General features: G+C 37.3%; 1 pseudogene; it reads right to left on the bottom strand.

Annotated features, from left to right (window-relative positions):
• Positions 1-179600: 179600 nt before the first annotated feature.
• LOC100653838 (polyadenylate-binding protein-interacting protein 1-like) lies at positions 179601-193084 on the bottom strand (annotated as a pseudogene).
• Between the last annotated feature and the right edge of the window lie 95274 nt (positions 193085-288358).

Genomic DNA, 288358 nt, shown 5'->3' with positions numbered 1-288358 from the left:
AGGAGCATTCTGGTTGTACTTCGTGCAAGACAGATTTGTTCATTCTTTGGCAGTCCATGGTATATTCAATATTCTTCACCAACACCACAATTCAAAGGCGTCAACTCTTCTTCAGTCTTCCTTATTCATTGTCCAGCTTTCACATGCATATGATGTGATTGAAAATACCATGGCTTGGGTCAGGCGCACCTTAGTCTTCAAGGTGACATCTTTGCTTTTCAAAACTTGAAAGAGGTATTTTACAGCCGATTTGCACAATGCAATGAGTCTTTTGATTTCTTGACTGCTGCTTCCATGGGTGTTGATTGTGGATCCAAGTAAAATGAAATCCTTGACAACTTCAATCTTTTCTCCGTTTATCATGATGTTGCTCATTGGTCCAGTTGTGAGGATTTTTGTTTGCTTTATGTTGAGGTGCAATCCATACCGAAGGCTGTGGTCTTTGATCTTCATTAGTAAGGGCTTCAAGTCTTTTTCACTTTCAGCAAGCAAGGTTGTGTCGCTTGCATAACGCGGGTTGTTAATGAATCTTCCTCTAATCCTGATGCCCTGTTCTTCTTCATGTAGTCCAGCTTCTTGGATTATTTGCTCAGCATAGAGATTGAATAGGTATGGTGAAAGGATACAACCCTTACACATACCTTTCCTGACTTTAAACCACTCAGTATCCCCTTGTTCTGTTCAAAGAACTGCCTCTTGATTTATGTAAAAGTTCCTATGTAAAGGTGAATAGTAGATACTAATTAATTAATTAATTATCCTTTTTTCCTACTTAGTATTGGGTATTAAGACTAATTGTATATACGTAATGTATATATGTATCATTACACCTTATGTAACACTTTCATTCATTCATTGAAAACATTTCAGTGCCTACTCTGTACCAAACACTGTGAAGGTAAAACACTTATTTCACAAACAAACAAACAAACAAACTCAGTTGCCTTTGAGTTCTTTTTGAGTAATGAAGACCTCATGTCTGCAGAGTAGACCTGCTCCATGGAGTTTTCATGGCTGCGACATTTTGGAAGCCCATCTCTATGTTTTTCTCCTGAGGTGCCTCTGGGTATGTTCAAACCACCAACCTTTCGATTATCAGACAAGAACTTAACTGTTTGGATTACCCAGGGCCTGACATGCCCAAAGCTAGTAAATGACTAATAATGAAAACTTCAACCACTTGTTTACTTGCTTTCAACTGTTTTCCTCTCATCTCTATCACAGGGCACCATCACCACGTGGACAACGCATACTGTTCTGGGAGTTTCCTGGTGAGGGTAACGTCCCCAAAGAGCAGCTCCAGATATCTGAGCTTCATCATTCTGGAGTTTAGTTTTGGCACAGAGGGTAAAGTGAGAAAGTGGAGGTCCAAAGTTCCTTCTAGGAACCACCAATATTGACATGTGGCCAGTGAAGTTAGCAGAGCAGGGACACTTACTGGAGGGGTTGTGTGCTGTGTTGTTCCAAGAAGAGAGAAGTATTCATTATTGCCAGTGCTGCAGAGGACAATATTGAGGTGCCTTTATTCTTCTCTTCAACTTGCTGTGTGCTGTCGAGTTGATTTTGACTCCTTGCGACCCTTTAGGACAGTGTAGAGCTGCCCTGTAGGGTTTCCTAAGCTGAAAACTTTATGGGAGCAGGTTGCCAAGTCTTTTCTCCCATGGAGTGACTGATGGGTTTGAACTGTTTACCTTTTGGTTAGCAGCTGAGTGCTTAACCTCTGTGCCACCAGGGCTTCTTTTCTTCAACATACAGGGATGATATAGCTCTGGAAGCTCATCTGTGGCAGAACTAAGGGTCTTATTAACACTGAGCCCCTGCCTTGAGTCTTTATTTCTCCTTCGTGTACCTCACTGATTTGTCTGAGAATAATTTTCTCCTCTACAGAATGCATGTCATTTATTCTCAAAATAAAGCAAACATTTGAACACAATGCTCAGCTACATAGAGGCTTAATTTTCAGGCTTAAGAAAAACAAGATCAAAATTCAAAGTTAATTGGATGTGTTATTCTGAAATACACATCTCAAAAAGAAGAAAGGAGGAAATACTTTGAAATGTATTTAGATACAAAGGTCACCAACGTTCAAAATTTAAAAATAAAACTTATCTTTTATAAATGAGAACTTCTTCACCTACATATCTTAGAAAAGAAAGCAAAAAGCTGAATTATGCTGGCATTTAATTTTCTTCCTTGGAGAAATCTTATTATTTTGAATGCTATATTAATTCCTTCAAGGGTGAAGAAGCAACTCCTCCTACCTCTATCTATCTTTGTCTCTCTCACATACCCTCTTTCTCTTTAACAAACACAGAACACTCAGTCATACACACATACAGAATTCACACAACTCAACCTTCAGTGAATATTTCTTACACATTTAACACTGTGATAAGTATGGAGAACAACCACAGAAATGTAATTATTTACTGATGTCCAGCCATAAATTTGGAGGAGAGAGTGCTCCCTGGTTCATTCATTCAATATGCACTTATTCAGTGCTTATCCTGATTATTGAGTGCTTATTTTGTGCCAACATGATTGGTAAAGTAGAGGGTCAGTGAAAATGAGGGGAAACCCTTAATGAGTTAAATCAACACAACAGCCACAACAATGGAGCCAAACATACCAATGATAATCATGAAGATGGTACAAGACTGGGCAATATATAAGACCACCATAAGCTGACTTGAAGGCAGCTAGCAACAAATGCATGCATCCATTAGTTAGATAGCAGTAAATAAGTAAAGTACTAAAATGTGAGAGCCTGGCTTAAGGGAACTGGGGAAATAGTGAAAAGGGGAAAAGCAAAATGAAATAGTAAGACTGGATTCTAAAAGAATAAGACAAAGCAGAAGGTAGAGTCCAAGTACACAGCAGGAAGACAACAGAAAAAAGCAATCAAGGGTGTCCAATGGAGAGGGTGTAAAGTGACGTGGAAGGCCCAGGATGAGTCTAGGGAAAGGGATATTTTAGCGCCAGACTTGGTGTGGACATGGGGTGTCAGCAAGGGTTGGAGAAGACAGTGACCTTTGAAGCCAGTGCTTAATTGGAAGCATCAGATTTGAATACATTCGGGGGAAGTAGAAGCCAATTTCCTTGGAGAGGCAGGATTTCACTTTGTGCCCAGGCTTGGAATTGAGAATGTGAATTGCAACTAGAGGAGAGAAGGACAACCATGAGGAGAATGGAGTATTTGAAACAGAACCTGAAATTAGTGAATGTGTCAAGACACGTTAATCAGCACTTTAAAAGGAAGGGTTCCAAACTATTATTTCTGGGGCTTGGTTGTTCAACTCTGCTTTCATTACATAAATGTCATATCGTTCAAACAAGCTGTTCAATTAAGCTCGTGTTGGTTACTATTATCTGTACCTAAAGAATCTTAACATTTTATGTTTCCTACAAGCATTACTTATAGATATTTGGTGACTGAAATTTTGAGAGTACTTACTGGGCAGTGGCTCTCAAGACCTGGAGGAAGTAAAAGGGAGAAACTTTTTAAACAGTAGGAACAGAAGTGAAAAATGTCAAAGCTGTTGTTTATTTTCATACTGTTTCTGGATCCATATTTGTTCCATTTATTTATTTATTTTTTAAATCTCTGCACCAAGTTGATCCTGCACTAAATAACATAAATTCTAAAATACAATTAATCCATGAAGTATTTATTTTATATATTTCCTCTTCAGAAATATCTTTGCAATTCTTGAACTTTTCTCTTTCATATCAATTTTATATTCAGAGTTGATTTTCTTAAAAAACACCATTCAGAGATTAATTGAAATTGCATAAAATATATGCAACTTTGCATCCATTCATATTCTTAAGAAAATGAGTTTATTCTCTACAGAGTGTATTTCTCTATTAATTTCATTGTTTTTCAGTGTTTATTAGTAAGCATCTATGCTTTTCACCACAATAATTTAAATGCAGTCTGTCATTTTATATCTTGTTGTCTTAGGCTGGATTCTGTAGAGAAGCAAAACCAGTGGGAGAGAAAAACAAGGGTATAGAGGGAGATTTATATCAAGGAAATGGCTGAAGAGGCCCAAATCCATGGGTCAGACGTCAGGCTGGAGGCTTCTCCTGACTTATGTAGCTGCAGGGGCTGAGGAACCCACGATCGGCAGGTCAGATGGCAGGTTGCTGGCTCAAGTCCCAAGAACCAGAGGTCAGATGGTGATGAGCCAGATCTAGGATCCGGAGTGAGCAAAAGGCAGCAAGCTTTGCAGAAAGTCCATATATCTTGGATGCAGGTCGCACCTCCAAATAAACTTCCTTTCAACTGCTTGGCTGCTCATGGCAGATCTCATCATGGAAGCGATTACATCATTACATAACTGCCAAACTACATTATAACTGCCAAACCACTAAAAATCATGGCCCAGCAAGTTGACAAACTTAACCATCATACTTGTCTAAATGGTATAATTTTTAAATGACATTTTATAATTTTTTTTCTGGTTTAGCAGAATGAAATTGATTTTGTATGAACTGCTCTTTTATTCAATCATCTTGCTAAACTTTCATATAAATTCTAATAATTTTTCTGTAAATTTGTAGAGTTTTCCTTGTGGATTTTCCTGTAGCCAATCATTATCTTCAACTATTTCCACTTTTCAGTTCCATGCAGTTCCATACACTTTTTATTCCTTCTTGTTTATAGAACCGGAGAATCTCCCACTCACTATTGAATAGAAGCAATGACTATTAGCATTCTTATCTTTTTCCTGATCTTAAAAGAAAGACCTGTCACCTTCTATGATTAACTATGATGATTTCCGTAGGATTTTGGTATAATATTTATATTAAATCAAGGAGTTCCCTTCTAATCTGTGTACACATTTTGTGTGATTTCTTTAAATCCATTTTCAATTCAGATTTTTTTTTTCTGTAACTGTGTTTGCTAGTTAGCCCACCCTGTGTCTTTAATTTCAATAACAATATTTTTTATTTCTAAAAGTTCTGTTTTATATTTGTTAATTTGCTTGTTTTAATCTATCTAGCCAATACTGATGCTCCTTGTTACTTGCTCAGTTTTTTATTCCATCTTTTATCCCATGGAATATTTCATACATAATTATTTTATAGTTTATTGCTGTTATCTGTTGCTGTTGTTTCTAATACCTAAATGGGGCTGTAAGTCTGTAGTTTCATTTCTTTTTTTTTTTTTCCTGCTGATTCTCACTCATTGTGTTTTATTTCATTGTTTGGTGATTTTTTGGTATGTATATATATGAAATATATTTATACTTATTTATAAAGTATTTATCTACAAGAATTATAGATATATAAAAATACATGGAGTTCTGGTGGCATAGTGATTAAGAACTCGGCTGCTAACCAAAAGATCAGCAGTTCGAATCCACCAGCTGCTCCTTAGAAACACCAGTGGACTGTTCTATTCTGTCCTGTAGGGTCCCTATGAATTGGAATCAACTCAATGGCAAACAGTTTGGTTTATATATATATATATATATATATATACCATAAACACACACACACATATTTATATTTAATTAAATTTAATTTGGGCTACCTCTGAGGGCCAAAATTGAAGCTGCTTTCTTTTAAGGTGAGTGTGAGTTTGTGCCTGCAGCCTGCTTCCCGCCTGGGATTTGTTAAGCTTCTTTCAGGGCTCTTGGTGGCTCAGGCTTGGTCTCCAAACATTTAATAAACTGTGTTTTGTTCCCTGTCCTACCTGCTCACTTCCCACTTGTTCCTGGTATGCTTCCTTCCTTTCCTCTTCATCTTCCAGTTCTGTTTTTAGGGAGGCAGTTTGTCATTATTTCCCTTAAAGAATTCTGTTACTTTCAGGCAGCCCAGAAATGTGTTAAAAGTTGTATTTGCTATAATTATTCCAAAAGTTTTAAGCTTCATTTAATTGGTACATAAATTGCAAATTAGATCAGTCACATAAATGTTTTATAGAACACTTACACTCATTAATTTTAATCTAATGTATGTACAGTGCATTAACTAGAAAATTCAGTGGCAATTGTTACCTTCCCACTGGTCAAAAATGCAAAATGTAAAATCTCTTTACTAAAAGTAGCACAGTTAATTGTCTTTTCTACATCTTATAATTCATCATATAAGACATTGTTTTTAGAAATAGATATGCCTCGCTATCCTATTGTTCATTATTAATTCCATGTTCATTATTTTTTGCAACAAACTCACCCAGTGAGTTGTCTTTCAAAAATTCCTCATCTATGAACTTTTACTTATTCTGAATTTTATATCACAAGACAAACATTGAAATGGTTCATGGATCAAATAAACCTAATTGATTAAATATTCACTCATATTTATGCATCTGATTAGGCAATGGGCATTCTATGCACAAATCATTTTGTGCTGCTTGTCTTCATTTAAGACATCTCAGTGAGATTCATAAATGAATATTGATATTGCAATACGGTAGCACTTGACTAACACATTGTCTGATAACCAAAGGAAAAAAAAAAAAAAGAAAGAAAAAAACCTAAGCAAAAGAGCATAAGAAGAGAAGGCAATTTAATTTCACAAAGAAAGCATTCCAGTCTCAATACACTGGGTGGACTTCGAAGTGGCTGATCTTTACAAGGAACCCTGGAGGCACAGTGGTCAACAGCTTAGCTGCTAGCAGAATGTTGGCAGTTAGAACACCCCAGCTGCTCCGCGGGAGAAAGATGTGGCAGTCTGCTTCCGTAAAGGTTACAACCTTGAAAATCCTATGGGGCAGTTCTACTCTGTCCTATAGTGTTGCTACATGTCAGAATCGACTCAAGGGGTTTGGTTTTTGGCTGGAATTTTTGGGCAGTGCCTTTTGGTGAGCACTATCCTAACAAAAAAAAAAAAAAAATTTTTTTTTTTTATTAGGAAGCAGAGGGCAAGCAGAGAAATAGTATTGTTGAGAACTGTCTATAGCCAGGTTTTCTAATTCCTCTGAGATTATTTAACCTGAAGAAATCTGGAACCAGATTATATATAATGAAATAATGAAACACAGTGATTTGGAACTAAAGATGTAATCAATGGGCAAAAATGAGATCAGAAAGTATCCAAACAAAATCTCTGCTTTCTTCTCTAAGCATTGTTCTTTATATATAATTTGTAAGCGCTCTATATCCCTGATAGGTTACTGTCTGTCCCTGAACAGGACTCCAAGGCCTCATTCCACAAGGCGGTCGGTTTCACATACAGTTCTGAGTAATCTGCGTGGTGGCTCTCATGTAATGACCCTCTTTCCACTGCTCTCAGCTCTACTTTCCAATCTCTTTACCTTTTAGTTGATGGCGGCCTTTGGCTCTGAGACTATGTCCACTTGACTTGATGCTGCTACCACCAAGACACTGGCTTCAAAACTCCCTTTCATAACCCTGACACTGAATTTTCCAGAATACCCATTAACCCAAGGGTTGTGACTGTGTAGTTAACCTGACTGAGGAGTTAGGAATGACAGAGGAAGTTTCGACATGAGGAAATAAAACTTGAAACTGGACAATAAATGTAATTGTTTTGATAGTCCAAAGAAAAAACACACACACACATGTCTTGCTTGCTTGCTGGCATCAACATCTGTCCTCCCTGGTTCCCTCAACATTCTTCCACCATTCCAAGGCAAATCTTCAAACTTCCTCTGAGAAACCCTATCCATTACCTACAGGAAGTTAATTTCCCTTTTGAGTCATTCCTTCTCCGCCCTGTGGCAATCCAAAAACGAAATGCTCACAAAAGTATCATTTTGGAGAGAGGGACTACTCAATAATAAAACCATGGAGGGCCTCTAGAGCCCATTTAAACTGAAGTCTGGTCAGTTTTGGGCCACTTTGCCAGGAAAGAGATGCCTTCTCTTTCTCCTGGAAATATTCCAGTAATTAAATTTCAAAACATACACACATCTCTTAAGGAATGATAACATTATTACTCATCAGCCTGATTTAATTGCATAAAGGAAGATAATTAGGGTTTTTTTTTTGTGTGTGTGTGCATATGTGAAATATAACTTCAAATTCCCAGATACTCCTAGCATTAAGGTGGTAACATTTTTATCCTTCCTCTTTTTTCAGTGTAAGTTCTAAAGACACTTCAGTCTTTAAAAATTGGTGGCCAGTTACAGTGTTTTACTAACCCAAAGAACACTATTTCATGCCAGTTTTAGAAAGATTTAAGGAGCTCTGGTGGCACAGTGGTTAAGTGCCTGGTTGCTAACGGAAAGGTTGGTGGTTCAAACCCACTTAGCCACTCTGGAAAAGACCTGGCAATCTGCTCCCATGAAAATTACAGCCTAGTAAATAAAAAAAAACAGGTTAAAAAATCTGTCTTGTGTTTCCTTTATACTTCTAGAGACTGGTGAGAAGATTTAAGATAAAACTACAACTAAGTCTGTAAGCTGTTGTTGTGCCATCAAGTCAGTTTCAACTCATACCGACTCCAGCAAAAGCAAATATAGAAAATTTTTTTTTTTTAGGGGGCAGCTCCACTCTGTCACATGGAGTCGGTATGAGTTGAAACTGACTTGATGGCACAACAACAGCTTACAGACTTAGTTGTAGTTTTATCTTAAATCTTCTCACCAGTCTCTAGAAATATAAAGGAAACACAAGACAGATTTTTTAACCTGTTTTTTTTTCCAAAGCAAATCCACTGGGTGGGGAAATTGTGATTCCAGTTACAAGTGGATTGCTGGTAATACTTTCATGTGCCTACAATCTCATGGATTTAAAACAAATAGACGTTCCACTGAAAATACTGCAGAGATGGCAGGATGTGTCAGGAAGAAGTGATGTGTTCTCATTTCTTTACAAGTTTCCAAGTTCGTAGGTTGTTTGGGTGATTAGAACAGAAGGTGTTCAAGGCCAGAAGGCTTTGGGTTTAGTGCTCTATAGCAATTAGCTCATTTCTTCGCTCTGCTTATTATCAGATGGTTCGTTCAAGATGAATACAAATCTGTTAATTCTACAGCAAAAGCAAATATAGAAATACATGTTCAGTTGTTGGGTAGGTGAAGCACATCTTCTTGGGTACAAAGAAGCACACTTTCATATGAAATATGACAACTCTTGTCCAATAAAGAAAATATATTATGGCTTATGCTCTCTAATGTTCATTTCCTTTCCCCTGTGCTCTGCTAATCAAATAATGTCAATCATCCAAAGATGAGTTACACCCATGCAACTATGGCCAATTAACTTTTGACAAGAGTGCCAAATTCATTCAAATGGGAAAGAACAGTCTCTTCAACCAATAGCATTGGGACAACTGGTTCTCCACATGTAAAAGAAAAAAATTGGACCCATATTTCACAAGACATATGAAAATTAACTAAAAAGTGGACCAATGAACTAAATATAAGAACTAAAAACATAAAACTCTGAGAACAAAGGGGTAAAGTGTCAAGATTTTGTCCTTGACAATGGATTCTTAGATTTGGTACCAAAAGCACAGTAACATAAGAAAGAAAATAAACTGTACTTCATAAAAATTAAAAAACTTGTGCATCAGAGTACTTTATCAATACAGTGAAGAGACCATCTACAGAATGGCAAAAAATGTGGTAACCATATATCTGATAAGGATTTAGTATCCAGAATACATAAAGAACTTTTACAACTCAACAACAAAATGACAAACAACCCAGTAAAAATATAGACAAAGGACTTGAATAGATATTTCTTCAAAGAATGGCCAATAAGCACATGAAGATATACTCACTGTCACTAGTCATTAAAAAAAACAAAAACAAATTCATTTCCGTCCGAACCCTATGGTTTCTGACTCATAGCAACCCTCTAGGAGGAGTAGAACTGCTCCATAGGGCTTCGGAGAAGCAGCTGGTGGATTTGAACTGTCGGCTTCTGGTTAGCAGCCTGAGCTCTTAATCAATGTGCTACCAGGGCTCTGTCTTTAGTCATTAGGGAAATGCAAACCATAACCACAATAAGATATTACTTCACACCCATTAAAACAAAGAAACAAGCAAACAAAGAGAAAAACAAGCCCATATCCAGAGTCAGTTCTGACTCATGGTGACCCTATGTATTACAGAGTATAATTGCTCCATGTGTTTTTTTAAGCTGTAATATTTACAGAAGCAGATTGATAGGACTTTCTTCCATGGCATTGCTGGGAGAGTTTGAACTGCCGATCTTAAGTCTAATAGTGGAGTGCAAATGGTTTGAGCCACTCAGAGACTTCTTGATACACATTAGGATGACTGTTATCAGAAAAATAAAAGATAACAAGCATTGTCAAAGATACGGAGAAATTGGAATCCTCATCCATTGCTAGTGGACATGTAAAATGGCACAGTCACTGTGGAAAACAGTTGGAAAGTTCCCCAAAAGGTTAAACACAAAATTACCGTATGACCCAGCAATTTCACTTCTAGGTATGTACCCAAAAGAACTGAAAACCGGGTCTCAAGCAGATACTTATACACCAATGTTTACTAAAGCATTATTCATGATAGCTAAAAAGCTGGAAACAACCCAAGTGCCCATTAATAGATAAATGGATAATCAAAATATGTTATATACATACAATGGAGTATTATTCAATGATAAAGAGAAACAAAGTTCTAATACATGGTACCACATGTACGAAACTTGGAAACATTATGCTGAGTGAAATGTCAGACACAAAAGGACAAATATTATATGATATTGCTTTTATGAAATATTTAGAATAGGCAAATAAATACAGACCAAAGTTTATTAGTGGTTACTAGAGGCTGGAGGACTTTAGAAATGGGGCGTTATTGCTTAAGGGGTGCTGAGCTTCTGTTTGGGGTGATAAAAAACTTTTAAAAATGCATATGGTGGTGGTTGCCCAACATCGCGGAGGTGTTTAATGTCACTGAAGTATACACTTAAAAATGGTTACAATGGCAAAGTTTTCTTATATATGAAAAAGAAATTAAAAAGGTGAGTGTTAACAAAAAGATGAGTTACAAGTTTAGTTTATTCACATAAGGCAGTATGATAAGTGTTTTTGTTTCTCAACAAAGTTGGTCCGACACATTCTGAATTGCATTTGGGGCACTGGTATGGCCATGATCGCTGCTTCTTTATTAAATTTCCCATCAGCTAAACATTAAGCAACTGAAAATAATTTAGCAGTGGTCAATACAAATCAGAGTAGAGTGGGAAGACTGGAAATTATCCAAGTTATTGGAATGAATGTGATAAACTGGAAAACTATCCATTGTTTTATCCACAGGACTAATGAACTTGATGATTCTGTGGAAATAATTGAACTTCCTGGTGCTCAAGAAACAGTAGGCAAACTCTCCAGCTACTCTGATCCAATTAATAAACACTGTAAATTAAAATAAAAATATAAGGACTAACTTAAATTTTTTTATCCTGAGTTTTCTAATTTTGCTGTCCATACGTTCACGTTTTCATGATCTTTGCTGTTTTTCTTAATACTATTCTCCTTATGTAACTACTGCCAAATGAAGCCAGTGAAGATTTCTTGATCAAAGACTAGAAAGTTTCATTTCATTAAGGCTTGAATTCACTGCTAGTTTTCTCTGCCCCTGTGAAACAAATTGACCCAGAGGGCACTTTGAACAAAGCCTGCTCAGCTGCATGTTGAGTTCAGTACATCCGTCACATATTTTTTTTTATGAAAAGAAATCAAATGTATTGCAATTGGTGTACTATTTTCGAAAATATATTTAATCTACATTATGCATGGATTCTCAGGCCAGCAATGGAACTTGAGTTAACAGAACAATTTTATGGTTCATTCTGGTATCGAGTTTATAGCCTTTGTATCTTGTTTTCCAAAATAATAAAAAGTCTGCTTTATATAATCAGCAAAAATAACAAGCATTTCCATGGTTGGGCGAACTGGGAGATGGTTAATTGTAATCTGCTTTACAGTTATAACTGAGAAATTATAAAAGGCTGGTGAAACAGGCTTCTCAAAAGACTGTTTGGATCATGAAATTTGCAAATGTGTATGGTCTTCCTTTGAAAGGTTGGAAATTCATCACCTGATTTGGAGACATAATAGAGTCAAAGCGAATAACTGTAAAAGTAAAAGCTAATAATCAAGTCCAAGTAAACCTTAAAATTTAAATATCAGAGATTAGATTGGATTCTGTTAGGAAGCAGAGCAGATACGTTTGACCGAAATGTACTTGATGCATGAAAACATAAGCGAAACCACACAGGTTAACAAGGAAAGTTTAATTTCTTATAGTGCAAGGAAATTTTGTGTAAGTTTTATGCATCCCTGTTCTGGCCATCATAATGCAGCTATAACCACAATATTTAAAGTTTCTTAATGGCTTATAGGAAAATGTTGAATTATAAAAAGAAAGTTTAAAACATGCCAAGTATCTCACTTTCACCAGTGATTATTTCCTCCCCATCCTCACTCTGTACATTGATACGGTGTCTCCAGATCATGCATTTGGCCTTTCTGGCAGTGTCCCTTGCCCTGTGCTCCCTCCTGGTAAAGAACTAGCTAATGGAGTGTAATGTATACTTGCTTAACAAAAGAAATACGTCTTCATAAGCCCCTGCAGAGGTTGATGCTGATCAGGAAAGGAGACCACCGTTATTCCTTTTAAATTTTAAAGTAGAAATCAATGCAAATGATGGCAGTTAAGCAACGGGTTGTGAGGTGTGATGAATATGAGGGATTTAAGCTAAAGCAACTAGAGCCCTGCACTACATTCTTCTACTTCCCAGCTCACGTATTTGGGGATGAACAGTGGTGTGTGATCAAAACTTTGAAACTATTTTGTTCTCCCCCAAGTCTATATTGCCCAGCTTAAAATCAAGTAATTTTTAACTTTCTTTCGAATGAAGGGTTTAGAAACTTCTTAGAAGCACTTTTCTACCCTTGTTACATAATTTATAACCGAGCTGGTCTTTCTAATGTGTCATCGATTCGTAGAGGAATTGATATTTAATTCTGAGGTGGATAATATAAAACCTGCCAAGAAATCCATCTCTCTCAGAGCTTGATCCTGCTTTCATTCAACAACTAAAATACATTGAAGCAACAGCGTAATTATTTTTACACCATGTTTCCAGCACAAAGAGAGCTACTGAAAGTCATGTCTGTTGTCTTCATTTAGAGATTTCACACTGGGTTACTGGGTATGTTATTTTCCATTCAGTCTATTATAAATGAAAAGGAACTGAGTGAACTATAAAGACAATATCCTATTCAGGCTGGTTGCCCTGTTTCTCAATTATACACGAGAGTCAAACCTTCTCAACTACTTTATAAGCTTTCCTTGTCGGGGAGAACATATTACAGTGTTCACTCTATCGTCATGGGATAAAATTAGGAATGAAAACATCTGATTCCCAAATGGCATCAGTTTCACTTTAAAAGTACGGTATAAACAATGAATAATTACTTTATCTTAGTACAAACAAAAACAAAAAAAGAACAACAACAACAAAAAATACTATCACTGCTTACCTACTTAGTGCCAGGTATTTTATATGGATTATTTCTCCTTTATAAGTGTTGCAAGATTGTATGATTTTATTATTCTCACTCTACAGTTGAGGAAAATGAGTCTGAGATAAATTGAGTAAGCCTTCCCCAGCTTAGGTAGCTGGAAAAATATTTAAACCTTTGTCTATCTTTCTCCAAAGCCCAAACTCTTTTTCTGGCATGGGGTCACCATCAGTGCCAATGAGGATTCCCATTGCAGATCCAACTGTAGAATGTGTGTTAGAGTAGCGCCCCTTCCGCTGATGCCTGGGAGGGGGAACTGGAGGCATTTTGTTGTTTGTGATGTTATAGGGACCGTTAACATTTTTAAATCAATCTCATTTCATGTGTCAGCAGGAAATTAGGAGTTTCAAAAGTTGTAGCCAGCAACTAGTTATAGTTTTCATTTTAGATTGTACAGCATGTGGGTTTAGACCAATGCTGGCTAGTAGACATATAAAGCAAACCACATATGTCATTTTAAGTTTTCTAGTAGTGATATTAAAAAAGTAAAAAGAGATAAAAAACAAAAACAGAAAAACCGTTGCCGTTGAGTCGATTCTGATTGATAGCGAAACCTATAGGACAGAGTAGAACTGCCCCATAGGGCTTCCAAGGAGTGCCTGGTGGTTTCCAACTGCCGACCTTTTGGTTAGCAGCCCTAACTCTTAACCTTAACCACTACCACCACCAGGGTTTCCAAATAGAGACAGATGAAGTTAATTTTAGTTATACATTTTATTTAATCTAACACAATCAAAATGTTATTTCAACATGAAAAAAAAAAATGCCTAAAGAGATATTTTAGATTTTTTTTTTCGTAGTCATTCAAACAGTGTATAAGTTATACTTAACAGAGTGTCTCAGTTGAGATGTTAAATTGTTAAATTTGTATTGGCAGTACTAGATCTTCATTTAGGTTTCATAAAATTTACAATTGAAAAAGTATTCACATACCCAAACTGTTCCAGAAATACTAAAATGTTTGAGTATCAGGTTTTTTTTTTTTTAATGTACTAATACTAATAACATCAATTGCAATATAACTAATGTTCATATCATTCAACGACTAGTTCCCTTCTTTAGAATAATCATCTCAAACATAGCCTGACCATCAGACCCAGTAAGGAGCTTATTAAAAACACAACATCCCAGCAGCCACTCAGAAAGGCTAATCCCTTTCTGTTGTGGGGCCTCACCACTTTACTATTTTTACAATTTTAAATAATTTTATTTTTGAATAGACTTAGATTTACTGAAAAGTTGGGAAAACAGTACAGAGAGTTCCCATCTACACCTCATCCAGTTTCCTCTATTATTAACGTCTTACGTTAGTAAGGAAAATTTGTCACAATTAATGAGCCAATATTGACACATTGTTATTAACTACATACTTTCCATGGTATTTTCAATCACCTCATATGCATGTGAAAGCTGAACAATGAATAAGGAAGACTGAAGAAGAATCAATAACTTTGAATTATGGCGTTGGCAAAGACTATTGAAGTCCAGAAGAATGAACAAACTTGTCTTGGAAGAAGTTACAGCCAGAATGTTCCTTAGAAGCAAAGATGGTGAGACTTTGTCTCACATACTTTGGACATGTTATCAAGAGGGACCAATTTCTGGAGAAGGACATTATGCTTAGTAAAGAAGAGAGTCAGTGAAGAAGAGGAAGATTCTCAATGAGATGGATTGACACAGTGGCTGCAACAATGGGCTCTGGCATAACAAGGATTGTGATGACGGTGCAGGACCGGGAAGTACTTTGTTCTGTTTCATATAGGGTAGCTATGAGTCAGAACAGGCTTGATGGCACCTAACAACAATCACCACAACATACTTTATTTAGATTGTCTTATTTTTTTACGTTTTTCTGTTCCAGGATCACACTTAGGATACCATATAACATGCAGATGTCATGTCCTGTGGGCTTCCTCTTGGCTATGCCAATTTCTCATACTTTCCCTATTTCTGATGACCTTCACAGTTTTGAGAATTACTGGTCAGGTATTTTGTAGAATATCCCTAAATTGAGATATCTCTGATGTTTTTCTCATGATTAAACTGGGGCTATGGTTTTTTTTTTTTTTTTTTTTTTTACGGTGTTTGGAGAGGAAGACCACAGAGTTAAAATGTCATTCTCACCATATCATATCAAGTTTGTATAATATCAACATGACTTATTACTGGTGGTATGAATCTTCATCCCCTGGCTGAAATAGTTTGTCAGGTTTCTCCACTGTAAAGTTACTTTTTCCTTATTTCCATACTGTAGTCTTTGGAAGGAAGTTGCTACGCACAGACTGCCCCGAAGGTGTGAAGAGTTAGGCGTCACCATATTGAGAACGGAGCCCTGGTGGCACAGTGGTTAAGAACTTGGTTGCTAACCAAAAGGTCAGCAGTTCAAATCCATCAAATGCTCCTTGGAAACCCTATGAGGAAGTTCTACTCTGTCCTATAGGGTCACTATGAGTCAGAATCGACTTGATGGCAAAGGGTTTGGCTTTCTTTTCTTTTTTTTTTTTTCATTGAGTACAGAGTATTAAGGTAAATTATGGTAAATTCCTCTGAGTGGGAAATTTGTCTTCACTTTCTCATTTATCTGTTTACCCAGAACCAGGTGCAGTCATTAATTTATATCAGTATGGACTCATGGATATTTGTTTTATGTGTTGAGCTATAGTCCAGTGCTCTGTCTCCCTGTCTCTCTCCTCCTCTTTTATAAAGACACCACCCAGATGGGTTTAGGACCCAACCTCCTCTGGTATGACCTCATGTTAATTTAACTCATCTTCAAAGACCCCATTTCCCAACAAGATCAGGTTATAATTTCAACATAAGTTTTTGATGCGCATAGTTCAATTCAAAGCAGGAAGGCAGGCTCTGTGAAGCTTTTAATCATGCTGAAGTCTTTTTTTTTCCTAATTTTATTTATTTTGTTCTTGTTGAGAATACACACAGCAAAACACACACCTATTCAACAGTTTCTACACATACAGTTTAGTGACATTGATTGCCTTCTTTGAGTTGTGCAACCATTCTCACCCTCCTTTTCTGAGTTGTTCCTCCCTCATTAACATAAACTCACTGCCCCCTAAGGTTCCTATTTAATCTTTCAAGTTGCTGTTGTCAATTTGATCCCATATAGATAGTTCTTAAAAGAGAGTAATGCTCAAGAAAGGCCTTGTTTACTAAAGTATTTTTTGGTATAACTTCAGGGGATATTTTTGGTATAACTTCAGGGGATATTTTTGGTTTAAGGTTTAAAGATTATCTCAGAGCAATAGCTTCAGAGGTTCATCCAGCCTCCATGACTCCAGAAAGTCTAGAGTCTGTGAGAATTTGAAATTCTCTTCTACATTTTCCCCATATTGATCAGAATTCTTCTATGGAATCTTTGATCAAAATGTTTAGCAGTGGTAGCCAGGAACCATCCAGTTCTTCTGGTCTCACGGCAAAGGTGGCAGTTGTTCGTGAAGGTAATTAGCAGTACATTTTGTATCATCCTTCTGACTCTTCTTTCTCTGTTGCTCCAGGTGAATACAGACCAATTGCTGTGCTTTGGATGGCTGCTTGCAGCCTTTTAAGACTCCAGACATGCAAAAATCTAGGAGGTAGAACAGAAACACTAAACACAAGATTAGATCAATTAACTGGGCTATCCCATGAAAACATGATCCTAAAACTTCAAACCAAGAAACCAAATCCCATGAAGTGTTTGGTTGTACATAGCAGTCCCATCAGCTACCCTTTTTTATTTTTTGTCATGTTTGAAAATATGTCATACAACTTTTGTCAATTCAACTTGTCACAGGTGTACACCTTGCTGACAGCAATTACATTAATTGGCTGTGCAACTGCACCTTTTATCAGTGCAATTTTTTCATCATGATTAATTCCCCTTATCCCTGTCCCCCCTGCCCTTGGTAACTACTAATAAACTTTGGTCTCTATACTTTTGCCTTTTCTTCTTATATAAATGAGGTCATACAACATTTGTCCTTTTGTGATTGACTTATTTTACACAGCATAATGTCTTCAAGCTCTATTCATAATGTAGTGTTATCAAGGCTTCATTTCTCCTGCTGGCTGAGTAGTATTCCATTGTATATATATACCACATTTTGTTTATCCATTCATATCTTGATGGGCATTTAGTTTGATCCCACCTTTTGGCTACTGTGAATAGTGCTGCAATGAACATTGATTTGAGTCTGTTTGAGTCACTGCTTTCAAGTCTTTGAGTATATGCCTGGGATTGGAATTGCTGAGTCATTATAGTAGTCCTATTTTTAGTTTTTTGAGGAACTGCCATACGGTTTTCCACAGCAGCTGTATCATTTTGCGTTCTCACTAGCAATGGATAAGCGTTCCAACATGCTGAAGTCTTGATTTGAATAGACTGATAAGCCAGGACTGCAATGGCATTGTTTTCTTTACTTTGTTAGCTGCTGTTCAGAAGCTGGTGCACCACCATGTGATAAATGAATGGAAGGGATCAATGACGAATGATGCACAAATAGTATAAAGCATTGTTTTCTGTGATTTTGAACTTGATATGGATTAAAACTTTTTATTGACCTTTTTTTTTTTTTTGTCTTTCATCAGAGACAAATGGAATATCTTAAAGCCATCAGAAAAGAAATGCATATTACTTCCCCAGCCAAGCATATTACTTAGGAAACTAATTTTAAAGCTGACATCGGGTTTTTTAAAAGTAACAATAGAAGCTGGTGGATTAAAGATTCACGATGCTGGAAAAAAATATCAACATATAATTTTATTTCCAGCTAAACTGTCATTTTTGAGCAAGTGTGAAAGACATTTTCAGAGAAACAAAGACTAAGAATTTGCCACTAAAAGGTCCGGTGAAAGAACGAATAAAGAATACACCTCAGAATGAGAAAATGAAATACGAGAAACAACGATTAGTAAAAAAAAATCAGTAAACATTTGGATAGCTGTAAACAAATGTCTCCTGTTTTACACTTCAAATATGCCAGTTTTCTTTACATATTTTCTTGATCTTTTTGTACTTATATTTACTTCTCCTATATCTTAGATTGGAAACCTTAACGACATAGTGATTAAGAGCTACTGCTGCTAACCAAAAGGTCGGTTGTTCGAATCCACCAGGTGCTCCTTGGAAACTCTATGTGGCAGTTCTACTCTGTCCTATAGGTTCACCATGAGTCGGAATCAAATCGACAGCAACAGGTTTGGTATGTCTTTCATTATTTAAAAAACACCTAATCTTTTTTGAATTGTTCAGTTATCTAAAGCATTTGCTGATTATTTCGTCTATTGCTTTTTTCTTTCTGGTAGAGGAGGCAGGGAGGATGAGAAAGAGCAGCTACAGGTCTAAAAGTAAAACCTGAATCAAGTGCTGCCACTAAAGCTCAAGGAGGAATCCACTTTAAGAAAAAGGCAGTAATTAACAGTGCTGAAGGAGAAGACAGGTAAGGTGAGGGCAGAGTAGTTACGTTAGATTCAGTAACACAGAATTTGTTGATGACCTTAGCAAGTAAAGATTCAGGGGAATAAAAGCATAGAACGGGGGAAGAGTGAATGAGGTCAAACATGGTGTGTTGAGCACATGCATTTTTCTCTGTTTCCTTCTTAGGCCTTATTAAAATGTTGTTATTGTTGTTAGGTGCCCTTGAGTTGGTTCCGATTCATAGCGACTCTATGTATAACAGAACGAAACACTGCCTAGTCCTGCGCCATCCTCATGATTCTTGTTATGCTTGAGCCCATTGTGGCAGCCACTGTGTCAATCCATCTTGTTGAGGGTCTTCCTCTTTTTTGCTGACCCTCTACTTTACCAAGCATGATGTCCTCCAGGGATTCATGCCTCCTGATAAGATGCCCGTATACGTGAGACAAAGTCTTGCCATCCTTGCCTCTAAGGATCATTCTGGCTGTACTTCATCCAAGATAGGTTTTCTTTTTTTGTTGTTGTTCTTTTGGCAGTCCATGGTATATTGAAATGAGAGTAGAGGAAATTCAAAAAAGCATAAACATACAATGACAAAGAGGATGAAAAAGCAGTTAAGAGGTTATAAAATATTTTTGAAGGTGGATATTGGATGAATGAGTGTTTAGTTTGGATTTAGCAGGATGAATTAAATGGAAACCTCAGTGTATTCAGAGGGTATGACAATAAGTGTCATGATTATTCACCTGAAAAAAAACTGGTAAAGCTCAGAAACTGGTTGCACCGTGGACCTCAAAAAGATAAAATGAAAGTTAGGATTAAAACAGGGGAATTAACTGAAAATAAGAGTAATAGGTAGATTCCAACAGCATGACCAGTACCTAAGATTATTGAGGTTTAATGTTTAAAATATTTCACACAGGTTTAGTACTAAATGATTGAAAATGATTTCAGATCTTTTTTTAGATCAGATTCTAGGAATGAGGAGAGCTGGACAGTGTAATACCACCATCTTGCCTGAGTCAAGGCCTCCAAAATGCTAGACATCAACCATTATAGAGCCTTTTGCCATGTTTCTCCAGTAATCTAGGGTTAGAGGGAATGTGTGTGTGTATGTATGTGTTATCTTTCTAGGTAAAAATGATAATATTGTGTTTTTGAAGTTATGGTTACTAGTTTTCCAGGAATATTAAGAGTTATCTGGATCATGAAAGGTTGAGAGAATGCAGAGGTCTGGGTTTAAGCAGTTCTGGGTTCAAGTCTTTTGGTACTAAATCTCCTTTATGGTGAGTTTCTTCATCTGTGAAAAGGGCGTTAAAAACCTGTAACACGTAGAGGTATTGAATATGTGCAGAGGTACAACACTGAAAACACCTGCTACATATTTGGCCCTGAATGAGTAACAACTCCTTTTCTGCTCTCTGATCTTACTGAGCTGCTTAACCACATGTACAGGGAGAATCCTTCCAAGGGGTACTTGGTTACTTATAAATGAAAATCGGGGACAATTATAATTTCTATTTTCAAACTTTTGTACAAGCAATCAATTCAGTTTCATTCTTATAAAATAAGCAACATAATCATAAATAAAACAATAAAACTTTAGAAAGGTTCCTAACAATTTGTTCATGGGTGCAATAAGTTGTGCAAATAATAAGATATCTACTTTCCTTATAAAGAGTTTGAACATTATAAAATACGTATTAAAACTCATGGAAAACAAAACCAGGGTAAAACACTAGAACAACCTCCAAATAGTTTCTAAAATCAATTCCACACATCTTATTTACTCTCTGCTGCCTTTTTTTTTTCAAGAATACTAAATCTCCTCAGAGATGTTAAATGAGCTCATCAACTGCCATGAGAATACTGCTAAATATTTATATTGCCAAGGGCTCTCTTTTAAAAAGCAACCTGTAAGATTTTTGCTGATTTTTATTGCATCTCTCTTTTTTTTTTCCTCAGAAAAAAACACTTTTATTTCTTTCTAGCATTCATAATGACTTAGGCCATGGTGGAAATAGTCTGTCTTGAGTGACGGTGAAAACGAAATTGCACCCATCTGATGACATGATTGTTTTCTAGGGTTAAAGAGTATTTGAACACCTGATGGATTATCTTTCTCTGTAACCAAACGTGTTTCTTAATTCTGAATACAGACCTTAGGCAATTATTAATCTTCAGTAGCACACAATTCCAAGCCCGATCTTTTTATGTTACCTCATTATTCCTGTTCATAAATGAAAATTTAATTTCTGCTACGGTGCTTGGTGCAGTCGACTGTGATATTATTAATTATAGAACTGCTGCTAATGCCTAGGAATGATATTTTAATAAGGTTTAATCTCTTTCCCACATTCCTGTGTCTTTCATAATTAAGTCTCCATTTTTCTTCTTGCTTTTATTTGCAAACAAACCCAGCAGTGCAAGCTGTAATTCCTAGTTGGCTGGTATTTCAGACAGACTTATCATTCATAATCCAGGCTCTGTGAATTTGTCCAGAAAAAAAAAAAAAAGACACGAAAGGCAACTTTATTTCAAATGCCAGCTGCAATCTTGACCTACATCTCAGTCTTGCTTTAAGATATAGTCTCCTCAAAATTGCCGAGGGGACTTTTATGCATTTGGCAATGACTCTTGAGGGTTTTCTGTGAAAATTGCTTTGTTATATCATAAGATGCATACATTCTTCTTTAGAGTTATGCTTTAAGGCAGTAGGGACTTCTTCAGAAAGGAGGCGTATACACCTGTGGTCATGTTTATATGGCATGAAGAGGGTGAAAACGTAGCTATTTCATTTCTGTTCATTTGATAGTCTGTTTCTGTGAAAGAGAGCGTCAATCAGCATTATGAGAGTTGTACTTATTTCCTTGGCTAAACGGAGAGACTGAAGTCTAAGTTGTTTTGATGAGTGTTCCTTCCGTTTTATTATCCAGCATGCATACTACTTAGTTCTCTTATGCTACCCACTCCAGGGTAATGTCTCTCTCTCTCAATCTCTCTCTTTTTTCCTCTTTTGGTTTTAGAACATTTTAACTTCAGTATGATGGATTTGTGTAACTGTTGTATTTATCTGATCAACTGATAAGAAAGGAACTAACACTTAATCTCAGTGTGTTGAGAGGATGAGGTCACTCGGGGTGTTTTTACTTGTCTTAGAGTGTCAGCACCAAGACCTCATGGTATGAAGAGAGGAGTCTAATCAAGAGGGAGATTGCAGGTAGAAACTGAGATCTGCTGTACTTGTTCCACCAATATTTACTGAGCACTCTGTGTGTTCTGGTTGCTGATCAGGTAGTAGGAATATAAACAAATAAGAAAAAGCCACAAATTGAAAACAAAATGAACCATCATTTATTACAGTGCATTATGTTAAGAATTGTGAGAGAAGAAGGGGGCATGTTGACGTATCAGGAACTGCTCTAGTGAAGGGTTGAAGGAGATTAGGTAAGAGAGTCTGTGATTGAAGATAAGGAGACTGAGAGACCAAGCTTTGAGGATTGCCAGAATTTTAGGAATAGAGGGAGAGAATGAAAAGGAACTATTAAGAAAGATAGGAGATACACAGGAGAGAGGAGGAAAGAAAAAGAAAAGGAAGTTACAAGAGGTAGGAAGAGGAAGATAATCTTCAACTAAGTAATCTGCTTCAGAAAAGACAAACTACGTAAGAAATGGGATAGTCCCCATGGATTTGGCAACTTCAAGAGCAGGGCTCAGCAAGCTTTTTCTGTAAAGTACCAGATAATAAATATTTTAGGCCTTGCTGACAATACCGTCTGTGTTACAACTATTTAGCTCTGTCACTGTAGGTTGAAAGCAGCCAGAGAACATATAATGACTGAGTGTGGCTGTGTCCCAATAAAACTTTATTTACAATAACAAGTGGTGGGCTGAATTTGGCTTGTGGGATGTAGTTGCTGACCTCTGTGTGTGAGGGGTGTAAGAAAATGGAGGTTTAGACAACTGAAGTTAGTTGTTTGTAGCTAGGCAGCCGATAACTCTCAGACTCATGATCCTTTCAGTACATCATCTTGCCTCTGAAGTTGTAAGTTGCAAAAGTCATTTAGAGCCAAGCAGAATTGAATTCAATTTTCTCATTGGAAAATATAGCTCACATGCATTCAATCACTTCCGTATAGGATCATTTGCCTTTATGCAAAGCCTCTCTTACATTAGTCTTATGGCTAGTCTTGATGTGGCTGGAAGCAGCAGTTTCTTATAGCTTATTTTGAAGGTCAGCCATTCTCTAAAATATTGTCCCTCAAAAGGTGCCATGATATTTGACAATTTTTCATTAGGAGCTCTTTTTAAATTGTACTTCTGCAAGGCAAAATTCACTGACAAAATAACTAAATTTTAATTAATGTATTGGATAGTTTTCAAAAGATTCTGGGAAATTTAGCTATATGTGGAGTCCAAAAGAAGTAACCACCACCCATCTTTTGGTTTTTTGTACCAGGGTGGCTTACATGTTTCTGTGATGCTGGAAGCTATGCTATGGATTTTTCAAATATACCAGCACAGTTACCATGGTGGACAGTTTTCAGTGGAGCTTTCAGACTAAGATAGACTAGAAAGAAAGGCCTAGAAATCTACTTCTAAAAATTAGCCAATGAAAACTTTGTGAATCACAACAGAACATTGTCCAAAGTGGTTGCTTTATTAGGAGGGATTAATTGCAGGAGGAGGACACTGTGTTTGGTGAAGCAGAGGGTCACTGAGGGTGAGGGAGAGCCTGTGAGATGGGCTGGCACAATAGCTGCAGTGACAGACTCAAACATGCTGGTAACGGTGAGGATGATGCAGGACTGGGCAACATTTTGTACGGCTTTCCATAGGTTACCCTGAGACAGAGTCAACTTAAGGGTATCTATCAACCTACCTATCTATGCATCTGGAAGAATTAGAGCTCAAGCAAAGGAGCAGTAGGAAAAAAAAAAAAAGATGTCTTTCCATAGTATACATGTGATGAATGATTTGAAATGAAAAGTAAATATCTTAGCACCATGTATGTCTCAGTAAATATAATTCTGATATGTAGTTCTTATACTATAGTCTTTTAAATTGTGTTACTATTTGCTGTTACCAATGAAAAGACCCAGAGTGGTCTGCAGGTTACATATTTCTCAGACACAAAAAACATTGAAAATAAGACTTGAAAATTTCAGTTTAATGTGTGAAACCCTGGTGGCACAGTGGTTAAGTGGTATGGCTGCTAACCAAAAGGCCAGCAGTTCGAATCCACCAGGCACTCCTTGGAAACCCCCTGGGGCAGTTCTACTCTGTCCTTTAGATTCACTATGAATCAGAATTGGCTCGACCGCAATGGGTTTTATATGTATGCTATATCCATCTACATTCCAATTTTAGCATAGCTTACTCCAATCATATTAGCTAAAACCATATTTTAAGTACAAAATAGAAGTGACCAATCTTACTAAACATTACAAAAAAAAAAAAAAATTGTCCTGGTAGAGAACCTGTTTGATAAATGTGCTTGTACATGTGTATGGACGTGAGAATGAATGAATGATTGAATTAATGAGTTCCTTAATCATGATTTTCAGAAGCTCTTAGGGTGCTGTCTTATTCTTTTATGAAAATCTCACCCAGAGACAATAACTGTATTTCCTACATGGGGAAAGAAATAGACAAAGCTGCCAGTGAGAAGCGCCATTTTGGCAATGCTGATGAAACATTACGCACCAGCAGGGACCCCCGGGCAGTTCTCACCCCATAGCATCTTCGGGATTGAAAGCAGCAGGAGAATCCTATTTCACATCATTTCCCAAATCATTTCTCTTCTTGAGAGGGATGACTATCAACCAACTGTGAAGAGAAATTGAAGTCACAGTAGACTTTTGAAAAGGGAGGAGATTATGACACAAAAGCTTATGGAAATAAACAGACCAGAGTAATTGGAAAATAAATAATGAAGCATCTTGCAAAGTTTATTAAACCTCCATGCACCTTTTATAGTGGTTCTTGTAATTATTTAGAAATTTAGGTCAATATTTTAGGCTTTAGCTGGGCTATGTTTTTATATATTTTCTAGTACAGAAAATAGTAGTAGTAATTTTAGAAAAAAATAAAGAAAACCTTTTACTGAATTTTAAAAACTACATTTGGTGAGTCATTCCTTATTTTAAGTATAAGAGAAAATATTCTGATGTCTTCGAGGCTCAAACAAATCAAAGCTTTCAGCTTGTCTCTGTATAGCTCTTACTGGAGTTATGAGCAATTATTTGTATAAGGTACACAAACAAATATTTCTTTTGAATGTGCATGGTTTGCTGATGCACTATCTCTTCTTCCTTCTGTTGTGTCCTGCCTGCATAAAAAAATAAAAAATTAAATTGCTTGAGGCATTAACAAAACCTGAACTGCTGGAAGCAAAAGAGATGAGAAAGAGCTTGCTGGGTGAGCAAACCTGCACCATATTGTTCAGAAGAAGCTCCTGCTCCCCGGGCCCAGTTTGAATGTCTATTATTTTCTACTTGAATAACATCCAGAGGAAAAGAAGAAGTCACATTTTGCAGAATCTAATGAAAATCATTGAAGATCCCACAATATTATATTAGAGGTCCAATCTAAACTAACACTGAAACATTCATATGGAAAACAAATTCTTGAAGCTGGAAGGAACAATATGTTGCCCATTCACTTCCAATGAATGTGAGGATTAGTGCCCTAAGTGACTCAATCTTTCTTTGAAATGCTAACAACTTCAAGTATCAAAAATTCCTGCCAGATGATCGATTTTATCCTGTTGTCTTAATGACAGCTTTTAACTAAAAACTAGATTAGATCAATTCTTCTCAAATCTGATGCATTACTAGATAACTGAATGATAATTAATAAATGTACTGTGCTTAGAACAGAGCCTCACTTTTCATATGCACTCAAAAGAGGTACAGAATAAATGCATTTTTATCATTATTATTATTGGATAACTTTTTGGTTGAGTCCTCTGAGGACCCAAGGATAGAATAAGCCATGGGAACCCTGTTTTACCATGCTCATTCATAAAAAACAACAACAAACAGAAACTAGTTGCCTTTGAGCCAGTTCTGACTCATGAGGACCCCCTGTGTTCCAAAGTAGAACTGCACTCCATAGGGTTTTCACGGCTGTGAACTTTCGGAAGCAGATCACCAGGGATTTCTCCTGAGGTGCCTCTGGGTGGGTTCAAACCACGAATCTTTTGATTAGTAAGTAGCCCAGCTCTTAGTCATTTGCACCACCACAGGGTCCCCTGACCCATTCATAAATATAACTAATGTCTCCTAACACAAATAATCTTCACGAAAATCAAAAGTTTTTCCATCCTTTTACTAGAAAAAGGCAAATGGCAATTGGAAGAAAATACAGAAAAGTGACAAGTGAGAAAAGACTCTTTGAAAATTCTTTGTAAGTTAATTAGATACTGAAAAATGCTGTTAAAATGTATTTTGCATGATTTAAGATTAAACCTTTAAAAAGAGGGATAATATCCAATAAATCATCTTATCAACTGGTGTACATAATCCCGTTATTTCAGGCAGAATAATTGCATGGTAAACAAAATCAGCTATGCATTCGATGTAGCTGTTCTAGCTGATTCTTTCTCAGCTGAGCAGATTTAATTTAGTGACAAGAAAAATACTGAAAATCAACTCTGTCACATGACCTAGGTAAATACAAGAATAAACAAGTAGGAAATAAGTCATACACACACGAAGATAGCCTATATTTAAAGAATAAAACTTCTAATAGCTGGTTGTCATGATACTACATTCCAAAACCAAACCAAACACATTGCCGTCAAGTCAATTCCAACACATAGCGATCCTGTAAGACAGAGTGGAACTGCCCCATAGGGTTTTCAAGGAACGGCTGATGGATTCGAACTGCTGGCCTTTTGAGTAGCAGCTCAGCTCTTAACCACTATGCCACCAGGGTCCCCACACTACATTCCACAAAAACCAAACCCGTTGCTGTCAAGTCTATTCTGACTTGACAGGCCTTATGGTATGTGCTGCATATAAAGTATTGATAAAACTCAGCCCCTATACTTAAATTAAAAAACCAAACGAAACCCAGTGCTGTTGACTCGATTCAGACTCATAGCGACACTTAAATAATATACACATTGAATTGATTTTGCTATATGCTCAACTGTCTTTTGAGTGCTATTTCATATCTTTGCTTATAGAAATATGACCATTCAAGGTAGTCAATAAATAAATATCAACTTAACTGAGTTCTATTAGCATAATCATTTTGTAGATTTATTTTTCTTTTCAAGGTTTTACCTGCAAGTCTGCCAGGTACCTGCTATTATAATCTTTAAGTTGACATAATTGTTTATGAATAAGGAGTTAAAACTGCAAAACAAAATGTAGAAAAAGGAGAGGAAGCAGAAAATAAAAGTCTGGACTCAACAATAAATAACTTGGATGAAATGAATTATTTGTGGGAAAGATGTTTTTACATCCCTAAGAAATAAAAGATTATAAACTAGTTTTCCTAATACCTCTATTGACTTTTCCTTGAGAAAAGCACTTGTATGTGACTTTAATATAATTCCCTCTGCATCAAAAGTGCCACAAAATAAAATGATAGAGCTAATTCACGGATTTATTCAGTATTTGACTAAGCTCCTACCATCGCCTTAGAAATAAAAGAATAAGACATTGTTCCAGATATTTAGAATTTACAGTGTAGTGTGTGACACAAACATCTAAACAGATACTGACAATATAATGAGGTAAGTGCAAAGATAGAGATGGGAACATAGTTATGAAGAGCCCAGAGAAGACACTGGAATCAAAGGGGCAGAGGAAAGTCTCTGGGGATAGGAATGGGGAGGTGAGTTAGACAGGACAGCTGGAGGTGGAGAAGAGATGGAGAGAAGGAGGGGACTGCATCTCTCTTCTGTGTATAAGTTCAACATTAAATTGTATCTAGTCAAGGGGTCTCTCTGGCGTCAAAGATACCTTTTTTTAAATTTTATTTTATGAAAAATGGTTAATCAGGTGTGGGATAACTGGGAAACAGTCCTGGTAGCACTTGGGTGGAGGGACCCTGTACCCATGTAACCGTTGTCTCCAGATTTCTGGCCACTTTGGATAACAAAGGAGGGACACTACCAGATAGGTAAAGCCAAGTAGAAATACGTTGGAAGCAAGTTACTCTGCAAACGTCCTGCCTGCTCTCCTTGGAATATATGCAGGCAACGAATTACAATAGACTTTTGGTCTTTGTAAGGATATCTGTAACATTTAAAGACTATCATGCAATATAATTCCCTAGATAATTTCCCGAGTCACTGTGATAATGCCCGTAAAATAGGAATGTATAGAGGTTTCCAGGCCATTCGTGACCTAAGTGACTTTCTTAAACACATAAGACTTGCACATCTGAAACACCACATGAGCCAAACTGAGGTTCCTTGAAAACATGTAGTTGATACTGAGAAAAATATAGCTGAGTTCTGAAGGAGCTATTCCATGTAAGTATGATACGAATGTTAATTCCCTCTATCATTTTAAAACAACAACATATATACAGTTTTTTAGTATGTGCTCTTCCATTTGAGCAAAAACTCAGTAAAATTATTTAAAATTACTATAATTATTGTTCAATTGGCTGTATTCGTTACTGGACCAGTTCCAACAATAGCAAGATAAGTATCTATTTTATTGCTTCTAGTAGTCTTGCATCTACTATAGTAGGTTACACACAGTCTTTGCAATAAAATATTTATTTTATGCAATAAATAAAAAGGAGCTGTGGTGGTACAATGGCTAAGCAATTGGCTGCTAATGGAAAGGTGGGTAGCTTGAATGCTCCAGCGGCTCCAGGAGAAGAGACCTGGTGACCTGCTTCTGTAAAGATTACAGCCAAGAAAACCCTACAGGGCACTTCTACTGTGTCTTATAGTGTCACTGTTGTAAGTCAAAATCGACTCCAAGGCACAGGCTTGACAAATGGATGAAAGCATTGAGAAAAAAAAAAAAAAAAATCAGTGGTGGGAAAGGAGATAAACTCAGTTTATTCATATTAGAAAATGTGCTTTATTAATTTCTATTATTTTCCTAGGACATTTGCTATAAACTTGTATAAATGAAAGCTACCTGATAACGATCATGCTAATGAAAGTAATAATTACGTGATAAAAACAATTATTCTTTTTTTCCTTCACAAGCTATATTTTGTGAAATTGGGGTTTATAATGTCGACTTGAAAAGAGGCTGCTTTGGCATGTGTAAATCATAATCCGGTAAATTGTCTTCGGATGTAAATGGCCTGTGATCTAACTATTTCTCTCACTCATTTATAAGCTAAAAAATTCGAATGAGAATACCATTTTAACAATATTTCTGTAAAAATGAGAAACAATTTAACTCTTGGGGGATTTAAATTCCACACTAGAGCAAATTGCATCGCAATCCTGGCCACAGGGGATGTTAACTTGGACCAAGGTGACTTACTAGAGATGGAGATAAGTGGGTGGATTTGAGTGAATGTTAGTAATAAAATCTGAAGGACATGGACTTGAATGGTGATGGATGGATCCCAAGTTTCTTGCTTACAAATCTAGATAGATGGTGGTGCCAATCCTTGTAATATGAAATAAAGGATGGGAAGATATTGAATTCTGTTTCATTCAAGAATCTAGTCTCTTTAAATTTTCTGAATCATGATAAAAAAAAAAATCAAAGTTCTAATCTGTCAAAAGTCTGGTTAAAAATGATATAAAATTTCTACCCAATGCAATTTTAAATTAAATTTAATTTTGTTGGCAAGAGGCAAGATGCGTGGTTAGGGTGTGTGTGCATTATCCGTTGCTGTTGAGTCGATTCCGACTCATAGCGACCTTCTAGGACAGAGTTGAACTGCCCCATAGAGTTTCCAAGGAGTGGCTGGTGGGTTCCAATTGCTGACTTTTTGGTTAGCAGCCGTAACTCTTAAGCACTGCGCCAGTGTATACGCATATATGTATATAAATAAGGTGATGTCTTAAGTTGGTTTACCCTCCTAGAACTGGCTTAACAGGCATCTGTTGTGCTTTGTTTCAATTTTTATCTCATCATCAATATCCTAGGTTTCTTGTGTTAGGGTAAAAGAGTCTGATGAGTGAACTCCTATTATGCGGGAAATAAAGGACTCTAGTGAAATGGGGGAAAAAATGTTTATAGACCACGAATGGCCTGATTTAGTTTGGAAAATGTACCATATTGCTGGTGTCATGTATGTGCATTCGAGAAATTGATACAGAAGGCTCCTGCTGTAGCTCTGCACGTTGGATTTAGTTTAAGTGCGTAACGCCAGCTGCTACCACTGCTTTTCTTTCCATGAATTGTAATGCCTAGATAGAACATTGGAAACCCTGGTGGTGTGGGGGTTAAGCTCTAGGGCTGCTGACCAAAGGGTCGGCAGTTCAAATCCGCCAGGAGCTCCTTGGAAACTCTGTGGGGCAGTTCTACTCTGTCCTCTAGGGTCGCTGTGAGTCGGAATTGACTTGACGGCACTGGGTTTTGGGTTTAGATAGAACATTTAGCAGAGCTTGATAAATTATAGGGGAAAATCATTGTATTTTTTTCTATTGAAAATATATATATATTTTTACCTTCTAGAGTCATATAGTCAGGAGACTGTACATATATATATTCTGGTTAGAAATGTTGTGTGTGGTTGGGTCAATGCTGACTCATATCCATCATATATAAATATTGTGGCAGAACCTAAGAGATAACATTTTTCTGGTGGGGAAACAGAAACACAAACTTTAATTCTTCCTTATTGCTCCTCTTATCAAGAGTCAAATGGAATAAGAGACTAATTTCTAAAATATTATTTAAGATATTTCAATACCATTGCAAAACTGTTGCTTTTGAAATCCAGTGACAAAATGCATAGACATGATAATTGAATTAAAACAATTAGAAGCAGAACAGTTGGATTTTCATATTTAGGTTGGGTTATGGCATAAGACGTAGGATGTTATAAAATATAAAGGAATCCGAAGGAAACAGGACTGATTAAATAGATTACGTTAGTTGGTTAGTGCACACAAAACGGTGTCTTATGATTTTGTTGTCACTTAGCAATGATATGAAATATTTCTCCATATGTTTTCAAGTGAACAGTGTGATAAGATGACAACTCTAATTAACTTAGGACTTGACTGCATCATCAATCTAACGCTTGCCTTAGCTTCTCCACTAATGTGGTTGCTTACATGCTAATGCTAGTTAACTTGGCATTTCCCAGATATATTGACAGGAGGAAATAAAAGGTGGAATTTCCTAAAGGTTAGTTAATTACAGGTAATAAATTTTGCTATGCAAATGTGGACTCCAAAAAATAATTTTTCAACAGCACATATTGAGGAAGTAAATTAAAGCTTACCTTTTTATTTGCTGTGTGAAATTGCTGATCAAACTGAAGGTTATTAATAAGAAGAAATTTTTTAAGTTTCTAAGTGTTTTTGGTCTTTTTCTTTGGAAGGAATCTAGGGATCTAATTTTGGTCCTTTGAGATACCGTTTAGAGCTTTGAGTCGGTGATACAGTATATTTCTATGCTTAAATCAATTCCTTGATGCTTAAGCTGTAGCTCCTGAGTATTTAGCACTCCATTGATTTTTATTAACTCATTCAGCCCACAAAATTCGTTCTTTTTACTTAACAATATGGTTCAATATGTTTGGTTTTATTTTATATTAAACTATAAATGAATGATACAAGACAAACGCAGCTAATAATATATATCTTGTCCTTATTTGACATGTGTCCTAGGGTCGTTTATATTACTACCTTTCTGCTTCTCCTAACATCAACTAGAATGATGTTAAGTTTAAAGTTTCTCTTTAATTTCTTTCTCCTTCCCTTATCCCCATACCCACCTTCCCTTTCTTTTCTTCCCTACCTACTCCACAACAACAGCTTATTCCAAAGGGGTGTAGACGCGACTTATTATAAACCTTAACAACCTATATGGAGAGATATAGACTAAAATTTTATAAAGATGAAAAGCATAGCAAATGTACCAAAAACCTAGAGTCACATAATTATCGTGGTCAGGTAATACATTTAAATAAGAGCTTCCTGGCTGACTCACACTCACACATACACTCACAGTTAAAAGAAAATATCATGACTTATAGAATTCTCACTGTTTCACTAGCTCCCTTTTAGTTCCCCAATGAGCCCTGTTCCCCTTACCACATCACTTGACACCCCCACCTCGCATGATCTTTGCCTGTCCCTTAATAAAGAAGTTACCATCAAGTCCAACTCGTAGTGACCCTATACAGCAGAGTAGAATTGCTCCATAGGATTTCCAAGGAAGCAGGCTGCCACATTTTTCTCCTGCAGAGTGGCTGGTGGGTTGGCATTGCTGACTTTTCAGTTTGCAGCTGAGCAGGACCTGAAGGCACAAGTAAGTTGCATGAGGAAGTAGCCCAAATGCCCATGCTTCTACTCCTGTCACATTACGTTCCATCTCCCAGTCTGCACCTATGGCCTCATGGGGAGTTCCTCATGATCAATTGACTGAGGAAGAGAAAACTCATGCCTGGTTCACAGATGATTCTGCATAATATGCAGGCACCACTCAAAAGTGGATAGCAACAGCACTGCAGCCCCTTTCTGAGGCCTCCCTGAAGGACAGTGGCGAAGGGAAATCTTTCCGATGGGCAGAACTTCGAGCAGTGCACCTGGTTGTTCACGTTGGTTGGAAGGAGAAATGGCCAGATGTGCAACTGTGTACCCATTCATGGGCTGTGGCCAGTGGTTTGGATGGATGGGCAGGGACTTGGAAGGAACATGATTGGAAAATTAGAGAGAAGTTATGGGAAAGAGGTATGCGGATAGACCTCTGTGAATGGGCCAAAGAAGTGAAGATATTTGCGCCTCATGTGAATGGTAACCAACAGGTGACCTCAGCAGAGGAGGATTTTAACAATCAAGTGGATAGTATGATGCGTTCTGTGTGAAACCAGTCATCCTCTTTCCCCAGCTACTCCCGTCATTGCTCAATGGGCTCAAGAACAAAGTGGCCATGGTGGCAGAGCTGGAGGTTATGCATGGGCCCAGCAACATGAACTTCTACTCACCAAGGCTGTCTTGGCTACAGCCGCTGCTGAGTGCCCAATCTGCCAGCAGCAGGTACTGAGTCCCCGATATAGCACCATCCTTCTAGGTGATCAGCCATCAACCTGGTGGCAAGTTGATTACATCAAACCACTTCCATCTTGGAAAGGGCAGTGTTTTGTCCTTACTGGAATAGACACTTACTATGAATACGGATTTGCCTTCCTTGCACACAATACTTCTGTCAAAACTACCATCCGTGGACTCACAGAATGCCTTATCCACTATCATAGCATCCTACATAGCATTGCCTCAGATCAAGGAACTCCCTTCATAGCAAATGAAGTGTGGCAGTGGGCCCATGCTTACGGAATTCACTGGTCTTACCATGTTCCCCATCATCCTGAAGCAGTTGGCTTGATAGAATGGTGGAATGGCCTCCTGAAGACACAATTATGGCACCAGCTAGGTGGCAATACCTTGCAGAACTGGGGCAATGTTGTCCAGGAGGCTGTGGGTGCTCTAAACCATGTCCAATATATTTGCTGTATTTCCCATAGCCAGGATTCATGGGTCCAGAATCAAGGCGTGAAAATGGGAGTGGCACCACTCTTTATTACCCCTAGTGACCCACTCACAAGATTTTTGCTTCTTGTCCCTGTGACCTTATGGTCGGCTGGTCTAGAGGTCTTAGTTCTCAAGGGAGAAACTTTCCCACCTGGAGACATATCAATGACTTTACTGAACTGGGAGCTAAGAATGCCACCTTGCCACTTTGGGCTTCTTATGCCTCTGGATCAATAGGCAAAGAAGGGAGTTACCATACTGGCTGGTATAATTGATCCTGATTACCAAGAGGAAATCAGATTGATATTACATAATGGAGGTAAAGAAGAATATGTCCGGAATGCAGGAGATCCATTAGTGCACCTCTTAGTACTATCATGCCCTGTGATTAAAGTCAATGGAAAACCAAAGCAACCTAATTGTGACATGACTACTAATGGCTCAGATCCTTCAGGAATGAAGGTTTGGGTTACCCTACCAGGCAAAGAACCACGACCAGCTGAGGTGCTTGCTGAGGGCAAAGGGAATATGGAATGAGTGGTGCAAGAAGGTAGTTCTAAATACCAGTTACGGCCATGTGACCAGTTGCAGAAATGAGGATTGTAATTGTTATGAGTCTTTCTGCTTTGTGTGTGTGTGTGCATCAAATATTTTTGTTTTCTTAACTTATAAATTATAATATGTAAACAGGGCTAGCGCATTTTTGGTTGTACGCATGTTAGTTGTATCATGTGAGGCACAAGTAGACTTTGTAATTGTCTTTCTTCAGAGATTATGTATGGTTTGGGGAGGTATACAGGTGCCAAGTTGACAAGAGGTGGGCTGTGATGGTTAAGATTTTGTGTCAACTTGGCTGGGCCATGATTCTCAGTGCTTTGGCAGTTGTGTAATGTTATCACTTTCCTTTTGAAATTTTATATGTGATCATCCTCATGATGGAATCTGCTGAGTGGTACTGGTAGGTGCAGGGCTTGTGAGAGCTCACTGCTCCCTCAGCCTTCATCTCTCTGCCTTCCTCTGCCTACTTCCTTCCTGCTCGCCTTGCCAGGGCTTTTGCTTGTCCCAGATCTTTCAGCTGGCTCTCGTTCATCTGGCCTCCTGTTCTTCAGACTTGGGTTAGCAGCTTACCAGAGGTCTTCCCTGCCGATCTTGAGATTCATCGATCCTCACAGCCTGCAACAGCACTACTTTCCAGCCTGTTGATCTTGGGTTCACCAGCTCCTGCGGCTATGTGAGTCAGCAGAAGCCTACAACAGCACTCCTCTCCAGCCCGCTGATCTTGGTGCGCCAGCCACTTTGGCTATATGAACCCAGAGAAATATCTTTTCTGCCTCACAGATTTGGGATGTACAGACTCTGAAAACTGTGCGGGCCATTTCCTTGATATAAATCTCTCTCTCTATGCTTTACTGGTTTTGCTTCTCTAGAGAACCCAGCCTAAGACACCACCCAAGTCAGCAACTCCTGTATGTCATCACGTCTTTATGGCTCCCAGAAATGGGGCTTAGTAGGCTTTCTCATTTCTGAGCCTCTTCAGTAGAGGTCCAAAGGATGTGCCATGTGCAGGAAGAAATCAATATAGTTGACTCATTGACCTGAGTACACTACTACCATCTGTCTCTGGATCATTGATGCCTGCAAAAAACTATAATACTACTGAATAAGATATCACAAGCTGAAAACATTGTGACAAATTAAAATCAACATATTTTTTCTTTGCAGTACTTTGGGCTTCATGATATTCTGAAGCTGATACATGACTGTGTATTAAGAACATCATAAGAGGAAGTATTTATCAAAATTCAAGAGATTATATAAGCTGCTCACACATACTAGAGTTGCTCTTTCAAACATTAGGAATTTTCTTAGGGCTTAGAATCTGAGTGTTGTTTCTTTCTCCCATAATATTAATCACAAATTTGTAGATTATAAAAAAAAGAAAACCTCATTAAATTCAGCTACACTTTTTGTTTTAACAGCTGGCTTAATAACTTGATATATTTTTCATGTATCTATGTAATTCACTTTTGTCACCACAAGGCAGATTTAATATTTTTAAAAAGCAAATTACTAGGTAATAAGGCAACAATTTTGACTTCATAATTGATTCTTTCACAAAGCCGGATAGTTCATTGTAAGGATTGCAAGATGAAAAGATTTTGCAATTTTCCTGCTTGCACCTGTTCCTAAGAGGAGATGACTTTATGTCATCCTACCTTTCGGGCTGTGAACAGCCTTTGTATCTCCATGATGCTGTGGTCTCTCTCTTTCATCATGCTTTCTCTACTGGTGTTTATTCTCAGATAAATCTCTCACTCTTCTAATTTTTTTTGATTAGCTTCATATTTTCTTCAGCACACTTAATTTGCATGTTAATAGAATTTTACATGTGTTTTCTTTTGATATATCAGTCATTAACTTATGCATAATTCTGCATCTTTTTTCAGTACTTCTATTATTTTTGCTAAAATAGTCAGATGCTTTCAAAGGAATCCTTATAGGAATTTCTGCTCTTTGTGTTGAAGTCATCCCCCTATTTATTGTCAGAAAGGGAAATTGGAGATGACAATAGTCTATTTATTGAACCACTGGGGGATATATTTGTTGTTATATTTATCTGATCCTATATAGTGCTTTCGATCCCTGGTGGCGCAGTGATTAAGCATCCACTGTTAACCAAAAGGTTGGCAGTTTGAATTCACTGTCCTATAGCATAAGTTTGAGTTGAAATTGGTTTGGGTTTTGGGTTTTATACAGTCCTTTGAACAATTATGACTTTAAAAAAAATTTTTTTTATTGTGCTTCAAGTGCAAGTTTACAAATCAAGTCAGTCTCTCATACAAAAATTTATATACACCTTGCTATATACTCCTAGATGCCCTTCCCCTAATGAGACAGCACTCTCTTTCCCTCCACTCTCTCTTTTCATGTCCATTCAGCCAGCTTCTGACTCCCTCTGTCCTCTCATCTTGCCTCCAGACAGGAGATGCCTGCATAATCTCATGTGTCTACTTGATCCAAGAAGCTCAGTCTTCACCAGTAACATTTTCCATCCCATAGTCCAGTCCAATCCCTGTCTGAAGAGTTGGGTTTGGAAATGGTTCCTGTCTTGGGCTAACAGAAGGTCTGGGGACCATGACCTCCAGGGTCCTTCTAGTCTTAGTCAGACCATTAAGTCTGGTCTTTTTATGAGAATTTGGGCCTACATCCCACTGCTCTCCTGCTCCCTCAGGTGTTCTCTGTTGTGTTCCCTGTCAGGGCAGTCATCAGTTATAGCCAGGCACCATCTAGTTCTTCTGGTCTCAGGCTAATGTAGTCTCTGCTTTATGTGGCCCTTTCTATCTCTTGGGCTCATAATTACCTTGTGTCTTTGTGTTGTTCATTCTCCTTTGCTCCAGGTGGGTTGAGAACAATTGATTCATCTTAGATGGCCACTTGCTAGGGTTTAAGACCCCAGATGCCACTCTCCAAAGTGGGATGCAGAATATTTTGTTAATAGATTTTATTATGCCAATTGACTTAGACGTCCCCTGAAACCATGGTCGTTCCCAAGTCCCCTCCCCACTACGCTGACCTTCGAAACTTTCAGTTTATTCGGGAAACTTCTTTGATTTTGGTTTAGTCCAGTTGTGCTGACTTCTGTACTGTGTATTGTCTTTTCCTTCACCTAAAAGAGTTCTTATCTGCTATCTAATTAGTGAAAACCCCTCTTCCTCCATCCCTCCCTCCCACCTCTCATAACCACAAAAGAATGTTTTCTTCTCAGTTTAAACTATTTCTCAAGTTCTTATAATAGTGGTCTTACACAATATTTGTCCTTTTGCAACTGACTAATTTCACTCAGCATAATGCCTTCCAGATTCCTCCGTGTTATGAAATGTTTTATGGATTCATCATTTCACTGCTTGAATATGCCATAATTTATCAATTCATCCGTTGATGTGTACCTTGGTTGCTCCCATCTTTTTGCTATTGTAAACAGTGCTGTAATGAACATGGGTATGCATATATTGGTTTGTGTAAAGGCTCTTATTTCTCTAGGATATATTCCAAGAAGTGGAATTGCTGTATCATATGGTAGTTCTATTTCTAGTTCTTTTAAGGAAGCACCAAATTGATTTCCAAGGTGGTTATACCATTTGACATTCTCACCAGCAGTGTTCCAATCTCTCCACAACCTCTCCAACATTTATTATTTTGTGTTTTTTGGATTAATGCCAGCCCTGTTGGAGTGAGATGGAATCTCATTGTAGTCTTGATTTGCATTTCTCTAATGGCTAATGATCATGAGCATTTCCTCATGTATCTGTTAGCTACCTGAATGTCTTCTTTAGTGAAGTGTCTGTTCATATCTTTTCCCCATTTTCTAATTGGGTTATTTGTCTTTTTGTAGTTGAGTTTCTGCAGTATCATGTAGATTTTAGAGACCAGATGCTGATCAGAAATGTCATAGCTAAAACTTTTTCCTGATCTGGAGGTAGCCTTTTTACTCTTTTGGTGAAGTCTTTGGATGAGCACAGGTGTTTGATTTTTAGGAGCTCCCAGTTATCTAGTTTCTCTTCTGCATTGTTAGTAATGTTTTGCATACCGTTTATGCCATGTATTAGGGCTCCTAGCATTGTCCCTATTTTTTCTTCCATCATCTTTATCATTTTAGATTTTATATTTAGGCCTTTGACCCATTTTGAGTTCGTTTTTGTTCATGGTGTGAGGTATGGTTCTTGTTTCATTTTTTTTTTTTTTCTCCCGCTGGGTATCCAGTTATGCCAGCCCCATTTGTTAAACAGACCATCTTTTCCCCAGTTTACTGACTATGGGCCTTTGTCAAATATCAGCTGTTCATATGTGGATGGATTTATGTCTGGATTCTCAATTCTGTTCCGTTGGTCTATGTATCTGTTGTTGTACCAGTACTAGGCTGTTTTGACTACTGTGGCAGTATAATAGGTTCTAAAATCAGGCAGAGTTAGGCCTCCGACTTTTCAGTAATGCTTTACTTACCCGGGGCCTCTTTCTCTTCCGTATGAAGCTGGCGATTTGTTTCTCCATCTCACTAAAAAATGTCATTGGAATTTGGATCAGAATTGCATTATATCTATAGATCACTTTTGGTAGAATCCCACTACAATAGGCATTTTAATAATGTTAAGTCTTCCTATCCATGAGCAAGGTATGTTTTTCCACTTACATAGGTCTCTTTTGGTTTCTTGCAGTAGTGTTCTGTGGTTTTCTTTGTATAGGTCTTTTACATCTCTGGTAAGATTTATTCCTAAGTGTTTTATCTTCTTGGAGGCTACTGTAAATGGTATTGACTTGGTGATTTCCTCTTCAATGTTCTTTTTGTTGGTGTAGAGGAATTCAACTGATTTTTTGTATGTTTGTCTTGTATCCTGATACTCTGCTGAACTCTCCTATTAGTTTCAGTAGTTTTCTTGAGGATTCCTTAGGGTTTTCTGTGTATAAGATAATGTCATCTGCAAATAGAGGTACTTTTACTTTTTCCTTGCCAATCTAGATGCCCTTTATGTCTTTATTTAGCCTAATTGCTCAGGCCAGGACCTTCAGCACAATGTTGAATAAGAGTGGTGATAAAGGGAATCCTTTTCTGGTTCCTAATCGCAAGGGGAATGCTTTCAGACACTCTCCATTTAGGATGATATTGGCTGCTGGCTTTGTGTAAATGTTCTTTATTATGTTGAGGAATTTTCCTTCTATTCCTATTTTGCTGAGAGTTTTTATCATGAATGGTATTGGACTTTGTCAAATGCGTTTTCTGTATCAGTTGATAAGATCATGTGGTTCTTTTATTTATACGATGGACTACATTAATTGTTTTTCTAATGTTGAACCATCCCTGCATACCTGGTATGAATCCCACTTGGTCATGGTGAATTATCTTTTGGATATGTTGTTGAATTCTATTGGCTAGAGTTTTGTTACGGATTTTTGCATCTAAGTTCATGAGGGATATAGGTCTATAATTTTATTTTTTTGTGGTGTCTTTACCTGGTTTTGGTATCAGGGATATGCTGGCTTCATAGAATGAGTTTGGGAGTATTTCGTCCTTTTCTATGCTCTGAAATACCTTTAGCGGTAGTGGTGTTACCCTTTCTCTGAAAGTTTGGTAGAACTCTGCAGTGAAGCCCTCCGGGCCAGGGCTTTTTTTGTTGGGAGTGTTTTTGATTACCTTTTCAATCTCTTCTTTCATTATGTCTATTTAGCTGTTCTACCTCTGTTTCTGTTAGTTTTTGTAGGTAGTGTGTTTCTAGGAATTCATCCATTTTTTCTAGGTTTTCAAATTTGTTAGAATACAATTTTTCATAGTAATCTGATATGATTCTTTTAATTTCAGTTGGGTCTGTTGTAATATCACCCATCTCATTTCTTATTTGGGTTATTTGCTTCCTCTCCTGTTTTCCTATTGTCAGTTTAGCTAGTGGTATATCAATTTTGTTAATTTTTTCAGAGAACCAGCTTTTGGTCTTGTTAGCTCTTTCAATTGTTTTTCAGTTATCTATTTCATTTAATTCTGCTCTAATTTTTATTATTTGTTTTCTTCTGGTGCCTGAGGATTTCGTTTGTTGCTCTCTTCCTATTTGTTTAGGTTGTAGAGATAATTCTTTGATTTTGGCCCTTTGTTCTTTTTGTATACGTGCATTTATTGATATAAATTGACCTCTGAGCACTGCTTTCACTGTGTCCAAAACATTGTGATAAGTAGTGTTATTCTCATGGGATTCTATGAATTTCTTTATTCTACCCTTAATGTCTTCTATAATCCAGTTGTTTTTCAGTAGGATATTGTTCAGTTTTCAGACTTCTTTTCCCTGGTTTTTCTGTTATTGCTTTCCACTTTTATGGGCTTAGGGTCAGAGAAGATGCTTTGTAATATTTTGGATTTTTTAAGGCTTGCTTTATGACCTAATATGTGAGTGGTCTATTCTAGAGAATGTTCCATGTGCACTAGAAAAGAAAGTATACTTGGTTGCTGTTGGGTGGAGTGTTCTGTATATATCTATGGGTCAAGTTGGTTGCTTGTGGCATTTAGATCTTCTGTGTCTTTCTTGAGCTTCTTTCTGGATGTCCCATCCTTCACCAAAAGCGGTGTGTTGAAGTCTCCTACTATAATCGTGGAGCTGTCTGTCTCACTTTTCAATGCTGTTAGAGTTTGTTTTATGTATCTTGCAGCCCTATCATTGCGTGCATAAATATTTAATGTGATTATATCCTCCTGGTATATTGTCCCTTTAATCATTATGTAGAGTCCTTCCTTACCCTTACCCTTACCCTTACCCTTACCCTTACCCTTACCCTTACCCTTACCCTTACCCTTACCCTTACCCTTACCCTTACCCGTACCCTTACCCTTACCCGTACCCTTACCCTTACCCTTACCCTTACCCTTACCCTTACCCTTACCCTTACCCTTACCCTTACCCTTACCCTTACCCTTACCCTTACCCTTACCCTTACCCTTATCCTTTGTGGTGGGCTTAACTTTAAAGTCTATTTTGTCAGAAATTAATATTGCCACTCCTGTTCTTCTTTGAGTGTTGTTTGCTTGATATATATTTTTTATCCTTTGAGTTTTAGTTTGTTTTTGTCTCTAAGTCTAAGGTGTGTCTCTTGTAGGCAGCATACACATGGATTGTGTTTTTTTAAAACCATTCTGCCACTCTCTATCTCTTTATTGGTGCATTTAGTCCATTTACGTTCAGCGTGGTTATGGATAGGTATGAGTTTACTGCTGTCATTTTGATGTCTTTTTTTATGTGTTGTTGACTGTTTCTTTTTCCTACTTAATTTTTCGTGCTGAGTAGTTTATCTTTATATATTGTCTTTTCCTCTCATTATTGTTGATTTTGTTTCTGCTGAGTCTCTATTTTTTTCTTGTATTTTATTTTGATCAGTAGGATTGTTAGTCTCCTTTGTGGTTACCTTATTATTTACCCCTATTTTTCTATGTTTCAACCTAACTTTTATTTCTTTATATCGCCTTTTCTTCCTCTCCATATGAACGATCTATGACTACATTTCTTAGTCTCTCTTTATTGTTTTAATGTTTTCTTCTTTTACAATATAATATTGCCGTTTCCCTGTTTTGAGCTTTTTTTTAATCTTGATTTATTTTTGTGATTTCCCGTTCTGGGTTGACATCTGGTTGCTCTGCCCAGTGTTCTAGTCTTGGGTTGATACCTGATATTATTGATTTTCTAACCAAAGAACTCCCTTTGGTATTTGTTGTAGTTTTGGTTTGGTTTCTACGAATTCCCTAAATTTCTGTTTATCTGGAAATGTCCTAATTTCACCTTCATATTTGAGAGACAGTTTTGCTGAATATAATATTCTTGGCTGGCAATTTTTTTTCCTTCAATTTTTTTTCTGTAAATCATCCCATTGCCTTCTTGCCTGCATGGTTTCTGCCAAGTAATCTGAGCTTATTCTTATTGACTCTCCTTTGTAGGTGACTTTTCGTTTATCCCTCACTGCTCTTAAAATTCTTTCTTTATCTTTGGTTTTGGCAAGTATGATTATAATATGTTTGGGTGACTTTGTTTTAACATCTACCTTATGTGGAGTTCGATGAGCATCTTGGATAGCTATCTTCTCATCTTTCATATCAGAGAAGTTTTCTGCCAAAAAAACCTTTAACAATTCTCTCTGTATTTTCTGTTATACCTCCCTGTTCTGGTACTCCAATCACTCATAGGCTATTTGTCTTGATAGAGTCCCACATGATTCTTAAAGTTTCTTTATTTTTTTAAAAATTCTGTTATCTGATTTTTCTTCAAATATATTCGTGCCAAGTGCTTTATCTTCAGTCTTACCAATTCTGCCTTCCACTTGCTCAGTTCTGCTCCTCTGACTTTCTACTGAGTTGTCTAATTCTGTAATTTTATTGTTAATCTTCTGAATTTCTGATTGCTGTCTCTCTATGGATTCTTGCAGCATATTAAATTTTTCAATGTGTTCTTGAATAACATTCTTATTAATCTTTTGTATTCTGTATCTGGTAATTCCTGGAAGGCACCTTCGTCCAGAAGATCCCTTGATTCTTTTTTTTTTTTTGAGAGCTTGTCGAAATGATCATGGTCTGCTTCTTTATGTGATTTGATATTGACTGGTGTCTCTGAGCCATCTATAAGTTATTGTATTAGTTGATTTTGTTTGCTTACTGTATCTTTTTTTTTTTTTTTTTTTTACTGTATCCTAGGTTCTTGCTTTGTTTTATTTTGATATACCCAAATTTGTTGCTTGAGTGAGTTAGCTGGGTAATTTTCACCTTTGAAGATCTGACGCCCTGTCTCCAGATGTCTAGAGCTGTTATCAGGTATATCAGTCTAGGAGTCCATTCACTTTTCTTGTATGGATTCAGCTCAGGTGTCCAGGTAGGTGGTCATCAAGCATGTGGTGCATGCTCTTTCCTACAGTCTTAGAGGGGCAGGGGTGATTGGTGTGGGTATTGGTGTCTGGTTGCAGCAGAGAGTCACACTCTGAACAAGGCAGGGGGCTGACAAGTGTCCTTAGGTTCTGCTGATAGTGCCCTTCTTCTCTGGTTCTGGAGGTGTGAGTAGGCTGTGTAGCTGGCTATTTTTCTTGAGGAAACTGCAGGTGAACGCTACTACCAGCCAACTGGAGTTGCTTCTGGTAACGGTGCCTGAGGAATCCTGGCGATTAAGATCTGGCAACTCCACTCTGCTTCTGAACTCTCTCTTCCTCCCCTGCCATTCAGTCTATTTTCTAACTTTGCCTTTGCTGTTCAGGGCTTCTAGCTTGACATAAGTATAATCATTTCACTTGTTTATTTCAGGTCTTCGTTGTAAGAGGGATTGCTGGAAGCATTTAGCTGTTCTGCCATCTTGGTCCCACCTCTGAGATATTTTTATATTGGACAAAACTTCTCATAGAGGGCATGTTACATGAAAAACATTGGATAATTAGTAAGGAGAAGGGTTAGGAATTTTTAAAGCCAGGTTTACTAGATCTCAGACACTCAACTTTTCTATTAAAAATTAAGCCACATTTATTGTTCATTTTTCTCTGACTTTGTTTAAGAGTTTTTTTTTTTATGTTTAATTTTAAACAGTTTGATTACGAAGTGCACCCATGTGTACTTTCTTTGTATTTATCCAGTTCAGGGGTTTGTTTGTTGGACTTATTAGTTCAGCACTTTTGGGGAATATGTTGCCATTATTTCTTCAAATATTTTTGGTCCTACATTCCCTCTTGCCAACAGTTCTGAACTTCAGCTACACTTATTAGACCATTTGATATTTTTGTATGTTACCAAATTTCTACCTACCTTTTGCAATCCTTTTCTTTCTGTTCTTCGGATTAGGTAATTTCTATATATCTTTACCTGAGGTCACCAATTCTCTATTTTGTCATCTTCCATTTGCTATTAAGCCAAAACAATGAATTAAAAAAAAAGATATATTTCACCTTTTAGTTCTAGAATTTTCATTTAAGCCTGCTGAGCTTTCCTATACATTCACTTATTAATGGCATACTTTCCTTTAAATCCTTGACCATATTTATAATATCCACATGTTCTAAAACAATATCTGGCTCATATCATGATTGTATTCTATTGACTACTTGTTTTCTTAATTATAGGTCACATTTTATTTATTTATTAACAATTTAGTAATTTTTCTTGTTGTATATTAGACACTGGGAATGATATGTTGTAGAGATTCTGCATTCTGTTTTCTTCCACTAAAATGTCTTAATTTCTATCTGAGAACATATTTTGTATAATTTCTATTTTTTTATATTTATTAAGATATTTTTTATGACCCAGAATGTGTTCTTTTTTAGTGAATTCCTGTCAGCCTGAGAAGAATGCGTATTCTGCTGTTGTTTGGAGTATTTTGTTTTATAAATATCAATTAAATAAATTTGATTGATAGTGTTTTTCAGTTCTACTATATCCCTAAGTATCCCTCATTGCTCAGTGGTTAAGCACTTGTCTGCTAACTGAGACGTTGGCAGTTTGAACCTACCAGCAACTCCGTGGGAGAAAGATGCAGCAGTCTGCTTCTGTAAAAAGATTACAGCCTTGGAAACCTTATGGGGCAGTTCTACTCTGTCCTGTAGGGTCACTATGAGTTGGAATCAATTTAGCAGCAATGGGTTTATATATTTACTGATATATTGTCTGCTCAATCTATAAATTAATGAAAAAGAGGTGTGACATTGCAGCTATAATAATGGAATTGTTTCTCTCCCCTTGCATTTGGTATATCTTTTTCCTTTCTTCTATTTTTGTCCCCTCAGAATTTTTACATGTAAAATGAGATTTTGTAGACTACATATACTCGTCTTTTTTTAAAATTCATTTTGACAACCTCTATCTTTTAACTGGTGTATTTAGACACTTCACATTTAACGTTATTGCTTATTTAGTTGGGTTAATATTTACCATGTTTGTTCTCTATTTTTTTTTCCCTTCTTTTTCTGCTTTTTCTGGCTTTAATTGATCCTTTTATATGACCGCATTTTATCTCATCTCTTAACACATCCAATATACTTAAAAATATTATGGTTACACTAGAGATTGTGAAATGCATTTACATTTATATTTATTCTAAGTCTACTTTCAAATGATAGAATATTGTTTTATGTTTATTACAGATACATTGTAACATAATGTTCCTATTTCTTTTCTCTCATCCCTTATAACATTGCTGCCATTCATTTCATTATCCATATCTTATAACTGCCAAATGAGTTGTTAAAATTATTACCTTATACAGTCATTTATTAAATAAGTTAAGAATAAGAAAAAGAAGAGATTTTATTTTACCATAATCTGTTCTTTCTTCAATGGTATTTTTTTTTCTTTATATAGACCCAAATTTCTGACCAATATCATTTTCCTTTCTTACATATATATATATATATATATTTGTATGTATAAGCAAACCAAATCCATTGCCATCGAGTCGATTCTGACTCACAGTGACCCTAACAGACAGGGTAGAACTGCCCTATAGGGTTCCCAAGGAGCCTGGTGGATTTGAACTGCAGACCTTTGGTTAGCAGCCATAGGTCTTAACCACTACACCACCAGGGTTTCTTATATAATTTTCCATTAATCTTTTTTCATATATCTTTCAGTACTAGTATGTTGGTGTTAAGTTCTCTCAGTTTTAGTCTTCAGAGAAAGTTTTAATTTCTTCTTTAATGTCAAAGATTAATTTTCCTGGATATAGCATTCCTTTTTTTTTTTTCACCTTTTAACACTTTAACTAATTCACTCTACCAGTTCTGATTGTATGGTTTCTGACAAGAAGCACATCATAAGTCTGATCCTTATTTTTTCATAGGCAAAATGCTCTTTGCTTGTTTTCTCTCCTCTGGCTTCTTTAAAAATTTTCCCTGTGTCTTTTTTGTTTGTTTATTTTCAGTTTGAATATATGCCCACATATAATTTGGTATTTTTCTTGCTTGGTGTTCTCTGAGATTTCCGGATCTGTGGTTTGATGTCTGTGATTAATTTTGGAAAATTATCAGCCATTATTACTTTAAATATTTCTTTTGCTCCATTCTCTTTCTAGTACTTTATTTAATGATATATCTTTGGATATTTTTCCTTCCAAAACCAAAAAACCCATTGCTGTCAGGTTGATTCTGACTCATAGTGACCCTATGGAACAGAGTAGAACTGGTCTGTAGAGTCTCCAAGGAGCACCTGGTGGATCCGAACTGCCAATCTTTTGGTTAGCAGATGTAGCTCTTAACTACTATGCCATCAGTGTTTCTTATTGTCCCACAGTTCTTCGTTATTCTCCTATAGTCAAGAGCCTTATAACGTATGTTCTGGCAACATATATCCGTGGTTCTTTAAGGCTGTGTTAGAGTTCAGAAATCCCAGTCGGAAAATAAGACATAGCAAATGTAATTATATTATGTATACAGTATTGTGTAGTATTGTATAGTATTAACTTACTTAACCTGTATATTACCTTGCCAGATACATTAGCCAAAATACAGTACTGTATGTGTACAACACCTTGGCTATTTAGTCAACACAGGTGCATTACAGTATCCTGTATAGCTTTGCTAATGAATATAAATGCACTGCAGAAGAGATTGTTGCCATGGGGTCAGGCCAGCTGGAACAGGTCGTGTTAATGAATTGTTGATGACTTTGTCACTCATAAAAACAGAAAAGGATTTCTGTTTCTGATAAGCCCCAGAACCAACAAGCTGCAAGAGTAGGCTCCAGGGTGTTCTTACAAAGTCCAAATCACACAACGTCCTATTTCACAGAACATATCGTGGTTGTTAAGCAGTATACTACTGTATATAATATGTGTATACACATATATAATATATATGTATATATATACACACACACACAAAGATAGAAATATATATATATATTTCATTCTTTTTCCTCTTTGCATTTCAATTTGGGAAGTTTCTATTTACAAATTTTCAATATCACTGATTCTTTTCTCTTCTGTGTCCAGTCTGTTGAGGTCCCCATCAAAGGCATTCTTTACTTCTGTTACAGTGATTAAAAAAAAAAAAAAAATTCTGGTATTTCCTTTGGGTTCTTAGAGTTTCTCTCTGCTTGTATTACTCATTAATTATTTCATAGATGTATGGTTCTTACATTTGTTATGAAGAATAGATTTTGGTACCTGAATTCTTTCTTGAGATGGTTGTGAAATCTATCTTCACAGATAAATCCACCAAAATACAGTTGATGTTTTTCTCAGAAAAGAAAATTAATAATAATAGATACATGCCAAAATCTCCATCTTACCTTTTCAGGAAAAATAAATAGACACAGAATATGAAAACCTTTTAATTTCATTGTCATGATGGTGGCAAAACTTTATACCCAGCCTAAAAAAGTCTTAAGGAAATTAAAAATAATCATCAATTTAACATATAAATATAGATGAAAACTTTTATTTAAAATATTCCCAAATTAAACCCAGATTTTCCTGAAAGAATAATGCACCTCAGCAAGGAGACTTGGTTTCAAAAGTGCATCAATAAAAATAATATAAGAAAACCGATTATCTTAAATAATTATATCAAAAAATGAAAGAAATTGCTTACATTAATATTTGAATAAAATCCATATAAAGTTGAGGATCGGTTTTTCCATTTCTGTAAAAAAGGCTGTTGGAATTTTGATTGAATTTTGTTGAATCTATAAATTGCTTTGGGTAGTATTGACATCTTAACAATATTAAGTCTTCCAATCCATGAACATGGAACATCTTTTCATTTACTTAAGTCTTCTTCAGTCTTTTTCAGCAGTGTTTTATAATTTTCATTGTGTAAGTCTTTACATCCCTGGTTAAATTTATTCCTAGGTATTTTATTCTCTTAGAAGCTATTGTAAATCGAATCATTTTCCCAATTTCACTTTCAGATTTCTCACTGCTGGTGTATAGAAACTGAACTGTGTTTGTTGATCTTGTACTCTGCAACTTTGCTAAATTCCTCTATCAGCTCTAGAAGTTTTCTTGTAGATTTTTGGGGATTTTCTTATGTAGGATCATATCATTCACAAATAGAGATAATTTTACTTCTTTTCCAATCTGGATGACTTTTGTTTCTTTTTTTTTTTTTTTTTTCTTTTTGCCTTATTGTTCTGCCTAGAACTTCTAATAAAATATTGCACTGGTGAGAGTGGTCACCCTCAAATTTATATGGAATGGCAAGTGGTCTTACATAGCTAAAGCGATGTTGAAAAAGAACAAAGTAGTAGGACACTCACAGTCTGATTTTAGAACATACTATACAGCTAAAGTGATCAAAACAGCCTGGTACTGTTATAACAATAGCCACATAGACCAATGGAATAGAATTGAGAGTCCAGAAATAAACCTACACATCTCTGGTCAACTGATTTTTGACAGGGGCTAAGTCCATTCAACCTGGAAAGAGGTATCTCTTCAATAAACGATGTTGGAAAACTGGATTTCCACCTTGAAAAACATGAAACAGTGTCCATGTCTCACACCATACACGAAAACAAATTCAAAATGGATTAAGAACCTAAAGGTGCAAACCAAAACCATAAAATTCTTAGGAAAAGATACAGGGGCTATACCGTCCAGCCTAGCTTTTAACAATGGATTATCTAATATAATAACAAAAGCACAAACAGCAAAAGACAAAATAAATAAATGGGACCTCATAAAAATGAAAAACTTTTGTGCATCAATAGCTTTACCAATAAAGTGAAAAAACAAGATACTGGGATATCTTGGGATATATCCATATATATATTCTGGGATAATATCTTCAGAAACCATATATCTGTTAAAAAGCTAATAACCAAAATATATATAAAGGTTTGACAGCTTAACAACTAAAAGACAAATAACCCAATCATAAAATTAGCAAAGGACTTCAATAGGTATTTTAACAAGTGGACATTCAAATGACCATTAAACACATGAAAAGATCAAAACCACAACAAGACATCATTTCTTTCCTGGTTCTGGTGGCACAGTAGGTAAGAGTTATGGCTGCAAAAAGTTGGCAGTTTGAATCCATCAAGTGCTCTTTGGAAAACCCATGGAGTAGTTCCACTCTGTCCTACAGGGTCACTGTCTCAGTCATCTAGGGCTGCTGTAACAGAAATACCACAAGTAGATGGTTTCAACAAACAAGTTTACTCTCTCACAATCTAGAAGGCTAGAAGTCCAAATTCAGGGTGTCAGCTCCAGGGGAAGGCTTTTTGTCTCTGTTGGCTCTGGAGGAAGGTCCTTGTCATCAATCTTCCCATGGACTAGGAGCTTCTCTGCACAGGAACCCTGAGTCCAAAGGACACATTCTGCTTCTGGCACTGCTTTCTTGATGGGGTGAGGGCCCCCCCATCTCTCGGCTCATTTCTGTCTTTTATATCTCAAAAGAGATTGTCTAAGACATAATTTAATCTTACAGATCTCACTAGCATAACTGCCAATAATCCACCTCATCAACATCATAAGGAAGGATTTACAACACACAGGAAAATCTTATCAGATGACAAAATGGTGGACAATCAACAATACTGGGAATCATGGCCTAGCCAAGTTGACAGTTATTTTGGGGGGACACAATTCAGTCCATGACATTCAACCTTTTGGCTCCCAAAAACTCATATCCTTGCCACATGTAAAACATATTCACCCCATAATATCATAGCAAAAGTCTTAATTAAACTCCAAGTCCAAAATCCAAAAATTTTTCCTCATCTTTGAAATTTAGAATACAAGTTATCTGCTTCCAAAGGACAATGGTGCAACAGCCACAAGGCAGACATTTCCATTACAAACGGGAGGAATGGGAGAGAAAGAAAGAATAACAGGCACCAAGTCAGCAGAACACTTTAGCCCTCAAGGCTTTGCAAATAACCCTCTGTTCTCTGAGACCATTTACACAATGGCCCTGCCCTATAAATGAATCCTGATAAAAAGGAGGGAAAAGACAGAATGGAATTTTTAAATTCTCATGGGCTCCAGAATTCCTGGAGCCGTGAAGGCTGGATGAACCCCTGAAACTATTGCCTTGAGATAATCTTTAAACCTTAAAACAAAAATATTCCCTGAACTGTTCTTAAAACCAAACAATAGTTTAGCTTAACAAGTAAAAATTTCCTGCCTTGAGTGTTATGCTCTTTTAAGATCAAAGTGACATCAACTTGAAAGATTACATAAGAACCTTAGTAATGCAATAAGAAAAAAATTATCACTATAAATAACAAAAAAATTAAAATTACATTTCTTTCAGGTTAATAACATACATATGATGAGAATATATATTTAGAAAAATTTAAAACAGTCTATTATAAACACTAGATTTAGCGTACAAGTAGGTACAGGTGAGTACATATGTGTGGACAGGTAGAAGTGTCTATATATGTACAAGTGCATACAGATATGTATGCACACACATATATATTCATATAGAACACAGACATACTTCTCAGACATAACCAAATACTTTTTGAGAATGGCTTTCTGGGTTCAGAAGCTTAGGTCCTTAGTCTCATGGGACAATTCAGTCAATTGGCACCACGAAGTTCACCTTCTGCATCCTAGTGAGTTGAGCAGAGTCTCGGGTCTTAAAAGCCTGTGAGCAGCCATCTAAGATACAACTATTGGTCTACTCTTTAGGAGTAAAAAAAAAAAAAGAAAGAAAGAAAGAAAATGAAAGAATCAGAGAAGAACCTAGTCTACACATCTAAAAGTCTACAGAGTCACAGCCTCATCTACCCTTAGACCAGAATACCTAGATTGAGGCCGGCTACTACTACCGATTGGTCTGCTCAGGACCACAATAAAACAGCAACCATTGTCATTGAGTCAGTTCTGGGAGAAAAATGTAGAAAAGAAGTCAAATTCTTAAAAAGTCCAGACTTACTTCACCACTTGAGACTGGAGGACTCCCTGAGACTATGGCTCTGAGATACACCTTAAACCTTGAACAAAAACTATCCCCTGAGGTCACCTTTTAGTGAAATGACAGGCACACAAAATAAATGATATTACCCATGAGTAGAGGGCTCCATTAAAAAACCATCCATATAAAACCAAAAGGTCAACAATTACTCTGATGCAAAGATGAGAAGACCAAGAGGCAGGAAAACTAGTGTACTGGAAAGGGAACAACCAGAACACAGACACCTTTGGAAAATGTACCTAGTGTCACTGAACAACTTGTGTGAGAATTGTCAAGTGGAAATCTAATTTGATGTGTAAACTTTTACCTAAAACACAATAAAATATTATTAAAAAACAACAATGACAACACTAGATTTACTAATCAAAATTAGTAAGGTGACAGAATATAAGATAAATTTACCCAGATCAATAGCTGTTTTTCCAAATAGAGTGATTATTTAAAAATAGAATACAAAATACGTCAGTTTCAAAGGCAACAAATATATAAAGTAGTCATGTATAACTTCAGCAAAAATGCACAGAATCTATATAAACTGATAAAATTTTAATGAGTGTTATGGATGTAAATACTTAAAAAATCAATTAAAAATATATACACTAAACTTAGAGCTAGGTTTTACCCAAAATGAGGCTGAGACTGATGCTGGGGAAATCAAACGGATATTTAACTGTAAAATTTCTATGTTTTAAATTCACACTGTATTGCTTATTGAAGGAAGTAAATTCAAGAGATATATGACCGGGTTGGAAGAATTCATATCTTAACACTTTTAATATTTCTAAAACGTCTGTAGAAACTTAGTGCAAAACTAATAAGAATATATTTTTATGACCAAAGAGGATCAGAATAAACTTATTCTCTAAAAATAAACGTCCCTGAATACTGACCAATAGCAAAAACAGTAAAAGAGAAAGAACTGAGTCGTTTGTTTTACTGAATGTTAAAAACTTATCAAAAATTAGTGTGATTAAACCTTTGAGGCACTGGCACAAAAATAAACATCATTGGGACAGAACATAAAGGAAATAATAGTTCTAATTCTTTATGTGAATGTGTACTGTAAGGCCATTTGAGAAAATCGAGTTCCAGGAAAATGTACAATATGATCTTTATTTATTTATTTACTTTTAGAATTTTTGTAATTAAAAAAAATTTTTTTTTAAATCGTTTTTTAGGTGAATGGATTCCTGGTGATGTAGTGGTTAAGAGCCTGGTTGCTAACCAAAATGTTGGCAGTTCAAATCCAAGTTTATGGCACATACTACTTTCTCATTCAAAAATTTATATGCAAATTGTTTGGTAGTATTGGTTGCAATTCCCACATAACGTGTCAGCACTCTCCCTTTTTCCCGTTCCACCTGGGGTTCTCTGTGTCCATCCATCCAGTTTTCCTGTCCCTTCCTACCTTGTCTTTGCTTTTGAGCAGGTGTTGCCCATTTGGTCTTCTATACTTGATTGAACTAAGAAGCACATTCCTCATGTGCATTATTTTTGTTTTATAAGCCTATCCAATCTTTGGTTGAAAGGTGGACTTCTGGAGTGGCTTCAGTTCTGAGTTAGCAGGGTATCCAGGGGCCATAGTCTCTGGGATTCCTCCAGTCTCTGTCTGACCAGCAACTCTGGCCTTTTTTGTGAATTTGAATTTTGTTCTTCCTCTTTCTTGCTGCTCTGTCCCGAACCCTCTGTTGTGATCCCTGTTAGAGTGATTGTTGGTAGTAACCAGGCACCATCTAGTTCTTCTGGGTTCAGGCTGGTGGAGCCTATGTGGCCCATTAGTCCTTTGGACTAATATTTTCCTAATGTCTTTGGTTTTCTTCATACTCCTTTGCTCTGAACATGGTGGGAACAATAGATATACTTTTGATGGCTGCTCACAAGCTTTTAAGGCTCCAGATGCTACTCACCAAAGTAGAATGTAGAACATTTTCTTTATGAACTATGTTATGCCAATTGACCTAGATATTCCCCGAGACCATGGTTCCCAGGCCTCAGCTCCACAAACTCAGTCCCTTAAAGTGCTTGGATGTGTCTAGAAAACTTCTATCACCTTGCCTTGGTCAAGTGGGGCTGACACCCTCTATATTGTGTGTTGTCTTTCCCTTCACCAAAGTTACTCTTGTCTACTACCTAGTTAGTGATTTCTCCTCCCAGATCCTCCCCTCCCTTGTAACCGTCAAGGTTTTTTTTTTTCTCTGTGTAAACCTTCTCTTGGGTTTTTATAATAGTGTTCTCATACAATGTTTGTCCTATGATTGACTTATTTCTTTCAGCACAATGTCCTCCAATCCATCCATAGCATGAGATGTTTTGAGGATTCATCATTGTTCTTTATTTTGCATAGTATTTCCTCGTGTGTATGTAACATAATTTGTTTATCCATTCATCTGTTGATGGGCACCTAAGTTGTTTCCATATTTTTGCTATTGTAAATAATGCTGCAATGAACACAGGTGTGCATATGTCTATTTGTGTGGCAGCTCTTATTTCTCTAGGATATATTCATAGGAGTGGGATTGCTGCATTGTACGTTTTTCTATTTCTACCATTTTAATGAGGCACCGTATTATTTTCCATAGTGATTGTACCATTTTGCATTCCCATCAGCATTACGTAAGAGTTCTAATCTCCCTGCAACCTCTCCAACTTTTGTTATTTTCTGCTTTTTTGATTTGTGCCAGAAATGTTGGGGTGAGATAGTATTTCACTGTAGTTTTGATTTGCATTTCTCTAATGGCTAATGATTGTGAGCATTTCCTCATGTGTCTGTTAGCTGCCTGAATGTCTTCATTGGTGAAGTGTCTGTTCAAATCCCTTGCCCATTTTTTAATTGGATTATTTGTCTTTTTGTTATTGAAGTGTTGAAGTAGTCGATAGATTTTAGAGATTAGACTTTGTCAGATATATTGTAACTCAAAATTTTTTCCCAGTCTGTAGGTTCTCTTTTTACTCTTTTGGTGACATCTTTTGATAAGTAAAAACATTAATTTTTAAGAGCTCCAAGTTATTTAGTTTATCTTCTGGTATTTGTGCATTGTTAGTTACGGTTTGTATTCTCTTTATGACCAGATCTTTATGGTTTTAGATTTTATATTTAGGTCTTTGATCCACTTTGAGTTAGTTTTTGTGTATGATGCAAAGTATGAGTCCTCTATCATTTTTTTTTGAAGATGGACATTCAGTTTTGCCAGCACCATTCATTAAAAAGACTGTCCAGTCCCCATTTAAAGGACTTTGGCCCTTTGTCAAAGGTCAGCTGACCATACATGGATGGATTTATGTCTGGGTTCTCAATTCTGTTCCATTGGTACATGTGTCTGTTGTTCAAGTACTAGGCTGTTTTGGCTGTTGTGGCTCTATAGTAGGTTCTGAGATCAGGTAGTGTGAGGCTTCTTACTTTGTTCTTTTTCTTCAGCATTGCTTTGCCTATCCAGGGCCTCTTTTCTTTCCATAGAAAGTTTGTGATTAGTTTTTTCCAAAAAAAAAAAAAACCTAGCAGCACAGTGTGGGTTGGCAAGTGGGAACAGGGTGGACTTAAGGGTTGGTTGGAAAGGAGAGAGGTGGCATACAGGGATAGAGAAAGAAAAGAATATAGAAAGAAAAAAAAAATGTAACCAGCAGGTGATGGAGTGACCTGGGAGCCAGCGGGAAGGGCAGAGGGGGCATGGCATAGGTGGCTATGTGGGATGTAGAAAGAAAGGAAAGAAAAAGAAAAAAGAATAAAATAAATGGTGGACCTGGTGGCAGGGTGTGGTGGATCCTTAGGAGTGGCAGGCTGGTGTGCCTGTGGCACTTCATCCATGGCAGCATAGTGGGAGCTGGAGGGATGGGGTTAGATGGAGGGATGGGGTTAGATGGGAGAGAGAAAGAAAAGTAAGAGAGGAAAAAAAAGGTGGTGCACCAAGGGCTGGTGAGTGGGGGCAGGGTGTACCCAGGGTCCAGTGGGAAGGGAAAGAATGTGGTTTATGGGGCTAAGTGGTGGGGGAGGGGAAGAAAACAAAGTGTTTAAAGAGAAAAAAAGATGGTGGCATGGCGGGAGCTTATAGATGGGGGTGGGGTGGACCCGGGCAGGGGCAGGCCTGTGGGTCTCTAGCTGTGGTTGCACAACCGGGCCTGGTAGCAGTTGGGAAGATTACATACAGGGCTAGGTGGGAGGGAGAAAGAAAAGGAAGAGAGAGAAAAAAAACCTAACAAAATAATAATAAAATAAATTAAATTAAAAAAGCTGGCAGTGCAGTGTGGGCTGGCGAGTGGGAGCAGGGTGGGCCCTAAGACTGGGGAAAGAAAGGGGAGGTGACTACGGGGCTAGGTAGGAGGGAGAAAGAAAAAGACGGAAAGAAAAAAAAGAAAAAGTTGGTGTGGCAAGAATTGATGGTTGGGAGTCGGGCAGACCAGGGGTGGCAGCGGTAGGCCAGTGGCCCGGTGGTAAAGGGGGGTGGTGGTGTAGGGGGCTAGATGGGAGGGAGAAAGAAAGGGAAGAAAAGGAAAAAAAAAATTAAAAAACAAATAAAAAATGGTGCAGTGGGAGCCGGCAGGTTGGAGCTGAGCAGATCTGGGGCAGTGGTAAGCTGGTTTCTAGCTTAGTTACATGGTGAAGCCCAATGGGAAGGGGTGGAGGTGGAGTGAGAAAGAAAAGGGAGAAAAAAAACCCATTGCCATTGAGTCGAAAAGGAAGAGAGGGAAAAAAAAAAAGTGGCACAGAAGGAGTTGGTGGGTGGGTGCAGGGTGGACCTGGGGTGGCAGTGGGTCAGTGGCTCTCTCTAGCTGAGCGGCATGGCGTGGCCTGCCAGGAAGGAGTGGGGTGGTATATGGGGCACAACGGTGAGGGGTGGGAAACAGTGTTTCTCTGGTTACTGGGCACTCTGTCTCCTGTTGGGAGCTCCTGAAGTTGCATTCCTGTACTCCCTGTCCTGGGTTGTTGCTGGCTGTGCTTCAAGATGGCAACACTGTGCCATGTTAGTTGGCAGGGGATCTCCACTAAGTATCTTTGTTCTGTTTTCCATCAGTTTCTTCTTCCGTTTGGTGTTTGATCTGGTCCTTTATCTCTTCATTTGATGCTTAGGGTTCCAGGATTGACATTAGTATCTGTTTTACTTAGTTTTTTGAGTCTTTGCTGCAGAGTGATGGCATGGTGCATCTGTCTATGGTGCCATGTTGGCTCTGCCCTCAGTAATTTCATTTTTTTAAATTAAGTATAGACAAACAGAAGAGACAGAAAAATCTTTAGCTAGAACATATTAGTATTTGAATTATAGAGCCTCGGCCTTCATATTAATACTAGCAATTAGTATAGACAAACAGAAGAGACAGAAAAATCTTTAGCTAGAACATATTAGTATTTGAATTATAGAGCCTCGGCCTTCATATTAATACTAGCAATGGTAGAAGCACAAATTTCATTTCTCTACATTCTCTATGGCATGACAATAAAAACTGATATTTTATCTTATGTTTTTGGCTCTTTTTCTACATTATTTTGGCCCTTTTTTAGTTAATCCAATATTGAAGTTATGCTTTTTTAAGTCACCCAATTTCTTTTTGACAGAATGGCTGAAAATTCATATTGACTATGTTATTAATGTTTTGTCATACTTTTTAGACAGCATGAATATTATAGGGCTAAACAGTGTAAAAATTTTTAGGTATTAAAATAAGAATAAAAAAGGTTATAAAAAATCTACTATTACAGTAAACATCAAAGTATGACTTTTGGTTACTCTTCCTTTCTTATGACATAGAAGAGATTGAAAAATCTATGTAGCAATTCAGTTTTACCTGTCTACCTCTTACTATAATACATGATTATCGGATAAAGTGCATAATGGAGTAAAATGGCAATTTAACAGTTTTTTATAATGGCAGACAGCTACAGTATATAAAATGAAATGCCTTTTGTAAGACTGCAGAGTATCTTAAATAAATTTATTTGCAAAACTAATAAAATGTTGGCATAGAAAATCTACATGGTAGATTTCTGGTGTTTTGCTTACTTGTCCTGACACATTTGAAATCACTGGGTTTGGGTTTTTGTAAGAGTTAATGCTTTGCTTTATCATCTGAGATATTTAATTTTTTTTGTTTGTTTAAGTAGACTGTCCAATATAAATCTTGGTGGGTATGTTTATAATTTGAAGCAAGAACAACTCTTTGATTCTCAAAATGTCATTCAAAGAGTAAAAGCTCTATAATTTGTATTCCAAACTGGTTGTGTATTCATAAACTGATCAGGTTAAGTATTGGGATAAGGAATTGTTAATTAATCAGAAATCTTTGGGTCACAAAAGGGAGAGGAAATGATTTTTAGTTTTTGTATTTTTATTTTTCAAAAAGGCCAGTGTTTTGGAAAATGTCTCAGCAGATGATAACTTAGGGATTTTCTTAACACTGAACTTGAGAATGGAAATGTCTCTACCTACTTTTTTTTTTTTTTACTATTGCTAGAAAATGTGTAGGGACAATATTACCATTTTCTCTGAATTAAGTCATAAGGAGTGAATCATGCTCTTTAATTATATTATATCCTGAGACAGAAAACTGAAAAATGCTTCATTTTCTCTGCCACACTTTTCAGGAGACTACCAAAGAGGAATTCATATCAGGAACCAGGAAACCTGTAGTTAGTTTGGCTTCTTCGATGGTGAGCTACTGCACTGAGTGTGTTTAGAATAGTCTCCAAAATTCCGGTAGGAATATTGTTCTTTTGTTTCTACCTGTTAAACTTACTCTTTCAAGGTCAACAGAGAAGTATTTGTTTAGCAGAGATGAACAGCTGTTAACTCGTAATTATCCTTAGTTTCAATTTTTATATGATTATATTGGAAAAAAACTAAATTGTTATTATTAACTTGACTCAAAAGTGGTTCAATCTGTGTCTGGCAGGTGGGTATTTCTGACTGCACATAAATTTGTCATGTGTCACGGTCCAACTCCATGACAGCTGGCAACAATGTTGTTAGCTGCTGTCGAGTCACGTAGTAGGTTAAAATACACACACATTTAGTACTACTTTCTTAAAAAAAAAAAGCAAAAAACCACTAAAATGATGAGAAATGAAAAAATATAAACCAGAAAGACAAAGAAGATAGGAGAGAACCAAAGAGAAAGAATATCAACAAATTTTTGGAACATGGAAAATAGATGAAAGACTGATAGAAGGAAAAAGTTAACAGCTAGTCTGATCCTATCTCTTGGTCTCTGGGACACCTGAAGATTTAATGCATAAATTAATCACACAAATTCAAGGACTGTAGAGAAGTATTGGTTTATTTTTTTATAGAAGTATTGGTGGTGCAGTGGTTAAGAGCGCGGCTGCTAACCAGAAGGTGTGAGGTCCGAATCCACCAACCACTCCTTGGAAACCCTATGGAGCAGTCCTACTCTGTGTATAGGGTCTCTATGAGTCAGGATCAACTCAATGGCAATGGGTTTTATAGGAGTACACCAGATCCAAGAAAAATTAGAGTACTCTTGAGGTTGCTGCGTACCGAACCAAGCTCCTGAACCTAGTTGTAGAGATTGTTCTAATTGATGAATCATTGATGAATCATTGAATATTCATTACTGAATATTCATTATTGGATTGACCTGTAACTGATTAATAATAGACAAATAATAATTCATGAATAACTTGTAAATAATGCAGCAGCATCAGAGAAAGTGCTAGAGTCAGGGTAAACAGCAAAAGAGAAAAGCTAAAGGGACCTAGAGCTGAGTGGTCCACATCCAGGTAGCCTCATCTCTGTGACCACACTTGGAAGTCATGGCGCCTTGGGTGTGCCACATTGTGTATGCCGTGATGCCTCTTCTTGCTCCTTTCTTAAAGCTAAGTTAACTTGGTGCTGGGTGAAGCCTACTGTGCCTTGAGAACTTGTATGTCAATCAATACCAAAGACCTCCACTGCTTGTAGAGTGAAGTGAGAACTGCTAACCAAGTGAAACTACAGAAATGGAAACTAACGAGCAATGAGCTCACTTGTCCTGAGGAGTAAGAGACAGATTCAGGATTTGGTACATGGAAATGTCAAAGAAAAATTGCACTGGACAATGTTAAAATGGGTAAGGATGTCTATCCAAAAGAATTATTTTAAGAGAGGGGAAAGGTGGGGCAAAGGAATACAGCAATAGGAAAAGGGATACTATTTCAGAGCTGAGAGAGACCAGGAAAAATCTGGGCTTCGAATCCACTGGGACAAAGGTTGTGGGGGGTTTGACCGCTAGGATGTGCAAGTGATTTACTGAGTTTGCCATTAGGGCCATTTGGCTGGGAATGTTTTCTTATGATAAGGCCACCAGTACACTTGGAGACTTAGAGGGAGGAAGAAGGAGATAAGGGATTCTCTGGTTAGGCACTTGAAGATTGTAAAGACTGAGGGAAAGAGGAAGATATTTAAGCACAGGAAATCATTAAGGCCATCTTGATCAATTCTTTGGAGTAAGCCATTTTTTCCAGAACATGAAAGGGTGAAGGGATTTTTTTTTAAATCACTGTTGCTCTTCAGGATCATAAGATTCAGGTAAAACTTAACTTTGACAAAAAGGAATAGGAAGAATACTCAGTTGTGGGGCTGACAGAAATCTGTGTAGAGAAGAGTAGATCCTGGGCCCTCCTCCAACCCACATGGTCAGGCAATTTCCTCTTCCTTCCTCTACTCACCTCTCCTCCCCAGTCTCCAAATAGAATTTTATCTTCTGAGGATATTGAACCAGTAGCAACAACTCAGGAACACTGGACACAAGGGAAGTGAAATAAGAGTTGTTGGCAGTCAGCTCAGAAACCCTGGTGCCGTAGTGGTTAAGAGCTATGGCTGCTAACCAAAAGGTCAGCAGTTCAAATCCACCAGGTGCTCCTTGGAAACCATATGGGGCAGTTCTGCTCTGTCTTTAGGGTCGCTGTGAGTCAGAATTGACTCAAAGGCAACAGGTTTTTGTTTGGTAGTCAGCTCTATCTCATAGCGACCTTATGTAGAACAGAACATTGCCAGGTCCTGCACCATCCTACAATCTTTAGCATCTCTGAGCCCATTGTGGCAGCCACTACTGTTCCAGCTCATGGTGAGTTTTCCTCATTTTCTCTGACTCTCTACCAAACCTGAAGTCTTTTTCTAATAATTGGTCTTTCCTGATGATGTGTCCAAAGTAAGCAAGGTGAAGCCTTTCCATCCTCCCTTCAAAGGGCCATTCTTGATCTACTTGCTCCAAGACAGATTTGTTCATTCTTCTGGCAGTCCAAAAGATGAGTTAGTTGGCTGAAAGTAAGTGAAATTAGTGAAAATCTGCCCACAGAATGGTAAGAGCTGAGACCTTCATCTCCACTTGATCATAGAATTTATGCAGCCAATATGATTCTCCCTCTGCCCCCAGCTTCGCTTCAGGGCAGAAATTTAGTATATCATTCTGCACAAAAACTGGTTGCATAGAAGATATGCATGTTCCTTGGGGAGGATGTCCTCACTCTATCCATTTGTGATGTAAATAAATCTCTCCAAGGGAAAGTCTCTGTAGTCCCAGTTCCCAGCCAACTCACCTGACTTAAATGTAAACTCATGCCTCTGGGAGATAAATCTCTCTCAAATTTTCTCACTGTACCCTGGTGGCACAGTGGTTAACAGTTCAGCTGCTAACCAAAAGGTCAGCAGTTCAAATCCACCAGCCGCTCCTTGGAAACCCTGTGGGACGGTTTTACTCTGTCCTGTGGGGTCGCTATGAGTTGGAATCGACTGGACAGCAGTGGGTATGGTGTGGGTAAATCAAGTATCAATGACCTCCCAAAATTTGATCTTTCAGCCAGGTCTCAAGTTTCAGTAAAATTTGCTTAAAAATGTATGTAATTGTACAGAAACATAAAAAATGTTTTCTCTATTGGATTTTAGAAGAATTATGAACTATGTAATTGGAATCGACTCAATGGCAATGGGTTTGTTTTTTTTTTTTGGTTTATGGACTATATAGATAAACTATATGCATGTGTGGTTACAGTGAAGCTATTATTAAAGTTTGTGAAGGAATTATTTGCAGCTATTAGTTATAGCTATAGCGAGAGCTGAGCTGCAGTGACAAGAGCCAAACTGATTGCTGTTAAGATTACATAATATTTGCACACAAGAGTGAGAGGTCTTCAGGGTTCACAGATTTTGTTGTGAGGTACCCTTTGTGTGAGAAAATCAAATTATCACAACACCAAAGGCTGTCTATGAATATTAGTCTTAAAAAATACCATTGGCTGTGTAATTTGCTTTAATTTTATTTTTCGTTCCTAGAAGAAAAAATTTTTAAGTGCACTAGTAATATTTTCCTCTAAGACCTGGGATATTACCGCAGTCATTTTATACTGAAGCTGGTAGGCAGATTCTACTTCAGCACCAAGGAAATTAAAAAAAAAAAAACAAACCTGAAGCAGCAGCAGTACCTAATAGGGGAAGACAGGCCCTTAGAATTTGTAAGATTTTTTGTATATGGCTTAAGGACCCTTGGTTGTGTAACACTTAAACACTGCTGCAAACTAAAAGGTTGGCAGTTCGAACCCTTCAGCTGCTCCACAGGAGAAAAGACCTGGCAATCAGCTCCTGTAAAGATTACAGCCTAGGAAACTATGGGGCAGTTCTAAGAGTCGAAATCATCTGGTCAGCACCCAACAGTGACAACAATATGCTGTAATTCTCGGGAATGCATTTGATTTTTTTTTTTGTCTTGTCGGATGGTGGTAAATTTTATTCCAGCTGACAGCAAAAGTAAATGCTTTGAACACTCTAGCAGTAATTGTATGAGAAGTTCACCCTGACTTTATTGTCCGCCTCTGTATCTTCTGCGTTTTGTTTTGCACTAAATGTGAAAAAGCAGATATATGCCTGGCACTTGCAAAATGAGGCTTTGGTAAGGACGGCATGACATGTTCAGCGGGAACATGTGCCTTCTTGATTTCCTATTCTATTCAGTTGGAAGTACTCTGGAGAATGTATTTTATAACTGTCTGATAATTCGTGTCATTTCAGAAAAATGGTCTGGTGTAGCGATAGTTATGTTGAAAATTGCAAATATATAAATTCAGACCTCTTCTGGTTTCCTGCGTCTGCATCCCTGGTTTTCTCACAGCCCTGACGTTTTTGCCTTCCGCTTGTCACTTCATCTACATTCCAGTCCCCAAAATGAGTCCTGTCTAATAACAGAAACTTAATTAGCGGGAATGCAATACTCTGAAGCTTAATAAGGAGCTGATTATATGCCTGCGAGTGGTGTGTTGTTAGGTGCTATTGAGTTGGCTCTGACTCATGGCGACCCACATACAACAGAATGAGACTTGGCCTGATTCTGTGCCATCTTCATGATTTTTAGGGTACTCAGGTCCACTGTCGTGGCCACAGTGTATAGAATTGGAATCGACTAGATGGCAATGGCTTTGGTTTTTTGGTTTTTTAACCGAGGGGGCTCATCTTCTAGCACTAAAACAAACAATGTTCTGTTGTGATCCATAGGGTTTTTATTGGTTAATTTTTGAAAGTAGATTGTCAGGTCTTTCTTCCTAGTTTGTCTTGGTCTGTAAGCTCCACTCATACCTGTCCTCCATGGGTGACCCTGCTGGTATTTGAGATACTGGTGGCATAGCTTACAGCATCACAGCAACAGCCAAGCCACCACAGTGTGACAAACTGACAGACGGTTAGGTGTATAGGGTCTAAAATTAGAGCTCAATGTTATGTTCTGCATGAACATCTGAGAGGTCTGGGGCTCCATTGGCCTAACCGTAGTCCCCCTCCTCGCTCTGCCCACACTGATAAGATCTCCTAGCCAAACGTCTCTCCTTATCAAGGGGACCAGGAACAGTTCCTGTTTATCCCTGAGTAGTGGGTTTCAGTTTCTTGCCAGCCATGCTATTACTCAAACAAGCAGTCATGGATTGAATTAGATCCTTCAAAGATATCTGTCAACTTGGCTGGGCCATGATTCTCGCTACTGTGTGATTGTCCACCATTTTGTCATCTGATTTGATATTCCAATGTGTTGGAAATTCTGTCTTTATGATTTTGATGAGATAGGATTATTGGCAGTTATGTTAATAAAGCAGGACTCAATCTATAAGATTGGGTTGTGTCTTGAGCCAATCTCTTTTGAGATAGAGAGAATTGAGCAGAGAGACACAGGGACCTCATACCACCAAGAAACAAGACCCAGGAGCATAGCACATCCTTTAGACCCGTGGTCCCTGCACTGAGAAGCTCTTTGACCAGGGGAAGGTTGATGACAAGGACCTTCCTCCAGAGCCAATAGACAGAAAGTCTTTCCCTGGAGCTGATGCCCTGAGTTTGGACTTCTAGCCTCCTAATCTGTGAGAGAATAAATTTTTTTTAAAGCCATCTACTTTTGGTAGTTCTATTATAGCAGCACTAGATAACTAAGACACAAGCCAATCACATTCTCCTACAGTAACCAGGGATCACCACTCTTTTGATGCTACAAAGCCTGCCTTGCACAATCCTGTGTTGCTCACTGTGTTCTCAAATGCAACCCCCATGTGACCCTACAAGTGTGCAGTATCCTCCTCGCCTGGCAGTGAGATATGGAACTGATACAGTGCTGTCCATTTATCTGCCCAGTGTTGGGTGTCATGTGTTCAGCCATACCCATAACTCTAAGGCAGGAATCCCTCTCTTACCAAGAGGATGAAGCCAATTAAAATGCTGTATTAATTTACAGATTCCTATTGATAGCAGTTTCTCATGATAGGTCTTATGCTTCACCACTCAGTTAATATCACTTCTTTGAAGAACCATTCCTTCATCTACTCTCAGACTAAGTTAGTTGCCTGTCTATCATCCCCTACACTCTACTTGCCTCTGTTACATGTTGATCACATTATATCACAACTGTTTACACACCTGAAAAGTAGGTTGTAGAGAATTTGGAAGCAAAGAGTGTTGTATCTGTCTCCATATCTTCCTTGAATATCTAAGAAAGTACGAGCACAAGCAAGGACTTAAAGAATGATTGCTAAAAGAATGAAAAATATAACTGATAACATTCCTAGCAGATTCAGAAAAGGAGGGTAGGGGCTGGTGGTTTTGAGTACCCTCTGGACATTGTGAAGTTTAGATGATTTACTCATTTTGGAGCAACATTAGAGTCATGGCAAGGCCTGGGAAAAGCTGATTACAGACCACCTCACTGTGCTGAATCTAATTTAGAGCTCTTTTAGTTAATCAGCATCTTTTGCATATATCCCTACACATTGAATGTCAACACCCAGGTAAGATTTTACTTCACTGCTCTCTTTTTATAGTACGATTCTATACAATTGAGTATTGCATTGGGCAAATCTGTTACAAAATACTTCTTTAAAGTGTGAAAAAAACAAAGATGTCACCTTGAGGACTCAGGTGCACGTGACTCAAGCCATAGTATTTTCAGCTGCCTCATATGCATGTGAAAGCTGGCCAATGAGTAAAGACGAATGAAGAAGTGATGCTTTTGAATTATGGTGTTGGTAAAGAGTATTGAATATATTATGGACTGCAAGAAGAATGAACAAATCTGTCTTAGAAGTACAGCCAGAATGCTCATTAGAATTGAGGGTGGCTAGACTTCGTTTCATAGACTTTGGACATGTTACCAGGAGGGACCAGTCCTTGGAGAAAGTCACCATGCTTGGCAAAGTAGAGGTTCAGCAGAAAAGAGGAAGGCTCTTAACAAGATGATTTGACACAGTGTCTGCAACAATGGGTTTATGCATAACAATGATTTGGGGGATGGTGCAGGACTGGACAGTGTTTTGTTCTGTTGTACACAGGGTCACTATGAGTCGGAATCAACTTGATGGCACCTAACAACATGCCATTGATGCAGCTCTGCTTGAACCAAGGTTAAAAGAAATAGACAAAATAAGACAAACTACCTTATCATAAAATTTGATAAATCAAAAAATCAAGGAAGATAGCCTCTTCTGTTTGGAAACTCAAAACTATTTATCATTAAGAACTGCAATATTTATCCTATTTTGCCATTCTCACTGATGAAATATTGCCTTCTCCTTCAAGTTTCATCTTAGATTCACTTTTTCTGGGAGTCTTTCCGATCACATGTTCTGAGATATGGTTAGGTTGCCCCCATCTATGTGTTCCTGTGGGAACTTACACAATTTCTATTATAGAAGTTTTACACTTTATTATCATTGCTATACACATGTCTATTCACATTAGATTGTAAAAGGCATCAGAAGGTAGACTTCTTATTTTATTCATTAATTGTATCTACAGATCCAATAATTGTGACCTACATATACTCAATAAATATAAAACATCATCCCAGACACACTCACATTACTTTTGGCTGAACAAAGAAATGCTATCTTTTCTTATCCTTCGTGGCTAATGTAGTCTCTGTTAAAAGCTTTAATTCCACAGAGTATCAGGCAAATTTACGATTATTACTTTTTTTTGAAGTTGCTCCTTTTTAATACTTATTTCAAATTCAACTCCTTGTCAGGGCTGGTATAAAAAATTAAAAAAAATTATTTATATAAATGATCAGATTAAAAAAAAAAAATCCTTACCCTTTTTCCTTCACTCCCCAGCCTCTACCTCCTCTTTCAAGATGGTGACTATGTGTGTAAAGGAGTTTACTGAGTCTTAATAGAGTATAGAAGAAGGCATCTTCTGAGCCATGACATGTCCTCTGGATCTCACTGGCTTGATGGAATGGCTTTAACTTCTTGTGCTGGTAAATGCTGATTAATTTTTGTTTTTTTTAAATAATGATCCCAGCCCTTTGTGAACCTACCATCCTTCAGAGAATGGCTGGGACTCCTATTCAGAGTATTCAGGTGATCCTGGGTCCCCTGAAAACTCCAGGGAGCCTAGAGTACCATTTGAGGCTCATACATCTGTGTATATGCCATAGCTTTCTTGTGTACCATTATTCTGTACTTTATTGAAGGTGTCTGCATGCACTAGAGGCTTGTAACTACCTTTTCAACATCCAGAGGGCATTTCATAATGTGCTGCCAAAACCCCTCTCAGGACTAAAAGATTTAGTCCCCCAGCTTCTCAGAACTGCCCTCAGATGACAACCCATGCTCTATCCTGGAGACAGCTGCTATGCCCAAGGTCACACCTCCTCCCCAGAGACCGCCCGTGTCCAGTGATGTTAGATGCAGGAGTATAAAGGACCAACCCTTTCACTTCAACAAAGGTCGTACTGAATGGTCACTATGGATTCAGAGCTCCCGTAGATTTGGCTGAAGCCTTTTTATATCACAGTTCAACTTCTCCTTCCATTCAATCCTACCTCATTTCATTCCTTTCTATAGTTGTTGAGCACTTTATGATAATTTTTTTTTTTTATGTTGGTATTCTCAGGCTCTTCTTTCTGAGAAATTCAACCTGTGACAGTTGGTGCAATGATTGGTCAGAGAAAGAAAAGACTTAGGCAGGATTCAGGAGCTGAATCACCAGCTGACCAGGACCCCAACACAGGAGTTAGATAAGCACAGATACAGCTGCACATAAAAAATAACACTGTTGTTAAAACTTGTACTCAGGGTGAAAAAGATTGGTATGCCAGTGGAAAAGAATGTATAAACAAGAATGTATCAAAATTTTGAGAAATATGGGGTAACTAATAACAGAAATAAAGGGCAGTGAAATCAAATGGATGTTCCTAGGCTAAGAGTGATTAAAACCTATTGTGAAAGTCAAAAGGCTCCTTGGAACCATGTTATTGTTAGTTTCCTTCAAGTCAGCTTTGATTCATGGCAACCTTATGTATAACGGAGCAAACATTCCCCTGTCCTGTGCCATCCTCAGAACTGGTGGTATGTTTGAGCCCATAGTTGCACCCACTGTGTCAATTCATCTCACTGAGGATTTCCTTCATTTTCATTGACCCACTACTATGCCAATCATGAAGTCTTTTTCTAGAAATTCATTTTTCCTGATGACGTGCTCAAAGTAAGCAAGACAGTCCTATCATCCTCACATCTAAGGAGAATTCTGGACATAATTCCTCCAATAATTTATACTTTCTCCCTGCAGTCCACGGTATATTCAATATTCTTCAACATAACAATTCAAATGAGTCAATTCTTCCTCAATTTTCTTTTTTTTCATTGTTCAGCTTTTGCATGCATATGAGATGATTGAAAAGATTGTAACTTCAGTTATCAAAGTGACAACTTTGCTTTTTAGCACTTTGAAGGTGTCTTTTACAGTAGTTTTTTCCCAATGCAATACGTCATTTGATTTCTTGACTACTGCTTCCGTGGACATTGGTTGTTGATCCAAGTAGAATGAAAACATTGAAAACTTCAATTTCATCACGTTGGTATGATATGAAGCCCTACTTGTAGCCAGATAATAGTTCAAGCTGAGGTCAAGACTAAGGACTTAATGATAAGAGTAGCAGACCATCAAAGAAGGTTAAAGACAGAACCAAAGCAATTTTTCTACATAAAGTCAGGGCCCTGATGGAGAAGTAAAATGACTTAGCAATGTGATGGAGCCATCTCGGTTGACACACTAAAAAAAAACACTGAGTTCAAGGATTCCCCTAGACCCTCTGTTCATGCTGAAGTAGTCCAATCCTCCCTATTAAGAGTTAGAATACTCCATTTCTTTAAGGCAATCTAGATGTCTCCCTGTTATAAGAAAACATGTGTTCCCTCCTTAGGGTCTGCCCCTTCCTAGCCACATGGCCCATAATTATGATCAAATCACAATGTAACTTGGTTGGGAAGTGATTGGTCAGATAAGGAAGGAAAATGACTATAACCCAAGAGGCTGGAGAAAGTAGCCTCCCTTTCCATGGGGAGTTTAAAAATAAGCCTCATCCCTTAAAGGAAAACATTTTAAAAGAGAAATATTTATGAGAGAAAATAAAAGTACATGGCACAAAAACATCGTCTATAATAAGTATTTTAACATAAATGAATGAATGAATGAAGGAATGGGTGACTAAGCTCATGTCACCCCCTCTAGGAATGCTCTGTCCTGTTAACGCAGGGAAGTACTTCCTCTTGAGTTTGCCAATAGTCCCTTATTCATATTTCCATTATAGGACTTATTCCATTGCTGGTATTTGTTACAGATCTGTCGCCTCCACTCAACTATGTAACTCTAGAGAATAGTAAGTATGTTTGAGTTATCTTTGACTACATAGAGGAAAACTTGCACAGTGCCTGGCTTTAAAAGAAAATACCAAAAACCTCTGGTCGTTTCCAATTCTAAGGCTAATTTGACCCAGGACATATTGACTCATCTTTCGGGTCTCATCTTATACTCACTTTTTCATAATGTGCTTAATATTTTTCAGATTAATGAGTGAATCAATAAATGGAGAAAGGCAATATATATTTTTTAAAATTTATTTGAGATGACAGAAAGCCTCTCAAGAATACTTTTATATCAAAGATGCAGCAGACATTTGGGCACGTTTGAATCCAGGTGGACTTGCTTTTACTAAAATGATAATGCTAAGCAGATTTTTCTTCTCTAGCTATCAGTCGGAAACTCTGGTGGCATGGTAGTTAAGAGATCCGCTGCTAACCTAAAGGTCGGCAGTTCCAATCCACCAGGCACTCCTTGGAAACCTTATGGGACAGTTCTACTCTGTTCTATAGGGTTGCTATAAGTTGGAATCGACTCGATGGCAACTTTTTTTTTTTTTTTTTGGAAACTCTGGTGGCGTAATGGTTAAGAGCTATGGGTGTGAACCAAAAGTTTGACAGTTTGAATCCCCCAGGTGCTCCTTGGAAACCCTATGGGGCAGTTCTCTCTGTCCTATAGGGTCCCTATGAGTCAGAATCGACTTGACAGCTGTGCATTTGGTTTTTGTTTTTTTTGTTAAACATCAATCAGGTAATATTTTCGGGGGAGAAAACTATCCGGGCCCACAAAAATGCATACAATTTGAGAAAATTGTTAGTTCTAACCAGTCCAATTTTGCCTATACCTTGCCATAATGGAGGAATATTGTTAAAATCCAGCCCTAGAGACCAAGTGTATTACCTCTTTCAAATGCATGCACTCAGCTGCCTATTTGAAGCTACAGGTAGGTTCTTGAAAAATAAAAAACAAAAAACGTGATAGTAGTACCTCTAACGAAGCAGAAGCCAACAAGCTTAAGCCACTTAAAGACAATTTATTGGCACCCAAGTCAGGAAATATAGCAATATAACTAAGTTCCAATTGTCCAAAGTGGTGGTAAACCTTCAAGATGTTCAGCGCCAAGCGACAGATGCAAAATCTTGGAAACTGTGCTAAAAAGGAACTATTCTAAATTGGCTGTGTGATGGAAAGAACACGCAGTCATGTGGCAACAAATCCACGAGAAATATGGATTTAGCTGGTGCTGTTTACAGATCAGAAAAATGTATTTTTGTGCTAAATCCAATCTGTGATCCTCTGACAAGAACATAGCTTATCTCCTGACTCTCAAAAAGAGTGCTATGAAAGAAAGAGGGATTAGAGTCTTCGTTTTATTTTGTTCTTCCCAATGTTATCTTTGGAGGGTTAAGGATGACTGATGCCGATTCGCTGAAATAACCAGTTTAGACCAAGTAATTCTTGAGAGAGCGAAACGACAGATCGACCTGGCTGTACCTGAACACTGAAAATACTGATGAAATTGCACTCCGAGTTTAGAAATGTTCGTTCTGATAGATCTCATATAATATTTGAAGCAGGCACAAAAGAGGAGAGCTATGTGATATCTGTAGTAAGTGGAGCCTTTGGAATGTCAAATTGGCATTTTCATGAGTGTATTGCATATGTGGAAATAAAATGAAAAGAACTGAAAACATACTGACCATGTCCCCTGGAAGGCGTCTACAATTTCTTTTAAGAGAGAAAGACGACCTTGAACATTTCCACTGAGTTAGTGTGCTGCCACAGTGAGTTTTACACTGACACTGCATTGGGCAGAAGACAGATGCCCTGCAGCGAGGGTGTCAACACGCGGGGCAAACCCACGCAAGCTTCATAACTGAGAAAAATGAAGAGTGGACAATCTTTTGTGTCCTCAGACCCGAGCAAAGTACTTGGCACATGTAGGTGTCACTTCATGAATGTTTGTTGAATTGAATTATAGACAAGCGAGAAAAGTCCAGCAGATTACAGATTGCAATTGCCCAGGAAAGGGGGAAAAAAAATCATGAAATGATGAGTGTTGTAAATAATTTTAATAATTTTGATTGAACACTTGAAGAAAGCTACTTATATATTAAATCTTGATATTTATTTCCAGCACTAAATGTATTCGCTTTAATTTCAATACTTGCAAAATGAGTTTCCTAAAACCAAAGGACTGTTCTTTTGCCCTATGATATGTTAAGTGATTAGCAACAAAACCAATTTGATGTGACCTTCATTCCATAGATTAGTTTCCATATCAATAGATTCCCTCAATAAACCATCTTGATATATCTTAATAAATCTATTTAATATTATATTGCCTCTAAATTGATACATTAGCCAGATGATTTAGTACTAGGAAAAAATGCTTTCACTTGAGGAACTGGTATATTGTTTTTTATTAAATCACGAATATTACATAATCTATCATCTTTCCATTTTTATCTTGCCAGGATGCCAAGAAGTAAATCTAATACCCAGACAATGTAACTACTTATGCATATGTTGATATATTTTTCTCATTTTCTTTGACATGCTTTTGTTTTTTCATTCTGTCCTGACATTTGCATAGTAAACCTTACCGAACCAATGATTATATATAGAAAGTGTGTAGGTAGGTAAAAAACCTAAAATACCAGGATTTGTCATTATAAGGATGTCAAATCAAACAGTCTGAAAAAAAATCTTCTGTTGATTAGACAAACAAGGCCTGAGACACTCATACTGAGTGGAATGGAAGGGATGAGCTTCAAACCAGACCAGCCCATTCTGCTTCTCTTAGCAAAACGCAATGTTCTAAAGTACTTATTGAAGTCATCCAGATATTGGTCTTTTTCTCCTCCAGTTTCAAAAGGAAGATTAAATAAAAATTATGTCCCGTTTAAGAAAACTTTATGTCCTAGATATAGTAAGGGAGCTCTGGCGGCACAGTGGTTAAGAGGTCAGACGGTAACCAAAAGGTTGGCAGTTTGAATCCACCAGCTGCTCCTTGGAAACTTTATGGGGCAGTTCTACTCTGTCCTGTAGAGTCCCTATGAGTTGGAATTGACTTGATGGCAACAGACAGATATAGTAAGATTAATTAATATTTGCTTTTTCCCCCTTTTTATCAGAAAGTAAAATTTGAATGCTAGTTTCATTTTTCCTTTAATTAACTTCTATAAATATTCAAATTGATCAGTATGGGTGTGTTATTATAGGGAATATTATACTAAATATTAGATTTATAGTATTTAATACACAGTGTACAATTCTGTATATATAAATATACATATTTACATATTATATTAAATACACATATTTATGTAATATACTAAAAAAGGAAGAATGATGGACTAACACTTTGTTTTTGAAGAATCCATAGAAGATTTAATTTGTTAGTCTAAGAATCTCCAATAATATTGTTCAGATTTCTAATATTGGAACGTTCCTGAGCAGCGTAAGAATCTGCAGTAATAGCTTTTCAGATTTCTAATACTGGCATTTTCAGGACTCTTTCTTAACAGTAAAATCTCACATTACACAAAGAAGTAAGAAACATCTTCAAATAAGAAATTAATGCAAACCACAGTTACTGCTCTGTTCAAAGTATCGAATAAGGAAGTTGAATGTGTGCCATTGTGGAGATTATTCTGTTTATAAAACTGACAAAGCTAGAGGTCTAAACTTAAACCTCTGTAGCAGAAAGCATTTCAGACTGTGTTATTGGCATCTTTGAATAAGACAATGTACTATGGAGTCTTTTGAGCTACCCAAAGCTTACAAAGCAGTTACTCTGAATGTTAGACATATGAGATACATACATAGAGCTAAAGAGGCGAGGAACATTGAGTTACATTTTTGTTGAGTGGGAGGTTTTTTTTGTGTTACTGTATCACCATCAGGAATTCTAGGGAATCCACGCCCCCCAACCAAAAGCAAATCCATTGCTGTCAAGTTAATTCTGACTCATAGCAACCCTAGAGGAATAGAACTGCCCTGCAGAATTTCTAAGGAGCAGCTGGTGAATTTGAACTGCCAGCCTTTGATTAGCAGCTGAGCTCTTAACCACTACACTACCAGGGCTCCAGAGAATCCAAAAGGAGCCCTTTATTGGGATCCTAGGAGGATATGTGGAACAATAAGGACACAACCTGAAAGCTCTTAGATTTGTTGCAGGTAACATTTTACAAGGGATTGCTATTCAAATGCTGGGTTCTGCCTTACTACAAATCAAACAGTGCCCCAGCGCCAATTATCTACGGCAATACAGAGAAAAAGCAGCAGCACAAATGATTAATATTCACACTACTGCTTTGAATTCCACTATATGATAAAGGTAGTTTTGAATTATTCTGTCCCTATGGATATTTTATCACAATATAAATAATATATTATTATTATTATATATAATATTATATATATTATTATGTATTATCACAATATAAATAATAATATATTTTGGAGACCCCAAGAACAGTGATTAAGAGCTTGACTGCTAACCAAAGGTCAGCAGTTAAATCCACAGGCTTCTCCTTGGAAGCCCTGTACGGCAGTTCTATTTTGTCTTATAGGGTCACTATGTGTTGGAATCAACTCAGGGACAATGGGATATACATTTTAAAAATAGAACCATTACTTATTACTAAATACCACTATCTCCTTTATGACTGTAATTCATTCCTGAAAAGTTTGACCCTAAGTGAAAAGATATTAATTGAAAAAAAAAAAAAAAACTTTCATTTTAATGGAAAAAAAAAAAGATACATATCATCCTAACTGTAAGTGCCCAAGCAATTTTCACAGCTGAAAGCATATGTCAAATGAATATTGAAAATGAGTTTCTATAAATTACAAATAATTTAAAACCAAGGAATATATTTTGTACACAAAATGATATATTGTTGTTGTTAGGTGTTGTTGAATTGGTTTCTACTCATAGCGACCCTATGTACAACAGAACAAAAGACTGCCCAATCCTGTGCCATGCTCACAATTGTTGTTATGCTTGAGCCCATTGTTGCAGCCACTGTGTCAATCCATCTTGTTGAGGGTCTTCCTCTTTTTCGCTGACCCTCTACTTTAGCAAGCATTATGTCCTTCTCCGGGGACGGATCCCTCCTTCGCTAAATGATATATAGTGAAGTTTAAGGAATTCATTTCTTTTTCATCTGTGCACATAATGCTTTTCATAATTTTTCAATCTTTTGGGCACTCATGGTTTTTTTGCATCAGATGCATCTTAAAATAAAGTTTTAAGCACAGGAAAACCCCTCTCAGAGAAAATAGAAGCTGAACACTGAACGTGAGAAAATAGTGAAAATACTGCATGCGCACAATAGACCAAAGAGTCCTAGCACACGTTGCCTTTTTATTCCTCCTGCTTTAGGTGAGTACACAAAACATAAAGGTTTTTGGACTCATTCAAAACCAATTCAAATTTGCTTTATAAAATATTCTCTGACTGAAAACCTTTGTGGTGAGTGTGTTTTTTCCTGATATCAAAATGTCACTACCATATTTTATTTCTTCGGTGTGGTTTGGGGTGAAAAACTTCTTAAGCCAATAAAAAGAGGAGACATAATGGAAAAAGTGTTACATTGTTTTTTCCATTGGCTGATATGGCTAAAAGTCTTTGACTGCTACAGATTTATTTCACACAATAACTGCTCAGTCATAAACATTAAATTAAGTCATAAACTTAATTTTATGCCTCTTCTGAGTTTTTGATCGCTCTTAGTGTTGATTTACATCTAATTATCTTGACACTTATTTCTTTGTTTATATTTATTTCTTCCAAAATTAGTTTTTCAAGAGCCTTTTGATGTTCAGGGTGTCTTCAGAGTCCATTAATAATCTTGTAATGCTTTGTTTCCTCTAAAAAAGGTATTTTATGTTAAAATAAAATATACTTAAAATGCACTAGTTAAGGCTTACCTAAAAAGAAAGATGAATCTCCAAGGTTCAGAAGGGTGAATTAGATGAAGGGTGATTGGAGGAAGATTAGTTAAGATATTATTGCAATAATAGCCTAATTGAATACTAAAAAGTCTTATACTAAGTCATGGGAGGAGGAGTGTGTGTCAATTAGTAATTGTCACAAATAATTACAAAATCTCTACGGCATACAAACTATGTTTATTTTATCACTTAGGTGGAAGCTAGGTGCCTCTCCTGCTCTCTTAATCTTGAATGGGATCACATACGTCTTGGGGTCAGCTCACTGATCGTTGATATAAGATGGCTTTTGCATAAATGAATAGGGCAACGTGGCTGAGCTTCACAAATCTTGCATTCTTTAGCAAGCTAGTCTCATCATTTCTCATAGAAATGGCAGAAGGACAAGTGCAAAGTGGAGAAGTCCAAGCACTTTTTACAAGCTTCCATGTCACCACATCTGCTAACCTCATACTGGACAAAGCAAGTCCCATTGCCAAGCTCAGGGCCAGTGAGATAAGCCACATCAAAACTACAAAAGGTGATAGATGATAGATAGATAGATAGATAGATAGATAGATAGATAGATAGATAGATAGATAGATAGATAGACAGATGATAGATAAAGATGATACAGAGAAGGGTAAATTTTTGGTCCACTCTTGTAATATATTTCCCACAGAAAGAAAATGAGAGGATATCTTTAAATGATTTTTCACACACGTGTGTGTGTGTGTGTGTGTGTGTAGCAACTGATTGCTTATGGAGAAAGAGGGAGGGGAAAATTCAAGATAATTAAGGTTTCAATTATTCATCTGTGAAAGAATGAAAATGCCATTCACAGAAACTAAAAGCTACGGGGAGGAGCCACTTTGGCGGAGTCAGGATGAGTTTAGTTTTGGGCTTACTGAAATTGAGGTGGACAAAATATGCAATAGGGAGATGGGAATTCAGGGCAAGAATATAGAGATTAACATACTATTTTTATGGTGATGGTATAGTTTTCAAGGGAGAGTGTGCATAAAAATATAAAATGAAAGAGAGCTTTACATAAATAAGTTTAAAATATGCTTATGATTAGACTGCAACTAAGAAGATGGGTTTGAGTCAATGATGTTGAAGCCTCTAACCCATATCTTATGCAAGTTTTATAAATGAGAGAGTAGAAAAATGAAGTCCAGACAGACAGGATATACTCCTTTAATAGGTTTGAATTGGTGGAAGAAAGGACTTGTTCTCTGGAGATAATCTGAGTTTGTACGCTGTGTGTGTTAGCGATGATATCTGGTCCTCAGTCATCTCATCTGTAAAATGCAGATAATATCTACTTGACAGCTACAATTTTGAGGATTAAAAAAAAAGTATCTGGCATGATGACTGGTGCATAGACAGTGCTCAAAAACATAAGTTTCCTCATCTTTCCGCCCTCATCTTCCAGCTCTCTTAATGCATCCCACTCCCCAGCAGTGAGTGAGTGTGTGTGTGTGTGTGTGTGTGTGTAATGAAATCTTCTAGTTTAGAGAACAGAGACTGAAAGAGTTCACTTTACTTTAATAGTATGTTGTTGTTTTTCGGTACCATCGAGTTGATTCCAACTCATAACGACCCTGTAGGACAGAGTACAACTGCCCCATAGGGTTTCCAAGGAGTGACTGGTGGATTTGAACTACCAACCTTTTGGTTAACTACTACGCCACCAGGGATCCTTAATAGTATAAAAAAAAAAAAAAAAAGGAAGTGACAAATGACATTCCTGCCTTTTTATTCCTTATCTTCAGAAGAAGATCAATGACAAGACATTGAGATTCGTATGGAAACTCTGCAGATACATTTTGAAATGCTATGTAAATGTTAAAATCCCTGTCACGGGTTTTTTCCTTACCTGTTTGCCTATGATGACATCTATGGATTCACTACCCTCTTATATTTGATGATTTGCCATGAATTGTAAGAGCTTGAACAATTTAAGTTTGAAGCAGCCAAGCAGGATGAAGGGAAAGTAAGATTGAGAGATACTTAATCACTTGGGAGTACAAGTGACAGCAAAAGCCATTAACCATCAGCAACTGCTGTCTTGAAATCAACTGATAACATGAGATGAGCACTTTAGTTATCAGGCAATTTCAAATCTACAGATTTATAGACATCCCTAAAAGTGAAAGCACTCCATTTTTTACCAATAGGTGGAAAAAAAAATGTACTTTGGAGTTTTCTTTGGTGTGCTGATTTGTCAATGTGTTTGACATTTTTTGGTATGTTTATGTCCAAAATTTTATGTGCAAAAATATATATCATAATTTGCATAGGGTCTGATGCATACTAAGTAATGGAGAGTCAATGTCCATTATTATTTACAGATATTTAGGAGAATTTACTCTGTTCTAGGATCAATACATCCAAAAATTGGTGAGCATCCTTATCCAATGAGACAGTGGACTAAGTTCTAGTTGGAACAAGATAACATCTATGAAGATTGATTTTGGGGACTTTGAAATCATCTTATTTCTCAGAATGACTTTGTCTCTTCTCTAGAAACTGAAGATGAAAGAACTGAAGAAAAATATTCAAGCCTTAAGGTGCAATTTTGAAGGATTCTATGGGCAAAATGTTGAAAAACTTTGGAAGCATCAAAAGAAGATGGAAGGAATATGCACAGTCACTGTACCAAAAACATATTGGTCAACATTCAACCATTTCAGGAGGTAGCATATGAAAAGTAAACAATGGTATTTGAAGGAAGAAGTCTTTTATTCCCACAACTTTAAATTTAGTCATCACTGCCTGGAAGAATCAAAGTTAATAGAGTTTGGAAAATTATATTTGTCTCTTCAATTTCTGTTAAGTTTCTTAAAGTTTATAACAGCTTAAATCCTAGTTGTTCTTTAAAAAAAAAAAAAAAGACTCTTGCTTTTTTATACCAAATGTACCTAATGAATCTTGAAAATGTTTTTGAGGGAAACTAGATGGCTGGACACAGAGGGATAGAAGGAGAAGGAGAGAGGCAGTGAGAGGAAATTTTTATCCCCAAGGAAGGAGGCAGGTAGATCGAGACACTATTTTTTTTTTTTTTTATAACAATGACTATTTTTAGGGACTCAGAATATTGCTTTGTTGATACACAAATAGGTAATTGGGAAACAGTTTGCTTGCATATAGTTGTGTTCATAATAATCTCAGGAATTATGTAATAGACATTCTAATGCTTCTCATTTGTGTGTGTTCTCCACTTGAAGTTATGGGAAATAAGTAAAAAGATTATAATGTGCAGATAAGAGTGGGAAGTGAGAATCCTGCCAACACCCACTCTTAAGTACCTACCTTCATCGTGCACAGCCCCTGGAGAAATAAGGCGTCATCTTATTAGCTTAAATGCCAACCTTGGACTCTTTCTGCCCTCTCTGCTTCCAGGAAAGAATGATATTAATGCAGTTGCCTAATCTTCCAGGTGCTCAGATGAGTGCTTGCATTCAGTGCCTCAGAGTTTCATGCTGTGCTTTTTCAATTACTCCGAAATCAGCTTCTGGCTCAAGGAACATAAAGTTCCTTTCTTGCAGTATTGCCAGTATTTTTTTTTTTTTTCCTTTCTCTCCACTTGACTATCAAGAAGGCTGTTTGTGTTCACAGACTTAACTCGTTCTTCCTCCTTAGTGAGTGCAGTTCTTAGCTTCACCATGGCTTACGTTCTATAACACATCTTCTAATCTTATACCATTGGGGGAAAAATGCTCTCTGCAGTTAGCCAAATCTTGTGACTACAAATTATAAGCGAAGGTGAAATTGCTTGACTTCCAGTGTTCAGAGGTCAAGCACATATTTATTTTCGAATGAGTAAAAAAATCACAAGTGTAAAGTTAAAACTAAAATAGTTTTGTTTCTTACTCATATCAATTTTTCACCAAAAATTATGTCAGGGTATACATTTGTGAAATAGCGCATAGGTCAGATGAAGCTAGTCTTTTCTGCTCGACACAATGCATCAAAGCTTTGATTTTCTGACCTCTTCCTTACCTTCGGCCTTACCCATTTCGGCATCGTTATTGTTGCTGTCTTTGTCATTAGGCCAAGTTTTATGAAATGCCTATGGAATTGCATGCATAAGTGGACAATAAAATAAAAAAGGTTAATAAACTCCTTTGGAGTCTTTAACAAAGCTAGACAAAGCCAGCCAATGTTTCTATCTTTGTTATTTATATGAATTCCCACAGACTGTCTACTGTTATAGTTTTTCTTTTACATTAATTTTTTTTTTTGAAGAATCCATTTAAATTATTCAATCATAGTAAAGATACTACCAACCCAAACATTTTAGAGATTTATTATGAACATAAAATTAGGAGAAAAAGTAGGCCAAAAGACAGCTAAACGGAGAAATTCAATACCAGATATTCAAGTAAAAAAATACAAAGGAACAAATGTTGGTTGAGAGATTGCAATATGAGGTGTTCATTTATGGAGTGCTTTACTGAATTTGCACCTTCAAATAGACCCACTCTATATTTCTTTATGTTTTAGTGCAATGACTTTTTTGGGTAAAATGCTTCCTTGATCTCTCACCTTTCTACAGATTATTTCTGAGCAAAGATAGTAATAGCCAATGGGCTCGAGGTTGTCTTTTCAAGGATATTCATATAAGCAGATGGCCTTGAGAAGTAGAGAATAGTTGTTGCCAAAGTAAGAGAGCCAAATTACGACCTTGAGTATATCCCACCTGAACTTGGAGGCCATCTCAAGAGTAGATTTGATGCAATGAACACTACTGACTGAAGATCAGACATGTTGTTGAATGACGTCAAGGACATCATACACGAAGAAAGCTAAAGGTCATTAAAAAGCAGAAAAGGAAGAAAAGACAAAAATGGATATCAGAAGAGACTCTGAAACTTGCTTTTCAAACTGGAGTAGCTAAAGCAAATGGAAGAAATGATGAAGTAAAAGAACTGAACAGATGATTTCAAAGAGTGGCTTGAGAAGACAAAGTAAAGTATTATAATGACATGTGCAAAGACCTGGAGTTAGAAAACCAAAAGGGAAGAACATGCTTGGAATTTCTCAAGATAAAAGAATCGAAGAAAAATATTCAAACCTCAAGGTATAATTTTGAAGGATTCTGTGAGCAAAATACTGAAAAACTTTGGAAGCATCAAAAGAAGATGGAAGGAATATGCAGAGTCACCGTACCAAAAAAATATTGGTTGACATTCAACCGTTTCAGGAGATAGCATATGAAAAGTAAGCAATTTTATTTGAAGGAAGAAGTCCAAGCTGCAATGATGGCATTGGCAAAAAACAAGGCTCTAGGAATTGATGGAATACCAATTAGGATATTCCCACAAACAGATGCAACACTGGAAACGTCCACTCATCTACATCAAGAAATTTGGAAGACAGCTACATGGACAGCTGACTGGAATGCATCCATATTTGTGCCCTTTCCAAAGAAAGACGATCCAGGAGAACGTGGAAATTATTGAACAATATCATTAATATCACACACAAGTAAAATTTTGCTGAACGTAATTAAAAAGTTGCTGCAGCTGTACATTGACAGGGAACTGCCAGAAATTCAAACTAGATTCAGAAGAGGGAGCAGAAGGAAGGATTCATTGCTTATGTCAGATGGATCTTGGCTGAAAGTGGAGACTACCGGAAAGATGTTTACCTGTGTTTTGTTAACTATGCAAAAGCATTCAACTGTGTGAATCATAACAAATTATGGATAATATTAGGAAGAATGGGATTTCCAGAACACTTAATAGTGCTCATGAGGAACCTGTACGTAGATGAAGAGGCAGTTGTTCGAACAGAACAAGTGGATACTGCCTGGTTTAAAATTAGGAAATGTGTGCATCAGTGTTGTATTCTTTTACCATTCTTATTCAATCTGTATGCTGAGTAAATAATCTGAGAAGCTGAATTATATGAAGAAGAATGGGGCATCAGGATTGGAGAAAGTCTCATTAACAACCTGTGCTATACAGATGACACAACCTTCCTTGATGAAAGCAAAGAGAACTAGAAGCACTTACAGGATTCAGTATGGATTACACTTCAACATAAAGAAAACAAAAATTCTCACAGTTGGACCAATAAGCAACACCATGATAAATGGAGAAAAGATTGAAGTTGTCAAGGATTTCATTTTACTTGAATCCACGATCAACGCCCATGGAAGCAGCAGTCAAGAAATGAAATGATGTATTGCCTTGGGCAAATCTGCTGCAAAAGACTTCTTTAAAGTGTTGAAAAGCAAAGATGTCACTTTGAGCACTAAAGTGTGCCTGACCCAAGCCATGTTTTTAATCACCTTGTATGCACACGAAAGCTGGAGAATGAATAAGGAAGACAGAAAAAGAATTAATACCTTTGAATTATGGTGTTGGCAAAGAATATTGTGTGAGCTGCAAGAAGAATGAACAAATCTTTCTTGGAAGAAGTACAGCCAGGATCCTCCTTAGAGGGTTTCTTAGTTATTTAGTGCTGCTGTAACAGGGTTACCACAAGTGGATGGCTTTAACCAACAGAAATTTATTCTCTCCTAGTCTAGGGGGCTAGAAGTCCAAATTCAGGGCACTGGGTCCAGAGGAAGGCTTTCTCTCTTTTTTGGCTCTGGGGGAAGGTCCTTGTCATCAATCTTCCAGTGGTCTAGAAGCTTCTCAGCACAGGGACCCTGGGTCCAAAGGATGTGTCCCACTCTTGATGGTATGAGGTCCCTCTCTTCTCTGCTCAATTCTCTCTTTTATATCTCAAAAAATATTGACTCAAGATACAGCCTAATCCTGTAAATTGAATCCTACCCTATTAACGTAACTGTGTCTTATCCTGCCTCGTAAACGTCACAGAGGTTAGAATTTACGACAAATTGGATAATCATGTCAGATCACAAATGGTGAATAGTCACAGAATACTGGCAATCATGCCCTAGTCAAGTTGACACACATTTCTGGGGGACACGATTCAATCCATAACAGAAGGGAGGGTGATGAGACTTTATCTCACATGCTTTGGACATGTTATCAGGAGGGACCAGTTCCTGGAGAAGGACATCATGCTTTCTAAAGTAGAGGGTCAGCAAAAAAGAGGAAGACCCACAACAAGATGGATTGACACAGTGGTTGCAACAATGGTCTCATGCATGACAACAATTGTGAGCATGGCACAGGACTTGGGAGTGTTTCCTTGTGTTGTTCGTAGGGTCACTACGAGTCAGAAATAACTCAATGGCAACTAACGACAACAACAGCATATTATTTTTAACTGGGACAAATAATCAGGACACTTTTTTTTCTTCTCTCTCTTTATAATAGTCTAGCATGGCAGTTCCTCCTGCCAACACAAGCTTGGTGCATATGCCCAATTGAAGCGACAGTTTTCTTAACTCCTCATCCAGCATTTGATCCACTGCCTACCTCCCTAAATTTAGAACAGGATGCTGATTTAGAATTTGGCAAGTATATTGCTGTATTGCCATTATCCTAGATTCACAACTTTTCCCCCTTTATATTTCACAGATCTTTTAATGTTAACTTGTTTATGCATCATTTTCTGAGATAGTTTTGTCTTCACAGCAGTATGTAGTGTGAGGATGAAAGGTTTAGGAAAAAATATTTTTATTTTTCAAGATGTATATATATTTCCATTTATTAGAAATTAAAAAGTCTTATCCCAACTTTAAGAAGCCCTGGTGGTGCAACGGTTTAAGGACTCCGCTGCTAATCAAAAGGTTGGTGAACCACCAGCTGCTCTGTGGGAGGAAGACCTGGCAACCTGCACCTGGAAAGATTACAGCCTAGAAAACCCTATGGGCACTTCTCCTCTGTCACACAGGGTCACTATGAGTCAAAATTAACTTCAGGACACCCAACAACAGCATACGACTTAGGTTATAAACTGTTTTTAATATTTAATTACTAATTTTTCATTCTAATCACTTGAAGAGCTATTTCTATCATTGAAATAATTCCTTCAAATTTCAGATTCTGATGAAGAAGAAAAAAAACAATGTTTTCAAGTACCAGTTCCATATATACTTTTAATTTTTCATAAGCATTCTGCAGAGGGCCACCCTGGTGGCATAGTGGTTAAGTGCTATGGCTGCTAACCAAAAGGTCAGCATTCGAATCCACCAGGTGTTCCTTGGAAACCCCATGGGGTAGTTCTACTCTGTTCTATAGGGTCGCTGTGAGTTGGAATCGACTCGACGGCAACGGGTTTTTTTTTTATTCTGCAGAGGATGACCTGAAATTATTTTTATATAGTCTTATATGAAATGGACCATTGATAAATAATGCATTAGATTTTAGCTAGAATCACTCTATGTTCATTCCCCCGCCCCCCCTCCCCCGCTCTTTAGGATATGTAGGCTGTATGTAAATTAATGTTTAAAATGGTCCTTGAAATAAAATTTCTATAATTTTTTCTGTTGTTGGGCTACCACAAAGGAGGCTTGTTGTAATGGCTTCATTTCTATAGTGTGCCAGGGAATATCATGGGATAATTTTGGACTCTGGTCTGACATTACACAGTCAGTCACATCGCACTTATTTACTTCAATTGTGTTTCTTTGTCCCCACATTTGCACTTCAGGAAGGAGAATTAGTGCTTAAATTATGTGCACATGGCATATGCATCGTATATTACCCACCACTTAGTTCACACTGCCTAGTACTGTCAATACCATTAGACTGGTTTTAGAAATTAAATCAGGAGTAATGCTTCTCCTTAAGTTTGAAGATGAAGTATAGGTATTTTTTTCTTCTTTCTAAATCACGTTCATCTTAAGATCTGAATTATTTATGGTAAAATTGATAGTCTTTTAGTTAAATGTCCTTTTGGTGCTTTTTCCTTTCTTACAAAAAGACGTAATTTTTTTAAATTACTACTTCCAAGGGAATTCAGTTGGAAAATGATATAGATTTTTTCTTGTTCTTTATGAAACAGCTTGGAACATCATATACATTTTTAATATATTCTGCTATTCATACAGTTTCCTTACTGGAAAATAAATATTTCATTATTATCAACAGTTGGTAGGAAGTATAACATCTTGCATTTCTCTTTCTTAAAAGGGTTAATAATAAAAATGATAACTTAGGTGTTGCCAAATTTTATATCCTCACAAGAAGCTTATTGATGTAAATAGGTCTGAGATGATGAGCCATTTTATAGGTGAAGATCCTGGCTCAGAGATGATGAGTGACTATTAAGGCCACACAGTCTTGGTTTGGATCTACCTCTTACGACTCCAAAACCAGTACCTTTTTAAACTAGTGCTCAACTTACATTGAATATAAATTTTTTACAAGCCTTTTATAGATATTGAATACAGGTGTTTTTGTATAATATATTCTCCGATTGGAGAAAAAAAATTATATCTTATTTCACTTAGCTTTTTATATTTTCTTAATGGTTTTTTTTTTTTCCTCCACTTCACTCCTTTGGAGACATTCAGAGACATAGCTACTGAAATTCAGAGAAAATTGGATATGGCTGGAACATAATACAATGATAACTTCTTCAAATTGAAGGTAATAAATAAGTCCCTCAAACTCAATATATCTGAACTAAATAATCCCAGAGCCTTCTCCATTTCAAAGATAATGCCTTGCTTCAACCAGTCACTCAGGTCTAAAAAACTTTGGAGAGGGGAGTGGGTAGTGTTTGACTAGGGGAAAGAGAGGGGCATGTTTAGGGTGCTGGAACTAATCTGTGTGTAACATGGTGGATATATGGCACTACATGTTTGTCAAACTCATAGAACCTTATAGCACAAAGGGTAAAACTCATATATACTATATATATATAAAAAATCAAACAGAAAGTCAGGTATCTTAGGAAGGAATGCAGACTGTGACAAAAAAAAAGTGTCGCCTTACGAATATGTGACCTTAATAATGAATGTCTAACATAACCTCACTGAAGGGAATGGGGAGGTGTCGGCCTAATAAACTTTAGAATATGGAGTTTTAACCAGAAACTGTAAGATTAAAAACAACATAAACTCTACATAAACACTCAACTCTGGTTGGCAAAGTTGTTTCTCACAGAACTGTGGGATAATTCTGGAACCGCTTTTCATGGATTCTGAGAATGAACAAATAAGCAATTGATGGAAGGCAGGTTTCTCACTGTTGGAAATCACAGAAAAACAAAGAGGGAAGGCTAGAATGAACCTAGAACCTAGAATGTGGTGCTGGATGAGAGTCAATGACATTAGTATGAACTCACATTTAGCTTAAGATAGATATAGATAGAAATATGCAGACATAATTACAAAGATGTGGATATACCTGGGTTAGTATAAACACAAGGAGTCTTGGTGGCCGATGGTTAAGCCCTTGACTGTTGACTGAAAAGTTGCTGATTCCAATGCATGGGAGAAAGACCTGGCAATTTGCTTCTATAAAGACTACAGCCTAGAAAACCCCATGGGGCAGTTCTACTTTGTCCCGTGCTATGAGTCAAAAATTAACTTGACAGCAACTAACAACAGTAACATACATATTTTCTAGCTTTGTTGATTAAGATGATATAGATTCAATGCCATTCCTGTAGCAACAAGCACATTCAGTGCCCAGATCTTGGTTTCCGATGACATTCTTCAACAAAATGAACCAAAGCTTTTTGTAGGAACAGCAGATTTAGCGCGGGTTAGGGAATACACAAGATGAACCCAGAACAACTTGTAGTGACAGAAGGCAACGAAATGCTCAAAAAAAACTAAAGAATGTGGGCAGTCAGGGGTACACAGGGCCAAGGCAAAAGAGTTCCCAGTGGTCAAAGCTGGAACAATTTGAGCAACAAAATAAATAATATTGGATTATGCTTCAAATATAAAATACATATTTATGATCCATAATGATATAAATAAATGATAAAATAAATAAAAGAGGAAACAAATATCCTGTACAAAACAATTCCAAGTAATTCACCTACCGTATTTTTGCACAAATAATGCAAACCTTCTAGCTTGTCAACCACAGGTATTTTTGTAAGTGCTGCTATGCAAATTTTTTTTTATATGTTGCTGTTAAAAAAAAAAAAAATTAGCACAGTGTGTTTACACCAGTGGCTGGGGGGAGGACTTTGTTGGCAAACAAACTTTGAAGTTGCTCGCTTTTTGAGTAACAATACTCTAAATACTTCCCTCTCAAGGAGGTGGAGTTTAAACACCCCATATCTTTTGAATGTAGAAGCACTTAGTGACTTGTTCATAATGAACTGAGTACGAATAGGGAAGGCGAGTGATCTTACCGTAGAATACTTGGCTAACACTACCTTGGGCAGGTGGTCAAGGTTAACACGATCTATAATGCCATGTTGATAGTACGTATCCTTGATATATACCATCCTCCGTAAAACCCACGACCCTAGTGTAACCATTAGGAATGAATCAGACAAACCCAAGTTGGGGAACATTCTACAAAATACCTGAAGTGTACTCCTCAAAACTGTCAAAGTCATAAAAACAAGAAAAGTCTAAGAAACGGTTACAGACCCGTGGAGGCTAAAGAGACATGAAGACTAAACATAAGGTGGTATCCTGGATGTGATACTGCAACAGAAAAAGGACATTATGGGGAAAACCTCAAAACTGATGAAATCTTCATAACGCTTGGTGTTTAGTTAATAGTACTGTGCAAATGTTGGTTTCTGAGATGTGTTGAATGTAACTTAGTAACGTTAAGATGTTAACGGTAGGAGAGGCTGGGTGAAGAGTGAACAGAAAATCACTGTACTACCTTTGCAACTTTTCTGTAACTCTAAAACTATTCTTAAAAAAAATGAAAAACAACAAAATACCAAAAAACTTGGCGTCATCCTTTGAATCTCTTATTCTTGCCCTTCACCCAAACAATATATCAGCAAACTCTGTTGGTTTTTGACTCAAAGTGTATTTAAAATGTGTTCACTTCCGTCCCTCTCTCTCACTACCACCCGAGTCAAAGATACTGCCACCTCTTGTCTGGTCTATTCCCATAGCCTCTTAACTGATCTTCTTGCTTTTATTTTTTGACAACCCATTGTCCACATAGCATCCAGAATATTTTTAAAATGTAAATTAAACCACATCACTAACACTATTTACAACCCTTCCATATATCCTTATTGCAGTTAGAATAACATTTAAATGATTTCCTGTATTAGTTTAGGTGACCTTAGCTACTGTAACCTGAACTGACTCACCCATTGCTGTTGTGTGGACTCTGACTCATAGCAACCCTATAAGATAGAGTAGACCCGTCTCATAAAGTTTCCAAGAAGTGGCTGGTGGATTTGAACTGCCGATCTTTTGGTGAGCAGTGGAGCTCTTAACCACTACACCACCACGGCTCCTACTGTAAGCTATAAACCTGAAAACTTCAGTAGCTTAACACAGTAGATATTTATTTTTTGTTCATGTTGTCCAAGACAACTTTCCCAATAAGAGGATGACTCTTCTTCAACTAGTAATCCAGTAACCCAGACTGTTTTCAATTTGTGGCTCTGCCGGCTTTGGTACTTGACTTGTAAACTCAGCTTGGGTAAAGCACATGGAGGATTATGGTATGGGAGGTTTTTATGAGTTAGACCTGAAGTGGCATGAATCTCTTCTATTCATATTTTACTGATTTGACTCAGGAACATAATATAACTAGTCACTAAGGAGTCAGAAGGATGTAATCCAGCAGTAGACCAAAGTAGTACAAAAAACCAAACCAATGGCCTGTTGAGTAGATTCTGACTCATGGCAACCCCATGAGTGTAAGAGTAGGACTGTGTTCCACAGGGTTTTCAATGTCTGATTTTTTGGAAGTAGGTTGCCAGGCCTTTCTTCTGAGGTGTCTCTGGATGGATTTGAATCTTCATCTTTTTGGTTAGTAGGCAAGTGAGTTAACTGTTTGCACCACACTTTCAAAGCAGTGGAGGGACCAGGTAAGGTGGTCAGTCTTAGAGATATCAATTTCACTTCCACTGTCTCACTGGAAACCCATTGTTGTCAAGTCAATTCCAAGTCATGGAGACCCTATAGAACATAGTAGAACTTTTTGGTCCCACAGGAATCGCGCCCTGGGTATCAACTCCTTTACACTCTAACTACACTGGAATGCCTTCTCTTTCTTGAATATTCCAATTTCATTTGTTCCTTAGGCCCTTACATTTGCTGTTTCCTGTATCTAGGACATTTTTATATCTTTTACAAATTTCATGTCTCAGATTAAATGTCATTTTCTCTGGGAGATCTTGTATAACCCTGAAATCAAAATATTTCCCAGTCCTTCTCTATTTTAGTTAAGCATTTTAAACATTTCCAACACTTATCACAATCATCTTTCTGTCATTATTACTTTATTACTCAGTTACTGTTTGCCTCCCTGCCTTGCCTTCTTTACTCACAGTGTGGTTCTTAGTGCCAGAATAAGGCCTGATACTTAATAAAAGTTTGTTGACTGAATGAATAAATGTACATGAAGAATTGGTCTTCATTTTCCTGAAAGGAATAAAAGGGGTAGATCCGATTCTTCTTTGTAGAAGGAACGAAAGAAAGGAAGAACAAGAAATGATGAGAGAACATCTGAAAATTTGCAAAATGATTGAAAGGTGTGCCGGGGACAGGCTGTGGCACTTCAGACTCCTTTTCCAGGTTTCTTTTAAGTTATAAGACTTGTTTTCAGAATTGTGTAGCTGCTCCAGTTAGTATTCAAGAATGTCCATATAGAACATGATATAAATTCTCAAGAAACATATCTATACAGCTTTGTCAAGGATTTAACAATCCTTTCTCATCTACTTCTCTACCCCTTTTATTTTTGCTAAACTGGAGAACTATCCATTTAAATGAAGGAAACAAACTGGTGGTGTAACATGAATCTATTCGTAATATGCAAATTCTATTTTGTCTTTTTCATTTCACCCTCTCTCAACTGACTCCTTAGATGCATTTTAGTCAGTGTCTTAGTTATCTAGTGCTGCTATAACAGAAATACCACAGATTGGCCTTGACAAACAGAAATTTATATTCTCACAGTTTAGGAGGCTAGAAGTCTGAATTCCGGGTGCAAGTTCTAGGGGAGGGCTTTCTTTCTGTTGGCTCTGGAAGAAAGTCCTTGCCTCTTTCAGCTTCTGCTCCTGGGTGATCTTCATGTGGCTTGTCATCTCTCTTCCCCCATCTCTGCTTCTTTTGCTTGTTTGTTTAATTTCTTTTATATCTCAAAAGAGATTGACTCAAAATGCACTCTACACTAATCCGGTCTTATTTACATAACAAGGATAACCCATTCCCAAATGGGATTGTAACTACAGGCACAGAGGTTTGGATTTACAACGCATATTTCTGGGGCACACAATTCAATCCATAACAGTCAGGACACTAATGTATAGAAAAGCTTTGTTAGCTGAAACTTTGGAATAAAGTGTTATAATTTGAATACTTTATTGCTTAGTATTTTATTCACTAAAATATAATTTTGATGTGTTTAAATGTAACCTCTTGAGCTGAAATTTTTGAGAGAATGTTATTTGCTAACAGATCTAAAAATAAAAGCTCATGTAGTCTCTCTGCTCAGCAGAAATACAAAACACTAAGCTCTCCCATTGTTATTTAGCAATGTGGCATTTCTTAAATAATAAAAATAAAATCCCTTATAACAAACTGTGACAGATGAAACTAGCTTCAGGAAATACTTTATAAACAAATCAAAACACATTAGAGCAAAGATCTTTAACTGTCCTTTCAAGGTCTAGCTAAAAACTCCTTTTTTCAATAGAGTAAAATTTTACTGCAATAAAACAATATGGATAGCCCCAATCATTTGCCCAGTCCCTTGGACTTTATGTAATTGGCTTGTAAATCCCCTCTAAGGGGATTTGCCCTTTGCACATCTTGAATCGGCTCCTTTTTGAGCTGGCTTTTCTTTCAGTGCATATATATTAGCAACAGGATTTTGGAGATCTGAAAGATTATGCCACCCCTAGACACTGGGTTTGGTGTAGGGTAAATATAACTCAATTTTATATCTCAAAATCTCAGGCACTATTTCACTTCTCAATCTTTCAGGACATGGGAAGTAGGTGATGAAAATTTGTGTTAGAGAAGGAGAATAACATTTGCATTGTGGCAAGAGCAAAACCAAGCAGAGTTTTGAAACAAGTATGCTTGGCTATGAAAATGTAGAAAAAAATGAAAGCATACGTCCGTCTCTTAACGTCACCAAAATGGCCACAAAGAAGAATTCAGAAGCCATGCTCAACCCAGCCTGAGGAAAAGCTAGATTCTTAGCTTAGACCATAGAGGGGTGATGGTAAGTAATATTCACATTTTGTTGGGAAAAAATGCCAACGAGACCTTTGTGAAGTGCGTGCCTCGGAGAAATTTTGTAGGCCACTGCAGTGGCTTACGGGATGAGGTGTCTTAACAAACAGATCTGTGTGCAATCATGGCTTTCGCCACCTTGTAGCCGTATGTCCTGAGACAAGTTTCTTAACACCTCTGACCTTCAGTTTTATCAGTTGTAAAAATGGGATAATTAAATCCACCCCAAAGACATTTTTTTTTTTTTTAAATTAAATGTGATAGCAAATGCACTGTGTACACACATTGTAACTGTGATGAATGTCATGATTCCTAAGGTCACATGAATGGAACCCTCCCAGGAGATCTATGCATACTGTCAACTTGCCTATTTAGGTTTTTCAATTTGTAGATTATAACAGATATTGAATATCAATACAGCTTCTTTCTGACGTCTGACGTATTTCTAGGGTATTTATTTAATAGAAGATAAATTGGTTTTAATACTGGTTCTATTGATGTAGAAGTCCTTGGGTGGTATAAGGGGTTAAGCCTTCTACTACTAACTGAAAGTTTGGTGGTTTGAATCCGCTCAGAGATACCTTGGAAGAAACGACTGGTAATCTGTTTCCAAAAGGCCACAGCCCTGAAAGTCCTATGAACCACCGTTCTACTCCGCGACACGTGGGGTTGCCATGAGTTAGAATTGACTCAAACAGCAGCTGGTTTGGTTTTTAGTTTTTGTTAACTGTAGAATATTGTAATTGCATAGATAATTGTAACTGTTATCTATTATACCATTTACTTGAAAATTGTTAGCTTTTGCCTTTTATTGATGCAAATTTGGTTATATAACAATGAAAACAACAACAACAACAACAACAAAAAAAAAAAACAAAAAAAACAAAATCCGACTCATAGCAACTCTATAGGAAAGAGTAGAACTGCCCCATAAGGTTTCCAAGGAGAACCTGGTGGATTCAAACTACCCATCTTTTAGTTAACAGCCATAGCTCTTAACCACCAGGGTTTCCATAACAATGATATATACCTTAAATAAAACCTAAAGTATGTTTTGTGGCCATGAAATTGCACCAGAATTGGTCAAAACCATTTGACCTATTAAAATGAAGTCAAAGTAAATCACTCTGTGTGGCCAATTGCCCTAGGAGAATTAAAAAAAAAAAGAAAGAAAGCCATGTATTCTGGAGATGAACCACATTACAAAATAGCTGATGTTTTGGTTTTGTCTACTTTTTTGCAGTATACACAACTTTGCCATACCATTTGCACAGACAATAGCAGGTTGACTGTGCACCTGCCTTGCTAATTTCATCAACCATTACCAAAACTGATTAGCTCGCTCAGGATGACAATTGGCTCAGGGAAATTAAAAGTAAAACCCAGTAGAGCAAGTACTCTTCTTAACCAGATGCTTCTAGGGTCTGAGTGAACGTACTGTCCTTCATCCACAAGAAAGCCTACAGAATCTAGCCTTGATGTCATCTGAGCTGTGTTACAAAAGCAGATGTGCAGAGTTCTGCAAAGAAATATGAGAGTTGGTCGAGAGACAGAGAGAAAAAGGGCCTAAAAGAGGAAGATCAAAATTTCTTGCCACTTGGGAAGGAGAACATGGGTGGTTCCATGGTCAATGCCAATGAATGGACTAACAGAGGAATTCATTTTATTTATTCCTTTATCAGGCCATTTCATCAGTCTATCAATTACTTCGGTTCTGACTCATTGAGACCCTATCAATTACTTCAATGTTATTCTTACTAAAATATGTTTTTTATATTTTTCCTTCTGCTTAGATTTCATTTTGGATTTGATCATCAATATGGGTATTTTCCTTTCATGTTGGGGCTATGTTGTTGTTGTTAGGTGCTGTTGAGTTGGTTCCAACTCAAGGCAACCCTGTGTACAACAGAACAAAACACTGTCTGGTCCTGCACCATCCTCATCCTCACAATCATGGTTGTGCTGGAGGCCATTGTTGCAGCCACTGTGTCAGCTCATCTCATTGAGGGTCTTCCTCATTTTTGCTGACCTTCTACCTTGCCAAGCATGATGTCCTTCTCTAAGGACTGATCCCTCCTCATAACATGTCCAAAGTACATGAGATGAAATCTCGCCATCCTTGCTTAGAAGGAGTATTCTTGCTGTACTTCTTCCAAGACAGGTTGTTCATTCTTTTGGCAGTCCATTGTGTATTCAATATTTTTTGCCAACACCATAATTCAAAGGCATCTCTTCTTCTTCGGCCTTACTTATTCATTGTCCAGCTTTTGCATGCATATGAGGCTACTGAAAACACCATGGCTTGGGTCAGGCTCACCTTAGTCTTCAAGGTGACATATTTGCTTTTTAACACTTTAAAGAGGTCTTTTGCAGCTGATTTGCCCAGTGAAATTTGTCGTTTGATTTCTTGACTACTGCTTCCACAGGTGTTGATTATGGATCCAAGTAAAAGAAAATCCTTGACAACTTCAATCTTTTTTCTGTTTTTCATGATGTTGCTTATTGGTCCAGATGTGAGGATTTTTTATTTTCCTTATGTTGAAGTATAATCCATACTAAAGGCTGTGGTCTTTGATCTTCATCAGTAAGTGCTCCAAGTCTTCTTCACTTTCAGCAAGCAAGGTTGTGTCAGCTGCATAACACAGGTTGTTAATGAGTCTTCCACCAATTCTGATGCCTTGTTCTTTTTCATATAGTCCAGTTTCTTAGATTATTTGCTCAACATACAGATTGAACAAGTATGGTGAAGAGACATAACCCTGACGCAACTTTCCTAATTCTGAACTGCACAGTATTCCCTTGTTCTGTTCTAATGACTGTCTCTTGATCTATGTACAGGTTCCTCATGAGCACAATTAAGTGTTCTGGAGTTCCCATTCTTTGCAATGTTACCCATAATTTATGATCCACACAGTCTAATGCCTTTGCGTAGTCAATAAAACTTTCTGGTATGCCCTGCTTTCAGACAGGATCCACCTAACATCAACAATGACATCCTAGATTCCGCATCCTCTTCTGAATCTGGCTTGAATTTCTGGCAGTTCCCTGTCAACGTACCATTGCAACTGCTTTTGAATGCCCTTCAGCAAAATTTTATTTGCATGTGATATTAATGATACCATTCAATAATTTGTGCATTCTGTTGGATCTCCTTTCTTCAGAATAGACATAAATATGACTCTCTTCCAGTGGGTTAGGCAGGTAGCTATCTTCCAAATTTCTTGGCATAGATAAGTGATCACTTTCAGCACTGCATCTGTTTGTTGAAACATCTCAACTGGTATTCCTTTAGCTCCTGGAGCCTTGTTTTTTACCAATGCCTTCAGTGTAACTTGAATTTTTTCTTTCAATACCATTGGCTCCTGATCATATGCTATCTCTTGAAATGGTTGAACACTGACAAGTTCTTTTTGGTATAGTGAGTCTGTGTATTCCTTCCATCTACCTTTGGTGCTTCCTGTGTTGTTTAATATTTTCCCTGTAGAATCCTTCAACACTGCAACTCGAGGCTTGAATCTTTTCTTCAGTGCTTCCAACTTGAGAAATGCCTAGCATGTTCTTCCTTTTTGATTTTCTATCTCCAGGTCTTTGTACTTATCATTTTAATAACTTCCTTTCCCTTCTCAAGCCTTTTGAAATCTTCTGCTCAGCTCTTTTACTTCATCATTTCTTCTATTTGCTTTAGCTACTCAACTTTCAAGAACAAGTTTCAGAGTCTATTCTGACATCCATTTTGGTCTTTTATTTCTTTCCTGTCTTTTTAATGATTTTTTGCTTTCTTAGTGTATGATGTACTTGGTGTTATTCCACAACTAGTCTGATCTTTGGTCGTAAGTGTTCAAGGCATCAAATCTATTCTTGAGATCTTCTCTAAATTCAAGTGGGATATACTCAAGGTCATACTTTAGTTCTCGTGGGCTTGTTCTAATTTTCTTCAGCTTCGACTTGAACTTGCATATGAGCGATTGATGGTCTATTCCACAGTTGGTCTCTGGCCTTGTTGTGACTGATGATATTGATCTTTTCCATCGTATCTTTCCAAAGGTGTAGTTGATTTGATTCCTGTGTATTCTATCTGATGAGGTCCATGTATTTAGTCACTGTTGATGTTGTTCAAAAAAGGTATTTGCAATAAAGAAATTGTTGGTCTTGCAAAATTCTATCATGTGATCTTTGGCATCATTTCTATCACCAAGACCATATTTTCCACCTACCAATTTGTCTTCTTTATTTCCAACTTTTGCATTCCGATCACCATAATTATCAATGCAGACCTATTGCATGTTTGATCAATTTCAGATTGCAGAAGTTGGTAAAAATCTTCAGTTTCTTCATTTTTGGCTTTAGTGGTTGGTGCATAAATTTGAATAGTAGTTGTATTAACTGGTCTTCCTTGTAGGCATATTGATATTATACTGTCACTAACAGGGTTGTACTTCGAGCAGATATCGAAATATTCTTTTTGATGGTGAATGCAACGCCTTTCCTCTTCAAGTTGTCATTCCTGGCATAGTAAACCATACAATTATCTGATTCAAAATTGCCAATACCAGTCCATTTCAGCTCACTAATGCTTAGGATATTGATGTTTATGTGTTTCATTTCATTTTTGACGATTTTCAATTTTCCTAGATTCATACTTCGTACATTCCACTTTCCAATTATTAATGGATATTTGTAGGGATGTTGGGGCTATAATGTACAGAATACATGAGGCTATTTACTATACACATTAAACACTACCATAAAAACAAACAAAATTGGAATCAATGAAAAATTTAAATTCTAAAGAGTTTTTTATTTTTTTAATTAGCTCGTTTACCTTTGCTTTGTATCCTGATCTTATTCCAAATTCCACTAACTAATCAGCAAATGAACCGGTAGCTTTGTGTACTGTTTTTGTTCTAACTTTTGCTGTAACTTTGTAATTAATTGCATGTAAAATATGTGACTCTAGTCATAGCAGTGTCTACAAAAATTTCAATTCCAGCTAAGTTAATAATACGTGAGGAAGAAAATCGTGTAAAATTATTGTAATTAAGTTGCTTTAGAAAGGCACATTTTGAGAACACAAGGGAACGAGTAGTTAGTTTCCTAAAGAGAAGAGTGAGCATACTGTCATGAGAAAATTGTTTTAAGATTGACTGTAATTCCTTTCTTAGATCACTCCAAGTTCCCTGGCTGGAGTTAAACCCACCATAAGATACGTGATATAGAGATAATTACTAAACCATGTTGGCAAGTTAGGCAAAAGAAATAACTTTTCAAAAGAAAGTTAATTTTACCTTTTACCTGCTTTAGAAAAATCTAGAGTGGTCTGTCATTTTGAAAAAGTTGTGTCACTCATTATTTTGATTATCTTATATTTTCCAAGACAGTGATGCAAAAATTGAGCTTTTCAAAGATCCATTCTGTTTTAAAGATCCCTTCAAAAAGATGTTAAATAGCTAACATTGTAGATGATGCTTGGTAAGGGGCACGGTGAGAGAATGAGATAACCAAAAAAAAAAAAAAAAACCCACTGCCACAGAGTCGATTCCTACTCATAGCGACCCTGTAGGATAGAACTGTCCAGTAGGGTTTCCAAGGAGCGGCTGATGGATTTGAACTGCCGACCTTTTGGTTAGCAGCTGAGCTCTTAACCACTACTCTGCCAGGGCTCCACCAGGGAGACTTATATGTACATATCTTCTCCACTTTCTTCTTTGCTTTCCAATCCTCCCAGCATAGGTTTGGAATTTCTTGAGGAATATGCTAGTTGTGGAGTGATGTGACTATTGGGGTTGGAAATACTAGATTGAAATAGGAAAGGCTGATGTTTACAACCTACTAAGCTAAAACAGATATTTCAGGAAGAATATCAGTATATCGCTCATGGCCAAAATTGGAGGCAACATTTAACATAGGCAGCACTTTCTGTCATCTCGTGCCTTCTGAACTCTTTTTAAATTTCACTCTTCCTTATGCCCTTGGATTCCAGTGCTCCATGTTAACTTCATTATTTATTATTTTTATTTTGTGCAACCATCACTACTATTTACCTCCAAAACTTTTTTATCATCCCAAACAGAAACTCTGTAACTATTAACAATAACTTCCCTTTCTCCCCTTCCATCAGCCCCTCATAATCACTGATCTGCTCTCTGTCTTTATGTATTTTCCTATTCAAGGTATTTCATAAAAGTGAGATCATACAATATTTGTCCCTTGGTATCTGGCTTATTTCAATTAGCATAATGTTTTCAAGGTTCCTCCAGGTAGTAGCCTGCATCAGAACTTCCTTTCTCTTTATGAATGAATCATATTTTATTGTGTGTATACACAACATTTTGTTTATCCATTCATTTGTTGATAGACACGGTAGTTTACACTCTTTGGCTATTGCGAATAATGCTGCATGCAAACATTGGTGTGTAGTATCTTTTTGAGCCCCTTGTCTCAATTCTTTTGGGTGTATAGCTATGAATGGAATTGCTGGGTCAGATGGCAATTCTAAGGAGTCCAATTCTAAGCAACAGGTAAGTGCTTGGCTTACAAAAAAAAAAAAAAAAAAATTTTTTTTTTTTTAGAGAATGTAAATTTCCAATGGAATAGTGAAATTTAGGACTATGAATCATAACTAGTTAACTGAATAATGGTCCCTGTACAGACAATTGCAGATACTTGATTTGTCAATATCCCATGAATGTGAAAAGAGTCTCCAGAGGATATTATTCATGCTAATCCCTTATTCTGTCCACTTGTGGAGGCTATGGCCCTGAGGTAGAAAGGAACTAATGCTTTGATTTGCAAACTTTAACATGCCTCGGGATAGCTAACAGAAGAGCCTGTTGAAAACAGATCACTGGGCCTCACTCCCAGAATTTTTCATTCTGAACATCTGCAGTCTAGAGAATTTGCATTTGTAGCAAGCTCCATATAAAGCTGATATGGACCAAACTCTGAAACAATTTGTCTAAAAATAACTTTTCTTAAGCAGATGTCAGGAGTTAAAATATTACTAGATTCCTGGGGAATATAACTTCTTCTTCTTTCTTCTTAACTGTCCAGAACCCATGACACAAATCATGAAACCTTTCAGCCTGTCTTCCAAGGAAGTGGTAGACATGTTTTTGATATCAACTAATAAGACTTTAGGTACATTTATGCCATGACAAGCAATATGAGGGGAAGTTAAGAGTGTGAGACTTAGAATCAGATTGCCATGAGTTTGAATCCTGATGCCAAGTCTTACAACCTGTGTGATTTTGAGGGAGTTACTCGAATTCTCTCTTATGTTCCATAAAATGGGAGTGATAGTATTATCTACAACACCATGTTGTGGTGAAAATTAGGATAATTAATGTAATATGCCAAACCTTTTATCCATTAATTCCACAGTGGACATATGATAGTCATAATAATGATTTATGTGTAGTGGATTGAATTATGGTCCTCTAACATACTTTTTTTTTTTTTTAACATACATGTTTTTTTTTTTTAACATACATGTCCAAATCCTAACTCCCGGTACCTGTGAACGTGACCTTAAATGGAAATAGGTCTTGGCAGACAAAGTCAAGGATCTCCAGATGAAAACATCGTGGTTTCAGTGCATGTCCTAAATACAATGACTGGATTTCTTACAAGAGAAAGGAGAGGGAGATTTGAGACACAGAGACATAGAGACACAGAGGAGAAGGCAATGGGAAGACAAAGGCAGATATTGAAATAATGTTCTCACCAGCCAAGCAACACTTCCAGCCATAAGAAGCTGGCCAGAGCAGGCAAGTTTTCTCTGTTAGACCTTTCAGAGGGAGTATGGCCCTGCCAGCACCTTGATTTTGAGCTTCTGGCCTCCAGAGCTCTGAGAGAATAGCTTTCTCTTGTTTTAAACCACTAAGTTTGTGATAATTTGTTATAGCAGCCTTAGAAAATTAACACGGTACAATTAAATGACACTAAGGTAAAGTTGAAATATGATTATTGGAAGTATATATTAGTGTATCTAAACTCACTTACAAATAAATTTTGAAGCATGACTTATTCATAATTTGAGGACTGCCTAGGTAATGATCTTCAAGCACTCTAGAGAACAACATACAGTATTTATCTTTTCGGGTGGCCATGAATTGGAATTGACTCGACAACAACAGGTTTGGTTTTGGCTTTAATCACTGACACATAGAGTGGCAGGTGCAAGCATAAAAGGTGGTTCTTTATGCTGCTCCCTGAGTCTTTCTTCATAGGATCAAGACTTGCTGATGGTGCCATACAACTGTGAATGTTAGAGCTAGTCAGAGTCTTGGGTCATTATTACAAATGGGGGATAATGCTCACAAGGCTTGATTGTATTTTTCATATGTTCTCCCATTGGCCCTTTGTGTCTCTATTAACATCTGTCTGAAACACTTTTTCTACCTACCCCCCTTGCATGGCTTATTCATATTTATCCTCTAGAATGTTTGAGTTTCACTCTCAGTATGGTAAGACAATATCTTATATATTTCCTAATAGAACATTTAGTGTAATAAGTTTTAATTCAATATATTATTGTTTATAACCCCCAAAACCAAACTCACCATTGTAGAGTCAATTTCAACTCATTCTGACTCTATAGGACAAAGTAGGACTGCCCCATAGGGTTTCCAAAGCTATAAATCTTGAAAGAAGTAGATTGCTGCATCTTTCTTCAATGGAGCAACTGGTGGGTTTGAACAGCTGACCTTTGGTTAGCTGTCAAATGCTTTAACCAGGGCTCCTTATTATTGTTTACATCCACCCTTAAATTCCAAGTTGCTTGAATTGGGATTCAGGAAAAGTCTCTTTTTCCTGTCATTTAAGGTGATCCTTAAAGATAATAATGTATTAGCCAGGTGAACAACATGGTGAAGAGTATTTCCGACAAAACATAGATTCATGGATAACCTAAGTTGGAAAAAAATACTTGGCAAATCCAAGAAACGGAAATAATCAAGTTCACCTGCACCATGGTAAACAAGGAGAATGCTGAATTCTAGGCAAACCGGGAGATGTGACAAAGGCAAAACCAGGTAAATCCTTATTAAAAAAACCTTTTTATAGGTGATGTTAAAGACTGAATTAAAAAACCAAAAACCCACTGCCATCCTTTCAATCCCGACTCATAACTACCCTATAGGACAAAGTAGAACTGCCTCACAGGGTTTCTGAGGTGTAGCTGGTGGATTCGAACTGATGAACTTTTGGCTGGCAGGTGAACTCTTAAAAGACTAAATGGTAGGAGCAAAATCAGAGGGCATGTTCTTATAGAATGCAAACTAAAAGAAAAACTTTTTGAGGAGGAGCAACTGTGTAAAATGCTACTGAGGATTAAGAAAGATGAAAACTGCAAGGGCCCATTGGAATGACCAGCATGGAAGACATTGGAACTTCATCAAAAGCAATTTTGATGGAGGTGGTAGAAATCAGCTTTCATGGTTTGAGGTGTGAAGAAAAATCAACAACACATGAAAAACTCTGTCAAAAACCCTGACTTCTTAGAGAAATAGGATGACAGATGAGGATCAAGGGTCAAAAAAAAATTTTGTTTAAAAAGTGGGAGGCAGATACCTGGAACACTGTCTAGAATAGATGTCAGCTGGATTTTTTTCCAGTCGAATAACAGAATTTTAGCATGACTTAAAAGGTCAAAATAAAACTTCCTGTCCAATTAAATTGGGATTCTAGAGTCATACATTTATTATAACTCAGATCCATTTATCTTATGATTTTGGTCCTCTAGTCTTAAAGCTTCAACTCTAAGCTAAGAGACACTTTTATGTATGTATTTTATATCTAATACTTAAAGTCTAATCTGCTACTTGTTACTTTTGGAAAGCTAAATACGGGGAGTACATTTTCCTTGTAAGAAAGCTTGAAATATATTTCTTAGGAAACTTTAAGATATGGCAACACTTTCTGTTTGTGCAGAAATTTCTTCTACCCTGATGCCGGTGTTTCAAGGCAGTTTACTTATTAAAGCTCTGCATATTAGGAATTTTAGCAATTTATAGGAATTTTTTTCTAAGTCAAGGGAAAGCAAGAATCTTTAATTTATAAATAATAAGTCATCCTAGTTTACATGTAGTTCACATGATGGAGTATCACTTCATAAAAAAAAATTATTCTTTCGGTAAATTAGTAGCATTTGGACCTAATTTTCAGCTTCATAAGCAAGATCAATCGGAAGAGAAAGATGAGTTTCACAAAGAAGACAAAAGCCTCAAATGTTCTGCTGATTTTCCTTAGAAAATGAGAAAAACACTTCCCTACCCGCCCCCCCCCCACTTTTCTTTCATGAGTTTTCATCATAAGAAAGTCAATTTTCTAAACAAAAATAGTTGTGCATCCCAGTAGGAGGAGCTTAAGGTCAACATGTCACCAAAGCTTGCTGTAATAGCTCGGGGCTTTTTGGTTGATGGTGCAGTGATGGAATGAAATAAAGATGGAAGAAAAACGGCCTTTTTCATACCACTACCAGCAAACGCACCAGTGTTTCTCTTTATCAGAGACAATGCAATCATATCGTCTGGTTTCACACAACTTGTTTATTCCATCTGTCAGTCAATATGTTTTTCCTTTCAGAAGGTGCCAGGTCCTGTCCCTTCTCCCAGTAGAGTTTGACAGCTAGTAAATCAGGCTTAGGGACTGCTGAATAATATCTAATGGGGCTAGATGACTAGTCCTATTTTGTCTTTCTTCTGCTCAAAATACTGTTGCAAATGTAGCTAAGAACCCTGAAGCTTTGCCAAGTCCTACTTCACAAAGCATCAAATGTGTATTTTTGAACATGGTTGACTGCACATAAACAGTGTAAAATCAGCTTCTATAACTCTAAGTAATGTCCGTTCTCTGTGAGTGAGAAAAACATCCCCATGGGAATTAAAAGATGACCCTTCCACCCTAGACCAAGAACTCCCTCAGGAGGGCAAAGCAACCTCCCAAGGAGGCTGCCACGTACAATCAAACACCTTTGCTACTCAAATAGCCCCTTTTAACTCCACTCCAGAGAAACGATACCATGGATACTTGTAGTTAATTAAAACCTATTTGAACGAGATAATTTTCCTCTCCCAAGATTCTGGAAATTTCCTTCACGGAGATATTTGAAATGAGTTAATTGTCTCTTCACTCTCCCTTCTGCACTTGCTTTGCAAGTTTTCTCTGATGGAGGCTTCTTCCTGTCAGTCCCAGGCAAACCCCAGAGTGGCAATGAAGGAGGCTTTTGCCTGAACGGTAAAAGCTCCGTGTTCCCCAAGAACCAGTTTGTTTTTGAACAGTCTCTACAGGGAGACACATTTGCACAAAAAGCATGTTGGGAGTGTGAATAATTTTATGAGGCCTACATAATCAAGTCTCTCTTTTCACAAAACAGTATGTGTACTAATAGTTTAATGAGAAACTAAGTTGCTCTTAAACTTTCACCTAAAGCATAATAAAAATTTTTAAAAAAGGAAAGAAATATGTATTTGTAAAACTGGTAAAAGCACAAAGCTTCAGAGTAAAGTCTAACTGAAAATACATTGTGGACAAATGCTCTTTTGGGCCAATATCACTAAACAGAAGTAAACATTTACTTCAAGGGAATTCCAATCTTTCCAGGCTTAGAAAATTCAGATTAATTTTTTTACACTGAAAGAAATACCAAAGTGAGAAGTTGAATTTTAAAGGCTTATTATTACATTTGAATTGGTCAAAGTACAACTAGAATGCTCCTTAGAAGCAAGGATGGTGAGACTACATCTCACGTACTTTGGACGTGTTATCAGGAGGGATCAGTCCCTGGAGAAGGACATCATGTCTGGTGAAGTAGAGGGTCAGTGAAAAAGAGGAAGACCCTCAATGAGGTAGATTGAAACAGTGGCTGCAACAATGAGCTCAAGCATAGCAACAATGGTGAGGATGGCACAGGACTGGGCAGTGTTTTGTTCTGTTGTACATAGGGTCACTATGAGTTAGAATCGACTCGATAGCACCTAACAACAATAACAACGTTCTTGTGTGACTATCCCAGCCCAAAGCCACTCAGGCCCCTTTTCCTTCTAAAATGACATTAAATAGTGAAGCGACCCAGGCTACAGAGCTGTTCATATACAAACCTTAAGAAAAAAATCTGTTTTTATTTTTAATTCAATAATTTGTACATGTATAATTCAGTGACATTGATTACATTTTTCATGTGGTGTAACCATTATCACTGGCCATTTCCAAACATCCTACCACCACTAACAGAAACGCAATACCCTCCCCCACCCCGCACCCAAACACAAGCTCCCTCCTTTCCCCTGCCTCCCATCCTTGGAAACCACTAATAATCTTTGGTTTCTATATATTTGCTTATTTCATACAAGTAAGATCATACAGTATTTGTCCTTTTGCAACTGACTTATTTTGTTTGGCATAATGTTTTCAAGTTTCATCTGTTGTGGCACGCATCAGAACTTCATTTCTCTCTATTACTGTGTAATATTCTATTGTATGCATGTACCACATTTTGTTTATCCATTCATCTGCTGATGGACACTTCAGTTGTTTCCAACTTTTGGCTATTGCGAATAACACTGCGAATGAACACTGGCGTACAAATTTTTGTTCGTGTTCCTGTTTTCACTTATTCTGGGTATATACCTAGGATTGGGATTGCTATGTTCAACTTTTTTGAGGAACCTCCAAATTATTTTCCACAGAGGCTGTACCATTTTATATTCCTACCAGCAATGGATGAGTGTTCCAGTTCTCCACACGTTTGCCAACACCTGTTGATTTCGGTTTTTTTTTTTGGTCATTGCCATTCCAGTGGTGATGAGGTGATATCTCATTGTGGTTTTGATTAGTATTTCCCTAAAAAAAAAAAAAAAATTTTTTTTTTTTTTTAATGATTAATGATGTTGAGTATCTTTTCATGTACTTTGGGTAGTATTGACATCTTAACTATATTAAATTTTCTAATCCATGAACATGGACTGTCCTTCCATTTATCTAGATTTTCTTTAATTTCTTTTAGAAATGTTTTAATAATTTTTTGTGCACAAGTCTTTTACCTTCTTGGATAAATTTATTTCTATGTACTTTACTATTTTAGATGATATTGCAAATGGTAGTGTTTTCTTAATTTCTTTTTCTGCTTGTTCATTGCTGATGTATAGAAGCCCAACTGATTTTGTGTGTTGACCTTGTACCTTGCTACTTTGGTAAATTTGTTTGTTTGTTCTAATAGCTTCCTCATGGATCTTTTTAGTTTTCTATGTATAGGATCATGTCTTCTGTGAAAAGGAATAGTTTGACTTTCTCTTTCCGGATTTGGACACCTCTCATTATTTTCATTTTTTTTTTCTTTCTAGCCTAATTGTTCTGGATAGGACTTCCAGAACAATGCTGAATAGCTGTGCTGAGATTGGACATCCCCATCTTGTTCCTGATCCTAATGAGAAAGTTCTCAGTCTTTCTGCCTCAAGTATGATGTTAGCTGTGGATTTATCATAAATGCCCTTTATTATATTAAGAAATTTACCTTCTATTCCTATAGTGTTTAGTGTTTTTATAATGAAAGGATATTAAATTTTGCTGAATACATTTTCTACATCGATTGAGATGATCATATGTTTCTTTCCCTTTGTTCTATTAATGTGGTGTATTGCATTGATTGATTTTCTAATGTTGAACCACCTTGGGATAAAACCTACTTGCTCATAGCTTATAATCCTTTTAATATGTTTTGGATTCAGTTTGCTAGTATTTTTTTGAGTATTAATTTTTACTTTTATTTCAATCTGTTTAAAAAAAAAACAACCTGTTGCCATCGAGTCGATTCCCATTCATAGCAACCCTATAGGACAAAGTAGAACTGCCCCATAGAGTTTCCAAGGAGCACCTGGTGGATTCAAACTGCTGACCTTTTGGTTAGCAGCCATAGCTCTTAACCACTATGCCACCAGGGTTTTCTTTATTTCAATAGGACAATATCTAGATGTACAGACAGTACCAGAAATTGACCTCAAGCCAAAGACTGTGTCTGTAATGGGTGAATCTCTGCCTTCTGGAACAGGGAAGGGACAGACCAAGCACTCTGTGCATTAAGAGATCGCCCCAAAAGGCAGAAGAACATCTTACCCAGAGCTGTGGTACACAGGGCAAGAGGGTATGTAACAAGTTTATCTTAGAAGAGAGACTTGGGTCAAGGTGAAGATGTGAAGCTAGAAGCTAGGTGCAGAGATTAGAGGGTTAGCCAACAAGATATGAAAAGAAAATAATGTATAAAAATTGTTGAGTGCAAGCTTATTGTAAGTGTAAAAGAAAATGGCAATCCTAAGTAGGTTCATTTTCTCACTGTCTCTTAGACAATTCTATTTGAGTTTGAGCCAGAACTTCAGATTCACTATGTTCAAATCCTTTCTCATATTACATACTTTTCTCTCTCTTCCTCATTCCTCAACTTCTGCAATCCAGCTTGTCCTCCTATTTTTTAGTTCTGACCCTCCTTTCCTAGATTAATAGCATCATTATCTGCTCCACCATTTCAGTAAGAAATCACAAAAGTTGTCTGTAACTCCTCCTTGTCCCCCTTCCTCAGATTATCATTCATAACCATGATTCCACTCCGTTGGATTAGGTATATCCATTTCTTCCATTCCGTTGGCTCTGTCCAATTTTCAATTTAGATGCTCATAAACTCTTCACTGCTCTGTAATATAGTTTCTGGCTGCCAGCATCCCTTCCATCTGCCACTGCCATAAGGGTTATTTTCTATGGCTGCAGCTAGATATGGTCCTAGAATCAAGCCCCTGGGTTAACAAACTAACCATTCATTGTCTTCCATAGCATAAAACCTTAATATACTTTCTCATCGTGATAAATCATTACTTAAGTCCCCAAGAGGCTGGAGGCTTTTAATTCTCATTTCTACAATTTGAATCTTGAAATTTAGTGCCCGTGTTTATGTATGATTTTTTGTAAATTATTATTAATTTTTTAACTTTTTTTTCTTTTTTACTAATATCAGATAGATCTATGTCTCCCAAATGGTATTTATCCCAGACAAAACTGTAATAAATATGGTTTTCTTTCTCAGTAGAAAACTACTCTTTATTACCATTTCTCTTAAATTTAAATAAAACTCCAAAATGTGACTATATATTGTATGTGTATTTAAACAAACAAACAAACAAACCCATTTGCCATTGAGTCAATTCTGATTCATAGCAACCCTGTAGGTCAGAGTAGAACTGCTCCATGGAGTTTCCAAGGAGAGCCTGATGGATTCAAACTGCCAACCTTTTGGTTAGCAGCTGTAGCTCTTAACCACTATGACAAAAAAAAAAAAAAAATTTTTTTTTTCTTAGTGTACAAACATATATATTCATTAGCATACATACATATATATTCATTAGCATACATACATATATATTCATTAGCATACATACATATATATTCATTAGCATACATACATATATATTCATTAGCATACCCTCACATTTTTCTTTCCTCCAAATAGAAAAAGTATATAAACGCCCTGTTCATAACAGGTCTGCACCATGACACTAAATCTTTTCTAGCAAAATCTTTAATGGTAAACTATCAAATTTTTAAAGATATTACCCCATTTTTCCATCTTTCATTTTTAAAGCAAAAAAAAAGTCCTTCTGATGATTTCATCCTTTAAAGAATTCTTAACCATATTCCACACATAATGGCAGCTCTTTTCAGAAGTCTACTTAAATTTTATACTTACATTGAAATGTAAGTTTCTGTTGAGGCACTGCCATTGTTCTTTCTAGGCTTGTGAAGCTTTCATGAATTTTTGAAAATTGTATTATCTTTAATGTTATGGATAGGATTGTGTCTCCCCCAGATATGTGTTGGAATCCTAACCCCTATACCTGTGGAAGTAATCCTGTTTGGAAATCAGGTTTTCTCTATTATGTTAATCAGATCATTTCTTGGAAGGGTTGTTGTTGTTGTTAGGTGCCATTGAGTTGGTTCTGACTCATAGTGATCCTATGTACAAACAGAAAGAAACACTGCGTGGCCCTGCACCCTGTGCCATGTTCACAATCATTGTTATGCTTGAGTCCATTGTTGCAGCCACTGTGTCAATCCACCTCATTGAGGTCTTCCTCTTTTTCACTGACCCTGTACTTTATCAAGAGTGATGGCTTTCTTCAGGGACTCATCCCTTCTGATAACAAGCATGCTGTCCTTTTCTAGGTACTGATCCCTGCTGATAACATGTCTAAAGTATGTAAGATGCAGCCTTGCCATCTTGCTTCTAAGAAACATTCTGGTTGTACTTCTTACAAGGCACATTTTTTCCTTCTTTTGACAGTCCACGGTATATTCAATATTCTTCGCCAACACCAGAATTCGAAGCATCAATTCTTCAGTCTTCCTTATTCATTGTCCAGCTTTTGAATGCATATGACGTGATTGAAAATACCATGGTTTGGTCAGGAGCACTTTAGTCTTCAAGGTGACATCTTTGCTTTTCAATGCTTAAAAGAGGTGTTTCGCAGCAGATTTGCCCAATGCAATGTGTCTTTTGATTTCTTGACTGCTGCTTCCATAGCTGTTGATTGTGGATCCAAGTAAAATGAAATCCTTGACAACTTCAATCTTTTCTCCATTTATCATAATGTTGCTTATTGGTCCAGTTGTGAGGATTTTTATTTCCTTTATGTTGAGGTATAATTCATACTGAGGGCTGTAGTCTTTGATCTTCATCAGTAAGTACTTCAAGTCCTCTTCACTTTCAGGAAGCAAGGTTGTGTCATCTGCATAACGCAGGTTGTTAATGAGTCTTCCTCCAATCCTGATGCCCTGCTCTTCATACGTCCCAGCTTCTTGCTTCTTGTATTATTTGCTCAGCACATAGATTGAATAAGTATGGTGAAAGGATACAGCCCTGATGCACACCTTTCCTGACTTTAAACCACGCAGCATCCACTTGAACATCTGCCTTTTGATCTATGTAAAGGTTGCTCAATGAGCACAATTAAGTGTTCTGGAATTCCCATTCATCCCAATGTTATCCGTAATTTGTTATGATCTTTTTAGTTTTTTACACAGTCGAATGCCTTTGCATAGTCAATAAAACACAGGTAAGCATCTTTCTGGTATTCTCTGCTTTCAGCCAGGATCTATCTGACATCAGCAATGCCCTGGTCCAAGTTCTCTTCTGAAACTGGCTGGAATTCCTGGCAGGTCCTTGTCGATATACTGCTGCAGCTGCTTTTGAATGATCTTCAGTAAAATTTTACTTGCATGTGATATTAATGATATTGTTTGATAATTTCCACATTCAGTTGGATCACCTTTCTTGGGAATAGGCATAAATACGAACCTCTTACAGTCAGTTGGCCAGGTAGCTCTCTTCCAAATTTCTTGGCATAGTCAAGCGATCTCTTCCAATGCTACATCTGTTTGTTGAAACATTTCAATTGATATTCTGTCAATTCCTTGTTTTTCACCAGTGCCTTCAGTGCAGCTTGAACTTCTTCCTTTAGTACCATTGGTTCCTGTGGAAAATATTAAATGATGCAGGAAGCATCAAAAGAAGGTGAAGGAATACACAGAGTCATTACACCAAAAATAATTGGTCGATGTTCAACCATTTCAAGAGGTGGCATATGACTGGTAGGGAAGTTTCTAAATCTAATTGCTTCTGAGTTATAAAAAGATCAGGATGGATACAGACACACACACACAGGGAGAAGACAAATACCAAGGAATTCCAGCAAATTCCAAAGAATGTCAAGGTTCTCCAGCAGACACCAGAAACTAAGAGAGGGGCTCATAGAAGGAATAGACAAGATAGAGACCCCGATTTGCACTTTTAACCTCTAAAACTGTGAGAAAATAAACGTGTTATTTCAAGCCACCCACTTGTGGTATTATGTTAAAGCAAACAATGACAACAACAACAAAAAACATATCTAGTGCCTTTGAATAGATTCCTACTCATAGCAACCCTATTGAACACAGCAGAACTGCCCCATAGGTTTTCCAAGGAGCAGTCGGTGGATTCAAACTGCTGACCTTTTGGTTAGCAGCTTGAGCTCTTGACCTCTGCTCCACCATTAATAAGACAGACCTGAAAGATGACACATGAGATTTTGGCCTGATGCTGAACTCCTTACTGATCTTTCTGATTCTATCCTTCCTAGCCTCAGAACTTTTTTTTTTTCATTAGTGTAGAAGCAGTGTTTCTCATATTCCATCTTTGTTTCTCATGTACTCAGATTATTCTCTGACATGAGCAAATAAGTCATCTATTTTTCTATTCCAATCTTCACAAACTTTTTAAGGTACAGATCAACTTTTGCCTCTTTTTTAAAATTTTCTTCAAGGCATACAGTGATATCTTCTTTACACAAACTGAAATGTAATATTCGATAAAATAATATTACAAGCATATGGAAACTGTACGGGGCAGTTCTACTCTATCCCATAGGATCGGTATGAGTTGGAATTGACTAGACAACAGTCGGTTTGGTTTTGGTTTTTGGATAGAAAGTGACCATTATGGATTGAATTGTGTTCCCCAAGAAGATATGTTGAAGTTCTAACCCTTGTGCCTGTGAATGTGACCTTATTTGGAAATAGAAATTTTCTTGTATTATGTTAATGAGGCCATTCCAAGCAGGAAGGGTCCAAAACATAACCCTTCCTGAGTGGCCTGTTATAAAAAGGGCAGAACAACTGTGGAGAGACACACACAGGAGCAGAAAAGACAAAAATGACCTTTTAGAACAGACAGAGCATAACCCTGCTGACAGTTTGAATTCAGACTCCTAGCCTTGGTAGTACAAATGGCTAAGTGCTAGACTGATTACCAGAAAGGTCGGTGGTTTGAACCCACTCAGTGGCCCTGTGGGAGAAAGACCTGATGATCTACCGCAAAAGATTGCAGCTTTGAAGACCCTTTGGGACAGCTCTACCCTGTCACATGGGATTGCTAAGAGTTGAAAGCAACTCAGCTGCACCTAACAACAACAATACCAAAAAAATCCATTGCCATGGAGTCAATTTAGACTCATAGTGACCCTACAGGACAGCATAGAACTGCCGCATACGGTTTTCAAAGTATAACCTTTACAGAAGCGGACTGCCATGTCTTTCTCCTGTGGAGTAGTTGTTGGGTTCAAACTGCTATCCCTTTGGTTAGCAGTTCAGCGTTTAACCACTGAGCCGCCAGGGCTCCTTAAAACAGCAACCTTTGAAATTGTAAATTAATAAATCCTTATTCCTTAAAGTCACTCACTCGTGGTGTTTTTGTTAGAGGAATGCTAGGTAACTAAGAAAACGAAATAACTATAAAAATATAGACACATGAAATTGTAATTCAATTTATTTATATAGATGTAAATAATTTAGGATAAATCAGAAAGGAGATAGGGGAACTGTTAAATCTGGCCATTATTTTGTTATCTTTGAGCCACTGGATTTCTACTAGTACTGTTATTGAAACAATGTTTTTCAAATAAATTATGAATTCATTAGTTTTAAAACCCTAGTCAATGAAGGGATTGACGGAAAATATAAACTATTGATTTCTGCAGAAGGATTGCAGTTACATTTAGATTGGTTATGTTTATGAGATCTAAGAGTAGTTTAGAGGAGAAAGTGCATTGAAAAGAAGAATTAATAACTTCTCTGTGAATCAATTTTAATTCACATCAAAGAACATGGAAATTAGGGCTCGTATGCCTGGCCTTAGATCTTAGCTATCTCGCATTCTCATTGCAAGATATTTGGAAAGTTAGCTTGACACCCCTGCCTGGCCTACAGTAAACTGAAGCATCTGTTTCTTCATACATGAAGAAAGCTCCTAATACTTCAGAAGCTGTTGATAGAATTGCATGTACACATTATAATTTAATAGGGTTCCTAGCGTACAGAAGCAATAAGTAAATAGAGTTACCACAACCTTCCTTATAAAGTGATGGAAAGGTGGATTGAGAAAAGTCAATGGTTGCTGCCCTGAGAAAGATTCCATGGCAGCTTAAAGACGGGGATAACTTTGTCCCCACATACATAGTGTGAGTGACTTTACTGAGGGAAAAAGTAAAGATTTATAAGAACAATCTATGCATATTAGAAAAGAAATAACTACTTATCTGTGAGCTTCCTATGCTTATGATTCACCATGTCACTTATCTTTTTTAACATACTTGTCTGTTCAGGTACTTATCATAGGTATTTGTAAGTTATTTTTGTTCTTATATTATTACCTTGAACTTTTATCAAATTCAGTGAGGAAAAATACTTTTCCATTAACCTACAACCAAGATAGTGAATGTTTAAATGGGCTACATGAATCAGATGGTAAGTTTATTTTATATTAAAAGTGAATGTTATCAAGGTTAGTTATCAGAAATGAAATGAGGTAGTTAATTAGTAAATTTGAAAGAAATTATACCATTTACTAATTTAGAAAAGAGAGAGATGAACCAAGAAAGGGAGAGAAGACAGAGAGAGAGAGAGAGAAGGAGGAGGAGGAGGAGGAGAAAGAGAAGAAGGAGGAGATAAGGAGAACAAAATTGTAGAAAGTTTTCATTCTTTTGACCACAAGAGAAAGATGAGTTAAGAACACAGGGGAAGTCAACATAGCAAAGCATAAGGTGTCAGCAAAGACTAAAGCTATGCTAGCATCGCCCTCAGTTTCCTTCGCAGTGGGACCCTGACCTTAAGTTGATTGTGGTAAATGAGAAAAACAAATGAGAATGCAATAGACAATAATTAGATGGGGCCTTTGGAGAAAGTCCTGGGCAAGGGACTCACAGGGGTTTATGTCATGAACAAAAGTGAGTTAATGAGAGGAAAAGCAAACAAACAAACAAAAAAACCCTTATTTAAAAAAAAATTGATATACTTTAGATGAAGGTTTACAGAGCAAGCTAGTTTCTCATTTTACAGTTAGTACACATTTTTTTTTTACACATATTGTTTTATGACACTGGTTAACAACCCCTTCTCAACCTTGGGTTCTCTATTACCAGCTTTCCTGTCCTCTCCTGCCTTCTAGTCCTTGCCCCTGCACTCATGTGCCCCTTTAGTCTTGTTTTGTTTTATGGGCCTGTCTAATCTTTGACTGAAGGATGAACCTCAGGAGTGACTTTACTGAGCTAAAAGGGTGTCCAGGGGCCATGCTTTTGGGGTTTTTCCAGTCTCTCTCAGGACAGTAAATCTGGTCTTTTTAATAAAACAAAATAAAATTTAACTGATATGTAGCAAGGGAGTCTTGTGCTTGAGAAATCTTCTTGCTAATGCTCAAGCCTAATGCATCTCCTCTGACTTGGATTGGAACAGGTGTACTTCATCAACCATATTGTTACATATACATTTGGTCTCTTCTATCCCTCAGCATTGCAACCTGGGAAGAATCTAGGAGTACAAAATGGTGGCGTCTGTGTAAGGAGCTTTGGAGCATTTGCAGCACTACAGCTCTCTGTGGCTTGCCTTGGTCTCCCAGCCTTTACTCTTGCCCAGGAAACTTGTGCTGACCTCCAACCACAAAGAAACAACAATGAGTTAAGATCCCTATAGTAATTGCATTACGTATACTTAGGAAGTGACTTCATTTAAGAGAAAAATAATTATAGAGAGTGTTAAAGTTTAAAAAAAAAAATTTTTTTTTTTTTTACAGTTTTATAAAATACGAAATGAATAAGCACATAGATTTTCAGATAAGTGAAATCACTTCATATGTCAATACATCGTGCTCACGGTATCACACGATGACTGCACTGAAAACCAAAATAATGAAATACTGACACTAGTGAATCTCTAGAAATAGCTATGTCAACCCAGGAAGCCAAGTTTTTTGTGTTGACTGACAAATTAATATGGGATTCTGGCTTTTCCAAAGTGTATTTGATATTATAAAATCAAAGTGTGCTTACAACCTCTAGTTAATATGGAAGAGATTAGTTATAGTCAAGTTGGCTCTGACTTATGGCTATCCCATGTAAAGCAGAACAAGACATTCCCTGGCCCTGTGCCATCTTCACTATCATTGCTTTGTTTGAGTCCATTGCTGTTGCCACGGTGTATTTTGAGTGACTTCCAACCTAGGGGGCTTGCTGTCCAGCGCTATATCGGACAATATTCTGTTGTGAACCATACGGTTTTCATTGGCTAATTTTTGGATCACCAGGCTTTTCTTCCCAGTTTTTCTTAGTCTGGAAGCCCTGTTGAAACCTATTCACCATCGGTGACTCCGCTGGCATTTGAAATACCAGTGGCATAGCTTCCTGCATCATAGCAACACACAAGCCACCACCATATGACAATTGTGGTGGAATGTTGAGTGGACTGGAATATTAGAGAACACTAATAGCAGGCTGAGGGCCCTTCCATGGAGCACTCAGACATGGACGGAAGAGTCTTTTTAAACCTGACACTCAACATTCTTGGAACTATGTTACTCAGTTGTCTGGTTTATTTCACAAAAACTCAGGTCCAACTATCTCTGTCCAGCCCTGCCTTTTCCACATTATCACATGAAATTTAAAATGAAAATGAATTGAAATGTGTTTGGGGATTTGGGGAATCTTTGGAGCACCTCTTTAATAGACTGGGAATTAGCCTGGTATACAGTAAGAGAACTCATTTTACATCACTTTAATAAAAGGTTGAAAAAGCAGACAGGCCCATAAAAAGCAAACAAACAAAAAATTGCCGTCAAGTCGATTCCTACTCATAGTGATCTTATTGGACAGAGGAGAACTGTCCGATAGGGTTTCCAAAGAACAGCTGGTGGATTCAAACTGCCGACCTTTTAGTTAACATCCCAGCTCTTAACCACTGTGCCACCAGGGCTCCAGGCCCATAAAGTAGGTTGTAAATAATTCAGCCAAAAAACAATTTTCCCTCAGTGGTAGGTGGCAAAATCTCTAGTCACACGTTGAATTTCACACACACGTGGTCGCCGTCCCTGCTTGAACTCTGATTATACAAGATAATTACAGAAAGCTGCATCCTCACAAAGCCACACTTTTCAGAAGGTGAATCCAAGCTGTCTTACATTCATCCTCTTGGTTTGCCATTGACTGAAGCTCCCTGACTAAGAGAACTTCAGCTCCGTTAGTTACTTCCTTTGGAAGTTCTTGCAATTTCTTCAAATTCCTTAGAAGAACAATTTCTTTCTAGGCTGTTAAAATTATTAACATCATTAATATCTTTTAAAGTAACTACAGCTCATAAAGCGTAGATACATGAAAGACAAGTATTCAGAGACAGATGTGAAAGTCCTCATGTAGTCTTGGTAAAAAATATTAACTTTTTGAGATATTTTTCTTCATTTTTTCTTTTGCGGAATGGCTGGGAAGTATCGTGGGACTAAAAATGTATTTTCAAAAATAACATAGGTTTAAAAAAAATGTATTTCCTTGGCTGAATGCACAACCCTATAAGATTTTCACATTTATATAAGTTATCACACATGCCTCCATTTTTATGATGATATCTCTCATTTAAAGAGAAAAGTTTTTTTTTTTTTTTTTCTGGTATTGAAACTTAAGGGCTTAATGTTTTATTTTATTTTTATCTTTTCCTCTTTTGACAAAAAAGCAGTCAGTGAATTTGTCAAGATCAGGCATGTAAAGGCGGAAACTGAGGGGGTTGTGTAAACAGATGGCAGAACAAGTCAGAGAACTGCTTATTTTATTCCTCCAGCGACGTTCACCCCAAATCCTTACAGCCACTCGCCACCTGTTTCTGTCTCTGTCACTTATCTCCCTCCTGCATCCTTCCTCTTCCCTCCATTGTTTGAATGGATACTCAAAGGTTTCAGATAATTAATCACACAGAAATCTTTTTAACATGTCTCTGTCCCGAGTGGCCTTTTAAACAAGTAGCCTCTTTGCAAGTGTTCAAAGACTTAGTACTATTTTGCCAAGATTGCAAACTCTTCGGAAGCCTTGTTTCCTGTTGCCCATCTGTGTTAACCCAGCCTTTTAAGGCTTTCTTTCCAACTGTTGATTGGAACGCAGGCAGAAGATGGCACTGTTTGCTCATTATTGAAGAGTCAGCAAGCACACGTTCTGCTTTAAAGGATAAAACAGTGCTACTTTTCTTTTTTTTTTTACCCTGCTAGGAGAACAGGCAGTAGGTATTATTAGAAACTGGAAGGGAGGCTACATATAATAAAGGACAACTTTCGAACATTACAATAAGAAATTTAAAACAAAACATGGTAAATTAAGCAGTGAAAACCAGTCTTAACTGATCCCTGAATTTTCGGGAACCAAAAAGACTTCTAGCTAGATGCAAAAACAAACAAATAAGCCTGTTGCCGTCGAGTCGATTTTTACTCATAGCGACACTGTAAGAATCCAGCGGATTCTGACTCATAGCAACCCTATAGGATAGAGGAGAACTGTCACTTAGGGTTTCTAAGGAGCAGCTGGTGGATTTGAACTGCCAACTTTTTGGTTAGCAGCCAAGCTCTTAATCACTGTGCCACCAGGGCTCAAGTGGAGGGGTAAGTGCACGGATTTGGAGTTTGGACCCATCTCTATTCTTACAACCGTAAGATTTTGAACAAGCTAGTTAATATCCTTCTGAGTCAATGTTCTTAGTGTGAAGTGGGGGTGATAGTACCCACTCTGTAGGGTTGTTCTGTGAATTGAATGAGAATATAGTAAAAGTTCATTAATCATAAACCAAATGATAAGTCTTTGGTTGTCTTTTTAAGAACTCCATCATCACCAAATAGTGCTATGTCTAGCCTGGAGATGTTATGTAGATATTGATTAAACAACTGAAAACGAACAAACAAAAAACAGCAATACAGTACGTAATTGAATTTTGTGTTGGCTGACGAAAGATTTCTACTTAAAAGAGAAGGGCAAGTGTGAACAATAATTAAGTAGTTACCAACTCATTTGAACTTTAGAGAACTTGATTATTCTCATCTTTCCTTTTCCTTAGAAGAAACATCTAACGATTCCACTTAAAATTTTATTATTATAAAGGGAAAATTGTATTCAAGTTTTCAGAAGCACTAAGGGAATAAACAGTTTTATTTATACAGAGAGAAATAAAAAGGAGTCCCTGACTGGTACAACAGTTAAAACTCTTGGCTGCTAACCAAAACGTTGGAGGTTCGAGTCCACCCGGTGGTGCCTTGGAAGAAAGATCCATCTATCTACTTCCAAAAAATCAACCATTGAAAACCCTGTGGAGCACAGTTCTACTCTGATACACATGGGGTCACCATGAGTCAGAATTCACTTGACAGAAAATGGTTTAGAAATACAAGTATTGTTCTTTTGTGTGTGTGTGTGTGTGTGTGTTTGGTAATCGTAGATATTACTTCATAGCTTACCTTTCCTTAAAAAAAAAAAAACCTTAGAGGAATTTAAATAGGAAAATAACACAAGGTAGAAATTTTTGTCTCGTTGTTTTCCTAAAATTTAAAGTGAAGTCACGTTATTTGTGTTCGGTCAACACTAATTAAACCTGAATGTTTAAAATTCACATAGATAGAAATGAAGGACCTACTCTATCTTGCAATATTTAACTTTGCAGCAAAGTTGGAATCGACTTGAAGGCAATGGTTTTGGTTTTTCGAAGCCCGGGTGGCACTACAGCTGCTAATCAAAAGGCTGGCAGTTCGAATCTACCAGCGGCTCCTTGGAAACCCATGGGACAGTTCTACCCTGTTCTATAGGGTCGCTATGAGTCAGAATCAACTTGATGGCAACGGGTTTGTTTTTATTTTTGGTTAACTCTATCTGGTAATATTTAGCTTTGCAGCAACATTAATTTAAACATCAAATTTTTAATGATTGTTTAGAAATTGTTAAGTGCTTAAACATTCATTCTAATAGTCCCTTTGTGATAGAGGTATTTACCAAAAATCCATTTCTTCTTCTTGGTCACACAGCCAGCCTACATACAATTCCTAGTCTCCTTTGAAGTTAGATGTGACCGTATGGCTGAGTTCCAGCCAACGAAATGCATGGGAGCCATGTGTTCCATCTCTTTTCTATGGCTTCTGGGAAGAAGGTATGTCCCCTGACCCAGAAAGTCTATTTTCTCTCTTACTTGGCTAGTTGCAGATGACAGAGAGGCCATAAGGGGTGGCAGAGCCACAAAATGGAAAGAGTCTGGGTCTTTAAATCACCATGTAAAGGAATGTATTGATGGCCCGGGAACTATTAGGTGAACAAGATAGCCTATTTGTTCTTGCAGCTAGCATTGCCCAAACTAAAACTCCCATAAGATATAGTGAGCTAGTAATCATACTGTACCCTATAATTTACTACCATCCTTTAGAACTCGCTAGACTAAAATGGTAGATGTGAAATGTCGAATTTTGATTAACAGCTGAGCTCTTAACTACTGCCACCAGGGCTGCTAGACTAAAATGTTATTGTTATTTGCCGGCAACTCCATGTGTGTAGACTAGAACTGCATTTCACGGGATTTTCAAAGCTGCGAACTTTCAGAAGCAGATCACTGGGTGGGTTCGAACCTCTGAGTTTTTGGTTAGGAGTACAACACTTAACCATTTGTGCCAAGTAGGGACACTAAATAATAAATGATTCTTAGGGAGAGGGCCAAGTGCTTTGCTCATGGAGCTCATCTGTCATTCTACAGAGTTGGTGCGCACTTTTCACTCTTTTTTTTGTTTTCTTAAATTAAAAATATCAAATAATAGCCCGTTAATTACTAAGTTGTGAGTGACTATAGCTGCACAGGTATCTGTGCCTCTCCTCATTATGAATCAGCTCCATTTTCTCCATTAATCAAATGTAATGGAGGAAAAACAATGTATATTTAAACCAAAATTGCTAGCAGCAACTCCTATCTTCGAAGGAGCAGAAGTGGATGCCATGATATTTATTTCCTATTTTACTGTTGGTTCCTTCTCTCCCGGAGTCTAAAGTGCAACGAGAAAGGCAAGTTAGAAATTTCTAAGTCGCAGCTATTGCTTTGGAGTCGAAGAATAGGATCTGGAGAGATGGTCCGTTGTTAGCAGAATAGAATAAATCTTTGAGAGTGCAGAAAGAAATTGAGGCTTAGAGGCAAGCAGGGAGTGGAAAGCTAAATTTCTACAAATAGTAAAGTAAGAAGAGAGACATTAAATGGGTGGTGAGAGAGTCTTTAAAAGGAAAGGGAGGGGCTGGACAAACTTAATACAGCTTGATGCACACCCTTTTGGCGTAGTTTACTGCGAGGGCCACGTGCTGGGTCTTTGTCATTCTCTGCTCCTCTCGTCCTTGCTCCATACCCCAGAAGAGAGATTTAGGTAGATTCTGTTCTGGGTTTCATGGTTTCCACTTGGAGTTGGATAATTTGAAGCAGAAAATTGGACGATGGAAGGAGACAGAGGGCAGGGTATTTCTTCTCTTGCTCCTTTCTCCTTCTGCACAGGATTCTGGAAAGCCTTGACGTCAGTAATAGCACCAGGCTCTGATATCACTACTCCCTTCCCTTGCCTCTTGTTGTTGATGGTCTTGACAATTTCGAGAAGTATTGCTTGAGTATTTTGTAGAATGTCCCTCGGTTGGGATTTGTCTGATGTTCTTCTCATGATCAGACTGGGATTATGGGTTTTTGGGAGGAAGATCCCACAGGTAAAACGTCATTCTTATTACATCATACCAACGATATATACTAGCTACATAATTTATTGGAGCCCTGGTGGCACAGTGGTTAAGCGTTTGCCTGCTAACCAAAAGGTCTGCAGTTCGAATCCACCAGGTGCTTCTTGGAAACCTTGTAGGGCAGTTCTGCTCTGTCCTGTAGGTTTGCTATGAATCAATGCCTTATTTTTCAACGATGTTCTATGTGCACTTGTAGATTGAACACTCTCTGAAAAGAGAGACTATCTTATTCTTCGCTATGTGTGCAAAGTAATACTATCACTACTATCACTACTAGCAAGGATTTAATTTTTATAAGCTTATGAATTTCCCACCATTTTTGGCATTGAGGTAATGATCATACGGAGCCGGAAAGCATTATTTTCCTCCAACATATTGACAGAGTTACCAGAAGCTGACTAAAAAATAGACAATTTTATTTCACAGCTAAAGTGACTGTGTGTTATATGAAACATGTAAAGCATATTTTCAATGATGCCAAATGCCCTTTCATTTTGTTGTTGTTGCTGTATTGTTCTCTGAACTTTTCTCTAATTTTAAATCAAAAGTAAAAAAAAAAAAGTCAGAAGAGCGTGGGACCCCGGATACCTGACGACCTCATTCCTTATCTTCTCTCCTCTCTGTTTGCAGACGCAGTGTCTTTTCTCATCAAGTTCTTAGGGGAGAGTGTACATTGGTCCTCAAAAAGTGGGGTGATGGTACTGGGAGAAACCACTTGTCCCAGTGTTGCTTGCATGCTTGTCAGTGAGAGACAATGCCTTGTCTTTTTAGTGTCATTTGTCTACTTGAGAACCCTGGGGACACAATGGTTAAGAGATCAGCTCCTAACCAAAAGGTTGACAGTTTGAACCCACCAGCTGCTTGTTGGAAACCCTATGGGACTGTTCTATAGGGTCGCTAAGAGTTGGAATTACTCAACAGCAATGAGTTTGAATGGGTTTTGTCTCCCTGAATGGCTGAGAATGTAGAGAAATGTCCTAACTACTATCAACTGTTTTTTGAGTACGCTCTTCAATGCCCAGAAACTTATCAAAGGAACTCCTTGGAGCCACAGCATGACCTTTTGTCTTGGAGGAGCAGACACAATTCTGCTTATTCTGTGTCTTACTTGGGTTTTCTTGCTTTTCCTGAAGCTTGGTTTGTACATGCAGGATATTTCTAGAGTTTGCATAGAGAAAAAGAGGAAGTAGAAGGGGGATGGGGGAAGACATGATTCTTTTCTTGCCATCTTTTTTTGTTTTTGTTTTTCCTTTTGCTCTGGTCCAGACAGCTTCACCTAGTTAATAGCTTGGTGGTGGGCTGAGTCACACTCTTACTTTTTCTGATGACTTTCTCCTCATTCAATCTTCAGAAAATTTCTCCTATTGCCTATCTGCATAGTATAGCCCACTGGTGCCCAGTCAATTTTGACTCATGCCAACCCCATGTGTGTACAGTAGAACTGCACTCCATAGGCCTTTCTGTGCTCCATAGGGCTTTCAATGGCTGATTTTTCAGAACTAGACTGCCAGGCCTTTCTTTCTAGGCACATCTGGATGGGTTTGAACTGCGTAACTGTTTGGGCCACCCAGGGACATTTACATAGTAGACTATTTTTTTTGAAATACACATACATTTTCAAATACACACATAGAGTGAGAATTTTAGGGTTAAAAATGAGACGCATGTCTACAGATTGGGGCAAAGGAGGAACCAATCAGTGAAAACTTCTTTGTGGCTTGCAGACAATCTTCCCAAATTTTATAATCTATTTGAGAATCGGATAAGGGTTGGCAACAAATAAGTAGATTTCCTGTTAAAGGAGATGTATTTATATGGAAATTCTCAAATTGGATGAGATTATCTTTTTTTTTTTCTCCAAATTATTGTAGTATCCAAAAATGAGTGCTCCCCCATCAGGGACAGTAGAAGAAAGTGGAAACCTTTAACACAGAATGAAAGGATAGCAAAGCAAAGCATACTGAGCGACTGTACTACCCTCTGACAGCAGAGGTTTCGTGTTTTACAGGCACTTGGGTTGGTCATGAGTGAAAAGAAACAAGAAAACAAGGATGTGATACAAGGGGCAAGACCAGTGTTCCCATTATCAGTTTTCAGAAGTATATGGCTTAAGTATAAGCAAATCTGCGGCTTTGAGTTTAGCAAGGGAAACAGGTAGTTTATGTAACTCTTAAGATAATACATCCCACAGGTTGAGTTTTAAGAAACAAACACACACATACAAACAACCCTTAGGCTAGGGCAGTGATTCTTCTAGGGTTTCCAAAAAGACCTTAACCTTTATGAGAGACCTGATAATGTTCCAGGTATTTAAGGGCTATTAGGCTTGTGAAAAAGAATTATGCAGTCTTTATTTATATAGCTCTAAAGACTGCGCTCAAGATATTATTGATAGATGAAGACTCAGGTTCAGATTTTTTTTTTTTTAAAGATATATTGTGCTCAAGACATTATTGATAGATGAAGACTCAGGTTCAGATTTTTAGGACACTGAGTGCTCTCCATAGCTGCAATGGGTAGTCCTGTGAGGTGATGAGCCTTTTTGTATTATTTAAGTTTAAGCAGGAATAATATGGCCCGGGAAATTGTGTAAGAAGCTTAGGAGTCATGACTGAACTTGATGTATTGGGCCAGAAGGCTTTAAAATCTTATCTCGCTTTAAGATACTATGATTCTAAAATATATATTTCTATTAGGAAATAGACCTTAAAATAGCCCAGTGTAGCTATCGTTATGAATACCTGAAGGGAGAAACTAACGTACCCTTCAATATTTTTCACTATTTTAAGTATTTAATATCACATTTAAAGTAGTGTCATATTATGTGTGACAAAAACAAGAAAGGAAAAACAAAAATCAAACCCACTGCTGTCAATTCAATCCTGACTCATGGTGCCCTCTTGCGTTACAGAGTAGAACTGAGAGCCATATGGTTTTCTTGGCTCTAATCTTTACAGAAGCAGACTGCCAGGCCTTTCTTTCATGGCAATGCTGGGTGGGTTTGAAATACCAACCTTTCAGTTAAGAGAGAAGCATAAATTGTGCTACTGAGGGACCTTAAAGTGTACACAAATATTGTTTATTTTTGGCTGTTGTGCTCATTTTTATCTTATTCTATGGCACAACTCCTATTTCAAACTCTAGTCACTTAGGACTTTGCAGAAACAGTTAAGCTAGAAATGTTTGAGCCCCCATTCAGTTTCTAGAACACTGTATATAAGCCAGAAAACTAAACTATATGGTAAAATTTTGAAAACTGGAAAAAAAAAAAAGCACATTAGTTTGTAATAGCTGGAATCTTATAAAAGTCAAATAAGAAGTTCCCAGGATTTTGGGCTTTGTGCACCTATAAAATTATTTTTGTGTTTCAGAGAGAGAGGACTGACATGAGGTTGCCGATTTTATTTTTCAACCAAGTCTATATTAAAGAAAAATAAAAAGAAAATAACTGAACTCTAACACTTGCTCTGGTCAATAAAAGGACTTTTAATATACATAAACAGAGTTTATTCTCTGGATTATATTCAAAATATTAAACAACTGCTACAGGGCATTTTTTTTTTTTTTTTACAGGGCATACATTATCTGACCAGACATTAGTCGCTAAGCTAAGCTATACTGGTAAGAGACACATAAGATCAGCCCTTGGCCATAATCTTAGAATAAAGTACCTCCTTTGTTTCATACCTTAATTTCCTGAAAACTTTTTACTCTTTCCTTATTTTTCTCCGTTTGCCAGGCTGTGTGAAAGTTTTGATAGACATCCATATATGTTTCCACAGACCAGAATTCGCAATGCCAATCTAGAATAATTGTTCTCCATCACAAACCCATAGAAGTGTCTTATAACAAGGCTGTGATGGATTTAAAATGTTCTGGAAGAGTATAGAATTCTAATATATAAGCTCACACTCTCAGGTTCTTTAGTGAATGGGTAGGTCCCTTCGAAGTTACTTACAATGATAGGTGTCTAGTATTCAGTGCAAGGAGTCCGGTGGTTAAGCACTCAACTGTGAATCAAAAGATGGGTGGTTCAAACTCACCAACTGCTCCATGGGAGAAAAGACCTGGCAATCTGCTGCTGTACAAATTATAGCCTAGGTAACCCTAAGGGGCATTTTTACTCCATTAGAGCCCTGGTTGCACAGGGGTTAAGAGTTCAGGCTGCTAGCCAAAAGGTAGACAGTTCGAATCCACCAGCTGCTCCTGGGAAACCCGATGGGGCAGTTCTACTCTGTCCTATAGGGTCGCTATGAGTGGAAATCTACTTGACGGCAATGGTGTTGTACTTAGACGTTAGATGCTTAGTTTAATGCCTGAGAACAGGTTAGTAAAGATCGGAAAGCCCACGATGCATCTTAGCTTCATCCTCATAAGATGTCTCAGGCTTCTCAACATAAAACTTAGGGGCCTTCTGACTTGCGGTGCTGTCTCAGCTCTCAAAATATTCTGTGGCACAAAGTCAAGTTGATGCATTCAGTACTCAGTGAAGTCATGATCACAAACTTGCTGGGCACATTAAAGAAATGAAAATGATTTTGCTCGTCTTGGCTTCTGTGCTGATTTTACATTTTAAAAATAGATTTCACTCAGTGCCTTCCCAATCGGTATCTTACATCATGTTCTTCCTTCATCAACTACATTCTGTTTTGGCTCACCTTTTTTTTTTAATGGCAAAGACTCAAAAGCAAAATCACCTGTATTGAAGGTGAAGACATATTACATAGTTAGCATTCTTTCTGAAATAGCATGTCAGAACCCAGAGAAGCGTATATGATTTATCGCACCTTTTTATGGAATCTACAAAGCATATGGGCTTTCCTGTGAGATAGCCAATCTCATCTTTTTTGATGATACAGATTCTTTCAAACAATCAAATATTTACAAAGTGTCATGTTACTAGGTTGTATAGCTATTTTATTTATGTTATTGTGTTACATAATTATGTTATTCTCTACAGGGAATAAATTTGAAAATGCAACATTCCAATGTATATCTATCTGTCTGCCTTTCTATCTAGCTATCTACCAACCTACTATCCACACGCACACACACATACACACACACACACATTCATGAGAGCATATGTGCTAGAAGTTTCTCTATATATGGACTAATATTCTTTGGAGCCTTTTGATAATGAAAATATCTTAAAGAAATGAATTATGAACCATTTTTAAAAATCACAAATTGTTTATAAGAAAGAAAAGTATAGGTCACTTTTCCAGAGCACCAAATTTGTTTTTCTGAGGTGTTTATCAAAAGATGGTATCTAAAGTGCCATGGGATAGCTGACTCAGGAAACTGGAGTTGTCCAGTAACTGGACAAATTGTCTTGAATGAAAAAATAGCCAAGGTTTGTAGAAAAACAGGAAATGAATAGTTTTGGGTTGAGGTGCCTCAAGCATCCAGACTGGATGAGGACTGAGAACTAAGATTACCTGTGTTGAAATAACTTCAATATTTTTTCCAGGAAATTTTTATTTTGGAATATCAGAGCACAAGCCAATAAATACTGCCACTGTTTCAGGGGACCAAGTTACTCAAGCAATTTGCTCATCTGGGAAAAGAGCGTTCCTTATAGGATAGCAGTTTGCTCATCAAAACTCATTCAAGATCCTTAACTCACCATGTTGACCAGTCATGAACTACTATCTTATGAATATTCCCACATCCAACCAAGTCCCTACCTTGAAAAACTTACCTTGTATAGCTCAAAGCCATGTCTCATAATCTTCAAAGTATACGTTCTTAAATTTCCCCCTTTGAAGCACTACTGACTTTATAAAAAAAAAAAATTTTTATTGTGCTTTAAGTGAAAGTTTACAAATCAAGTCAGTCTCTCACACAAAAACTTATATACATCTTTCCACATGCTCCTAATTGCTTTCCCCCTAAGGAGACAGCCCACTCCCTCCTTCTACTCTCTCTTTTCGTGTCCATTTCACCAGCTTCTAACCCCTTCTACACTCTCATCTCCCCTCCAGGGAGGAAATGGCAACATAGTCTCAAGTGTCCACCTGATCCAAGAAGCCCACTCCTCACTAGCATCCCCCGCCAACGCATTATCCAGTCCAATCTGTGTCTGAAGAGTTGGCTTGGGGAATGATTCCGGCCCTGGGCCAACAGAAGGTCTGGGGGCAAAGACCACCGGGGTCCTTCTAGTCTCAGTCAGACCATTAAGTCTGGCCTTTTTACGAGAATTTGGGGTCTGCATCCCACTGCTCTCCTGCTCCCTCAGGGGTTCTCTGTTGTGTTCCCTGTCAGGGCAGTCATCGGTTGTAGCCGGGCACCATCTAGTTCTTCTGGTCTCAAGATGATGTAGTCTCTGGTTCATGTGGCCCTTTCTGCCTCTTGGGCTCATAATTGCCTTGTGTCCTTGGTGTTCTTCATTCTCCTTTAATCCAGGTGGGTTGAGACTCATTGATGCATCTTAGACGGCCGCTTGCTAGCGTTTAAGACCCCAGATGCCACTCTCCAAAATGGGAGGCAGAATGTTTTCTTATTAGATTTTATTATGCCAGTTGATTTAGATGTCACCTGATGCTGTGGTCCCCAAACCCCCACCCCTGCTACGCTGGCCTTTGAAGCACTCAGTTTATTCAGGGAACTTCTTTGTTTTGGTTTAGTCCAGTTGTGCCGACCTCGCTTGTATTGTGTGTTGTCTATCCCATCACCTAAAGCAGTTCTTATCTATTATCTAATTAGTGAGTACCCCTCTCCCACCCTCCCTCCCACCCCCATCTTGTAACCATCGAAGAATATTTTCTCCTCTGTTTAAACTATTTCTTGGGTTCTTATAATAGTGGTTTTATACAATATTTGTACTTTTACAACTGACTAATTTCACTCAGTGTAATGCCTTCCAGGTTCCACCATGTTATGAAATGTTTCAGATTCATCACTGTTCTTTATCGATGCGTAGTATTCTATTGTGTGAATATACCATAATTTATTTATCCATTCATCCATTGACATGCACCTTGATTGCTTCCATCTTTTTGCTGTTGTAAATAGTGCTGCAATGAACATGGGTGTGCATATATGTTTGTGTAAAGGCTCTTATTTCTCTAGGATATGTTCCAAGGAGTGGGATTGCTGGATCGTATGGTAGTTCTATTTCTAGCTTTTTAAGAAAGCGTCAAATCAATTTCCAACGTGGCTGTACCATTTGACATTCCCACCAGCAGTGTATAAGTGTTGCAATCTCTCCACAGCCTCTCCGACATTTGTTATTTTGTGTTTTTTGGATTAATGCCAGCCTTGTTGGAGTTTTTTGTTGGAGTGAGATGAAATCTAATTATAGTTTTGATCTGCATTTCTCTAATGGCTAATGATCGTGAACATTTCCTCATATATCTGTTAGCTACCTGAATGTCTTCTTTAGTGAAGTGTCTATTCATATCTTTTGCCCATTTTTTAATTGGGTTATTTGTCTTTTTGCAGTTGAGTTTTTGCAGTACCATGTAGATTTTAGAGATCAGGCACCAGTTGGAAATGTCATAGCTAAAAACTTTTTCCCAGTCTGTAGGTAGTCTTTTTACTGTTTTGGTGAAGTCTTTGGATGAGCACAGGTGTTTGATTTTTAGAAGCTCCCAGTTATCTAGTTTTTCTTCTGTGTTGGTAGTAATGTTTTGTACACTGTTTATGCCATGTATTATGGCTCCTAACATTGTCCCTATTTTTTCTTCCACGATCTTTATCGTTCTAGATTTTATATTTAGGTCTTTGATCCATTTTGAACTCATTTTTGTGCATGGAGTGAGGTATGGGTCTTGTTTCATTTTTTTTTTTTTTTTTTTTTGCAGATAGATACCCAGTTATGCCAGCACCATTTGTTAAAAAGACTGTCTTCCCCATTTAACTGTTTTGGAGCCTTTGTCAAATATCAACTGCTCATATGTGGATGGATTTATGTCTGGATTCTCAATTCTGTTCCATTGATCTATATATCTGTTATTGTACCAGTACTAGTCTGTTTTGACTACTGTGGTGGTATAATAGGTTCTAAAATCACTACTGACATTTTCACGGTGGAAATATCTCTTGTTCTCATAAGTTTCACACATTCAGTTTTGCCTAATTGTGATATTTTTGCAATGGTCTTTTAAAAGGAGCTTACAGTTGGCTGGAATGAATAGTAATGGAATATTAGAGTAGGTGAATCAAAAGTAAAATAATTTTTCAGATATTGGTGTGATCAAACATCGTTGTAGCCACAAAGTCAAAAAACAATAAAATTATTAGTTTATTTTAAAATAAGTATTTGAAGACTTTTGGTTACATTTTTCCAACTTGAAAAATATTTTGGTTCCAATATGTTTCATATTCCCATGTTAGTTATAGCCTTCTCTGTCAAATGGGCTCAGAACGCTGTAGCTCAAAATTATGGTGTCTGTCTTCCTTCCTTCCTTCCTTCCTTTCTTCCTTCCTTCCTTCCTTCCTTCCTTCCTTCCTTCCTTCCTTCCTTCCTTCCTTCCTTCCTTCCTTCCTTCCTCCCTCCCTCCCTCCCTCCCTCCCTCCCTCCCTCCTTCCTTCCTTCCCTTATTTTCTGATAATGTTTTATTCCTTTTGAGTTCCTGTTATTTTTATTATTTATGGACCTCCCAAGGTAGTCTTTACCCTCGTAAAAGACTGTTTATTCAAGGTCTGCTTGTTCTTGATCTGCTTACGTCTATTGGAAAATACTCCGGGTACTTTCAAATTAAATTGCCTCATTTCTCTTATTGGTGATGGGAAGTCAACATTTATGATAGGCAAATAGGGAAGGCCTATTATGGTTTCCTTTCCCCAACGCTGAGTAAGAAGATTGTATAAGAGTAGTTATACTGTACCTGGAAAATGTGTATTAAGAGCGTTTTTAAAGTTATTACTGGAAGAACAACATGATTACTTGCCACTATTTCTCAAGTGCCATGATAATTGTAAGAAATTCAATGCACTACTGGTTGCTTTTAAGGAAGAAGAAAACAAAACTATATGCAGAGGTTAAGAAACTGCTTCTTTAAAAATAAAATAATTCTTTTTGTTTGTTTGTTACCTTGAGAGTCCATAGTGATTTACAATATACTAGTGCTTTTGTTGCTGATATTAGCAATCCCTGGAGGGTGTAAACAGTTCACACACTTGACTGTTAACCAAAATGTTGGAGGTTCAAATCCGCTCTGTGGTACCTATGAAGAAAGGCCTAGAGATCTACTTCTGAAAAATCAGTCACTGAAAACCCTGTGGAGCACAGTTTTACTCTGACACACATGAGGCCTGCATGAGTCAGATTTACTCTATGGCAACTGGTATAGTTGATATTAGTTTTCTTGTGGCGGAAGTCGCTGCTTCCCAGACTCGGGAAACAAATCTAGGGTCAAGAAAAGGAAAGCACACTATTATTTTGAGGAACAAAAATTATAGAATACAAGAGAGCAGTCGAGGGCAGTTAACAGACTTATTTATGATGCAGATAGAGGATTTTCACTTTATCCCACCCTGTATGTATGATTTCTTCCATTTTCCTGTATATTTGAGCCAAGTGCGATTATGCAAGGCTAGTTAAATTTTCTTCCGTCATTACTGATGCTGATCTAATACTTTCACTTCTGAAATATTTCTGTGAAAAATATTTCCCAGCTTAATTAGCAACTCCACCATTAATTTTTCCCTAGGGTTCCAAAGTTTATGATTCAGGATTATTTTGCATGCCTGCTTTGTTTAAATAGGGTATGGTTTTCTCCAAGTTTGCACAAGAATATCGAGGCAGAAGTTGTAGACTGATTTCCTTAGTTGTACCTCTAGTCAGGAAGCTCTGCAGACCTTCCCTTATGTCTATGCCCAGAATATTCCTCACTTCCTTAGTGAAACTGTGAGTCACGTATCTTTTGACAAGTTTATTTTTAAAGTGACTTTATGCTACTTTGAAACACCACTGTGTAAATGCAAAGTGCAATAGCAGAACAAGGACACCACTCACATATTCTGAAAATTTTGAAATAATTCTTTCTTTTATCCAAAGCTTTCAGCCTTTTAAAGTAAGGCACAGTGCTGAAGTGTTTCTGTTGGTTAAGTGGATGGCAGGTGGGTGAAGAGAAAAAATGTAAAGGAGAAATAAATTTTACGTGAATCTACCTTTTACATGGTTGTAAAAGTTTAAATACTGAAGATTGTGTTAGATTCTCATGAAATAAATAGCTAAAGATAATAGTAGTAGTACTATAGCTGTAGTAGTAGTGGCAGTGGTGGTTCAGTGGTAGAATTCTCTCCTTCCATGTGGAAGACCTGGGTTTGAGCCCTGACCAATGCACCTCAATGCACAGTCACCACCTGTCTGGCATTGGTGACTTGCGTGTTGCTATGATGCTCAACAGATTTTAGCAGAGCTTCCAGTCTAAGACAGGCTAGGAAGAAAGGAGTGGTGATCTACTTCCAAAAGTCAGCCAACGAAAACCCTATGGATCACAACAGTCCAATCCACAATCAATCATGGGGATGGTGTTTTGCTGGGCAGTGTTTTGTTCTGTGGTGCACGGGTTTGCCATGAGTCAGAGACCACCCCTACAAGTAACAACAGCAGCAGCACTAGTAGTACCAGTAGTAACAACAAAAAAGCTTTGGGATGCTTACTATTTGATAGACACTGCTCTAAGTGTCTTATTTCTATTAAATACATCATTTCACAATAATTCATGTGATATGTACTATTCTTGCCCCACTTTATAGGTGAGCAAATTGAAGCACAGAGGTTGCATATCAGAGGCCTAAAGTCAAAGTCCAGAGTTGAGAACATGTGAGAGTTTGATTGAACCAGTAGCTCTCTGCTACTAAGTTCAATGAACTTAATTTGCCTTACCAAGGAAACTACAAGAACTGATAAAAATAATGGAATGATCTTCACATTTTTATGCCACTGCTTTAACTTTTTTCTGTTGTTAAGTTGTGACTACTCTAAGTATATAAACCTAGATTTATCTCTTTCTAGTTTGTGTTTGTCAACATCTATACATGTATATTCATATCATTTGTGTTTTTACTGAAAAATAAAACTCAGCCCTTATAGGTTTTTGTATTATTTTAAGTAGTAAAAGGTATTTAATATGAATTTTAAAGAAATTTCTCAAATTTTTCTCTTGCATTTCACTAATACTACACATTGTACTCATATTTATCTCACATTCAAGAAAGACTTATAGAAGTAGTAATAATAGTAGCAAGTACTTAAATACTGCTGATTAATTATTTACATGTATTACTTTATCTAATCCTGATAATAATCTTATGAGGTGTATACTATTATTAGAACCATTTTACAAATAGTAAACTGAAGCATAATTCTGGAAGATCACATAGTTGGATTTCAGATCTTAGGTGACTTCTTCTGGAATCCATGCTTTTAACTTTTTCATCTTTCTGATTCTCAATATGGAAAAAAAAAAAAGACACAATTAAAAGGTGCATAGACAAGTAGACAGTATAAACATGCATTTTTCTAGCAATTATTGAGAGGGAAATATTGATTATCATATACACATAAGTAATATGTTCAATCCTCACCTATTAAAATTAACTATATGATTTTCAAAACCTAATAGAAAAGGATTATTTACTGACTATGGCAGATTATTGACTATTATTACTGATTATTGAAAATTCAAGAAGTCTGCAAGTTTTTACCACTCATCTGATCAGACATTCTCCAACCCATTGAACCTGATCTGCATCTGTGACTGCTTTCACTAATAGAATATAGCATAAGTGAGATTGTGTCAGTTCCAGATATAAATTTTTAAGAGAACAGGCTACTTCTGATTCTCTCTTTTGGAACCCAGCAGCCATACTATGATGAAGCCCATATACTGAAAGAATTGAGACCCTGGCTAATGGCTCAAGTTGAGCTCTACCCGAGAACTAGCATTATGAGTGCAGTGCCTCTTGCTGTCTGAGGTGGTAAATGGTGGTGACATATAGACTCTGACCGGAAGGTTCCAGGCTGTCCCCACTCCCTAGTATTCTGGATTCAGCTCATCTTCCCAACTGCTGAACCTGCTGATTAACGGTGGCTCCTGGCCTATGCCAGGTGATGGGCTTAAGATTTACAGACTTTATAGTTTTCTACATTACTCCCACTTCATGGCCCCTTTCAGTAACTGGATGTGGTTGTTTTCTCAGATTGACTGAGAGCTAACTCCTCTTATTCCCCATCTCCCCTTCCGGAACTTCATTTCCCGAGCTTGTCCCATGTAGCTCTTCTGCTTCCTTGATTGAATTCCAACTGACATGGGGGTTATAGAATTTGTGGCTTCATGCTAGCCATGCTCAGTATTTTGAAAGATTTATGATTTTAGATTGCATTGCATAGCTTATTGGCAATAGAGAGATAAGTGACAGCAAAGTCATGATAAAATATCCCAGTAGAAACACCAAGAACAAATAGAATGTAAATGAGAATCATGGCAACTAATACTATGTTTACCAAAGTACATATTAGGTCTGACTATGCACCACAGCTGAATTTCTGATGTATGGTACACAAATTAAACATTATCATTTTTGATTCATTCAACAAATGTACACTATGGGCATAGTATATAACTACACTAAATTATGTATCAAGGTGTGATAAAGTAAAACAGGGACAAACGTCAATCCTGGACTCCTAAGCATCAAATGCAACAGGAAACCAGAGAGGTTAATCTATAAATGACAACAACGTCAGAACAATAAAAGAGGGAATAAACCGTATAAGCACAGAACTTTCAAATGGAGATGAAGTCAAGGTGATACCAAGTAATAAAAGACTGGTTTACACTTAGGAAGATAAGGTAAATTTCAAGGGAACCACAAAGAAAGTTAATGAACCTACTCATCAAAATAAAGAAGAAAAACATAAAGTCTCAGTAAACACAAAATGTACAAAAATGAAAGAAATGAAAACAAAAGTCCAAACAAAAGGAATTTAGCACAGGAGAGTAAGAGGAACAAAGAAAATGTCAGCACAACACACACACACACACACACACACACACACAGCACTATAAATGACAGCAATAAACTCACACCTGTCAATAATTAAGCTGAACATAAATGAACTAAATGTACCCATAAAGAGACAGAGAGTGACAGTATGGATTAAAAAAAGAACTTATTGATATGCTGTCTACAAAAGACACACCTTAAAAACAAAGACATTAAAAATCAAAGTTTGGAAAAAGACATATCAAGCAAACAGCTGCCAAAAAAGAGCAGAAATGGCAATACCAATCTCAGATAAAATAGACTTTAAAACAAAATACACAATAAAAGACAAAGAAGGGCATTATATAATGATTAAAGGAACAATCTGTCATGAAGACATAACCGTAATAAATATCTATGTATCCAATGACAGGGTTCCAAAACACATAAAACAAACTCTAACACTCCTGAAAAAAGAAACTGACAGTTCCACAATAATAGTAGGAGATTTCAGCACACAACTCTAGGTAAAGGATAGAACATCTAGAAAGAAACTCAACAAAGATGCAGAAGAGTTAAAGGCCACGATCAGCCAAGTGGACCTCACAGACATATATAGAACACTCCACCCAGCAACTGTAAAGTGTACATTCTTTTCCAACACACATGGACTGTTCTCCAGAGAGACCATATCTTAGGCCACAAAGCAACCCTCAATAAAATCCAAAACACTGAGATAATATAAAGTATCTTCTCTGACCATGGCACCATCAAAGTAGAAATTAACAAGAGGAAGAGCAAAGAAAAAAAAAAAAAATCAAATGCATGGAAACCAAATAACACCGTGCTTAAAAATCACTGGGTAATAGAAGAAATCAAAGACAGAATAAAAAAATTCCTAGAATCAAATGAGAATGAAAACACATCATACCAAAACCTTTGGGCCACAGCGAAGGCAGTCTTCAGAAGTCAATTTACAGCAATGGATGCACACATCAAAAAAGAAGAATGGGATAAAATCAAAACATTAGCTACACAACTTGTTCAAATTGAAAGAGAACATCAAAGGTAGCCCACAGCCGCCAGAAGAAAGGAAATAATAAAGATCAGAACAGAAATAAACGAAATAGAGAATAGAAGAACAATAGAAAGACTCAGCAAAACCAAAAGTTGGTACTTTGACAGAATCAACAAAATTGACAAATCATTGACCAAATTGACAAAAGAAAAACAGGAAAGGACAAAAATAACGCGAAAAAAGAAGTGAAATAGGGGACATTACAACAGATCCAACTGAAATAAAAAGGGTCATAACAGAGTACTATGAACCTATACTTCAACAAATTTGAAAACCTAGCGGAAAGGGACAAATTTCTAGAAACATTCTACCTAACCAAACCAACACAAACTGAAGTTGAAAATCTGAACAGACTCATAACAAAAGAAGAGATTGAAAAGGTAAAACAAAACAAAACAAAACAAAAAAACTACCAACAAAAACAAGTCCTGGCCCAGATGGCTTCACTGGAGAATTCTACTAACCATTCATGGAAGACCTTATACCAGTACTACACAAAGTATTTCAGAATATACAAAAGGAAGGGATACTTCCAAATTCATTCTAAAAAACCAGCATAACCCTGATACCAAAACCAGGCAAAGACACCACAAAAAAAGAAAATTATAGACCAACATCTCTCATGAATATAGATGCAAAAATTCGCAACAAAATTCTAGCCAATAGAATTCAGCATCATATCAAAAAAATAATACAACACGACCAAGTGGGATTCATACCAGGTATGCAAGGATCATTCAATATTCGAAAATCAATCTATTTAATTTACCTTATAAACAAAATAAAAGAATCACACGACCATCTCAATCTATGCAGAAAAGGCATTCAACAAAGTCCAACACCAATTCCTGATAAAAACTCTCAATAAAACAGGTATAGAAGGGAAATTCCTCAACATGATCAAAAGCGTCTATACAAAACCTACGCCAACATCATTCTTAATGGAGAGAGGCTGAAGACACTCCGCTTGAGAACAGGAACAAGACAAGGATGCCCTTTATCACCACTTCTATTTAACATTGTGTTTGAAGTCCTGGCTAGAGCGATAAGGCAAGAAAAAGAAGTAAAGCACATCCAAACTGATAAGAGAGAAGTAAAATTGTCCCTATTTACATACGATATGATACCATACGCAGAAAACCCAAAAGACTCCTTGAGAAAACTACTGGAACTAATAGATTCAGCAGAGTAGCAGGATATATAAGATAAACATACAAAAATCAGTTGAATTCCTATACACCATAAAGAGAATGACAAAAGGGAAATCAGGAAAACAATACCGTTTACAATAGCCCCCCCCAAAATAAAATACTTAGGAGTAAATCTGACAGGAATGTAAAAGATGTATACAAAGAAAACTACAAAACACTACTTCAAGAAACCAAAAGAAATTCACATAAACGGAAAAACATACCATATTTGTGGATAGGTAGATTCAACATTGTGAAAACGTCAATTCTACTCAAAGCAACCGACAAATACAATGAAATCCTGATCCAAATACCAACAACATTCTTTAAAGAGATGGGAAAACTAATCATTAACATTATATGGGAAGGCAAGCGGCCCTGGATAAGTAAAACATTACTGGAGAAGAATGATGTAAGAGGGCTTGCACGACCTGACCTCAGAACCTACTGTATAGCTACGGTACTAGTACAATGACAGATACATTCACCAATGGAACAGAATTGAGAAAACAGATGTAAATCTATCCACCTATGGTCACCTGATCTTTGATAAGGGCATAAAGTCCATTGAATGGTGAAAAGACAGTCTTTTTAACAAATGGTACTGGCAAAAGTGGATGTCCACATGCAAAAAAATGAAACAGGACCCATATTCCATCATACACAAAAACTAATTCAAAATGGATCAAAGGCCTAAATATAAAACCAAAAAGTATAAAGACCACAGAAGAAAAAATAGGATGAACACTCGAGGCCCTAATACATGGCATTAATGGAATATAAATCATGGCTAACAACATGCAAACTCCAGAAAATAAGCTAGATAACTGGTATCTTTTAAAAATTAAACACTTATGCTCATAAAAAGACTTCACCAAAAGAGTGAAAGGAGAACCTACAGACTGGGAAAAAATTTTTGGCTATGACAAATCTGACATGTCTAATCTCTAAAATCTACAGGAAAATCTAACACCTGTACAACAAAAAAGACAAATGATTAAAAAAATGAGCAAAGGGTATGAACAGATACTTCACCAAAGAAGACATTAAAGTGACTAACAGACACATGAGGAAATGCTCATGATCACTAGTCATTAAAGAAATACAAATCAAAAGCACAATGAGGTACCATCTTACCTTGACACTACTGGCATGAATCAAACGAAGTAGAAAATAACGAATGTTGGAGAGACTACAGGGAGATTGGAACTCTTACGCACTGCTGGTGGGAACGGAAAATGGTACAACCATTTTGGAAAATAATATAGCTCTGCCTTAAAAGCTAGAAATAGAACTATTATATGATCCAGCAATCCTACTCTTAGGAATATATCCTAGAGAAATAAAAGCAGTCATATGAATAGACATATGTACACCCATGTTCACTTCAGCATTGTTCACTACAGCAAAAAGATGGAAACAACCTAGATGCCCATCAACAGAGGAACGTATAAACAAACTATGATACATGCACACAATGGAATACTATGCAATGGTAAAGAACAAATACGAATCTGCAAAGCATCTCACAACATGGATGAATCTGGAGGATTATGCTAAGTGAAATAAATCAAAAGGACAAATAGTGTATGAGACCACTTCTATAAAAACTCGTGAAATAAAAATACAAAAAGAAATACCCTTGATGGTCACAAGGGGCGGGGGTGGGAATGGAAAAACACTAAATAGAGAATAGATAAGTGTTAACTTTGATGAAGGGTAAAACAGTACACAATACTGGGGAGGCCAGCACAACTTGTCGAAAGTCAAGGTCATGGAAGCTCTATAGACGCAATCAAACTCCCTGAAGGAGTGAATTACTGGGCTGAGGGCTGTACAGACCATGTCTCAGGAAATATTTAGCTCAATTCACATAACAGTTCATAAAGAAAGTGTTCTACATTCTACTTTGGTGAGTTGCATCTGAGGTCTTAAAAGCTTGTGAGTGGCCACCTAAGATGCTCCATCTGAAGCAAGGGAGAACGAAGAAAACTAAAGACAGAAGGGAAAGATTAGTCTAAAGGACTAATGGGCCACAAATACTACAGCCTCCACCAGACTGAGTCCAATACAACTAGATGGCGCCCAGCTACCACCACTGACTGCTCTGACAGGATCACAATAGAGGGTCCTGGACAGAGGCTGGAGAGAAATGTAGAACAAAAATCTAACGCACAGAAACAAAACAAAACAAAAAGCAGACTTTCTGGTCTGACAGAGACTGGAGAAGCCCCAAGAGTATAGCCCCTGGACATCCTTTTAACCTAATACTGAAGTCTCTCCTGAGGTGCACCCTTCAGCCAAAGATTAGACATGGCTTTAAAACAAAATGTGACTAAATGGGTACACAAGCCCAGGGGCAAGGATGAGAAGGTAGGAAGGAACAGGAAAGCAGGTAATAGGGAACTCAAGGTCAAGAAGGGGAGAGTGTTGACATGTCTTGGGGTTGGCAACCAATGTCGCAAAACAATGTGTGTGCTAATTGTTTAATGAGAAGCTAGTTTGTTCTGTAAACCTTCATCTAAAGTATAATACAAGGTAAAAATTTAAAAAAATGTGTGGATCAAACCCTCACAGAGTTTATAGTATAAAACACATATAACCCAAAAGACATGCAATTAAACAAGTTAGTAAAATAAGCTTTGTAAAAAGGGAAATATAACATTCTCTTAATTTTATGGTATGAGTGCCCAGCCATGTCTCAGGATTCCTGAAGGACCTTCTAAAGGAAGTCAAGATTTAGCTAATGCCTGAAGAATGAGTAGGACTTTCCTAGTTTGTTGTGTGTTGCCTGGGTTCTTAAAAGCTTGCAAGCAACAATCGAGGTACAGCAATTGATCTCAATTCACCTGGAACAACAGACGAAGAAGGAGAGTCAGGAATAGGAGGAGGATGCAGAATGTGTGGCTAATCGCTTCCATGAAAAATTACCTCTTTTGCCATGAGACCAGAAGAGCGGGATGGTGCCTGGCTACCATTACCAAATGCTTTGATAAAAAAAACTCTATAGAAGAATTTCATCAAAAGGCGAGTAATATGGAACAGAATTTCAAATTCTTATGGAATCCTGACTTTCTAGAGCCATCGAGCCTGGGTGAATCCCTGGAACTATTGCCCTGAGATAATCTTTAAACTTTAAACTATAAAATATCCCCTGAAGTCTTCCTTAAACCAAACAATAATTTAGCTTAATTAGTAAAGAATGTCTGTCTTGAGCGTTGTGCTCTACTAAAAATAAACCAAACCCGTTGGCATCAAGTTAATTCAGACTCATAGTGACCCCACAGGACAGAGTAGGATTGCCCCATAGGGTTTCCATGGAGCTGCTGGTGGATTCAAACTGTATAACTTTTTGGTTAGCAGCCAAGCTCTTAATCACTGTACCACCAAGGCTCTACTAAAGAGCTATCTACATGGAATCAAACTGACAACATCAACTGGTAAGGTTAGACAGGAAGCTTAGGGAGCAATGAATTTATGAACAATTGGGAAAAGAAGGATGAGAATGGTTGTACAACTTGAAGAATGTAATCGATGTCACTGAATTGTACATGTAGAAATTGTTGAATTGGTATATGTTCTGCTGTGTACATTTCAACAACAACAAAAACATAATAAATTATTTAAAAAAAAAAAAAAAAGAATAAATAGGAGTTACCCAACAGGGAAAAGGAGAATACCCACCAGGGAAAAATCCAAAGGGAGTGGAAGTGCGTAAAATGGAGAGAACTGGAAGGGGCTCCAGGAGGGCTGAAAAATAAGGCTGGGGAGTCAGGCAAGGCCTAGATTTTAGGGCTCTGAGTCCCGAAAGTGTTCAAAATTTAATCAGTTTGAGCAGGAAGAACCTGGAGAAATTAAATTCAGCTACAAAAGAAGGCAACAAGAAGCTTTTTTTTTTTTTTTAAATGTACGGGGTGGGAATGATGAGAATAATCTGATCAGTGTTGGGAAAACAGTATCAAAACTGAAAACCTGTTATCGTCCAGTTGATCACAACTCACAGGGACCCTATAGGACAGAGTAGAACTGCCTTGTAGGGTTCGGAAGCTAATACCTGAGATAAAAGTACTGAAGCAGATTACGAATATAACAGAATTGAGAGGCTAGAAGCATCAGGAATTGCACAGGGCCAGGATGTGCACAGCAGCCCAGGCAGGACCTGTTTGTGGCTAGCACATGTGTACAAAGGGCAGGGACTCCCCACGGGTTCTGCGCTATCCAGGTAGGCCAGGAGGTCTGGAGCTGGGTGGAGTCCCAGCAGTGTAAGACAGAGAGTGAGAGGAGAAAGTGAGATGTTGGAGTAACCGCCAATGTTCTCACAGGAGACCCACAACCAGTAGTGCAAGTGCTCGCTTCAACAGGGTGAGCAGCACATTGAAGAGTCTTGAAGGTTGCCAACAAGTTGGCTCTGATGCCTGACAAGTCCCTCTGTGTCAGAGTAGAACTTTGCTCCACAGGGTGTTCAATGGCTGATTTTCAGAAGTAGACTGCCAGACCTCTCTTCTGAGGCATCTCTGGGTGGGTTCAAATTGCCAGCCTTTAGATTACCAGCCGAGTATGTTACTCCTTTGCATTAGCACTAAGTCCCTGAATAGCGTTGACTTAAACGTAAAGAGAATTTGACTCCAGATGATTGTAGATAAATTGGGGTTACCAAAATCCACACCAAACCCGTTGCCATCTAGAGGATTCCAACTCATAGTGACCCTATCGGACAGAGTAGACCTTTCCCATAGGGCTTCCAAGGAGTCGCTGGTGGTTTTGGTTAGCAGCTGATCTCTTAACAACTGTGCCACAGGGCTCAAAAATGAATAGTGTAAAAAGGGAGGAATCTCAATATTTTAATAATCTAAGAACACTTTCTAGTTAAAGTAAAGCCTGGTCTCTCTTTAAGTATTTTGTTGTTGTTGTTATTTGTTTTCTAGTCAGTTCCAACTCATGAGGCCCCCATAGGGTTTTCAAGGCTGCGACCTTTCTGACGCAGATTGCCAGGCCTGACTTTCAAGGTGCCTCTGGGTAGATTGGAACTTCCAACCTTTAAGGCTAGTAGTCACGCTCTTAAACATTTGAGCCACCTGGGGACTCCCTTTAAGTACGACACAGGCTTAGAATATGAATGGTTTACCACCCCGTCTTATTTCAAAATTAAATAAATTGAATATATTCCTTATTTCTTGATTTTATTTTGGAATGCACTAGCCATAACTGTTCTTTCACCCTTTCTATTAAAAAATAGTTTATATATATATATATATACATCCATACATGAATATGTATATATACATGCAGTCACAATAAAAAAAAATATTTTAAAACCATATCTGAAGATAGCCTAGCAGAATTCAAATGATAGTAAGTGCTTCTTAGGTTTTTTAGGCTCTTGGAAAAGAGAAATTCTCTTCTCAGTGCCCAGCAAATGGCAAATTTGATTTCTCTCCTCACACATAGCGGAGGGTGAGCGGTGCGAGGAGGAAAGATGAAAGTCACTGTGTTCACACAGGAATAAGTCAGGAAGCAGTTCATGGGCTGATCTTAATGAAAATTTGGAAGAAGTATGCTTTTCTTAGGCTCTACTGGAGGAAAAATATCACCGTGGGGTTTAATGAAATCAGAGGTTAGTAATAGAAGGAGCATCTTGGGAAAATAAAAAAAAACATTTTCTACTTCATAAAATACCTCTTTTCCACTGAAATTACCAGCATATTATAGAGAAAATGGCATTAAAGTTGAGGAAAGCACATAAATAATTTTTTTTTTTAAGCCTCTAAACCAAATTGCTTTTTCTGTTTACCTGCTAAGATCTAAGTTCAGGGATGAGGTCTTTTCCAAGTGATTATAGCACCTGAAATGATCAGACGGATGTTTTCTTCAATGTGCTTTAGATATTCGTCAAGAACTGGAGACAGGGGAGAAAAAAAAAAAGGAGAGCCAGTGGAAATTGAAAGGCTTATTTTTTATCTATAAATTCCTTGAATATTATTCAGATGAAATGGTCATGGTTTTCTGCTTTGTGCCATTTTAGAGTTCATTCTGAAAAATTGTCTGTGTATCTGAAGAGAGAATGTCTGTTTAGATGGCTGCTTCTCCTATCAATAGCTGAGTTCTTTGAAATGTTATAATAATTTTCATTGAATGCTATCTTTCCTATCCCTCCTGGAATCCTATGCGCCTATAACCATAAGTGTGGAACAGTAAACATAATGTTGAAATTTAACATTTAGAAAAGAAAGCATGAGTGAAGAGGTTAAATTTCTTCCACTCTCAAGAAAACAAGCAAAAGCGGTTTGTAAGGCCTGCAAAATCAGATTTTTAGGGATTGGGCAGTGCTTCATTCTGCTGTACATGGGGCTGCTATGAGTCGGAGTGGACTTGAAGACGCCCAACAACAACAACAAAATCAGAGGTGGAATAAAACAAATAAGTCATCTAACCAGTTGCCATCAAGTCGACTCTGACTCGTGGTGACCCCCTACATGTCACAGTAGAGATGTGCTATGTAGGGTTTTCAATGGCTGATTTTTTTCAAGTGGATTGCTAGACCTTTCTTCTGAGGTGCCTCTGGGTGGACTCAAAACTCCAATCTTTCTGTTAGCACCCACGCTTTTAATATTGTTCACAGTGCCCAGATACTCCATAATGCATCTAATTAGTAGAATATATCCTACCTGTCTTATATGCCTTTTTTTTAATGGGTAGAATAAATGAGAGGAAGGAGAGAACCACTGGTAGCAGACTGCTTTGGACCAGACTTGAGTGATATAACATTGTAGTGAAATGTTCTTCAAAGCCATCTTCCCACTGAGGTGAAGAGGGAATTTGGGGCCAAGGCTGTTAACGCATACCCAATTAGGATGGCCCAAATAAACTCTGGCATAATGTTCTGTCTGCTCTTGACTGTGACTGGGGATTAAGAAACAGCCTGAGACCATATGGCTGAAGTGCTTGTCAACAACCAGCGCCCCACGTGTGGGGAGGAAAGATATCTATCAACCTCTAACCACCACCAACATTTACACTAAATCGTATGTCACATGGTGTAAGTGTTGCAGTATTTCAAAAGAGGGGGTATCTACTCTGAATTAGAATTAGCTACCGTGGTGAAAGAAAGCAAAAAAAAAAACAAAAAACTTTCCAAGAAAAAAGACAGACACAAAAGTAAGGAAGGGGAAATGAAAAAAAAGAAAAAAATGTGGCCACCGCACTGATAATTTCCTTCCAGAAGTTTAAGTGAACTAGACAATCAGGCACTGAGGATATAAAGGCTAATTAAACACTCACTTTTTTTCTTTAAGTATTTCCAAATCTATCCAGAGAGAAATTTTATGTGCGTGTGAGCACACACACATGCACATAATAATGATATTGCATGCTTGATAAAGTCTGAACTCAATGAAAGAAACAAAGTAAAACGGGAGGACAGAAGATGGACCAATTGGTGGTGTAGTGGTGAAGTGTTCAGTCGCTAACCAAAAGGTTGGCAGTTCGAATCCACCAGCTGCTCCTTGGAAACCCTATGGGGCAGTTCTGCTCTGTCCTATAGGGTCACTATGAGTTGGAATTGATGCAGTGGCAAAGGGTTCAATGGGGAAAGAGTGGCTGTGGAAGCCTACTTACAAATGCAAATTGCCTGTTAGGTGATATTAAGAAGTGCTAGTCTAAAGTATTAACTTGAGGCATTTAGATAGGGTTACGGTGTGAAAGAGAGACATCGCAAATCCCTGTGGATGGAATTGGGGCCTGGGAAGTGAGCCAGAATCTGGAAATTGTATTGGTTCTTACACATCTCATTTCTGTACAACACAGTGGCTACCCTATTCTCTCCTGCATGTCTGGATATTGTACCTTCTTCACCTTGACTAAGGAGCCCTCGTGGAGCAGTGGATAAGCTCTCTGCTGCTAAGTGGAAGGTCGGTGGTTTGAACCCATCAGCCACTCCATGGGAGAAAGATGTGGTAGTTGGCTTCCATAAAGATTATAGCCTTGGAAATCCTATGGAGCAATCTTACTCTCTCCTGTAGGTTGCTGTGAGTAAAAATAGACTCACAGGCAGTGGGTTTTGTTTGGTTTGTCACCCTGACTGAGATATAACTTGACTTTTTCCTCTTTATCTTTCTAGAAGTGGCTTGAACTTTTAAGGATGCTTTTATAAGGAATCCTTCTCTTATCCTTACCAGAAACATGGAAGTTTTACCAGTCTTAACAATTCTACCCACTTAATTACCTTTATATCTGATATATGTTTCTTTTATTAAGGTATTATCATATATACATGCAGTGTATAAAATATATGTAAAATTTAAAGGTTGATAAGAAAACAATGAACACTGGTGTACCCACAATCCATCTTAAAAAATAAAAATAGAACACATTATCTATCTATCTGTCTATCTAATCGTCTATCATCTATCTATCATCTATCTATCTATCTATCTATCTATCTATCTATCTATCTATCTATCTATCTATCTATCTATCTATCTATCTATCATCTATCTATCTATCATCTATCTATCTATCATCTATGTATCTATCTATCTAATCTATCATCTCTCTATCATCTATCTGTCATCTATCTACAATCTATCTCTATCTATCATCTATCTATCTATTATTATCTGTTTATTATTTTGTCACCTTATTTGATCAAAGTTAGGCTATACCTCTGACTTTGACAAGAACTGCTGGACTTCAGAAATAAAACTCTCAGGTGCTATTATTGTTGGCTTACTTTAATATTTTCATAAGTGCCTGATAGTCAATGGGTTCTTTTTTTTTCCATGCTTGAATTATGCCTTATGCTAAATTATGGCTGGGACTGTGAGATGTACTTTCTTGTCAAGATACTTTTTTTTTTTTTTCCTGGAATAAAAGAAGTATTTTCAATTCTAGATTCTGTTATCACATACCTACAGCTGATATTTAAGTTCCAAATATTTCTTTTCAAAGTGAATACTTTCAGCTAAAAAACAAAAGTTCATCTTTAACAGCACTGTGTTCAGTAGTTCATTGAGGAATCCAAAATCATTTCAATAAAGGCAAGTATAATTCATTCCCATGTATGTTTTGATCCATTCCCTGCCACACTTTGGAGATTGACTCAGGATACAACCCAATCTTGTAGATAGAGTCCTGCTTCATTAAAGTAACTGCTGCTAATCCTACCTCATTAACATCATAGAGGTAGGATTTAAAATATATAGGAAAATCACATCAGATAACAAAATGGTGGACAATCATACAATACTGGGAATCATGACCTAGCCAAGTTGACAGATATTTTGGGGGGACACAGTTCAATCCATGGCAGTCAGCAACTATATACGTGATAAGCAAAGTCATTTCACTAAGCTCATATTCCGAAGCTCTTTGTATGTGAAGGACATTGTGTTATTTCTGCACGAAATGAGAAAAGTACAGACTCTACCTTTTTGAACTTAAAATTTAGGATCATATTGCTACATAGTCAAATTTTTTGTTTGAGAGAAGTTTTGATTATTCCTGTTTCAGAGACGATAGCATCCTATCATCATCAGTTCTTTCCAGGGTTTATTTCTAAGTCATATATCTAAAAGGATGTTCTCAATTCAGTCATCCTGACCCTGAACTTACTAGTTTTCCAGTTATATTGACCTGTGTGGCTGTCACTTTGGTTTCTGGCTTCCTAAACTATGTGAAGAAAATGAAAATTCTCACAACTGGACCCCTAAAAAAAGATCATGATAATTGGTGAAGAAATTGAGGTTGTCAAGAATTTCACTCTTCTTGGATCCATAATCAACACTCCTAGAAGTAGCAGTCGAGAAATCAAATAACGTATTGCACTGGGCAACTCTGCAACAAAAGGTCTCTTTTAAAGTGTTAAAAAGCATAAATGTCACCTTGAGGACTAAGGTGCACCTCCTGACCCAAGCTATAGTATTTTCAATTGCCTCACATGCATGTGAAAGGTGGACAGTGAATAAGGAAGACCAAAGAATAATTGACACCTTTGAATTATGTTGTTAGTGAAGAATACTGAATATGCCATGGACTGCCAGAAGAATGAACAAATCTGTCTTGGAAGAAGTACAGCCAGAATGGTCATTAGAAGCAAGGACGGCAAGACTTTGTCTCACAAACTTTGGATGTGTTATCAGGAGGGATCAGTCCCTGGAGAAGGATATCATGCTTGGTAAAGTAGGGGGTCATTGAAAAAGAGGAAGGCTTTCGATGTGAGGGATTGACAGAGTGGCTGCAACAGTGGTCTCAAATATAACAATGATTGTGAGGATGGCCCAGGACCAGGCAAATTTTGTTCTGTTTTACATAAGTTGGCTATGAGTCAGAGTTAACTCAATTGCATCTAACAATAATACATTATTTAGAAACTTTACTTGCTGGTCCCTGTAATCTATTTCAAGTCTTTGAGCTCTATAGGTGCAAGCATCCTATTTACTGTTCTTAGATTTTTGATCCCAGGACTCTAAAAATTTTTTTCCCCCTTGCTTCTTTTGTGTCCTGAAAACATTCTTAACACTTTATCAAGCCCAAAGCTTTGGTTAAAAACTTTGGTAAACTTGCTTTATCCACCTATTTGTTAAGCTGATAATTTTGTAGTGTATCCCATAGACACCTGAAATCAAAGAGCTGTTGATCTTATTTCTTTTTATCTTTGGTAAAAGAAAATTCTGACAAAATTAAATTTAAATTGAAAGGGTTATTTGGTTTTGAAAAGATTCATGAATCGAGCAGCATGGTCCAGCGAAACTACAAAGTGTTTTTCTAACCAAGACAGGGTGGGAGTTCATACAGAAAACAAAACCAAAAACAAACAAAAAAAACTGTTGCCATCCAGTCCATTCCAACTCATAGCAGCCACCCTGTAGGACAGAGTAGAACTGCCCCATAGGGTTTCCAAGGAGTGGCTAGTGGATTCCAACTGCTGACCTTTTAGTTAGCAGCTGTAGCCCTTAACCACTATACCACCATAGAAAACAAAGGGCAGAGAAAAAGCCCAAAAAACCCCACATTTTTCATCTACTTTGAACATTATTCTTATCATACTATCAGGTCATGTGGAAAACAAGATGTACACGTAAAAACTTAAACTTACCTACCCTAAAATGTCTCAGCTAGCAGGCAGATTAAAATATGTGTGCCAGCAGGAATGTTCGTGTACACCAATGAGGTCAAAGGAGATAAGAATTTCAAATGAGAATCTTGGAGGCAAAACCATCCAGGCTTCCCAGCTCCAGCACGTCTGAAGGATGAAGTACAGATTCGACGCCTTCTTTACTGACTTTTAGTGTCCGTGTTTGCGTTAGTTTTATATTGGTGGCTCTATAGTTTTCACCACATATCTTAAGCTATCCACAGCCTACCTTCAAATGATATTCTGTTACTTCATATATAATGCAAAACCTTGCAGTAGTATACTGCCGTTGTATGTGTTTTGTGCTAGGATTGTCATACATTTTTTTTTCCTCTACTACCCAGAATATTTTATGAAACCAAATGTAGTGTTATTTTGTTTTAAAGAGTCAATTAGTCTTAGTAATTTTTAAAATGAGGAAAATATTTATATTTATCAGCATGTTTATTATTTTTGGTGAACTTCATTCCTTTATGTTTCCATTTGATATAATTGCCTTTCAGTCTTAACAGCTTTAACTTGTGTGTGTGTGTGCGCACGTTATAGATCCGTTCGTGACAAACTATGCCATGCTTATTTTATTTGATATATCTTTGTTTTTGAAAGATATATTTTCTGCATATAGAATTCTAGGATGGTTTTTTCCCCAGAACATTCAATATGTTGTTTCCATTTTTTTTTGTTGTTGTTGTCATTTGCTTAGCCTGCATAACTTCTGAGAAGAAGTCAGGAGATATTCCTTATGATATCCGCCTCTATATATGATCTGGACACTTATTTTGATGGACTTCAATTTTTTTTTTTTCTTAATCAGTAGTTTCTGGCACTTTAATTGATTTACCTTAAAGTGGGTTTCTTTCTTTTTTTATTAATTTTGTTTGAAAATGTTTGGCTACTATTTCTTCAACTATTTTTCTTTCCTCTAAATTTAGTACTGCAACCACACATATGTGAGGTCACTTAATAATTTCTCACAGATTGATGAGGCTTGGTTTCATTTTTTTTTATTTTTCCCTTGCTTCAGCTGGATGTTTTCCATTACCATGCTTCCAAGTCACTTCAAGTTTACTTCAACTGTATCTAATCTGTTGTCAACTATACCCAGTAAAGTTTTCACTTAAGATCTTGTATTTTTTAACACTACCACTTCCATTTGGTTAATTTTTATGGTTTCTGCATCTTTATTTAGATTTCCTAAAAATCCTCACAACTGGACCAATAAGCAACATTATGATTAATGGAGAAAATATTGACATTGCAAAGAATTTCTTTTTACTTGGCTCCACAATCAATGCCCATGGAAGCAGCAGTCAATAAATCAAATGACGGATTGCATTGTGCAAATCTGCTGCAAAAGGCCCCTTTAAAGTGTTAAAAAACAAAGAGGTCACTTTGAGGACTGAGGTGTGCCTGACCCAAGCCATGGTGTTTTCAGTTGCCTCATAGGCATGAAAAAGCTGGGCAATAACAAAGACCGAAGAAGAATTGATGCCTTCGAATTATGGTGTTGGAGTTGAATATAGAATATACCATGGACTTCCAAAAGAAAGAGCAAATCTGTCTTGAAGAAAGTACAGAAAGAATGTTCCTTAGAAGGAAGGATGGTGAGACTTTGTCTCACATACTTTGCACATGTTATGAGAAGTAATCTTTCCTGGAAATGACATCATGCTTGGTAAAGTAGAGCATCAGGAAAAACGAGGAGGACCCTGAATGAGATGAATTGACACAGTAGCTGCAACAATGGGCTGAAACATAGCAATAATTGTGAGGATGATGCAGGACTGGGCAGTGTTTCCTTCTGTTGTACATGGGGTGCCTATGAGTAGGAACTGACTTGATGGCACCTAACGACAACAACGTGGTGCAATGGCTAAGCATTCAGCTACTAACCACAAGGTCAGTGGTTTGAACCACCAGTGGCTCTGTGGGAGAAAAGATCTGGCAATTAGCTCCTATAAAGATTACAGCCTAGGAAACCCTGTAGGGCAGTCCTACTCTGTTCTATAGGAGTGCTATGACTCAGAACCTGCACAATGGCCCCCAACAATATAACATCTACATAACGGCCAGAATGCTGAACGAGGCCTTTCCATTCTATCTGGTTTGTAAACGCATATTTTTCATCCCTTTGTGAGGTGTACAGACAGCTGTTCTTTTCTAAGCTTTTAGACTTTGCCTGTTCTCATGGAGTCTTGCCCTGCGTATTTGCAATTTATAATCAGCCAAAGATAAAGGGAGCTTTAAATAGGTTTCTATACAGTTTTCTAGAGCTCTTTCTCTGTATATCCTCCTCCTTTCTGATATCCTGTCCAACAATTTCAGCCTGTGCTATAGCCCCAAACTCCACTTTGTCTCTACACATCAGCAAGAATTTTGTGCCTCCTCTTTCTGTACCACATCCCCGTACAACGGATCATCAAACAATCGAATTTGTTAATAAGGAAGTGATTTGTGAGCTTGAGAATAATTGCTTTAGTGGAGGTGACAGGATATTTTTATTGCAGGTTGAAGTGTGAAGGAGATGTGGAAGTAACTGTAGTTCTTGAAAATCTCACTGTATGTTTCCATGGTCAGCACCTTGAGCTGTTACACTTTCCCATCATAAGCAGAAAAAAGGATTCACCGATCACAACGTTAGCGCTGATGGCCATGGCAGCAGAAGTAACAATAGGTCAAGACACCATCAACACCTGGTGAAGGCGAAGAAAGCTCTGGAAAGTTATTTTATGTTTCTCTTAATAGTTTGTTGAAGTGGGTACTCATATATTTAGTGCAAGCTTCAGTGAACATTATAACTATTTTTTTCCCTTGAGCTGTGAAAACCTGCCCCCCCCTTTTTTTTAATCTCATATTTTGTGAAAGAGCTAATCTAAAAATTGTTAAAAATTTAGGTAATATAGATTTCTTTAAAACCTAAAGGCATTTTAATACTTTGATGATTTTCATAGCTTAAAATGTGACACAATTATATAGTTGTTATATAAATGAAGAAAGCAGCTCTCTAGCTCCATTTAGGGAAAATGCAAGAAATATGGATAAATTAAAAAAAAATGCCCATTTCCATTGAGTTGATTCTGACTCATAGTGACCCTATGGGGCTAATTTCAGTTATCAATATTATATAGTTATCTGTATATAGTTGCCTGGAAACCCTGGTTGCGTAGTGGTTCAGATCTATGGCTGCAGTTCGAATCCACCATGCGCTCCTTGAAAATTCTATGGGGCAATTCAACTCTGTCCTATAGGGTTGCTATGAGTCGGAATCAACTCTAGGGCAATGGGTTTGGTTTTTTTACATAGTTGTCTAGGGGTCCTTGGGTAGTGCAAATGGTTAAACACTTGACCACTAGCCTTAAAATTTGGAGGTTCCAAGCCACCTAGAGGCACACCGAAAGACAGGCTTGGCAGTCTGCTTCTGAAAGATTACAGCCTGGAAAACTCAATGGAGCAGTTCTACTCTGGACACATGGAATTGCCATGAGTCAAAATCAACTGGACAGCAACTAACAACAACAAAGTAATTGTCTTAGTTTCTTAGTGCTTCTATAACGGAAATACCACAAGCAAACAGCTTTAATGAACGGAAATTTATTTTCTCACAGTTTAGGAGGCTAGACATCTGAATTCAGGGCGCGAGTTCCAGGAGAAAGCTTTTTCTCTCTGTTGCCTTTGGGAGAAGGTCCTGGAGTCTTTTCAGCTTCTTTTCCTTTTCTTTGGCAGTCCCTGCTAGGCATCCATCTTTTTCCATCTGTGCTACCTCGCTTCTGGGCCTAATTGGCTCATGCATTTTATATCTTAAAGGTGATTGGTTCAAGAACCTGTTACACAGATATGGCCTCATTAACATAACAAAGACACCCTATTCCCAAATGGGATTACATTCGCAAATATAGAGGTAAAGATTTACAAACACATTTTTGGGGGACACAATACAATCCATAACAACAGTATAGTGTAGTATAGTATGGATAATATCATATGGTATAAACTATAACAACTCAACACTGGATTATGGCATTCATCTGTCTGTTGTATTATCATTATTATTCAAAAGAAATAAGAGGGAGTAGCTGTAAGACAGTTCATAAACCAAACAATTCCAGCTCCCTGTAATTTTGAAGATCCTCTTCAATATAAATCAAATCTACCATGCAGGTAAAATCAAATTGAGGAAAGAAAATATAACAGACAGTGAGCTTTAGAGGAGAAAAGTACAGTCTGAAGTGGTACTTTATAATGGTGAGAGCTGTAGAGCAAGCAAATAAACCATTTTCTAGTAGTTTTCCTGCTGCTGTGACACACCCCGGGGCGTATCCTTAGGACTCACTGATGCCTTTGGAAATGATTGAGTGGTTTGCACACACCCAGCTCACAGCTTGGCCATCACTTAAATAATACAGTAACGTAGCTTTGTCTTTGCTGCTGCCACTGAATTGGCTTTGATAAAAACTAGTTAATTCTCCACAATCTTAGGTTATTTTATCCTGGTACACTTATCTCTGACCTACTCTGCACAATGGCTGTCTCCTGATTACAGGTCTCAGTCTATGTAGGTGGCTGGCTTTGATTGCATATTAGAAGTTTGTTGATTGTCAGTGTAAGCCACTAAAAAATAGAATGTTGGTGATTCCAGAAAGGGGGTAGGGGTGGGGCAGCAGATTCTATCACTTTCAAACTTTGATTAGAACAAGTCTGATAATTCAAATGTTCTTCTCAGCAGGAAAAATGAATGTATTTCTTGCAGAAAATAAATGCAAAGGAGAAGAAACAAGAAAGGGTAGTAAATCCTTTCCTTTCTTTCTTTATTTCTTAACCCCTTTACCTGGAAGTTTGGAGTTGTTTTTTAAGAGCAGCCAGATGGTTGTTTGCTAGGTCTAGTCCCTTGATTCTATATGTTTTCCTTATACCCTCTGTCATGGATTGAATTGTGTCCCTGAAAAATATGTGTATCAATTTGACTAGGCCATGATCCCCAGTACTGTGTGATTGTCCACCATTTGGTCATCTGATGTGATTTTCGTATGTATTGTAAATCCTATCTTTAAGAATTTAATAAGATGGGTTTAGTGGTAGGTATGTTAATGAGGGAGGATGCTGTCTACAAGATTAGATTATGTTTGAAGCCAATCTCTTTTGAGATATAAAAGAGAGAAGCCAGCAGAGACACATAGGGACCTCATACCAACAAGAAACTAGAGCCAGGAGAATGCCACGACCTTTGGACCTGGGGTCCCTACGCTGAGAAGCTCTTCCACCAGGAGATTGACAAAGACCTTCCCCTAGAGCTGACAGAGAGAAGAAGTCTTCCCCTGGAGCTGACGCCCTAAATTTGGACTAGCTGCACTAGATAACTAACACACTCTCTCTTAGTTCCTTGTTAGATAGGTTGCATTCACAATTTAAACTTTTGTTTTGATGCTCCAACATTCTGAACACAAACTTTTAGGGCTCAATCCATGCAGTAGGCTCTGGCCCTTTGCCCTAGTTTCAGGCCTCCTCTGATACACTGAAATAGACACCATTTGTTCCCACATGAAAATCCCCTTGGAAATGCGTGCTCCTTCCAGGCCCTGTGTTCCCATTTGATAACCTCCTTGGGAACATGCTCCACTTCCCTCTGGGCTTGAGCTTTCAAATCAACCAGCCAAGCCCAGACCAGCACAGCCAACAGTTTAACCCCACCCTGAAACCCCAATAAAGGCAGCTGCCCACAGGACCTTGCTTGTTCTTGCTCTAGCCTTGTGGTTGCCCTGCTTCCGGTTTTGTGACTGTGCGGCCACACGTGGCATGCTGTGTACCTCTCTGGGAACTGTGCATATAATAAACGTTACTTTGACGGTCTCCCATATCCCGCCTGACTTACCAACCCACAAATTAGTTAAAGCAGGAATTCATAAGGAGGAGTCTTTTCTTTGCTACTTTGTTGTGGCAGGTTATAAGAACACAATTCAGTTACCCTGTCCAGCTAATACACGTACGCATTATATAAATTAAGAAAAAAAAAACATTTCAAACTTCAAGGTAAAGGGGGAAAGAAAGAAAGAAAAGGAAGGAAGGAAGGAAGGAAGGAAGGAAGGAAGGAAGGAAGGAAGGAAGGAAGGAAGGAAGGAAGGAAGGAAGGAAGGAAGGAAGGAAGGAAGGAAGGAAGGAAGGAAGGAAGGAAGGAAAAGTCAGTTCTTCATACTCTGTAAGATCTCAGTATAAACAAACACCATAAATTTTTAAACACACTGAAGTTAAAGGAAATATACTGGTATTTTATATGAGTGATTTTCAGAAAATGATCAGAGGATATTTAATTAGTCCAGCAGTCACATATACAAGTCCATTTTTATGAATACTTTTTTTAATGAGAAAATGATGAAATAATGTGTATTTTCAAGAAGAAACGGTGTTGTGATGCTGTGCCTTCAAAATGTTCAATGTCTCAAGTATAGCTCTAACCTCTAATAAATGAACAGTATATTTGAAAGGGAAACCCTGGTGGCGTAGTGGTTAAGTGCTACAGCTGGTAACCAAAGGGTCGGCAGTTCGAATCTGCCAGGTGCTCCTTGGAAACTCTATGGGGCAGTTCTGCTCTGTTGTGTAGGGTTGCTATGAGTTGGAATCCACTCGACAGCACTGAGTTTGGTTTTGGTTTATATTTGAAAGAAAATCTAACGCAGTGGTTATAATAGTCATAGTTAAGTGTGTGTGAGCCGTGGTGGTGGGGAAAAGGGACTGGAGTGCTGGTGGCACAGTGGTTACGATCATGGATGCTAACCAAGAGGTTGGCAGTTTGAATCCACCAGCTGCTCCTTGGAAACCCTGTGGGGCAGTTCTATTCCGTCCTATAGGGTCACTGTGAGTTGGAATTGGCTCGACAGCAACGAGTTAGCCAAGTGGGAACAAGAAGCCCATAAATCTCAGCAGATTGCAATAACAACAGTTTCTTTATCACATTGCGTGAGTGACTGTAGGGTTTTTCTTCTCCATGCGTCTTTTATTATGGGATCCAGCTGAAAGGTCATCCAGTGTCTACAATATGCCATTTTGTGCCATGTGTGGGAACACAGTGTTCGTGGAGTCTTTGCTCAGAACTGGCATATGTCACATCTGCTCATTCCATGGACCAAAACATATCATGTAGCCAAGCCAAAAGTCAACTAACCCTTTCGTTACTACATTTTTTCTCCTTAAATTTTTCTTTCTTTCTTTTTTTTTTGATGGCATATGTTTTCAGTATTGGAATAGATACTTACTAATAGAGTGTGTTTAAATTTTGGGTTGGTACTATGGATTTTGAGAAATTTGATCTGGTAATACAAGCCACTGATGAGGCAAGTGGCACTGCGGTTCTACCGGTCTGTGATATGGCAATATACGAAAGAGAGTTAGATAGATAATTTATTCTGGCACCTTTCCATTAGGTTACATGGGGAAATGTCAGGTTTTCCAAATATGGCACAAAAAAATCAAAACAAACCCATCAGATCTCCCCAACTATCACATAAGAAAGCCATAATTATGCTTGCAAGCCTTATCTCACAGAAATCAAAGAAAAAAAAAGGCAAGAGTTTACAAAACTAACGCATCCACGAAGCATTACATACTAGCATGTTCAACCTACACAACAATGAAGTTCCCTCTCAGGAACCCACCTCCAAGCTAAGTGTATTACAACTGGAATAACACCTTTGAGGTCCAGAGGCAAAAAAATTGGTTGGTATACCATTAACCCACTGGTAATGAAAAGTTTAGGTACGGAATTACACTCATTTCTTAAGTGGCATTGAGTCTCATAGCAGTGGTTGGTGATGGATAGTCTTCTTATGATGTAAATAACCCAGGAAGGATATATTCTGGAGCCAGACTGATTGGGTTGCCATTTAATACTTGTGTGGCCTTTGGTGAGTTCTCTAATCTCATTATGCCTGAGGTTCCTCATTTGTAAAAAGGGAAATAGTAGTATCTATCACCTGCAGTTGAAATGGGGATTAAGATTATTCAAATTTACAAGAAGTTTAGAACAGCACTAGGTTATATTAAACCCAAAACAAGATCCCGATGTTGTCACATTGATTCTGATTCATAGCGACCCTATAGGACAGAGTAGAATTGCCCCATAGGGCTTCCAAGGAGCAGGTGGTAGATTTGAACTGCTAAACTTTTGGTTATCAGCTGTAGCTCTTAATCACTGTGCCACCAGAGCTCCAGAGGATGTAAATGGGTTATATTAGGGACTATTTAAGTGTTAAATGTATCACGTAAATATTGTAAAATTAATTTATTTTATTTTAGAGACATTTTCAAATTGTGCCCTTGGAGATGCTTATCAATTATATTTACTTAGTTGTAAAACACATGATTACTATTTTGACTAGATTTACTTATCTAAGTTCACATGTAAACAAATCTCTAGTGATTATAAAAACTTTAAGTTAATTTTATTTTCCAAGGTGTCATACTTTTACCTTGGTGTTTAAAATAAACTTAACAAAAAGAACCACTGTACAATATGTGATTTTTTTTTTTTGTTTACAACATGGTTTATTGAATTTTTTTTAATTTTTATTGAGCTTCAAGTGAACGTTTACAAATCAAGTCAGTCTGTCACATATAAGTTTATATACACCTTACTCTATACTCCCACTTGCTCTCCCCCTAATGAGTCAGCCCTTCCAGTCTCTCCTTTCGTGACATTTTGCCAGCTTCCAATCCTCTCTACCCTCCCATCCCTCCTCCAGACAGGAGATGCCAACACAGTCTCAAGTGTCCACCTGATACAAATAGCTCACTCTTCATCAGCATCTCTCTCCTACCCATTGTCCAGTCCCTTCCATGTCTGATGAGTTGTCTTTGGGAATGGTTCCTATCCTGGGCCAACAGAAGGTTTGGGGACCATGACCACTGGGATTCCTCTAGTCTCAGTCAGACCATTAAGTATGACCTTTTTGTGCAAATTTGGGGTCTGCATCCCACTGATCTCCTGCTCTCTCAGGGGTTCTCTGTTGTGCTCCCTGTCAGGGCAGTCATCAATTGTGGCCGGGCACCAACTAGTTCTTCTGGTCTCAGGATGATGTAAGTCTCTGGTTCATATGGCCCTTTCTGTCTCTTGGGCTCATAGTTACCGTGTGACCTTGGTGTTCTTCATTCTCCTTTGATCCAGCTGGGTTGAGACCAATTGATGCATCTTAGATGGCCGCTTGTTAGCATTTAAGACCCCAGATGCCACATTTCAAAGTGGGATGCAGAATGTTTTCATAATAGAATTATTTTGCCAATTGACTTAGAAGTCCCCTTAAACCATGGTCCCCAAACCCCCGCCCTTGTTCTGCTGACCTTTGAAGCATTCAGTTTATCCCAGAAACTTCTTTGCTTTTGGTCCAGTCCAGTTGAGCTGACCTTTCCTGTATTGAGTATTGTCCTTCCCTTCACGTAAAGTAGTTCTTATCTGCTAACTAATCAGTAAAAAACCCTCTCCCACCCTCCCTCCCTCCCCACCTCGTAACCACAAAAGTATGTGTTCTTCTCAGTTTATACTATTTCTCAAGATCTTATAATAGTGGTCTTATACAATATTTGTCTTTTTGCCCTTGACTAATTTCACTCAGCATAATGTCTTCCAGGTTCCTCCATGTTATGAAATGTTTCACAGATTCCTCACTGTTCTTTATCGATGCGTAGTATTCCATTGTGTGAATATACCACAATTTATTTAACCATTCATCCGCAGGTGGACACCTTGGTTGCTTCCAGCTTTTTGCTATTGTAAACAGAGCTGCAATAAACATGGGTGTGCATGTATCTGTTCATGTGAAGGCTCTTATTTCTCTAGGGTATATTCCGAGGAGTGGGATTTCTGGGTTGTATGGTAGTTCTATTTCTAACTGTTTAAGATAACGCCAGATAGATTTCCAAAGTGGTTGTAACATTTTACATTCCCACCAGCAGTGTATAAGAGTTCCAATCTCTCCGCAGCCTCTCCAACATTTATTATTTTGTGTTTTTTGGATTAATGCCAGCCTTGTTGGAGTGAGAGGGAATCTCACCGTAGTTTTAATTTACATTTCTCTAATGGCTAATGATACATTTTCTCATGTATCTGTTAGCTGCCTGAATTTCTTCTTTAGTGAAGTGTGTGTTCATATCCTTTGCCCACTTCTTGATTGGGTTGTTTGTCTTTTTGTGGTTGAGTTTTGACAGAATCATGTAGATTTTAGAAATCAGGTGCTGGTCGGAGATGTCATAGCTGAAAATTCTTTCCCAGTCTGTAGGTGGTCTTTTTAAAGTCTTTAGATGAGCATAGGTGTTTGATTTTTAGGAGCTCCCAGTTATCTGGTTTCTCTTCGTCATTTTTGGTAATGTTTTGTATTCTGTTTATGCCTTGTATTAGGGCTCCTAAGGTTGTCCCTATTTTTTCTTCCATGATCTTTATTGTTTTAGTCTTTATGTTTAGGTCTTTGATCCACTTGGAGTTAGTTTTTGTGCATGGTGTGAGGTATGGGTCCTGTTTCATTTTTTTGCAAATGGATATCCAGTTATGCCAGCACCATTTGTTAAAAAGACTATCTTTTCCCCAATTAACTGACACTGGGCCTTTGTCAAATATCAGCTGCTCATATGTGGATGTGCAATATGTGATTTTAAAAAAAAAAAAAAAATCCAGAATAGGTATTTCCATGGAGACAGAAAGCAAATTGGTAGTTACAGGGTCTGGGGAGGTGAGAGTGGGGAATGGTTTCTGAATGAAGGTGTTTTGGAACTAGATCAAGGCTGTGATTGTTACATCATTGTGAATGTACTAAATGCTGCTGAGTTGTACACTTTAAAGTGTTTAATTTTATGTGAATTTATCCCAGAAAAAAAAAGTTAATGTTTTTATATTGGTCTTTTCATTATCTTTTTACTAATTTTAAAGAACTAATTAGAAGCACTGGCATGTCTAGAGAATACAAAGCTTAAATTATACTAAACCAGAAAACCTGTTGCCGTCGAGTTGATTTTGACTCATAGTGACCCTATGAGGACAGAGTAGAATTGCCCCATAGGGTTTCAAAAGAATGGCCGGTGGATTTGAACTGCCAGCCATTTGGTTAACAGCCAAATGCTTTTCCTTGAAAGTCTTAAGCAAGATTTCTTTCTTGGACCTTTTAAATACATAATGTCACCTTTAATTACAGACATTGTTAGGGTTTGGTCAATTTGCTCTGTTGCACTTTTGTTCCTAAGATATTAAAGATTGGTCAGGAACTTAACATGGAATTTATATACTAGGTATTTGAATATGTTTGCTTATAATTTGCCAGATATTTAAACTTTAAAGAGGTTCATATTCACTGTCCTTGCTCAATTATCAAGAAAAGTAGCTGGTCCCTTACTTACCTTCCTTTTACATTTTCTTAACATTTCATCAGACTGTTTATTTCGATGGCTCCTGTATTATCTTCCTTGATTATTGTATTTCTGGAAAACACTGTCTGTAATTTAAATGAGTACTCAGGCCATTGTATGTGTTTTTTTTTTTTTTTTAATTTTTATGACCTCAGTTAAACTTAACTTTCAACTCTATATGCTAATCCTATAGTACAGAGTGGCAGAGAAGCAGATTTTGTAACGATATGCCAAGTGAATGAAAAGCCAACTTATGGTTAAAATTGAGCATCCTATGTAATACACCCAATTGATAACACACACACACACACACACACACACAAACAACAGAACAAAGCTGAGCTCTTTCACAGAGATGTCTAAAGTGCAGTATCATCAGATGCTTGGCTCTCATGCTGGTGACAATATACTAGCGGTCAAACACTTTTCTTCCGAAGTTAATACACTTAACTGATTATATTTAGTAACAAGAATTAACTTAAAATTACTAACACTCTGTAATAGATCCTTAAGCCAGCTTTTTCCCGTATTATGTTGCCATACCAGCCAAAAAATTATCTGTCAACAAAAACTCACAAATTGTCTGTTGAAAGCATCCATTATGTTTATTCTATTGTCCAAACAGCCAAATAGTTGTGGGCTTTATAACGATTACAGAGCACAAAACTGACTTGGTTTAAATGGAGTCCGAAATGAGAGACAGAGTACAATTTTCTCTTCTGGAGATGCTGCTAGGTGTAAAAGATGGTTTAGAAGTGAATTTCCTCTAGTTAAAATATGGTAAAGTACATTAATGCAATCTTTATTTGAAAATTTAGGGCATGATATTAAAAATCCAACTAGTTATTCTGAAAAAAATGTTTGAGCTACTCCATTTTGAACGAGATGGTAACAAAATTCTATCTGGAGAGTATGAAGAACAGGAAAGCCTCTTGGTGTACCTTCTTTATATTTTCACTTAAACTTAAACTTGACTTTAGTGGGTTGCTTAAGATCCTTCCATGGCTTGTCTCCGAGTTGTGATGAAGACCCAGTGCCTTGCCCTGATGCTACAAAGCCTGAGAAGAGTTGCCCCGTCCCTTGTCTCTCCCTCATCTCAGGCCAGCTTCCCCCAGGCTCACTGATTCCACTCACCCTGGCCTTTTCCTTCCCAGGGCAGCCAAGCTTGTCCCCTCTTAGGAGTTTTGCACGTCATAGTTCATTTTCCTTCAAATCATCCTGCAGTTCTGTCCGCAGCTCAAATGTCAGCTCCCTCAAATCATTTTTTAATTCATGTTTCTGCTCAATGTCAGTTCCTAGAAGAAGCCTCCCACATAAACTCAGAGTGAGCCATCCCTCGCCTCCTTTTCTTTGAGGTACGTGTCTTTATTTGGTGTTCTTTGGTTTCTCTCTTTACTATCTATTTTTTCTCTGCCCCCACTATAATGTGAGCTCAATGGGGGCAGGAAATGCCCTGCTTTTTTATTGCTCTGCCCTTGACATGTGAAATGATTAATGGTCATAGTTGGCTACAGGTGGTGGGCAATGAATATTTGTGAAATAACTGGATGCATTGTTTCTGAAGAAACGCTGACTTTCAATGTTGAGAAGGAAACTCTCCATTAGAATAAACATAAGAACAATTTTTATGGAGAGTCAGTGGAGTGATGGAAGACATTTTCTCCCCCCAAATATTTGAAAAATTGTTCAGAGTCAAAAGTGAAAATAGATATAAACTATTTTGAAAACCAAAACCAGTTGCCGTTGAGTGGATTCCAATTCATAGTGACCCTATAGGAGAGGGTGGAACTGCCCCATAAGATTTCCAAGGAGCGGCTGCTGGATTTGAACTGCTAACCTTTTGGTTAGCAGCTGAGATCTTTAACCACTATGCCACCAGGGCCCCCTTTTGAAAACAGTACAGATAAAATTACTATAGAAAATATTTGGGAAAGCTTCTTAGTATTCTTGCACAATAAAGCTAAATAACTTAGATTTTCTAACACGAAGTCATGTATTTTGTTGGCTTCTTCTCTATAAAAGGATGTGAGATGCTGAGGCCGCAGTGTGACAAGATTCAAGTAGAATTTTTTTCATGGAAGACTTCTTAAAGAATATGAGGCTTAAATAGCACTTTGATGGAATGGGGAGAAAAAGGTAGGTTAAAACCAAAACGAACCCATTCCTGTGAGTTGATTCCTACTTATAGTGACCCTATAGGACAGAATAGAATTGCTCCATAGGGTTCCCAAGGAGCGGCTGGTAGATTTGAACTGCTGACCTTTTGGTTAGTAGCTGAGATGTTAACCACTGCTCCACCAGGGCTCCAAAGACAGGTTACAAAGTGGTGAAATACAAATTGTGGATAAACCCAAACCAAAATCCAACCCGCTGCCACAGAGTCAATTCAGACTCATGGCAACCACGTGTGTTACAGAGTGGAACTGTGCTCCATAGGGTTTTCCTGGCTGTAATCTTTTATGAAAACATAAAACAGCCCTACTGGGCATGTTGGAACCGCCCTAACCTTTAGGTTAGTAGCTGAGTGTAAACCATTTGTGCCACTCAGGGAACTACGTTGTAAAGACAGCTTGATAAACAATACAAATTAAAGAAGTCAGGAAAAAACAGAAATTCAGTAGCTGAAACAGTTGGAGAGTCTTGTAGCTCACAGATACCATTTAATTTTCGTTAAATCAACTAAGGAGTTTCAAAATGGGGAGTGGTGATAAGTATGCTTATGATTGTTGTTGTTAGCATCAAGTGGGTTCCTGACTCATGGGGACACCATGAACAACGAGATCTGACTATTGTGATCCACAGGGTTTTCACTGGCTGATTTTCAGCAGTAGATCGCCAGGCATTTCTTCCTAGTTTGCCATAATTGGGAAGCTCCCCTGAAACCTCTTCAGCATCACAGTAACACACAGAATTCCACTTACAGGCTAGTGGAGGCTACGTTTGAGGTTCATTGGCAGGAATCGAACCCAGATCTCCCGCGTGGAAGACGAGAATTCTACCACACAACTACCACTACTTCCCTGATGATTAGAGAGTTTACAATAGAAAAGCAAGGGCCACTGCTTTTGTGATGTATTAAGATTGTGGACTTAGACTGAGGTTGTTATAACTTGAAATATCATTACTAACAGGGGAATGAACCCCGTTTTCTACGGTAAACTTTGGAAACTGGTTTCAGAAGTAATTTTACTAACATTTATAATGTGGGAGAAGATAGACATCATAATTTAGAGCAGGAAATAATGATTTTCTTTATTCATATTTAGTGCGGTAAAATTGAAATCAAGGTAAAGTAGCTCTTTCAGTAAAAAAAAATGTAAGTGAAAAAAATAAAAAATATAGAGCAGAAATGGTTTCCTCATGAAGGCAAGGAAAGAAGCAAGAACAAAATAACCAATGCTCAGCGCTGAGGACAACCACATGCAGAACAAGGTACATGCCTTTAAAGAGAACGTGCTGTCACACATATACAGGAGAGTTAGAAATAGATTGTGTCTCTGTTAAGGTACTTTCAATATTTTCGGGGTGGAGAATTTGGTCAGCTTTACTTGGGAGAAATGATTTTATTCTTCCTTTCCCTTCTGTGCTTTGGGGAATGGACTGGAGAGATGGCAGGTTGCTCCAAGTTCTAGTTGCCTTCAACTGAATTAAGGGACGTTAATATATATTTTTATGAATAAGGTAAGTGATGGTGCATTGTGATTATGATTTTATCACAGAATACACAATTTGGATTCTCCTTTCATTCCTCATCCTTGCCATGGCTGACACCTCTGAAATTTACTCTCATCTGGAGCGTTCTATACTCATGACTGCCCACAGGATGTAGTTTGAGAAATGCTAAGAGAAACTACAGGGGGCATGGGTGGTTCAGTGGTAGAATTCTTACCTTCGCTGGAAGACCCAGGTTCAATTCCTGGCTGACGCACCTCACGCCCAGCCACCTCCCATTTGTCAGTGGAGGCTTGCATGCTGCTATGATGCTGAACAGGCTTCAGTGGAGCTTCCGGACTAAAACTGTCTAGGAAGAAAGGCCTGGATATCAATCTCCTTCCAAAACTCCCCCAAATCTGCTGGTGAACACCCTGTGGATCATGATCCTATCCTTAACCAATCATAGGGATGGTACAGGACTGGGCAACATTTTGTTCTGTTGCGCATGAGGTCTCCATAAGTTGGGGGCAGACTTGATAGCAGCTAGCTAACAAGAGAAACTGCTTCACCTTAGACTCCAAATTCCATGAAGCCATATAGTTTGCCAGCTTCCTCTCTCTAAAGAGCTGTGAGATGCTGAAGTCTTAGTGTGACAAGGATCAAGCAGAATTTTTTCATGGAAGGCTTCCTAGAGAATGTGAGACTTAAACAGCACATTCAGTTGAGCTATTCTCCCGTCAGTGTTTTAAAGTGCAGACACTTTTGTGACAGTTAATCTGTAAAGTAAGTTGACATACAAGAGGAACCCTGGCAGAGAATCCCCCTAAGAAGGATGCCCTGGAGAAGTGGTGTTGAATAGAGGTGAGCAGAAAGAGAAAAAGAAAGGGGGGGGAAAAAAAAAAAAAACTTCAGTTATGTAATAATCTATTCGATTCTTTCTCCAGCCTCTCCTCACCAAATATAAAATAATTGTAATAATATAAGTACGTCTAAAATAAACTTATTCAATATCACCACTATTTTATGTTTTTATCCTCTTGCAGAACCACGTAACACCGACTGTGCCTTTGCAGTACTGCTGACTTGACATACAGCTGTGCAAAAGGGAAGATTTTTACTTTGCTAGAAACTATTTTTTCTCCAGCGTCTCACCATTTTGTATGTTGAAGAGTTTCACACATCTAAACAACCAACTCAGCTCCAGTGAACATAAACACAATCTTCCTCTGGCAGGACTTTGACCTTGCTAACTACACTTTGCACTTCCACGTCCCTCTAGAATCTCCGAGCCCAACTCTCGAATTTCCTCTTCCTATTTTCATCTTTTACCGTGAAAAAATAAGGTGAAAAGCAAAGCTCGAATCCCAAGACACACTGGAAATTTATTCCGTTCTATTTCCCTCTGGCCGTAAGACTTCCCTACTCACTTTCAGAAATAGTTCAGGGAAGCAATCTTTACCCTTTTAGTAGCTTGGGGCGTTTCTAGGTGCAGAAGCTCAAACCTCCCACTAAAGCTCCCTTCTTCAGCCACTTGGGGCTGAAGGATATTGTCATTCCATGCTCTGAGGTCTTCTGGGTTATCTTTCTACATTTCTCCTTGATTTTCTTTTTTCTTAACCACGTACATTTGAACCTATTTTGTGTCCATCACTGGAGCAAAATAAAACATCAGACGTCTCAAAGCTATTTCGTAGCATACAATCTATACATTTCTTGAAAATATTTCTTTCTTTTGCCTACATATCCATGTGATACAGGCAGCCAGAGACCACACATGAATTTTCCTTCATACTTTGCTTAGAAGAAAGAACATTTTTATTATTTATGTAGAAAAATAATGCTGCAAGGGAAGCAGAGTTTTTTTTTTTTTTTTCCTGAATTCAAAGTATTAAGAATCATCAGAAGAGGACATTTTGGTGGAAGGAGTTGTCTAAATAACTCTGGCTGTGAATGTGAGAGTAGGAATGAAAAATACCAGTCTATGTATATGGCATCCTTGAAGACAACACCAGTGTCTAGAACTCCTACACGGATGTCATTCTCTTCGTGCTGTCCTGAATTTCGGGTACTCTCACGTGACAGTGTATGTTCTCTTTTATTTTCTCAAATAGATACGTGGAGAGGTTAACCTGAAGACAAAAGATGAGACTCCAACCCTATCTCCACTTATTTTCTAATCAGCGGATTTGAATATACTTTCCCAAATTCACTTCTTTGCCAGAAAGGAGTTCATCTTATTAATTATTCTTTGATATGGTGGCTCTGTTCTATTCTGTAAATACAGCCTTTCTTTTTAGACGTAGAGGGAGTATGTAAAACGGTTGCTCTCTAAACACAATGTGTTTGGTCGTGAAGGGATAATAGTTAGAAATTTTAAAGTGAATTAATTCCTGCCTTGAGCAAAGCAGTATTTCGGGTCATTATTTTAGCCCTGCGTGTGTGGTTGATTGTACTGCTCTTCTAACAGAGAAAGGATGCTGTTTCCTCCCAACTGTTTTATTGCTTTAATTTTCTCGAACATTGATATCATAAAGTTCAAAATCCCCTCTAACCTTCTCATTGACCTCTCTGAACTATATCGGCGTGAGGCATACTAATTGCTTCAGATATTTCCTTAAAAGAAAACAAAAATCGGAGTTTTTTTTTTTTTTTTTTTCCCGGAAAGTCTTGATTCATCATGTATTTTTTTCTTCTTTTCTTAAAGTGCAATAGTTCTTATCTATCTGCCTGTCTATCTATGTAACTATCTTCTCACTACTTTACATGTGTCTAGTTTCTATGGGGACCCTCTTAATTACAAGAAACTGAATTTTATGTAACATTGAAGTATCCAGAATTTTGTTCTGTAAAATTGTAACTGGCATATAGAGGTCCATATGCAAAATTTATCTTGTTCAGTAAGAAATTAAAAAAAAAAAAAATGACATAACAATGCACCAGGAAAAGGTTATAAAGAAGATACTGGTTTGGAATGAATTTCATATAAGTGCAGACCAGTCAGGAAAAAAAGACATAAACTTTGCCTGTATATAGAGAAACTGAGAAATCCAGAAAGACCATTTTATGGGAGTAAAATGTAAATGATGAAATAATGTATGTGAAAATTCTTACAGATTGAAAGTATTGATTCCTTGTTATATTAAAATCTGAAGTAGGCATTAGTGTATTTCTTAAACACCAAAAAAAAACCTCATTGTTGTCTAGTCAATTCAGACTTATAGCAACCCTACAGGACAGAGTAGAACTGCCCCGTAGTGTTTCCAAGAAGTGGCTGGTAGATTTGAATTGTCAGCTTTCTGGTTAGCAGCCAAGCTCTTAATCGCTGTACCACCAGCCCTCCAATTTCTTTGAAAATGTCTTTCAGCTTTTGAGAGCACTAATCTTTGAGGGTATATTTGAAAAAAAAAAAAAAATTAAGGCTACCACTAATAGCTTACCTACACTAGACTAGACTCAAAACAAACCAAATCCATTGCCGTCAAGTGGATTCTGACTCATAGTGACCCTGTAGGACAGAGTAGAACTGCCCCACAGGGTTTCCAAGGAGTGGCTAGTGGATTCCAACTGCTGACCTTTTGGTTAGCGGCCGTAGCTTAACCACTAACATCACCGGGGTTTCCAGGCTAGACTAGTGTTCTCCAAAGCTGAAAGTCATTTTCAGTTCTTCAAGGTCTGGATTTCTAGAACGAGCGGGAAGCTTTGTTTTGTTTTCAGCTAGACTATAACCTTCTTGCCAGCAACTGACTCAATCTTTTCATTTTAATCATAACGAGTAACTCATTGCCTCAGTGTTTTCCTCCTGCTTCCACTCTTACCCTCCTCCTGGTCTACTATTTACACAACAGCAAAATTACCTTTAAAAATGCAATTTCTATTTTGTCATTCTTCTATTTCAAAAGCTCCCATGGCATTTTACTTCATCGAAAATAACATCAAGATCCCCTACTTTGTCATAGAAATCAGTATTTCCTTCCCAAGCTCACCTCACACCTTTGTATCCAACGCCCCTTCTGCAGCGTTCTAAGCGGTGTTCCTCTCTTCCTTGAATAGTCCACATTTATTGCTGTCCCAAGGCCTTGCCAGCAGTTGCTTTACCACCTGGAACGTTTTTCCCTACAAACAATTTCATAGCCAGTTTTTTCTTGTCACGGGGCTTTGGATCAAATGTCACTTCCTCAAGCAGCCGTACATTTATAAGTGAAGAAGTTGAGTCCGTCTCTATAGTAATCTGATTTACTTTCTTCATGGCATTTGCCACTGTCCAAAACTAGGTGTTTTACTTCTCTACTTGATGAATGACTGTCTCTCCCACTTCCCCCAAAATGTCAACTCTATGAGCAGAGGTGCCTTATCTGTCATTGCTACTTTTTAATATTTTTTTTTCTGTTTTGTTTGATATAAATCTCTAAACAAGAGACCATTTGGTACATCTTAACTGAAGTCACTGCATAGTCAAAATGAAAACTCCATGAAATATCCCATATTTTAAATTTCTTTTTTAATTGGTTGAATGCTATAGATGTCTATGTTAAACTTAATCTTAAACAGGGGAATTGACACACATTTAACTACATGGAAAACTGTGTCACTTCTTTAGATTATATTCTCCAGTGACAAAAATTCATACTTGTGTATTTAAAACCACTATAGGCCTGATTTATATATATATAGGCTTTTTTTTTTTTTTTTTTACTGTACTTTAGATGAAGGTTTACAGAACAGACTGGTTTCTCATTAAACAGTATGCATATTCTTTTACGACATTGGTTAACAACCGCAGGACATGTTGACTCTCCCTTCTCAACCTTGGGTTCCCTATTACCAGCTTTCCTGTCCACTCCTGCCTTCTAGTCCTTGCCCCAGGGCTGGTGTGCCCATTTAGTCTCATTTTGTTTTATGGACTTGTTCAATTTTTGGCTGAAGAGTGAACCTGAGGCGTGACTTCATTACTGAGCTGAAAGTGTGTGTGTGGGGGGGGGGGGGCGGGGAGACATGGATTTTTAAATATTTAATATTAAAACTTGAGCTTCTTGTTGTTAGGTGCCATTGAGTCTGTTTCAACTCATAGCGACCCTACATACAACAGAACAAAACTGTGCTCAGTCCTTCGCCATCCTCACAATCATTGTTATGCTTGAGCATATCATTATAGCTACTGTGTCAATCCATCTTCCTGAGGGTCTTCCTCTTTTTTGCTGACCCTCTACTTTACCAAGCATGATGTCATTTCCAGGGATGATTTGTCCTGATAACACGTCCAAAGTATGCGAGATGAAGTCTCACCATCTTTGCTTCTAAGGAACATTCTGATGTAATTCTTCCAAGACAGACTTGTTCATTCTTCTGGCAGCCAATGGTATATTAAATATTCTTCACCAACACTGTAATTTGAAGCTGTTAATTCTTCTTCAGTCTTCCTTATTCATTGTCCAGGTTTCACATACATATGAGGTTATTGAAAATATCATGGCTTGGGTCAGAAGTACCTTAGTCTTCAAAATGAAATCTGTCTTAGTCATCTAGTGCTGCTATAACAGAAATACCACAAGTAGATGGCTTTAACAAAGGGAAATTTATTTTCTCACGGTCTAGTAGGTTACAAGTCCAAATTCAGGGCATCCGGTCCAGGGGAAGGCTTTGTCTCTCTGTCAGCTCTGGAGGAAGGTCCTTGCCCTCAATCTTTCCATGGTTGAGGATATTTACAGGTGCAGGGAGGCACTCTACTCCTGGTGCTGCTTTCTTGGTGGTAGAAGGTCCCCAACTCTCTGCTTGCTTCCCTTTCCTTGTATCTCTTAAGAGATAAAAGGTGGTGCAGGCCACCCCCCAGGGAAACTCCCTTTACCTTGGATCAGGGAGGTGACCTGAGTAAGGGTGGTGTTACAATCCCACCCTAATGCTCTCAACATAAAATTACAATCATAAAATGGAGGACAACCATACATAGCCTAACCAAGTTAATACACACAGTTTTGGGGGGGACATAATTCAATACATGACAATATCCTTGTTTTTTTTTTTTTTTTTTAACACTTTAAAGAGTTCTTTTGCAGCAAATTTTCCCAACACAATATTTCATTTGATTTCTTGAGTGCTGCTTCTGTGGGTGTTAATTGTGAATCCAACTAAAATGAAATCCTTGACAATTTCAAACTTGTTTTCCCGTTTATCATGATGCTGCTTATAGGTGAAGTTGTGAGGGTTTTTCTTTTCTTTATGTTGAGGTTTAATCCATTCTGAGGGCTGTACTCCTTGATCTTCATCAGTAAGTGCTTCAAGTCCTCTTCACTTTCATCAAACAAGGTTATATCATCTTCATATTGCAGGTTGGTAATGAGCCTGCCTTCCTCCAATCCTGATGCAATGTTCTTCTTCATACAGTCCAGCTTCTAGAATTATTTGCTCAGCATGCAGATTGAATAGGTATGGTGAAGGGATACAACCCTGACACATGTTTTTTCCTGATTTTAGACCAGGAACCTTCCTGTTGTTCTGTTTGAATGACTGTCTCTTGGTCTACGTACAGGTTCCCCATGAGCACAGTGTAGTGTTCTGGAATTCCCATGCTAAGACTTGAACTAGGTTAACAAAGTTCGTTATTTTTTTAACCAAGAAATTACTTCATCAAACAGAACTGTATTCTGTCACGGTAGGACAGTGCTGCTCTGCTTAAAGCAGACCGTTGCACTGGGGGAAGGGGAAGTGGTGGTGACTGGAGTGCACACACAGATCTTGTATTTCCCTTCCACCAGCAGGTACTGGGCATGAGTAGAGAGGTGATCCTCAGGGCCTAGTTTTAAAATAACTGAGCTAAAATTTCTTTATATTTGTGACTTTTTAATACAAAATGCAGGACCCAACTGACATGCCAATTTACTTTTTATTATATAATTTTATTTTGTTGTTGTTGAGGATATACACAGCAAAACATACATGAATTCAACAGTTTCTACGTGTACCATTTAGTGACATCGATTACATTCTTTGAGTTGTGTAACCATTCTGCATTCCTTTTCTGAGTTGTTTCTCCACCGTTAACATAAATTCACTGGTCCCTAAGTTTTCTATCTAATCTTTTGAGTTGATGTTTTCAATTGATTCCATATAGATAGTTCTGAAAAGAGCATAACGCTGAGGGCGGACATTTTTTACTAGTTAAGCTAAACTATGCTTTGGTTTCAAGAAGATTTCAGGAGGTATTTTTGCGTAAGGTTTAAAGATTATCTCACAGCAATAGTTTCAGACACAAGAATTTAAAGATTATCTCATAGCAGTAGTTTCAGACACAAGAATCAGACACTAGATAATGTAATCAAATACAACAAATGCTTGTGCCTTCATTAAGGGTGGATGAGATATAACTAATTTCAGGTTTTTTGTGACATAAAACACTTTTATAAACCTTCAGCGTAAATGGTTACACTGCCTGAAATAAATGACTCTGTTCTTATGTGACATCTAATTTTTTTTTTCTCGTTGGAGGAAAAATGATTTCAGATATATTATACAGTTATTACACTTCTCTTATCTGTTGTGTGTCATACAATGGCTGGACAGTGTAATATTGCTATGTCACTCAAAAGTGCCAAGTGGTCCTTACCACATGTATGTAATTGACCCTGAAGGGCCTCCTTTAGGATTAGATGTGTTCCTATGTTTCCTTTTTTCTTCTCTCTAAAGTCTACTAGCAGTTTATTATCAGAGAGACACATGATTTTATTCTCATATAGTTTTGTCTATATTTATTAAAGAGTTCATATATGAAATGTCTCATAGATATATTGTAGTCTGAAATATATTTGGAAACAGCTGAATTCCTACATCATTTTATATGGAAAAATAGCACTAATTATACATTGGTAATATATAGTATTTAATGATACTTTTTTTTTTTTTTTTAATGATACTTAAACTCTGACCTTAGTTGTAGACTCATTATTTGGGAACTGAAAAGCATTGGAGGGGACATGATTTTTATTTGGTTCAATTTATTTTAAGGTTAAGCTTGCATTTTCAAATACTGGGGCAGTGAGGTAGGAAGTGCTATATGAGATCATAATTAATTATACTTTAATATTCAAATGACATACTGATAGATAAAATGCACATTGAATAAAAAGTATTCAGCTCATAGATGATTCTATTTTCAAAGAAATAAAGCACTTATCGAGGAGATTATGTAAAATCATCTAACTCAGAATTCATATGTACTGGGGAAATTCATTGTCTGACAGGAGAGGAAACACATTGGTTTATATTTCTTCTTTTTGTTCTTCTTCTTTTCTTGAGTTTAAAGGCTAATCATTGCTTTATTAAGAAATATTTATGTATTTAACTGAGATTCAATCTGTTAAAAAATCCTAATTCTTTAATTTTCTATATCTTTCTGTAAAAATTTGTTTTTACTTTTATTTTTAATTGTTCTTGCAAGTTCCTGTCTCTGAATAGAGGTCATCAACTCATCAATTTCCAGAAAAGGAAGAAGCTTATGTGATTATTTGGAATGATCTCCATTGCAGATAAACTCAATTTGGCAGTTGTTGGATATAATAAGACTTCTATCAACAACCATAAGACCAAAACAAAGGATTTTCTATGAAGACTCAGAGACAGCAACTCTTAAAACCTTGTGAGTGGCCATCCAAGACAGAACAATTGGTTTCTATTCTCCTGAACCAGCAGAGGAAGAAGGAGACCCAGCAATCAGACAAGAAACTGTACAGCAGGTCTAATGGCATCAATGAACTGCCTCCTTAACCATGAGATCAGAAGAACTGGATGGTGCCTGGCTGCCATTACAGAGCATTTCAATCAAGGAATCAATAGATGAGTGCTGATCAAAAGGAAAAAAAATATGGAACAGAATTTCAAATTCGTACAGAATTAAGACTTACTGGATCTGTTGAGATTGAAGAAACCCCTAGATCTATGGCTGTGAGAAAATCTTCAAACCGTGAACAGAAATTATCCACTGAAGTCATTTTTAAACTAAACAATTAGCTAAATTACTAAAAAAAAAAAAAAAGCTTGTCATGCACATTGTATTCCTTTATTTTATTTATTTTGTTACTTTTTTTTTTCTTTAGATGAAGATTTATAGAGCAGACAAGTTTCTCATTAAAAAATCAATACACATATTGTTTTGTGACATTGGTTGCCAATGTCACAACATGTCAACACTCTCCCCTTCTTGACCTCGGGTTCTCTATTACCAGCTTTCCTGTTTCCTCTTGCCTTCTTGTCCTTGCCCCTGGACTGGTGTGCCCCTTTAACCTCGTTTTATAGGCCTGTCCAATATTTGGCTGAAGGGTAAACCTCAGAAGTGACTTCATTACTGAGCTGAAAGGGTGTCCAGGAGTCATACTCTCAGGGTTTCTCCAGACTCTGTCAGGCCAGAAAGTTTGAACCTGGTCTCCTTTCATTGGTCATTGGTGAAAAAAAAATCCATTGCCATCGAGTGGATTTATTTATGGGCCTGTCCAATCTTTGGCTGAAGGGTGAACCTCAGAAGTGATTTCATTACTGAGCTATAAGTGTGTCCAGGGGCCATACTCTTGGGGTTTCTCTAGTCTCAGTCAGACCAGTAAGTGTGGTCTTTTTTCGTGAGTTAGAATTTTGTTCCACGTTTTTCTCCAGCTCTGCCCAGAACTCTCTATTGTGAGCATTGCACTCTTTTAAAGAAATATCTATATGAGAAATAATTTTGAACAGTAACCCTTAAGCATAGATGAAAAGTTAGGGAGCAGTGTGTCTAAGCCAAAGGTGGTGGAACAATACGAGTGGAGATAGGGACAAATGTGACAGAACTTGAAGAATGTAACCAATGTTACTGAATTGTATGTGTAGAAACTGATGAAAGAATTTATGTTCTACTGTGTATATTTTCACCAAAATTACAGTAAAAAGACTCAGAGATACCAATAACTACTTGTACCTCAGATATTTTGGAACCATGTATTGTATTCAGAGGGACGTAAAGCATACAGTTGTCCTGGATGCTCGGTTTAAGATAGAGTTTACGAAGATGCTCAGTGTTTATACTGAAACATGAATTCCAAGTGGGTTTTGCAGTCTGCCCTTTGCTTGTGTAGTAGACTTGGATGAGTCCACTTTGTCTGCTCTGTGGAAATTAACTTCCTTTGTCCTTATAGTACATAATAGCTTTATTGGACTCCCTGCTCTGCTCACCTCAGTTTCATTCTATTGTGTGAAAACGCACAGAGGCAAGTCAGGGAAGGAGGAGTGGACTAGGTTTGGAAGCCTTAGGCCAGAGGGCATCTATTTAAGAAAAGGTATATGAAAATATTTTCCTTATCTACTATGTATTTTGTGATGATCACACGAGAACATTGATATGCAAGTGCAATGTAGCTTATAAAGGTCTGGACAAAACTAGTCTTTGTATTTGCATAAGATCATTTTTATTGCAATCTTGTGAGAGGGAGAACCCAAAAAACGTTATCAGAGAAGCGTTGTTTGTTTCCAGTTAGTTGCTTCATTTTCCCTTTATTTCTATGTAATTTAACTCTGTCAAATGGCATTTGTTATGTAAGCCACCCCTAAACTCAGTGCTTAAAACAACAATCATTTATTATTAATGCTCTCTAATTATCATTTTGGGTCTTGGTAGATCTCAGCTGGATTCATATAACAATGAGTGGGGCTGTTGGCTGATTAGCCTGGCCTCATCTGGGACAACTTGGCTCTGTTCATTTGTCTTTCATCCTCTTTCTGTGACCAGCAAGCAAACTGAGCATATCTATCTCCTGGCAACAGACGAAGCACTATAGTGGGCAGACTTTCAAGCGTTTGCTTGTGTACATCTACTAGCATTCCACTGGCCGAAGCAGGTCACATGGACAAGAGTAAGATTGGGAAATTGCACCCCTCAATACTTGTCTTAGTTATCTGATGCTCCTATAACCACAATACCAGTAGTGGATGGCTTTAACAAATAGGAATCTATCTCTCACAGTTTAGGAGGCTAGAAGTTTGAATTCAGGGCATCAGCTCTAGGGGAAGGCTTTCTCTGTCTGTTGGCCCTGGGGGAAGGTCCTTGTCATCAATCTTCCTCTTGCCTAGGAGCTTCTCAGTGCAGGTACCCAGGTCCAAAGAATAGCCTCTGCTCTTGGCAATTCTTTCTTAGTGGTATGAGATCCCTCTCCTCTTTGCTCAATCTGCTTTTTTAGACCTCAAAAGAGATTGATTCAAAATACAACCTAATCCTGTAGATTGAGTCCTGTCTCATTAACATAACTGCCTCTAATCCTGCTTCATTAGCGTCATACAGGTCAGGATTTAGGGCACATAGGATAATCACATGAGATTATTATATGGTGGACAACCACGCAGTACTGGGAATCATGGCCTAGCCAAGTTGACGCACACTTTTGGGGGACACAGTTCAGTCCGTAACACCACTCCATGGAGAACGATGCAATGTACATGGCTAAAGGAATGCATAGAGGAGGGAGTTATGTGTTGGGGTCATTCTAGCAATCTGTTATGGTCACATTTCTAGAACAGTCTGTTCTAAAGTAAGACAGTTTTATGTGTGCTTGTAATCATGTATACTCATAATGTATTCATATGTGCTTAGTACAAAAGCTATTCTTAGATGAACACATTTCTTTTTTTTTCTTAATGATTTATTTTCTTTTTGATGATTTTCTTTATAGGATCAATTCCAAATATTACCTTCTGGCACATAAAACATATTGATAGTTAATACTAAGTAATAACCCATTGCCATCCAGTTGATCCTGACTCATAGCATAAAATCTTATATATATATAGTATATGATTTTTAATGTTTATTTTATTGTTTATAATTATCGTGGATTGAATTGTGTCCACCTAAACTATCTGTCAACTTATCTAGGCCATGATTCCCAGTATTGTGTGATTATCTACCATTTTGTCATCTGATGTGATTTTCCTACATGTTATAAATCCTACCTCTATGGTGTTGATTAGATGGGATTACCAGCAGTTATGTTGATGAGACAAGGCTGAATCTACAAGATTAGATTGTGTTTTAAACCAATCTCTTTTAAGATATAAAAGAGAGAAGCAAGCAGAGAAGCATGGGAAAGTTACACCACCAAGAAAGCAGCAATGGGAGCAGAGGGCATCCCTTGGACCAGGGGTCCCCGCACCTGAGAAGCCCCTAGACCAGGGGAAGATTGATGACAAAGACCTTTCTCCAGAGCTGACAGAGAAACATTCCCCTGGAGCTGGCACCCTGAATTTGGACTTGTAGCCTATTAGACTGTGAGAGAATAAGTTTCTCTTTTTTAAAGCCATCAAATTGTGGTATTTGTTATAGCAGCACTAGATAACTAAGACATTAATGTTTATATTATTTACATGTAATTGTATATATAAAAATATATGTAGTTGTTGTTTGTTGCCCCTGAGTCAATCCCAACTCATGGTGACCCATGTGTGCACAGCAGAACTGTGCTTCACAAGGTTTATAAGATTGTGACCTTTCAGACGCACATTGCCAGCTTGTCTTAGGCACTTCTGAGAGCTATACCTTGGATGGCAAAAAAAGGTTAAATGATTGACTGCTAACAGAAAAGCTGGTGGTTTGAATTCACTCAGGGAAAATGCCTTTGAAGAAACTCTGGTAATCTATTTCAGGAAAAAATCCACCACTGAAAATTCTGTGGAGAGCAGTTCTACTTGACCCACATGGTGTCATCATGAGTCGGAATCAACGCCACAGTAACTGGTAAAATTATATATGGATATATTCCCTTTACAACCTAAACCATGTTTTTACTTACAACATCACATTAACAATTTAGATCAAACATCAATACAGAAAACAATGTAATATAATTAATATCACCTCTGCCTTCTACACAAACATGATAAAAGTCTATTTTCCTGTTTACTATAGTCCTTACCTTTGACAATTGGAAAGAACTTAACCATCCACATGGTTCTTTTTTTTTTTTCTAGCAGATATTTTAGCAGAACAAATTCACTTCATAGTACCCCTTATAAAATGTATTCTGATTTGAACCATATTTATTTTTTTGCTAAATCAGACATATATGAATTCATTAGTGCTCTTAGGCTTTTTCACAATATTACATTTGCTATTATAAAGTTATTAAAGATAATTTGTCTCTTCTACTATTATTGCTTTTCTCTAAATGTGTTCTTGTCAACATATTTTGCATTTATATTCTAATTGACTTTGCAGAAGCCGATATTGTCTGAAAGAGAAGGCTGATAATTACTCTCCAGTGTGCCCTTTGTCATATTTATGCTTAGTTCAGCCTATGAGGAGGGAAAATTGTACTTAGTTTTAGCATGCTCATCATTTTCCTTTGCCTGAGTGTGTGAAGTAGTAATTGTCATAGCTCAAATTCGAGTTCATACATTAAGGTAAGATCATTTAAAGCCAAACTATTTTTGGCCAATTTTTTGTAGAGGGAAGATGCTAACTTAGCCATATAAAAGAAGCTAATAAAATGTAGTTACAAATAACAGAGGTCAACTTTGTTTCTTTGAGAAGCAACAAGGGTCAGGTTTATTTAAGAAAAAAAAAAAAACTATGAACCAGAGTTCACATGATGTCTTAGCCATCTAGCGCTGCTCTAACAGAAGTACCACAAATGGATGGCTTTAACAAAGAGGAATTTATTCTTTCACAGCCTAGTAGATTACAAGTTCAAATTCAGGGTGTTAGCTCCAGGGGAAGGCTTTCTCTCTCTGTCGGCTCTGGAGGAAGGTCCTTGTCATCAATCTTTCCTTGGTCTAGGAGCTTCTCTGTGCAAGAACCTCAAGTTCAAAGGAAGCACTCTTCTCCTGGTGATGCTTTTTTGGTGGTATGAAGTACCCCTCACTCCACTTTCTTCCCTTTCCTTTTATTTCTTCTTTCAAGACAAAAGGTAGTGCAGGCCACACTCCAGGGAAACTCCCTTACATTGGATCGGGGATGTGACCTGAGCAAGGGTGTTAGGTCCCACCCTAATCCTTCTTAGCATAACCTAATTTTGCCTTATTAACCACAGGCAGAGATTTACAACACATAGGAAAATCGTATCAGATGACAAAATGGCGGACAATCATACAATACTGGGACTCACGGCCTAGCCAAATTGATACACATATTTTTTTGGGGACACAACTCAATCTATGACACATGATCTAGCTTTAATACTTACCTGCCCTGTGATCTTGAAGAAGTCACAATATTTTCAGTCTCTGTTTTCTGATTAAAAAAACAAAACAAAACAAAAAACTAGGGTAATAATAATTGATCAACCAAACTTACATATTTTCTTAACATAAGTCAAGTAGAAGTTAAAGTGCTAAAAGATTCTAATGTAATATATTTATAACTTACTACAAATTAATGGAGTCAAAAGCAGGTAGTTATCATTGAAAACAATAGTGACAAGGTAATGTGCTTGTGATTTAAACTGAATTAATAAATACAAAGCCTCTGCTAAGTTTCAGATGTCTGGCTGGTGGAGGATGTCATAGAAAGGCTCACAGGAGCAAAGGCTTGTGTTTCATGGCTGACAATAATGGAGACATACTTGTTAAGGAAACTTATCAAAAATTTGGTTTCTTAGCAAATTGAGTGTCTAAACTGTATTTGTATGTATACTAAGTATTACACATACACGTACATATGCACATTTAGTTATTTTAAAGGACAAAAGTATTTCAGGCTGTGGGAACAGTTGAGAAGCCATATAAAGGTAGATACGAAGAAGGCACACACAGAGAACTTTCCATCCTGAAGGAGAGATTAAAGTTCAGGAGAAAAATGATTTTTAAAAAATGTGGATGAAAACGGCAGTCATTCTAGGACTCTGAACAAGTAATTTTTGTTATGCAAATATTATTTTAAGTAAATTTGTCTGGCAGTAGCTTTGAAAATAGATTGATTGAATGAGGCACAGAATAAAGGATTATCAACAGTAAGCTGAAGCAGAGATAAGGGTGAAAGAATTTACAGGAATGAAGAGGAAAGATGACACATAGATGACTTGGTGACAGAATGGGTTAAAGACCTGAAGGAGAAAGAAGAGTTAAAAACACTTTTTCGTTTTCTACCTTAAGTGTATGGAATACATACATACACACACATATTTAAATTGCTTTGGCACACACACACAAAAAGTTATTTTTTAGTTATCTTTACAACTAGTTGCTGTTGAGTTGATTCCAACTCATGGTGACCCGGTGTGTGTCAGAGTAGAACCCTGCTCCAAAGAATTTTTAATGGCTGATTTTTCGGAAGTAGATTGTTAGATCTTTCTTCAAAGGTTCTTCTGGGTGTCCTCGAACCTCCAACTTTTCAATTCTCAGCCAAGCACTTAACTGTTTGTGCTACCCGGGGACATCAAGTCAACTTTACCGAGGTAAAAATTAATCTTTCTCTGAGGTAGTCAGGGGCTAAAAGTAGAGCAGCATTGCAATGACATCATGCAGTAACTAGGAAATTTGAAAACTGAAAACACATCAGCATTGGAAGAATTTGGGTTAGTAACTATCCCAATAAGATTGTGGAGAAGTACTTTTTGAATTTTTTAGTATAATCAATGCCTGTGAAATCAGTGCCAAACCCAATGAGTAGGAAATTTTCATTCACTTTCTTTTAAGAATAGATTTTACTCTGCTTAATTCTCTAAGATATCACACAAAATCAATTACTTTATATTCATAAAAGGAATTGTGGATGCTGATTTTACCACTTGCTATTATGCATAGGGGTTTTTAATAGACAAGAGGAGAATATTCAAAGAACCTGATCCCAGAATCCTTAAAACAGATGTAAATTAATATAAGACTTAAGGTTGCAAAGGGAATAATCTTTCCAAAATGCTGCCTTCTTTTAAACATTAGTTGAAAATTTTGGCAATAGTACTGTACAAATCCATTCTCAATTATTTGAAAACAACTAAATTCAAGTTTTGAATAATAAACCTCTGACAATTTGACATTTAATTTTATCAGAACACTGTCATAACCAAAATGTTAATGAAACCATATTTTATCAGTCTTCAGTAAAAGGAAAAATGCGTCAATTAGACAAAGGCGCAAATCATGATGATTTTGAAGATGAAAATTTTTTTGCACGTGGTAAACTGTCTGCATATATAAAAAGAGGATTTTTTATTTTCCCTAATGAATTGCTTTTATGTAGATGTTTCCTCAGGGTGCCCTTTCTTTTTGAAATGGAAAATAAGATAGATTATTTAGGAAACTATTAATTTGTATGTGTTACTTTTTTTTGTTTCTTTGTTCATTTCTTCAAAAAGACTTTAAGCCTCCTGAGGGCAGGGATCATGCCTCCTTCTTTTGTATTTCCTACAGCACTGTATTACTTCCCTAGACCAGACCCTCGAGTCAATTCCAATTGCCACCAAGTCAATTCTAACTCACTGTGACCTCGTGTGTTAAAGAGTAGAACTACTCTGAGGGGTTTTCTGAGACTAATCTTTACGAAGCAGTTCCCCGGGCTTTTCTTTCAAGGAGCCACTGAGGGTGTTCAAACCACCATCCTTTAGGTTAGCAGCTGATCTCAGCTGGCATAAGAAATTACCACAAAATGAGTGGTTTGAAACAAGAGAAATTTATTCTGTTAGAGTTCCGGAGGCTAGAAGTTTAAATTCAGGGTGTTGGCAGGGCCATGCTCTCTCTGAAGACTCTGAGGGAAGGTTCTTCCTAGGCTCTTGTGGCAGCCCTTGCTGCTTGTTTGTTATGTTTATTCCAGTTTCTGGCAGCATAACACCAATCACTGCCTCTCTCTTCACATGGTCGTCTTCCCTCTGTTTCTCACCATTTTAAGACCACCATCATAATGGCTTATCTTAACTAATTACATCTGCAATGACCTTATTTCAGTTAAGGTCAAATGCTGATCATGGGCTACATAGAATTTTATTACCTCTTTGCTCTAAGGCCCTTCTCAAATTAATATTGTTCATATCAGAAGTTCTCCAAAGTGCCCACTGTAATTCTAAATTACTCTTGAAGAAATCAAGTTATTTAGAAAAATAATACATGCATTACAGTTACAGTGTGAACAGGTTCTTTGGGGTATACACCCAGCAGTGGAATTGCTGGATCATATAGTAGCTCTATGTGTGATTTTTTGAGAAAATACCAAATTGTTTTCCACAGTGGTTATACCATTTTATAATCCCAGTAGCAATAGATGAGGTTTAGAGGGAGAGGTTTTAACAAAGAGGAGACCACCAAGTGAATTTATGAAATTATATTACTTGCAATCCAGGCAGTAGGGGAAGGATCTGGGTAAATATTTGAGTTAAATATTTGTTGATTGTGAATTGAGTCTTTACTTTTTATTTTGTCTGGTTTTGCTTTGTAGAGCCAAAAGTGACACCTGAAATATATATATGTTTCTCAAGAGGCATGGGGTGAATATAATCACTGGAAGGAAAGTAATATTGGGTAACTAATGAAAAGCCACCACTTGTTTATCAGTTTGTTGTACTGTGGTGGCTTACATGTTGCTATGATGCTGGAAGCTATACCACTCGGATTTCAAATACCAACGTGGTCACCCATGGTGGACAGATTTCAGTGGAACTTCACAACTAAGACAGACTAGGAAGATAGGCCTGGTGATCTACTTCCAAAACTTAGTCAATGGAACCTTACGGATCGGATCACAACACAATGTTGTCAGATATCAGTAGAAGATGAGGCTCCTGGGTTGGAAAGCACTACACAACAGCCACAACAATGAACTCAACCGTCCCAGTGATCATTAAGGTGGTGCAGGAATGGGTAACTTTCATTCCGTTACACATAAGGTCAGCATGAGTGGCTTGAGAATGAAAAGAAAACCTATTCTTAATGGGTAACTGGGAAAAATAAATTAGTAGTAGGAGAAGCAAATTTGATAATTTGATATACTGAGAACATCAGAGTTTTATGTACAGAACTGAAACCAACATAAATTCCTACCTCTATGTGAAAAAAAACAAAACCGTTGGGTTCCTATGTTAAGTGATACTGAGATGAAGCAAACAAAGGCTTAGCTATTTTCTCCTGGAAACAATAACTCCTAGAAGATAAGACTGATCAACGAAATTAATCTAATTATCTATACTAGCAGGTTGCTCAGCAAGGCTCACTCCACCTTGCTGTTGCACTCATCCGAAGTTATTGTTACAAATTCTGCCAATCCCAGGCAGTTTCCTTATTTGAAAGAGCCACCTTAAAAGCTCCCAGTCTAGGCCCTAAGACTCCATATTTACGGTTCCTTAACTTTCACTTTTAAAGACATTATTACATTGGTCTTTATAGTCCGTAGGTGATGCAAAATGTTGCCTTCAACTGTCTAACCTAAAGGTTGCTGGTTCAAACCTACTCAGTGGTACCATGGAAGAAAAGGCCTGGAGATCTGTTTATGTTAAGATTACAGTCAAGAGAACCCTATGGAGCAGTTCTCTTCTGTAACACATGGGGTCTCCATGAGTCATAATCTACTCATGGGTAACTGACAACAACCTCAAGCTAGTGTTATGCCTTACTGCAGTAAGTCTTAAAAATGTAGCTTTGCTTGATCAACATGTTCCTCTGGCCATCTTTTTGGCCTTTTGGGGGCTTTAACATTGACAGCCTTGGAGGTTTTATAATATCCTGTTGTTACCTCCTTACTACCACAGATTGAGATCCTCAGCCCTAAACTGAGTCCTTCCTGAAAGCCTTCCAACTGCTACATGAGGTAAGGCCCCCATTGGGTCTGAGCTCCAATTTTTTTTTCATCAAGTTCTCAATATCCCAACTGTTTATTTTAATTTCTATGCTTGAGGAATTTTTTAAAAAATTGTTTGTTTTATGGCCTGGTTTGAAATGCTTAGCCTTAGAAGAAAAAAAAAAAAAGCTGCCCTTTATTCACAACACTACTGTGCCTTAAAAAAAAAAAAAAATGGGGGAGGGCAGTTCTCCCTATATTCTGTTTTAAGCTTAGAAAAGGAAGTTCTTAGAGAAAAGTTAGACTTGGATGTGATACATATCTTTTAAGGCTGCCACAAAAGCTGATGAATTCAGAAAGCCATGTCAGACAGGCACTAGTTTAGGAAATATTTGCATTGGGTCATCTATCAAAACCTTGTTTAGAATTTGTCACTGCCTTGTTCAAATTTGTGTGTGAGTTTGGTCAAGGGAAAAACCTCTTGACACTTGCTAAACGTCAGAACTATGGATTTGCCAGCTTTTCAATCATGACAGCTAACCATTAGTTTGAGGGCTCAAGGTACAACACACATGTGCACCACAAAAAAAAAAAAAAAAAAAATTGGCTGACCTGTTGCCAGACTTTTGTGGGCTCCTCTCAGTCAAAGTCCATGTCCTTTCTGCACCAGACTTCAGTTTTCTTCATTTGTTCATACTATAACTGTAATTCATGTATTATTTTTCTAAGTAACTTGATTTCTTCGAGAGTAATTTAGAATTACAGTGGGCACTTTGCAGAACTTCTTATATGAACAATATTAATTTGAGAAGGACCTTAGAACAAAACGGGGATAACATTCTATGTAGCTCATGATCAGCCTTTTTTGTTTACTACGAGAGCTTTCAAAGAAATTTAGATTCCAGAATGTTTCTGCAAATGATTTTATAGCCGCCCAAACGAAACCAAACCCATTACCGCTGAGTCGATTCCGACTCATAGCGACTTTATAGGACAGAGTAGAACTGCCCCATAATTTCCAGGGAGCACCTGGAGGCTTTGAACTGCCGACCTCTTGGTTAGCAGCTGTAGCACTTAACCACTACTCCACCAGGGTTTCCATTAGCCAAGTCAAATGAAAAATGTGACATCATAAAGCTATCTTTCTTTTTTTTCCCCTGAACTCTAACTCAAACCTTCCAGACTTTATTCCACTATTTCTTTCCCCTGTGTAATACTTTTTTTAATTTTTTTTTTCAAAGTCTACTCTTAATTCAGACTGGGCAAACAAGCAGGAAAGTAAGAAAGCTAAATATATTAGCAGACACAGATGTACCAAATGTAAAATGGAATTACTAGTAGAACTATTTACATGCATATTTACAAGTGGTCCTTTTTTACATAAGTTTTACTTTAGTTAGCTGGAAACAGATTTTTGACATTAGGTGAAAGTATTACTTAAATAAGGCAGGGGTGGTATCATATTATAGAAAAAAGTATTAGAAAAGTGATCCTCAAGGTGTATCAATTATAAAGCAGATGAAAACTTGAATGACAAAGATCTAGTAAAATCCTCTAGTAAAAAAGTCAGTGTAACTCATGCTAGAAGATAAAAATGAGAAAGCCTTATAAATAAAGCAGAATCACGCTTTAGGTCTTATGGTAATGAAGTTAGTCAGGTGGAAAAAAAAATTAAAGGTGTAAAGGTAACTGAAAGAACAATTCTAGAACAGGAATAAATCGTCAGTGAAGAGTCTTCATTGCTTTGTTGGGAGTTCTCTAAGTCTGTCCTTCTTTGAACGACATTTTGAAAGCCCTTGGTATCAAACAGTATCTGCATATGTGACACTTTAGTGCTAAAGATTTTCATGATTGTGATTCATATTTGAAATTTCATTGAGACACTAAATGTCAAAGAAAAATGAAAGCTGTAATGCTCAAATCTAAAAAAGAATGCTACATTTTTGCAGTCATATGTATTTCCAGGCTAAGACTAGTTCCCAAGAAAAGGAGAATTTAAAGGATAAACTTGTAAACATATAACGAAATATACGTTCAACATTTATTTCAAAAGCAACTTTATTGCAGCCAAAACAGTGGATTTAACTGTACATAATTGTTATATATATAGTTTTTGTTGCTGTTGTTAGGTGCTGTCGAATTGTTCCGACTAATAGTGATCCTATGTACAACAGAACGAAACACTGCCTCATCCTGCGCCATCCTCACAATCACTGTTATGCCTGAACCCATTGTTGCAGCCACTGTGTCAATCCATCTCATTGAGTGTCTTCCTCTTTTTTGCTGACCCTCTACTTTACCAGGCATGATGTCCTCCTTCAGGGATTGATCCCTCCTGATAACATGTCCAAAGTATGTGAGATGGAGTCTCACCATCCTCACTTCCAAGGAGCACTCTGGCTAAATTTCTTCCAACACAGACTTGTTCATTCTTCTGGCAGTTTACGGTATATTCAATATTTTTCGCCAACACCATAATACAAAGACATCAGTTCTTTTTTGGTCTCCTCATTCAGTGTCCAGCTTTTGCATGCATATCAGGTGATTGAAAATATCATGGCTTGGGTAGGTGCAATTTAGTCCTCAAAGTGACTATATATATGGTGGGGCTGTGGTTAAGAACTCCACTGCTAACAAAAAAGGTCAGCAGTTCAAATCCACCAACTGCTCCTTGGAAACCCAGTGGGGCAGTTCTATTCTGTCTTATAGGTTTGCTATGAGTTGGAATCGCCTCGATGGCATAGTTTTTTTCTTTTTTTACATACGTATGTATATATACACATTTTAAGTTACAGGGAATAAAGTTTACTTTGTTAGATAGTGTTAAGCAAAATTAAAGTTGCATACATTAGTAACATAACTCAGCATCCTTCATTTTGGGTGTGAATCATTTTCCTCTCTTCTACTAGATCACATACCTAAACTGCTTCATAAAACTGATATACTGAAATATAGCTTCACTGTTCTTGCTTATGCTATGATTCTAAACAAAACTTTTCATAAGCTTCTTCTATTTCTTGGTCCATCTCATCACCAATATCATCCAAGTATGGATCACCCTCCCCCCCAAAAAACAACTCATAGCCATTAAGTCAATATTGACTAATACAGACCCTATAGGACAGAGTAGAACTACTCCATAGGATTTCCAAGCAGCAGCTGATGGATTTAAACTGCTGACCTTTTTGTTAGCAGCTGGTTCAACCACTGAGCTACCAGAGTTCCTATGGATCACCAGCCTCCAATCAATCTCCTCCACTTTCTACATAATCTGGAAAAAAGTCTTCTCTTTCAAGTAACTCTTGATATCTCTCTTTGTAATTTGGATCAGCAACAGTGAAAAGAGCACCATCAGACGTATAAAATGTTGATTAATTCATGTAACAGTTAGGATCATTTTCAGGTGTTGCTTCTGTATGTGTGGACGTTGCATGGATTCTACGTCAGTTCCTCCACCAGAGTTCTACAAGCTTCCAGAGCATCTGTTTTACATCTCTGTGGCAATTTGCATCTAGGACAATATTTTCAATTCTCTGAATAATTTCTTCCATTCTTTACCCCTCCGGGCATCTTCCAAAACTGACCCTGTCAATTTCACTAATTTTTCTGCACAAATTAACTTGTCATCCACAGGGTTGAAAAAGAGGGCATTCAATAACTCCTGAAGACCGATTTGAAGAATATCTGCTCTTGTGACCTATCCATTTCTTCCCTTGATATCCAGCTTAAGACAAAGTTATCCCAGAAAGAGGACAGATGCATAAAATCGTTTTCCAGTCACTTCATCCCCTTTTGCAGCCTGATCTTTAACTTCATATTCAATCTAACATCTTATGGCTGATTTTAAGCCCTGGTCTCATTCTTACAAAGAATATTTTAAAGACAAAACAAGGAGACAGAAATTCACAGAAAAATTTACAGTAGTTCTTGGACGATGTAGAGCTCCAAAAGCTATATCAATTTGTGCTTAAGGCTGGAGAAACTTCAGGAGCAAACAATTGGAAGAAAAAGGTAATCTGGGAATGCCCTTAGTCTGTGACCAGAGATACAACACCCTCTCCCCTCCCCTTGCATCAAAACCAAGAGAAACTTGGAAAAGCCTTAAATGTTGATTAAGGTATCCTGAAGCCTATTTCCAATGTCTTTAATATGAAAATAGATTCTATTCTAATTTAATCTACTGGCAAAGAAAGAATGAGCCCATTGGAGATTTGAGAAATACTCTTTTTATTATCTTTAGATCAAATGAAGGAATTTTGCAAAACCAATGACTTCTTCTTTGCAAATACCTTCTTTCACCAACATAAATGGCATCTATACACATGGACCTCACCAGATGGAACACAAAGAAATCAAATTGACTACATCTGTGGAAAGAGATGATGGAAAAGCTCAATATCATCAGTCAGAACAAGGCCAGGGGCTGACTGTGGAACAGACCATCAATTGCTCACATGCAAGTTCAAGCTGAAACTGAAGAAAATCAGAGCAAGTCCATGAGAGCCAAAATATGACCTTGAGTATATCCTACCCAAATTTAAAGACCATCTGAAGAATAGATTTGATGCACTGAACACTAGTGACTGAAGACCAGATGAGTTGTGAGATGACATCAAGAACATCATACATGAAGAAAGCAAGAGGTCACTGAAAAGACGGGAAAGAAAGAAAAGACCAAAGTGGATGTCAGAGGAGACTCTGGAACTTGCTCTTGAATGTCGAGCAGTTAAAGCAAAAGGAAGAATTGATGAAGTAAAAGAACTGAACAGAAGAGTTCAAAGGGCCTCTCAAGAAGACGAAGTAAAGTATTACAATGACATGTGCCAAGAGCTGGAGATGGAGAACCAAAAGGGAAGAACATTCCCGGCCTTTCTCAAGCTGAAAGAACTGAAGAAAAAATTCAAGCCTCAAGTTGCAATAGTGCAGGATTCCATGGGGAAAATATTAAAAGACCTAGGAAGCATCAAAAGAAGAGGGAAGGAATACACAGAGTCATTATACCAAAAAGAATTAGTTGATGTTCAACCATTTCAAGAGGTGGCATATGATCAGGAACCGATGGTACTGAAGGAAGAAGTCCAAGCTGCTCTGAAGGCATTGGCAAAAAACAAGGCTCCAGGAATTGATGGAATGTCAATTGAGATGTTTCAACAAACAGATGCAGCGCTGGAGGTCCTCACTCATCTACGCCAAGAAATATGGAAGACAGCTTCCTGGCCAACTGATTGGAAGAGATCCATATTTATGCCTATTCCCAAGAAAGGTGATCCAACCTAATGTGGAAATTATAGAACAGTATCATTAATATCACACCCAAGCAAAGTTTTGCTGAAGATCATTCAAAGATGGCTGCAGCAGTATATTGACAGGGAACTGCCAGAAATTCAGGCCGGTTTCAGAAGAGGACGTGGAACCAGGGACATCATTGCCGATGTCAGATGGATCCTGGCTGAAAGCAGAGAATACCAGAAGGATGTTTACCTGTGTTTTATCGATTATGCAAAGGCATTTGACTGTGTGAATCATAACAAATTATGGATAACATTGTGAAGCATGGGAATTCCAAAACACCTAATTGTTCTCATAGATCAAAAGGCAGTCGTTTGGACAGAACAAGGGGATATTGATTGGTTTAAAGTCAGGAAAGGTGTGTGTCAGGGTGGTTGTATTCTTTCACCATACCTATTCAATCTGTATGCTGAGGAGATAATCCGAGAAGCTGGACTATATGAAGAAGAATGGGGCATCAGGATTGGAGGAAGACTTATTAACAACCTGCATTAAGCAGATGACACAACCTTACTTGATGAAAGTGAAGAGGGCTTGAAGCACTTACTAATGAAGGTCAAAGGCCACAGCCTTCAGTATGGATTGCGCCTCAACATAAAGAAAACAAAAATCCCCACAACTGGACCAATGAGCAACATTATGATAAACGGAGAAAAGATTGAAGTTGTCAAGGATTTCATTTTACTTGGATCCACAATCAACAGCCACGGAAGCAGCAGTCAAGAAATCAAAAGGTGCATTGCATTGGGCAAATCTGCTGCAAAGGACGTCTTCAAAGTGTTGAAGAGCAAAGGTGTCACCCTGAAGACTAAGGTGCGCCTGACCCAAGCCATGGTATTTTCAATACCATCATATGCATGTGAAAGCTGGACAGTGAATAAGGAAAACCGAAGAATTGGCGCTTTTGAATTGTGGTATTGGTGAAGAATATTGAATATACCATGGACTGCCAAAAGAACGAACAAATCTGTCTTAGAAGAAGTACAGCCAGAATGCTCCTTAGAGGCAAGGATGATAAGACTGTGTCTTACATACTTTGGACATGTTGTCAGGAGGGATCAGTCCCTGGAGAAGGACATCATGCTTGGCAGAATAAGTGGTCAGTGGAAAAGAGGAAGACCCTCAATGAAGTGGATTGACACAGTGGCTGCAAAAATGAGCTCAAGCCTAACAATGATTGTGAGGATGGCTCAGAACCAGGCCGTGTTTCGTTCTGTTGTGCATAGGGTTGCTATGAATCAGAACCAACTCTACGGCACCTAACAACAACAACAACAGATAGCATTCAGAAATAGATCCTGAAGTGTAAATGAACCCAGACCTCTTTTTTCTTTTAGTGAGCTCCTGTAAGCCTGGAATAGAGGACATAATAGGTAAGAAATTACTGCAATGAATGAGAAATACTCCATTACCAGACCTCCAACACCTCTGTGGATATGTTGAAAGAGCTTTGGAACAAAAGCATAAAAATCCCTGAATATATTTCACTGGTCTTACAATAAAGCAGTTAGGTGTTTCCATTCCTGTTGGTAAGCCCAGGGTGAAGGAGTTTTTTGATTAAGCAGGGAGAACATTGAAAAAACAATTCCCATACACTAGCTAAGACACTGAAGGGAAGAAACAGAAACAAAAAACAAAAACAAACAAGGTGGATGATCACTGAAGGTGCTCTGGGGGCGGGGGGAACCAAGTAACCAAATTACTACTTTACACTACCTCACAAGGAGGCATTTTATCTAAATATTAAAGAGAAAACTTGAACACGTGATTGATTTGGGTGCCAAAATATCTACCTTACACCTTTTTACAAAACACATTTTTTTTTTCCTAATGAGTCAAAAACCTAATAAGTGGTAGGTATCTCTCATACTTTTTTTATCTCTCATACTCAGATTTTTCCATGTCCCAGCTTATTCATCACTTGCAGACTTTTTATTTGAGAAACGTTTTTCCTTCCTTTGCAACATCACATCTGGTAACTTAAGAGGAAGAGGTATGCTGTGCAGATAGAATTATCAGTAAATGCTCTTGTCCTCTACTCTTGTTTTTTGAAAGATCTAGCAATACCCCTATCCATAATCAGGCCATAGGCATATTTGACGTTGATTTAGCAATATCTGTGTCTCTGAGTTAAACCCTAATTGAAGATCACCACAAAGTGGTGAATTCTTTGTGAGCCCAAATTTCTACTGACATTGGCATAATCATTTGAGTTCATTAAGTTTCAGATTGATGCATCCATGTCTTTGTGAAATCCCCCACAATACTCTCTAAAACTAGAAGCTAAAGGAGTACTAAAACCAGTAGTGGAAAGCCTAGTAGTGTAGCTGTTAGTCATACCTTGCATCTATCCCTGTAATAATGCCATCCTTCCAGTCAAGAAACCTATCTGGGGAAGATATTGATATATTCAACACCTCAGGGACATAATGAGATAATCACCCCACACTTCCATGTAGTCCTGAACACAAATAATATTTCATCCTTTGTGCCACATTAGGGTGTATATAATCTAGCTGTAGATTTGTGTTCTGTCTTCTTTAGTGTTGGTTAGGTAAATGTTTAATACTTTTTTGCCTTTGCCTGGGAACATCAATAATACATCTGGATTACTGAGGCACTCTCCTTCTTTTCACAGTTTCTTATCCAGGGTCTTTATGGCTTTCAGGATCCTTATGCAGATGACCTACTGCTATGTTCAAACCATGAGGCTATCTGTACCCAACGGATTATTTTATGTACTTCGTTGTGAAGCTCAGGAAATCCTGATGGCGTAGTGGTTAAGAGCTATGGATACTAACCAAAAGGTCAGCATTTCAAATCCACGAGGCGCTCCTTGGAAACCCTATGGAGCAGTTCTACTCTGACCTATAGGGTCACTATGAGTTGGAATCAACTCTACAGTAATGTTTATTTTTATTTTTACGAAGTTCAGAGAGGATTTAAAGTTTCCAATGGAAACTTTACATTTTTCAAGATAAAGGGGATTACATAGGACATGACTTAGCCAAAGGAGATGCTCGTCTCACTTCCGACAGATTACAAAGAATTCAAACACTTCTGGTTGCTAAGAGATAATTAAGATTTCTGAATCCCGCTGGCCTCATTAGGGAATGAATTCCCAATTTGTCTGAAATTGCCACACCTATGAGGTACCTGGAGCACTGGTGGTGCAGTGGTTACAAACGAGATGTTAACCAAAAGGTGGGCAGTTTGACTCCATCAGCTGCTCCTTGGAAACCCCATGGGGCAGTTCCACTCTGCCTATAGGGTCACCATGATTTGGAATTGACTCGACAACAATGGTTTGCTTTTGTTTTTTATGAGGTATGTTGGTGGCACAAATGACTTGTGCTTGGCTACTAACCAAAAGGTTAACAGTTCACACCCACTCAGCAATGCTGTGGAAGAAAGGCCTGGAGCTCTACTTCTGAAAGATCACAGCCATGAAAACCATGTGGACAGTTCTATTCTGAAACACACAGGGTCACCGTAAGTCAGAACTGGCTCGATGCCAATGGGTTTTTGGTGCGGACTAATTTCTACCTGATTCCTGCTTTGAAAGACCCATCTTAAAACCATTCAGGCAAGATTATAAAACCCTAAACTTCCCCTTCCCAGATTCCAGCACTTAAGGCATTACTACAGCTCTGTCAAGGTGTGTGTGTGTGTATGTGTGTGTGTGTGTGTGTGTGTGTGTGTGCACGCATGCGCACAGGTTTGTGTGTATTTCTACCTTAGTACAATAAGCCTAAAACACTAAACTTTGCTCGATCATCAGATTTGTCTAGGGACTTTTTGCGCAAAGACGACAGTTGACAATGAAATCAAGTAGATGAACATAGACAAGATATTAACTGTGAAGAGCTTTGAAAGCGGGGAACAAATGAATTATATTGTCATGTTGTAGACTGGTTATTTTTGCCTATTTGTGTGTGCTGTTTTTAGGAAAAATGAAGCAGGAAGCAGAGAAATGTTGCTACAATTGTTCAACGTATAAAACACCGTAAGTGGGGAATAATAAGTGTTTGAGAGAAACGTGAGGCAAAGCATAGACTTCCAGATTGCTGCTGCATTTTCTCCTCATACATTTTCTATTTTTTTTTTTTTAATCTATTACGATAGAAAATATGTAATTTCTTTACTTTGTTTTGGTTATTTCTCTTTTTTCTATTCTGCTCATCAATCAATAGTAAAGTAAGAGAATTTTTAAAATTATTTTTTTTCTTTTTGCCACCATGATGAAGCAACAATTAAATAGGTCTAGATATCTTGTGGAAACCCTGGTGGAATAGTGGTTAAGTGCTACGACTGCTAACCAAAGGGTTGGCAGTTCGAATCCTCCAGGTACTCCTTGGGGACTATATGGGGCAGCTTTACTCTGTCCTATAGGGTCTCTATGAGCCGGAATCGACTCAACAGCACTGGGATGGGTTTAGATATTTTGCAGTGGATTTCTACTAATTTTTATTTTTAATGTTCTGTGACGTGAGGTTATTGTTAAAAATTGTGTCAAGATGAGTCTGCAAAATGCAAATTCTTAGACTTACGGGGCAGGAAGAGACCTAGAAGTCAGTAGCCGCATAGCTGGAATCACCTATTGAAGCTACATTTTTGGATGTTGACCCTACTTTTCTCTCCAGCTTGTTCTGATAACCAATGACAGCTGAACGCCACTGTTATAACCCATGTAGCGTGGAATACATCTTGGGAAACTGAGATTTCCGGAGGTTAATTTTTCATTCAAGGATGTAAAACTAGTAAGTGGTAGATGTGAGAATTTTACCACCAGTTGCCCTCCAGTGCTTTCGGAGTCATTGCAACCCCATCTGCATCAGAGTAGAATTGTGTGCTCCACAGGGTTCTCAACGGCTGGTTTTTTGGAAGTAGATCACCACGCCTTTCTTCTGAGGCATCTCTGGGTGAACTCAAACCTCTAACCTTTTGGTTAACTCATGATTTCTGATGTCAAAGTATGAATCGTGAAAAAATAAATCATAAAAATAAAGCCGATGGTGTACTTCATGCATTGAGACATTGAATATTACTAGTTAAACTTCTAGGTCATGGTAGTGGTGCCTAAGTTAACTTGTTCAGTTCAACATATTCTGATTCCTTTATATCAGGTGTCAGCAAACTACAGCTGGTGAGCCAAATCTAGCATGACACATGTTTTCTCACGGTCTGCAAGCTAAGAATGGCTTTTTCATTTTTAAATGATGAAAAATATTAAAAGAAGATTAATATCTGTCACACATGGAACTTCTATGAACTTCAAATTTCAGTGCCCATACATAAAGAGGCAGGACTCAATCTACAAGATTAGATTCTGTTTTAAGTCAATCTCTTTTGAGATATAAAAGAGAGAAGCAAGCAGAGAGACAGGGGAACCTCATACCATCAAGAAAGTAGTGCCAAGAGCAGTGTGTGTCCTTTAGACCTGGGGTTCCTGCACTGAAAAATACCTAGAGCCCTAGAGCTGGGGAAGATTGATGACAAGGACCTTCCTCCAGAGCTGACAGAGACAGAAAGTCCTCCCCTGGAGCTGGCCCCTGAATTCAGACTCCTAGCCTCCTAGACCATGAAAGAATAAATTTCTGTTCATTAAAGCCATCCACTTGTATTTCTGTTACCGCAGCACTAGATAACTAAGAGAGTCACACTTTTTACAAGTTCTAGATCAGTGTAAATTAGTGGACGTGTGTAATTATGTAGCATAAGGAGAGGTAGGGTTCTTGGCTGTGCTAGTGGGTATTCCTTTAACCCACTCATTATTCTGTTGGACTTTAATTGTGTCCTTGGGTTGATATGTTTAAGATTAATGATGCACTTAGCCTGAATCAAGATTCACAGAGACATGAAGATACAGCAGAGTGTACAAAGCATAATAGCTAAGGGTCTTGCTTTTTTCCTTTGGAGAAATCCTGAGGATTTTACATGTAAGGAATCCAGGCAGTTATAGCAAATCTCCCAGGGGAGGCATAGGTCTGTCATATTCCTGTCATAGAGCTGATAGTACACCTATGCTAGGTTACTTGGAAAAATATGGCAAGCTGATGCCAGTCACTTTGGAGTTCAATAGAGTTGAATTTAATTGAGCAGTGAGTATACATAATATTTTGCATAACTCTCTAGCTGGAAAACAAAAACTTCACACTCTGTGCCTAATGAGATGCTAGTGGCTGTCACAAAGCAGTATGAGTCTGTGTCCTAAAAGCAAGATTTTGTTAGTAATTGATGTAAATCATAGATGGGCTCTCAGGGTGAATGTAGCTACTAAATAATCAAACTTTGCAGTGACTAACATGTCCTGGGGTGGTATGAAAATGTCCACATGGATTATATGGGCAGGGCTCAAGCTGCTACTTATTAGGATTACAGTAAAAAATGGCAATAATAGTAACAACAGTGGAAACAGCAGTTATTATTATTGTTGCCATACATAGAGCCCTTTTTATATGCCTGACACTCCTTAGGTACTTTAGAAAGTTTAAATCGTTTAAATCCTCATGGAGTCCCTGGATGTGGTAAACATTTCATATGTTCTGCTACTAATCGAAAGGTTGGAGGTTCAAGTCCACCCAGAGATCACTTGGAAGAAAACCTGGCGATCTACTTTTGAAAAACCAGTCACTGAAAACTATATGGAGCACAGTTCTATTCTGACACACACGGGGTCACTATGAGCTGGAGTCAACACGATGGCAACTGGTAGTGATAGATAAATCCTTACAGCAACCCTACAAGGTATATACTATTATTACATCCAGTGTGAAGGTGAAGGAAATGAAACACAGAGAGGTTAAGCAACTTGGTGGAGATCACACAGTTAGGAAATAGAATTCACGTTGAACACAGGCAAACTGACTACAGAGTCTTTGCTCTTAACTAGTGACTTTTATTGCTTAATCAAGCTACAGTCTATAAACTAACAGTTGAATGATGTTTATCAAATCTGTTTTAGAAAAATATTAAGTTTCTAATCATATCACACACCCACGTGCCTTCTTCTGTGTGAATCACCACTGGGCTTCTTGATTTTCAGTTTCCCTCCCTGATTTGATATTGCTCGACCTTAAAGCCCAGACTCCATGATTAGGTCTACAATAACCTACTTATTCTTGTCAGCTCTATTTCCTCAAAAGTGGTTCTTTGATTTTTCTTTCTCCTAGACTTCGACTGAAGGATCTAAATGGTTTTCTCTCTCCATAATCATGTGAGTACTGTCAAATTATGACTGCCACCCCCACTGGGGAGTCCTACTGTCCTCTCCCTGTCCTCTACCCCCAATGTTAGAGAGGATTGGGTAGAGTTTTTTCTCATCATTTTAAACATTATGATTTTTGACTACTGCCTGTGGAGAGGCATACCCTATATTTGGGTTTCAAAGTTCTCTCACATTTGGTTATGGATGTTCCCCTTTTCCTCAACATTACATTCCTGAATCCCACTATGTGTTTCAGCCTAACCATGAAAACTACAATTCAAGGACTTCGTTTTTAACACTCTTCTTTACTTTATGGGAGCCCGGGGGTGCACAGTGGTTAAGAGCTTGGCTGCTAACCAGAAGGTCAGCAGCTCAAATCCACCAGCCCCTCCTTGGAAACCCTATGGGGCAGGTCTACTCTGTCCTATAAGGTCACTATGAGTCGGAATCAATTCAACAGCAAATGGGTTTTTTGGAGTATGCAGAGATATTAAGTAGTGATACATGCCACAACATGGAATAACCTTGAAAACTATATGCTGAACAAAATAAGTTGGTCACACAAAGACAGATACTATTTGATCTCACTTACATGAAATAAACCCAGTACAGTGCCGTCGAGTTGATTCCGACTCATGGCGGCCCTATAGACATGAAATAAGAAAATATATAGAAACCAAAGCTTAATAGTGGTGACCAGGAGTTGGAGGGAGGGATAAAGGGAGTTTTTTCCTAAGGGCATTGAGTTTACTTTAATGGTGGTAGAACAGTTACAGAAAAGATAGGGATACAGTTACTCAACGTGAAGAGTGTAATCAATGTCATTGGATTGTGCATATTAAAACTTGAACTGGTGAATATTCTGTTGTGTATGTTTACACCGCATTAAAAAAAAGTCTGCAATTTTTTAAAAAAGGAATTGAATTGGTAAACTATTTCAGTAGATCTCCAATATAAATTTTTATTTGTTTCAAGTTTAGGCATTAAAATTTAATTAGCATCTTCAACTTGGATTCAAAATCAAATATCTTGTTGTGAAACATTTATATCCGTCTATATATACCTGGTTAGGAAACCCTGGTGGCATAGTGGTTAAGAGCTATGGCTGCTAACCAAAAGGTCAGCAGTTTGAATCCACCAGGCGCTCCTTGGAAACCCTATGGGGCTGTTCTACTCTGTCCTACAGGGTCACTGTGAGTCAGATTTAACTCCACGGCAACTGGTTCAGGTTTTTTTTTTTTTTTTTTTAATGTACCTGATTATCATGAAGAGCATTCCTTCTTGAAATCTGTTTTACTTTTATTCAATTTCAACATTATTTACAAATATATTTTCCCCAATTTGTACCAAAAATATTAGTTAAATTTATGCATATATGGTTGCATTTCTTAGAGTCTTCAATGATTTTTTTCTTGAAGTCTCATTATCATCCAAAAGTAGTAATATCAGCAACAACTCATAATGAATTACTATAGCTGTTAAAGTCAACAAGGCTTAGTTTCAAACTCTATTTTTTTAGCTAAGTGGTTTTCAGCAAATAAACCTCTTTGAATTTAAGTTTCCTCATTGATAAGATAAAATTTGATATATACGTATGTGACTTATTTGTGTTAAGAATTATAAACAACGTATACAAAGTCAGTAGCACAATGCCCAGAATGTTGTTTGAAAAACCAAACATACGGTAATAACACACTAAATAAGCCTGTGTAGTGCAAGCAGCTTGCCATCTGCTGCTAACTGGTAGCTCTATGGAGCCCTGGTGGTGCAGTGGTTAAGAGCTATGGCTGCTAACCAAAAAACTGGCAGTTCAAATCCACCAGGCACTCCTTGTAGACCTTCTGGGGCAGCTCTACTCTATCCTATAGGTTCACTATGATTCGGAACTGACTTGATGGCAATAGGTTTTGGTTTTTGCTAATTGAAAGGTTGTCGGTTAGAAGCTACCCAATGACACTGCAGATGAAAGTACTGACAATCTGCTTCTGTAGAGATTATAGCCAAGAAAACCCTATGGATCAGTTGTACTATGTAATACATGGGGTAGCCATGAGTTCGGGCCAACTCCTAGACACATGTGCTGGTTAAGGTTGTGTGTCAACCTGACTGGGTCATGTTTCTCAGTGGTTTGGCAGTTATGATTATTGTTTGGCAGTGTATGATGCTGTGATCACTTCCATGATGAGATTTGATATAATGTGATCACCCCACGATGGGGTCTGCTGTAAGTAGCTGATCAGTTGAAAGGGAGTTTCTTTGGACCTGTGGCCTGCATGGAATATAAGGTTCCTTGTCTTTTGTTCATTCTGGATCCTGCAGCTGACTCCTGTTCGTCTGACCTCTGGTTCTTGGAACTTGAGCTAGCAGCTTACCTGAGGTCTTGCCTGCCGATCTTGGGATTTATCTAACTTGGAAGCCTGTGAGCAAGAGCTCTGCTCTCCAACCTGCCAATCTTGGGTTTGCCAGCCCCTGTAGCTATGTGAATCAGGAGAAGCCTCTATCCCGATCCACTGACTTGGGACATTCGATCCTCTACAATCACATGAGTCATTTCCTTGATATAAATACCTATATATATTTGAACGGGTATATATTTATATGTTTTATTGGTTTTGCTTCTCTAGAGAACCCAGCCTAAGACAGCAGGTAATAACAACTACAATAAGCCACTATTGTATATTAGTATATCATGAAAATATTATCCTTGAAGGATATTAATTGTTAGGATGGGAAAAAGGTTCAAACAAACACATTTAATCTTAAAATTGAATGTGTTTATTTTGATTTTAATACCATGACTTAAGCTCAAACTTCTTTGCTTAATTCAGCATGGTGTAAACAACACTCATTTTATGACCTCAGGGTAATGGTGAACCTTTTATTATTTCCAAAAGGGTTTTTCTTCCCTGAAAATTTGTAGAATATAAAGCCTGCCCCTTTATAATTAGTCAGCAAATGTTTTTCCTTTAGCACCTTTGGAAAACAACAGTAAAAAAAAAAAAAAAAAAAGTAGTATCCACTAAATAGTCAAAAACAGAGCTTAATATGCAAATGTTTTATGGAAAAGACAAATTAATACTTTATTTTCTGAATATTGAAAATGTTAAACATATAACTCACATTTTGTTTTTGTGGGTTTTGAAAGGAGCACCATAGTGCAAAATTTATGCTCACATTGGTAAATCTGCTATGCAAAAATAGACCAGCTAATGATCTGGGAGCTATGTAACATACTGTACCCAAATTGTTCTCTGATATGAGAGGCAGAAAGTCCAGGGATGCATATTTGTCAAATAAATTGGAAGAGCTATTATAGTGACGGGATTTGCCAGAACAGTGCATGCAGGTCTTGGTTGATTCAACTTTCATTGTTGAGCTCAAATTATTGCATTTTCTTGAACTCTTTCATTGTGTTGGTATGATTTTAAATCAATACAAATAACTTAAGATGTTCTAGTGCATTTCAGAGTGCTAAAAAATATAAATAAAAAGGCCTTGTTTTTAGATGTCTGTAATGAGTCGGACCTGACTCGAAAGCAATGGGCTGGGTATTCTATACCGCACCTGTCTTACTGAATAGTGCAGAAAAGACTCATTGGGCTGTTGTTTCTCCTGCATTGTTCTTGGTCCTCCAGAGCCCTGTGCTCCCTTGCCTTCTCCCTTAGTTCAATCTATATCTTTCCAATTGTATAGAAGCAAGTCTTTCTGGTTAGATACAACAACTAAAATAAACTAACAAACTTAAAGATCTGATGGGGATGCATTCTAACATTATAGTTTGTCTGTGCAGTACTCTGAATAAATTTTTTTCCCTTTATTGGATCATTGAGGATTCTCTGTATTAATGGGAACAAAACTCAATGTCTCATCCAAATCTCAGTGTTTCCTTAAAAACCCCTGTATCAGTTTGTCATACAGTTGCTTCAGGGAGGTTATATTCATGGTCTGGGCTTATTTATAAAGAGATCAATTTTGCGTGTTTATAACGAGACCAATTTAGTTTGAATATGTTATGTAGTACAGTTAATCTGCCATTCTCCAATTTATGCCTGTGATTCTGCTCAACCCTCTGGACTAAAGCAAACCAAATTCATCATTCATTATTCATTCATACAACAAATGTTTATGGAGCACTACCAGGTACTGATTTAGGCATTGAGAATTAGTAATGAGCAAAAGAGATTAAATCGTTGGTGTCCTGGGCTTCATATTTTAGTAGATTTGAGATAATACGCAGGAAAACAAGTAAAATATATACTCTATTAGGTGGAAAAAAGCTCTGGAGAAATATAAGCGAGAAGGTACTAGAAAGTGTGTTTGTACATGTGTGTGTGTATGTGTGTTTTTAAGAGTTAATAATTCAGATTGGTGGCCATGGAAGTTCTCACCAGAAAGGTGACTTTGAGTGACCAAGGTAAGGAGTTAGGTGTCATCGAGTCAGTTCCAACTCATAGTGATTCTGTGTACAACAGAACGAAACATTGCTTGGTCCCGTGCCATCCTTACAATCACTGTTATGCTTGACCCCATTCTTGCAACCACTGTGTCAATCCATCTCATCGAGGGTCTTTCTCTTTTTCCTTGACCCTCTTCTTTAGCAAGCATGAGGCCCTTCTTCTGGTACCCCCTGATTACATGTCCAAAGTATATGAGACGAAGTTTTGCTATCTTTGATTCTAAGGAACATTCTGGCTGTACTTCTTTCAAGACAGATTCGCTCATTCTTCTGGCAGTCCATGGCATATTCAATATTCATTGCCAACACCATAATTCAAAGGCATCAATTCTTCTTCAGTCTTTATTCATTATCCAGTTTTTGAATGTGTACGAGGTGACTGAAAACACCATTGCTTGGTGTCTTAGGATGAGTTCTCTAGAGAAGCAAAACCAGTAAACTATATAAATATATATACAGAGATTTATATCAAGGAAACTGCTCACATGATTATAGAGGCTGAAATGTCCCAAGTCTGTGTATTAGGACAGAGCCTTCTTTCAATTCATGGAGCCGCTGGGGCTGGTGAATGGTGAACCCAAGATTGGCAGGTCAGAGAGTGGGCTCCTGCTCTCAGGCTGTGAAGATCCATGAATTCCAAGATCTGCAGATAAGCTCAAGACCCAAGAGTCAGAGGTCAGACAAACAGGAGGCAGTGCAGAATCCAGAGTGAGCAAAAAAGCCGGAATGTCTGCTCGTATTTGGATGCAGGCAATACCCCCAAGGAAACTCCCTTTCAACTGATTGGCTACTTACAACAGATTCAATCATGGGAGTGATCACATATAAACACTGAGAATCATGGCCCAGCCAAGATGACACACAATCTTAACCATCACACTTGGGGAGTCATGTGCATATTTGGAGAAAGATTTCCAGGCTAAAGAAACAGGAAGAAAAAACACACCAGTGTAAGCAATTGTATTTCATCTGCTCCTTGCAGTTCCCTCAAATATTTAATGATCATTTTCCTATCATTCAGTAATTCCTTTTTTTTTTGGAGTTGAAAATCCCCAGTGTCTTCCTTTACATCATATATAAAATAACTCACACATCCCTTAACACAGTGGCCTCTTTCCTGGGAACATTGGGAACATTCCCTGTTTTGTGTTTACTGTCTTCTTTTGCCTTTACATAGGATAATACTAAAGATTCCATTGTACCAGTTCAGGAATGACTGAAATAAATGAATGGATTCATTATATTTCTAGTGCTTTTTGAAGAAGTTTAGTTCTGACACAGTTTAAAACTTCGTTGACTATTCTTTTCTCAGTTACGTTTGTTATAAATTTATAAATTCTATTTATTCTCTCTTGATCTCATTTTTCTCCCTTCCTTCCACTCTCCCATCCCAAAGTGAGCCACTCAATTACGTATTCTGCCTAAATCTTCAGTTATCCTATTTCTATCTCAGCCAAGGCTGAGGAAGCAAGAATATAGCATTGAACATCTGTCAAAAATCACTCTTCATTTAACTTTTGTTCTTTAACATCTATCTCATTGGTACCTAGCAGCAGAACTGGAATTGCTAAGTAACTAATTGGAGCCCTGATGGCACACTGGTTAAGAGCTTGGCTGCTAACCAAAAGGTCAGCAGTAGAGATCCACCAGCTGCTCCTTGGAAACCCTATGGGGCAGTTCTACCCTGTCCTATAGGGTTGCTATGAGTCAGAATCGGTGTGATGGCAATGGGTTGCTATATTTTTTAAAAATCTCTGTTAACTGTCATTATTATGTAATTTTTCTCTAAAATTCAAGGTGATAAAGATCAGTGAAGCATAAGGAAACAGCATTGGAGACTTCACCTCCCTTAACTGTACAAATCTCTCTCCAGGTTTTAGATCATTGCTAAAAATCCCTTCAGGTATTAACACCTGTTATAAATGGGATGAACATATAATTTATCATTTACACTTAGGTTTTTGTGAGTAAACGTGGGCACTATTAAAAATTAAGCCAGGAGAATAGCATTAACCAGGACTATGTAAAGCAAAATGGAATTATGGTTATTCATAAATAATATTTAAAATAGGTAACATTGCATAGTGGCTAACAGATCAGATTCTAAAATGCCAGAGAACTGGGTTTGTATCCCAATGCTTATGAAAGAGCTGTAGGACCTTGGGGGAATTTATCTAACCTCCCTAAACTTCTGTCTCCACATCTGTGCAGTGCAGTGTAACTGTCAGTGTGTTTATATCATAGGTTTGTAATGAGGATTAATTGAGGCCATGTGTACTCAGGCAACATGTGCATGGGAGAGTCAGGACTGAAGCAGGATAGAGGATGTCTGACTCTGTAGTGCCTACCTCTAGACCACTAAACTGCACTAGACAGCTGTCGGGAATGCTATTTGGACATGCTTGGCCAAGTTGAACAAAACTCAGAGGTAAGCTCTAAATGAATCATTGAACTTTCTGAAAAGTACTTATTATGTTTGAGAAATAAGAATAGAATTGGATATACCAGTTTGAAGAAGTATGCTTTCAGGATGACTTTTCCATTTGATCCTATTTTTCCCAAAATTTGCTAGTTAAAAGGGTAAGAGGCAAAACAGAGACCTAAACAGGTTCTTAACTCTAAATCCATTGTTCTTGCACTACTCACACATACACAAGAAATAAATAATACATTTTAGGCCTGAAATACTAATTTAGAAGACTTCGCCGAGGAGGAGATTAGAATTCAATAACTGGTATCCCAGACATGAATGGAATAGTAGATAATAGATAAAGAAACTTTTGAAAGTCTACTTCTCTCCATTGAAAACATTATTATTAATTGCACCAACCCTTGGAAATCCCATTTTTATTCCTCCTCTAAGACTTCACTCTTGCTCTTTCTCTAACGTGGACATCTGTGTCCTTTCCTATACTTCCTCACTATATTGTAAGCTCCATGAGGACAGCCAGGGAGTTCTTTGTTCATAATGCCCAGAACAGGTTGTTGTTGTTCTTAGGTGCTGTTCAGTCAGTTCTAACTCATAGCAACCCAATGCACAACAGAACAAAACATCCTTCTGGTATTCTCTGTTATCGTTAAGCCCATTGTTGGAGCCACTGTGTCAATACACTTGTTGAGGGTCTTCCTCTTTTCTGCTGACCCTGTACTTTATCAAGCATGATGTCCTCCTCCAGGGACTGATCCCACATGACAGCATGTCCAAAGTATGTAAAACGCAGTCTCACCATCCTTGCTTCTAAGGAACATTCTGGTTGTACTTCTTTAAAGACAGATTTGTTCATTCTTTTGGCAGCCCATGGTATATTCAATATTCTTCACCAACACCATAATTCAAAGGCTTCAATTCATCTTCAGTCTTTCTTATTTATTGTCCAGCTTTCACATGCATACGATGCTATTGAAAATACCGTGGCTTGGGTCAGGCGCACCTTAGTCTTCAAGGTGACATCTTTGCTTTTTGACACTTTAAAGAGATCCTTTGCAGCAGATATGCCCAAAGCAATGTGTCTTTTGATTTCTTGACTGCTGCTTCCATGCTGCTGATTGTGGATCCAGGTAAAATGAAATCCTTGACAACTTTAGTCTTTTCTCCATTTATCATGAAGTTGCTTTTTGGTCCAGTTCTGAGGATTTTTGTTTTCTTCATGTTGAGGTGTAATCCATACTGAAGGCTCGGATCTTTGATCTTCATCAGTAAGTGCTTCAAGTCCTCTTCACTTTCAGCAAGCAAGGTTGTGTCATCTGCATAACGCAGGTTGTTAATGAGTCTTCCTCCAATCCTGATGCCCCGTTCTTCTTCATATAGTCCAGCTTCTTGGATTATTCACTCAGCATACAGATTGAATAGGTATGATGAAATGATACAGCCCTGATGCACAACTTTCCTGACTTTAAAGCATTCAGTATCCCCTTGTTCTGTCTGAACAGCTGCTTCTTGATCTGTGTAAATGTTCCTCATGAGCACAATTAAGTGTTCTGGAATTCCCATTCTTTGTAATGTTATCCATAATTTGTTATGATTCACACAGTTGAATGCCTTTGGATAGTCAATAAAACACAGGTAAACATCCTTCTGGTATTCTCTGCTTTCAACCAGGATCCATCTGACATCAGCAAGGATATCCCTGGTTCCACATCCTCTTCTGAAATTGGCCTGAATTTCTGGCAGTTGTTCCCTGTTGATGTACTGCTGCAGCCACTTTTGAATGATCTTCAACAAAATTTTGCTTGCACGTGATATTAATGATATTGTTTGAGAATTTCCATGTTCGGTTGGATTGTCTTTCTTGGGAATAGGCATAAATGTGGATCTCTTCTGGTCAGTTGGCCAGGAAGCTGTCCTCCATATTTCTCGGCATAGAGTGAGTGAGCACTTCCAGTGCTGTATGCATTCGTTGAAACATCTCAATTGATATCCTGTCAATTCCTGGGGCCTTTTTTTTTTTTTTTCGCTAGTGCCTTCAGTTCATCTGAACTTCTTCCTTTGGTACCATCAGTTTCTGATCATATGCTACCTCTTGAAATGGTTCAACGTTGACTAATTATTTTTGGTATAATAACTCTGTGTATTTCTTCCATCTTCTTTTGATACTTCCTTCATCATTTAATATTTTTCCCACAGAATTCTTCACCATTGCAACTCGAGGCTTGAATTTTTTTCTTCAGTTCTTTCAGCTTGAGAAACACCAAGTGTGTTCATCTCTTTTGGTTTTCTATCTCCAGCTCTTTGCACATGTCATTATAATACTTCACATTTTCTTCTCTAGCCTCCCTTTGAAATCTTCTGTTCAGTTCTTTACTTCATCCTTTTTTTTCCTTTTGTTTTTGCTGCTCAACATTTGAGAGCAAGTTTCACAGTCTCCTCTGACATCCATCTTGGTCTTTTCTGTCTTTTCACTGGCCTTTTGGTTTCTTCGTGTATGTTCCTGATGTCATTCTACAACCTGTCTGGTTTTCGGTCATTAGTGTTCAATGCATGAAATCTATTCTTGAGATGGTTTCTAAATTCGGGTGGGATATACTCAAGGTCATATTTTAGTTCTCATGTACTTGTTCTGATTTTCTTCAGTTTCAGCTTGAATTTGCATATGAGCAATTGATAGTCCATTCCACTGTCGGCCCCTGGCCTTGTTCTGACTGTTGATATTGAGATTTTCCATCATCTCTTTCTCTTTATGTGACAGAACAGGTACTGGCACATAATAAGTGCGCTTAATTTATGTTGAATGGGCATGGAAGAACAATCAATTATAAAGGAAAAAAAAAAAGATAAACATTGAGAAAAAAAAGCCTAGGTGCTCATGTTCTGGAAATTCATTATCAGATAAGAGAAAAAGTCCAGAAAATAAAATAAAAATTAATCTTAGAAATAATCAGTGTTATTACTGGGTGTCACAAAATGTTAGGCACTAACTGAAAGGTTGGTGATTTGAATCCATCCAGAGGCTACTTGGAAGACAGGCCTGGCAATATCCTTTGAAAAGATTACAGTCATTGAAAAGCCTATGGAGCACAGTTATACTCTAATACACATGGGATTGCCATGTTGTGGAATCAACTAGATGGCAACTAGTGGTTGGTTGGTGGTATTATAAAAATAGCTAAGAGATAGGTGACTTGTTTCATCAAATTTTAAATTGTATTCTAAGCAAATAATTAAAAAAAATCAGACCTAGACATGTTGGTTGGTTTGTTATTCAGTAATATGTCACAGATGGGAAACAAAATATTGATTGTGGTATTGATTTGGCTGCTTTGATGAAGACTTGATGAACTAACATGTTCATTTCAAATGACCATTGCTAGATGCAATTAAATACTAATGTGCTTGCAGGTGCCCTGATGGCGCAGTGGTTAAGAGCTTGGCTGCTAATTGAAAGATCAGCAGTTAGAAGCCACCAGCCACTCCTTGAAAGAAAGATGTGGCAGTGTGCTTATGCAAAGGTTTACAGACTTGAGCTAACATTGAGAGAACAGAAATGACATAGAACACACATCCGACTCATTAAGTCCACAAAGTCAGCTGACTTTTCCACAATAATTTCCCCCAGTGTTACTCTTTAAAGGGAATTGATAGGGTTGTAATGAGAATAAGTGTTGTTTTCCCTCTCATTCTTTAAGTATCTTACTCAGAAAGTGTATTAGGAAGTAGGCTAGAAATATGCATGCTGTAGCATAGAGTATAGGGTTGCTATGAGTTGGAAATGATGCCACAGCACCTAACAACAACAAGAAGCATCTGTGATATCCAGGTCAATGAGAGTTTCAAAGTGACTATGAACCAAAACAGGGGCCTTGGTGGCACAATAGTTAAGTACATGGCTGCTAAATAAAAGGTCAGCAGTTCAGGCCCACCAGCAGCTCGGTGGAAGAAGGATGTGGCAGTCAGCTTCTGTAAAGATTACAGCCTTGGAGACCCTATGGGGCAGTTCTACTCTGTCCTATAGGGTTGCTATGAATTGGTCCACTGGAGGGCAATGGGTCATGCACCAAAACAAACTGGCAGGAGAACGCAATTCCCACATGGATGTTAATACACAGGTCTTTGGTTCCTATGTTCGTTCACCAGACCTCACAGAATATCTTCCAGGAATTGCATAGATATGAGGAGACAGAGGTGAAAGAATCAAGCGCTCCTAGCCCACAAGGAACCCACAGGCTAATATGATTTAGACAACCAAGCTCATGCTGGCATTGCAGCATTCTGAGGACCACACAACCATCATATAAGAAAATGTGTTGGCAGATTGTGAGGGTAGCTCCTCCCTCCTGAGCTATGCAAAACCATCTTTTCCCAAGAGAAGGTAAGAATGTCTGAGTAACTTGGTAGTTCAGACTCTTCCTCTTTATTGCTCTGTCTCTAAATGCCCTGAGCACCCACTTACATAAATTAGATCACCATCATTGGAAAGCCTAAATTTTAAAGAGATGTGGACAAATTTGGACTCAATAAAAATGTTAAAAGACTTCTAAAATAAAGATACTGCTAAAGAAAAAATAAACAAAAAACAAATGCAATGCTGTATCTGATTCAGAGCAACCCTGTAGGACAGAGTAGAGCTGCTCCATAGGGTTTCCAAGGCCATAACCTTTACAGAGGAAACCCTGGTGGCATAGAGGTTAAGAGCTACAGCTGCTAACCAAAAGGTCGGCAGTTTGAATCCACCAGGTGCTCCTTGGAAATCCTAGGGCAGTTCTACCCTGTCCTGCAGGGTTGCTATAATTCGGAATTGACTAGATAGCAAAGGTTTTTTTTTAATTCGGAATTGACTAGATAGCAAAGGTTTTTTTTTTTTTTTTTTGTAATCTTTACAGAAGCAGACCGCCACATCTTTCTCCCATGGAGAGGCTGGCTGGGTTTGAACTGCCAACCCTTTGATTAGTAGCCCAGCACTAGTGTAACACTAGTTACACTTAGGGTAACACTAGTGTATTAATGTATTTTTAAAAAAATGATTCAAACCATAAAACAAATCTGAGATAAAAAGGAAAAATAATGAATCATTTTTAAAATATCACTAGTGTTACCTTAAAAAACAAAACAAAGTAACACTAGTGATATTTAAGAAAATCATTCATCGTTTTTCCTTTTTATCTCAGATTTGTTTAATGGTTTGAAGAATAAATGACTGTATATTTGAAAACTTGAGCCCAAATGGCTCCTAAGGGACCAGTATGCTGTGATAAAGCAATCCATTCATGGACATCCTGAGGCTGTGTGTGTGGAAAATGCCAATGAGACTCTCAAGTCTGTAAGATGAGTAACAGTCTTTCACAAAGTGTAATTATATGTTTACTGACTGAAATATAAGCTTTCTGAGAGCAAGGGCTGTATCCTTTATTTGCCTATATTTCTGTCTCTGCTACTACAAACTGGCCTATAAAATATACAGCTAGCTGATTGACATTTAGGAGAATTTAATCCAAAATACTAAAAAAACCAAATTATGTTTCCTAAGTGTTAACCCTTTTTTCTAATAAAGAGATATTAAGACCTAAAGGAGAAGAGAGAGAGAGAGGGAGGGGTGGCTACTAAAAAGAAAATGTTAAAAGCCAGCACAACATTGATGAAGGAAAAGTAGTTAAGTAGTCACATGTAACATAGTTCCTAAGTAAGGTATTTCTAGAGAATAATATGAGAATCAAGGGACGAGTACAGGGGCGTGAAAAAAAAAAGTCGCACACATACATAAAAATACACATACATAATAAGATATGATTATAGAACACGGAGATTCCTTGAGTGATGTAAATGGTTAAAGTACTTGCCTGCCAACTGTAAGGATGAAAGTTTGAGTGCACCTAGATGCACCTCAGAAGAAAGGGCTGGTGATTGACCTCTGAAAAATCGGTCATTGAAAATCCTATGGAGCATAGCGCTACTGTGACACACAGAGGTAGCCATAAACTGGAATCGACTCAGCAGAAACTGGTATGTAGGCATGAGTAGAAAACAGATTCCAGAAGTAACTGAAAGACTTTAGCAAAGGTACCTAACATTGTTTCCTAACATCAGTTCATATGATTTTATAAAATATAAACCAGTTGTCTTGCCTACTAACCCAGCTTTCCTGCTACAAACAATATCTAGCAACCAGCACAGTGTTTGATCCACAAGACTAAGTAATAAAGCATTATCTGTATTTGTAAAAATGAAGCAGGGAGTTAACTAAAATATCATGTGAGAAATAGAAATTAAAAAGAATAAGGATTTGTGACAGATTGCACAGATGACAATCTTTCCTTATATCTCCTTGTGACTGTGATTTTGTGGCCTCTTCCAAGAAGATGTGCGGTCAATTTTTCTTGTCTTGATCTGGGTTGAACTTCTGACTGTTATGGACTGTAATATGTGGAAGAAACAATGCTTTGCTAATTTTGTTCCCAGGCTTGAAGAGACTGTACACACTCTGTTCCCTTGGAGCCATGCCGAGCTGCCATGGGCTAGGGGCAGGGTGATGAGTGATGTGACACCCAGTACAGGCAGCTAACCATCTTACAGAGCTGAACCCTCAGAAAAAGAGTCACCTTGTTGACTAGCTGCTGACAGGTATGAGTAAGCATAGCCAACATCAGAAGAACTGTCCAGCCCACATTGCTGATCCCAGCACCTGTGAATTAAATAAGTGACTGTGCTTTTAAACCACTAAGTTATGGGCTGACTTGCTTAGCAGCAAAAGCTAACTGATATGCTAATTGTAAATATATCAGTATTTGTAGACTATAGAGCTACTTCCTTAAAAACATAAAATCTGAGATTCTACTCACCAATTAGAATAAATAAGATAACTTATGAAGTTACTGTATATAAGATCAACATAAAATTTTTATAAAGTAATATTAAGCAAAAAGTGTAACTTAAAAAAATACACTAGCTGCTATAGGAACAAAAATATAAAATAACCTAATATAAATCAGGACCTCTTTAAAGTGTTGAAGAGCAAAGATGTCACCTTGAAGACTAAGGAGCGCCTGACCCAAGCCATGGTATTTTCAATCACATCATATGCATGTGAAAGCTGGACAATGAATAAGGAAGGCTGAAGAAGAGTTGACGCCTTTGGATTGTGGTGTTGGCGAAGGATATTGAATATACCATGGACTGCCAAGAGAACGAACAAATCTGTCTTAGAAGAAGTCCAACCACAATGCTCCTTAGAAGCAAGGATGGTGAGACTGCGTTTTACATACTTTGGACATGTTGTCAGGAGGGATCAGTCCCTGGAGAAGGACATCATGCTTGGCAGAGTATGGGGTCAGCGGAAAAGAGGAAGACCCTCAACGAGGTGGATTGACTCAGGGGCTGCAACAATGAGCTCAAGCCTAACAGTGTGATTGTAAGGATGGCTCAGGACCAGGCAGTGTTTTGTTCTGTTGTGCATAGGGTCACCATGAGTCGGAGCTGACTTGATGACACCTAACAACAACAACAACAATTTAAATCAACCTTTACTTAAAAAAGTTATTCTATGTGCATGGTATTTAGAAAGAATGTTATAATTATGTCAATGATCCTCTAATTAATTTATAATTTTATGTTACCTAATTATAATCCCATCAGGAAATTTTGTGGTACTTGGCAAACTGATCCTAAAATCTATACGGAAGTGCAGAGCCCAAAATACAGGTAGTCACCGACTTGACATATTCGAGTTACAACGAACTACATTTATAACCAACCATTTTTGGGTACACATTACCATTGCTAATATGTACTACATGCTACATTGCCATGTGTAATTTGTTGATGTCAGCATATCCATAAGTTTGTATGTAGCTTTTTTTTTATTTCCAAAGACAAATGAAGATCGGATTTATAAAGATACTGATTATAAAGGGCAATAGTCCAAACCAAAAACCAAACCCATTACTGTCAAGTCAATTACAACTCATAGTGACCTTCTAGGCACAGTAGAACTGCCCCACAGAGTTTCCAAGAGTGGCTGGTGGATTCAAATTGCTGAACTTTTGGTTAGCAGTGTGAGCTCTTAACCACTGTTTGCCTGTAATCAAACAAATTTAAAGAAGTTAAATAAGGTGGAGGGTATTCAGATAGCACAATTCATTTAAAGTCAAGAGAACAGGTGAGTTTTTTTTTTTTTTTTATGTGGTGAGTGCATGTATGTGTATGCATGTTTGCTAGTACACAAATAGATTCAAGAGATAGACTAGACAGTCTAGAAAGAGGCCATCGAATATGTTTGGAACTGTTTTAGTATGTATTTGAAATAACGACAATCACAAATACCAGAGATTTATTATCACTAACAAAGAGTTTTGGGTCCACCTCACAATTGACTCCATGACATCCCAGGGGGTCACATATAGAGTGAAGACAAACAACAGGAAACCTTTTGAAAATCTCACAGTGGGATAACGGGCTTGAACAAGTGTGCATATAAAGCTAATGTAATGATTAGGCAACTGTGCAGATAAAAGGTCTGTGCAATTCACCAAAAAGCAAGATCTTTGAAAGTATGATGGAAATTAGAATCACATTACTCCATTTTCTCCTTGAACCAAGGTGTTATAATCAGTTAAACATAAGACAAAAATATTTGTGCAGCCATATGTAATATCTAGTAGATAGAATTAGACTTTGCTTGTCAGAGTAATCTTATTTCATCATCAAATCAACATAGAAAAAACATTTTGGATACAGTTTTCCATGAACTTCTAAATGTATAGCTATATACAGAAAACACAGCATTAGAAAGAAAACTCTAATGAACCATTGGAACCAAAAAGTTAAGTGGAGAATACTCTTAATCCAATTAAATGAATCACTCTTTTGGATTACAAACTAGATCTTTTTGGAACTGGACCTTAAAACTCCATTGCAAACTCTGTATTAGGTACGAACACCTGGAGAAAGGCATTTAAAAAGAAACTTGACATCATTATAGCAGGATGTATGTGTGCTCTGGAGCTACTGCCAGAAGCGTTTGCAAAGAGCCAAAGCATATAAAAAGAATAGACGCAGCCTTGGCAACATCATACTCAAAGTCAACAGAGATGATGCCAAGTCTGGCAGCAGAGGTGGAAGTTGCAACAATAATTAATTAGGAACATGGCTTTGCAATCCTTCCCAAACCAAGGAGGCTTGAAGGAAAATCACTCTTCCAAATTCTAATTGAAGGAATGTTGTATCTGCCCACCCACTTTATTCACTAGATCGCACACCCATGAGTTTCAAAGCTAGCCTGTAAACAACTCTATTGAGTAGAAATCATTGTCTTCCTCCATGCTGGAAAAATGTACTTATAGAGAGATCTTTCATCAATTATAGCCTTTGTTGATCTGTCATTAAAATCTCAGCTACTAACTAAAAAGTCCACAGTTTGAATCCACCAGGCGCTCCTTGGAAACACTACGGGGCAATTCTACTCTCTCCTATATGGTCACAATGAGTCTGAATCCAATTAAATGAATTGCCTTTTTGAATCTGGAAATCTCTCCTAGCAATAGCTCAAGAGCACGTATGTACCTAAGTCAGAATCGACTCACCCACAATGGGTTTATTTGGTTTGGTGTTCATATGTAGCACTAATGGGCATGAACTTATTAGCCTTAGAAGTATACTGAAATTAGTTCCCCTCCCCCTGCCAGAGGATTTTCAGTCCTTCCATTTTATATGGCTCTTAGTTGTACAACTCATGTTGCAAAAAACTCATTGCCTGTTTAGGATAATGTATAGCTTCTGGTTCATTCTATGTTGGGTCATGCACTATTTCTGGTTAGAATTGCTCAGCATAGTCAATGAATACAGAGTTTTCTGGAATTTTCCTGGCCTCCTTTTTTTGGGCTTATATGCATGATATATTGGGTGGCCCAGGCAGTGATGTCCTCTGAACAGTTTCTGAGGTAACAATAAATAGGTTTTTTCCCACAAGTATTTTTGACACACAACAGTAAGTGAAGAAGGGAGGGTAACAGAGTACATATCCCAGAAAATACAGATTTTAAATGCTACAAGCACATTATATCCACTGTAGACTCCACTGGATGTGACAAAGGTAAGATGGAAGCCTAGAATCTGATGCTGAGACTTCAATTTCAGCACACTTCTCACTAACGATGGTCTGCATAACTTTCTTGTGTCACTTTGATTCTGTTTTTTTAGTTTTTCCATTTAATATGTGAATAAAAGTCAGAACTGGGCTAATAAATAAGGTAAACATATTTATTTATTACATATATAAATAAAAAAGAAAATATATACATATATGTTATTTACAGTTGGAGCCCTGGTGGCACAGTGGTTAAGAGCTCAGCTGCTAACCAAAAGGCTGGCAGTTAGAACCCACCAGCCAGTCCTTGGAAACCCTATGGGGCAGTTCCACTCCATCCTATAGGGTTGATATGAGTTGAATCGACTCAATGACAATGGGCTATTTGTAGTTGGACTTAGTTATTATTTAGTAAGCACATAATTTTTACATCAAACATAAATGATTCAGATAGAGTAATACGAGTAATACGTTGTTCAGTAATAATAGGTAGTATGCCACTTTAAGGACTAAGATGGACCTGACTGAAGCCATGTGTTTTAGTTATCTAGTGCTGCCATAACAGAAATACCACAAGTGGGTGGCTTTAATAAAATTTATTTTCTCACAGTCTAGTTGGTTACAAGTCCAAATTCATGGCGTCAGCTCCAGGGGAAGGGTTTCTCCGTCTGTTGGCTCTGGAAGAAGGTCCTTGTCCTCAATCTTCCCATGGCTGAGGAGTTTCTCAGGCTCAGGGACACTGGGTCCAAAGGACACTCTCTGCTTCTGATGCTGCTTTCTTGGTGGTATGAGGTACCCAACTCTCTGCTAGCTTCCCTTTTCTTTTATCTCTTGGGAGATAAAAGGTGGTGCAGGCCACATCCCAGGGAAATTCCATTTTCGTTGGCTCAGGGAGGTGACCTGGGCCAGGGTGGTGTTATAATTCCACCCTAATCCTTTTAACCACAGGCAAAGATTACGATTTATAACACACAGGAAAATCACAAAATGGAGGACAACCACACATGGCCTAACGAAGCTGATACATTTTTGGGGGGACATAATTCAATCCATGACACCATGGTATTTTCAATTGCATCATATGCATGTGAAAGCTGAACAATGGACAAGGAAGACTGAAGGGTTGATGCCTTTAAATTATGGTATTAGCAAAGAATATTGAATATACCATGGACTGCAAAAGGAATGAACTAACCTGTCTTGAAAGAAGTACAGCCAGAATTCTCCTTGGAAGCAAGGATGGCGAGACTTGTCTCACATACTTTAGGTATGTTATCACGAGGGATCAGTCCCTGGAGAAGGACATCATGCTTGGTCAACTAGAGGGTCAGCGAAAGAAGAAGATTCTCAGTGAGATGGATTGACACAGTGGCTACAACAACGGGCTCAAGCATAACAAGGATTGTGAGAATTGTGCAGGACCAGACAGTGTTTCATTCTGTTGTACACAGGGCTGCTATGAGTCAGAACAAATTCAACGGCACCTAACAACAACAACGACATTCAGCTATATTTCAGTTACAATAAGTGCAAATGAAAATGTCCATGTTTGAACAACCCTGATGCATTTGATTCTGAAATGTACGGTGTGTAAAGACAACATCATAGGTTTATCAGTTAGAGTACTTTGTGCTGTAAGTGATAAAACACCCAACCACTAGGGCATTAATTATCTTCTCAAACAAGAAGTTCAAAGAACAATTGTTTCCAGCGTTGGTTCAAGTATCTTCTAAACTTTCTGTTCTTTAATTCTTCTCCTTTGACACTCTTTATCAGAAAATTTTTCTCTCAGGATGATGAGTTATTTAGATTCTGGTGTCAATGAGGAAAAAAAAAAAAAGGTAGAAAACCTTTGTAAGAAGATTCCAGTCCCTTTTTACCAGGTTCCCTGGAGCCAGATTATGTCACATCCCATGCATTATCTGCATGGGACTGTACATGAACAAATTTTTGGATTTTTTTCTGCTGTAGACTTTGATGGAATCTGTGCTCTAGGAAGAAGTTGGGAGGCAAGTCTGCTAAGCAGGTGGTCAATATTGTCTTCTCCAGTAAGTGATATCAAAAAAAAAAAAAAAAGAGGAAAACGGAACTGGAACAAGTAAATAAACCAAAAGACGAATTGCCGTTGAGTTGATTCCAACTCATATCAACCCCATAGGAGTAGAACTGCCCCATAGGGTTTCTAAGGAACAGCTGTTGGAGTTGAACTGCCAACCTTTTGACTAGCAACTGAGCTCTTAACCACTGTAGAATTCCAATAAAAATTTCAGCAGACACTTTAATGTGTGTAGAATTTCACAAGCTGATTCTAGAATACATATGCGAATACGCATGACTTTCAATAGACAAAGCAATTTTAAAATGAAGAACAAAGCTGGAGGACATATTACCTGATAAAGCTACAGTAACCAAGGAGCATCTTTGGCCATGGGTAATGCAATGACATGTAATGTCTAGGGTACAGGGCATTGCCTTTTAATTCAGAGAAACTTGAACTTTTTAAATTTTATACATTTTGTGTGATTTTGCGTAATACTTTCTCTTAGGCTCAGTTTACCTATCTGTATAATGAAGTAAATATTTCTTATGAGAACATTAAATAAAATAATAGGTGAAAAGCAATGACTATATGTTTCAAATTATTGGTTTTCTTTCAGAATACGAAGTTTATAAGAAAAGGGGGTTAAAATTGTGGTAAATGATTGGAAAGGTGTAATAGGCTAAATAATGCCCCACAAAGATGTATGCTTCCTGATCCCCTAAACCTGTAAATATGTTACTTTACAGGACTAAAGGGTCTTTGTAGATGTGATTAAGTTAAGGAATTTGGGAGGGGGAGATTATTCTTGATTATCCATGTAGTCCAATGTAATCACAATGGTCCTTATAAGGGTGAAGTAGAAGTGTCATATGTAGTCAGGGAAGAAGATGTAAAGACAGAAGTTGTCTTAGGCTGGACTCTCTAGAGGAGCAAAACCAGTAAAGCATATAAGAGATTTATATCAAGGAAACATCCCACGCAATTGTAGAGGCTGGAATGTCCCAAGTCTGTGGATCAGGATAGAGGCTTCTCTTGATTCACTAGCCACAGGGGCTGGCGAACCCAAGATCCGCAGGTCGGAGAGCAGGACTCCTGCTCTCAGACTGTGAAGATCAATGAATCTCAGGGTCTTCAGATAAGCTGGTAGCTCAAGCCCCAAGACCTGGAGGTCAGATGAAGAGGAGGCAGCCGCAGGATCCAGAGTTAGCAAAAAAGCCAGAAGGTCTGTTTGTATTTGAATGCAGGCCACACCTCCAAAGAAAATCCCTTTCCACTGATTGGCTACTCACAACAGATTCAATCATGGCAGTGATCACATATAAACACTGAGACTCATAGCCCAGCCAAGTTGACACACAATCTTAACCATCACAGAAGTAATAAGGAATTATGTGGACCATAATGCTCTGAATTAACAACTATTAAACCTCCATTATTTCAGAGTTCTCACCTACTACTATCATAATCCTTTAAAACCAAAATTTTCTTACAATTCTTAAGAGTAATTTAAAAATACCAACTTATAAAAGTGACATCCCCTTAAAACCTGAATTTTTTTCTCTACATGTCTAGTTTCATGAAATATTTTTCTAATTTGGTAAATATGTTAACGATTAAATATAAAGAAAATACTTCAGTTCAAATCCTCTAATACCAATTTTGAAGGATTCGAACTAAAGTATATTTAGCAAACAGCCACATTGAAAATTCATACATGCTTCAAAAGACAAACACGTAGTAGGTAGATCTAATGGGCAACCTAGGTCCAAGATAGAATTATTCTTGAATTTTTTTTTTCAGCTGAACATACTTAATATTCAACAGGCATTGAACAAATATTTCTGTGCTTCAATTTCTCACTTGTAGAAAAGGAGTACACTACAATGTCCTATCTTCTCTGTAGATTACAAATAAATGGATACTGCATTTGACTGAATGATTTAATAATATTGGTGGGTTTAGCACCAAGATATAACATCTTGGTCTTTTAGCTTGAGGTATTGAAAAATCAGTAAACAAAATTGTGTTCATTTGAGGCTTTTTTTCACACAAGGGAGGAAGATCGCCATGTGACATTAATATGAACATTTATTTGGTCTTTTACTTTCTTACTGGAACTTCTACATGTTGACAATGGTGTGGGAAGTTTGTATTTTTGTGATTAAAAAAAAAAAAAAAACGCACCCTTGCCATCAAGTCCATGGCATTCTGGAGGCTCTTAGTCAAACTAAGCCAAACGTAAATATAGGTTTGTTTTTTCTTCCTGAGTCTACAAAGAAAACAAGTAAGTCTATTTCAACCACCACAAAAGTAAGAGACTTCTGGGTGCCAGCACAGGCTGCCCAGAAACATCTTATGGGGGGAAAAAAAAAAAATCAAAAGCAAGCTACAGAGGGTTCTGCTGCTTCTCAAGGAGCCACAGCCTGTGGTAGCGATGACGCTCGTCACTCTGCCTCTTCCGCCGGCAGCTAGCCTGTCGTATTGAAGAAGGCTACTTATCAAAGTTTACTCTAAATCCAGAAGTCCTGACAGGCTTTAAGACATCAGCGAAGTCTGGCGATTAGAAGGCAGAGATGGGTCCCATTATCCCTGTCGTGCTCTTCTGTTATTTAGTCATTAGCAAATTGATCTTCACTTAATAACAAAGAAAGTCGGTTCTAATGAAAGTGTAATCACTTTAGAGACGATAATATGTGATGGATTGACTTAAAGTTTCCTTGTATTATTGTAAATCATTCATCGATATCTGTGCTAGCAGGGAGGTTATTGAGTTATAGAAATTAATCTTTAAGATACTAAATTAATTTAGCCAACACATGTCACCACAGGCTTTAGTAATAGTATAACAAAACTCACAAAACTAAATAATACGCACTGGTTTCAGAGCAATAGGAGCATACCAGGGGAAATGGGCCAATCTCTCCAGTAGATCTTCAGACAGTTTCCATAGGCCATTATCTTGGTGGGGCAGCAGTGCAGGAGACTTGCTCTTAGATAATGTCCTGGCGGTCTGTAGACAGATCACCTGTTGGAGAGGAAACAGTGGGGGTGCAAATTCTCTGCCATTCCCTTTACATTTATGAATATGAAATGAATGTAAGGAAAACAGTGTTTCAGCATGGTAGCCAAAGTAAAAAAAAAAAAAAAAAAAAACGATAGAGTGAATTATGTTTACTATTTATTTAATAGATCTGAACTTCAAACTTAATGTAGAGTATATATGTAGAATATGCAGAAATATCTATGCTGCTGCTCAAGAACTCATTAATACGCTGTCTTTCAGACCAAGTTCAAAGTCATATTTAAAGCACACACAACAGGAGAGCATTTCCTCACTGTCACTGAGTACACAATACGTATTTTCTCATCTCTAGATTTCCTTGTAGTTCTTTGTGTGGTTTTCTGGTGATGTCCTTTTTGATTTTCATAAGTTTAGCCACTCTTGACAGTTCAGATTAAATCCCAACTCCGTCATGAGGCTTCCGCAATACGTTGTAATGGATATTATACTTCTTCATCATAATGACTATTTAGGACAGGTGTTTTCTGATCCAAACCTTATGACACGTATCTTTCAGCTTTTACTGTCATATTCACTGATATTCTCACATTTTTCTGTAGATGCAAACCTTATTTTTGTTTTGAGATTAATAAATGTTTAAATATTACATCTCTACTATTAATAATTAACAGAGGTAAGAATTCACCATCTTCTTAGTCTGTATTCCTTCTAGTATAATACAAAGCTAGGTATATAATACATCGTTAATAAAGAATTGTTGAATTAAATTGAGCAGGAAAATAAAATACCGCTTTTTATTTGTTTAAACATTTCCACCTAAAGACATTACTTTATAAACTCTTTATCTAGCATAATTTCACTGACCTGAGAGTTTCTAATTTTTTTTTAAGCTTTTTATTGGTGAGGAGGTTCCAATTTTTTTCCCCTCAATTAACACAGACAAAAATTATTAATCTGAGCAGTTACTTCAGTTATAAGACCAATAACTATTATATTGACCAAATATTATTTGTTGAAACTTCTTTTTAATTCCCAAATACTGTGCAATACAGATGGCTCAATATAAGTAGGCTGTTAACAGAGATCATGAAACATAGTCATGGTTATAGTTTCAAAGCCACACAGCTAAAATTTGAATCCAGATAATTCTGAAATGTTTGCCACAAAGTATTTGCTTAAAAAAAAAAAAATCAAACATATTTATCTGTTTCTTAATTTTAAAAATATGTTAATAATATCTTTAACTCTCAGAACTTTCTGAAGTGAATAAAACTATGTTTCATGGCAATATTTAATTAAAAGCCATAGGTTAAAATTTGGCCATATAAAGAGCAATTTGGTAGCATGTAAGTAAGGAAGAATATCTTTGCCCAAAGCATAACACTGATTCTGGGTAACGAAAAACTCTAAAGCTGTTTGCTTCACTGAGTTCCCTCATTACCTGTGCTGTTCCAAGTAAGCACATTTTATTTACATCTCATGTGTAGGAGATTAGACATTTTACTACTGAAAAATGTAAAGATGTGTTTGTAATACATATGTTTGTAACAGGAGCCCTGGTGGCACAGTGGTTAAGAGCTCAGGCTGCTAGCCCAGAGGTCTGTAGTTCGAATTTACCAGCCTCTCCTTGGAAACTGTATGGGGAAGTTCTATCCTTCCTATAGGGCTGCTATGAGTTGGAATGGACTTGACAGAAATGGGCTTTTTTAAATGTTTTTAATGTATATGTTATATATATACGTTTGCTATACACACACACACATACACATATGTACACACACCACACACATATATATCAATATTTGGGTAAGACAGTATATTTTTATTCCTCTAAAATTCAATCTTATTTGTTAAAATATTAATAATTAATGGATGTTTTTCACTAAACAAATTATCTTTTGTATACCATTCATATATATTTTGTTTTAAATGACTTACCTTAAATATTCTTAGAAATTCTGAATATTTTACTTCATATGGTATTAAAGTAATAATATATAGTTAAAATGAAATTGTATAAAAACTGTGTTACAAGATAGAGTCCTCTATTTTACATTAAAAGCTTCAATCTCACGAGTGCCCTATTGCTTGTTAACTTACATTTCTTACATCAGTAACTCACTCAAGAGAGACATTCATTTGGGCTAGAAGCAAATGACAATACAAAAAGAACTTTTAATATTCATTCAGCCACTATATATGCCAAGCACTTTATGTATATTGACGCTAACACTTGCAAAATTTCAATAAGAGAATATCCTTTTTTATAGATAATGAAACTAAGATTCTTTGAGTTTAAAGACACCTTAGCTAATAACAGGCAGTAGAGGACTTGATGTCTTTCTCCCTGCAGCTAACTGCCTCCTTCTGGACATTCCAATCTGTGGTCTTTTTCTCTTTATTTTCTTCCACAGCATTTAGTTTTTACAAATTGAAAACAACTAAAATTAATCTTGTTCTAAAATAAAAGCAAGGATTGTCATTGTATTTTCTCCAACAGAGAAAATAAGAATGAGAGATACTGATAAGATTGATAAAAATAGGGAAAGGAAGGGAAAGGGAAACAATAGGAAAGGAGGGAGAAAAAAAGTTGCGCTAATATGATATGAACAGTGTGAATAATTTTAATGGAGTGTTTGGGGGAAAACATGCTGCCTTTGGTAAATGATCTTTCAAAGCAAACCTCTGTTATCTTCAAATAGAACATTTACATTTATTTCAGCGTAAGTGGTACACATAAAAAAAAAAAAAAATGACATAACATACCTGACACTTAATGTGGTATCTGTTTCATTAAGAAAGTTTTATTTTCATAGGGAGGATAACTTTGCAGATAAAAATTGTTTTAAAATAAAAATGTTGTTTTGATCAAAGATTCTATAGAAGGATCCTAATCAAAAGGGAGGAAATGCAGAAGAGAATTTCAAATTCTCATGGAATCCAGATTTTCTGGAGCCATTGGGGCTAGATGAACCCTGAGACTATTGCTCTGATCATCTTTAAAACTTAAACCACAAATAACCCCTGAGGTCTTCTTAACACTGAAGTATATTAGTTTAGCTTAATTAGTAAAGAATGCCTGCCTTGCGTTTTGTGCTCTTTTAAGATCTATCTAAATGGGATGAAATGGACAACAGCAACTCAAAAGATTAGATAGCAAACATAGGGAACAATGAGTTTATGTTAATAGGGGAGGAACAACTCAGAAAAAGAGGGTGAGAATGGTTGTACAACTCAAAGAACGTAAACAAGGTAACAGAATTGTAAATGTAGAAATCGTTGAATTGGTGTATGTTCTGTTGTGTATATTCTTAACGATGACAACAAAATAATGTAAATTACAAAACAATGAAAATGTGTATATATTTTATATCACTATAAATATAAATATAAAATATAGGATGTAATTTAAGGAGAGAAGCAATGTATTAAGTAAAAGGCCTAATGTGCCAATTAAATTTCAAGAACTAATATGATTCTGTTCTCTGTTATGGAGAAAACAGACTCATTATTTTTCTCAATCATTGCAATAATTATACTATTTTACAGATTAAAATGTATGGAACAGACAAGTTTTATGATTTCACTTAATTTACACTGACATTAAATTAATATCTACTGGGAACACTATATACTTTTAAATATCAGCAATCATTTTGTTCTCCATTTTTCACAGTTCACCTCTTAATTTATTCAATTGTGCAGTAATTCTTATATCAGAAACAAATGTGTCCATTGTGTCACAGTTTACAATCTTTATACTAAAAACAAGGAAATAATATGTCCAGCTGTCATCTTTTTAAAAGCAAAACTCTGTGTTGTCAAATAAATTTGCTTAACCTTTTGTAGACATGACAAGGGTGACAAGAATCTCTTGAATGTTAACCATATTCAATATACTGCATTGAGTATTATTGATTTGTGTATTCATTTAATATTTATTGATTTGTCAAATATTAAGTATCTCTTATATCGAAGTGCAATTCTAGGACTTTTGTATAAAAAATAAATAAAAAATAAAATAAAAGTAAAAAATGTGGCATTAGTCCTTATGTAACTCACAGTGTAATCATGAAAAAATACATTAATAAAATAATCATGTATGGAAATTTAAAATTGAATCCAAGAGGCAGTATATAAAAAAACAAATATGGTGCTGTGAGAATAATTGTAGGGTAAAGGGCCTAATTTTATCATATGTAAGGTAGCCTTTGTCCTTGACTCCAGAAAAAAAAAAAAAAAAATTGAAGTAAATGCGGTATCTTGGTCTGGGACTTGTAGGCCACACCTGAGAATTTGTGCTGGTGAATGGGGGCTGGCCAGATCAGAAGAGACTCACCTCAGAGGCTGTTATTGACCAGCCTCAGGATGCATGATTTAGCCTGTCCTGCAGGACTGGCAAACAAATGCTTTGAACACTGAGGCTTGGAGAGCTTCCTGATTGATAAGAACATCTGCTCTGGGGCAGTGGGAGAGGGGGTGACGCATGGAAGATTTGTTTTGGGAACCCTGCCAGTCTTCTATGAGTCGAAATCGACTTGAAGCAATGGGGCATGGGCCCAGTCTTCACTCTATAAGTCTCTTCATTTTTTTTTTTTTATAATAGTTTTTATGGAGCTTTAAGTGAATGTTTACAAATCACGTCATTCTGTTACACATAAGCTTATATACACCTTATTCCTTACTCTCACTTACTCTCCCCCTAATGAGTCAGCCCTTCCAGTCTCTCCTTTCATGACAATTTTGCCAGTTTCTAACCCTCTCTACCCTTCCATCTCCCCTCCAAACAGGAGATGCTAACACAGTCTCAAGTGTCCACCTGATACAAGTAGCTCACTCTTCATCAGCATCTCTCTCCAACCCATTGTCCAGTCCCTTCCGTGTCTGATGAGTTGTCTTCGGGAATGGTTCCTGTCCTGGGGCAACAGAAGGTTTGGGGACCATGACCGCCGGGATTCCTCTAGTCTCAGTCAGGCCATTAAGTCTGGTCTTTTTATGAGAATTTGGGGTCTGCATCCCAGTGATCTCCTGCTCCCTCAGGGGTTCTCTGTTGTGCTCCCTGACAGGGCAGTCATCGGTTGTGGCCGGGCACCATCTAGTTCTTCTGGTCTCAGGATGATGTAAGTCTCTGGTTCATGTGGCCCTTTCTGTCTCTTGGGCTCATAGTTATCGTGTGACCTTGGTATTCTTCATTCTCCTTTGATGCAGCCGCTTGTTAGCATTTAGGACCCCAGACACCACATTTCAAAGTGGGATGCAGAATGTTTTCATAATAGAATTATTTTGCCACTTGACTTAGAAGTCCCCTTAAGCCATAGTCCCCAAACCCCTGCCCTTGCTCTGCTGACCTTCGAAGCATTCAGTTTATCCCAGAAACTTCTTTGCTTTTTGTCCAGCCCAGTTGAGCTGACCTTCCGTGTATTAAGTATTGTCCTTTTCTTCACCTAAAGTAGTTCTTATCTACTAACTAATCAGTAAATAACCCTCTCCCACCCTCTCTCCCTCCCCCCTCGTAACCACAAAAGTATGTGTTCTTCTCAGTTTATACTATTTCTCAAGATCTTATAATAGTGGTCTTATACAATATTTGTCCTTTTGCCTCTGACTCATTTCGCTCAGCATAATGCCTTCCAGGTTCCTCCATGTCATGAAATGTTTCACCGATTCGTCACTGTTCTTTATGGATGCATAGTATTCCATTGTGTGAATATACCACAATTTATTTAACCATTCATCCGTTGATGGACACCTTGGTTGCTTCCAGCTTTTTGCTATTGTAAACAGAGCTGCAATAAACATGGGTGTGCATATATCTGTTCATGTGAAGGCTCTTATTTCTCTAGGGTATATTCCGAGGAGTGGGATTTCTGGGTTGTATGGTAGTTCTATTTCTAACTGTTTAAGAAAACACCAGATAGATTTCCAAAGTGGTTGTACCATTTTACATTCCCACCAGCAGTGGATAACAGTTCCAATCTCTCCGCAGCCTCGCCAACATTTATTCTTTTGTGTTTTTTGGATTAATGTCAGCCTTGTTGGAGTGAGATGGAATCTCATTGTAGTTTTAATTTGCATTTCTCTAATGGCTAATGATCGAGAGCATTTTCTCATGTATCTGTAAGCTGCCTGAATATCTTCTTTAGTGAAGTGCGTGTTCATACCCTTGCCCACTTCTTGATTGGGTTGTTTGTCTTTTTGTGGTTGAGTTTTAACAGAATCATATAGATTTTAGAGATCAGGCGCTGGTCGGAGATGTCCTTTTTAGTTTCTTGTAGTAGTACGTTGTAGTTTTCTTTATATAGGTCTTTTACATCTTTGGTAAGATTTATTCCTAAGTATTTTATCTTCTTGGGGGCTACTGTGAATGGTATTGATTTGGTTATTTCCTCTTCGATGTTCTTTTTGTTGATGTAGAGGAATGCAAGTGATTTTTGTATGTTTATCTTATAACCTGAGACTCTGCCAAACTCTTCTATTAGTTTCAGTAGTTTTCTGGAGGATCCCTTAGGGTTTTCTGTGTATAAGATCATGTCATCTGCAAATAGAGATAATTTTACTTCCTCCTTGCCAATCCGGATGCCCTTTATTTCTTTGTCTAGCCTAATTGCTCTGCCTAGGACCTCTAGCACAATGTTGAATAAGAGAAGTGATAAAGGGCATCCTTGTCTGGTTCCCGTTCTCAAGGGAAATGCTTTCAGGTTCTCTCCATTTAGAGTGATGTTGGCTGTTGGCTTTGTATAGATGCCCTTTATTATGTTGAGGAATTTTCCTTCAATTCCTATTTTGCTGAGAGTTTTTTTCATAAATGGGTGTTGGACTTTGTCAAATGCCTTTTCTGCATCAGTTGATAAGATCATATGGTTTTTGTCTTTTGTTTTATTTATATGGTGGATTGCATTAATCGTTTTTCTAATATTAAACCAGTCTTGCATACCTGGTATAAATCCCACTTGGTCGTGGTGGATTATTTTTTTATATGTTGTTGAATTCTATTGGCTAGAATTTTGTTGAGGATTTTTGCATCTATATTCATGAGGGATATAGGTCTGTAATTTTCTTTTTTTGTGATGTCTTTACCAGGTTTTGGTGTCAGGGTTATGGTGGCTTCATAGAATGAGTTAGGCAGTATTCCGTCATTTTCTATGCTTTGAAATACCTTTAGTAGTAGTGGTGTTAACTCTTCTCTGAAAGTTTGGTGGAACTCTGCAGTGAAGCCGTCTGGGCCAGGGCTTTTTACTGTTGGGAGTTTTTCGATTACCGTTTCCATCTCTTTTTTTGTTATGGGTCTATTTAGTTGTTCTACTTCTGATTGTGTTAGTTTAGGTAGGTAGTGTTTTTCCAGGAATTCATCCATTTCTTCTAGGTTTGCAAATTTGTTAGAGTACAGTTTTTCATAATAATCTGATATGATTCTTTCAATTTCAGTTGGGTCTGTTGTGATATGGCCCATCTCATTTCTTATTCGGGTTATTTGTTTCCTGTATTTCTTTAGTCAGTCTGGCCAATGGTTTATCAATTTTGTTAATTTTTTCAAAGAACCCACTTTTGGCTTTGTTAATTCTTTCAATTGTTTTTCTGTTCTCTAATTCATTTAGTTCAGCTCTAATTTTTATTATTTGTTTTCTTCTGGTGCCTGGTGGATTCTTTTGTTGCTCACTTTCTATTTGTTCAAGTTGTAGGGACAGTTCTCTGATTTTGGCTTTCTTCTTTTTGTATGGGTGCAATTTACTGATATAAATTGGCCTCTGAGCACTGCTTTTGCTTTGTCCCAGAGGTTTTGATAGGAAGTATTTTCATTCTCATTGGATTCTCTGAATTTCTTTATTCCCTCCTTAATGTCTTCTATAACCCAGTCTTTTTTGAGCAGGGTATTGTTCAGTTTCCAAGTATTGGATTTCTTTTCCCTAATTTTTCTGTTATTGATTTCCACTTTTATGGCCTTGTGGTCTGAGAAGATGCTTTGTAATATTTCAATGTTTTGAATTCTGCAAAGGTTTGTTTTATGACCTAATATGTGGTCTATTCTAGAGAATGTTCCATGTGCGCTAGAAGAAAAGTATACTTTGCAGCAGTTGGGTGGAGAGTTCTGTATAAGTCAATGAGGTCAAGTTGGGTGATTGTACTAATTAGGTCTTCTGTGTCTCTATGGAGCTTCTTACTGGATGTCCTGTCCTTCTCCGAAAGTGGTGTGTTTAAGTCTCCTACTATAATTGTGGAGGTGTCTATCTCACTTTTCAATTCTGTTAAAATTTTTTTATGTATCTTGCAGCCTTGTCATTGGGTGCATAAATATTTAATATGGTTATATCTTCCTGGTCAATTGTCCCTTTTATCATTATGTAGTGTCCTTCTTTATCCTTTGTGGTGGATTTAGCTTTAAATCCTGTTTTGTCAGAGATTTATATTGCTACTCCTGCTCTTTTTTGTTTATTGTTTGCTTGATATATTTTTTCCATCCTTTGAGTTTTAGTTTGTGTCTCTAAGTCTAAGGTGTGTCTCTTGTAGGCAGCATATAGACGGATCGTGTTTCTTTATCCAGTCTGAGACTCTCTGTCTCTTTATTGGTGCTTTTAGTCCATTTACATTCAGCGTGATTATAGATAAGTATGTGTTTAGTGCTGTCATTTTGATGCCTTTTTATGTGTGTTGTTGACAATTTCATTTTTCCATTTACTTTTTTGTGCTGAGACTTTTTCTTTGTAAATTGTGTGTTCCTCATTTTCATAGTATTTGACTTTACGTTTGCTGAGTCGTTATGTTTTTCTTGGTTTTATTTTGAGTTATGGAGTTGTTATATGTCTTTGTGGTTACCTTCATATTTACCTTTATTTTTCTAAGTAAAAACCTAACTTGTATTGTTCTATATCGCCTTGTATCCCTCTCCATATGGCAGTTCTGTGCCACCTGTATTTAGTCCCTCTTTTTGATTATTGTGATCTTTTACATATTGACTTCAATGACTCCCTGTTTTGAGTGTCTTTTTTTTTTTTAATTAATCTTAATTTGTTTTTGTGATTTCCCTATTTGAGTTGATATCAGGATGCTCTGTTCTGTGACCTTGTGTTGTGCTGGTATCTGATATTATTGGTTTTCTGACCAAACAATTTCCTTTAGTATTTCTTGTAGCTTTGGTTTGGTTTTTGCAAATTCTCTAAGCTTGTGTTTATCTGTAAACATCTTAATTTCGCCTTCATATTTCAGGGATAGTTTTGCTGGATATATGATCCTTGGCTGGCAGTTTTTCTCCTTCAGTGTTCTGTATATGTCGTCCCATTCCCTTCTTGCCTGCATGGTTTCTGCTGAGTAGTCTGAACTTATTCTTATTGATTCTCCACTGTAGGAGACCTTTCTTTTATCCCTGGCTGCTTTTAAAATTTTCTCTTTATCTTTGGTTTTGGCAAGTTTGGTGATAATATGTCTTGGTGTTTTTCTTTTTGGATCAATCTTAAATGGGGTTCGATGAGCATCTTGGATAGATATCCTTTCGTCTTTCATGATGTCAGGGAAGTTTTCTGCCAACAGACCTTCAACTATTCTCTCTGTATTTTCTGTCATCCTTCCCTGTTCTGGGACTCCAATCACACGTAAGTTATTCTTCTTGATAGAGTCCCACATGATTCTTAGGGTTTCTTCATTTTTTTAAATTCTTTTATCTGATTTTTTTTCACCTATGTTGTTGTTAACTCCCTGGTCCTCCAGATTTCCCAGCCTGCATTCTAATTGCTCGAGTCTGCTCCTCTGACTTCCTATTGCGTTGTCTAATTCTGTAATTTTATTGTTAATCTTTTGGATTTCTGAATGCTGTCTCTCTATGGATTCTTGCAACTTATTAATTTTTCCACTATGTTCTCGAATAATCTTTTTGAGTTCTTCAACTGTTTTATCAGTGTGTTCCTTGGCTTTTTCTGTAGATTGCCTTATTTCATTTCTGAGGTCATCCCTGATGTCTTGAAACATTCTGTAAATTAGTTTTTTATATTCTCTATCTAGCAATTCCAGGATTGTATCTTCATTTGGGAAAGATTTTGATTCTTTAGTTTGGGGAGTTGTAGAAGCTGTCATGGTCTGCTTCTTTATGTGGTTTGATATCGACTGCTCTCTCTGAGCCATCTCTAAGATATTGTAGTGATTTATTCTAGATTTGCACACTGAGTCTTATCTTGTTTTGTTTTCTTTCAATATATGTGGATGGGCTACTAGATTGAGCTGTCTTGATTGTTGTAGCCCTTGACTCACTTATGTCCTATTACTAGCTGGTTTGGGCTCTTACCAGATATATAAGCCTAAGAGTCCATTCACTATTCTTGAGTAGAATCTGGTTTTGGGTCCACCTAGTTTTTTTTTTTTTTTTTTTAGAGAAGTGGTGGTGATAGTTGTGTGTACCAGGCCTTAGGCCCCCAATGCAAGTACCTCTACATATTGGTAGGTGTCACCCTCCTTAGACCCCTAAGGCAGGAGGCTAGGTGGTCTGGGGGAGCTTTAGCCCTCAGTTCCTTGTTGTGGGTCAATGAGGGCTCTGTTGAAGACGCAAAGATATCAGACCTGGGAAACTTGTCTTTCCAGTAAATCCGCTAAAACAATTGCAGTCAGATCCCTATCAGAATTGCCTTTGCCTTATAATAGCCACCTTGTTCCCTGTAGGGATGAAAGCCCGAGACTGTGGATCACATATGCTTGACTGGAGCTGGTTCTGTGTTTTTAGTTCAATCAGGGAAGGATTTTTGATCCCTGGGTTTTTTGGGGTTGCTTCTCTCAGGCCAGAAGAGTGGGTTAGGAAAAGACCGAAAAGAAAAAAAGAAAAACCGTGGAGCAGCTCTCCCTCTGGCTCAGGAAATTCCAATGTTAATGAAGCCGCCTGGGAAGGGGAGGGGAGGGTTCAGATAAACAGGAGAGAGTAGCACCCCAGAGTATAGACAAAGTTACTTTTCTTGGTTGGGATGACTTTTATCTGAGATTACCGAGGGGCACGTCGTGGACTGTGTGCGCTGGCTGGGTAGAGATTGCCCCTGAGGGTCAGGCCCACATCCCGTGCTTGCGCTGTCTCAGAAGCTGTGGTCAGTTCCTCTGCTCCCAGTCCAAAGCCTGGCGCCAAGGTTCCTCGGCTGGGACGCTGCACTCCCAGCTCCAAAAACAGTCACTGCCTCCCGATGACTTCTCCTCCTGCCAGCCGCGTTGTCGCACCACCCGTGCTGACCGGCTGTGACCCCCCAGGTCAGTTCAGGGGGCTGGGGCTGTGCCCTGTGTTTACACCGTCACAGGATGCCATGCTCAGCTCTCCTGTGCCCAGTCCAAAGCCCGGCGCCAAGGTTCCCCAGCTGGGACGCTGCACTCCTGGCTCCAAAACCAGTCGCTGCCTCCCGGTGACTTCTCCTCCTGTCAGCCCCGTGGCCACGCCCCCCACGCTGACTGGCTGGGCCCCCTCCCAAGGTCAGTTCAGGGGTTAGTTAGGGCTGCACCCTGTTTTTGCGCCATCTCAGGGTGCTGTGTTCAGCTCCCCTGAACCCAGTCCAAAGCCCAGTGCCAAGGTTTCCTGACTGGGATGCTGGCTCCAGGCTCAGAAAACAGTCTCTGCTTCCCCTTGGTTGTTCGTTCTCAGTCTCTGTCACTCAGATCAACTCTTTAGATCTGTGTTTGATGGTCAGGGTTTGTAGATTGTCATGTATGTGATCGATTCACTAGTTTTTCTGAGTCTTTGTTGCAAGAGGGATCCGAGGTAGCGTCTACCTAGTCAGCCATCTTGGCCCTGCCTCCAGTCTCTTCATTTTTATCATTTTGGCTATAATAAGTCTGCAGTCATGAGTATGGTATATTTTTCATGAATTTTATGAGTTGTTTCACAGGGGCAGTGGGTCAGAAAGTAACGATGTAATGTGGACTACTAAACTGGTGGCTAGCTTTCTGAAGGAGCAGTGGAAAATCAGCCCCAGCTTGGTGGCCAGTAGTTCAGAAAGTTTGGGTGTCATGTGGACTCCCCAAACTGGCAGCTGGTATCTCCCTATTTTGCAGTATCCTTATAACTTCTGAGTTTTGACCTAGCTCCAGGTAGCTAGGATCAGAGAGAAAGTGTTTTGGGGGCAGCCGGCAATGAGGGTGGAGAAGAAGTGGGTGCTCGAGGCTGGGTCAGTCTCTACATTTGGGGGATTGGATTCATGCTGGTCTTTACTATGCAGGAATTAATAGGGAAATTGACATCATTGGAAATTTTGGGAAGGATTTTCTTCAGAAGTGTAGGCACTAATAGGCTAAGGTGACAGGGTAGTGTGTATAAGTGGTTATTGAAAGCACAACATGATTAAGATCAACTAATGAACAAGACAGAGGAAGAGAGAGGGCAAGGAAGAGCTAGAGGGAGGTAGGGAGGAAGAGAGAGTTGTAAAACTATAATTTTAACAATTAGTTAAAAGTAAAATGTCACAAAAGGAACTGAGGTGGAGTGATCAGAGTAGGTAGAATTCTAGGAGAGAGCTTTCCTGAAGTAAGAGAGAAAATTTCTAGAAGGAGACTATTAAGAACAGTGCTGAATTCTTCTGAGAGGTCAAGTCACATAAAGACAAATATTTTCTCATCCTTTTAGTAACAAAGAAGTTTAGCAAGATCTTGGTAGAACGATGCAGACAAGTACCAGCCTGGAATATTTAGTTACTGGAGAAGACAGCTCTTCTGAGAGGGTGGAGGTAAAGGTGGAGAGAAAGATGGATTTCACTGGCATTTGGATGTAAAACTGACCAAATTTTATGATGGAGTGTATTTGGAAGGAAAAGAAGACAGAGTGAATCATGACTCCTAAATTTCTGACTTTTTGGTGATGATATTCACTAAGGCAGAAAATACTGGAAAAGGACCAGGACTTTTTTTGTTTGTTTGTTTAATTATTCTTGCTTGTTTGTTGCTTATTTGTTTCTAGTGGTATAGAATTTATAAAATCATTAATTTTAGTTTGGACATGTTGAGAAGGCCTGAAAAATCTGTGGATATGCTGTTCTGAAGCTCAGAAAAGTTGATAGACAAGAGGACTGTGGGCAGATGAAAGGTAGCACGGTACGAAAATTGCATTTTAAGGCAATGGGAAGGACTCACTTAGGGAGAAGAGGCCATTGATGGCTAAGAAGACAGGACTGGATGAGAGCCAAGTCACAGGTGGAGGGCTGGCTTTAGGTAAGGGCAGGAATGGGCTTTCTATTTATTGGTATAGGAGGAAAGGAGGAGAGAAGAGATCCTGGAATAAGTAGATTGATGTGAGTCAGAATTGACCGGACTGCAAGTAACAACAACAGTAGCAGGAAAATGAGGGAATTTCCTTCTGCTGTCTTCTATTATCTCTGAAGTACAATGTGTGTTTATCTGCTGAATGTGGTCAAGTGTGTGGTGGAGAGTATGAAGAGTAGCAGATAAATAAAATGTATTGTACTTTAGCTATAAGAGTATTTCTTTTAAGGGATATTAGAAACAATTTCGTTTAAGGAATACTAGAGCAAATCTGTTGCAGAAGACCTATTCAAAGTATTAAAAAACAAAGATGTCACCTTGAGGACTAAGGTGTGCCTGACCCAAGCCATGGTATTTTCATTCTCCTCAATGCATGTGAAAGCTGGACAGTGAATAAAAAAAAAAAAAAAAAAAAACCCGTGGCAGTCAAGTTGACTATGACTCATAGAGACCCTATAGGACAGAGTAGAACCAGCCCATAGAGTTTCCAAGGAGCACCTGGTAGATTCAAACCACTGACCTTTTGGTTAGCAGCTATAGTTCTTAACCACTATGCAACCAGGGTTTCTGGACAGTGAATAAGGGAGACCAAAAAGAATTGATGCCTTGAATTACGATGTTGGAGAAGAATGTTGAATATACCATGGACTGCCAGAAGAATGAATAAGACTGTCTTTGAAGATGTACAATCAGAGTGCTCCTTAGAAGCGAGGATGGCGACTTCATCTCAGGTACTTTAGACATATTATCAGGAAAGATTGGTCCCTGGAGAAGGACATCATGCTTGGTAAAGCAGAGGGTCAGTGGAGAAGGGGAAGACCCCAAAGAGATGTACTGACACGGTGGCTATAACAATGGGCTCAAATATAACAATGATTGTGAGGATGGCGCAGCTCTGTTGTACACAGGGTTTCTATGAGCTGGAGCCAACTAGATGGCACCAACCAAGAAAAGAGACAGTTATTAAGCAGAAAGAAAAAAATGTGAAAATTCAAAGAAGAGGTGAATTCAGAGTTTGTGTTTGGCAAGTGAAATCATTAGGAAGCTTGGTGAAGCTTTTTTCTATGGATATAACTAATGGCAATTCATCGAATTTTGATTTTTCAGAAAAAAAGTTGAAAAATGTATTATACTGAATGAAAGAATGTTTACAGTAGTAAGGTAACTTTACTTTCCTCTGTTTTGGGTTCCTTCATCAACAACTAAATAACAATAACCAATATTTGAAAATGTAAAGCATTTGTCTTAAAAAAAAAAATTGTCTTAGAAAACTGAAAATAATGAAAGTGCTTATCAAAATTTCTTCCTCCAAACTAAATGTTTTATTTTGTTTGTAATTAATTCAGTTTTGTCTCACATGTTATACATTATAATGAAATAGGAATAGGAAAAAAAATCCATTTTATTCTAGAGCATATTTGAAAAATTAGACTAAAAGACAAAACAAATTTTATTCGACTGTATGGTATACTGAGTTTCCTTCTTGTTTCTCTTCTATATTTTTGAGTTTTCAGGTTAGAAAATAAATTATTTACATTAAATAACTTGAAATTGTCTCCACAGTTGTTAAGGTATATGTGTTGAATTTAAACTATCTCAAAGTTATTAAAATTAATTTTTAACAAAATATACTAATTATAAGGATAATTCTAAATATTTAAAAGTATTATTACAAGGGAGTCTACTCCTAGCCAAGACGGAGGAACAGGGACTTGATTTACACTACTGAAGGATACAACCAAAATCTGGACAAAATACATGAAACAACAATTTTTTAGGTATTGAACAGATGACAACAAAGGCCAGTGAGCCCTGAGATATGGGGAATAGATGAAGTGAACTGGAGGCTTTTCCCAGCTTATGGCTTTGAGAGAGTTCTCAGGCTGCAGTGCAGGAAGGGGGAACCCATATTGAGAAGACTGAGTTGAGAGTCAGAGGAGATTAAGATAGTTAGAATTTACAGCATGGTTATTGGCGAGGACAAAACTACACAGAGAGAAACTGCAAAGACCTTCAAAGAGTTCTCCTCATGTATTTGGCTGAGTATAAGGAAACAGCCCAAATCTGAGAAAAAAACATCTGAAAGGATTAGAAGAAAGAGGGCCAGGAATAATGGTGTTCCCACCAAGCTGCATGGAGAACTTTATGATTCATGAGGCATTGATCAGCGTTCACAGAAGAGTCTTGGAGAATAATTAGCACTAAACTGAGGACCACTTCAGTCATGCCTAAAATTACTCAAAGCAACAGCCAAAGGAATCAACAAATTTTCCTGATGCTCGCTGCATTCCAAAAAAAAAAAAAAAAACACTAAAAAATATTTATAGGGATGTAAAAATATCCAGTACCCAGCTAAAATTAACAATATGTAGAATCCAATCAAAAATAACCAGCTATGCAAAGAAGCAGGGAAATATGACCAATAAAGAGAAAACAAGTTTATAATCAAAACCAATCATATCTAACAGAGACATTAGAATTAGCAGATGGAGATATTAAAAAAATAATTATTATATTCTATATGTTCAAAAACTTGAGACATGCTTTTGTTGTTAGGTGCTGTCGAGTTGATTTTCACTCATAGTGACCCCTATAGGACAGAGTAGAATTGTCCCATAGGGTTTCCTAGGACGAAATCTTCCCAGGAGCAGATCACCAGTTCTTTTCTCTCACAGGGCTCCTGGTGATTTCAAAGGGCAAACCTTTCGGTTAGCAGCTGAATGCTTAACCACTGCACCACCAGCGCTCAGAAGACGTAAAAAAATTATCCAAATCATTTACTGTTTTATATCAAACACCTGAAGATCTTGGAAGTCATTACTCCTGTATTACAACAAGAAAAAAGCTGAACAAACTGAAAATCAAACAAACTTGGACCCCTCTGTGGGTACAAACTATCACCTATAAAGTCTCAGAGCCAATACACGTTTACCCGGTACAGAAATGGCTGAACCACAGACTGGGAGGAATACTTAAATGGCTAATTGTAACAAATTGCTGGAGGCTGAGTGTGAACTGGGGTGAGAGTGATCTAACTGGTGTTTATAGAGCACTCTAGCCAACCATATACACGTTCTTCTCAAGATCATATGGGACAGTCACCTAGATATACCACATACCGGGCCATAAAACACCCCTTAACAAATATGTCATAATAGAATTCATGCCAAGTATGTTCTCAGATCATAATGAAAATAAACTAAAAATTAATAACAGAAAGATAGCTGGAAAAATCTCAAAATAACTTGAAGATTAAATAATACACTTCTAAATAACATATGGGTCAAACAAACAGTCTCAAGAAAAGTTAAAAATATTTTGAATTAAGTGAAAATTAAGGTACAACTTAAAATTTTGTGTGATGGAGCAAAACTATTTCTTACAGAGGATTTTAGAGCATTAAATATATATATATTAGCAAAGAAACACGTAAAATCAATAATTTAAACTTTCATCTTATGTAACTACAGAAAGAAGGGCAAATTAAGTCAAAAGCACCAGGAAGAAAAAAAAAAAAAAAAAAAACTAGGGCAGAAACCAATAAATTTTAAAAACAGGAATACAATGGACAAAAATCAATGAAACCAAAAGCAGGCACTTTGAAAAGAAAAATTAATTAGATAAACCTTTAGCCAGCCTAACCCTGAACAGTAAAAGGAAAATAAAAGAATACTGTTAGGAACTCCATATGCACAAATGTGTTAACCTAGATTAAACAGACAAATTACTTGAAAGATACAAACCAATAATACTTAAATACGGAGAATTAATTATCTAATTAGGCATATATCTACTACAGAATTTGAATCAGTAATTGATAAACTTTCAAAAAAATAAACAGCAGTCCTGGTGGTTTCGCTGGTGAATTCTACCAAATATTTTAAAAACAAAGGATGTCAATTCTTCACAACTTCTTTCAGAAAATAGAAGCACAAGAATGTTTCATAACAAATTCTATGAAACTAGCATTACCCTGATGGCAAAACCAGTTAAGGACATTACGAGAAAAGAGAACTAGAGACCAATGTCTCTCATGAACCTATGTGCAAAAATTCTAAAAAAAAATTAGCAAATCAAATCCAAAATATCTACTCTTTCTGCTCCTTTTCAATATCATCCTGGAATTCCTAACTAAAGCAATCAAAGAACAAAAGAAAATACAAGGTATATAGACTGGGAAGAAAGAAAACTGGAGATGACATGATTATCGTTGATGAAAATTCCAAGGAATCTATCAAAAGCAAAACAAAAAACTCCAGGAATTAATAAGCAACTATAGCCAGGTTGTGGGATGTTGGTGGTGTTAAGTGCTGTTGAGTTGATTTCGACTCATGGTGACCCCATGTGACAGAGTAGAACTGCCCCATAGGGTTTCCTAGGCTGTAACTCTGGTGGTATAGTGGTTAAGTGCTATAGCTGCTAACCAAGAGGTCGGGAGTTCAAATCTGCCAGGTGCTCCTTGGAAACTCTATGGAGCAGTTCTATTCCATCCTGTAGGGTAGCTATGAGTTGGAATCGGCTTGAAGGCAGTGGGTTTGGTTTTTGGTTTTTGGAATCTTTAAGGAAGCAGATCACCAGATCTTTCCTCCTGCAGAGCTGCTGGGTAGGTTCAAACCATCAATCTTTGGGCTAGCAGCCTTAGCAGCCGAGTGCTTAGATACTATGGCACATAATAACAATACAATCATGGCGTAAAGCTACAAAATTGTGTGACTAAATTGTTGGACACCAGAGTGACCAATATTGCCTGTTCTCAGCCGATTAGATATTGTGCAAAGGCAGAAACCCACACTCCATGTTTCTACTTGAGGTTTATTTCTGTTTTGTTTTTTGTAAATAGCAAATTTGTGTTGATATTTTCTCCAGTGCCCTCTAAAGATTTGGAATATACTTTATGATTTGCTTCATTATTAAATTTAGTCAGAATATTCAGACACTGTCAAAGGATATTAACTTTTGTTGTAATATTTTACTAGGACCCAGTACCCTCATAACATTTTTTTGTTTTATTTTTGCAAAAAAACTTTCTCATGATCTTAATTCATAACCATTCTTGATTCTGAATTTACTGAAAAGGCTCACAATTCTATTAATTTCATAATAAATTACATTTCCCATATCTAGTATCATTGTCACTGTGTGCTCTCAAGTCAATTACCACTCACAGTGACACTATAAGATAGTAGAACTTCCCCATAGGATTTCCTACACTTTTAATCTTTATAGGAGCAAATCACTAGGTCTTTTCTTCTAGGCAGTGACTGGTGAGTTCAAGCTGCAGATGTTTAGTTTAGTAACCAAGTGCTTAACCATTAAACCATTAAGCCAGCAGGGCTTCTTAGGAGATTAATTAAAAACAGAAACCCAAAATCAAACCCAGTGCTGTGGAATCGATTCTGAGTCATTGCGACCCTATAGGACTGAGTAGAACTGCTCCGTAGGGTTTCCAAGGAGAGGCTGGTGGATTTGAACTTCTGACCTTTTGGTTACCAGCCAAGTGCTTAACCACTGTGCTACTAGAACTCTTTAAAGAGTAGTAAAAAAACCAAAAACCCGTTGTCAAGTCAATTCTGACTCATAGCCACCCTATAGGACAGAGTAGAACTGCCCCATCGGGTTTTCAGGGAGTGCCTGGTGGATTCCAACTGCGGACTTTTTGGTTAGCAGCTGTAGCTCTTAACCACTACTCCACCAGAGTTTCTTTAGAGAGTAATAGTTGGTATTAAATTGGTAGTTTTTCTAAAGTGAGAGTCCTAGGGTGGTATAACTGGTTAAGCGCCTGGTCTAGTAGCTGAAAGGCTGACGGTGAGAACTCACCTAGAAGCAACTCTGAAGACAGGCCTATTGATCTGCTTCTGAAAGATTGCAGCCTTGAAAACTCTAAGGAGCAGTTCTTCTCTGCACACGTAAGGTCCCCATAAGTCAGGATCAATTCGATGGCAACTAACAGCATTTCTAAATTGAATTAACTCTCTCAGATCCTTGCTGTGCACGTTGTTGTGTGCCATCGAGCTGATTCTGACTCTTAGCGACCCAATAGGACGGAGTAGAACTGCCTCATAGGGTTTCCAAGGAGCAGCTGGTGGATTTGAACTGCGAACCTTTGGGTTAGCAGTTCAGCTCTTAATCACTTCACCACCAGTGCTCTGCTCTGCATGTTAGGACACAGAAATCTAAAGTAATTTAGTAATGCAGATACGCACGTGGATATTGGGAAAGTTTCTACCAGCAACAGTAATACTATGGGCCTGTTGTCTGCCTCCTGGTAAGGGGCCTCACAGTGGGGATCCCTCCATGTGTGTGAGAGCAGAATTGTGCTCCATAGGTTTCTCTTTTCCTTTTTTCTTTAAATTATTGTACTTTAGTTGAAGGTTTACAGAGCAAACTAGCTTTTCATTAAACAATTAGCATACATACTGTTTTGTGACATTGTTTACCAACCATACAACTCGTTGGCACTCTCCCCGTCTCGACTTTGGGTTCGCTATAGCCAGCTTTCCTGTCCCCTCCTGCCTTCTAGTCCTTGCCACTGGGCTAGTGCGCCCCTTTATTCTTGTTTTGTTTTATGGGTCCATCTAATCTTTGGCTAAAGGGTGAACCTCAGGAATGATTTCATTACTGAGCTAAAAGGGTGTTTGGGGGGGCCATAATCTCAGGGTTTCTCCAGTCTATGTCAGATCAGTAAGTCTGGACTTTTTTTTTTTTTTCTTGTGAGTTAGAATTTTGTCCTACATTTTTCTCTGGCTCTGTCCAGGGCCCTCTGTTGTGATCCCTGTTGGAGCAGCCAGTAGTGGTAGCCAGGCACCATCAGTTGTGCTGGACTCAGTCTGGTGGAGGCTGTAGTTCTTGTGGTCCATCAGCATTTGGACTAATCTTTCCCTTATATCTTTGGTTTTCTTCATTCTCCCTTGCTCCTGATGGGGTGTAACCAGTGGAGTATCTTAGAAGGCCGCTCACAAGGTTTTAAGACCCCAGACACTACTCACCAAAGTAGAATGTAGAACATTTTCTTTATAAACTATGTTATGCCAATTGAGCTAGATGTCCCTTGAGATCAGGGTCCCCACAGCCATCAGCCCAGTAATTTGGTCCCTCAGGGAGTTTGGATATGTCTGTGGAGCTTCCATAACCTTGCCTTGGACAAGTGATTGTAGCTTCCCCAGTATTTTGTACTGTCTTACCCATCCACCAAAGTTACCACTCACCTATTGTCTATTTAGTGTTTTTCCATCCTCAACTCTCCCCCGTCCCTGGTAACCATTAAAGATTGTTTCTTTTTGTGTGTATTGTGTGTGTGTATTGGTCTCATACAATATTTGTCTTTTTGTGACTGACTTATTTCACTCAGCATAATGCCCTCCAGATTCACCCACGTTGTGAGGTCCTTCACAGATTCATCATTGTTCTTTAACGTTGTGTAGTATTCCATTGTGTGTGTGTACCATAATTTGTGTATTCATTCATCTGTTGATGGACACGTAGGTTGTTTGCATCTTTTTGCTATTGTGAACAATGCTGCAATGAACACAGGCATGCATATATCTATTCGTGTGATGACTCTTATTTCTCTAGGATATAGTCCTAGGAGTGAAATTGCTGTATCATATGGTATTTCTATTTTTAGCTTTCTAAGGCAGCACCATATCGTTTTCCAAAATGGCTGTACCATTTTGCATTCCCACCAGCAGTGTGTAAGAGTTCCAGTCTCCCTGCAGCCTCTCCCACATTTGTTATTATCTGTTTTCTTGATTCTTGCCAGTAAATGTCAGGGTGAGATGGTATCCATTATGGTTTTGATTTGCATTTCTCTATTGGCTAGTGGTCCTGAGCATTTCCTCTTGTATCTATTAGCCACTTGTCTTCTTTGGTGAAGTGTCCATTTCCTTTGCCCATTTTTTAATTCATAGAATTTTTAACAGCTGGATTTTGAAAGTAGATCACCAAGCCATTCTTCTGAGGTACCTCTGGGAGGACTTTACCACCAACTTTTCAGTTAGCAGCCAAGTGTGTTAACTCTCTCCTCCACCCAGGGACTTATACTTAGTGGAGGTGAATTGAAGTTTCACTGCACACTATCCACTGCATACTTTGTATTTAGGGCTGTTTTCAGTTTCTATATTTCAAACAGGATTAAAAAAAGATATGTCTGACTGATAACTCATTTCTTCAGTTGTGAGTAGATCAATAAACTCCGGAAAACCAGCAGATTTGGGAAAAATTCAAAATAGCCAACTAATCACATGCTGTATAAATCTCCATTCTATACTCGTGTAAATCAAATAAAGAAATAGAAATTCATTAGTGGGGGCAAAAAATAGCTGACTGTAAATCTCTCATGTTCAAGATACTGGAGATAATGGGTTTCCTTTTTTTTTTTCCTCCAGTGTGGTTCCAGTAACACCCACCATATTCCTGCTCGTTTACCACAATCTAGACCCATGTAGCCTGTGATTCTGGCCTCAGAATTACGGTGATCATCTTGTGAGGGTTAAAAAGATTTGCAAATAAAATTAAAATGACCTTTGAGTGAAAAAATTTCTATTAATGGATATGTGGCATACTGCAATCCGGTGGCTGCTAAGATACAAGAAAAAAGGAAAAAGAGGACAGTCTTTCATATTATTGTTATAGATGTATAAAGGTCTCCAATTGGTCACGATGATCTCTTAGAATAAAGTAAACATTTGACATAGTAATACACTTAGGAGTCAAAGATAGATTTCAAATTCATATATTTAAATTCTATCTGTTCTAAGACTGTTTCCATGAGTTGAGAGTTTTGTGGTATTTAAAGCAGCAAGTTTATTAATTCATTAGCATTTACATTCTTGTCTTTATAAATAGAAATAGAACCCACAGTTTTATTTGCATTAAAAGAACATTTTTAACAATAACTATTTCTGCTAACTTACTGCAAACTTTCGTCTTTTCTATAAAAGATTGCATCAAATGTTATAAAATAGAAATGTTATTTAATATTTTTCTAATTTTCTCTAGTATTTTTTTAACTTTAAATCTGCTGATATGTCTCTGATAAATTCCAACATTTTATCCCCAATTTTTTGACTTTTTGCCTTTCATTGAATTATAAAAAAATAAAATCTAAACTAAGATAAAAAAATCCATCATGTGAAACATTAAAAAATGTAACTAAATATAAAAAGAAACATAATATAGAATTTCATAATCAGCAAACAAGGGTATGCTAAAGTGTGTATGAAGCTATCTATCTTTGAAGAACATTTTGAAAGGTCATGGAGTAAGATGACTTCAGTAACAGAAATTTGAAAATAATGCAGAGATTGTTTCCTTAGCTTTTCTGTCCACAAAATGAGATGACCATTAAACTCTCCAAATTCAGAATTTATAAGAATGATAAATTTAGACCCATTTGTCGCATCATTTAAACAAAGGAGTCAATTAAGCAGAACATTAAAAACTGATGAATCAAAGAGTGGCATAAAATAGTAATTACAAAATAATGAGTTCCTGAAGTAAAGTGACGATGGAGAAGTCTTCAAATGACAGTTACAGAGTCAGTCTGTTAATGAGAAGTGACACTGAAGAATAGAAAGGCCAAATACAGAAGTGACTATGACTGACACTATATTGGATGGATTGGCACAGATGAAAACACGTCAAGATCTCAGGGAATTTTTTCAGTGCCGGTTTAATGTAGTTATCAGGAATGACCAGTCCCTGGGGAAGAACACCATGCTTGGTAAAGTACAGGGTTAGAAAAAAGAGAGGAAGAGTCTCAATGAGATGGATTGACACGGTAGCTGCAACAGTGGGCTCAAATATAGCAACAATTGTGAGGATGGTGCAGGATCAGGCAGTGTTTGGTTTTGTTTTGTTATGTTGTACATAGGGTTGCTATGAGTCAGAACCCACCGGATGACACCCAATAACAACAACAGAGGAGAAAAAAAATCATTAAAATTAAGCTATTTTACAGATGATCTCCAAGTAAATACTCTTTTAGAAACCTATTATTTGTACTTCTAATTCCAAATTTAGTATCTTTTGTTTATAAAAGATCATGACTAAGATTGTTAAATAAAAATACTTAAGGTGTATGCATACAACATCTTAGGAACTTCAATTCCTTCTCCATGGCTCAGAACAATGGAGATATCTGGGATGTTTTCAGGCTGAGGTTAGTATAATAAGAAAAAATGAATAATTAATATGGTCCCCAACTACTTCCCCCTTTCCAGAAGCATCACTTCGTAATAGAGACAGGTTTCCAAAAGAAAACCTCTCAGTAAATTATTGCCTAAGTATTAGCAATTAGCATCTCCTCGAATCCACCAGGCACTCCTTGGAAACTCTATGGGGCAGTCCTACTCTGTCCTACAGGGTCGCTATGAGTCGGAATCAACTCGACGGCAGTGGGTTACTGGGTTCTAAGAATATTACTTTTGGGAACAAAGACATCAAAAGAAACGAGGTGGACTAGACCTTTGATAAAATTCCAGTGATGGACTTGACGGTAATTTTCATTGTGAGTGGTTGGTAGACATTAGTGTTTTCTTTCATGTTCCAGGTATACAAATCTATCTGACTCATAGCGACCCTGTAGAACAGAGTAGAGCTACCACATAGAGTTTCCATGGAGCACCTGGTAGATTTGAACTGCCAACCTTTTGGTTAGCAGCCGTAGTACTTAACCACTAGGCCACCAGGGTTTCCTTTAAACCATAAAAAAAAAAAAAGAATTTAAAGCGTAATCAATATGAACTGTGTCCCTGAAGTTGCATAGCCCTGTAAGCTATACTGTTGTCTCACTCTCTTCTCTGGAATTCTAGGCTATTTCCCTGCCTGAGATCCATGTACTGAAGATTAGAGTTCTTCACTTTTTTTTTTTAATAAAGGTATTTTAGACCTGGCCACTCATTTTTTTTTTTTTTTTCTGTCTTGGCTACTGTATTTCTCGTTTTTCGACAGAACTTAGAATGGTCCCACTCATCCTTTGTCCCTACATCTGCTTAGCCTTGCCTCATGTACCTTCCAACAAAATATGAATAAGAAAATTTAATTGGTATTTGATTACTTGATTTTGTGTACATGGCTCTATAAGGAAAACAATTTTGTGAGGGGAAACAAAAGTAAACTAACCAAAAGCAATAATAATTTCTTTGTTGCAAAGTATTATTTTCCTGTGCTACAACTATTCTTGTTATAGAACTCTTAAATGCAATAATGTGAGTAAATTATAATGAGGGATTTCTTTCTTACAAGAGAAATATTTTCCTTTTTTCTCTAATGTAGGTCTTGAGGCTACTTCCTGTGCATTAGGGACATTGATATCTACAATAGCAATGACAATAGGCTAAAGAATATCCATCACCGAGTATCTGAGATTCAGAGACACAGTCACTCATCCTGAAATGAGATCACTCTAGAAAACTTGGGGAGGCATGCAACAAGTATGATACAGGCAGTCCCGGGGTAATGTATGAGATCCATTCCTAACTCTGTCTGTAAGAATTTGTAGGTAAGTAGGAACAGGTGCATATGTTTCTTATTTAGCCTTACTTTAGTGCAAGAAAAGGCTTAAAGCCTTTTAAATGATTTAAAACTGCACATGCAGCAAGCGAAGGTGATTATGATGAAGACTTTGTTGCATGTAAGAATTGGTTCAATCATCTCAAAGTTGGAGCCCTGGTGGTACAGTGGTTAAGGTCAGCAGTTTGAATCCACCAGCTGCTTCTTGGAAACCCTATGGGGCAGTTCTACTCTGCCCTATAGGGTCCTGTGAGTTTGAATAGGCTCGATAGCAACAGGTAGGAATTGTCCGTAAATTGGACTTTTGTAACTGAGGCACTACCTGTATATTTAATTTTAACCCAGTAATAAATTATTCTATTGTAGGAACTGACTCCCATGACATGTAACATTCCAACAAGACAAGATTTTTTCCTTTTAAAATGACAGCTTTCCTGTTTGTTTACATTCTCATGCATAAAGTTTGATTTTCAGAAAATGATTACTGACATTAAGTGGAATAGATTGCCCTTGGGAGTTTACAATAAGGTATTTGTTAACACCTGATGAAAAGTGTTAATAATGATTATATATATATATATATATGTATATACAGCCTTCTATGTAGATTAAAGTTCTGAAGAAAGTAAATAAAAACACGTTTGTTTTGATTTAAAAAATTTTTTCATTGTACCCAAATTAGTACATCAGTAGACATATTATGACATTGTCTTTTGATATGCTTGTTACCTTTAGCTATGTTTTAGACCTATGAATATTATTGTTTAAATATATTTCTGTATGACTATACATAGGTATCAATAAATGTATTTAAAAGTAAATCCTGTATATGATAGAGAAAAAAAGAAAATGACTGTTAGGTTGGAGACTGGTCTTTGGTTTTCATGGAGGCAGTTGAAATTTCTCTATTTTCTGCTGATCATTCTGCCCAGGTGATGGAACTAGCAGCCCCCGGGGAGGGCTTACGTGTTAAAAAACGTCAGTTATTCTCTTGTTAATAAGCCCTTTGGCTTCTTCTTGGCTATGAAAAAGTATTAAATAAATGAAAGTTTCTCACTTGTAGGGAAGCTGAATTGTTATTGGCACTTATTTTACTTTCTACTCAAGTGTTAAAAAAAGTAATTTTTGCTCCCTAATAACATAGTCAAGGTGGTGGGTATTTCTCATTCTCAGACTACTTTTATTCTTTACTTAACCACCAGTCTACCCTGACAACTTTCAGATCTGACCTTTCTGTAATGAAGTTAAAAAAGAGAAAGAAATCAGTGAGAGAGAGAGAGAAACAAACTTTGAAGAAAGCGATGGTGCCTTTTTGTTTCCCACACGTAGATCGTTGGTGCTCTACAGATAGTTACCTATGTATCAAAATATTCGCTCCCTCAGCTGCATTGTGTAACATACAGTGTCCTGTCACATACAACAAGGAAGTGTGGCTAGGAAGACTGGTCGGTGATTGATATGATATTTTCCAGCAGTAGTCATATAAGCTGCATTAGGGACAATTACACAGACTTGTAGGAAAAACAAGAGCTCGGCTGCTAACCAAAAGGTCGCTAGTTTAAATCTACCAGCCACTCCTTGGGAACCATATGCGGCAGTTCTACTCTGTCCTATACGGTTGCTATGAGTCAGAATGGACTCAGTGACAACGGGTTTGGTTTGGTGGGAAAAAACTCTCAAGACAAAGAAAGTGTGGCTCATCCCTCCTTGCCTCTTTGAAGACTATTTGTAAACATATTTAGATTAAATTTATCCAGCTGAAGTAATGTTGTTCAAATGAGGATCTTTTACGATATTCAGAACAGATAGAAGCAAAGACTGACACCATGACTGTAGGCAAGATTACTCCTTAATAACAATATGGACATGCCTTTATAGGGCTAACTGTAGAAAGGTTGTAATCTCCCATGGAGTCATTAACTCTCACCGCCTGCATTATATAAAACACCAAAGTATTCTGTTCAGGCTCTGTGTACAGGGCTTAAGTAGCCAGATGTTCTGTCTAAACCAAAAACCAAAAGCAAACAAACAAAAAACAAACCCATTGCCATCAAGTTAATTCCAACTTAATAGCAACCCCATAGGACAGAGTAGAACTGCCCCACAGGGTTTCCAAGGAGCGGCTGGTGGATTCCAACTGCTGACCCTTTGATTAGCAGCCTGAGCTCTTAACCACTGTTATTGTAATGGTGCCTAAAGAAGTACAAGGGCATAATACTAATTCATTATTTTCTGTTAGTGATATGCAAATAAAAAGTCTCTAAATGTTAGGTCTGCTCTTATAGCTAAATCATATTGACAGGGAAATCCCCATTACATCAGCTCCTGGTTTGCAGGTGTCACATTTGGACAGCTGGAGTTGAAAACCACTGTAAAAGTTGTTAGAATTACTCCAGTTCTACGAAGCAAAAGTGTTAATTTTCTACTTTATACTGGTTGGTTATGTCTTCCCCTTAGTGATATTTTTCCCCGCATTATCTTCCTATAGCAAGATTTTACCTTGCTTCTGGAAAATAGGGTTTATAAACAAAACTTAAGCTCCGTTAGCACCACCACATCTATCAATTTGTCCTATTATGGTGGCTTGCGTTTGACGTTGGAAGCTATGTCACCAGTATTTCAAATACTAGCAGGATCACCTATGGTAGACTGGTTTCAGTGCAGCTTCCAGACTAAGAGAATAGGAAGAGAAGCCTGGCAATATTCTTTTGAAAATTAACCAGTGAAAAACCTATGGATCACAACACAGCATTACCTGATACAGTGCTGGAAGATGAGCCCCTAGATTGAAAGACACTCAAAATACACAATGGCTATAACAATGGTCACAAACATACCAACAGTCTTGAAAATGGTGCAGAACCAGGCAACATTTCATTGTGTTGTACGTGGGGTCACCAGGAGTCAAAACTGACACCACAGAAACTAGAAACAGCTAACAACAACAAGATGTCCTAAAAATTCAATTCTTGCAGGTTATAATGCTGGGGAATTACACATAAATTACAATAATCTGCAAAGGTTTATTTTTTATTTCCAGAATCTGGGTTTACTCATGATTTCTAGAAAACTTGTCTAGCTCTTAGATTACCTGATTATGGCACTTTGGCTATGTATCATCCCCTGACTTTCCTTGTAGGCAAGATCCACACATCCATGATATGAAGAAACACAATGGTCCTACCGTATTGGGTTTCCTGCTCTGCTGGAGAGACCAAGTTCCTAGTTACCATTTTAGGACAAGCTTAGTAAGGCTCAGCTAATAATGGTAGTTACTGGGAGGGGGACCTTTAGGAGTATCATTTGACAAAATTGTAGCACAAAAGATTTTACTCTAACCAGAAAGAAGGCATCCCATCCCAAAATGGAAGTCTCCAGTTATATCAGGCTGAGGCCTGCGCTGTATTTTTATGAGCTGGTGGCTTTTAAGTAAATTGAGGGATAAATATATGTAAAATTTACTTGAATGACATTAAGAATGGTAGAATTTGTCATTAGTGGGTGACTCAGAAATGTTCCATGATTTGTACCCATAAAAGGGTATAACTAAAATTATTTTCCTCTGGATACTCAATAAATAGTTCTCACTATTAATTTAGAAAGCACATGAAATCTGAAGAGCAAGAGATAAATTCTTCATCTCTTAGTAAATATGTTAATAAACGTAAGATAATCTGCATAAAAGTGAAATAAAGAAGGGACATTACATTCCCTATATTGCGTTTGTTAAGATAAATATCTTCTACGCTTTTCTTTTTCAACATCACAAATTGAAGCTTTTCAGGGCTGTGTGTTCTTTTGCTTCAACTGCTGGAATTTCAGTGCTTAGAAATTCGAGAACTTTGCCAGTGAAAGAATCTCCAATAAATATGACTCTCGGAAAGTATGAAAATGCCTGAATCAACACACCTTGAAGAACACTTGTTCTTCCCAACTGGGGCCTCTATGAGTCGGAATGAACTCGATGGTAGTGAGTAATGTGCAGACAGAAGAAAAAGTATAGAACGTGAAAAATGATTGCTATTTAGAAATCATTCTAAAAATAAATTATGGATCAAAATAATTTATCTTTATAATAACGAAAATAGCATGCATTTGCCTAATTTTATATGTGAAATGAAGGTATTAAAAGTATTTATTTGTGTTGCAATTAAGTCTGGTGCTTTTATTCTCAAAATATTTTTAAAAAGCTTCATAGTGACATTAAACAATTCTTACACAGATCTGCATTAAGTTATTTTTTTATACAATTGCTGGTGAAAGAAGGAAGCCACTAAGTTGAATTAGTTTTAGGGCAATCAAGCTCCTATAATTCATAGGAAGTAAGCCTGTTACCTTGCAAATTTAGAGAAACTATTTCTAGAAAATTCTCAGTGGCCTAGATATTCACAGTTCCCAAATCAACTGAACTTTGAGACTATCCAGAAACCCTGGTGGTATAGTGGTTAAGAGCTACAGCTGCTGACCAAAAGGTCAGCAGTTCAGATCCACCAGGCGCTCCTTTGAAACCCTATGAGTCAGTTCTACTCTGTCCTGTGGGGACGCTCTAAGTCCTAATCCACTTGATGGCAACGGGTTTTTTTTTGGTTTGGATATGTTCATTGAGACACTGCTTTTTATGCAAATAATGGGCGCCTTCTGCATTTGTTTGTGGGCTGCACCCTCCCCTCCAGGCACCCTCACAAGGCAGTCATGCCAATTCTCTTCCACATGTTGCTATAAAAAAAAATTACCATAGTGAACTTATGAAAATACCTTGTGAAATACCATGTGGGGGGGGAGGGGTAGATGGGGGAGGACGTGGCCAGCAAACAAACACAGGAGGCATACATTATTTGTGTAAAAATATGGTAGTCTGATTAAGGCAATATTAGTGTATACTTTTAAAACCTTACTGAGAGTAATATAATATGGTTTAGTAGGTACTTCTATAATTTATAATTACTCAGGGACCTATATATGTAAAATATGAACAACTTAGAGCAAGTTGGATAAAAAGAAATAAAAGATGGACCTGGTGAATTAAACTTCTTTTATCAGCTTAGTTTCAACTAATTTTTTGAAAATTGTAAGATAAAATCTAATATACATGAGAATTTTTCCTTATATACAGTGTCTTTCTGCATAAAAAATAGTGCTTCAAACTTGATTTTTCAATGTGTATTTTCAATGGAATAATCTATTCAGTGAAATAGTGTTTGGTAATAAATTCTCTGAGGAAAACCTGTTTTAAATAGTCATATATCTATATGAATATATTTATAAGTACGCAACTAAACACACAACTGAATACAGATACTATTTATGTGTACGCTTTTTATTTACATTTACTACATACGAACCACTGAGTGTTTTATATATGTGCCATATAATTTCATTTTCACAACTCTGTAAGTTAGATAATATTTCACAAATGAAGAATTCAAAGCTTAGAAGGGCCAGGTGAATTCTTTAAAACTACACACCTTGCAAGGGGGAAAGACAAAATTCAAATCTAATTTTATCTGCTGGAGAACATAAGCTCTCAATGGCTATGACATCATCTTTCTTTTCTAGTCTGTCAAATCAATTTTATATTTTTCTATTTTTATGATTGATCTACTAAACACAAATAAGACTAGCAACTCTTCAGTCACATGTTTGTAGTAATTGCAAAGATCATAAAGCATTAAGACTGGCAGGTGTAAAGATGGTAGGCAGCTCTCTCTCATACTTACAAGTTGTGAATTAAAGCAATAATGCTATCAGAAAAATAACTTTTAATTTGGATCTGCGATGAAGAGCTACACAGTTAATCCTGTTTTAACCATATTTTTGACCAATTTTTCCTGTTTGTATTATGCATTTTCATAGTGTACTTCCTTTACTTTGATGGATTTCCAAGTTAAATTTCACCCCAGTAATCCAAAGAATAAAGAGAGGGAGAAATCATATTTTGCTACATGTAAATCCTATAGGGTCACTATGAGTCGGAATCAACTCGAAGGCAATGGGTTAATGGGTAAATTCATCTACCTCCACATAGAAGATGAAAAAAGGATGTAAAGCTGAATGATTGTACCATGTCAAGAAATGATTAAGTCTCTCTAACGAGAATATAAATCTGTGGAAATAAAACAGGATAAAACTGGACTCTCAAAGTCACTGTTTCAGATCTACATGTGCTTTCCACAAGTGCTTTGTTCAGCCGTTAAAAATAAGCTCTGTGCATTGATTGTAACAAATGTGCCATAGGAATGTAAGATGTTAATAACAGAGGACATAGTGTGCAGGGGGTAAAAGGGCTATATGAGAACTCCCTGTACTTTCTGTGCAATTTTCCATAAACCTAAAATTACTTTAATAAATAAGTCTAAACAAAACAAAAATAAAAACAAGCAAATGAACAAAACAAACTATGCCATCCAGCCTATAAGTTGAAGAATGAATTGTGAATTGTATGCAACGACAACATATTTTTAATAATGTTAATGATACTAACTGTCTTAGTTATCTAGTGCTGCTCTATTAGAAACATAACAAGTAGATGGCTTTAACAAACAGATGTTTATTCTTTCACAGATAGGAAGCCGTAAGTCTGAATTCAGGGTGCCAGCTCCCAGGGAAAGCTTTCTCTCCCTGTTGGTTCTGGGGCAAGTTCCTTGCCATCAACCTTCATCTGGTCTAGGAGCTTCTCAACATAGAGACCCTGGGTCTATAGGATACACTCTTCTCCTGGTGCTTCTATCCTGGTTGTATGAGGTCCCCCATCTCTCTCTCCTTTTATTTCTTGTAAGATAAAATGTGATGCAGGCCACACTCCAGGGAATCTCCCTTTACATTGGATCAGGGCTGTGACCTAAATAAGGGTGTTGCATGCTACCCTAACCCTCTTTAACCCTCTTTAACATAACCTAATCTTGCCTCATTAACCACAGGCAGAGATTAGGGTTTACAACACATAGGAAAATTACATCAGATCTCAAAATGCAGGACAACCACGTAATACTGGGAATCATGGCCTAGCCAAGGTGACGCATATTTTTGGGGGACACGATTCAATCCATGATGCTAGTCAATGATTAGGGTGGAACCCCTCAAAAATGAGCAATATTTTATATCGAACTTCATTCACCCATTCTCTTTAGCATTTTTACTCTAGGATTTCTTCATCCTGCTTTTTGCCCATTAAGGAGATGTTGAGTTGTACTGGACTGGTAAGAAATTGTGGGAACAATCAGTGCAAACAATTTCGAAAAGTCCTGAATCAGAAGGCTCTTTCCTAAAGAAGAAGCATTCCTTATTGTTGGGTGATGCTAATGCCATATGGTCAAGCATCATTTAAAATTCCTAAGAGTTCTGTGCTTGTTGTGGATTTTTCTGTGACGAATTCAATCCTAGGTTGCTTATATGTCAACTGGAAACACTAGATGGCAACTTTTTCGGGCAACTCTTGTTATAGTAAAGCATTTCTAAAGATTTATGCTTCTGTATATCTGTATTTATGGTCCATGAAAATAAAGGTAGCAATTTCTTTGTGGATTTTATTAACTTAGTTTGGCAAGAAATCCAAGTTGAGGTAATCTTGGCCTTTGTGCAATGACTCAATTGTTTTGTTTGGAAATTATTGATTTTTTTTTTTTTAAACTTAGATCAATAAGGTGCAGGAAAGGATTCTGAAATCAAATTAAATACTGTATATCTATTTAAATGAATTTGAGTGTTTTGGTATAACTGCTCATAAAAACAAAACTAGAAAAATAAAATATATTAAGGTAGAGATTTCGGGGCTGAACTTGCTTTTATAATGGTAATAGTTTGTATATATATTTTCAGCATTTCCTTTATAATGTTTTCAAAGAGCTCTACCACGCTAAGGCTGAAATAATTACGCTTCAGTTTACATAATCTCAAAAAAAATGTAAGTATCCCCACATAAGAAATGACATTACTTTGTAGAACCATATTTCAATGAGCTGTTGCAATTTTGTTTGCAACCTCAAATTTTAGATTGCTTTTAAAGCTGAACCATTTCATTTAAAAATCCTTACTTTTAACTTTTGGTCACTCCACCTCATTCATTGAACATGTTGATCCTGTCTCAGTGTCTTCCTCTTTCCCCAATTCCTGCCATTAATCACAGTGAATTCAACCTCCACAAAAGTTGGCTATTTGATACCCTAGACTTTTAGCAGCCCTCGTGGTACAGAGGTTAAAAGCTGAGCTGCTAACCAAAATGTCAACAATTTGAATCCACCAGCTGCTCCTAGAAATCCTACAGAGTAATTCTATTCTGTCCTATAGGGTCATTATGAGTCAGAATCTTTTGGCTTTGGTTTTTCAATCTCCAATTATCTTTCTTTCCCCTCCAACTCAGCTATCCATCGCCAGGCTAACCTCTGGATTTGTCATATTCAGATTATGAGCCACCTTTGAATCTTGATTTCAAGAAGTTAGAATCCCAGTCAAAACCCCTAGCTTGTATCTCATTTGCTCAAGAAATCTACCACCACAATTCAATGTCACTGGAAATTTTAGGCCACTATTCTGACAATTTATTCATGATGATTCAGGTATCCTCTGACATCACTTTCTGCTTTTGAGGCAGGCAGCCTCAGACCCCAACCCTTCTAAGAGACACCTGCTCTGGCTTATCCTCCTACTCCGAGCAGAATAAGCCACACATTCTTCTAAAATTGTCCTTGACGAGATAACCACAGAACAGGCCATAGATGGACTCAACCCACCTCTGATCCTAGTGAAGGAAAATCAACCTCTTCCTCCATCTTGGGGATCAAACCCTTGTCTAAACAATAGGCACAGCCATCCCCAAGCTCTGAGTGCCTGCTTTAAGGTCAATCTTGAATATTCATAATGAATTTGTATTTTCCTGTCTGCTCCCTGAAAAAGCCCGCTTTCCCAAACTGCCTGTGAGCAGTCTTGGGGGCAACAGCCCTGATTGCTCCTTTACTTGTGCAACAAAATAAAGGCATCTTTCTAATCTCCCACCTCGGCCTTTTTGTTTATTGGCTGTAACAAGTCATGCTGAACAAAACCTGGGGTTTTCACCCAGCAACTCTTTGTCTAATCTAGATCCCAGATACAACATTAAAACCACTCTCTTCTAAATATTCTGGACTACTACATAAAGTTATCAGTACTATGACTGTTGCCATTGTCAATATTGATTAATTCTCACAAAATTTTTCTCTATCACCCTAGTCAAAGCCATCATCAGCTCTCCCTGTCTTACTGTAAGTGCTTCATAAAGTATGTCCTCAGTTCCACTCTAACTATCCACTATCAACACAGCAGAGTGGAATTTTAAAAATATAAATGGCACCATTAGTCATTAATACTTTAAAGCAATTTCCACTGTCATGAGTGCTGTTGGGTTTTGAACAATAAATATGACTTCCTTTACCATCCAGAGTCTGAAATTATTGAGAAATAGAGGCAGAAATCAGGCAGGCAACGATAAAAGTATCAGACTTACTATTGATAAACTTTGGGTTTCTGGAAGAAGGTTAACCTGAAGACAAGTAGGCAAGACTTACATTTAGTTTTCCCCAATTACAGACAAAATTGAGGATTCGGGTCTCACAAACAAGGATCTGCCCCTGTAAAAAGCAGACTACGATAAAGGCCAGCTTAATGTAGACAAAACTCTGAAAGACCGAGGAAAGGAATACCTGATTCTTTAAAGTTTTTTTTTTCCCCCGAACTCACCAATCAGGCAAGTCTCTCTTAACCTTTGGGAATAACTAAATAAGGGTTGGAGAGAAGCCAGGAGACCTATGTTTGAAAAGTGGAACATTTGTTCTTTCTTAACTTCCCCTTCAGGTTTTTTTTTTTTCCCCCCTTTAGGCCATTGTTCAGTTTATGAGGAGTGGTGGTCCCTTACCGAGATCAGCTTCTCGAGGACAGTTCTTATACGCTTCTGCGGCAACTCCGCAAACACCTACCCCTAATTCTTCATATTCCCAAGCTAACACCAAAGGGAATATTATCTATTGCCCCCTAAAAGAAAGAAAATACACCTGTTTGATTAACCGCAAAGGCACTTTGTATCCAAAGCAAAAAACTCACTGTGTTCTATTTCTTATACAGCCTTGTTATCCGGTAAATCTATTAGATATTTTGCAATGAGAATAAATAGCCATATAAAGGCTCTCCAAGAGTAAAACAACAACAGCATAAAATATCCAAAATTTAAATAGAAGGTACACACTGTTATGAATTTCTGGGAAAAATTTACAGTCCAAAAGATTTTAAAGTTCCAAAGATACAAATTTCAAAAATCAAATCAAGTTATCCCTACTTAATTTTTTTCTAAATTAAAGTACAAATTCTCTTGTCTCTACTATTTCTTATCCCGTCCAAATACTATGGGTACTATAAATCAAATATTTTGTCTGTTCAAGGCTTCATGTCTCAGGAAGGGATGTTTCAATCAACTAAATGAAGTCCCAGTATGCGTATCAAAATCTAAATTGTTAATCACGCCCTTCAGTACAGTTTTGGCATCCCTGGCCCTGACAAATTGTCAGAACCAAAACTTTCAGAAAGTCCTCGTCTTGTGCCTTCTTGTTCTTCCCAGCACGGATCTACTCTCCCAGCAAGGTGGCTCTGCTTCTCCAGCTTGATACTCATGTCTTCCTTCGGGTTCAGTTTCCTCCAGAGAAAAGGATACTTTCCATTGTTTGCCCACACACCTATGAGTAAAATTCATGGCTTATGATTGGAGCAACTCCCTTCACTCTTCTCCAAATAATTGCTAAACCTTGCCCCTCTATGCCTGGTTGTGTAGAGGCTCCTAAACTTTAAGGAGACCTAGTGGTACCGTGGTTAAGCTCTAGGCTACCAACAGAAATGTCAGCAGTTCAAAACCACCAGCTGTTCCATGGGAGAAAGACATGGCAGCCTGTCTCCATAAAGATTACAGCCTTGGAAACCCCACAGGGAAGTTCTACTCTGTCTTACAGGTTCTCAGTGAATTGGAATCAACTTGAAGGCAATGGACAAACTTCTGTTGACTTAATTCTGTGCGTACCTACGTTTGGAGTGTTGCCTGAAACTCTGCTGTGGAAGGAGTTCTCTATGTCTATATCTACCTACATATTAATTCATTTACTCACATAACAATTATATAATTAAAAAGAATAAAACAGAAAAGAGAGGTTAAAGGGTTTTCCTAAGGACCTACCAATTGTAACTATATTATTCTAATTTTAAAACATTGCAGAGTAATGGCACAAACTATAGACTTTCCTGAAAAGCTTCTCTCTTAGAGATTATACCACTTGTCTTTGGTTGTCTTCCAAAGTAAAGTTAAAAAAAAATCTGCAGTGAGATCAACATTGAGTGGAGACCCATTTATTCGTCTTTTTTGTTTTATTACAGTGTAGTTTTGTCAAAATGAAGCTTTAATGGAAGCAGAGAAATTATTGATGGCCATTATGAGCCCCTTTCAGAGTATATATTTATTTTTCCTGCAAATTTTATGTGAGTCTAAAATTGTAGAACGATTGCCAAAACTTAGGAATTTGTTCTTGTTCTTGTTGTTAGGTGCTGTCCAGTTAGTTCCTACTCACAGTGACCATATTACAACAGAACGAAACAGTGCCTACTCCTGCGCCATCCTCACAATGGCTTTTATGTTTGAGCCCATTGTTGCAGCCACTGTGTCAATCCATCTCGTTGAAGGTCTTCCTCTTTTTCCCTGATCCTCTGCTTTGCCAAACATGATACCCTTCTCCAAGAACTGATTCCTGCTGATAACATGTCCAAAGTACATGAGACAAAGCCTTGCCATCCTTGCTTCTCAGGCACATTCTGGCTGTGCTTCTTCTAAGACAGATTTGTTCGTTCTACTGGCAGTCCAACTTGTATGACATATTCTTTGCCAACATCATAATTCAAATACATCAATTCTTCTTTGGTCTTCCTTATTCATTGTCAGCTTTCACATGCATTTGGCATATACATATACTGAAAAACAATCCTTTATTAGAAATTCAACTTTAATTGGGTATTCTGTATTTCAGCTAATTCTAACACGGACAAAATCTGGGGAGCTCCCAAATAAATGGACTCCAGAATGTGTTCTGATGCCACATAAAATATATCATTGTGACTGGGCACGTCTTTTGTTCCCTCAGTCTCTTTCCACACATAAAAAAAAGCTGTTGTCTATTTATAAGAATCAGCTTTCCTCTTCTCAGCAGACAGACTATGGTGGTTGATTATTTCTGTCAGGAAGACAATTTCAGGGGTTGACTTGATCATCAGTCAACCTAATTGATTCACAAGACCTGCCTTGCACAGTTTCATGAACTCCTGTGGTTTATATTAATTTTCTTTAATGGAGATACTGTTTAATAGAACTGATCCAACACTCTGAAGAATAGTAAGGCTTAATCTCTGGGATAGCGACTGTGTCAGTCAATACTTTCTCATACAAAATTCGAGAAATGCGATAGCGACTTAGCTCAGTAACTCAGCTAAGAGTTGACAGAGTTGCTCAGAGCCGGCAGCAAGGAGGAAGGCTAAGCCGATGATGATTTATATCTAAAGCTGTGTTTGTTCTGAAGATGGAGGAGGATTTGTAAATATTCTTTATTTACCTTGATGCCACAAGGTGGGAAACTCTGGTGGTGGAGCGGCTAAGTGCTACAGCTGCTAACCAAGAGGTCAGCAGTTCGAGTCCGCCAGGCACTCCTTGGAAACTCTACAGGGCAGTTCTACTCTGCTCTATAGGGTCGCCATGAGTCAGAATCAACTCGACGGCAGTGGGTTTTGTTTTTGGTTGGCCACAAGATGACTAACACTCTAATAGTCTAGGTCAGTGGTTCTTAAACTGTGGTTTGGAGAACAGCGGCATCAGCAACAAGTGTTCAAAATGCAAATTCTGACACCTCACCTCAGACCTACCAAATCCAGGACACTGGAGTGAGGTTCAGCAGACTCTGTTTTAACAACCAGGTGGAGCCCTGGTGGCACAGTGGTTAAGAGCTACAGCTGCTAACCAAAAAGCTGGCAGTTTGAATCCACCAGCCACTCCTTGGAAACTCTTTGGGAGTGTTCTACTCTGTCCCATAGGGTTGCTATAAGTCATAACTGACTTGACGGCAACATGTTTGGTTTTTTTGGTTTCCAGGTGATTCACACTAAAGATTGAGAATCACTGGCCTAAGTGAATACGAGCTTTTCTTTCCAATGATAATCTTTCAGAAAAGTTCCTTTCTTGTGGAGGAAGAAAAATATTACCTTGTTGGTGGAGGGACTTATAATTTTAATGGAATCTTTTACCTGCATATACTTGACGTGTGATTTGGAGCCCAGAGCTGCTTGAAGGTGAATTGAATCAATGCAGATAGCTGTGATAATTGCCTAAATTTCTACATTACTTAGCCTACATAAAATTTGCCTTAAGCCATCTTCATACGCCAATGGTGCATCAGTTGGGGGATAAGAGGTTAATAAATTTCAGAGAACTTTGAAACTTATGTGGTTTTTTGGGTCAACTCATTATGAAATCCTATCACTAAGCAAGCACCTGGGGATCAATATGTCCAAGGAAAAATATTAAAAATATATTTGGATGCTGGATCAGGGCTTGTGGAATGAGCTAAACCAGCTGATGTTGAAATAGCACTAGAACTTAAAATAATTTTTAAAAATCTTCAGCTAAAAATGCATATATTATAGTTATTTTTATATGCGACTAGGCATGTTATTAGGAACCTGGTCAAGCAGTGGGTAAGAGCTTGACAGCTAACCAAAAGGCTGGCAGTTCAAATCCACCAGCCACTCCTTGGAAACTATATGGAGCAGTTCTACTCTGTCCTACAGGGTCGTTAAAGATTTATCAATTTCGTGAGGTGCTAATACTTGCACTATTATTATTGCTTTGCTCCATAAATTTATTTTACTTCAACTGTAAATAGGAAATTCTATTCAAAGGGTGCTAATGTGGAATTTAAACTGAGGGATTTGATAATAGTGTTAAAAATTGTCAACTTATATTTTTTGACATTCCCAAATAAGTATTTTCACTTACACAACTTTTAACTCTGCAGAAGTAGTTGTTGTTTTAGGTGCTGTCAAGTTGGTTCTGACTCATACTCACCCCAAGTACAACAGAACAAAGCACTGCCCTGTCCTGCGCCATCCTCGCCATGGCTGCTATGTTTGAGCACATAGTTGCAGAAGTAGTACATTTTAATACTATCCAATTAGATTCAGAAACTTTCTGATTCCTGCTTATCGCGGAAAATTGTCATTTTGAAGTTATTATGAAAGTTCAGCTTTTCAGTGAGTTTTTTTTTTATGTATTTATCTTTAAGAATTTATTTTAGCAAGTTGCAAATGGTAGTAACTTTAGTAAAAATGTGGACATTATATTTTGAAATGTGAAAATATATATAATTTATTATATTTCTCTTATTTTTAATTAGACCTAAGAAGGAGTATTTTTAAAATATATTTCATTAAACACTACATATGGTTTCCACCTTACTGCCAAATCAGTTTCATATATATCAAAGATTTCCTGTTATTGAGGGGCAAAAAAGTGTTATTTCATGCTGATTTGCCATTGCATGTCATTGTTGGCCATAAATTATGGAAGTACTCTTCTCTATAGCAAGTTCTACCTTTCCTAATATAGTAGATGATTTTCATAAAATCTTCCTTTGAATAGTAAAGTTCTCTTTATAGCAATATGGGCATTTTCTATTCTGAATACACACATGTGTATATATATATATAAATATACATGAATTGTGTATATGAACTATATATAATGTTAAAGATATTACATATATATCTATATATATTTCTGTGTATGCATGAGTGTGTGCACATGCATGTAGCCAAGGTGAAATAAAATGGAGAATATTAGGGAGCAAAATATAATAAAATATATAGTCATTATTGATAAGTTAGCTGATAAAATATTTTACGAGTGAGAGAGGCATCAACTGATGTTAGCTAAATATTTTCACAAGTTTTACTTTAGGAAATTTTTTGGAATGTGAAAATATTTTACATTATAGCAAAGATAAAGACTTGTATTTTTTAGCAAATAAGTGTGTATGTGTTCGTGAGTTTGTCTCTGTGTGTGAAATCTTCATGAAAATGTTAGTTTTTAGTAATATGTTGTATGGAAATGGGATCATATGCTGACAAAGGTAAGTAATTTGTTTTCTCATAAATACTCATTTTAATTAATGGCTTGGGTCTGCTATCTATTCTTACCATTCAACCAAACATCTGTTTTCCTTGGTTTTCTTCTCGAAGGTGGGGTCCGAATTTGAAAGGTGATTATAGAAAAAGCATCACCCGTTGCGAAGGCACCTAGGCCTTCCTGGATACCTCGTAGGACGTGATGGCATGAGAGGACATGTCCAGGCTGCAAAGAGCGTTGAAGGTGGCAGCTGCTGTGGCTACTCCTAGTTCACTTACGAAGGTCATGATTTACTTCAAAAGATGCCTAGCCCACATTTCTTCTACAACACTGGGCAGCTGGGTCAGCAATACTAGAACGAACCCTTTCTGTCATGCACCGCCTTGAGTGTACATGGCTAAAAAATATGAGGCATCAGTTGTTTTAATAATTAAATCACGTCAAGACCTATTTTTGAAATTTCCTAAATGTAGGCGATCTCCTAAGTATTATATTCACAAAATCATTTGCCCATCAATAAAAGCAAAGTTACCATCACACTCCTATTTACTCTTTGGTTGACTCGATTGGAAATAAAATTGTTACAGTAGATTTGTTTAGCAGGCATTGTTATTGTTATTTTACTTCATAATGTTTGTCTTTGTTATTCTTTGGCAGGAGCTTTTGCAAAAAATTTATTTTGAAACAATTTCAAATTTACACAAATTTGCAAGAAAAGCACAGACCACCCTAACTCCCCCCTTACTCAGATACCAGTTGTTAACATATACTACATTCACCCATCCTATTCATAAAACCCTTTTAAATTTTGTAAATTATCCCAATATCTCTTTTTCCATTATGGCCAAAATTTAATCTAAAGAGAGAAAAATGTAAAAGACTCTACAGCTTGAACCATGACCAACCTTCTCGCCATGGACTGCTTTATTGTGGTTTAATTGGTTTCTCCAATACGTTTCAGCCTTTGCTAAGTGGTTTTGGAGAAGTCTAAGTTAATGAGTTTGCCAGAAGAGAATGCTGAGAGTGTCTTTATGACCATGCTACTTCCACTTGTGTAAATATGACTTCAGTGATCTAACACTTGGGTGACTAATGTTATTCAAATTCCGCTTCATGTCTTGCAGTAATCTTTGTAGCATTTCACAAGGCTCCCTGACAGATAAGCCAGATCAGATTTCTGAATGAACCACTGTACAACATTGTCAATCAGCAATTACCAGCAGGTCACCTTGACTTAGCTCCATGCTGAGCTTCAATAGATTAAATTTTTCTGTGCAGCAGAAAGGATAATGCACAGAGGGTAACATAATGATGTCCAAATTAAAATCCATTAACCTGGCAAAAGCCCTTAGTATGTATCATTCATATATACAAATGCTAGTAACTACTAAGCCTTAAGGATTCACCAAGATACTAAGATTTATTTCTTTATAAGTTTGTGGTGATCACAAGTTTGGAGTTAGTGCACTGGGTGTTGGTTATTAAAATATTTTATGTAGTAAATATTCAGGAAGTAAATACAACATCGGAATTTGGTATTTGTTAATGCTAGTCTTTTAGGAAATTATTCAAATTGCTAAAGCCCCCTCAATTTCATCATGATTTATTTGATCCAGGTCTTGAGTGTATTTAGATGTCCACGGTCAAAGCATTTATAGAAGGAAAAAAGAGAGATTGGCAGATTGTTCTGCATAGGCAGAGCAGTATTATGGACTGGTAATCTGCAAAAAGACCAAGGTTATTGCAGAAAACTATTATTTCAATCAAATAACATGCAGTTGCTCTGAAGTGGAGTTTTTCTCTGATCCATCACTCATAAGTAGCATCCTGCTTTCTTCAGAAGCCTGCTTAATAGTCTTTTCTTGTTCTTTTGTTTTCACCCAAAACTTTCTCTGATCTCTGTTTCTCCAGTTAGACCCTTCTAAGCAGCACAAGCTCTCGGATATCCTATTGTTCCCTTTATCTAGTTTTAGTCAACATTTGTGATCAAAGATCTGTACCATTCTTCTCCTAGAGGCTAAACATGTTTATGTACTATGCAATTTATTTTGTTTTGTTTTGCACGGCTAGTGACCTCTGTAGAAGAAAGACTTAACTTTAAATGTCCTACCACGTACATAAAGTTGATACTGGTGGAAGTGCCTAGAGTTGAACAATTTAATTGGCTTTCCTATGGATTATAAAATGTCACAACCTCCCAAAGAGGGAGTGGAGAAAAAGAAGGAAAGAAAATTAGTAGAATGAAACATCTGTAAGGAAACATTAATATTCTGCTTACTTCAACAATCATTTTGTTTATTGTGGTACATGGTCTTTATCTGGTTGGAGGAAGATCTAGTTATGGGTCAATAGGAGAATATAGTATAGGAGAGGAAGAATGGACCCATATAATCTAAGGATAAACCATTGTATTGTCATTGTTTCTGGCTCACTAAGGTCTCCACAAACAGATAAGCCACTAAATATATCACAGGAGAGAAACAAATTCAAACTAGCATTCAGGGCATGTAATATGGGTGTCAAGAGAAAGAAGAGATATCAGAGATAGCTTCACACACACACACACACATACACACGTGCGCGTGCACACACAAAGAATATTTTAAAATTATAATTTATCCAGTATTATTGATTGAATTGTGTCCCTCACAAAATATGTCATCCCTGTACCAGTGAAATGTTATGTTGTTTGGACATAGGTCTTTCTTTGAAGAACTTATCAGTAACGCGGTGCTGCTGAATAGGGTGGGCCTTAATTCCTTCAGGGTGATATCTTTTAAAAAGGGAGAGCAGACAGGGAGACATACAAAGTAACATAGAGGGAAGACACACAGATGTTATGTGAAGATGTATCTAACAGACAAGGAACACTGAGAAATGCCAGAAGCTACCAGAAGCTGGAAGAGACAAGGAAGGTTCTTCTTCTAGAGCAGACTGAGAGAATATAGCTCTGCTAATGTCCTGAATATGGAGCCATGGTGGTGCAGTGAATAAAAGAACCAGTTCATTGAAGTTATAATGTAAAGACCTTGAGTATCTGAGTCTGTTAAGACCAAAATAAATATTTTATTGTTCTAGTTAATAATCTAGACCAATATTATTAATATTAAATTGGCATAGTCTGAAATAATTAAATTTTCTTAAATAATTTATTTCATTTGTAGCTTAATTAAATTCCCTTAACCCTTATAAAATTAATTTTAAAATACATTTTTCACTTTTTGTCAAATACTCCTAATATCTAACTGAGGGAACTTATGAGACTAATACACAAAATTTCTGAAATAATTAAATGATTATTTTAAGCCTAAAATCTGAATTTCTTTTTATTTTATGTCAATCTGAAGACATTCCTTTAGCATTTTGTAGTACAGTTTTGTTGATAAATCTCTTATTTTTAATATATCTGGAAATTATTCATTTTCCTTAATTATTAAAGGATATTTTCACTATATGAAGAAATGTGGAGTTATTTTTTTTTCCTGAGCCTCAAAGATGTATGTCTGCTACCTTTTAGAATCCATTGTTTATTATAAGAAGCCTGAAATTGCTTCTTTTGCTGTATGTAATGTGTCATTTGACTTTGAATGTTTCTACAATTTTCTCTTTATAGTTGTGTTTTAGCTGTTTGACTATGATGTACCTAGGTGTCACTTTTTTTGTTTGCATTTGAGTTTCTTTAAACTGTAAATTGATGTTTTCAAACTTAGAGAATTTTTTGCTATTGTATCTTCCATTTTTTTCTTACTCCACTCTATCTCCTCGACTCATTGAACTTCAACTATACGTATATTAAATCTTTTGATATTTTCCCAGAAATTAGAGTCTCTGCTCATTTTTTTTTTTCATTTAATGTCAGTTTTTCCAATCAGATGACTCCTGTTAATCTTCAAGTTCCAAGATAATTATCCTGATATCTCCAGCGTGGTGGTAACCCAATTCAGTGAATTTTTAATTTGAGATACTATACTTTTTAGTTACAGAATTTATATTTGATCTTTTGTATAGTTTCCATTTCTTTGTTGCATGTGTTCACTCATTATGAGCATATTTATCTTTGAGTCTTTGAATACGTTTACAAGGAACATTATACAGTCCTTATCTGCTCATTTCTGAGGATACAAAGGAACTGAAACCCTCATGCACTATCAACTCTCATGAATTGAAACACTCACGTACCAACTGGGAATGTAAATTGGTAAAATCCCTTTGAAAAACTCTGGCGATACCTATTCATGTTATACATACACATATTCTACAACCAAGCAATTTGACTTCTAAGTTTACACTGAGCAGAAGCACATACAACTCTTCACCAAAAGGTGTGTACATGAATGTACATAGCAGCATTATTTGTAATCACTCAAATCTTAAAAGTTGCATATATTCAATTCATCAGCAGTAGAATGAATGTATAAATTATAGTGTGCTCATTCAATGCAGTGTTATACATTGACCAAAATGAATATATTGTACCTACATAAACATTTTTGAATGAATCTCACAAACAACATATTGAGTAAAATTAACCAGATATTTAAAAATTAATTATTGTACCCTTCCATTTTCATAAAGTTAAACACACACACACACATACACACACACAAACTAACCTATGCTCTTAGGAAAAAATTCAGGTTTTTAATTTTTTTTTCTTTTATAATGAAAGAGCTTAATCTTGGAAAGAGGCATGAATGATTCTGGTAATCCTTTAATATTTTATTTCAGAGCTAGGAAATAGTTAAATGAACATATTTATTTTGTGATAAATCATCAAGCTGTGTTCTTTTATGTATGTAACTTATTTTAGTCATAAAAAGATAGGCATAAAAAAGGTACAGGCACATGTTTTTTTCTACCACTTAAGTTTTTCTGATTCCTGGAATATGAATTTGATGCCGAGAACTACAGTAGCCATCTTGAAGCATGTTATGAACTAAGCTTCAAACAGCAGTAGGTAGAACATGTATGGACCCTTAACCCTATGGAGATACACAAACTGGCTGACACATTTCTATTCTGTGTGAGAGAGATAAACTTCTGCCTTATTAAAAATAAAAACAAATGTACTTTGAAGGAAATGATTTGCTATCTAAAGCTAACTGATACAATTTTATAAGCATGTCGTGATTTGATATGGTTTTTATCTTAAAGGAGCTGAAGTTATTTTATGTCCAGAGATGTGAGGATCAATCATAAGTCCTGCATAAGTCAAAGCTGATGTTTTCTTTCACCACAGAGAGATCAAATAATTCCTGTTATTACAGTTGTATATTAACGAAGTCTCCAAGTACATACTCTTAAAATTAAGGTTTGTTTTCCCAGGTTTAATTTATATCTAGTAAACTAATGAATTTTTCGCAGGTGTACTACTGGAAGATTCCACTGGTACTACCTTGCTTTCTTTTCCAGGTATAAGTATTTGGTTTAGTTCATGCCTACTGCAGTACAAGGCATCATCACCTAGCTGGTACTGTAATTGTCTTCAGTATGACAACCCACTGCTTTATAAGGTCATGTATGTCAGGGTGATAGACTATCTGATGATAACAGTGAATTTGTGAGTGTAAGTTCAATGTGTTATTTGCCTTTCTGGAAAACTATTTCCTTCTATAGGATGGAATATCATGGTGGTGAATGAGGCAACCTGTAACTCCAAGGATGTTGTTGAAAAGATAAACCTATGTCCCAAATAAGTGATGATTCCACCATTAAATACTTGAAAGTGGTGAAATTACCTATTAATTCTTACTTAACCTATAGGTTTTCTCTGTAGAGAAGACAGCTGGAATTGGAAAATCACAGTGGCTTAATCCAGTGCAATTGTAGCTTCTATTCCATGTCGGTCAGTTCTGCAGCAAAACACAACTCCAATCACCTGGAATGTAACTGTTGTTCTGACGATGCATTTACCCCTCCAAAAAGGGAACCTAAGAAACAATATTTAAGTTAAAACAATATATATTCACCATCTTGCCAAATATGTTGTTCCATAAATTAGACTCACATGAGAATTCCTATTCATATATGGAAATAATATGTTAATCTACATTGATGGCCTCATGATGTTAAGTTCCCCAGAGCCAGAAATAGCAGAAATCACAGATGCACAGATTAGGTACATATGTGCCAGGGAAGTTAAATAAATTATACAAAAATTAGAGACCTACCAACTCAATGAAATTTCTAGGGTTGAGAGATCTGAGAAATATTGCAATATAATCTAAAGAAAGAAAGAAAGAAAAATTGCTGGATCTTATGCTCCCTATCTCAAAGAACAAGACACATGTAGGATTGTTTTGAATTTTTACAGGGAACAGGTACCATATTTGAGAATACTGAATTTATTGCTCTGACATAACTACTGAATAATCCATTTATCCAGACCATGAGTGATGCCCAAAGCAAGAAATTTCTCTCTGGCTCTTCTGGGCATGAGTGAAACAGCTGTTGTTGTTAAGTTTAGTCAAGTCAGTTCCAACTCAGAGTGACCCCATGTATAACAGAACGAGACACTGGCCGGTCCTGTGCCATCATCACTATTGTTACTGTGTTTGAGACCATTGTTGCAGCCACTGTCATTTCCTCTCATCGAGGGTCTTCTTCTTTTACAATGACCCTCTACCATACCAAGTATGATGTCCTTCTCCAGGGACTGGTCCATCCTGATAACATGTCGAAAGTATGTGAGACAAAGCATTAAGTCTTGCCATTCTTACTTCCAAGGAGCATTCTGGATATACTTCTTCAAAGACAAACTTGTTCCTTCTTCTGGCAGTCCAATATTCTTTGCCAACACCATAATTCAAAGGCATCAATTCTTTTTCTGTCTTCCTTATTCATTGTCCAGCTTTCGCATGCATAGAAGGTGATTGAAAATATCATGGCTTGGATCAGGCACAGCTTAGTCCTCAAAGTGACATCTTAGCTTTTCAACACTGTAAAGAAGTCTTTTGGAGTAGATTTGGCCAATACAATGCTTTTTTTTTTATTTCTTGCCTGCTGCTTCCATGGGTGTTGATTATAGATCCAAGTAAAATGAAATTCTTGCCAACTCAATCTTTTCTCTGTTTATCATGATGCTGCTTATTGGTCCAATTATGAGGATTTTTGTTTTCTTTATGTTGAGGTGTAATCCAGACTGAAGGTTGTGGTCTTTGATCTTCACCCATAAGTGCTTCAAGTTCTCTTCACTTTCAGCAAGCAAGGTTGTGTCATCTGCAAATTGCAGTTGTTAATGAGTCTTCCTCCAATCCTGATGCCACGTCCTTCTTCATACAGTCCAGATTCTCTGATTATTTGCTCAGCATACAGATTGAATAACTATGGTGAAATGATACAACTCTGATGCACACCTTCCCTGATTTTAAACCACTCAGTATCCTTTGTTCTGTTCAAAAGACTGTCTCTTGGTCTATGTACAGGTTTTACATAAGCACAATTAAGTGTTATGGAATTCCCATTCTTCACAGTGCTATCCATAATTTGTTATGATTCACACAGTTGAATGCCTTTGCATTGTCAGTAAGCACAGGTAAATAACTTTCTGGTATTCTTTGCTTTCAGCCTAGATTCATCTTTCATCAAAAATGGTTAACGGTGCTCAAGTATCTGTAGATGCTCAGGAAGCTATATGAAGACTGTGGCAGGCCTCAATAATTTATTTGCAGAAGAAGTACCTTGAGTTTTTAAGCAAAAGCATGTCTTTTTGGTAGTTAAATATTTTTATTTTGTGACAGCATGGCTTACTATTGTTCACTGGTAAAGACTGAATTCCTGGTTATGTGGCACCAGATAATTCTGCAACATTTGTCTTCCATAAACTAGGTGTCATCTCGTCCACAAAGAGTAATGTTAGGTGTGCTCAAAAGTACTCAGCAATAAAAATGAGTATGCATTAGCCATGCTCTTGCAAATCCAAAGGAATTAGAACTTGAATGAATAAATAACTTATGTTCCCAGGGTTTCTCAGCAACTTCCACTGATGATTTTGTAATGAGTTATCCACATCCTTTATACTGAGAAAAATACATTGGTTCTGGTCTACAGATGGTTCTGCATGACAGGGTGGCACCAACTAGAAAGCGGATGACTGTAGCCTTGCAACTTCATTTAGGAGTAGTTATGAAGGACAGTAGGGAAGGGAAATCTTTCCAGGGGAATTACTTTCAAGCAGTACATGGGATTGTCCATTTTTACTAGAAGGATAGATGAATATGGGTATGGACCTCTATCATTCATACCTAATGATTTGTCCAATTGTTAGGAACTTGAAAAGGACAAGTTTGACGGCTTGGGGGATACGGTGGTTTTAGAAGAGTTATGCAAATAGACCAGCTTAGCAATGGCTCAGGATAATCTTTCAAGAGATGTTATTGCATTGGCTGATATGATTGTTTCTAATTTTCATTCTTGCAACCTCAATACAGGAAAGAATGCCTAGAACCACCAGATTAAAAGCTTTAATGAGCAAATGTGATGGCTAAAGGCAAGGGGAACATGGAATGAGTAACGGAATTAAGACATTACAATTGCCACCAACAATTGCCAACACTTATTTAATAACCAATTCAACATGAGATCACAATAGGCACTTTCTTTTTTACTTTGTTGTGGGTTTTTGTGATTTCACATGTATTTATTTAATTTTTTAAAGCTTTTCTTTCTTACTATTTTTTATAAGTGGATATTGTTAATTAGCTTTAATAGTAGCTAGGTTATATGAGATCCATATGAGACCATAATTGAAACAGAGAAGGAAAAACATTACCTAGAGATGTATGTAATAGGTGATAAGATTTGGATCTCACCTTTTGCAATAAATGTATGTACATTCTTACACCTATGGAGGACAGTTGCATTGTGTTAGATGAATAACTTTCATTTTTGTTTCAAATTTCAAGTATGGGAAGGTGATTATATAAAAACATGGACTACCCAAAGGTGTGGATAGCTGTGGATACTGGGATTTAGCTTGCTCATACCCATTCTAAACTCCATCTTCCTCTTCTGTAGAGACTAGAATGCTAAGACCTGTATTTCAGATACAATAAAGCTCTGATAGTTTTCTCAGCAATGGTGGCATAGTCTTTATAGTCTAGTAACTTTCTGCTTGTGTCCCCCTCAGTGGCTCAATGTGGCTGCATGGTTATAGGAGCTCTTTCTGGAAGCTCTTCAGTCTTCTCAAAGTCTGTGACCTATATATAAAAACCAAAAAACCCAACTCAATGCTCTTGAGTCTTTCCAACTCATAGAGAACCTATAGGACGGAACAGGATTGCCTCAAAGGATTCCCAAGGCTATAAATCTTTACGAAAGCATACTGCCACTTCTTTCTTTCATGGGATGGCTGGTGAGTTTGAACTCCCAACCTTTTGGTTAGCAGCTGAGTGCTTTAACCACTGTGCCACCAGGGCACTGACCTATGTATATATCTTGATAAATGCAGGCATTTTAAACTAACTTGGGGATGATCCTGATTGTCTGTAATTGAGAGAATGACCCAGTTCACTCCTTTCTACATTTTTTTAAATAAATTCTTTCATTTTTTTTGTTACTTTTTTCATTAGGATTATGCACGCCCAAGCAGGTTGAAGCAAACTCTGGTCCTGTTCTATTGACCGAGCAATTGAATTCCACATTCATTTAATTTTCTGTCTACCTATTCAGGCCTTAACACTTATAAAAGTTTAAGGACATCCCATTGGGTTCTACACATTTCTTCCAGTTTTGCTAGCTTGTGGTCATGCTTCTGAAGTTATACTAATGACAGAACACAAGGAAAGTGGAAAAGAAACCCAGATTATAAGGTGGAATTCACAGCCCTTTTCACAATTATAAGCTAAATATAAGTTTGATTCACTCACTTCTTTCTTCAAAAACACTATTTGGAACAGCATTTTCAAAACTGAATTTACTTTTTACTAAAATGTATAACTGTACTGAAAACTGGTATGACATTTTTATATTTTATTCCAAACATTTCTTCAACCCTACAGCACTAGGATTATTCTTATTTTGTCCTGACATTTAAATTGGCTTTTAGAGTCTCTTCTTGAGATTTCTTCTGAATATTCTCATTAGTATAAAACATATATAAAGGGGCCAAGGGAAAAATATCTGTACTAACTTGCATTCTGTGGTCATTCAGTCACTACTTGAATATGGTTGACGCTGTAACTTTATTTAACCCATTAATACTTCCTTTTCAATCTGAAGACTTTAAACAAATAAAGCTTATATATATATATTTTTTAATGAAGTAATCTGTGAGTGGATTCAAAACAAAGTCCTTCATCAATTCATTTAGTTAATTCAGATTTTTGCATGACTGCTGTGTGCCACGGACCCCTGGTGGCACAGTGGTTAAGAGCTCAGCTGCTAAACAAAAGGTTGGCAGTTTGACTCCATCAGCTGCTCCTTGAAACCCCCCTATAGGGCAGCTCTACTCTGTCCTATAGGGCCAATATGAGTTGGAATCAATTCCATGGCAATGGGTTTAGGTTTTTGGTTTTTTTGGCTGTGTGCCACACATTAATTAGGTTGTCCAGATAAGAGGATGGAAGACACATTCTTTGTTCTAAGGAGCAGATCTCTTGACACCTGTCCTTTAGAGGAACAGTTATGAAAAAAAAAAGAGACAATACAGTATTACAATTACCTTCAGGAGAATTGATAGGTCTCAATCATGGCAGGGTGTACCAACTCAGAATCCACGGAAGGACACACATTTCACCCTCATGGACAATGGTTTGAGTGTGAAAAAATAACCAGGAAAGCCTGAAAAATATCTGAGCTTAAGTTTTGAAAAATAAAGAGTAAAGAAGATATCACATGAGGAAACATAGGCAAAGGCAAGTTTTGAATCAAGCACAGAGTAAGTTCAGGGAATTATAAGTATTTCAGAAATGATAAAAAATGCAAGGAAGCTGACTTTGCAGGCGATGATGTGAACATTTAGGCAGAGTGCAGATAAGAAAGGGTCTTATGTGTCATACTAATGTGGCTTTATACAATTTTATTGTTTAGTAGCTCTCATTTTTTTTAATCATAACGTACATTTAGAAATATATCCTCCCTCTTCTCTCTCTCTATATGTGTATGTATTTACATATATAAATATGTGATATATATGTGTATATGTATAAAAGCAAAAAACAAACAAACAAAAAAACACTGTCACCGTCAAGTTGATTCTGACTCATAGCAACCCTATAGAATAGTTCTACTGAACTGCCCCATAGGGTTTCCAAGAAGCTCCTGGTGGATTTGCACAGCAAACCTTTTGGTTAGCAGCTGTAGCTCTTAACCACTATGCCACCGAGGTTATATATGTGTATATGTATAAAAACCAAAAAGATCCATTGCCTTTGAGTAGATTCTGACTCATAGCGACCCTATAGGACAGAGTAGAACTGCCCCATACAGTTTCCAAGGAGCACTTGGTGGATTCAAACTGCCAGCCTTTTGGTTAGCAGCCACTACCACCAGGGTTTACTGTATATGCATGTACACATATATAATCAGATATATAATATGTATATAATATATATAATCACATGTGTTTGTGTCTTTTCTTGAAACAATACTTATCCTTACTAGGTACAATACACTCTGATATTTTTTTCTCCATTCCTACTTTATTCCATTTAATTCTTCTCTATTTCATTTTCTTTCATGGTAGTCAAGTCCCAAGTGAGTCTTAACGAACAGATTGTCAACCGTTATAAGTTATTCAGTTGGTTCACAGTCTTATCATCTAAACTGTTGCCATTGGTGTCAAGTTGATTCTAACACATAAAAAAAAAAAAAAAAAAAACACATAGCAGCCCTATAAAACAGAGTAGAACTGCCCCATAGGGTTTCTAAGGAGCAGCTGGTGGATTTGAACTGCCAAACTTTTGGTCAGCAGCCAAACTCTTAACCGTTGCATCTTAGCACCTAGGAGCAGGTATTTCTTGGGGCAAACAGCTGAGTTATTTCTGTTTTGTCTCAGCATTAATTAATACAAAAATAGCAATGGTATACAGATTTGATACAATCAGCATGATCTACCATCTATCATTAAACTATAACATTACACATCAGGTATGAAGTACAAGTGATACAGGAGCCAAGGGACAAGACCTTGGTCACCATTTTCGTAATGCCTCTTATAAGGAAAGTTATTTAACACTAACCTCTCATTGGCTTTGAAGTGGTTGGGAAATGAAAGCAATGAGGAGAAAAAGGAGATGGATGAAAAGAAAGGGCGTAAGAGGAGGAAGAGAGGAAACCTGTTAGTTAAATTTGCTATATTTATATCAATCTTTTTACTCTGATTGTTTTCTTTCTATCATATTGTCCATGAGGACCTGAGATATCAACCCTAAAGTTTCAATCAACATAGACTATCTTGGGTAGTTAGTTCTTCCAAGAAGAGGCTAGAAAACCCTTTGCTAAATTACTCATTTCCTTCCACTGCATAAGAATCATTATTTGCATCATGTTTATGGTTCTCTACTGGCTATCAAAAACATCGGATCTATGTTTACTTACCTATCACAATAATAATATTAGCTATCCTAGCTAAAATTGTTTTCTTTCTCCTTTCAAGGTTTTTAGTTTTAACTTCAATTTTCTCCATCTTTACTGTGTTTTTATAGTTTTAAATATGCCAATAATTCTCTTTCTACCCCGTCTGTCACTTCATTGTACTATGGTGACTTGTGAGTTGCTGTAATGCTAGACACTATGCTACTTGTATTTCATACACCAAAATGATCTCCCACAATTGAAAGGTTTCAGAGGAGCTTCCAAACTAAGACAGATTAGGAAGAAAAGCTGGGTGATCTACTTCCAAAAATTAGCCTCTGAAAACCTATGGATCATGGTAGGAAATTGTTCGACTTGCCTGCTTTGTACAAGTCTTCAGGAGGGATGGATTGCTAGATGAAAACATATGTTTGATGAGGTGGAGGGCCAATGAGGGCGTGGGCGGCTCTTGGTGAGCTGGATTGGTGCAGTAGTTGTAACGATAAACTCAAGCATGCTGGCAATTTTGACAATGACACAAGATGGGGCACCATTTCTTTCTACTGTATGTAAGGTCTCCATGAGTCACAATCCACTTGAGAGTAGCGATCAACAACAACAATTCTTTTTGGGTTGTGATTTAAGTGGATTATATTGACAAAAATTTTATTACAAGAAAGATTTTATTAATACAATTTTATTAAGCATTTAAAATGGATATTTTTATGACAATTTTAATTATTTGAAACGGGCTTTTAGAGTTTCAATGGCTTCTACTAGATACGGTGACTTTGTTTTAAATATCTAATAAAAGAAATGATTTCTAATGTTTTCTCTAGGCATAATTTGCTATATCTTCATAAAAAAAAAAAAAATTGCCCTGTGGTTGATTCTGACTCATAACAATCCTATAGGGCAGAGTAGAACTGCCCCATAGGGTTTCCAAGGAGTGGCTGGTGGATACAAACTGTCCACCTTTTAGTTAGCAGACAAATGCTTAACCACTGCACAACCAAGGCTCCTCAAGGAGTGATAGGCGGATTCAAACTGCTGACATTTTGGAGCTAGACCCTGGTGATGCAGTGGTTAAGTGCTACAGCTGCTAACCAAAGGGTCGGCAGTTCGAATCCACCAGGCGCTCCTTGGAAACCCTATGCGGCAGTTCTACTCTGTCCTATAGGGTCGCTATGAGTCGGAATCAACTCGACAGCAGTGGGTAGTGGTGGGAGTCATAGCTCACCATAGCTCTTACCTACTTCACCACCAGGGCTCCAGCTATATCTTTGTAAAAAACCGAGAAAACCCAAACCCATTGCTGTCCATTCGTTCTGACTCATAGCGACCCTATAGGACAGAGTAGAACTGCCCTACTGCATTTCCAAGGAGCACCTGGTGGACTTGAACTGCTGAGCTTTTGGTTAACAGCCATAGCTCTTAAGCACTACACTACCAGGGTTTCCTAGAGTTCCTAGTTTACTATAAACTATAAGTAATTTATCTACTCTATTCTATGTTGTTGTTTTGTGCCCTCCAGTAGATTCCCACTCATACGTACCCCTTGTGACAAAGTAGAACTGCCCCATAGGGTTTCCTAGGCTGTAATCTTTATGGGAGCAGATCGCCATGTATTTTTTCCCAGGGAGTGGCTGATGGGTTTGAACCTCCAACCTTTCCTTAGGAGCTGAATGCTTAATATTTGCACCACTAGGGCTCCTTTTGAAGATATCAAAGAAAAAAAAAAAAAAGACCAAACATTGCCACTGAGTCGATTCTGACCCATAGCGGCCCTATAGGCCAGAGTAGAACTGCCCCACAGGGTTTCCAGGCCACATCTTTCTCCCATGAAGCAAGCGGCTGGTGGGTTTGAACTGTGGACCTTATAATAGGAGCCAATGCTTGGTCACTGTACCACCAGGCCTCCTTCTATTAAAAATAGGAATCAAATAATAGTTGAGAGAGAAAGAAAAATATTCCTTTAGACATCTCATTGCAAATATATCCTTTCCATTCTTACTTCACAAACACGACTACTGTGTGTTGGGGGAAGGCAGAGGTGACCAGCAATTGCTGATTTTCCACTCCTTGGAGTGAGAAAATATTGTTAGTGATCGCATTTCCTATTGGTGCGGACCTGCCATTATTAGGAACTTGGATTTTTTTTTTTTTTTGGATTACACATTCCTGGGATTCAGATGACCCTACCTTTGAAAATCTTAAAGCTTTTCTCTCTGTAGTCTTTTCGCAGTTAGGTTTTACTTTTATCTCTGTAATGATGGTTCACAGATGGCAGGAGGATCTCTGTGATAGTTCTCATTAAACCACGACTCCTAGCTAATGCTCCTTTAATATTTCTAATCTTTTCAATCTTCTGATTTTTTCTTCACAAGGAAAATAGAAAAGAAAGACTTTAGGCATCTTACAAATCATCTAGGCAGATGGCCTGAAGTCATTTGTGAAGATGTCAATTCTTCAGGTGTAGAGCAGGACTCCAAAATTAGTAATTTTGGTGTCTGTGATTATCTTATAACTATTTGGATAACACTGTCTTCAAGTCAGAAAACTTGAGCTATCTCCTAGCTAGGATTTTTGTTTATTGAGTGACTTGGAGACTGTAATTTACTCCTCAATGCTGCCAAAACCTCCCATTATTTTTTGAGAAAGGTATACAAAATTGATTTTAAAAGGCAGTGTTTTTTAAGTGAAGAAAATAACTAATTTTATTGATTCTCAGACACATAGTTGCTAACTTTTTTTATATTTCTGAAATAAAGCCAAGTCTAAGTATTACAGAAATGAAGGATGTTTTTAGAAATCTTAACTTTACGTGAATAGAGAATAAACTGGGGAAAAGAATATCACCAAAAAAAAAAAAAAAAGACTGAAATGTAAAATGGACTACTAACTCAATCTTTTCTTTCCTTCCTGTTCTTGTTTTGGTCTTCTTAATAATCAGTATTTAATATTTCTGGAGATAATTTTAAATAAGAAGAGAAAGTTGAAGTTTTTGTTGATTTTTCAGTGTCTATATTAGTCTATTTGGTCTATAGTAATACTGAAAATTATTTTATTCTCTTGATTATGTATCAACATCTTTCATTATTATGATTTCAAAATAGTAAGTTCAAAAGCTACTTTATATAATGTTCCTCTATTCCCATTGATTGCAATTCTTTGAAATGAAAGTATTCATATTAAAAATAAGTTCTGAAACTTCTATAGTGCTGGATAATTTTGTAATGTGTATGATAAAAATAATTAAAACAGATGGCTAAACTATGACCAGGGATTTGGATAATATGGCCTCATTTTTATCTTCCTTACATTTTTTTAAAGTATATAAAATAAAAAATAAAATTATTTAGGTCAGAACTGTCTCATGTAAGATTTACCAGAAGGAATTTACCTGAACTTTTATTTTTTCAAATCCAGTCAGTTGACATGAAAGTCAAAAAAGAAATGTTCAGCAACTTTTCGATTTCTCGGATAAAAAATTGATGAGAAAGAGGAAGAAAGTTGATATATGTTTTATCTTGATTGTCCTAATAACAATAGAGTTGATATTCTAATTTTAAATAAAATTAATTTCTCGATGCTTTTTTTCCTCAAGGAAGAGATAGTATGTAAATTAGACAGAAATGTATCATTCCTCAAAAAAAAAAAAAGCTACTATTAAAACAATATTAAAAAAAATGAGGTAACTGTCAATTTTCCTTATTAAATCTTGGGGCGTGGTTGTCATAAAAATGTTAACCAACCTGTTGCTGGAGAGTCAATTCCAACTTATAGGGCAGAGTAGAACTGCCCCATAGGGTTTTCAAGGAACAGCTGGTGGATTTAAAGCACCAACCTTTTGGTTAGCAACTGTAGCTCTTATTCACTGTGCCACCAGGGCTCTTAATAAAATGTTAGGGAAGATAAAGTAAATGAGCCTTCAACAGTGTCTCATCAGAGTTAGATTCTAGAAAGGCCAAGTTAAGAGACTGTGTATCCAATCTGGGCCCTGCCATTGCCCACGTACTCTTGAATTTTTCAGTAGCACTCTCAGAAAAAGATCAACCAAAGATGGAATGAAATATAAGTAACACCAGGCAATAATGATCCCTTTGAATCTGACTGATATCTTTTGTTTTAAATATAGGAACTATCCCATGAACCCATTGCCCTAGAGTCGATTCTGACTTACAGTGACCCTGTAGGACAAAGTAGAACTGCCTCGTAGGGTTTCCAAGGCTGTAAATAGTTCTCCTCAGAGCCTCAAGGCAGCTGGTGAATTCAACCTCCGACCTTTTGGTTAGCAGCCCAGCTCTTAGCCACTGTGCAACCAGCATAATACTGTTTACATTCAGCCTATTGTGAGGATTACGAAATCTTACCTAAGACATTGTTTTAACAAGTATAAAATTTCCAGGAATATCACAAGTTTTGAAGGCCAGCTTTCATTTTCATAAAGAAAATAGCTGCATTGTTTATAGTGATTGTAAGAACAACACATAAAATTTCAGACAAGTTAACACATAAGTGTAAAAGAAAATTGAAAACCCAGCAAAATCCTCCTGCAACATGTGAACACTGTTCATAGTTTGGGAAACGTTCTTCCAGAGATGTATTATTTACAAACAGAGAGGCAGAGAGATACACTTCAAGTTTAATACATATAATAAATATAAAAATGGAAAGTTCAACTGACATATCAAAACATGAAATATGTTATATTTCAAGGTGAAGCTCCTGAGTATTGGATGAAATTGGAGGAAACTAGAGTTGGATACCCTTTCAAATCCCCTCACTGTCTTCAGGAAAATAACTGGTTGAAAAGGGAAGAAGGTGTCTATGAGATTTTTCTATAAAAAAAATCTTATGTTGAGCACTTAAGTAACAGCCCCTCATCACCTCTACACTGGGGGAGCAGGAATGTTAATTTACAATCCCAAAGTAAGGAGAAAAGGCTTCAGTGAGACTATTGAATCAAGTTACAAACATATGACCATGTGATCATCTTGCTACAGTTCCTTCCAAGGCTTGGAAAGAGAACATGTATGGGATTGGTGCCATGATTGTACTTATTAAGACCCCTATTGATGGATACTTAGGATTTCTATCTTCTGCATCAATAAATCATATTTATAAATATTCTTATAATGCCTATCTGTTTATCATCTATAAAAAATAAAGTCCCAAGCTGGGAATATTAGACAAAGGTGCTCGTTTTTTTTGTTGTTTTTTTTTTTAGTTTTGTTACATATCGCTAAGGTTTTTCTTGCCTTTTCTTTTTTCTTTCCTTCCTTTCCTTCCCTTCCCTTCCCTCCGTTCCCTTTCTTGTACTTAGACAAGTAGTATTTTAAGTGAATTGAAGTTAAAGTAATCAAATAGCAAAAGATAAATGACAAAGTTTTGAAAGGTATACTGTAAAAAAAATACCACACATGTTACTTATATCAGTATGTTGTTGTTGTTAGCTGCCTTGTTGAGTCAGCTCCAGGTCCATGGAGATCCCACACACAAGGGAAAGAAATGCTGCCTAGTCCGGAATCATCCCCATGATTAATTACAGACTGGGCCATTGTGATCCACAGGGCTTTTATTCCTTGATTTTTAGAAGAAGATAACCTGGAATTGAACCCAGGTTTCCTTCATGGAAGGAGAGAATTTTACCACTTAACCACCAACATGTTAGTATAAGATTTAAAAAAATAAAGAAATTAATTGTCATTGAGTCAATTTCCATTCATGGTGACCCCACGTATGTCAGGATAATGTTTTCAAGGCTGTGATCTTTTGGAAATAGATTACCAGGCCTTTCTTCTAAGGCATTTCTGGGTAGGTTCTAACTACCAACCTTTCAGTTAGTGGTTGAGTGCTTAACAGTTTGTTCCACACAGGGATTACATTATAGGACTTAACCAGAAAAAAAAGAAAAAAAAAGTGGCCATCAAGTTGACTACAACTCGGTAACTCCATGTGTGTCAGAGTAGAACTGTACTACGTAGGGTTTTCAATGGCTGATTTTTCAGAAGTACCATATTTTAAGCAAATAGCACGTGCCTTCTGTGTTTGTCTGCCAGCTGTGCTCTCCTCCCATGAGGTATTTCCGTAACCACTCTGTGCTAATTTTTTACAGCAGAAGAGGTTTGGTACGGCTGTGCTTGTGAAGATGCCTCCCTGGGGGAGGGTGTGGCCAGCAACAAACACAGAAGGCACACGTTATTTGTGTAAAAATATGGAAGATCTTTAGGTATGTCTTTTTTTTTTAATTGTGTTTTAGATGAAGGTTTACAGAGTAAATTAATTTCTCCTTAAACAATACACATATTGTTTTGTGACATTGGTTGCCGACCCCATAACATGTCAACACTCCTCCCTTCTCGACCTTGGGTTCCCCATTACCAGCTTTCCTGTTCCCTCCTGTCTTCTTGTCCTTGACCCTAGGCTGGTGTGCCCATTTAGTCTCCTTTTGTTTCATGGACTTGTCTAACCTTTGGCCGCAGGGTGACCCTCAGGAGTGAGTTCAGTATTGAGTTAAGAATGTCCAGGGGCCATAGTCTTGGGGTTTGTTTAGTTTCTGTCAGACCAAGAAGTCTGTTCATTTTTTGTGAGTTAGAATTTTGCTTTACATTTTTGTCCAGCTCTGTCTAGGACTTTCTATTGTGATCTCTGTCAGAGCAGTTGCTGGTAGTAGCCGGGCATCCTGTGTGCTGGACTCAGTCTGAAAGAGGCTGTGGTAGTTGCGGTTCGTTAGTCCTTTGAACTAATCTTTCTCTTGTGTCTTTGGTGTGTTTTACTCTTCCTTCCTCCAGATAGGTCGAGACCAGTGAAGTATCTTAGGTGGCCACTCACAAGCTTTTAAGACCCCAGACACTACTCATGAAAGTCAGACGTAGAACATTTTCTTTATAAACTATGTTACGCCAAATTGAGCTAGATGTCACCTGAGACCGTGGTTCCCAGCCGTCAGCCCAGTAATTCGGTCCCTCGGGGAGTTTGGATGTGTCTATAAAGCTTCCATGACCTTGCCTTGGTCAAGCTGTATTATAATCAGGACTTTCTTCCAAGGCATTTCTGGGTGGCCTCGAAGAGCAAACCTTTTTGTTAGCAGTTAGTTGCTTAACATTAGCAAATAATCTTTTTATCATAAGATTAGGGCTTCCTAATGTTGGTGTTCCTCTCCTGCAACGCACCCTACTGCATGTGTTGGCAATATCAATTTGGGAATTGCGGTCAGTGAACTAGTTCAACACTGTTACCCTGGGTACTGTTATTGTGAATAATAAATTCTCATATGTTCTGTGTCTATAAAACTGTGCCAGGGTAACTTGTAGCTTGGAAGTAGGGTAAAATCTCAGAGTCTTCACAATTCTTGACAGGACAGATTTGGACCGTGGAAAATAGTTTGCTGATCCTAGGTTTAATTCTCTTGCTGTTTGTTTGGCTTCAGATTCTAATAGTTGGCATTGCTCTCTTCCGGACAGACTATGGTGACATTTCCTCCCCCCTACCCCCAAGTGGTTCTCATACTTTAATCTAAATAATAACTTCCTGCCTTAAGATATAAACTGTTTTGTGCTGCCACCTCATATCTGGAGCCTTGGTGGCATGGTGGTTAAGAGCTTGGCTGCTAACCAAAAGGTCAGCAGTTCGAATCCACCAGCCTCTCCTCGGAAACCCTATGAGGCAGTTCTACTCTGTCCTATAGGGTTGCTATGACCACATATCTGAACCTGCATATTTTGACCCAAGGGATTTTCAAATGGATTGCAAGAATTTGTGATTATGGAGAAAAGTATGTACATATTGACCCATAATGATCACTTTCGTTATCCTAACTATATTTCAATAGTAATGGTACCTATTTCCTGTAGCTGACATTAATGTACAATTAAAACATAAAATTCTTCCTACAAAAATCTAACATATGGAACCAACCCTGGAAATATTAGATCTCTAGGCCCACAAGCAAGCAGTCTCTGTGAAAACAGTCCAACAAGTTGAATTCCTGGTCACCTGCATCATAACCCAACCCCCCCCCCTTTTTTTTTTATGGGGCTGTTATTTTCATTTTACATCCTAATAGTGACACTTAACTCCATGCATCATAGCATTTATGGATTTTCTAACATTAAGGCATTTTCATTCTTAGGATAAATCTTTCTCATCACTAAGGATTATTCTTTAGTATATATACTTGAAACATTTTCATAGTATATCAGATTTTTTCATGTCTCTTTAATAAATTGAATTAATCTAGATATTTTAATATATTATTACTGTAAATTTTTGTCTTTCGGTTCAGTTTTGAAGAATGAAATGGGCATATTTGCATCTTCTACTTTTTTTTTTACTCCTAGGATCACATTAAATACCATCAAAATTTTTCATTCTTTATTAATTATAAATTTCTCACATGATAGTATCTTGACCTGGATCCTTGGGAATGGGGAGGGAGGTGGGCTGTCTCTTTAAGCTTTCTTTTACATGGCTTGTTTTCTCTTGCATTTTTTCAGGAAAATTTAGGTTTTCTGCTTTATCAGCCAATGTCTATTTTACAAAAGTATCATACCTGGAATTACTTTTATTGACTCTTTCAAAATTATCTTCATAGACTAGTGCATGTTTTTAATACATAGCTTTAAATCACTTTTCTGTAAACCTAACTCATTTCTTCTTTTTTTATAAACTCTTTTAATAATAAAATTAATATTACATTAAAAATATTTTTAAAAATTATTCAAGTGTTCAATGTGTCCTTCAGCTCTGTTGCCTGTCCTGGTCCCTTTCCCAGAGGTAGCAATTGCCATAGCTTTGGTGTACCTCCTCCAGACTTTTCCAATAGATTTACATATATGCAAATTTAGATTCTGGGTATTCCCTGTTCATATTCATTGGACATTTTTCCATACATTTTTCAGTTTGGTATTTTATACATCTTGGGATTTAATAGTTTGCATTTATTTGTTGTCTTTTATTGTTGAAAATTTCTGTCAGACAAAAGGTGTTGAACCGTTTTAAAATGATGAATTCTTGTGCCTATCATTCAGCCTCAACAATTATCACCACACTGACATTCAATGAAATACATTTTTTTCCCCCCCAGGGATGGCCTTCCCTCAATTTATTTTTTCTTTAAAAAAAAAAAAAATAAGGTAAAAATCACCCTTTTTAATGTACAGGTCTCTCATGTAGTAAGGCATCATTGTATTGTGTTTGCAAGTAGGCACTTTTGATGAAGATGCTGTTGTAAAGTAAGTCATTTTTTATTGTTTTTTTTTCTAATAGTTTATTTCTGATAAATAGTGAAGTGATTGTTCTTTTGTAAATTAATCTGTTATTTGGCCATTTTGCTGAACTCTTTGTTGTAATTTTTTTATTATTTGTAATTTTTCTTGTTTGAAAATCATATCGTCAGAGTATCATGAGGGTTTATTTTTTACATCCGATATAATGTATTGCCTTAACTGATTGTATGGGTTAAGATCCAGTACAAGATAAATAGTTGATATGACAATGGGTTCTAATGTTTGTCTCTGTCTTTAAGAGGAATGCTTGGCACATTTCAAATTTAATTACCATGCTTAATGTTGGACTTTCATTAATATACCTTTCTCAGCATATGAAGATAAAGGAGATTTCTTCCATCAGTCTTCTATTGCAAAAATGAGCAATACATTTCATTTTTTCTTTTCTTTTCCTTATTGGTTAATGTAGCCATTCTCCTTGAATCCATTAATGTGTTGTTCTTACATACCATCTAGTCAGTTCCGATTCATAAGAAGCCTATGTACAACAGAATCAAACATTGCCTGGTCCTGCACCATTCTCACGATGGTTGTTATTCTTGAGCCCATTGTTGCAGCCATTGTGTCAACCCATCTTGTTAAGGATCTTCTTCTTTTTGACTGACCTTCTTTACCAAGCATGATGTCCTTCTCCAGGGATTGAGCTCTCCTGATAACACGTCCAAAATGTAGGTATAAAATGAAGTCTCACCATCCTTGCTTTAAAGGAACATTCTGGCTGTACTTTTTCCGAGACAAATATGTCCATTCTTTTGTCAGTCCATGGTGTCTACAATATTCTTAGCCAACACCATAATTCAAAGGTTTTGATTCTTCTTCAGTCTTCTTTATTCATTATTCAGCTTTCACATGCACATGAGGTGATTGGAAACACCTTGGCTTGGGTCAGATGCACTTTAGTCCTTAAAGGGACATCTTTGCTTTTTAACACTTTGAAGAGGTCTTTTGGAACAGATTTGCCCAATGAAATGTGTCCTCTGATTTCTTGACTGCTGCTTCCAAGCATATTTATTGTAGATCCAAGTAAAATGAAGTTCTTGACAACTTCAATCTTTTCTCCATTTATCATGCTGTTGCTTGTTGGTTCAGTTGTAAGGATTTTTGTGTTCTTTATGTTGAAGTGTAACCCATACTGAAAGTTGTAGTCTTTGATCTTCATCCATAAGTGCTTCAAGACCTCTGCGCTTTCAGCAAGCAAGGTTGTGTCATATGGATAATGCAGGTTGTTAATGAGTCTTCCTCCAATCTTGGTGCCCCGTTCTTCTTCATGTAATCCACCTTCCGGGATTATTTGCTCAGCATACAGATTGAACAGGTATGGTGAAAGGATACAACCCTGATGCACACCTTTCCTGACTTTAAACCACGTACTATCCCCTTGATCTGTTTGAACGACTGCCTCTTGATCTATGTACAGATTCCTCTTAAGCACAATTAAGGGTTCTGGAATTCCCATTCTTTGCAACGTTATCCATAATTTGTTATGATCCACACAGTCAAATGCGTTTGCGTAGTCAGTGAAACAGGTCAACGTCTTCCTGGTATTCTTTGTTTTCAGCCAGGATCCATCTGGCATCAGCAGTGATAATCCCTTATTCCACATCAATTTCTGATCCAGCTGGAATTTCTGGCAATTCCCTGTCAATGTACTGCTACAGTCACTTTGGAATGATCTTCAGCAAAATTTTACTTGTGTGTCATATTAATGATATTGTTCAATAATTTCTGCATTTGACTAGATCACCTTTCTTTGGAATAGGCATAAATATGAATCTCTTCCAGGTACCTATCTTCAAAATGTCTTGGCTTAGACAAGTGAGCACTTCTAGCACTGTATCCATTTGTTGGAACATCTCAATTGGTATTCTATCAATTCCTGGAGCCTTGCTTTTCGCCAATGCCTGCAGTGTATTTTGGACTTCTTCCTTCAACACCATCAGTTCTGGATCATATGCTACCTCCTGAAATGGTTGAACATCAACCAATTTTTTTTTTTTTTTGGTCCACTGACTATGTGTATTCCTTCCATCTTCTTTGGATACTTCCTGTGTTGTTCAGTATTTTGCCCATAAAATCCTTCATTATTACAACTCAACATTTGAATTTTTTCTTCAGTTCTTTGAGCTTGAGAAATAGTGAACGTGTTCTTCCCTTTTGGTTTTCTAACTCCAGGTCTTTGCACATTTTATTATAATACTTTACTTTGTCTTCTTGAGTCACCCTTTGAAATCTTCTGTTCAACTCTTTTACTTCCTCATTTCTTCCTTTCTCTTTAGTGACTTGACATTCAAGAGCAAGTTTCAGAGTCTCTTTTGACATCCATTTCAGTCTGTTCTTTCTTTCCTGCTTTTTAATGACCTCTTACTTTCTTTTTGTATAATGTGCTTAAAGATAAATAATATATTTTTCTAACATGAAACTACCATTATTTTTGTTGATGAGCCACTAATGACATATTTTTCAGTACACTGCCAAATTCTATTTACAAGTATTTTATTAAGAAAGCAAGTATCCCCTTATCTTCATATTTATTTGAGCTGGCCTTTTCTTATTTTGATATCAGAGTTACACTAGCCTCATTAAGTAACCTGTGAAGCTGTCCATATTTTTATTTATTTATAATTTTTTTTATTGTGCTTCAAGTGAAAGCCCAAGTTATTTTCTTATACAAAAATTCATACACACATTGTTATGTGACCCCAGTTGCTATCCCTCTGATATGTCATCACACTCCTCCTTTCCACCATTTATCTTGTGTCCATTCAACCAGCTCCTGTCCCTTTCTGCCTTCTCATCTATGCTATGGCTGCTAACCAAGATGTCAGCCATTCGAATCCTCCAGGTGCTCCTTAGAAACTCTATCGGGTAGTTCTACTCTGTTTATAGGGTTGCTATGAGTTGGAGTTGACTCAACGGCAGTGTTTTTTTTTTTTTTTTCTCTTAACTGATTCTGGTAACTTGTATTTGCCTAGATAATTACACATTTTACTTAAGAACCAAATTAAAAAACCCATTGCTGTTGAGTTGGTTCCGACTCAGAGCAACCTGATAGGACAGAGTAGAACTGCCCCATAGGGTTTCCAAGGAACAGCTGGTGAATTTGAACTGCTGGCATTTTGATTAGAAACCTAGCTCTTAATCATTGTGCTACCATGGCCCTCACCCAAGAACAGTCAAGGGTAATATAAGGGTGGTTGAGGAATAAGTTTACTGTCCAGATTTACTTTGATTTTGTTGCCCAGTATCTTAAAGCAATCTGAATATGAAAGACTTTAGACAGGGCAGGACCCTTGTGTTTCCTAGATTCCCAGTTATTACTTAACCTAATACTGATATCCATTTATTACTTACAGCATCAATATAGCCCTGTTTAAGAAGTCCTGGTGGCACAGTGGTGAAGAGCTCAGATGTTAACCTAAAGTTCGGTGGTTCAAACCCACCAGCCGCTCTACTGGAAATATGTGGCTATCCACTTCCATAAAGATCATAGCCTTGGAAATCCTATGGAGCAGTTGTACTCTGTCTTATAGGGTCACTGTGAGTTGGAATCCACACTAACACAAAGAATTCCAAACTCAACTGTCTGTGGCCATTCTGACTCATAGCAACCCTAAAGGACAGAGTGGGTCCGTCCCACATGGTTTCCAAGGCTGTAAATCTTTCAGGAAGCATACTGCCATATATTTCCTGTGGAGAAGCTGATAATTTCGAACTACCCACCTTTTGGTTAGCAAGTGAGCACTTCAACTACTGTGCCACCAGGGCACTTGGCAAGGGATTAGCCCTGATTTAAGATTACGAACATGTTGGTACAACTCACATGCATTATTCTCCTTTAAATAGTTAAAGATATTGTCCTGTGTATCTATCTATGTTCACTTACTTATTTTTCCAATCTTTGGCCAACTTGGTTCATTATTTTTTGCTTTCTTCTAGCAGCTCTTATTTTATCATTTTTTTTTTCTTTTCCAACTTCTTGGGTATAATTATGTTGTTAATGCCCTAAATTTTTAAATCAAAGCTTAGTTCATTTATTTTAGTTTACCTTGTTTTTAATAATAATTGCTATTAAGGCAATATATTGCCACTTTGGCTATATTGCACAGATTATTTTTTCATCCTAAGCAAAACATATTTGTTTTATTCTCAGTCAAATGGTAATTAGCAAGTTTTATTTAGGCGTATTGATAATTTTGGCTATTTTATGTTTTTTATCATAGTTATTTTACATTATGGTCAGAGAAAATCGCTCATCTAATATTTATGTTTGGAATTTGGTGATTATCTGATATAGGGGAATTTTTTTTTGTGAATATCCTGTGTTTTCAAAAATAAGATATTGCAATGAGAAATAAAAAAGGAGCTATTTTACTTTCGATTTTGGCTGAGAACCCAAATATTAAGTAAGATAATCCAAAAGATAGGACTTTCTAGGGGAGATATTAATAAACCATAGCCAATAAAATGGTAAAAAGAAAAATTCCTCAGATACCTATGCTTTTTTATATCACAGTTTATACAACCACATATGGTGTGTTTTTGCATGTACTGAAAAATGGAATTATTATAAAACAATTTAAATATCCAGGGTTCACCCTTGTCTTTTTAAAATTTGAGAGTCATGTATGAAATTAGGAAAAGTCACAAGCTCTGCATTGCTCAGTAAAAAGTAATTCTATATTGTCTAATGTTATCAGGAGAGAAACTTCAAACATTAGGTTGCAATAAAATTTAATTTATCACACACAGTATGCAAACAATCCCTGTAGTTAAACACCAGATATCAAAGTATGTACCTTTTTCAAATTGAATTTGCAATTATTCATAGAATCAACACTCAGATCCCATGTCTCGGCAAGTATTGCTGCTTTCACTACAAAGCCCTTTGCCTTTGACTAAAGAGCAGAGAAAAACAGAATTGATCGCAATTAGCATTCCCTTCACCATGCATTTTAAAATAATTGCAGCTCGAAACCACATTACGTTCATTGAAAACTCAAATGGAAATGTTTAGAACGTCGTGTATTATTAAAAAGTGCTTTGCTTTACAGTATCCTATTGCACATTTCAAAGTTACAGGGAAATATTCCCAGAAGTTGCTCTGCTAGTGCCTCAAATTGGCATCGGTATTCTCTTTTATTTAAAAAAATGAGATCATTATATTCCTTATCGTAAAACTGACTCGCTAATCCTTCTGAGAGACCCGCGTTAGAGGGGTACAGAAAGATAGGGAGACCATGACTTTTTTCGGAGAGGAGCACTTACAGATGCAAATTACGTTAGATGAGGCACCAGTGAGGGATTGTAGATCAAAATGGTATATTAAAAATAAATGTGATGTTTTCCTGGGGTCTAGGAATGCTCCCTGGGTAATTGAGGCATGATACATAGTCAATTTGGTGCATCTGAGAAGGGGCAATGCATTTGTTTTTGAAGCCTTACTTTTCATTCCTACTTTTTGACAGCCACACTAAACTGAAACACACACACACACACACACACACGCACACACACACACATATGTATAAAAACAAACCCATTGCCTTCGGGTCAATTCCAACTCATAGTGATCCTATAGGCAGGGGTAGAACTGCCCCACCCTGTGGGGTTTCCAAGGAGCAGCTGCTGATATTTTTCTTAGCAGTCGAGTGCTTAATCACTGCACCACCAAGGCTCTCTCTCTTTCTCTCTCTCTCTCTATATAAACCCACCAAAAACCAGTGCCGTCGAGTCCGATTCATAGTGACCCTATAGGACAGAGTAGAACTGCTCCATAGAGTTTACAAGGAGCGCCTGGCAGATTCGAACTGCCAACCATTTGGTTAGCAGCCATAGCACTTAACCACTACGCCACCAGGGTTTCCTTATATATATATATATATATATATATATATATATATATATATATACACACATATATAAAATAGTATGCACTTCATGATATTTGAAAAGAACAGATAATTATAAATTTTGGAAATGAAATTAATTAAAATTATCTAAACTGGCTCCCAGATAAATATTTACAGTTACACTGATTTTTTTTTTTTTTAATCTGAATTTGTAGCCTTCCTCCCTGAGTACTTGCAGACATTGAATTTTTAGCAAAGTATTAGCAACAGACTATCTGGCAGAAAACGTCTGAGAGCTTTTAAAGAAAAGAAGAGGATATTTGCAGTTTTTGTTCATTGATATTATTCTATCATTTGGTTTTGTCTTATACAGAATCTGATGTTCTGGATACTACAATGAACTTCAGCCCTCAGGTGGTCAACATAATGTTTCAATGTGTGACTATAAACAATAGATTCTAGAACCAAGGTTTAGATTTAAGGACTGTTAGTGAACTTTGTTAAACAAGTTCAACTTTAAATTGAATCTTTATGTAGAGATTATCGTAACTTGGAAAGATGGCTAAAACCTAGCAGAGTTTTACCAGAAAATTCTAATTTTGTCCCATGTAGATTTAGACAGTTTTACCACACACTTTATAACTGCTTGTGTTAAATAAGGGCAATCCACATGCTAAATGTGATTCTGCATATGAATAGAATATCTGAGGATAACAACATCAGAACATTATTTTTTCTTAGTTCTCGAAACATTTGCTTCCATTTTGACATTCGGATTGTGAAAGCTCCCCCTTTCACCCCTTTTTTTCTTTTCTAGACATGGTAATACATTTTTGGTTTATTATTAAAATCTTTTCCCTCATTGCTCTTCCAATAGTATCTCCTCCAAAAATCACTGTTCAATTCTTTCATAAAAATTTTGTAAAGGACCCTGAAGAGCATTTTATTAATATATCGCCAACTCCCACTAAACTGGGCCCAGGAGGTCAGGTTCCAGATCTCATCTTCCTGTGTCTAGGATGTGTCATGCCTCATGAGTACCTGGTACCGTAAGAGGCACTTTTGATTGCTCTCCCAAAAAAACATTTATTCCCTACCTCCCTCAGGCAGATTCCCAGTTTTGCCCACTTCATTCCTAGTTTACTTAACAAAGGAGATCCAGCCCCCTTCTTTTACACCCTAAATATGCAGTCATGGTTTTCAAGTTCCCCTTGCCAATTGTTGGTTAGATATGGTAAGCATGTGTTTGGTTTCTGGGTAGCAGAGCAGGAAGGGAATCCCCTTGAGGTGCTTCTGAGAAAGCTTTTCCTGTTTCTTAAAGAATAGAGATAGGAAGATGCAGCTACTCATTTAAAGCTCAAAGTTGGTGGGTGGAGAAATGTAAGTTGTAGAACTGTGCTGGCTAGCTCTGTGAGGAGAGCTAAGCCAATACACTGAAGGTGACAAGCAGATAGTTGGAAATAACATTTTTTAATGTCATTGTTTTTGGCTGCCCCATCTCATGGCAAGTCCACATATTACAGGGTAGAACGGCTCAGGAAGGTTTTCTTGGCTGTAATCTTTCTTGTGCCAAGCCACTGGATGGGTTTGAAATGCCAGCCTTTAAGTTAGCAGCTCATCACAAACAGCTTGTGCTGCCAGGGCTCCTTTCATGTCATTAAAATAATAAGTCAAATAACTCAAAGTTTGTTCTACCTAAAACCTTTTTAACGAGTTAGATAGCAGAAGTTTTCTTATTTTCAGGTCACTTTGAGTTAGATTTTGTATCTTGTACCTGAAAGAATCATAAATAATAAACTTCTTGAATGTTTTATTCAATGCATTTTAATTAAATTGTCTTTGAAGTACTGATGCTTTTCAATCTACGAAATGGTCATAAATGCTTATTTTCAATATTCATTTTAAATCGTCTTACTAATCAAGTGAGAAAGCAGGCTTCTAAGATTGAAGCAATAAAGCTATTCTTAAGAACTCCTTCTCAAAAGAATATCATATGGAAAAAAGTCAAATATTCCTCAAATGCACCAGGAATAGGCCAAATTTTATCATCTAGTTGACCCAGCAGGTAAAAGTAAAAGAAATAATCTTTCTCTGTGTGTTCTTCTGCTCCCCTATAAGGGCTGGAGGGAGACTGGCATTGCACTTACATCAGCTGTCCAACTTTGACAGCTAAAGGTGAGTACTGGTGGTCCAGCATATATATGTATGTATATGTATATGTGGAAACCCTGCTGGCGTAATGGTTAAGTGCTATGGCTGTTAACCAAGAGGTCGGCAGTTTGAATCTGCCAGGTGCTCCTTGGAAACTCTATGGGGCAGTTCTACTCTGTCCTATAGGGTCGCTATGAGTCAGAATCGACTAGACAGCAGTGGGTTTTTTGTTTTTTTTATATATATATATGTGTATGTATACATATATGTATGTATATCTGTCCTGTAGGGTCGCTATGAGTCAAAATCGACTAGACAGCAACAGGTTTTTTTTTTTTGGTTTTACATATATATTACATTTTTAAAATATACATTTGCTTTTATGCAGGCAAAATTATACTATGTATATATGCTATATGCTATATATATATACATATATTTGTTATTGTTAGGTTGTTAGGGTCCCTTGAGTTGATTTTTGACTCATAGAGATGCATTGTGACAGAGTAGAACAGCCTCATAGGGTTTTCTTGGCTTTAAATTTTACCGGAGTGGATCACTTGGTCTTTTCTCCTGTGGAGCCACTTGGTGGGTTTGAACTGCCAACTTTTTTGCTTAGCAGCCAAGCGCCTAGCCATTATACTACCAGGGCTCCATATATATATATATATATATATCTGAGTCAGAATCAACTGGACAGAAAACAACAATATTATCAGTGAGAGGCTGATCTTGCTAATTCTATGCCTGTAAGAGTAATGATCTGGTAAACCCAACAACTAGCACAGGTTTAAAACAAACAAACTTGTCATTCCATAAATACCGATTGACATGTAATTTTACACGCACAGAAATACATATGTTAATCGCTAAGGCAGAAACACATGACCACTGAGAAAAAGTATTGTGCATTTAGTTACTTATTTAAGACAAGATGCTTTGGGTACTTGTGGGAGTGGAAGGTAAAAACTAAGAGGAACCTGGATAGGTTGGCCATTTAGGGATGACTGAGGTCGGAATCGACTCGACAGCACTGGGTTTCTGAGAGGTCAAGGAAAAAACTTTATAGGAAAATATTAGTATAATGACAGCAAATATTCCACATTTCTACTTTCAGGTTGTATACAAATTTACAAATCATATTTTACAGATTTTTTTTTTTTTTACATATATAAGCAAAGCATTATTTGTGGGCTAGATTGAAAATATTAACATTTGAAATGCCCCTATTAGCCAAAATCATTTTTTTAATAGTTGCTGAAGAGAAGTAAATAAACAAATATTCTCTAGGACAAGGTATTACAGGGAGCAGAACAATTTTTTAGCTGTTATTTATACACTGCAATTGACCTAGCGTAAGCTATTCAGTAAAATGGAGTCTTTTTGGATTACTGTTCTTAGCTGCTTTATTTATTTATTTTTCTCTCTCTCATTTTTGGCTAAGTCAATTATTCCTAATAAGCACTACTGAATAAAATATATCCTCACCCTGGATAAAGAAAAACACACAAAAAAAAAACGAAAGAGAACTTCTCTCCCACTTTATTCGTCAGATGTTGTGTTAAGCCCCTGGCTCTAAAGGTCATGCAAAGGCAAACATTTCGTGTAGTATTTAAAGGTTCATTTAAGTGACAGAGGTGATTCTTATAGAATGAAGTGAAGAATTGTTCATTTGAATTTGATGTTACACAGAAATCATCTGCTTTTATGTAGGCAAAGTTATACATATATAATGGTCCTATTAAATTGCTACTCACTGAAATAAATGAAATGTCAAATTATGCTTAGAAATTCCAGATACATTTTTTTTCAGATTTAAATTTACCAAAGAAATTTATTATTTTGATTTGAGAGAAAAACTATTTTGTTACTAGCTTCATTCCAAGGTATCTTTTTGAATAAGGCAACTTTGGTAAAATCGTAATTTCCTTACCATATGCCAGGATGTGGGAAAGGCATGGCTGATTATAATGAATAAATTTTGCAAGCAGAATGATAAGGCTAAATGATATTTTAGAAAATCTTTGAGAATTTCCACTAAGATCAAGAGAATCTAAACAACATACCACCCAGTATTGTCCTGTACGGTTCCTATAAATATTAAATAATGCCGAAGTATTTCAGAAAGTTTGCATATCTTGTAATACGTGTATTTTTCTTTCTGAGTGGTTAAAATGCAAGGTAGTGGGAAGCATACCAAGCAAATTATGTAGCTGTTTCAAGATACATTATTTTGATAACTATCAAAAGCAATTTAAACAATGATTTTATTTGCTTGTACTTTCTAACAAATAATAAACAAAATCACACAGCATAAGTATTCTTAAAATAATGTAATATAGTAAATGTGCAGGATACTTGATAGGTTATAGGATGTGTTTTCATGTATTTAATCCACTTACCACTTAACTCCTTTATCAATTTGATAAGTCGGTATTATTAGCCTCATTTTACAGATAAAGGAACTGATGTTGAAAGAAACTCAAGGCCACATAGCTAATATATGATAAAGCTAACATTTGAAGTTTATGTTTTCGGATATTCCTCATTGCTTCCAATATTTTGCAATATTTTCACAATTACATTATGTTTACATTAGTCCATTTGTACATATGTTAGAAAACGAGAAATTATCTGTATAGTAGATGAGCAAATGAACTTTGGGATCCCACCGATGAGTTTGATTTGTCTCAATTATCTCCCAGCTATGTGCAAGTTAGATAATTGGAATAATCATCATACTTCTTAAGACTGATGTAAGGATTTCAATAGATAATACGCATCAATGCTTTTACATTTGTAGCTATCCTTATTTTACTGTTTATCTTCCTACGTGGCAGCAAGAACATAACTTAGCATGATCTAAATCATTGTGATTATCCAAAGACTCCATAGAAAAGAAAAAAATAGGTTAAAAGCCAAAATAGGTAACATAAAGAGATCCATATTAATGCCCATTCCAAAGAAAGGTGATAAAACAGAATGAGAAAATTATCAGACAATATCATCAACATCACATGCAAGCAAAATATGTGAAAGATAATTCAAAAATAGCTGCAGCCTTGCATCGACAGGGAACTGTCAGAAATTCAAGCTGGATTCAGAACAGGATATGGAACAAGGGATATCATTGCTGATATCGGATGGATCTTGGCTGAAAGAGAATACCAGAAAGGTGTTTACACTTAATTGTGCTCATGTGAAACTTCTACTTAAACCAAGAGATAGTGATTTGAATAGAACAAGGGGAAATTGCATGGTTTAAAATCAGGAAAGGCATGTGACCGGGTTGTATCCTTTCACCATACTTATTCAGTCTGTAGGCTGAGCAAATAATCCGAGAAACTGGATGATATGAAGAAGAATGTAGCATTAGGATTGGAGGAAGTCTCATTAACAATCTATGATATGCAAATGACACAACTTGGCTTGCTGAAAGTGAAGAGGACTTGAAGCACTTACTGATGAAGATCAAAAGCTACAAACTTCAGTATGGCTTGTACTTCAACGTAAAGAAAACAAAAATCCCCACGACTGGGCAAATAAATGACATCATGATAAATTGATCAACTACAGAAGTTGTCAAGGATTTCATTTTACTAGTATCGATAATCAGTGGCCATGGAAACAGCAGTCAAGACATCAAACAATGTATTGCATTGGGCAAATCTTCTGCAAAAGACCTCTTTAAAGGGTTAAAACACAATAATGTCACTTTGATGACTAAGATGCACTTGACCTAAGCCATGGTATTTTCATTCGCTTCATATGCATATGAAATCTGGACAATGAAAAAGGAAAACTGAAGAAAAATTGGCACATTTGAATTACAGTGTTGGTGAAGAGTATTGAATATACTATGGGCAGCAGGAAGAAAGAACAAATCTATCTTGGATGAAGTACAGCCAGAATGCTCCTTAGAAACGAGGGTAGCAAGACTTCATCTCACTTACTTTGAACATGTTATCAGAAGGGACCAAGGAGAAGAACGTCATGTTTGGTAGAGGGTCAGTGAAAAAGAGGAAAGCCCTCAAAGAGATGGATTGACACAGTAGCTGCAACAATGGGCTCAAACATACCTACTATTTTGAGCATGGCATAGGGCCAGGCAATATTTCATTTTGTAATATATAAGGTCATTATGTCATTATGAGTTAGAGCCAACTCAAGGGCGCCTAACAACAACAATAGACCCAAGCACCATAGTTAACTGATTTGTAAGAAAATGTGCAAGCCTGCTTATTATATTCTGTTGTTGTTTTTAGCCACCATGGAGTCAGTCCCCGACTCATCTCAACTACGTGCACAATTGAATCAATCTTCACTGGCTGATTTTTGGAAGTTGATTGCCAGGTCTTTCTTCCTAGTCTGCCTTAGTCTGGAAGCTCTGTGTAAGCCTGTTCATCATCATAGCAACATGCAAGCCTCCACTGACAGACCTGTGGTGTCTGCACTTGAGGTGCATTGGCCAGGAATTGAACCTGGCGAGAATTCTACCACCTAACCACCAACGTCATCTTATTACATTCTACTCATTCTTTTATTCATTTTTCAAGCAAGTATTGCTTTAAGTCTTTGTTATATACTAGGCCCCTTTCTAGCTCCTGGGAATGACACAAGCACGTTGACAGCATTTCCGTCCTACTTCTGTTTGGTTTCAGATGAGGCTAAGCCTATTTCATGGACCATATATGAGGGTAGAAACCCCGGTGGCATAGTGGTTAAAAGCTACTTCTGCTAACCAAAAGGTCAGCAGTTTGACTCCACCAGGTGCTCCTTGGAAACTCTATGAAACAATTCTATTCTGTCCTATAGGGGCGCTATGAGTCAGAATCGACTTAATGACAATGGGTTTTTTTTTCCTCAATGTTAGAAAGCATTTCTGGAAAGAAAAAAGAGTTTTAGGGTTTATTCTTATTCATTAAATTTTTAATATCAGGGTTCATATTTCTAGGAAAGAAAGCAACAATAAATCAAATATTGCAATATAAGAGGACCTCGGCCATCACAACTGGACCTCACAGCATCATAAGTAATATACCATATATTTATGCCTGATTCCTGCTGTGAGTAGAGAGATGAGACAAAGTATTTCCAAAAAGAAAATTATTAATTTTTAGTGTTTGTCATGCTAACTTCAAATATGGCCACAGTGAGGGTATTACTTTGCATTTGATGAAAAGTGTGAAAAGAAGTATAGGCTTTAATAATGGCTGTATTGCCAGACTATAATTCTTGTTGTCAGTAGTTTTCTCTTTCTCTTATTGGGAAAATAAAGCAGAAGTTTTAAATATTAGAATACAATTTTCTATTTTAAACTTTCACTAATAAATACTGTTACTCTTTAAATAAGAAAATTTATTAGTTTTTATATAAGGAAATATCAGGTTGCTATAAGTTGGCATCAACTCAACAGCAGTGGGTTTGGTTTTTGGTTAAATGTCTGGTAAGGGGGAATGTGCTTTGAATATCTCACATTTTAATGAAAAAAGGACCAGTTAGAGGTATAATTTTGGACATCATTAGAAGGTAGATTAATGATTTTTGGTTAATATTTACAGGTACAGTTGATACTTTGGTAGACAACAACAGGTTTGGTTTTGGTGTAAGGAAGACAGCTCCCAACTCTCAAGAGACATATATTTTAGTGGTGGTGATGGAGGGCTGAGAGATAATACACATATAAAGAATAAGAGAATGCTAAGAAGGGCAATAGATAAATACCACTATGAAGGTTAAACTGAGTGGTATAATAGAGCAATATTTGGAGTGTTTCTGTAAGTTTAGATAAGACTTCAGTTGGGAAGGGGCCCTTAAACAGAGATCTAAGTGACTAGAAACAGCTCTGACCATGTGCAAATCTGAGGGAAGTGCTTTTCTTGGGTATAAATGCCCTAAAGTAGGCACTAGCTTGGCATAATGAGAATAGGAACACATGAAAATGTGTATCAATTGGAAAAACGGCAGAGAGGGGGACAGGGGCCAAGAATCATATCAAACAAATCTTTGTAGGATAAAATAATGGATTTGGGGTTTATTTTCACTCCAATGGGCAGCCATTGGAGAGTTTTGGCAGGGAACGGCAATGATGAGAATTGTTGAAAATCTTTGTGGACACTCATGTGTCATTGGTGGTAGAGAGGAAAGAGCTGAAGTAGGAAAAACTGATCCAGGAGATATTGCATCTTTCAAGATGAGAAATTATTGGGTTTCAGGCTACTGATTTAGTCAAGTAGATATTAAGAAGCAACCTGTTTTAGACTGACACAGGACGAGATTTCTCACTGGTTTGGATGTGATGGTAAAGTAAAAGGAACGTCTCTTAACAAATGACTTTAAGTGGCAGGTGGAGAGTTTGCCATTTACTTGATAAAAGAAGTTGGGGAAAAGACAGTGCACAGGCCAGAGACGTGAAACTTGTATTTCAGGTATATCAAACTTGAGATAGCATTTAGACAAACAAGTGGAGAATTGAAAATAGGAATTAGAAATTTAGAGGTGATGTTATGCTGGAGATAGAATTATGGGTGTCATCAGAATAAAGCTTTTTATGGGTGTCATCAGAAGAAAGTTTTTTTTTTAAAGCCACGCCACTGGATGACACTACCCGGAGAGCAAATATAGAGGAGAGGCTCAGGAGCCAGTCTTGGGGCATCCTGGAACTCACTGCTTCATTTTTTCACATACTCATTTTCAAATTCATCTGACATTACCTAATTCCTCTCATCCAAGCATTCCAATTATGGTTCCCAAAAAAACCAAACCAAACCCATTCCTGTAGAGTCGATTCCAGCTCATAGTGTCCCTATAGGACAGAGTAGAACTGCCCTCATAGGGTTTCCAAGGAGTGGCTGGTGGATTCAAACTGTTGGCTTTTTGTTAGTAATTGAATGCTTAACCACTGTTCCAACTACGGTTCCAGTAGGTAGAAAGTCAAAGGTCAATGACAACCATTTTGCCATAATTTTTACATTCATATAACCTAGACAGGTTATATGAATGTAAAAGTACACCTAGGATATCATTTAAAATATGGAATATTTGCTCTCTTCACTGCCTCTAACAAGGTTTTCTCCCAGCATGTGGCCTCAAGGCAGTCAAATTTCTTAACTGGTAACTCAAAGCTAAAAAATAAAAATTTCCAGCAAAAAAAGTAAAAGCTGCAATCTATT

Source organism: Loxodonta africana, chromosome 20 (assembly GCF_030014295.1).
Source record: "Loxodonta africana isolate mLoxAfr1 chromosome 20, mLoxAfr1.hap2, whole genome shotgun sequence".
NCBI classification, from domain to species: Eukaryota; Metazoa; Chordata; class Mammalia; order Proboscidea; family Elephantidae; genus Loxodonta; species Loxodonta africana.
This window is presented reverse-complemented; position numbering and strand designations above follow the sequence as displayed.